The sequence below is a fragment of the Mugil cephalus genome, chromosome 3, assembly GCF_022458985.1.
Source record: "Mugil cephalus isolate CIBA_MC_2020 chromosome 3, CIBA_Mcephalus_1.1, whole genome shotgun sequence".
NCBI lineage: Eukaryota > Metazoa > Chordata > Actinopteri > Mugiliformes > Mugilidae > Mugil > Mugil cephalus.
In genome coordinates, this window is record NC_061772.1 from 27,714,083 (window position 1) to 27,953,227 (window position 239,145).

The 239,145-nt window shown below is 41.4% G+C and overlaps 5 protein-coding genes across 6 annotated transcripts; 2 read left to right on the forward strand and 3 right to left on the reverse strand.

Moving 5' to 3' along the window:
* Window positions 1-601: 601 nt before the first annotated feature.
* tmem276b (transmembrane protein 276b) lies at window positions 602-14,357 on the forward strand. The gene is made up of 4 exons (XM_047581271.1): window positions 602-1,287; window positions 7,740-7,853; window positions 10,120-10,257; window positions 10,485-14,357. Exons 1-4 carry the CDS (start codon window positions 891-893, stop codon window positions 10,730-10,732), a joined length of 897 nt encoding a protein of 298 aa, XP_047437227.1. The 5' UTR covers window positions 602-890; the 3' UTR covers window positions 10,733-14,357.
* A 1,918-nt stretch (window positions 14,358-16,275) lies between these two features.
* On the reverse strand, window positions 16,276-37,908 carry gas2b (growth arrest-specific 2b). Its single transcript, XM_047581084.1, has 8 exons — window positions 37,807-37,908; window positions 33,208-33,459; window positions 31,693-31,802; window positions 31,019-31,166; window positions 27,664-27,727; window positions 25,065-25,596; window positions 23,545-23,652; window positions 16,276-16,962 (listed from the first exon to the last, which is right to left on the reverse strand). The coding sequence occupies exons 2-8, from the start codon at window positions 33,428-33,430 to the stop codon at window positions 16,714-16,716; spliced, it is 1,434 nt and encodes a 477-aa protein (XP_047437040.1). The 5' UTR covers window positions 33,431-33,459; window positions 37,807-37,908; the 3' UTR covers window positions 16,276-16,713.
* An 18,178-nt stretch (window positions 37,909-56,086) lies between these two features.
* slc17a6b (solute carrier family 17 member 6b) lies at window positions 56,087-74,724 on the reverse strand. Its single transcript, XM_047581400.1, has 12 exons — window positions 73,975-74,724; window positions 72,232-72,487; window positions 71,124-71,242; window positions 68,812-68,926; window positions 67,515-67,602; window positions 67,337-67,423; window positions 65,637-65,779; window positions 65,388-65,537; window positions 62,929-63,061; window positions 62,446-62,556; window positions 61,425-61,552; window positions 56,087-59,116 (listed from the first exon to the last, which is right to left on the reverse strand). The coding sequence occupies exons 1-12, from the start codon at window positions 74,046-74,048 to the stop codon at window positions 58,775-58,777; spliced, it is 1,746 nt and encodes a 581-aa protein (XP_047437356.1). The 5' UTR covers window positions 74,049-74,724; the 3' UTR covers window positions 56,087-58,774.
* A 2,277-nt stretch (window positions 74,725-77,001) lies between these two features.
* On the reverse strand, window positions 77,002-112,605 carry ano5b (anoctamin 5b). 2 transcript variants are annotated; one of them, XM_047581029.1, is made up of 21 exons: window positions 112,270-112,605; window positions 105,673-105,717; window positions 94,689-94,753; window positions 92,255-92,362; window positions 90,191-90,259; window positions 89,750-90,034; window positions 88,304-88,423; window positions 87,380-87,495; window positions 87,150-87,284; window positions 85,959-86,064; window positions 85,344-85,404; window positions 84,603-84,754; window positions 84,443-84,517; window positions 84,089-84,314; window positions 83,832-84,010; window positions 83,656-83,753; window positions 81,931-82,061; window positions 81,641-81,846; window positions 81,213-81,394; window positions 79,901-80,006; window positions 77,002-79,810 (listed from the first exon to the last, which is right to left on the reverse strand). In XM_047581029.1, the coding sequence occupies exons 1-21, from the start codon at window positions 112,343-112,345 to the stop codon at window positions 79,586-79,588; spliced, it is 2,766 nt and encodes a 921-aa protein (XP_047436985.1). In that variant the 5' UTR covers window positions 112,346-112,605; the 3' UTR covers window positions 77,002-79,585. The 2 variants fall into 2 exon arrangements, with proteins under 2 accessions (XP_047436985.1, XP_047436986.1); XM_047581030.1 differs by lacking the exon at window positions 105,673-105,717 and having other exon boundaries at window positions 112,270-112,604.
* A 5,801-nt stretch (window positions 112,606-118,406) lies between these two features.
* On the forward strand, window positions 118,407-192,691 carry igdcc3 (immunoglobulin superfamily, DCC subclass, member 3). The gene is made up of 14 exons (XM_047581617.1): window positions 118,407-118,838; window positions 125,039-125,344; window positions 163,927-164,071; window positions 164,167-164,297; window positions 165,463-165,600; window positions 169,675-169,833; window positions 177,216-177,381; window positions 186,946-187,193; window positions 188,149-188,313; window positions 189,071-189,259; window positions 189,448-189,552; window positions 189,709-189,844; window positions 189,943-190,153; window positions 191,653-192,691. Exons 1-14 carry the CDS (start codon window positions 118,766-118,768, stop codon window positions 191,782-191,784), a joined length of 2,304 nt encoding a protein of 767 aa, XP_047437573.1. The 5' UTR covers window positions 118,407-118,765; the 3' UTR covers window positions 191,785-192,691.
* Window positions 192,692-239,145: the final 46,454 nt, after the last annotated feature.

Below are 239,145 nucleotides of genomic sequence, written 5' to 3' on the forward strand. Positions count from 1 at the left end.
GATTCCAATAGACACAACTTAGGGATTGGAAGCTGTAAAATATATCATTTTTAAACGTTTCATTTAATTATAAAGGTCTGTAGGAGTATAATACATGTCAATTCCCTATGTTAGTCAGACTTCAGGCCCACATTTAAATAAAAATGAAATAAATAAGGAAAAAAGCAGCATCAGGATCTCAAAGTGTCACTTGTAATATTCAAAGAAATTATAGATTATTATTCTAGTATACACATCTGAGGGTTTACATTGCCTTTGTCCTATCCTGTTATAAACATTTAGTAGTTGGAGAGCTGGAATCACATCTTTAAAATCTACCCAAATAAACACATCACTAACACCAGAGCCGATTCTGTTCTGCGGGACGTTTTTTTACAGATTGCGGAAAAGTTGCACATGATGTAACTGTGCATCCTTTGCACCTGTGCTTTACGTGTTTACCGAATTTAAAAAAGAGCCCATTCAAGCGTTACAAATGACTACTCCCCCGCAGAGGAGCGCATTCCTGTCTGCTCCCCATCCCGCAACAAACCTGGAGGAGAGAGCGCGCAACTACATCACTGCCTCATCCCCCTCCTCCTCCTCCTCCTCCTCCTCCCCATCCTCCTCCTCCTCCTCCTCGCAGCGTTGGTCGCCATCCATCCCCTCTCCTCCTCCTGTACCATAACAGATGGTGGGAACAACATTGCATCCACCGGGTACCACAACAACAATAGACCGCAGCATCCAGTCCGGACGACGCTGGCCTTGCACCATCATGGTCCCGGTGCAGGACTGCGTGAGGCTGTGAGTGCCGTCGTGATTTGTTTCACGCGGTACCACCACCACCACCGCCACGGCCACGGAGGAACCTTCTTGCGACTGTTTGGGCTCTCCATCGAGCGGGGAAGATGGCCGCGATGAAAATATTAACCAGCACGGGGCTCTTCCTGGCTCTCTGCGCGCTGGGGCTGCTCGCCATGGCGATCTGCACCGACTACTGGTACGAGACGGACGCGCGGAGGCACCGGGAGAGGTGCAAAAACTATGCCAACAAGCGAAACGACCCGGGCTACATCTACATTTCGAACCACAACCTCCCCCTCCAGATGCCTCCAAAGAGCCTGGAGAGGAAAGGTAGCGGCCCGGACGCTGCTCCTCTCCTCAGGGGGAAGCGGCACTTTCTGGCCGCCGCGTCTGCCATGGAGTCCCACTGCAGCCGGCAGTATAACTCCACCATCTCCGGGCTTTGGAGGAAGTGTCACCGTTCGGGCTTCGACCTGGAGACCGAGGACCTCATCTACAAAGGTAAACAGGAGCAACCTGGCTTTTCTTGCGCGCACCAGGCCGCGATGCTCAGCGATGAGCTCACACCTCAGACACAGGAGCATCCAGAGGCCTCTGGCATTTACGCGTCTTTGTGCCTAGATTTCTGAGCTTGATTGATAAAAAAAAAAAAAAAATGTCCCCCTTTTAAAAGCGCACCTCTTTCATTTATTGGTGATTAAATAGTCTCCTCTCCACGCTCCGAGGCGAGATAATGACCAGCTTCAGTTCTCGAGATGTTGAGATAATGACCAGCTTCAGTTGTTATTTGGAACAATAGAGTCATATGTGAGAGACTAAAAACGGGTGGTGATGTGTTCACGGTCAATTTATTGCAAAATAAAAAAGAACAAAAAGAAGCCAAATCGTGGATAAATCTGCTTTGGATGATGGGATACAGCAAATCAGACAGCAAAACACATAAGCCCACCTCAGTGAAGAACGATGAGAAGCCATATTTCAGGCCTCGGTCCACTGATGACAAACCTGATCCAGGCTGTGGTTCTAAAGCTGAGTTTGTACAAAGCAGGAGGTTGTAACGACAGCGTAGAAAACAAACACAGGTGTGTTGATGTGCGGGATTCAGATCAGTCCAAACTGGGCAGAGATCAGCTTTAACGACAGTCTCCTGTCTCTCAAACTGAGTCTGAATATTGTCAATCACATCGTGTCATTTTGAAACGACCCGACACCTAGAAATTATTCTTTACTTCCCATTTGTTCTAATTCAACCAGTGAAATTTGTAAATTCACATCTTGTGAAGCATCAAGAAACATTTTATAAGATAAATCATGAAAGATGTTGAGTTATTGTCAAGATTCAAGATGTTTACTGTCACCCAGTCTCCCTCAATAACTACACCAAATAAATAAAAGAACAGCTCCTTACACGTGACGTATACTCCAATCAGGCATAACATTATGACCACCTTCCTAATATTATGTAGGTCTCTCATTGTGCCTCCAGAACAGCTGTGACTCATCAGAGAATGGACATGGACCTTCTGAGCGTGTCCTGGATTGTCTAGAAACAGGGTGTTGTTAGTGGGGGGTGTTTGTGTGTGTGTCTGTGCCAGGCTTTGCATGGTTTGCTGTGGGGTGGGGGTTTCTAGCCTGGTCTGGTCTGGTCTAGGTGGGTGCTACACGTCTAAGTAACGTCAACATGAATGAATCCAGGGTCCAAACGTTTCCCAGCAGAACAGTGAGCTGCCTCAGTCAGTGGTTTTAATCTTATGGCTGATTAGTGCATAGTGAGGTCTGTACCTCTCTGTCCCGTAGAGGTTTACTTCATGACATAACAGCTCATTAGGTCATAAAGTTTGTCGACTTGTCCCAGGAAGGTGTCGGGTCAGTTTTCTGCTCATTTAAAGTTTGAAGGCGAAGCTTCAGCGTTAAACTTGAACTGTACACGTTCATTTAGTCTCTGTTTAAAAGTCTTATCAGACTCATATCAGAGTATGAATCATTTAGATTTCATTCCGAGTGTAATTTAATCAATACAGTGACAAAGAAAATACATCTGCACACAGCTGGACAGTGACTCAACCAATGGTTGTCCGACAAATGCCTTAATGGCCGTTAACTGTTCAACCTTTAAAGTTGTCTCTCTCACAACAGATTCAATAGTTGCAACTTAAGCTTCTCTGACGACGGCCATTTTTAAAGGCCACGTTCTTAAGGAGCGAAACTTAAAAACGTGTTTCAGCTCCTCTTTTAATAACTCAGCTCTGATAACTTATCAGTGTCTCATCATATAATAGTTTTTTTTTCCCCCAGTTTATTTTGCGTATAAAGAGCCAGTGTTACTGCGTGGGTTTTTTTTACAGGCACTCCGGTTTCCTTCCACCCTCCGAAGACATGCTCGTTAGGCTAATTGGTGATTCTAAATTGACTCTAGGTGTGAATGTGAGTGCAAACGGTTGTTTGTCTCTGTGTTAGCCCTGACCCCAGTGGGTATAAGCACTAGTAGAAGATGAGATGATAAAGAGCCGGTATTATATAGGAACGAACGCCAGCTTGTAGCCACTGTACTTTGCCTTATTCACTACACTGAAGAGTAATCGTCACAAGAAACATCACCTTTAATCTCCACATGGAGGAGGTGGATCAGGTATGTGGTCACCTGGGTTAATATTGTGATCCGTTTGTACCCAAAAGTCAGAATTTCAGAGTTTCGAGTGGAAATTTTCTACCCAGATAGTCGTAGAATCCGTAGAAGCTCCTATAATATTCCATTTATTGGCACTTCTGATTAGTCTTTGTTGCATTAAATTGGACACACAGACAGTAGTTTTCCACATACATACATACAGAAGTTGTTCATGTGTTATTTGGGCCCAATGTCGCGCTAAAAACATCTAAAAACGGCTAAAAACAATAGTCTGCTAAAGCCAAAACAGGGCCCAACACCATGGTGGTAAACTGTGATTAATAGTTCTTCTACATTTAAAAAACAATTAAAACTTATGAATATTTTTTATAAATTTCTAGTAAAAAACTCATGATTTGGTTCAAGCTATTTGTTCCATTTACAATTTGTGCAACTTAAATCGTCTAAATTCAGTTCATGAAGACAGAGGAAACTTTCACACAACACATCAGTGCAGTGGAGAGAAACATCAGGTTTACTTGAGGGGACATCAGCCGGGACAGTTTGTCCGTCTTGGTGCACGTGGAAGAAGACAGACGGAGAACCCGCTCACATTGCTCAGCATTTATTATCTGCTGCAACACAAGCTAAGAGGCACCAGAACCCTCCAGCACCGAGAAACCACGAGCCTGGATGGAAAGGAGAAGGAGGAAGCACACATCAAACAAACCCTCAAGACATGTGGATATCCCAACTCGGCCTTCATCAAAGGCTCGAGAAGACATCCCAGAAAGTACAAGGGGAAGGAGCACTCAGGAGAATTTTCCAGGAAAACACCGCACTCCAGTTTATTTCAAACCTGGTAATACATTTAGACAAAAACAGGTCCACCCCAAAGACAAAACACCCAGAGACAAACAGAGTAATGGAGTTTATGCTGTTCAGTGAAGTGAGGAAACCAAACAGCCCGTCCAAAAACTTGTGGGCCAGCTCATCAGGGAACGGCTCCGCGGTCCACCTCCACCCGAAGGACAAAGGACACTCCTCTGAAGATGGAAATGTCCAAATCTTAGCCGGAGGAGACGGATGGTCTGAGAGAGGAGTGAAGAAAGGCATCGTCTAATCAGATATTATCTGCTATTCATTTACAATAGTACTGCATGTACTATCAGTCTTTGATTGATTTGACATTTTTCATACATATATATGTATTTTCCCACATAAATTTTAATTTCTTTCAATGCACATTAACCTGAAACCAACATATTATGGTAAAGGGACAGTACACTTGCACATGTTTGAAATAATAGGATTTAAACATGTATATCATTTGAATAACTTAATACTGAACTCAAAGTGATAATAATAATGTATATTTATAAACAGCACTGGGCCGAGTTTAATATATATCACATATAGTAGGAAGGTGGGGGGGGGGTCCCCATTCACACCCGGAGACTGGAGCCTCTGACTGATAATAGCCTGTTAGAGCATCATTCATAGGGACAGAGGACAGGGACTTGTTTTGTCTCATGTTAATTTGCACATTGCACTAAATGTCTTTGTGTTAGAAGATATAAGTCCAAGGCCTAGTAATGATTTCATACTGTGTCATTAATGTTTCGTACTTAAAGGAGCCAGATATGTGTTTATTTTGCACAGACACACTATATATATACATATTTGACTGCACCAGTTGCTGGTTATTTACAGAAACAAGTCAAGAAAGAAACACACAGCGTTTCCTATTTGAACCTCAAACGTCCCACCAGTCCCTTAGAACTGAAGAAGCTGCTCGGATGATTTGCTTCTTTTTTTTTTGGATAAACCGTGATCTGAATGACCAAGAGCCTTCTCAGACATCGTCTAACCGAACATCTAAGCCGCTCCGACGCTGCCACGTTCTGATTAGCATAAATGTGATTATGCCTCGTTAACGGTTTAAAGTCATAGTGGGACGAGATGTCAGCAGTTTTTAACGTCGTCTTTATCAAACATGTGCTCACAGCCACGTTCAGCGGAGGATAAATGCTGCAGTTTGCATGTTTGTCTATGGATATTAAAATCAAAGACATAGTGGACTTATTTTATCCACCGATACGAGGTTAAATGAACACAGTTTGAGATCAGTTTTGCGTGAGGTGTAAATTATTAGCAGATATTACTGTTAAATATGGTGCGTGGGATTGGAGCTCTACTCAGGCTAAAGGAGGGCTTTGATGTGCACCAAAACTACGACAAAGGCCTACCTGGTCGTACCTGAAGAGGAGCCACAGCACTAACAGAGGAGTAAAATAATCAGTCACAGTCTGTAGGTTCCCACGGTGACTCACAAGAGCTTTGAGCATTCAAGATAATTCAATATGTGTCAATAATCTGTGTGGATCCACCAGCAGTTTGGGAGTATTTAAATCATCAAGTGGCTGCCAGTAGCCTATCGATTATCCCCAGAGTTGTCTATTAGGCCTTTGTTTATCGACTAATAAGCAGAAACTTTTGAAGAACGTCTTTCGTAACGATGCCATCAAACAGAAGTTAAGATTTATTCGGTGTAATTAGGAAACGTGTTGTTTACTATAAGACGGAGTATGATTTAACTTCAGTGGCTTTTACTGATTGGAATTAGAAATTCAGCTGAAGAGAGATGCCATTCGCTTTCACATAAACACCTACTGCACATTTAGATACTCATATATACCTGTATACACCGATCAGCCACAACATTAAAACTACCGACAGGAGAAATAAATAACATTTACAACAATTCTGCTGGGAAACAGATGGTTTTCATAATGTGGATGTTATTCAGACATGTAGCCCCCACCTAGACCAGACCAGACACCCCCACCCAATAGCAATAACACTCCATGATGGCAGCACACACACAAAAAAGCTTTAGAAAAAAAAAACGAGAACAGCATAAGGTGTTGACCTGGCCTCCAAATTCACTAGATCCCAAACTGATCAAGTATCTGTGGGATGATCCACAGAGGCCCCTCCCCTCAACCCACAGGACCCAAAGGCCCCCCCTCCACTAACAACATCCTGTTTCCAGGCGCCACAAGACACCGTCAGAAAGCCCACATCCATTATCTGATGAGTCACAAGAGTTTTGGAGGCAACAAGGGGAGACCTACACATTATTAGGAAGGTGGTCATAATGTTATACCTGATCGGTGTATAGTGTATATATGAATAATAATATAAAATAATAATATAAAATGTGCAATATTGTTCACCGTAAACCAGTTGTCCTCTGTTAAGATGCTTGTGGACAGTATCTGTAATGAAATGAATGAATGAAGGATGTTTTTTGTGAAATGTGAAATATCAGTAGCACATGTACATGTCACATCCCTTTCCTGCCTCAATCAATCAATCAATCAATCAATCAATCAATCAATCAATTAATCAATCAATCAGTAATGCAGTGAAGGGCACAGAGTTACATTTCTACAGTAAAACGTATTGGGTCCCACACTGCTGACGTACACGTTCAGGCTTTTTAATTTTTCATTTTCAGCCTCTCTGATCATAATAATGGATGGATGTGAACATTGCTGTTGTTCTGTGTATTTTACACCAGTCGATGAAACTGCCATTGACTGAGCTCTTGTGTGGAAAGCTGAGGTACCAGTAGAAAGACGGATATGATGTCCTGTCATTTATTGGCTTTGCGTTATCGCAGCTTGTTGGGGAGAACACGGACTGAAACACAACTGGACGTAAAAACAACTCGTTGGATCTCAAAGACTCAAAGTCTTGAACTCACCAACATGAGTTAAAGTTCCCACAAACGTGAAGTTGAATGAATCTTCTATATTTGTTTTCTTTCTTTATTTTTAAATTAAAAAAATCACATGATTGTGCTGTCAGCTACTGTAGACAGTAAAGCCATAGTCTGTTAGGAGACTGATATAAAAAAAAAAGATGGATTACACTCTTGGGCTCCAAAAACCAAATGCAAAAATATGAACAGATTCATTTTCTTTTTTTAAAATCAGAACAATTAAGTTCTGTATGTGGCCTTCGCCGGATTAATTCATATCGCATATTGTTTCCTAATCCGCCCTTAATAACAATGTAGGAGTGGTTGGGAAAACAAGGTTAATAGGGCCAGCTCAGGAAAATTAAAACTCAGCGAGGGTGGAAAATAAATAAGAAGCTTTTCTGCCGGTTGTGTGTGAGCGTACGGACGTTATCTTGTGATTCCAGGAGTGGGCAAAGGTCCAGAATGACATTATTACTTCATTTTCACCTCTCGTACTTTCTTGAATTAATGCCATTTGTGCTCCAGTTATAATTGTCTCTGTGTTTTTTTTTTGTTTTTTGTTTTTTTAACCAGGAATAATTCAAAGATGTACCCCAGTCAAGTATCACTACTCTTCGTCCATCCTGCCACGAAATTTACCCGTCAACATCACAAAGACCATACGCCAGGACGAGTGGCACGCACTCCGTAAGTCTCAGAGCCTTTTGTTCGTCTTTGTGGGGTTGTTGGTTTAATGACTTGTATTTGTATTTAAGGGTTTAATAGTCTGGTATTTTCTTGTATGTTCACTGTAAAAAACTAAATTAAATAATAGCAAATAATCGATTGTTTAATTACCACTAGTTACTATCTGTTTGAAACTGGTGTTCCTCAGGGCATGATTTCGGGTCCTGTCATATTTTCTTTTTATTAAACATCATGTGCTGTGTAGTGGGAAGGCAGCGCAGTGTTGCTTGAAATTTGCAACATGTACTTCATGTAGTTACTTAAAGGAAATTAAAAGCCTACTCTTATCCTCTTTCACCTCTGTGAGTTTGTTTTAACCTGATTTAACTTATTGTTATTTGATTTAAGACACATTTCCTGTCTGGCTCAGTGTCAATCAGCTATTTTCAGAGTAATAGCTCCGAAGCTGCACCATTTCCTGCCTGCTCAGCACCAAACAGCAATCTCCATGCAGTTAGCGCCCTCTGGGGCTGGTGGAGACTCAAACGGAGCAAAAAAGGAAGTGATTTTTAAGCTACATACAGCCCAATGTGATCTCAACAGGACCGGACCAGTGACATAATACCACAATAATATATAATTTCCAGTGTTTCAGTGCAAAGAAGGACATGCACATAATGCCCCAACTGCAAATGGACAAATTACGATTACGTGACAATTTTGTGGAAGAATTGCACTTAATGTTTTCTATGTAATTTTTACACTTATATGTTTGACAGCCCGACTCTAGATGAAGGAGACTATGAGAACCTTCTCCCCCTAGTTATTTCCTTCACTGTCAGTGCTTCAATTTTATTTATCCTCCTGATTTGTCCTTAAAAAAAATAAATAAATAAACTGCAGACAAACACAAAAAGCAGATCAAAAATGAAACAGCTTTGAGAGTTGAAGGATAGCAGTTAAAATAAACTGAAATCCCATCATGCTTTGAACATATCTGTTTAGTTATTTATTTATTTGGTTTTCCAGGTATGCTAGGCATTTATGCAGAAACTCATGCTGTATTTCTGTTTCTCGTATTTATAATCCTTTGTTATAAAGCTGCTTTTTGTGACCATTTTTGAAAGTCACAGACTTCAGCTCTTTTATTTACTACTTCAGATTTCTCTCTGATATTTTAAGAATGCAATTACATTTACTCTTTTTTTACTCTTTTAAAAAACATATAACCGTTGCACTAGCCGGATTATTAACTTAAACAAGCATCATAACCACATGCTAGACTCTATTATCTCTTCATCTGCTTATTTCTGATTTATTTGAAACGTTATATTTACCAGTTTTGAGATGGATGTAACTTTAGAAGCTTTTTTCTCTTCTTACCTCGTGACCAGAGGTTTCCAGGTCATCATCACTGTCTTTTACCACGTCTTATCTGAGGACATTAGGTCAGACACATCTGTGTCTTGTTTCAAATCTCCCTCTCCTTAAAACACTTGCACGGGCTTATGTTTCTTACTTGATATTTTTGTGCAGAGAGTTGACCTTGGATTGCATCAGAACGGATTTGCAGCAGGATGTACGAGCCCTTTAATCTCTCTGCCTCCGGGTTTGATGTTTTATATTCAGTACAGGTGTTACAGCGTGTTAACGGAGATGTCAAGCACACGCGTGTCTGTTGTTTGCTTTAAGACTGACAGGTTCCTTGTTGTATTCTGGTGTGATTTGTTCCGCCATGCAAAAAAACAAGAAAAATAATCACTGAAATGAGCAAAATGATCAGGAGAACACGAGAAACGAGTCATTGGAACCTGCAGATATCTCATAAACTGCTGCTTTCAGATTAAAAACAATCAGATTTTGCTTTATCTTAGTTAGATCTAAGTTTTTACAGTGCAGAACATTGTCTGAGCTCCTACGCTGTTATCATTATCATGCAGCACAATTTTATCCTTCATTGATGCTCGTTGGCCATCGTGTAATTTAATCATTTAAGAATAATTTCCTATATGATTCCCAAGAGAGGCACGTCATTTAATTAATTAGTTAACTTCCTCTTCTTGCAGTAAGTGTGCTGGATATGAAGAAATGTGAAAAGACAGCTATACATAAGTAATGAACGCAGGGGATTCATCGTTACTTATTTCTGCTATAATAATGCCAAATTATGTTCTTGTTATAAAAAAAAATGTAAATTCTTTGATAGACACCATAGATGAGAGATTTTTAACCCAGTTTGTACATTGATCTTTTTATTGTCGTGTGACGTTTTCGTTTCTGCCTACAGATCTAAGAAGAATGACGGCCGGCTTTGTGGGCATGGCCGTGTCCATCATTCTTTTTGGCTGGATCATTGGAGTGCTGGGATGCTGCCAGCAGCATGATCTCATGCAATATGTAGCTGGGCTACTCTTTCTCATGGGAGGTACTGTGAGAGCACATATGCCCACGTCCACACACAAGCATGCATCCGATTTTTTACTCCTACTTTCTGTGTTTATTTGGTGGCGGCTGAGAGCAGCTTTGTGTTAACATGAGATAGCGGATCGATGCCGCGCCGTAACATGATTCTGGTTCCTGCAGTAGGCAGCGCATGTAGGAATTTAGTGATCGATCGGGAGCCATTTTAACCCGTGTGTTCTGGTCACACAGGAACGTGCTGCATCATCTCCTTGTGCACATGCGTGGCGGGGATCAACTTTGAGCTGTCGCGCTACCCCCGCTCCATGTACGGCCTCCCTGAAGACATTAGCCATGGCTATGGCTGGTCCATGTTCTGTGCCTGGGGGGGCCTTGGCCTCACGTTGCTGGCCGGCTTCCTCTGCACCCTGGCCCCCTCCCTGAGCACGCCGGCTCGCACGACGACCCACAAGCCGAGGCAGGAGAACGGAACCGTGTGACGGAGGCGCCTAAAAGCGACTGACCCACCGGACCCACCCGCCCCCGGCCTCACCCCCTCCTCCCCCGTCCTCCCCCTCCGTCCTCCAACCTTGATGTTTAACTCTGAAACAGCTTTTGTCTGATCACCATCTCACCGACACCGCCCTCCTCCTCCTCCTCCTCCTCCTCCTCCTCCTCTTCCTCCTCCACCCAAAGTGTTCAGCGTGCCTGAGTTGGGAACGAAGGAGCAAAGCAACGACGAACGGGACGTCACGCCGACAGTAACACACGACCCGGGGGGGCGCGCCTCTCATAGCACAAATAAGACGTTTCGATTTCTGACGTGCTGACTTTACGACCTGAAGGTGACTGTTTTCTCTGAGCAGAATTTGTCTTAACATGGTGCTCTCTTAAAGACACACACATAAACACACACAAAAGCAGCAGCAGCAGCAGCTTCTCCACACACACACACACACACACACACACACACACACACACACACACACACACACTGAATTTACTCCGGACGAATCACGAGAGTAATCCTCCGAAACACACAAGCATCAGGCCAGAGCATCCCGTCGGCGTTCCTCTTTCAGTCGAGTGACGTGTGCTGTGTAAATGTTCGTAATGAAGAAAAAAACAAACGACAACAACAAAAAAAAAAATTAAAAAACAAAGACTGCCCAACGCTTACGTCTGGTGTAGCGCACTAACCGAAACGAAACACCCCCCTCATCACCACCATCACCATCACCATCACCACCACCACCACCACCGGGCGGCGTACAGAGGGAACAAAATCCAGAGCAAAGTATTTCAAGTGAAGAGATTGTATATGTACAAATGCATCTCTGTGTAGATTCAGATCATCATCTGTGTGGATTTTATTTATTTATTTATTTTTTTTTTTTGTGAGGAGCGAAAAAGAAGCCATGACAAGAATCAGTAACAGAGGAGCTGTTCACCCTTAACATGAGTCGGCCTTTTTTTATTCCCAGTGTAAAACTCTGAATACAAGTTTAGAGGCAAAAGAATAAAATGATCCAAATAAAAATACAAGCACAAGCTACAAATACCGCCCCCCCTCCAAAAAAACAAAAAAATATATATATCTATGTATAGCAACATATATATAACAAAAATACCCTAAAATCTGACTCTGGAATTAAAGAAATTAGGACAATTTAGTTTGTGATTGACACCGTTTTAATACATTTGAAATCATTATAGGTGTGTGAAGTGGCATCTTTAAAAAAAAATAAAAAAAAATAATAGAATAAAAAAGGTAAAAAACAGTATTGGTACATCCATAACATATGTTATTTTTTAAATTATATGTTTTAAATTTATGTGACTCAATCTGGTTTTTAAAAAAGAAATAAGATTAAAATCCATTTAGGCAGTGATGTATCTAAAAAGTTGCATCAGATGTTTTTTTTTTTTTTTTTATGAATTAATCACACGTGGAAAATCAAGCTGTAAATCTTTATATTTTTAAGTGTCTTCTTCATGGATGCTACCGCGCCTTAAATTCCCACCACACATCAGTGACATACCCCAGTGTTTGTGTACTAAGCTACGCAGTTGTGTATGTGGTAGTGTGTAGTATGGGACTAGATGTCATGAAAGGTTTTTGAAAATGGAAACTTGTTCAGATGATTCTCCTCGATAATAACTAGCAGCAGCCATTTTTTTTTTTAAATTATTATTATTATCGTTTATTTTTCTAGTCGTGCTCTTCTTTTGGTCCCCTACGGTCGTTACAACTCATTTATTTTTTAAAATCACGAGAATATTACAGCCATGTGTGATTTTATATACGTGTTGATTGCCTGAGATGAGATATTCTATCAGCTATGTCAATTAACTTTCTTAGAAACAAAAAAGAAAAAGAAGAAAAAAGAAGAGGTGTTGTGCGTGTGTCAAACAACACTGTGCGTGATGTTCAGTCCTTTTCACCGTCACATGACATTAGGGAGGAAAATTAACTGAGGCATGATTGAAAACTGTATCTTCAGTGTCTTGTTGTATCTTTGCACTTTGCCGCGTCTCATAGAGGTCGGTGAAGGGGAGGGGAGGGGAGGGGGCGCGTGGCGTGGCGTGGCGTGGGGGGGGTGGGCGGATGATCGGAGCATGTGATGAGCACCCCAGTCGTGTCTTTTTACAGAAAAGAGTTCGGGTTCATGCCATGTTGTGTGTTCAGGGTCAGTCGGTCTCTGGCTCTTATTGTGAAATTATCTATGCCAGGAAGTGGGACAGTATTTATATCTGTGGTCGTTACACTGGCAGTGGACAGAATGCGAATCTGTTTGGTGTGTGTGTTTTTTTTTATTATTATTATTTTATTTATTTTTTTTAAAATTCACGGCCAAACTGAAATGCAGTCATGTGCACCGATCAGCCAGAACATTAAGACCACTGACAGTTCAAAGTTCTGCTGGGAAACTTTTGGACCTGGTTTTCATTTGCGTGGATGTTACTTAGACATGTAGCACCCACCTAAACCAGACCAGGCCCCCCACCCCACCCTATAGCAATGACACAATAAACAGTGTTGACCAGTTTCAAGAATTTTTGTCAAGCAAAAACAGCTTGAAGCGTTGGCAGATTTGATTCGATTGAATATACGAATATTTTGCTTCTTTCTAGTAATGCTGTTTTTGCCGCTCTTTTGTGTCCACTCTCTGATGAGGACGGACACATGCATTAAATGGGAGCTTCTGCAGGTGTGCAGGTCTTTTCTACAGCTTTTCATTCTCTGACACAACTGTGCAACCTGCGCAACATCAGGAAGGTGGTCATAATGTTCTGCCCGGTCGGCGTTTTGCGTCGCTGTACAGCAGTGAGCTGTAACGTAGAAGTACTTGGTGCAAGTATAACGTGTTGTTAGGACTGAAGCACAATTGCACACACGACTCTTAAAAAAAAAAAGAAAAGTTTTTTGTGTATCAGTTAAAAGGTGGGATAATCTGACTTTTCTAGTACTGACGTGCCGCCGCTGCGCACACGATGCAGTGCAGTCAAAAAGCATTAAAAGAGAAACTCCCAAAGCACACGTTAAACCCCCGTCCCGCCTTCCTTCCCTTCATATCTCAACTAGTCGAGCTCGACGTCATGCCAGTGTCCGTGAACCGAAAGCTCAACACCGTAGACGGAGCAGTAGCACGCAGTAGCAACCTTTACAAAGACGCCACAAAACAACAAAACTTCTAGAGAGCGGACGAGGCCGTGCACGGTTTGTAAGGGGCGGCGTTTGAAATGGTTGTAAAATCCCTCGAGCGGCAACTTCCTGTGTTTCATGAGGAACTTTAGAAATGTACCCTGTGCAACGAGAGAGATGCCCTGTGAAAGAAAAAGAAAAGAAAAAAAACAAAAAAGAAACGCCACCGTTCAGATTGGTGGCAACTTTGTTTCAGTAGCACAGCTATTATTTTCTACGAGTCATTTATACTGGTTCCATCCACCTCAGATGTTATGTGGGGATTAAAAAAAAAACAAAAAAACAAACAAAGAAGAAGAATAAAAAAAGACATTACAGTCTTGCATGATCTCATTACAGTTAGTTTCTTTCAATATACTACAAACTTGTGTCCATTTTTAATTAATTTATTTTACTGAAATAAAATATGTAATTATTAATGCGGTGTTTGTGTCTGAATTCTGCAGATTTGTTTCGTTGCCACTTATGTTTCAGCTTCTTTTTTTGTGTTTTAACCCTCAGGCATCCTTTTAATTTATCAGCCTCTTGTAACGTTAGCGAACAAAAACGTCCACGTTCACAAACTGAAGTCACTAATTGTTGGGTTGTTTCTTCCCAGTGAAGTGCAGTAAGAGAAGGGGCCCGTGTTTTTATTTTATTGAAAAAGGAGTGCACACATGGCTTTGAATAGACACACACAAACCTCATAATAGCTGCTAAGCTCAATAACACAAAAACGAATGACATAACACAAGTTTTATTCATAGACCCTATGTCGAGGAAATGGCTGAATTTAGTGTTAAACACTAAAAATGACAAATTTTCTCCTAAATGAAACTCTAACATCCCAGAATGGATGATTTTATTGTGCTGTGGCTGAGAGATCAAAAAATGTAGTTATAGTGGAAGTCAATGGGACTTTTTTATCTGCTAAGGTCACAAGAGGGAAGTACATTTTAAATCTGATGCTACACAAAAACTAATCATGCAATCAAGTCAATGTTTTAGATAATTTTGAACGTAGCCAAGACTGATCTGAAAAGAAAACAAAAAAAGAAAATGCCCCAACATTAGTTTTATAGGAAATAGCAAATTTTTCATGTTTTTTCATAATAACAACAGTGACTTCAAGTGATAGAACTGGAATTTAAAAAGTTAAAATTCCTCAAAATGATGGAAGTTTTGGTCGTTTTATAAAGTGCTGAAGTGGTTTAAAAGATTTATGCAAAAAAAAAATCTGAAAAATGTTTTTAATCTGTCTAAGCTTATAACAGTTTTTGGTCATGGAGGTTTTAGTCTGTTAAAGTTACAAGAGAGTGTTTGTTGTTATTATGGTTGTTTTACTGTTTTGAACAGTGTTCTGTTGACTTATAAGAATTCATTTTTATTGGAATTTTACAATTTGCACTAACACAGTCAAAATGAAGAAGAAAATTTTGCCCAAATGGACAAAAAAAATGTCCCTAAGATTGTCTGAGAGTTAAAGGAGTTTGTTGCACAATTTAGTCAGGTCACTGAGTAGAGTTTAAGTTTTCTTTAACCCTTTTTTGGATATGTGAAATATGTGCAAACATGCTCTCAGTCCAACTAAAATGTGATCCCAGCAGCAGCAGCAGCAGCAGTGACGACAGCATCCGTCCTCCTCCACACAAGTACGAGGCCATGGTGCCACCTAGAGGGAGGACTTGATGCTTCCTGTCTTTGCTCCTTTTTTCCCCCCTGATGTGCTCAAATCCTTGCTACAAGCCTGTACAGTGCAACATAGTAGAAGACGAGACATTTAACAGTAACACAAAATGTCAGAAACTGTAATTTAGCATTTATTTTCTCTCATTTAATCTTGACAGTATCCAAATATATTCAAAAACAAAAAAAAAGCTCAGTTCAAGCTACAGTCCCTTGATAACACACAGAATATAAAACAGTACAGATCAGGAGACATCATGTGTTTGAAAGTAATGGACTGTTTCTTTATAATTTCTCACAGCTAAAAAGTGTTCGGCAGCACTCAGGAAACTCAAACATTGCGTAACAGAGAGAAGCAGTGATTCTAGTATTTGTCTACTAATTGTGTTTCAGTCAATCTTGAGACGTTCTGGATTGTTAATGATGCCTTATCCCGATCAGCCACAACATTATGACCACTGACAGGAGAAGTAAACAACATTTAAACCATCTTGTGACAATTCAGTGTTCTGCTGGGAAACGTTTGGACCTGGTGTTCATTCATATGGATGTTATTTAAACATGTAGCACCCACCTAGACCAGACCAGACCAGACACCCCCCATAGCAATGACACAAAAACGGTGTTGACCTGGCCTCCAAATTCACTAGGTCCCAAACTGTAGGCCCCCCTCAGACCCACCTACACAATATTAGGAAGGTGGTCATAATGTTATGCCTGATTGGTGTAGCTTTATAGTGACCCCTAGGGGGTCAGCGAAGGTACTGCACAAAATTTTTGGTTGATTAGCCTTTTTTCTATTCTAATTTTCCCATTGAATGCAACATATTACAGTGAAGGGATGAATGGAGGCAGAAGACGTTACCAGCACCCGATGCAAAATGAAAATAATAATGTACAGAACACATACAGTAGGTCGGGGGTCCCTACTTAATCTCTCCATCAGTGTGAAAAACATTGAAGACACCTGTTATTGTGGGTCGGACAACGAGTTATGCAAATAAAAGCAGGATTTCCTTATAAACTTCGGCTAAAATGACCAGATCTATGATTCTCTCCCTGATAGTTTGTTCCAGTAAGTGAGTGGTCACGCTGACGCAGTCTGAGGTTCTACTTCTTGCCTCTGTAATGGGCTCCGACCACCATGTAGCTGTCAGGCGAGATGTTCAAGCTGGGCGCCTTCGCTCTGTCCCGACAGACCCTGGCCTCGGACCTGCCCGCCGTCCTCCCACCTCCTCCTCCTCCTCCTCCTCCTCCTCCGCCTCCTCCTCCTCTGCAGGGGTCGTGCTTCTGCAGGTAGCCCATGAAGGTCTCCCACCCGCCGCCCACGCGCACCATCACGTGACGCTCATTCAGCATCTGCAAAGGGGGAGGCGAGAGGGAGGAGAGCGTCAGCAAAGGGGGAGGAGAGCGTGGAAGCACACACACACACACACACACGCTATAATATTAACAAGCATCTTGTGCGTGTGCAGCTCCTCCTCTGAAAGGCAAATGATTCCTCACACAGCAAAAATCTCATTAAACCAAATGAAACGGCACCAGCTGAGCAAACACACACACACACACACACACACAATGCTAATCCACATATGAGCACACACACTGACCTACAACACAAACCTGCTAATGACACTAATAAGCGGCATCTTAAATACGATGACTACTGAAAAAGCAAAACACACAAACAAACTACAACACACAAAAAAAACACTCTACTACTATTTGTTAACACTAGTCTCAGTAGTGAGGTTTGTTGCATCATTCACAGACAGTCGTCTTTCCAGATGAACTGCTGCCATGGCAACTGCTGCCACAATACGAAGCCTGGAAGAAGGAAAATAAATAAATAAATAAATAAATAAATAAATAAATTAAAAGGAGAAGGAGAAAATTGAGATGAGTTCAGCGGAGACCCTGAACTCCCAGCAGACACGCACATTCCCAGGAGGCCTTGCAGAGCTATCCGTTGTTCTGTCAGCGCCCCCTACCTCCACTAACCCCCCACCCCCCTTCCCTTCCTGCCTTATCGCCAATAAACCCTTCATTATGGAGCCATTAAGGGTGTGATAATACAAGCGGGCCTAATGTGGGGATGGGGCGCGTGTGTCACATGTGTGTGGGATAATAATAGAGAAAAAGAATAAATCAATGGTGCGGGCGCAGACCCAACACGCTCTAGGGGTGGACTGGGGGGGGGGACTGAGGGGCGGGGGGGGGCCTCCAGACGTGGTCCGCCTCAGCTGTCATCCTGCAGATTAAAATGTCGAGGTTGACAGGGGTCAAGTCTGACATCCTGAATCCCGAGTAAACCTCTTTCCCCCGTCAGATGAGGGAGGAAATGTCAATCTGACCGATCTTCATTCACAAAAAATCTAATCACTGTCTTAAAATAAAATAAATGTATATAATGACCCGCCCCCCCATTAAATAACAGCTAATTACATGATATGATTCTTATACATCAGACGTACGTTTCCAGCCGACGCTCCAACCTGATCATCTGAGAAAACACCCAAGTCAGCGTCTTTCTGCAGAACAATATTCCACATTAGGCCTCTTTGTCAGGCAGACGCCTTTATTTCTTTCTGCCCCCCTCCTCCTCCTCCTCCTCCTCCACCCTCCTTCCTCCTCCAGGTCTCTGTACAAAGTGTGCTACGTCTGCAACCCCATAAAACCACCGCCCGGATTCCCATGTGTCCTTCATGGCAGCTCCATTGATCCCCCCTCTCCCCCGCCCTCCCTCCTCTTTCCTCCTGATGAAAGATGCATGAGTGCACTCAGGGCTCAGGGAAGAGGAGTCGTGTGAGCACTGGCCAGTAGGAGGCAGGCTTTAGCCACATCGTGCTGTTTGAACGTGCTTTAATTTACAGTGTAGATGTCAGACACACTGACGGGTGGAGTGTAACGTGCTGGTTATCTTTGTTCAGTTTTCTCCTGCTGCACTCAGGTTCGCTTGCACGACAGATTTTTATTGTTTTTTTTTAATTCCTGATTAATGTCACATTATTAGACGCCCATGGGACCAGACATTGATTGGACTGCAATTTCTGAAAATCACTATATACATATTTTTATCATTTATCTATATTTTTTATAGCCTTTCTGTTCCCATTTAAGGGTCAGTTTTTAATCTAAGCTTGGCTCTAATTTTATGTGTTGATGACTTTGGTTTTTCCAGTTTTCATCAGATTTGCCACATTCATGTCGTTCACAGTTCCCTGATCATGGATTTTAATTATTCGTACTGCAGGAGAGGGTTGCAAAATCTTTGGTTGATTAGACATTACTTACACAAATTTAAATTTCCTTAAATACATATTAACACGAATCCAACATATTTTATAAATGGAGGCCGAAGACGTTATCGTTCAGTCAGCACATCTAAGCTTCCTGCACACAGTAGGCCCCGCCCCTGCCATCGCTGCTGAGCCAATCACAAGGCTGCATATTACACACTGCAATTGGCCGAGAGTTTATTCAGTCCCCGGGTGAAATCCGCTGCAAAATTAGCAGAAGAGACGCTAACAGTGCAGCTCGCTAACATCAACATCCATTCATCCGAGTTTAGAAGTTGTGTCATCAGGGTCAGACAACTTGCTAATTTAGGAACGCCATCAGAAGGCTTGTAATTAACTGTTCCTACAACATTTAGCTGTATTTAAAGTTAAAATTGAATCAATATATACTCACTCGGCTGAGTTTAACATAGAACACATATAGTAGGTAGATAGGGGGTTTCTGCTTAACCTCTCCATCAGTTTGGGAGTCACTGGTTAGCATGATGATGTTTGAGTGTCTGAGTGTCCACGTAGCCGTGCAGATTGTTAAGAAACCACCACCACTATTACTCCACTGTAAGGTCAGAGGTCAGGGTCAGCGTCAGAACAAAGAGCACAGAGTCTCTATTGAGTTAATGTCTCGCTCAAGGCCACTTGAGAGACGATGGAAGTGTTTTCTTTTAAAAAGCCAAACAATTATTTCATCGTCCTCATTTTGATCACATGTATCAAAAAATAAATAAATAAAAATAAACCTTTTATGTTTCATTTTAAATAACGCAGTAAACACGGAGCTGATGTGGCATGATATCGTGAGGTGTCTCAATGGCTTTTCCGTCCACTGACACAGTGAAACAGCGTCGCTGCTAAAAAGCCGAACGAGAGCCTAATTGGGCGCAGAGAAGAAAGGAAAGCCTTCCTCTTTTTTAACACCGAAGAATGGCAAAGCACTCCAGGGCCGCAGTGATTGAATAGTCTCCAGAGGGAATAGGGACTGGGAGGTGGTGGTGGTGGTGGTGTTTGGGGGGAGGTTGGAGAGTTTAAATTGAGGAGGGGCGGTCATGCTCAGCCGCTCATTAACAAGCTGTCTGATTAAACCCCTCGCTAATGACTTTGTCCCGGTAATCAATAGTATCTGCTCTTTAAAAAGGTCTGCACGCGTTGAATGGAGCTCTCTCCTAGGAGCGGCGCAGGGCTGCTCCTGGTATATGGTAATTGAGGTTTACGGCGTGTTTCCCTGCACACATGTAGGCAGCTAGGAGCTCTAAGGTAATGGATGGCGCTGGGGTCGATGGACTCAAACAGCTGAGGTGTGCTCGGTTGTCAGGGGAGAGGGGGGAAGGAAGTATTGCATGCTACAAACTACTAACTACAGCAGAAAGCTGGAAGCTGGATGCAGAGTTATGGTTATAGACGTTGTGTCTGCGTGGCAAAACCTTCACGTGCGTAAATTTAAAAACAGACAAGCGACGTGCTTCGGCGACGGCGTCTTTACTGCCCTCGGGTTTCCGTGATGTGGTTCAAACACGTGCCCCCGTGTTACTGACAGGTTCACCACAGAGGAACAGGTGTTCTCCCAACTCAAAGGGGGACATTATCTCCTAAATGGGCAGTAAAAGTATGATTTCTGTCGACCGGTCAGAATGCAGCAAATGTAGACGCTGACAGCTTTGATTAGGAGTTTAAAAGAGCGTTGGCAGAGAGTGTCTCATTCGTTTCAGTTCAGGGTACACATACAATTTATAACAGCATAATATGTTGGAAATAACTCCACATGTTTCCCTTTGTTTTGGTGCAAAGAATAACGAAGCATTTTGAAATTTACCAGTTTACTAATCTCTTTTCCATTAACACTAGTTAACTGTAGTTATTTGTATTAGTTATAATAGTGCTGGTTGAGCTACTTTAAACCTGATGTAACATGTAAATATTTTTATATATAGTTTCTTTTGTATTTTGCACTGTAGTTCCCTGCAGCTGTAACACCTTATTTTCTTACAAAGTCATAAAATGATGTCTTAAATTTCTTAAGAAAAATACGTGTAATTGCAGCACGTTGCTTTCTCCTGTTTAGATCTGGGTGTTGTGTTCTGTCCGTGCTCTGACTAAAACAGTGGATAAATTAGGAATAGCAGTTTTATTTTATTGAAGAAAAAGTACAGAATAGGATTTTTTTTGTAAATTGGTGCCATGGGACAGATTAGATCAGGGTTCTTTAGTACAAAAAAGTGCAGCTACATGTAGGCTAATGAACAACTGTAAATTTCTTGAGAGGTGCAAGTGCAATTTCTTATTTTATCGAAAATTTTCAGCTGATATCTTCAGTGTAATTTATGCAAATTCATCCAGCGGACCAGATTGGATCCTCTGGTGGGCCGGTTTTGGTCCGCGGGCCTTATGTTTGACAACCCTTGATTAGACCCTCTGGACGTCCTGGATTTTGACCCCTCATCTATTTATTTAGATATATTCATTCAGTATTAATAACAATTCAAATCGTCTGAAAAGACATTTGAGAATCCTGCAGCGAGCCTGTGTCCCTGTGTCTGAAACCCTGAAATCGTCCACTCACTCCTCTAACCTCTACTCCCTGTGTAGGACTTCGCCGTATAATGAGCTCAGTCCCAACACGTATCATCATCGTGTGACGCGCAGTTAACGACGTCACTGCTGACGCATCATTACGTGTCAGAACTGCCGCGGCTCCCCTGGTTGTCCCATTATAATTTACATGTGGAGGCAGCCTAAACAGTTTCCCTGTGGGGATCAATAGAGTGATCTTGAACCTTTCGAAAGGGGCACTGAAGGTTTGGTGGAGGCGACTCACGGCTCAAGAAATAAAGCACTCGCAGAGCTTCTGGACTCTTTTCTTCATCGATTATTTATTAAAGATAACGAAAATGGTTATATTCTGCTGTTAAGACGAACTCAAATACTAAGACCTGTGTTCATCAAACTGTTCGACCTCAGTCAACTTCACACACAAAGGCTCCACACACCTGGTTATATCTCACATGATTATCAAGGCAAAGAGTAGCAGAATTTGATCACTTAGACTTCAGACAACACTACAAAATGGTGTAAATCCTGTGTAGGGCCCGATAGAGAGGTTAGGGGGTTTTTGGTGCCAATTCATGCCACGGGTCAAACTAGAACTACTTTTATGTTTAACGCCCTGTGATCAGTGTAGGTGACGTAGTTCATCGTAATCTGTGAAGGTTCTCAGTCATTCAGGTGATGGTTTATCCTGAAAACATCTTTTACTGTTCACAGATATTGAAATTGTGCTTAGAAAATACCCTTTTTTTCCACATTTGAAGAACATTTAGTTCTCAGACATTGTTCTCCAAACACACACTGAAGGGAAGGATCTATAGAGACAGTAAAGTAAAAACCCTCCCCTCCCACTGTAGAGAGAGAGAGAGAGAGACTCCCGAGTGGGCTGCCATTTAGACAGCACACCAGGGTCATATCTGCACAGAATAATCCTGAAAGAGACGTGTTTTTTTTTTTTTTTTTTGTTTTTTTCTCCTCCAGGTTTCAACTCCTCGTCGAAGGTCTACATTCTGAATACAACCATTGTCAGCCTAGTCTTATCCCGACCACTGGTTGCTAGGCAACCCAGCCTCCCCTTCCTTGAGCCCCGGTACAGACGCACAACACGGGCGGAGCATGACTCAGGGAGGCTGAAAGGAAACCGACGTCTTCATCACGAGTGACTGCAGATGAGTCCCGCTGCACTTGTTGGTTCGACTCAAATGTTGATTAATAACCTCGCGTCTTAATATGTGTTGTAGCACCTATGACGCATTCACCGGATGATTTATAATTTACAAGTTGTGACAATGTGCGTCGTCATTAACCATTAAAACTGTAATGCTAAAAAGTTGAATGTATTTATGTTATAAAACAAATACTTTACTGGTTTGCTTGTAATGTTGTGGTGTGAAACACATCCAATTTAATTTAATTTAATTTAATTTAATTTAATCCTCCACAATTTTATTTATTTATTTATTTATTTTATCTATATAGCATCAACATCAGCAACAGCACAGGTTGTCTTATAGTTGAAATAAAGTTGACTAATATAAATGGACAAATATGAGAAGGAGGGAAAAATCTATTTAATTAAATCCTTCACAATTTTATTTATTTTTTTTTATTTTATTTTATTTTATTTTATTTTATTTTATTTTATTTTATAACATCAACAAATGGGAAAATCAATTTAATTTAATTTAATTTAATTTAATTTGATCCTTCACAAATGTATTTTATTTTATTTTATTTTATTTTATTTTATAAAATAAAATAAAATAAAATAAAATAAAATAAAATAAAATAAAATAAAATAAAATAAAATGAGACAAATAGAACAAGTAGGGAAAAATAATAGAAATGGAAGGCTTAAATTAAGTGGTTGAACTAAATGTAAGTAGGTGATGAGTCCAAATACAAAAAGTGTAAAAGAGCAGAATAGATGCTTGAAACATCTACTTGGATGAAGTGGGGATACAAACCCAACCAAACATCAATCAGTTATGTGAAACCTTTATGATGTGGAGTGAAGTTCAGGCGATACTGTGTGGTTTATTATTAGTAGCATCAAATAAAGATAATCATGTGTGTGCGAAAGAACGAGCCGGAGTAAACTCACCCGTATATACAGGACCTTATCTCCCACACGGTAGCAGCCTTTAGGTTGTTTCTCAACAAGGAACCTGGTGGGGCAGCTGCAGGGGGGGTTCTCAATGATGTTTTTCACCTGGAACAGATTCAAACAGAAAGGACTGAGTTCAGAATACGACAATTATTAGTGAGTATTTAAAAAAGTATGTAAAAAAATAACTGCAAACAAAGAATAAAACGTGAAGGAGTTCAGAGCTACTGTGCATGAGGTGAAATTTCAGGACTGGGCTGAGACATATCTATATCTGATTTTTCAAAGGTTTTATGGACTGATGAGATGAAAGTAACTCTTGATGGAGCAGGTGGACGGTCCCACAGCTCCACTTCAGCTCACATGGTAGCGAGGTAGAGGTGGGGCACTGGTATGGGCTGGTTTTATTACTTAAGAAGGTTGAAGATGGACTCAAAATCAACTCAACTTCAAGCAGTGGTACAGGAACAAGTCTGATTCTTTCAAGAAGTCCATGACTTTTATGCAGGACTTTTATGCTCCATCTCATGGATCCAAGTACTCCACTGCATGGCTAGTCAGTAAAAGTCTTAAAGATAAAAGAGTAACTACACAGGCTTTTGTTTGGAATGCATCTTCATTTCTTTAAGATTAGATTAACATCTTTAGGTATTTGGGATTTGTAAAATTTAAGAAATATAAAAAATAAGCATCATCTTTAAACTGGGAGTAGATTTAAAAAAAAATTGGGTGAACACAGGGATTATTTCACTATATATTACCAATGTGAACCAAACTAGTACTTGTGAATTTGTTAAAGTTTCATGTCATAACAAACTAGAAAAGTTAATAAGAATAGATAAACAAGTGTACTGACCCTTCGATACCAGTACATGGCAGACCAAAGTGTCTCTTTATGAGGACAACAGGTCTAAATAAAGCAGAATAAGAAGCTGCAACAAACCTAAAACCTAATGTCCCCGTATGAGGACGCCGGGTCTCAGGAGGTTAAACAGGAGACTTACACTGAAGGAAAACAGAGTCTATACTGGTCACTAATAAAAGTGGGTTTTTCATTTGGTGTCATAATAATTCTGCTCACTAACAGTTGCCAAATTCTTGTGCATGTGTAGATGTTCTTCTAACCAAGTCACTCAAATCCCATAGTACTTCATTTTTACACCTAAATTGTTACGTTGTTACCATTAAGGGACAAAAGTGCCCTCTTCAAAAACGTCCTAAAAATAGTGTGTTAATTACATAAATCTTTTAATCCACTTCAGCACTAATCAGAGATACCAAAAGTTTGATTATTTTCTGACTTTTAACCCTTTATATGGCAATGTTTGTGATGGCATTCAAAGTTTTTCAAAACAAACACTCAAAATTTGGAATATTTTCTATTAGAACCTTGGAGTTTGAAGTTTATTAACATCCTGGATCAGCTGAGAGCACTGTAGCTGTTCAATAATAAAACGAATCCTCAAAATCAAACGTAGAGATGCAATATGCAATTTCACTGGAAATAAAATACGTACAATGTCATCCAGAAGGTTGCTGGTGCCCGTGCTCCTGCGTTTTGTGGACTTGTTGGACGAGCGAGGAGTCGGGGCTGCAGGTGGGGAGGCGATGGGAGGTGCAGCTGCGGGAGTGTGGTTGTTTACCGGGGCGGGGGGCGCCAGGGTCGACGGCGGAGGCGAAGCAGATGCGTTGGCGCGGGATGGAGAGAACAAAGGTGTTTGTGTGGAAGCCGCGGCCGTGCAGGGGTTAGAGGCTGAGAGGGAGGACTGGGGAGGGGGAGGACATGTGGGCGACGGGTTTGTTGTGGCTGATGGAAGATCAGAGGCGAGGGAGGCGGCGAGGGGCTCAGACAGACGGGATGCGACGGGAGTGAGGGGAGCTGGCGGAGGAGACGGGGGAGAGGGGGAGGGCGGCAGGGAGGACTGTGATTGTGGATGCGAGGGTGTAGGAGGGAAAAAGCAGAGAGGGGACGATGGAGTCAGGCACCCCAACTCTTCCCTCTCTATCTCCCTCTCCAGCTTCACCAGCCCTGGTGGCTCCACTCCGTACCTAGAAAGTTTATCACAAATATATTATATATAGTGATTCCCACACGTAATATGAGTCATGTGAAAGTGACATGTTGCAGTTCAGAGTGAAAACACAAAAGTGCATGTGCACATCCTGCTTGGTAGAGAGGAAATTATTGGAAATGTGCAGGTGAGGTCAAAAACCTAAAAGGTTTATATATAAAATGACCTTAAATGAGGTAAATGATTAATGTCAATAACCTCCTGAGACCCTGCGTCCTCATATGGGGACATTAAATTTTAGATTTTATTGCAGCTTATTCTGCTTCATTTAAGCCCATTGTCCTCGTTAGTGGACGCTTCATTCTGCCACCTAGTGGTAGGGTCAATACACTAGTCAGTAAAAACATCATAGTGGGGATTTTCATCTCAATCATTCTACAGACGATCAAAGGACAAAAGTGGACGAGACATCAGATTCTATAGTTAAAACTTATTTATTTATGCTTATTAACGTATCTAGTTTAATACGAGTCACAAATTTAACAAATTTTATCAATAGCAACGAGCTACAACGTTGCTAATTAGCAAGTACCCATTTGAGGACGTTGCTCAGCCATGTTCAGGTATTAAAATAAACAGTTTTATATTTTGTCACACATTGAGTGACTTTACTATAATATAAATAGTGAAATAATCCCAGTGTCCACATATGAGGACATTTTTTTTGTTTGTTTTTTTTTTAAAAAAAAACTATTACTTCCTGTTGAAAGATGATGCTTAGTTTTTATATTTCTTAGGTCCTACTGATCCAAAATACTGTGGAGAAATTAAAAATGCACAACCAGTAGAAAAGCCCGGGTCTCAGGAGGTTAAATACAAACAGACAAAGAGAAAGACGTCCGGAGTTGGGTTTAAACAGGAACATCGGTGGTTTAGGGAAACTGGACTAGATACTTACCTGTAGCCAGAGGAGACTGTTTGACCCTGTCCTCCTTCTCCAAGGAATAAAACTCTCAAGACCTTTTATGAATCAGAGTCTCTAGTCTCAATGTGTAAATGGATGTGAAACTTCTTGGAGACCAATGTTCAGACTGTGTTTGTAGCTTGACTGGCAGATTATACCTCACTTCCACCTCCTCTGTTCGGAGACGGATTCTCCAAATGTGGCTCAGACGTCTTTTTTTTTTACTCCTCTTTCAAACCATCTGTCTCCTCTGGCTAAAACGTGGACGTCAAAGGAGCGTCCTCCGTCCTTCAGGTGTAGGTGGATTCAGATGAATCGCTTCCTGACTGAGCTGACTCTCCTCTGTTGAGTCATGCGTCGGTGGATGGGCTGTTTTGTTTTGTTTTGTACACATATGCACATTCCTCGCTGCGCTGAACATCATTAACTATATTATAGTCTTAAACTTCTGTCCCCGAGAAGTTTTAGTTTGGAGCCTCTGAGTGATAATGAGCAGTTAGAGAACCACTCACTGGAGAAAGAGGACAGGGTCAAACGGCGTCCTCCAACTACGGGTTAGTATCTAGTCGTTAACAGACTCGAGTCTCGCTAGTGTCTGACTGGGTAACACCCACAGATGTTCCCATTAAACCCCAACTCCTCCACCAGTCCTTCAGAACGTCTTCAAGAAACTCTGCATGTCTTTCTTTAGCGTTTTTGGATATAAATGATCGAAATAAAAAACAAAACGTTAACATATTTCTGGCCAAGGACCCCAAACTGATGGAGAGACGAAGTAGAGACCCCCTACCTACTGTATCTGTTCTATATTAAACTAGTGCTACTTATAAATATACATGATTATTATCATTTCGCATTCAATAGTAAGATATTCAAATAATACACACGTTCATATATATATATTCCAATCTAAGGCTCTTGTACACAATAGGCCACGCCCCCTATTGCCACTGTGCCAATCCTGATATATGTGTTTTTTGTGTTGCATAACATCCAGTGTAAAATAAAACCAACAAGTTCATATACCACCTGAGGGGTTAGATGAAAATTGTAACCCATAAAAAATATCTTTTTTAAAATTTTTTTTAGTTGTGATCTGTACCACAGATGGCTTTTATTTATTAATTCAGTCCTAGTTACCTGGCTGCAATCCGGCCCAGCTCCATCAAACACAGGCACACCTCCCGAGGCTGCTTGTGGAGGACTTCACGCGGCACATGCACAGACAAAGAGAAAGGAAGGGGGCAGCAATGAAAAAAAGTCATTCATCTGAAAAAGGAAGAGATGTTTCCGGAGATAAACTCCTGTCAAGATGAAAATGTGACGGAGCGCGCGGCCCGAGCAGAGACGCCGCGTATCGGGAGGAGCTCGCCTCTATTGTGCATCACTATCTTTGAAGATGAGTAGGAATTCCTGTGGGCTATGGATATGCAGCTGAGGGCATGAGGGCAGGAAAGCAACATCAACAGTCTTCTCTCTGTGCATTCTCAGAAAATTCTAGCGTTCTCAGGATCACAAGCACATTGTTGAGAATAAAAACCTGCAAAACTACAAAAGAAACAAAAATAATTAATTGTATTTAAGCAGAACTCCACCAGACAAGAGGATGAGGTAACATCATCTGAGGCTGTGAAGCTACAGTAAGTTGGGCTCTCCCCATCGCTCAATTAGTCAAGTGAAGTAGGTTAGTCCGTCTGCACATTATCATTCTCACGCATCTGCAGCCTTGCACAGACATGCCCAGGTGCATGGAGGAGATGACACAGAAATGTTTAAGCTCAGACGCATACATACAATCATACACAATATAAGGTATTAGTGAGAAAACCTACAGAGAATCTGAATGCAGAGAAACTGTTTGATCAATTCAGTTCAGTTCATCTCTGACTGAAAGAATAAAATGGTTGCTTTGATAAAGACTACTTTTAAATCTAAGTAAATTTATAGCCTATGTGTCTAGAGCAAGCACCTGAATACCGCAATCCCACCCCCTTGCTCGGGTGAACTTAAATGGGTTAAATTGGCGCATCTGTGAACCAGCTTTGGGACCGGTTGACTGGTTTAAATCCTCTATCAGTCCCTCCAAGTTAGTTGGAATATGCTTCAAACCCCCCGAAACCACAGGACCTGGGTTCTGAATTGTTATCGATGCTATATAAATAAAACTGAATTGACTGAACATGGATGGGTGTCAAACGTTTTGCAAAGTGTGATTACATTTAGGAGATTAACTGCATTTTTTTCAGTAAAATAACTGAGTTGTGGCCCTAACAGCTAAACAGCCATCACTCTTAGGACTTCTTGTTCTTCTTTACTTTGAAGATAGTTCCTAATGACCTAGGCTGGATGTTTGTCCAGCTGCAGAATAAATGTGGGGCCAATCATCCTCCTCCCTGATGGTACTGATGATGTATAAGTATCTGTCTGTAATTCTGACCAAATCTCCAGCTCCATTTGCAGAAATGCAGCCCCAAACTTTCCAGGAGCCTCCACCATGCTTCACTGTTGCCTGCAGACACTCATTATTATAGTTCTCTCCAGCTCTTCAGTGAACAAACTGACTTCTGCTACATTTTTCTGACACCCAGTTCCTAAGTTTTCATACATAGTTGAGTCTCTAGGTCTTGTTTCCATGTCAGAGGGATGGATTTTTGGCTGCAATTCTTCCATGAAGACCACTTGTGTCCAGACTTCTCCAGACAGTAGATGGTGAACCTGGGTGCCACTGGTTTCTGTCAGTTCTGAGCTGATGTCTCTGCTGGACATCTTCTGATTTCAAAGGGAAATAAGCTCGATGTGTTTTTCATCTGCTGCGCTACATTTCCTTGGCCCGATCACTGAGGCTACAATCCTACAATATCCCTGACTTCGTTCAAGTTTATCTATAATGACTGATGCTGTTTGAAGGCAAAAGGTAGCAACACCAAATATTGATGCATTCTTTAGTTACAGCAGTTTCTCCACACCTTAAAACTTTTGCCCGGTACTGTACATCAGTTTGTAACACCTTACCGAGCACAATACCAGAGACTAAGAGTAGAAAGCTTAAAATAATCTGGAGTAATTGTGGATCATAATTTTTTTTTTTTTTTGCACATTATTCAGTATGATACTGTACTACTGTATTACATAAGAGTGTCATTTAAAGTATGGATTACGATTTTATGGGATTTTATTTTAGTTGAATTGTATGTATTTTATTTTGTGTGGAGGGAGAACAGTTGTTGCCTAAAGAACGAACTAAACTAAACCATCCTTGTGTGTGTACATACAGATGAGAGGAGGCAGAAATAATGGTAACATTTTATTATTCAATAACATTTGTCCATTGGTTCGAGCTATAAATGATCATTTTTATAATCAGAGTCGCTGAATTTGTTTATTTCCTGTTTAAATACAACTTGCGCAACCTCTATATTCACAAACTGAGTCAGGATCGTGCAAATGACGCGTGAACACTTGCAGTCTGTTTATTTTATCTCTGACCAGATGCCAAAAATGGAGGATTGTTTATCTTATAAGCTTAGAAAATACATCAGAACAGGGAGTGGTGACTAATGGAGGAGCTTTAGTTGAATCAGAATAGAAAGCTTAAACAACTCAATAGTTAGTTTAAGATCAAGATTTGTTTTTAAATTCAAACATTTGTCTCATTCTTTTTTTTGTCAAAACTCAAATATGTGTTTTTGTTTCTTTTTTGCACACTCTTGTATTGAATGAGGATGAATGAATTATGGTCGTCTTTCTCTGAACCGCTACAGATTTTAAGTTCTATGAACCTCACCTACGTGTATGTGTGTAAAGACGATACGAGATATGAAACATAACCAGTGAGCATGGAAGCAGCAAACTGGACGGGTTCCAATGGGATCATATCTGTAAACGCTGCCTCACCAGTAGAGACAGAGACATTGACTTTGACCACAGTCATATATTTACAAGAAAAGCCAATAAAAATCAGTATTTTTTCAAGTTAAAACTGTCAAAAATACACTTCCAATAAAGTGAGTATTGGCAAAACCGGTTGTCATTACGTTGCTGAATGTAACTAATAAAGGTACTTTTAAAATCAAGTAATCAGTAATCCTTGCGCGGACACAGCTGAGCAGAAACAGGAAATGACTACACTCTTGTTTTGTCCTTTCTGGACTGGCAGCGAAACAACCAATCACATCGGTTTATATTCTAGCAGAAGCGTTGTCCCTAACGTTTCCATAATCTGAAATGTCGTTGTGTTTTGACCCTCGGGGGCCTCTGTAGTGTTCAGACATAGCCAAAGAGTTGGAGGTGAAAAATCACAAAGACTGAAAACTAAAAGAAAGATTAAAGAAGGAATAAATACAGCTGGAAAAAAAAAGTACCTGGAAACGAATGCGAGTTCAGTGAGTAGGATACTGCAGGTGCTAATTGACACTATTCATCTGAGGCCTTTTCTGACAAGGTCAAAGCTCTTCCAACTCGATAATGTGAGATGCAATCTCCAGCCTTAACTCACCCAAATCCTCCGACTCGAAAAGGTACGCCTCATCAATGCCAATCTTTCGACACCAGTAGAGAAAGTTTGCGGCGTTGTCCCGGGCGAAAAACGATCCAGAAGTTGCGTCAGCGCGCCAGTGGATCACTCTCCTCACAAAGGGCTGCGACTGTTTTCAACACACACACACACACATAGAGGCGGTGAGTCCGCAGTGGAAACATGTTCTCTTATTTCTGCACATTGGCACATTAACCAGATTAATGCTGGCCTGTGTGTCAGTGAGTGATTCAGGTTACGGATAATGATGACAGACTGATGACAGACAAAATAATGTTTGAAACATAAACACAATGACAGAGCAGCTTCTTTTATTATATCATTATGGTTCTGTTGCGATTACGGATGACAAATCGGGAATTAGATCTTGTCACAACACAACTGTAGCAAGTTCAGGCCTCAAAATGTAGACGTGAGCTGGACAGGAATGTTTTTATTTTCCCGGGGAAAGAAAAAAAAATCATCATCAGCAACTTTCATCGTTATTCTTGACTCACGAAGATTCACAAGAGGAGGCGAACGTGAGAAGGAACAGATGATCTAATTAAATTGCTTTTTATTTGGTTTTGTGTTTTTCTAACAGCTTTAGTCATCCGGCCCTTATGCACGGTTGTGTGTTTGTGTTGCTGCAGCACCTTGCCATTGTTGCTGTGAATCATCTTCTCCTGCAGCAGCTGAGCCAAGCGACACAGGAGGACGCCGTTATCCAGCCGCTCCACCAGAGAGTCGGCCGTGAGGTCCTCACCTGAGAACAACACACACACGCACACACAAACACACTAAGGTTACCCTTCACCGATCAGCCACAATATTATGACCACTGACAGGAGAAGTAAATAACATTATGACCAACTTGTGACAATTCATTGTTCTGCTGGGAAACTTCTGGACCTGGCATTCATTCATTCATGTGGATGTAACTTAGACATGTAGCACCCACCTAGACCAGGCCAGACACCCCCCACCCCATAGCAATGACACAGGCACTGACACAGGTGCACACACACAAAGGAACTCAAAAAAACTCAAAACAGACATCTTGAAGTGTTGTGGGCCTAACTTAAACCCCACTGATGTGCCGTTAGCTAGGCTAGTTAGCTGATGTCTTCTTGTTGGTTGCTAGCTGGTAGCTGAGCTCTAAAAAGTGTATTTGTGTAGTAGTTGAAGTAATGTAATGTTTTGCATCACTCACTCACTCACTTTTGTGCATTACATCGACTTGAAATTACACTTTATCTGATTAACTTATTATACTTATTCAAGTCAAAGTCATGACGTTTTTTTTCTGACTTGTTCAGAAAAACATTTGGCTCGTAAATTCAACTTCTTTTGGATACTGGACCTTTGTATGAGGCAGCACAGTGGTTAGCACTGATGTCTCCCAGCGAGAAGGTCTGGGTTCAATTTATTAACTGTATCTGATGCAAATCAATCAGCAGCAGACGTGTTAATCTAACTTGCAAACTTAAGTTGAAAAAATTGAATTAAATTGCGTGTTACCAAATGAAGTAATGTTTTTAAATTGGTGCAACAATTTTCTTTGTTCAATGTGACTCCTAGCTACACAATATTAAGTGAAATTAAAGTTAAATATAAACAATTCCTACAGAACACGCGTCAGAAATCTGTAACAAAGTTGCTCAGAAAACTTGACAGGAAGTCAACGCACTAAATACCTAAATCACTTTTTGATGTAGAGCTTTAAAAATACCCAGCAGCCACAGGAAGGATGTACTTCAGACGAGCTTTGCACAGGAACAAACGGTTTTCTTTAACACGTCGCAATCAGCTCTGATATCAATCACGCTCACTGGCCGACAGCTTGTTTTTCTTGCAGCATCAGTCAGAAATTCATCAAGTTTGAGTCACTTTGCAGACGTCCCCCGACAGGTTTTGGCATGTGCAGACCTTTTATGTTCTCCTTTACAATGCACCTAAGTGGTGGAGAAACATCCCTTTACCTGGAGTCCCATTCAAACCGCTTCATGGAAAAGCATCTCAGGGATTTGGGATAATAAGTAGGTTAATGTCTGCAACTTTTTTCTTTTTTTTCTTGAACTCGGTCTCAAACTTTTCTTGTTAATCAGTGGATTTACAAACTGAATTGAAAAACAGGTTTTTGGAGTTAAGAGAAAACTAAACTGTCTCACCTAACATGGTGTTGAGCCACAGGGCCAGGTCTTCCTTCATGGGCAGCAGGCTGGCGTCGTGCCGGTAAGGCAGCCACTGGCTGTACTCCTGAGGGCTGGCGAGGCCCGGCCCAGAGTGTCTGTACTTGGGGGAGAGAAGGCAGTTCATCCCCAGCCCGGTCAGCTGCGTCGGGCTCAGAGGACCGTCGAGGTCACCGTTCATGGCTCCCACATCACCGTCCATGATTCAGCTCCAGCTGGTCTTGACGGAGCCTGAAGGACCCAACAATAGATGTTGTAATTTCTCCTGTACAAGTTTTTTGGTGTCAGCTAACAATGACGACAAGTTAATTTGTGCAAAGAGAAATAAACCTTTTTTTTTTTTTGGTTTTGGCTTCTGCTCTGCTTCTGTTTTCTGTCTTGGTTTCTTTTCTTAAATTAAAGGTTAACTGTTATTTCTGGGAGCCCTCCTCTTCAAGTCCCCTGAGGGTTTTGGGGGGTTTCCCAGGCATGCATTCAAACTATTGTTGTGCTTCAACGTATCTTAAAAGGTGCCAAATAAGTGAAATGAGAAAAAAAGAAAAGAAAAATGTGTCAAAAGTAACACAATTGTCTAATACAGCGTCAAAAGTTTAATTTTATTCCGTTATGCCTTGAAAAGAGTTTAATTTTTCTGCATTTTTTTTCCCAACTAATCTCAAATTGGTAAATTAAAAATGCAGACCAAATAAAAGCTTAGGTCTATACACATTTACACGTTTACATTTAAGTTATATACATAGGAGGAGAGAGAAAACCTCAGGAACTTGCGTAGCTTTGTAATTATATTCACAATATTTATTAGCGTGAAAGAACACAATAAGAGCATATAGATTATTATAGGGATCATAATATTCAAGGGTGCAACTTGAATAGACTAAAAAAAAAAAAACATGAAATTATCCTTAAAGAAAACGACAAATGCCTGAAACATAATGGTTTTTCAAAGGTATCAACAGCAGGTTCTTTGGAGTGAATGTACAGAAACAACAGCGCATGTTGAAACCAACTCCAGCGGCTGCTGCAGACCTCATACGACCGAACAATACACATCATCATTAATCAAAGGGATTAAACAGGCCGACTGCAGGCAGCTTGTGTTTAATAAGATGTGCAGTCACAGCCCCGAGCTGGTCTCCTGGTGCCGCTGCATGGCTCATTTGTCCTGTTCCCAGAGCAGTCTCCATCATAAAGCTGAGCCCCATGCAGAGACTTGCTCAGACTGCCAGCAATGCTCGCTGCTAATCAGCCGGAATTAAGACGAACACGGAGCAGTGGGTCACTGGGTCTGCAGCGTGGTATACAGTAAGGTCACCGGAGAACTGGCTTTCAAAGTTTCAGCGTGAAGCAACAAGAGTGAGCAGATGTGGAAAGTTATCTGAGTGACTGTAATAATAACATTTTTCTCTTCAAGGTGAAAAGAAAAATTGACTTTATGTCAGGAAGCTGAGCCTGAACTTAGTGGCTGTAACAATAGAGGAACACAGCGTCTTCCTGCATGATGATACGCTGCAGTAAAAGTTGAGAATTTCTTCCCCTGCATCACGACTCCTTTAGGCCACTGCAGTGCACTTCACGTTGGGTTTAGCCAGATGTCACTTTCTCCACTACATATGATTTAAAATGCTGCTGCTCAGCTTTTAACTGGAACCAACAAAACAAGAGAACGTTACCCCAATTCAAACTGTGGAAGGGTCTGTTCACTGAAGTCCCCCTAAAATATCCTTAAGCCTCGCTAAATAATTTGGTGTTGTTTTATTTATTTTTGTAAAAAAAAGCTTATAAATTCAATATAAAATGGCCAGAATATGAATTTAAATAAGTAATTATATATGAAAACTTAAATATGATCATAAATCTGTCCATTTCCCTTCACTTCATGGTGTAAAGTTTTTTTAAGTTCTTTGTAAATTTGTAGATTCTTGGGGTAAAAGGTCAGATTATATAAGATTATTCTTCCTTCTGATCCCTTTTTATTCAGATTTGGGAACGTTTGTGTTTATATTGAATTGTTTTGTTTTAATCAATGAATGAATTAATCAATCAATGACTTGGAACTTGTGTTTCAAGTCATACTGAGCCACCCCTGTCCTTAAAACCTAGTGACGCCCCTGGGTCCGTCTTTGTACTCCACACAGGCCGACTCACTTCTTCTTTTTAAATTTTCTCCAAAAAAAGCTTTTTTTTTCTTTGGTTTTTAGCTCAGTTTAGATGTTTTTGTTTTTACCGTTTTAACTGTTTCATGATTTTAATCTGGTTTTATCTGTCTGTTGTGCTGTTTTTAAAGTGCTATATAAATAAAGATTGATTGACTGATTGACTTCTGCAGCATCTCCTAACAGACTTTATTCACGTCATATGATTGTCATATGATTTCATGCGGGGTTCACCTATGAGTTTATTTATATGTTAAGTTAATGTCAAGCATCTGCACTAACATGCTCAGCTTCAGCACGTATATTGTTCAGCACATTCCCTGCCTTATTTATCACTGGGGGAATAATTATTAACAGGATTCATAATTCAGGACCTGTCAGCTGCCGGCAGTCCGTCCAAAATATGGTGAAATATGTCGACCTCAGCCACCGCATTAGTCTGACTGACTGAGAAGCAGAACACTGAACTCCGTCCACCGCTGCCATCGCCTTTAAAATTCTTACGTCTAACAAAGATGTTACTTCTAATGGGACAGTCAAGGAGATGCACACCTGGATGACAGATGTGCGGGAGCCAGACTCGCAGCATCGCAGCTGGCGGTTTTGGAGCTCCTACGTAGCTGTAAACCACCTGCGTGTTAGCATTAAACTACCTGCAGCTCCGCGCCGAAGACAATCATTACAAGCTCAGGAGCAGTTTGTCATAAAGTCGCCTTATAAAGCTCCCTGGCAGCGTAATTACAGAGGAAACAAGGCAGAGACGTGGCCTACATACAGTATGTATGTCAGGGGATTCTGGCCTCCGGGCTGTGTGAGAGGAAGGTGAGGAAGTAGTAGAAATATGGTAGCGTCATGAAAAGGATCTTGTGTAAACACATCATGCAGACGTGGGACAGAGACAGAGGTGTATATGTATATATACATATATATATGTGGAGGGCACAGACTGCCAAGACTAAGACTGGTTTACAGGTTGACCAACAGGGCATGAGAGCCCCTGTCTTCAACATTACATCCAGGTGCAACATTCGCACCTCTGCTACAGGATGGCTCTGCTGGGAAGGGAAGGCAAAGGTCAACCTCTGGCCCAGCTCTCAGACACTGGCAGCCTTTATATTCCCGCAGAGCCGAGTGTCCGTGTCTGCAAACGCACACTCCGGCGCGCAAGCACACACTCGCGCACAGGTCCGTGCCTGCACCAGTATTTCTATTCCACCTCATTTACTTTGCACACCCTTTAATGCTTCCAAAGAAGGATGCGCTTCAGTGGCGTTTCACAGCCTTTAATTGTGTTTTCGCAAAAAAAAAAAAAAAAACGAGCGTCGTCATGGTCGAACCGGCTATTAGGACTATTAGGACTAAAATGACACACCGGCCCCCCTGGAGCATAGGTGGCGTAGACAACCTGAACATGTGCCGCGTGCATGTAAAGACAGGGTGATTGATGGCTTGGGCGCATGTGGCCTTCAGCGCAGCTCGAACAGAGAAGGAAACCAAAAGCTTGTGTCTGGTAAACAACCAACTTCACAACTGGTTAGCAAGAATCCGTCTCCTTACACGGCCGGCGTGTTTGCTTTGGGAAAAAGAGGACGGAGACACTTCCGTGCAGAGAGGTAGTGAATGTGTTTCTGCTTCTAGAAACTATTCTGGTATATTTTTGAGTTTGACATCGAATCCACGCGTCACCTTTTTGAGTGATAACTTTACAGTTACAGTGTTTTCGGATCCCAACTCATGAATGAATAGCAGGTATTGAATGGATACGACCGCACGGTTGAGGGATAGGTTTCAGCTATAGCTCTGCTCTCACCTCATGGGCTTCTCTTCAGCTGCTTCTAGACTAAATAAACTTCATATCAACACAGGATGGCACGGTCTATCGCCTGCTGATGTTTATTCACCCCGAGCTGTATAGAGACGCGCTGCAGTTCCAGTAAAAACCCAATAAAAACACTATTCTTGCACCAAGATTTAAAAGCCTCCCATTGATTTCTTTTCTTTTTACTTTTTTTTTCAGACAAATCAAATAAACAATGAACAACTCATAGCGGTCTGTTCGTTGAATGAGGTCTGACTCCATGACCACATGAGTCAGAAGAAATTCCTTTATTCACTGATAAAATCTTTCTGAGTATTTTCCTTTGACTACACGACAAAATGCTAATTTGTTTTGGTTTTAACACACTGTGAAAAAAGTGCAAAAAATGTAAAAAGAATGGAAGGAAAAGGCTGAAAAGTAAATGAAACGTGTTTTGCGCCTATAAATGACACCACATGCATTAGTGTTAAATTTCAATCTGTACCACAGGAGATTCAAACATCCTACATTCAAATACTTGTATCACAATAAAAAACACAGTTTTGTGGATGTTCATGAGCAAAATCAAAAACTACAATAACAAAAAACACATAAAAGTATACTCACAAAACACTATGAGTAAATGATGATTCTTCCAAAGATGTCCTTCCTCATCAAACTTTCTCCTCAGCGTCTTCTCTCCCTCCCTGCGTCCACGCTCATGCACACATCCTCAGGTTCACAGCATGTAAATACACAACCGCGAAACAGGGGCCGTCACTTTTACAACAAAACTCTCATGTACACGCCTGCGAGTTTCAGGTGTCAACTTACAACCTACTGACGGAAGACAAGTTAAAAAGAAGAAGAAGAAGAAGAAAAGTTTTCCTGTCATTTTTTCCCTCTTTTTTAAAGAAAGTGATTTTGGAGAACTTTTGTTTTTGCTTTACAAAAAAAAGTACATTTACAAAACTGTCAAATTAATAATTACCACTCAGTTTACATTAACTTTGTTTTATGCGTCCACTTTGAAAAACTGCTGTGAAGCACTTTTAATGTTAATTTGAAAAGTGAAAAATTATTATTTGTAGTAGTAGTAGTAACGTTATAGACCCCTTCACGGTTTGTAAACAACGTTTTTGAGGGGCGGGGCTTAACCGGATGCAACGCATCTCAAACACAATAGTAAAGGAATATTAGCATATTTCAGTGGACTGTTTTGAAGAATGGAAGAGGAAAACGTATATATGAATATATTAAGTCATTTTATTTTAAAAGGCTGACTCACTGATGAACAAAGATATTACAAGAAGTGTGCGGAACCACTGCGGAGGGTAACGTAGTAAATGCAAATTTTGCTTGGACACCTCTGAAACACACAACTAACGTTGCGCCACCTAGCGGTTAGCATTGGTACTAACATGTAACAAGAATCCCCCAAATAATGATTAACTTAACGTAATTTCTTCGTGTCTCCATGGCAACAATGAAGGGCAGTGAGGGGAGGATATTTTTATTTTTGTGAACAGGAGTTTTATTTAAATAATAAAACACAGACAGCGACCCCCCTCCAAGAAATAATCCAACAAAGGACAAATTAGTATTTATTTTTAATTCAATAAAAAAATAAAAAAATAAAAAATAGAAACGTGACCAGGTATTGACACTTTGACCTTCCTTTCTACTTCCTGTTGCGCAGAGAGGCGGTTTGCTAGCGTTAGCGAAACGGATTATTTGTTTTCCCTGGAAAATAACAACTTTTGGAAATATCTAACATGTTGGCTACAAACACAGAGGGAACACGGAGCTTGTTGTGAAGACTTCTAAGGGTAAGTGCATGTTTTTCTTTCTCTGCAGTCGCTTATAATGTTTGCTACTTGTGGCGTATAACAACAGCCAGAGTCCAGTCCAAACATGTGCTGGGGGAAGTGAGGAATTTCTGAAAACATGCCAAACGTTTGTCAACAGCATATACATAAGAGACTTTTTTCTTGTAATGCAACAGTTCAAAAGATTTTCTAAATATTTGTCTAAAAGGGTTACATTTTCAAAAAGGGTAAAGTTCTTTTGAAAACATGAAAATAAAATGGAAAATACACTTTGCCTCGGACAAAAACGTCAAACTCATTTTAGTTGAGGGGCCACATACAGTGCAATACACTTTACAACCTTTCCTCTGATGTAGCAAACATGGCGCCCATGGTTTGGGTTGGACAGACTCTCTCTAATATACGGCTCTGAATGAACTTGTCTATTTGTCTGCTGTCATTCAAACAATAGCATAAGTCATGATGCTTCCAGTGAGACAGTCGTAGTGATAGCCATGGATAAATGTGGTCAGAAGAAAGCAAAAGAGGTGAGCGCAAGACAATACAATGAAAGTTATGATTAGTTTGGATTTACTTTTACCGGGGAACCAACCGAGCTGACTCCATTCTTCTTGGTGTGTGGAGAAAAGCTGCCTAACAGAGCAAACTTCATAACAAAACTCGAAACATAACACCTGTAGATGTTGGTAGATGATCATTGTTTCATTGTATGTACTTTTTTTTATGCAACATTTTTATTTGGTGGAGTGCCGTGGGATTATTCTAATATAAAACATGTACCATAGCTCAAAAAAGGTTGGGAAACACTGGATGTTCAGCTCATTCCAGATGGAAAAACAAAGACATAAAACCAGATTAATCATTAGACCTCTGGAATTATTTCATCGTTTGAAGTGTGCAGTGGCTTGACTCTACCACTGGAAGGCACCAGAGTTAAAATCACATCCTGCCTTCACCGTGACTCTTGAGGTTAAGGGTCGCTACGCAAATTGTGATCTCCTCCCAAATGAGTTCATCTCTGCAGAACAGATTCTCAGTGCTACTAGCGCACGTGTATTAGTTACGTCAGCTCTTCATCTGTGCTGCCAACACACAAAGCCATTGTGCTATTTCTCGTGCTATTTTTTTTTTTAATTACTACTGAGAGGATGGTGTTAATTACACCTCCTCAGAAGTGAATGGTGCTTTAATGTTAATAGTAGCAGCTTCAGGGCCTCAATCAGTCAGGTAGGTTATGGAGGCTGTTTCTAGCTGAGCCCGATTTAGCTCACGTCCTGCGTAGTCTCAGGTGTGGCTGCTGGTTCATTTGCAGCCTCTCCCACGGGACGAGTCCTTCATGTCGCCACGTCCGTCAGACCCTCCCCTCTCCCTCAGTAAGTACACCCTCCCTCGCTGTCCTCCTGCTCATTTTTAACCGGTTAGCGTTCACGTGAACTCGTCTGCTTCGATATTAATGAGTGTACGTGCCGGTGCCGTCAGTCTCGTTTTTATGCCAAGATTACGACTCGTCACAACTGTTTCAAACTCATCCCCCTCCAGTAGCTGTACGAGGTAGCTGTTGTTTTTAGAGAAGCATCTGGCTGGACGTCCTGTCTGCGTTAGTAGAGACCGAATGAGCCTCGTAGCACGCATGGTATAGCCGACACACTGACGACGTTTTAAAAGCCTCTTAAACCGTTTTAACAATGACTCACAATCACCCACAGAGTTCATAAACAGTGTCTCGGCATCTGGAAGACAGACTAACAAAGAAAGCCAGACAACACAGTCAGGTATGGAGACGTATTTATTTATTTATTTCCCTTTTAACTTAACTCTCGACCAGAAAGTGAATATAGGTTTATGCCTAAAAGGTTAAAAGTTATACACCAATCAGTCATAACATTATGACCACCTTCCTAATATTGTGTAGGTCTCCCTTGTTGTAAAAACACAGTTGTGACTCATCAGAGAATGGACATGGACCTTATAAGGGTGTTGTTAGTGGGGGTCTTTGGGTCCTATGGGTTGAGGGGAGGGGCCTCTGTGAATCATCTTACAGACACTTGATCAGTTTGGGATCTAGTGAATTTAGAATCCAGGTCAACACCTTGTCCTCTTCTTTATGTTTTCTTAATTGTTCCTAAATAATTTTTGTTCTGCTGCCATCAAGAGTGTCATTTCTATGGGGTGGGGGTGTCTGGTCTGGTCTGGTCTAGGTGGGTGCTACATGTCTAAGTAACATCCACATGAATGAATGTCAGGTCCAAAAGTTTCCCGGTAGAACACTGAATTAACACAAATCGGTCATTGGTTATTTATCGGTGTATGTTACTCAACGTATAATATATTTTTGGCCACATCTGACATGTCTGTGAGAAAGCGATGTCACGCTGACATGTCTTTGAACAGGAGGTCTGTCTGGCATCGACAAAGTGATTGAATTAAAACAATGTCTCAGCTACATGATGTGGATCAGCACACACGAGACAGATGGCATCTTAGGTTGCCAAGACAACTGAACCCTAATCCGCCTGCCTCTTATTCCCAGTGCAATAGAGGGGGTGGAAAATGTGTGTGTGTGTGTGTGTGTGTGTGTGTGTGTGTGTTGGGGGGGTGGAGGGGGGGGTTGATAATTCATCGGGGCACCATGTGCTGTGTACCACTCAAATTGGTCCCATGGGGCCGAGAGGACCTGAGGCCCATCAGATGGGGACACACTTATTAGAGACTCACAAGTGTTTTATCATTCTGTCAGATTAAAGCAAGGCTCATTTTGAGGTGGAATGAGTTGGAGTCATGTGACTGAATCGGTCGGTCACCGCGTTATATTTAAATTTATTGTCTATAAATTGGTATGAGTGATGATCTCATTGGGATGTAGTGCTCTACCTGGGTCTTTACCTGGGTTTTATGTTACTTGGATTGGTACAACCACTTAAATCAGTGTTGCAAACCAAGCGCAGCCCAGCATTTAATTTTTTATGCAGTATGAGCCACAGTAGCTCATCTGTTGGGTCGGACTACACCAACCTGACCAAATCAGTCCAGTTCACTGTCTCTCTTTTATTTTTATCATTATCAACCTTTATTTAACCATAAACCTCTTTTCCAAGGGAAGTTTGGTCAAGACAGCAGCCTAGGAAAGTTGTGACATTTAAAGACTAAGACTCTGTATTTACATTAGAACAAGGACAAATACGATATGTAGCTGCCCTGAGGTCTTTCACATGGGTTTTCAAAGATCCAAGAGTGATGAGCTCCTTTAAGTTTCATTTTTTTGCAATGAGTTGCGAGCAGCAGGTGCAGAGCACTTTGTTTACTAAATTCAGAACCAGATTTGTCCACGTATAATAAGTACAAATTATTGGAACATAAACCATAATTGCTTTGGGTTTTTGGAAATGTAATTGCGTAAATAGTTGGGGAGTACAACTAAGACCGCTTTATAAATAAGAATATGCCACTTGAACCAGTGTTATGACCCAGTCGTGATACTATGACTGATCGTGTATTCCAGAGAAATGTCTTTCCTGTTTTTTTCATGTTTTGTTTTTTGTTTGCACTTTAAATTAATGGATTTATCAGAGAAGTAGATTTTAGAAATCAGGACCATTTTACACTTGTCATAATCATTTGAAACAGCACCGGCTTCCACATCACTTCCAAACTTCTCACACAAAATAGATTCATTCTGTTTTTAGCCTTTTTGATTTGCAGCACTGAAAGAAGCACATTCAGTTACACCATCATCTCTGTGAAGAAAATGCTCCACTTTGCCTTGTATTTATTCATATGTGTAGTTACAAAAGAATTTAAATCATTTAATCAATGCATCGTCTTAACAGGGATCATTCCAGACCTGTGTCAGTACCACAGCCTGGAGGTGTGTGTGTCTGTGTGTGTGTGTGTGACTGTGAGGTGTTCATATTAAAGGACTAATAAATATCATGTCAGCCAGTCCTGCACATGACGAATGAAGGCTGGTCACTTCTGTGCAGTCAGTAGCTGCAGGGCAAACCTTTACTTTAATTAAGCTACTCGTCACACTGAGCATCTAAACGTGGAGCCGGTCTGGAAACAGGACCTTAAAAATGACTTAGAGCTTTAGTTTTGAGTCAACAGCAGCAACTAAAGGAACCTAAAAAAAAACAAACATGTATTTGTGCTAATGTTCTGCACTTTTTGCAGAACAGATCCAGATCCAGCTCATCAACACGGTTTTTGTTGAGTGCTACTGAATGAACACCAGAGGGCAGCATAGCAACTTTATTACCCAGACTACAAATGAAAAGGGTGGTGGTGTGTGTGTGTGTGTGTGTGCAGGGTGGGGGGGCATGTTTACTTTTAATGGAGTGGGGTGCAGGCATTGTGTAGTGATTTTTTTTGTGAATGCATCTGAGTGAAAATGACAAATACATATGCAAAGCTCTTCCTGATAGTCGGATGCAGGATGTTTGATAGGAAGCAAAATGGAGTTACCTATGCCTACACCTTTTTATTTTTTTAGTACCAGTATGCCTATGCAGCTCCATGGTTACCTGACAAAAGCTTAATGCACTTCAAAACCTCCAGTCAGACATGCACAGAGAGAGAGACAGAGAGAGAGAGAGGGGCTTGGCACCAAATGCAGTCGACTCGTTGTCATTCGTCTCTGTCGCTGTGATTCCAATCACAGGGATTTTAACAAGATTACCAAGAGCGAGTGGAAGCAATGGAGTACCAGTGTAATGTAATTATCAGGTGATGGAGTGCCCCAAACGTCTGTATTATCACCGGCGAGTCGCTTAACCCCTGTCAACACGTGAGAGATCAAACTCAGTCTGTCTGCAGCACACGGACGCACGCGAAAAGGAACCGAGCTTTAATGTGTGTTTTTGTTTCTTTTTTATTATATTATCATCATTGACACAAACGTAAGAAACGGCTGCACTCCTTCAACTCACTCCTTCAACCTCAACCTCCTGATCTTTAGAGACAGCGTCTCCTGACAACCACATTTCTCCCTTTCGCCACTTCCTTTTTTTTTTTTTTTTTTAACACATGTATCCCGGTCTCCATAGCAACGCAACTCAGTTTCAGAAAAATGGACAAAAGACGCAGAAAGAAAAAAAAAAAAAGGAAAATAGGCAAGGACATAGAGAAATGATACACATAGACACACATTAATCAATGCAACGTGCACACACACACACACTCCATTAGTGCTACACAGATGAAGCAGACGCACACAAATATTAATGTCACGCTTCGCCATCAACAATACGTGGAGACACACAGAGGATGTTTTATATTTGCTGTTTTCTCTGTGATACTGACAAATGAAGATTCACAGCCTGTTGTCAGATTTATTTTAGTGTATATTCCTCTTTGCTGCCCCTGCTCTCCTCACCATTAACTCAACTCACTGGTTTATAGATGAGATTTGGGAGCCAAGTTTGATCAGATATTGGGCGGTACAACAAAATAAGATCATCTTCAGTCCATGCCTTCAATTATGTAGCAGCTATGTAGCACTAGACTTATTTAAGTCGTCTACAAATTTAACAAAACTCATGCCATAGAACTGGATATATTGACTTTTTTTGGAAAAACTGTCTCTTTTCATTGCCCACAATCCAACTCACTGTGCTGTTTGCGCTAGTTGATGCTAATGTAGCCTCATGCAGAGATGAGTAGAACCAGAAATCTTCCTTGTATTCTCTTGACTAAATTCAGTCCAGTATATATTTCTAGAGATATTGGCATGGACTTCACAGTTGGCAAGGACTTGATATATATTTCAATATTCGTCACAGTTTACTGAGGAATTTTAAAGGTAGCTTAAAATACAAGTTGTATACATGTACATCAGATGACAGTGACAATTCATTGGTCAAACTGAGTCAAAAAACAAATGATCCATTGAGTTATGCAGCAGCTATGTAGCATTAGGCCCATTTACGTCTATGAAACCGAAATACCAAATATTGACTTTGTCTTTGCTTTTTTTTTTTTTTTTGAGAAAAACTTTCAAAGGAAAGAAAGAGGAAGTAAATGATATGCGTGACGACTTAACGGGGTGAGGTAGAGGGAAGGTGAAATGTCTGCGCTCGTCGAAGCTGAAACATTTTTAGATGCCAGCAGGTAGATTGGACGGTCGGGTCTATTATTAGCCCCCGATCCATCGTGCTACGCTCAGATTAGCAGCTGGAGATGCGTAGGAAGAAATGCGACGCTTCTCGAGCGAACCAATCCCAGTCGACGCGGCGGCCTACGTCGCGGTGACGTGCAGCTACGTCTCAGGGGAGGTTCACGTCAGGCTGCAACGTGGTATATTCAGATTAGATTCGAAAGCACAGAAGTAGAACGTATCAAGAATTCACTTATCAGTGTTTTTTTCCACCACTTCAAGTCACTGGAGCAAAGACTTTGCATGTGCTCATGTTTGTTAGTGTGTGTTGCTTCAGATAATAAGTGGTTTAAATAAAAAGTGCAGCAGCTCTCGCTCCGTGTGAGCAGAGGGGTGAAGGGCTGGCAGATGGACAGAGAGACTGAGGGGATGAACAAAGAGTCTTGCCCCTCCGTGGAGCAGCGGATTGACAGATTCGCTGCTCACGCTCCTCGTGTTGCAGCGGTCAGGGCGCTGTGAAGGCAACACCATTAAAATAAGCTTGTTTGTTCAGAGCGCAGCCTGAAAACGAGCGTTTGTTACGTCAATCACTGTCTGTGAGGCCGATGGAGTTTGAGCGGATCTGCTGTGAGCGCGTTGAGGTTGGGAGGTTTTATCCCGCGGCTGCATGCGTGAGCTGTTGTTGTTGTTGTTGTTGTTGTTGTGTACTTTCTGTGTGTTGAGGAAACTTTTGCAGAGATGGACGGCGTCCGATCGGTGTTTGCGCGTCTGCGTGACTCATCCGATGTAGCGTCTCTGCAGAGTCTGAGTCACCATGCAGCAGTGACAGAGTCAGGGAGGAAAGGAGAGAGGATGACAAAGGAAAGCTGATACGATGAAAGAAAGATCATGACATTATCTTATCCTTTTCATCCGACGCTTTTCTGCAGCCGTCACTCGGCTCACTCCAGTCTGAAGGGTGTTATCTGGTCGCACCATCGATATTGTGCCAATCTGGAGCTGATAGGAGGCGTCGGTTTAGAGGATCCTTCCACGGGGTTGTCACGGTCTGCTTTACAAACGCTTCACAATGTCTAAAGGTGGGAGAGCACAGGAGGTTATTTTTTATTTAGCTTTGAAAGAACATTTACAGAAGGGGGAGAATACACGATCAGGCACAACATTATGACTACCTTCCTAATATTGTACAGGTGCAGGTTCTAATAATAAATGTATTTTTGGGAGCCTTTCAAAGCACTCACCTTAAATAAAAGAGCAAAAGAATAAAACATAGAATGTGATAAAAATGAAAGCTGATTTAATGTATAAAAAACAGGGGTCTTCAATGTTTTTCAGGCCTGGAAACCCCAAACTGATGAGGAGATTAAGTAGGGACTACTATATTTAAACTCGGCCTTGTGCTATCTATAAATATATATTATTATCATTCTGCATTCAGTATTAAGCTATCTATTATCCCTTTACTAAAATGCTGGATTCATGTTAATGTGTATTTAAAGAAAATTTGTGGGGGGAAATTTATATACATATATATGTGTAATCAACCATAGACTTTGCGACCTCCCTGCAGACTTGATGTAGAAATGAAATAAGAGTGAAGGCGGGTTGAAAGGAGGGACATGGGCCTTCTGAGGATGTCCTGTGAATTTGGAGGCTAGTTCGACACCTTGTGCTGTTCTTCGTGTTGATTGAGTTGATCTTTTTGTGTGTGTGCCTGTCAGTACGTTTACATGCACGTAAAAAAAAAAAAAAAGCAATTATTGCCTTAATCCGACTTTAACTGGACAACTTAAGTGCATGTAAACATGTTACTTTGACTAAAATCAGAGTTTTCCTTATCAGATTAAGACGCCCAGATGATGTGATTGGAAATCAGTTTAATTGGTCCACATGTGCTCCACAACCGCAGGAACAAACACATCCAAGAAAGCGGGTCGCAGAAGAAGAAGAAGAAGAAGAAGAAGAAGAAGGTAAACAGAGCCGGTAGAAGAACCACCTGAGGGATAACGTCATATTATCTGCACCAGATGTAGCGCACACATTACTCACAAGATTAAAAAGCAGAACTATTATCCATCTGGATGTTGCTTGAAATGTCGTCTGCTGCAAAAACAACTCCAGCTGTTTATCATACGACTTATTAGGTCGACCAGAAAGGAGGCCGTATTAACCCACTGAAAAGACACACATCGCCACCTAGTGTGGAGGAGGAGGATATGTTACTGTCAGACATTCGACTTTCTCCATTGCACATAAACTAGGACAAGGATTCAGAAAGTCTAATTTTGAGCATAGCTCGATTAAGCTGTACATGTAAACGCAGTGAATGTCAGGTCCAGATGTTTCGCAGCAGAACACTGAATTGTCACAAGATGGTTTAAATGTTATTTACTTCTCCTGTCAGCAGTTTTAACACAGAGGAAATTTGTGAAATTGATTTAATTTCATAGTTATTTCCCACTGCTTCCTCAATAAAAAATAGGCTACATATCGTGAAAAAAGAATAACATGTGACCAGTCTGGGGGGGGTTTGGGGAGGAGTGAGCGTCTCCGTTTTCATATAAAATATCAAGCTGCTCAGTTTTTCCATGTTCTTTCCAAGGCAAATATCAGAGGCGACGTCCCCTGTGCGTTTTATCCTATTTGTTTATTGTCTGGCGTTGTTCTCCCACACACTCGTCCCAAGGTGTCCTCTCCCCCCTCTCCCCCCTCTTCCTCTCTGTTTCCCTCACTCTCTCTCACCTCTTAAAGGCGCCGAGCATCAATATTTTATCACTGCAATGACACAAAGCAAAATCCATTAGATGAATGCAAATGGGTGCTGTTAAGTTCTCATTAAAACCTGCTGCAGGAAGTCAATAAAGTGAAATGAGCGACTGTTTAGATTCAGCATTTATTATTATTATTATTATTATTATTATATTTTTTTTCCGGTGGAGGAGCAATTGTGCGATCTCTGCTGCAGATGACAAGTAATTGCCCGGCAATTTTAAAGCAATTTCTAACCCTAATGGGTAAATTGCACGGTGCACAAAGGAGGAGGGCTCGGCGTTGCACTCATACGGGGCAATTATGGCAAATTGTTTAACGCGAGATAATAAAGGGCTTCTTTTTGTAGGTGGAGAGTGTTTAGATTGTGTTTTTTATCGGGGCTGGGGTTGTTTAACACAAGTGAGAGTCATAGAAAATGGATACGTCGTGGTCGGCTGAACAAAGGGCGCTGATAGTGTCGCGCCTTTATCGTCCCTCCGCTTCGAGACCTCTCTATCAGATGTGTCACAGCGGCGTAACTAATCAAATCAGATCAGACAAGAGTTGGTGACAGCATGAAATCAATAAAGGATCTTGTGTGTGTGTGTGTGTGTGTGTGTGTGTGTTTAGCTCTATAATCTGTTTAATATGAACTCATTCACACACAGAGTCCCTCACGATCGATGCATCTGTTTTAAAAGACGTAGCTTGCACCAAGTTGCATTGGTTGTTTTTTCCCGCAGACCCATTAGACATGAAAGCCTCCCTCCCCTCCTCCCCTCCTCACCCCTTCACCTCCCCCTCACCCCACCTCATGTCTCACTTTTTAATGAGATTTGGAGTGTGTTTGTCACCCCACTGTGAAAGCCATTGGTGACAGGCTAGAGGACAAAAGGAGCTCGGGTTTTTTGGGAAATACCACCCCCCCCCGCTCCTCCTAACCACACTAAAACACACACACACACACACACACACACACACACACACACACAAATACCACTTGCTTGCTCCCATCTGGCAATAGGGCACTAAGAGGCGAGCATGAATAAGGAACTACTGCATGCATGTCCATGTCCATGTTCATGCACACACACACACACACACACACTCAGATAGACTTTAATCCAGGGGCTTTAGCTGCATTAATTGAGGAAAAATGTCACCTCCCTTTCCACTCTGCGTCCCCAGTGTTCCTATATTCTGTTCAGCATAAAAAAGAGAAATAACATGGGCAGCTGAAGGAAAAAATAAAGCAACAAGTTTTGATTATTTGATTATTGTAGTCGCATACAAATAAATGACGGTCACAGATTTGTGTTTATTATGTTATGTTTTTTCTTGAGGCTTCTGTCGAAAGAGCTCCTCAAAAGTGAAGCCACAGCAAGTAGAGCTCCCCCTGGTGTCTGGCTGCAGCAGTATAGGTCATAAGCTCCGCCCCCTCCATGCTAGTGAATGGAACTTTGCCCAAATTTAAGCAGATCAAATAAATTCTTTTCGCTGGTGGTTTGGTAAAATAACACTGATATATGTTCAAGCGACAATTTTTATGATGATTTTAGTTATTTGACACTATAGAAACAGGATGTGACGTCATGATGACTATGGGTTGCTATGCCAACCGCTCCATGAAGTGGTAGGGAAAAACAAACAAATAATCGCAGTGTGTCATCCAACATGTAACTTGTAACTGGCGGAGGTGGAGATAGTAATAGTTTGGCCAATGAGAGGAAGTGGAGACGTGTCGTCCATATTTATGTACAGTCTGTGCTGCAAAGTTGTGACCTTGCATCCTTTCAGACATCATATCTACATAATAGAATAATTTATTTAGAGCATTTACAGGATAACTGATTGATTCATCCTGTTGAAAGTCTTACTATTAATAGGTTCACTTTTAGGTTCAGGATGACCGTGCATGTGATTCATCCTCCTGAAATAAAACTCTAAAGAATGGTCTTAAAATAGTTTCAGTTTTCACAATGGAAAAAAGGAGAAAGAACTAATAAGCTGCGTGCACATGATCTTGCGTCGCACTGTTGTGTCTTTTCCCCCGCATGCGTGTCTGCGATCTTGAAGATGATGGAGAGTTTCTGACTTCCTAATATTAGAGCGCCTCGCCCCAGAGGCTCCCCGTTGACGAGCTGATGACGCACTTCCTGACAAGGTGGTAGCGGAGGTGTGGGGAGAAAGGGGGTTGATTGGGGTGGAGGTGTGTGTGGGGGCGGCTAAATATATACCAGCTGTGGTGGTGGTGGAGCATGTGCAACCAATCGTGCTTCCTGACTCGTGCAGGAGGAGGATCCTGCTGCTGCTTTTCTAGACCAATCGCCGCCGGTCCCGTTCTGTTGTGGGGGCATCGTTGCCCGAAGTTCACGTAGAAGCGCGATTTATAGAATGGGAACATTTCTGGTTTCTGAATGCCGCTTTTACATCCTATCCATGTCTATGTTGTCCATATCTGGGCACAGCTAGCTGAGTGCTCCGGCTTACGCAGTGATCCTTCATTGAGCACCATGGACAGCTCACATGTGGATGTATGTGACCAAAGAAAAGCAGGATTTAGCTGCATTTAGCCATTTAATAACCCCAAACTAAAGATATTTCTGTGCAAGGTCACATTTATTGGAGCAAGTAATTAAAAATACTACCAGATTCCGTGTTTTGCAGCTTTATTTTCAGATATTTTGGGGCAGTCATAACCGTGCTGCGTCCTTCTCAGTGTTAAATCGATATCCTATCTAAAGAGTCACCGTCCTGCGAGCTGCTCCGATTTGCCGGAGGCGCATTGTGCAAATCAGGAGCTTATTTATGAGCCGCGCTGGATCTCGTGGGGCCTGAGCACGACATGAGCACAGCCGCCCCGAGTCATTAAAGAGTGATTTTGGCATCCACTTCCCCTCCTCTCTCAGCCCCTCCTCGGCTCCCTCGAGGCCCGAAGCAGCACCTGCCCCCCACCCTCATTTGAAACAGGCGTTTAAGATGCTGAACATATGCACACTCATTCTCTGTTTAAGCATCCATTCCACCGGACACATGCGCCCCCGCGCTTATATGCATATGCGATGCAAATGAAAATATTAAAACTCTGAGGAGTGTTTTAGAGCTGCAGGGTGACGTGTTTCTGCTCTAAACTAAGCGTCAGACTGAGAAGCTGCTGCTGTTGTTGTTTTTTCCTCGTATCATCGTTCCAGTTTGTCTGTAATTGGCGGATTGATGGTCGCTAAGGGTTACGGGTCACCTCCTTCGCTTGTACTGGGACGGGTGACGGTTCAGGCTGGTTGACTGTGAGAAAATACCATTTAGGGGTGACTGGTGACGCGTTTATTGGGCCTGTCAAATTAACCAAAGCAGTCAGCTGAGCCGGGACATGAGCCACAATAACACACAAACACACGGAGGGGGGAGGTTTTTTTTTGTTTTTTTAATGTCATCCAACGCAGACATAAAATCCCTAACAGCCCTCTCTGGAATATTTTTCACCAGGAAACTTTTCTTTGCTTTTAAACGTTCAGTGTTTGTTGCTGTTTGGGTTCAGCCTTTGCCTGAATAGACTCTATATTCTATTTATTTATTTATTTAGTGTCAAATCAACTTTGCATACCACTTTGCATAATTTATACATTCATGTCCAATTGACTTAATTTTTTGAGTTTTTCCACAGCAGACATGTTTAGTCACGTGACATTGGTTCCTCTTGTTGTTTATTCACAGCTTTGACGCTAGCTAACAAAGAGGAAGGGCACGTTTTGACACTACAGGGATGTGGTTTTGGTTTATGGCAAATCTGAAATGATTAAGTACTACGAGATTGGGATTGGTTGAAGCCTTATACAAGTCTGATACCGATCCTTTTTAAAATAAACAAAAAACAAATAGCATTTCTCAATAGTTTTCATTGAATAATCTTATTTAATGTATTTATGAGTCTCAGATCTATCACTCTTGTCAATCAAAACTAGGGGTAGATATTGGCAAGACTTCACGATACGATACGTATCACGATACTTGTGATACGACACACGATATTATGATATTGTGATATATTGCAATATTCTGCATAGTTCGTTGAGAAATTTTAAATGCAGCTTAAAATACATGTTGATGACAAGATGACAGTGAGAATTCTTTGGTCAAATTGAGTCAAAAAACTCTTAACTTTTAAAATTCCATATGAAGATATTTAAAATCGATATTGTATCGGATAAAAAAAATATGCTGCTGATCGTACCTCTTCATCTTTAGGCTCATATTTAAAGATGAATCATTGTTTCTTGAGGCCTTAACCCGATGGAGACGGCCACGTGAAAGAAACAGAGGTCATTCGTCAGTGCACTGTTTAGTTTTGTTTCATTTCCTACGATGAATAAACCGTGCGGGAGGCTGGAGGGCTGGAGATTTGTGGGCGGAGGTAGGAGGGCGGCTCTTAAATCGAAATAACACGTCCAAATAGCTCAATAAGTGCTCCTCCTCCCTCTCATCTCCATTAAGAGGTTAGAACAGTCGATACTGTAGGTCTGGCCGAACTCCGGGGACTGACCCTATTGATTTCAGTGACGGAGAAGAAGGGCGGCCATTAACTCTGCGCTTCCTTCCTGCCGCCTCAGTTCAACAGCTGAAACTAAAAATGCAATATTGTTTTTCCACATTTATATGAATGCCTACCTTGATTAGCACGAAGGAGTCGTCTTGTGCAGGAAAATAAAAACGGGATTTGTGAATTTATATCCAGCACACAGCTAATGTGAAGATGAATGTCAACACTGGACAAAATCATTCACTTTTACCTTTATTCAGATTTCTTTGTTAAAACTTAAAGCACAGGTGAAAATGCAGTAAACCTTCATATCCATGGTTGGACTGAGTTGTTTTCTGAAGTTTAGAGCCGTCCTCAGGTCAGAATTTAAACTGAGTCATCATCAGAACTGAACAGCACCAAATAAATTTTTAGATTTTTAAAGTTAAATACATGAATTAAATTTGCTACCATTAAATATACAGAAATGTGTAATTCCCATAAATATTGTATGAGCATTTGATGGTTGCAGATATACTTTGGTTTATAAATCTCGTATGTTGTTACCAATAAACACGTAATAATGTTCCAAGGATTTTATTTTCTCCGGCAGTGAATTAAGTTTTTAAATTTTTTTTAAACCTTTGATGAATATTCGTTTCTGTAACTCCACCTGGAATTGAACGTTTTGCAGCTAAAGAGGCTAAAATCTTGACCTTAGATGAATGATAATGTTTAAACCGTTTCATCTACACTCTACAATCTTTCACATGACGTCACCATCTCAGGGGGACGAAGCCTAAAAAACATAAGTGTAGTTTTATAAAATTACCAGACAGCTGTTGTGTCATCGAATGCACTAATGGACAAAGAGACAAGCCTTTGTTTCTACAGAATCGTGCTGTAATTCATATTTTTATGACATTTTGACATTTTATGTTGGTCCTGGTTAACTTTAGCTTAACTTTGCATATGTAATGTTAGGAAACAAGGTTTGTTTCACCTTTACCACACAACGTTATTAAATGTTTCTGAAACTAATAGTTGTAACGTTAGCTCACACGCCTTCTTTTTCTGCAACTGCCTCCTGTTAATATTTATTGTTATTTATTACTGCCTCTGCAGTGACATATACATATTTAATTCCTGGTCATATTTGCACTTTTTTCACTTTACTCATATTGTCTTTTTTAGTGGTGGGAAAAAATATCAATATGGCAGAATATCACGGTACTTTTTCTTCTGATACAGTATCAATTTTGAATGTCTTAATAATAAAAATATAAAAGTCATGAAACTTCTACACCTCCACCACCACTTTTTTTCTGTACAAGTGCAATAAACTGGAAGTGGAGTATTTGGATTAATATTGTTTTTTTAACTCAATTTGTCCAGTGAATAATCACTGTCACCTGATACACAATTTGTATTTTAAGGTGCATTTAAAATTTCTCTGAACTATGTAGAATATTGTAAAATGTCACAATAATGTATCGTATCGCGACTCAAGTATTGTGTGTTTTTTGTGTGTAAACTGTGTATTGTTCTATTTTTATTGTTAATGCTGCGTAGAGGGATTCCCAACGAGGTAGATGTAAACTTTGCCATTTTTAGAGATCAAACTACCGTAGATGGTTCTGTATGCGCTCAAAACTTGCAGTTTGTCTTCATGTTGTAGTTTGTATTAAGTTGAGATGTGATTTAAATATTCTTGGCTTAAAATCGCTGCCATTTTGGACTAATGTTTTGCCCTCCAGGTCACTGAAAACTATGAATGGCATTAAGTAATGTCTAGTGTACTCAGATTTATTTATTTTTAACCCTCGTATGGTCGTCCGGGTTAAATGTGACCGGTTTTGAATGTGACTTAGTTTGATATAATAGTGATTTACTGTCCATATATTCCCCAAATAAGTGTGCATTATGTAGCAATTAGTTGCCGTAACTTCAGGTTTCATAGACAGTCATAAAGACCGGGTCGTTTTTGTTGCACGGTCGACAGGAAGACAGCACGAGGATTTGGAGGCCTCATTTCTTCCCCCATAGTTTCCAGTACAAATACCCAGGACGCACGCATATTTCTTTACTTGTTTTTCTTTTGTCTTTGTTTTTTTTTTATCAAAAAGAAAGATATAGAGTATTTCATTTTGACATCAACAAACCTTTCAATTTACACAGCAACAGAAGCCATACAATCACACTGTAACTTCAGAGGCACAAAAACAGGAAACGTTTTACTACTTCAGGTTGCACATTTGTCATTTTTCAAAATCGCATGTTTAGGTTTTCATCCTAAATGTCGAGGAATATTGTGACAGTGATACCAGGGGTGTAAATGGGGGGAGGAGGAGGTACATTTGGTTAAGTAGGGAAGATGGGGTCCAGCCACTGAATAAAAGACATTAATCCAACAAAATGCAGAGAAAGAGACAAAGAAATAGAGAGGGAACAACAGCACACAGTAAGTGTGGACCACACCAAAACAAAAAAACATGAAGAAGAGCGTCCGCCTCTCAGACGGAGCTCCTTTATCATTCTCATCTGGTGAGCAGCCCCTTCACAAACTCTTTGCACTTTTCATATTGTCAAAGACGTTTGCGTTGGACTCTATTACTATATATATATTTTTTATACATGTATTTGTACTTTTTTTTCTTTACAAGTTTTTATTTTCTACATTTGTTATCACAAAAAAACACGACTCTTAAACAAAATGCGTAAAAAACAGTTACATAATGACTGTGGATGATCAGAACTGTTACCATGGATTTATTGCTTTGTGCACTGAGTAATGTTTTAAAGCCACCTGCACAGCGCCGCCCGGGTCTGCTGGAACCTCGCTGCTGATGGTCTCACACTGCCCTCAAAACTCACGGCTTCTAGCTGAAACCTCGCTTGACTCGCCGCCGCCGCCGCCGCCTTTGGTTGATCGTGCAAAGGAATCGAAGCAACAGTAACAGTTTCTGAGACAAACGTGGAAACGTCGGAAAGAAACGCAACAAAAAAAGGACGTACTACGAATTTCACTGTGTTCCATGCATAAATACACATCCACACACATCTACATCGTGACGTAAAATGAAAACCAGCCCCTTTCAGACCTTGACGGTGTCGAGTGCAGAATGAGGACGTGATTCTTATTGTGCTGCTTGTTCTTTCTGTTCAGGAACCTAAAATGCTTTGCAGACGTTCACAAACAAAGGCAGGTCCTTACTTTATATATAGAATATGTCAACTCACTTCTAGTCAGTAATGGAAAATTGCACGTGTAAGTGATTGCCCCTTCAGCTGTAAATAAAAAATATCTCTTCTTCTGGTGAACTTTTATAAATGTTCAAATACTTTTTTCTGTAATTTTATTTGCAGCTGTAGTTTTTAAACTAACACATGGTCTCTCTCAGTCAGAGCGTCTACATGCACATGAAAAAAAACAAATTGTTGCCTTAATCTGACTTTAACCGGACAACTTAAGTGCATGTAAACACGTTACTCCCACTAAAATCGCAGTTGTACTTATCCGACTAAAACACCCAGATAATGCGATTGGAATTTGGTTTTCTCCAGCCTGTATACGCCTTAATCAGACTTTAACTGGACAATGCATCTGCATGCTCCACAACCGCTGCGCTGGTGTATGACCCCGGAACAAAAACATCCAAGAAAGTTGGTCGCAGTAGAAGAAGAAGATAAACAGAGCCGGTAGAAGAACCGTCTGAGGGATCGCGCACATCTTATCTGCACCAAAAGTAGCACCAGATTAAAAAGCTGAACTGTTATCCATCTTATTCTTGTTTGAAATGCTGGTCTGCTGCATGAATGACTCTTTTTTTTTATATATATATATGACGTAAAGGTCAGCAGGAACGGGGGCCATATTAACACGGTATTAACCCGCTGAAAAGACACATATCGCCACCTAGCGTGGAGGAGGAGGACATGGTCCCGTCAGTTATTCGATTTTCTCCGCTGCATGTAAACTGGGACAAGGACCACATTCAGAAAGTCAAAGTTCGAGTATAGCTCCATTAAGCTGTGCATGTAAACGCACTGAGTGTTTCCATCTCTGTGAAATACGACGCGACTGATTTCTTTGCTTCCTTTGAGGTGAGCGAGGCTCGGCTGGAAAAGGAACCAATTGACAACACTCAAATCAGAGCGCGACGACATTCAGTCGACTCGACTAATTTACCGCTTTGCATAACATATTCATGCACATTAGATGTGTTGCATTAGACGCAGTTCATGGAAACGACACATTTGTAGAAAAAAAAATATCTAATTACAGAAAGTTTTTGCATGTCTTTAAATTAGGAGATGGAAACTCCTTTTGTCCAAATAGGTTCTGACGTAATCAAATATTTCTTCAGCAGCTCGCGAAGACGGAGAATCAGTCCTGCGTGAGCGGCACCTGTCGTTGCAAGCTTTGCATTTTTGGTCTTCAACTCTGAACTGCGATTCGATACTAACATCACAACTGACATGATGACATGAAACTCTCTCTTCAGTTTAGTTTTGCTGCTTCTTCTTCTTTTTCTTCCAGCCTTTGTCTCATTTTCAATTTATAACCTAAACCGCTGCCTTTTAACGACACTATGCAGAACCACGTTTGCTCGCATCGCCTTTGTTTTGGTCACGTCTTTAAGGTCAGCTTTAAATGTGCGGCATAATTACATTGACACGTTGCTACTGCTGCTGCTGCTCAAGCCGCACTGTCCTGATGAAGCAGATTGATTGAACGGTCTGTGCTTTAGAGGAATGCTTCATTCTCAGGGCAGTTAACCTTGACTTACATCCGTTAATATGCATTGAAATATCCTCACTTTGATCTTATAAATAATAATTTCGCTCTGTATTAAATCTTCTTCCTTTATCTCTCATTAAAAATTACATTTGATGCTTTGTAATAACTGATTTTTGGTTATTTCTTCAAAGTCTTTGCATTGCACAAAACCTTCAGAAGGTCATTTCAGACTAGGGATGTCCCGATCTGATACCGATCTTTTAATATCTTTTAATATTCAGTACCAACAGTTCCAATCTTCTGTACGTTCCTGAAGTCTTTCTTGTCCTTCTCCTAGATGCGACTGAATTCAGTCCAATAAATATTTCTGTTAATGTAGTGTGGAGAGGGGAGCTTGTACCTTGGCTCCAGAAAACCTGTGTTTTTTACTCCAGAAATGTTCTGGTCATCCAACGCTAGAAACTTCCTAACCTCCTCTGGAACTTTGCTTTTAAATGCACTCTATTACTCTAATACTATTGGACAACAGCCATGGACTACCCCGTCCCCGAACATCCACATCGCATAATTTACAAATTTCTGTCTGACTCACTTGATTTTCCAGAGTAAAGTTCTCCCACACAGCAGACACATAGTCACAGGACTTTGTTTCCACTTCTTTTATGATTTTTGGCAGCTTTGACGCTGAATTCTGATCCAATTATTTTAGAAATGCCTTGATCGACCCCTGATACCAAACGGGACATCCCTGTTTAAGACCATGAATCTGACAGACTAAATTTAATTTATAAAGCATATTTACTATATCATATGTCAGTCATATATGTTTAATTCAAGAATGCATTGGTACTAACTAGTGTCTTGGTCTTAATAAAGAGCACTTCTGCACTAAACTGCCGAGATGTGTTGGGCTTCAAGTGCAAAAAACAAAAAAACGAACAAACAAACAAGCGACTAATGCTCAGCAAGAGCTACACAGGGGACAACAGGAAGCATGTGTAACCAGACACTCATCATAAGCCATTACGCCGCTCATCAAACCTCTACATCAGGCCACTTACATGTTCAGGACACACAGAGAAGCCGGTGCGGTGAGGAAAAAAACAAAAGAAATAACCACATTGTGCATTAAAAGGACACACTAGTCTGAGTGCGCTCAGGAGGGATACAGTACGATCTACATCAACGGAGTGTCTAGTTTGTGTTTACAATGCTGTGCAGTGACACATTGATACACTGAGATGGCTGGCTTTGTAGGACGCTGTACTGTAACCGCTGATTTAATAGATAGTTCTGATGGACGGTTTCTGTGTCGCCCTACAGGCCTCGGTTTGGTCAGGAAGCCTCGGCTGATGGGATGAAAATGTTCACGTTTACACACGATTGCACTCCAAATAAATATATCTATTATCAATATGCATAATAATACATTTACAGACTGCCAATTTGATATGTGATACATCTCTATTAATCAGTTATGTGTTTTTTTTTTAATATATATGTATTTTAGTAGTTCTCACATTTAAGTTTTTTAGATTTTTCTTTTAGAATCTGTGCAAACAATACAACAATGGATTGTAGCTTTTCTTCTTTGCTGATATTTTCATGACTAAAACTGATGCACACTCGGGAAAATAAGTCTACTCATGGCAGGTGAATGTGCGTTTGGTCTAGGAGTATCCCTCATCCTGCCTGTATCCGTAGCCTCCTTCCTGTGCCTCCTCCTGGACGTACTCCTCTGTCTTCTCCCAGCCGGTGGCCCAGCCTCCGTTAACCTGCGTGGTCGCGCCGTACGTCTTGGCCGGGCCGGCGAAGGCGCCGTAGCTCTGGGTGATGTCGCCCGTCTCTTCCGCCAGCTCGTCCTCGTCGATGAAGCCGCACTTCTCCTCGCTGGTCAGCTCCGGGTCGGCCCACGGCTGTTTTTCTCCCGACGCGAAGATCCCGTAGAAGATGACGCCGCCGTAATGCACCATGGAGGCAATCAGGAACACATACTGCCACTCCTCTCGGGTCTGAAGAGGAAATAAATAAGTCACTTCCTACATTTTTAAAACTCAATGAACTAATCCTAGTGATACCTTTTATGTAGACTATTCCACACCATTGCATTTACCATTGTTGACCCGTCATGAGGATTTGTGGCCCTACTATTTCTGGCGTCTCCTGCACTGTTGTCAGACCCATAAACTGTAGAAGATATGGATGATACATCCTCACTTTGTCCCACTGGTCAAACTGACCCTTGAATTCCCGGGACACATCCTATTTCCTCTAGTGTCTTCTTCTTTGCTCCTCTCTACCTCCACCAGTTAGATTAGATTAGGTGAGATTTGATTCAACTTTATTGCCATTACACGTGAAGGTACAGAGCAACAAAATGCAGTTTAGCATCTAACCAGAAATGCAATAAGCTGTAAGTGCATGTAGCATAAATAGTGTGGTACATAAGTGGTATGGTACAGGTTGGTTTTATCAATCATGTTATTATGATTGATTGGAGTGCTATGAACAAATTATACAGATGGACTTGTGAGTTAAAAGTAAGTAGCCTATAAACAGGAACTATGACATAATTGATACTAGAGGAGGAAATGGCAGATGATAAATTAGGTGATACAAAATACAGATAAAGTGACCACTAAACGGTGCATAAATAATAAGCTGTAGCTACCTAATGTTACTATACTAGTGCACTAGTGCAACCGAGTATTTAGTGTGCGTGTGCAGAACCACCCAGTAGTGCAGTAGTGATGGTGTAACAGTCTTACAGTTGCAAAGAAATGTTGGATTATCCACTGCATTTATTTATTTTTATATTTTTCCTACTATTACGTGCCTACGGGATCGCTTCACAGAGTGGTTGTCAATTGCAACTGTCAGTCATCATGATCTCACATCCTGTTTCTATAGCAACTCTATCAAAACTTGTACATACATCAGCCTTATATTAACTACCTAGAATGACAGAAACCATCCTTGAAAAAAAAAAATAACATTTAATTTTTCAGTTCCCTTGCGCTAACGCAGAGAGGGTGGAGCTTATGACCTATACTGCAGCCAGCCACCAGGGGGAGCTCTACTTGCTTTAGCTTATAGTCTGCGATCGTACGAGAAGAGAAAGCGCAGTGATGAAAGTTAAAGTACACAGCTGTAGACCCTATGTGCCTTCTGGTCGTTGCCTGTAGCCTCAACAGTGACTTTGATGTTCTTTGGTTGGATAAATGTATATTTTGTAAGTTTATAAAATTCACATCTACCGTATTTCCTCTAATAGTGGCCGGTTCTCAATTAATAGCCAATTAAGGTCGGGCTCAAATACAGGCTGGGTCAACAATAACGGTATATTTGTCATTTGCCATTGTGTGCGCTAGTCAGACAATTATAGATGTAGTAACACTCGGCTCCCAAGGATGGAAGTAGCTACAGTGAAAGTGGCACATGAAACCAGCTTTTCAGCTAACACTGTCAAAACAACATCGGCTTTAGCAGCATGGTGCAAAGAAGAAAAGTTGACAGGAACTTTTGAAATATTCAGAGTAAAATACAGCGGAGGAAGCTGCTTTAATATTGACCGGTGAAGAATAAGACACACGGTTCACTATGGTCATTTAAGTTGCTGAAAATTTTGGATGTGTAGGAAACTTTTTTTCTTTTTTTTTAACCTCGTGAGACCCTGCATCCTCATATGGGGACATTAAGTTTTGGGTTTGTGGTACAAACTACAAAACCTCATCAAATTTTTTACAATTTTTTTTTATGCTTATTTAATTTTCTAGTAGAGTATGATGCTCAGATTTAACAAATTTTATCAACTGAAACGAGCTACAATAATTATCAAGTACTCGTTTGAGGACGCTAGAATTTCATTAGTGACTTTAAACTACTAAAAACTACTTCCTGTTCAAAGATGATGTCTAGTTTTTAAGCTTCTTGGATCCTACTAATCCCAAATACCTTAGAAAAATTAAAAATGCATAGTAAACCAAAGTGCCCAATACATGGACCCTGTTTATTTTTCAGAGTCCAAACTGATACAATGGTGTCTTTTATTTGTTCGTCTATTCTGACCACCGTTCATTAATCCTACCTACTACTGTTGCGTGTATGCTAAAGTAAATGGTAGGAAATAAAGGGAATTAGAAATAAAGGCCTCCCTCTACTAAAAGCCTTCCCCCAATAATGGGTGGGTATTCTGGGCAGCTGAGTAAACAAATGCGCTGGCCACTGTCAGAGAAAATATGGTATATATACAAAATATAGAGTAAAGTCATTGTTAATAAGCCCTCCTTTTTGTCCATGTGAAATAAGAGGAGCCCTCACCTTGTTCTTTGTCATAGCACCAACAATCAGTGGACACACCATCCCAGACAGGGTGCCCACGCCGTTAGAGATGCCCATCAGTATACTGGCATAACGTGGAGCAATGTCCAGATGATTGACGTTAAAGCCTGATGGAGCAAATAAAATGAAAATGTAGCCTGTGCAGTCAGATTTAAATGTTAAATTTTAAGGAGACTGTGCTTCATGTTTCGTTTTAGAGGTAAAGAAAATAGCAACAACAACAGAAGAAGGAGGAGACGGCTGCAGATAAAAGCAGCACACATGGTGACCATCTTGTTGCAGAAATAAGCATCAACTCTGCACACATCCTCCCCCACCCTGACTGACTGGCTGAATGAGTGAGTGTCCTTGTGAGCTGCTGCGCGCTGCCTTGCCCGGCAGAACCCCCCCGAGACATCTAGCTCTGAATTATTAAACACTCCTAGAGAAAGCTTGAGAAGAACAACAGGCAAGAAACTGATTTTGCACTCAGTCACAGAACTACAGCGTAAATATAATAAGGCAATGGCCGAAGAAGGGATCACAGTTGCAGGTGAAAGGCCGCTTATGTTACAAATAATATGAAATAAAAGTCTAAATTGAGTCTTAAGAGGCTAAAAACTGATTTAGTTACATGCACAAAGACAGAGAACAGAGGGAAGGAGCTAAACCTGACTCTGTTAATACGTCCACATGTCTTCTCAGGAGTCCAAGAAAATGGAACAAGCCATAAAGCAACAACAAGTTATTATTCTTTGAGTTTTAGTGTGGATTTAACAAACAATATATATTATATTAATTAGCTTAAAGGTGCTGGACCTTCAACCTTTAGATCTGATTCTAGTCTTCATGCTAAACTAACCACCTCCTGGCTGTAGCTTCATATTTAGGAAACAGAAATGAGATCCTAAATAACAATGCACCAATGCTGATCACATCACCATGAACCATTTTGTGTTATATTTTAACCTGCACCTACATTATATTTCACTGTAAAATTGTGTTGACTTCTTGTACCAACCTGATATAGCAAATCCACTGAAGCCCACAGCCAGCACCAGGAACGAGATCGCCACCCCTTTGCTGTGGGAATATCCGACCACCAGCAGCAACGTGGCCTCCATGCCAAACCCTTGCAGAGAAAGAGACAACAAGTCACACACACACACACACACAAACACAGAAAGCCCACGGCTGTTGGTCATGGCGGTGGCAATTGAATTACCCCTGATACATGGTCTGCACTCAATTACGTAAGTGACAGATATGAAATCAATGCACAGTCACAATCAGTGAGTCAGCTTGTGTGATGAAGTATTGCACAGATAGATTGGCACAAAAACACAAACACAAAACCACCTCCTGAACCCATCTGGCAGTGAAGATCAGCCAAAAAACACCAGTATGGATCTAACGCTGTGAAAGTAACACCCCGCAGCTCTGCAGAGAGAGGTGTGGATTCTTTTTTTTTTTTTCTATTTCGTTCCCAGCCAAGACTTCTCACCTCCACAGTTCATGATTTTCCTGACAGTGGTAGTTGTCAGGATGTTCTTGCTGCGCAGGTAGTCGGCCAGCTGGCCGCCAATGGGCACAATGATGGTCATCACCAGGTGGGGGAGGGCAGACAGTATGCCAACCTACAACCACAGGCAGAAAACAAACCAGTTTAGCTGCAACAATGCATGTACTGTCCCTTCCTGGGGATGGCTCAGAGTACATGTGGTTGCTTTTAGATGCAGTTTGATCCTTTTTATATGTGTGACATGAACATATTTTCTCTGGTTTTCAGTGAATTAGTTGAGGAAAGAGGATGTTGCACTTATTCATTAATTCATTCACCAGCTCCTGAAAGAGTCAACTCAAAAATTCTTAACGAGACGAGACTAGAATGTTATTTTATATTAATTGTTCAAAATGCCCAAAATGTGCACCTCTATTATTGGTTTGCCAATCTGATCTCAAGTAGTTGATGGTAGTCTACCAAAACTAGCTGGCTGCAAATTAGGTGGAAGAACAACATTTTTTCACCCTCCATCATCTGTCACTAGGCTAATTATGAAGCTAATTTGATCCCAATTAGTACTAGGACTAGTTTTACCAGGTAACCGCTGGTAATTTCGAATCACTCAGTCAATCAATCAGGCCGACTCTGATCTTAATCCTGTGTGAATCGTCCATGTCCATGATTTGTAAAGTAAAAATTACACTGCAAATTCCCTACCATAATTCTCGTAACACAGAGGTCTTCTGATAAAACTAATCCAGTGCGAATTGACATCTCTGTGATTTAAGGGTGACTTTTTGCTTTTTCGTGACTTTTCTTTGATTTGCGTTTTTTTTCTGCCTTTTGTCACTTCTTGTCAGAATCATGGAGGATGTTCTATAATCCAAAGCCTGGACAGATGTTAGAGCGCAAAGTTGAGATTTCGCTGAACTATGCACCCGTTTAGATGGATGAAAACATTAAATCAGCAATGGTGGAGATGATTTAAATACCACCAGGTCGTTGGTATTTCTTCCCAGGAATAAATAGTATCAAAAATCTGTTTTTATCATCCATTATAATTTGCAAATTAATTAAACCTATCTCTGACATGCAGTGGAGTGAGATGGAAAGTAGCAGAGCCATAACTATAGATCGTAAATTAGAGTTAAACACAGAGTTTGTTTATACCGTGTGAATGCGCCACATGAAACACAGACGTATGGGGTAATATTTTAATCACAGGACACCCTCAGGTAAAACTTATCCCGTGTGAATAGGGCTTTAGTCTCATCTAAGTACTTTACTAGTTGCTGTTTTGTGCTACATGAAGTTATTGCCTTCTGACTTTTTTCTGACACATATTTGTGCAGTAGAGTGTATAATAGACTAGCATTCAGCAAACTAAAATGGTCCATAAATATGATTCCTGGAATGAATCCTTCTTAAATACAAAATAATACAGTAAAACGTTCACCTAGTGAATTACTATTACAACAGTTATGAGTCCTGTTCTGTTAAATGCACAAAGTATCTCAGGAGTAAGTGTTAAACGTGTACTCATTGCACTTTAATTTCAGAAAATAAATGTTCTGTCTTGTCAAAAGATAAAATAGCTACAAAGAGTAATATTGTTAGTTGCATTTTGACTTAATGTAATAATTTAAAGTTGACCAAATTGCAATGAGTTCTCATCGAATAAGGCTTAAACTATGAAGGATAAAAACATATGACTCCAGCTACTAAGCATTCTTGTCTGAAGACTCAATCAAAAATGTCTTTGTTCCTCAGTAAGATTTGGGTGCACAAACTGAGCCGAGCATGATTAGAGAGGCTGGTGTCAAGCTTGGTGTCGAGGGTGCGTCAGGCCTTAACATTGAATCAACTTTAAACCTGATGAATGTTCGTTACGACGTCATGATGATTTATATTATACATAGTTAAAATCATCTTAAAAGACTCTTTAAAAGGCTCATGAGCTCTTTTTATTATATCACAGTGTTCCCATTGGATTTCTTTATCTAGACTTGCTGTAGCTGTTCGATTTCCAGTAATGTGACTTCATTCCATGTGATGCTCTTGTTGTGATTGTAGATTTGTGTGGTCTATAATATAGGAACAGTTCTTTGTTTGGTTAGTTAAAAAAATAATTCTTATCTTTTGTGGAGCCTTAAGAAGGGCAACCAGACTGGTAGTGTTTCATAAAGAAATATATTTGGATATTTCATGACCTGCAGGACTGAGACCATTCACGTGTTGTGAACTCATTTGACCCTCTTATGCAACATATCGGTTCATTAGAAGGAACCAATGATTAGAGCTGCACCCACAATGATTTTGATGATCAATTAAATTGTTGTGCCGCATGCTCCGCTTCAAATTCTCTGCCTCTGAACCGTCATAGCACGTGAATCTATCATTTATCGATTGTGCACTTCATGCTGAACAATTGAATGATCGTCGTGTGTTGTCAGCCAAACCTTGCTTATCTCGAAGCCAAACACTTCCTCAAAGTACGCAGGCTGGCTGATCAGCAGCAGGTAAAATGTCCAGCTCCTGCAGAAGTTGGCCACAATGATTGCATAGACGGGCATCGAGGTGAAGAACTTCCTCCAGGGGGTCTTGAATTTCTGGAATAGTTTATGACAAAGGGTGGATTTGTAATTAATAATTTCTCATTTCTATTCATTGTCCTTTTTAAAGTTATATGTAGGCTGTCCCTTCTGTACCTCTGCTGGACCCATTAGCTTGGCACTTTCTCCGATGCTCTCCTCGATGTAGCAGCGTTCCTCGTCGGTGATGGTGGGATGCACGGCGGGGCTCTCGTAGGACACTAAGACCCAGAACATGTACCAGAAGATGCCAAAGCATCCTGCACGTTGCAAACAGATTAAATGTCAGAAGTTAGAGGTAATTAGAGATGAGAGTCCTGCAGCTGATTTTGACCTCATCAGTAAGCAGCACATGGCAGCCTGATCTTTCCAAAAGAGCCTGAGAGAATAAAGGCCAGACAGGAAAGCTAACTGTATCCAGTTCACAGAGAACGATAGGGAAGGAGGGGAGGATTATTTATTGACACACCAAAACATCGAGGGGTGAAATCAATACACAGTCTGCCTAGATAAATCCATTTGACTTTGAATGGACGCTCTAACTGTCAAGCTCTTAAAATTTCAGTTTAAAAACACTTTATCCAAGTATCTTTATTTTTCCCTTTCACTAACCTCCTGAGACCTGGCGTCCTCATACAAGGACATTACGTTTTAGGTTTGTTGCAGCTTATTCTCTTTCAGTTAGACCTGTTGTCTTGTTAGCAAAGGGTCAATACACTTGTTTATTTATTCTTATTACCTTTCTAGTTTGATATGACATGAAAATTTAACAAATTCACAAGTACTCGTTTGAGGACGTTGGGTTTTCATTGTTTCCAGTTTTATATTTTGGTACACATTGGTGACTTCATGGCCTACATCACTGTGACGTCACAATGTTAGTTGGGGGCAAAACAGAGGGAAGCTTGAGGCGAACACTGACACTTTCAACCATGAAAATGTCGTCTTGTTGTATTTTTTTGGTGCTATAACTGAAAAATCAAAAACGCTAACTTGAAGTTTTATCACATACCAGCCACTGCCAGTCGTAGACAACTTTAATTTAGTAACGCACACACTTCATATCAGATAACATTAATATGTAATGCATCGCCAGTTTCAGCCTGGATAACATTATGGGTTAGAATAAATTGGGGGATTCTTGTTACATGTTAATGCTAATGCAACATTAGTTGCATGTTCAGGGGCATCCAAGCAGAAGTTGCATTTACTACATTCCCTTCTACAGTGGTTCCACTTGCTTCTTGTAATATCTTTGTTGGAGAGGCTTCACTTGATAAAGACAGACTAGACTTCGTCCCATCTGTGTCCTTTTGTCAAATCGTCCATCCAGTGAGTGAGAGTGTAGGGGTCAGTGAATATAGTCCCATTAGTCAGGGTCAACTTTTTCAAAATAACACTCACGGTCATGAAGAGTGAGTGTGTTAGTATATTGTCTAAAATATGTGTTTTCCTCATCCTTTCTTGTCCGTTGAAATATGCTAACTGGCGTTTACAAGCTATAGTGTTTGAGATATTTTGCCTCCAGCTAAGCCCCGCCCCTCAAAAATGTCACATTGTTTACAAACCGTGAAGGGTCTATATAATGAAATAATCGCTGTGTCCACATAATTTCTTTCAAAACCTACTTCCAGTTCAAAGATGATGCATATTTTTTGTACTTCTTAGGTCTTATTAATCCCAAATACCTAAAGATCTTTATTTTATTTTAAAGAAATCAAGATGCATTCCAAACACGTGCTTGAGTCTCAGGAGGTTATTGTACTATAACTCCCTTTTCTACTGGACAGTAATAATCTTCAGTCAGTCGTTCTTACCGTAGACATAGAACACCGAAGACCATCCCGAATACTGAACCAGGATCCCAGCCAGAGGCATCGCTATCACAGCGCCAGCGTACGAGCCTGGAAAGACGAGAGGGTCAGTGTTTCCGACGCTCAGACGTGATTTAATCATTATAGTAAACAGCTTCAATCGGGAAAAATCGGTATTTACCGCAGAATGACAGGGTGGCCAGGCGACTCCTTTCTAGCGGCGGGGCCCACTTACTCCAGATACCGTGACAGGCCGGGTAGGTCACTCCCTAAACACACACACCACACAGGAACAGGCTGTGTTAACTGATGGTGATGGAACAACAACAACAACAACAACAAGGAAGTGGAGCTCTGTGTTCTCGAAAACAGTTTGTTTGCACCATTTCTAGTTTCCCAGAACCAATTTAAGATAATTTGCATGATCTGTTAAAAACAAATGTATCTGCATTTGTACAATAAACTAATTACAGGGTGTTATGGTCACATTAGTCGACCCAGTGTGTAAAAATCATTCTGTTTCAGATGTTATAACAGTAATATAACGCTGGAGGTTGCATTTCAATGTCTAATTATCTGTCTGAACTATCAAATGTGAATCTAAAAAAAAAATAATAATAATTAGACACATTAACCAATAAAAATTAACTTTTTCACCCATGCAATTAACATAAACCAAGAGGAGCTGATGAGCTGTTCATGGACCAGGGCATGTGTGCAGACATTCAACATTCATCAGCCTCTAATGTGAATGCGCCACGAAAATGTGAAATTGAATTTGCACGGAATTTCGTAAAAAGGACTGGAATGATTATGTATCAGGCTTTGAAGAATACAATGTTAGATTGTAATATTATGTTTACTCTTCGTTTAGCTGTCCACAGAGATGAGCTGCAACATATTATATGAGGTTAGTCTTCATATCTGCTTTCTGTATTTATCCCGACTACAGACAAACCTTATTACACAGCGCGCATGTGTCTGGGTGTTGCCTTTCACTACAAAGCCAGAGGACTGATGCGCCTTAGCATATCTGTATTTTCTTTCCCATCCATCTGTACGGGGGGGCACTTTGCTGTTGTGTTTCTAGAGTACACATAAAAGCTGGACTATCCCACAAAGCCAACCGTAGTGGACTGAATCAATACAGACCGTCTCACATTTCCTGTGGCTGGATACCCAGCGCACATTACAGCCTTTTCCCTTTGTTTTCCCTTGGTGTAAAATCTGCAGAAATGCTCCTTTGTATTGCTTCAAGTCCTCGGCTTTTTATACCCGTAACAACAAATGCTCATATCAGACATATGAAGCCTTTATGTCCTATTAATGCTGAATATATGTTTATGTATGTATATGCATTCAGTGTAGATGATCCAAGAATGCATTAAATGCATTAGCTGCACAGTAAGATTTCTGTCAAAGGGAGAAATAGGAAAGAAAGATTCAAATCATTGTAACACACCATTAGATGCTCTTACCTCCACCAGCCCTTGTAATATCCTGACAAAAATGACACACCCGTAATGGACCCGGGCAGCCGACGGAATGAACATGTTGAAAATCGAAGTGAGGACAATGGCTGCACCAAATACCCTGAAAATAGTACAACAATAAGCATTTTCAACACATTTTTATAACTGGCATAGTGATATTAGCTGAACTGAATGTCTTATTTTATAAACTACATTTTATTTTAATACATGTTTCAACCTAAAACATCATCCAGGACACATCAGTTGTATATTATATAAAATCCCACATCTCTTTTTGTTTTATTTCCTTATTATCCTTAAAGTGTGTCACGTCTAAAGAAAATAAATAAATAAATAACCACTGCACCCCAAGAAAAGCACGTACAGGATAATAATAATTCAAATTAAATAAATAAAACGACGCATTTCCTCCTCGGATCTGATTGGCCCTGCACCACGGAGTCTCTTTATATGTCATAAATATGTGAAGGTTACGCGGAAGCAGCAGCGGTAGCCACGCCCCCTTTAACAGTCAGGTACGTGTCGCTTAGCAACCGTTACCATCCAGGATTATATTTAATTTTAATTTGACATTGAGCACTAGAAAATATGAAGGTTTAATGAGAATAAAATTGAGTAAAATAAAAAATGTCCATGTCTGGGACCGTTTTTTGACTAAAGTAATATTTGATTGATTTTTGTTATTATTTATGTATTTTTCCTTGAGGTAGCAGGTGAGCTCGTGAAGCCACATTAACATGGATCTGTCTTATTTCTCATTTCTGTCACGTGCTCCCGCCTCTCTTATGTGCACGTGGTGGGGGGTACGAGCCCTAATCCGGTGGGGACTAGCGTTGGGCTCAAGACCAATTGATTTAGATCCTCGTGTCAATCAACAGGATGTGCGTGCAAAGATGTGGCAGGAAAATATACATATATTCATTTTTTATTTAAGAGATTGACTTAAATGTAAAAAAAAAAAAAATATTTAAAACATACTGTGACTTATTTTTTCCCTATAATTATAAAGTAGCTGCCTTCCTTCTGATCATTGCCAGTTAATTAGGTACTAGTGAAAATGAACGCGTCCTGTACTAAATCTTACCTTTATGACCTGTAATAATGTTGCGTTTATATCGGAATAATGTCAGAAATGTGGCGATTCAACCGCATATGATCATTTTGGAGGATGTAATTCGTGGTGCTGTTAAAATGGGGTCAAAATAATAGGAACACGTCGTTACAACAAACCACAACCTCCAAAATAATAATGATAATAATAATAAAAACATAAAAACGCTCTGTATTGAATAAATGCTGAATACCACAACCTCCATGGAGCTGATTTTTAGTGCGATGTATTTGTTGTCCCTTGTGCACCTAATTAACTGTCAAGTGAGTGGATATATTTATTTATCTCGCTGGTATCTGCACGCACTCGTTTATTTTGTCCCAGTCATATCTCCACCATCTTTGTAGTTCTTTAAAACTGTATATATGTTTTTCCCCGTTAGATACACTGAAAGCAACGTGCAGCCAGCGTGTAGATTCTTTTAATGTGTGTGCACAGCTGAGTCATACTTCATGGTTTAGGCCTCTGGTTCTATCTCGCCATTTGTATATTCGACTATAGCAGTTAACCATGAACTGAAAAAGAAATATTATTTTGGATTTACACCAGTATTCAGCCCTTTAAATGCCTCATCCTATGGCGTCTGCAGATTCACGGTCTTGTAATGACTCACGCATTTGTCAGTGCTCGTGCGAATTAAAGCCTTTGGCGACAAGACACAGTCTGGTCTGGACGCCCCGAGAGAGCGACAGATTAGACCCGGTTCTCCCCCCCCTCCCCCCAAACTCCCCCGGCCCCCCTTAGGGAGCTCATTAACAGGTGGCAGAAAGCCCTGACACCGGGAGCTGCAGGCCTGGCAGCCCGGCCCCCTCCCCTGCTGCTGCTGCTGCTGCGCATCACCTCAGAGCCGCAGACTGTCTGCAGCCTTTACGCAGCGATGCATTTAGCTCAACACCCATTTCACTGCTGTATCCCCGCAGCCTCGGCTTTTTGTGTTATTTTCATTTCCTTTCATTTGCGTTTCACAATTGCTATTCCTACCCCCGGATGCACATTTTTCGTTTCCTGTCTATTTTATTTTATTTTTTTTAAATAACAAATAACGAAAAGGAAAATAATTAACGCCAACATTTTACAGTCATTTCGTTTTAATATGCCAACGTTCATCAGCATCTCTCTGCTTCGTGTGCCTCGTGGATGTCTCCGTGCTGTATTTATGGTAATTGGCTGTGTGAGTGCCGCCTACCTGTTTGCTGCCAGCCTGGAGGATATGTATCCTCCCGGGATTTGTGTCACGATGTAGCCCCAGAAAAAAGATCCGTGAATCATCCCCACCGTCTCTGGATCCCAGTTGAACTTGGCTTTCTGGTAGTAGATAGAACAGTGGAAGCCAAAAGCATTTTTAAAAATAAAATAAAAGGTTACCAAAAATACTGGAGCATTGACAAGTGTTTCACAGCTTTTGTTTTTTCAATCAGGAAATCATCGAAATGAATGAGTGAATGTGTGAGTGGATTTATCGTATTTGTGAGTCTGGCGTGTCTGTTCGAGGCCTGGCACCGTTTATTTCGATCAGATGACATTTATCTGACCACTGAAGCATCCGCATTTCCTACCTTATCAAGGAAAAATAATAAAGTAAGTAAAATATCGCAACAAAACTGAGCGAAATGGCTCAAATATCTGGGTTTAGTTTTATTCAGTTAACATTTGGCCTCAACTACGTAAAATCTGCATCAGTGTAACCTTCTTAATCTTCCAATCTTCATCTGCCGAGTGTGAATGCCGTTTTGAAACATCATTTTGAAGATGTGTGCAGGGATATGTACTTATTTATTATTATTATTTTTGGGGGGAGGGGTGTCAATGAACTGTGCGTTTTGTAATAACACTTTACGCACAGAAAACACTTTACGCACAGAAAACACTGCTGCATTTCACGTTAAACCTTTATAAAATAAATGGCCTGGTATGTTAATCTATCTAAGGAATACAACAAACATAAAGGTTTGCTGTCAGTGCAACCTCAAAGAGGATTATTTTTTAATTCACACACTGATTTAAGCTTGGTTCAGAATAATGCAGCCCGATTAAAAAAACGATTGCGCACAAATTCTCGGTTAGATTTGAACGAAGTTGGTGACTCATGATTATTGGTTGTGATTTAAGATTCGTGGAAGGGTTTCACGGCCTGTTGTGGCTGTGAGAGGCCTCATATATGTGTGTAAATTCATTCTTCTTTGAGGAACAGTCCTCAGGTGTGTTGAGCCATGCAGCCTGTCTCGTTTTTATTATTATTTTTATTATTAATTTGTGTGCGTGACGCTCTCGCCGTCTCTGCTTCTCTGCCACACCTCTTTGATGATGATCTTGCCGTTCTGGTGGATGGTGCTGTTGTTCACCATGCCCACTATGGCCACGCCCAGGTTACATCTGATACCGAAGGAGATGCAGAAGCCCAGGCCGCTCATGATGGCGATGATGTAGCGGCGGGGCAAGCCGAAGCAGTAGCAGTCGCACAGCGGGGGTTTCTTCTCCGCGGCCTCCCGTGGCCGCCCATCCTCCGTCAGCTCGATCACCTCCCCGGTTTTCTGCCTCCTCTCTACCACCCTGCAACAGCCAGGTGGACATAACACTGTCTACCGGTGCCCGCAATACAGCAACATCAGAGGAAACGAAAGATAACCAACCCTAAGAGAAAATACTTCCAAGGAGGCCATTTTTTTTTATTCCAGTTTCTGCAAATCATTCTTGTGGGTTTTATATCATTTGGAGATTGTGTGGTTGATTGTCTTGTGTATGTTTGAGTTTTCTTGTCACACTAGAGAAAATGCATGAATCAGTTCTTGCAGAATCAACAGAATCAAATAGATTTATTGGAGCTGAGGCCTTTTACTGTATTTTCTACAGGGAGAAATTTTCCTGTGACACCAAACAGAGTCACACCATGTTCCGACCTATGCAGACACTATCACCCATTTAAACCAGACACGTTCATCTGCATCTGCTCTTCACAAAAGAACAAACCAAAAAAACACAATAAAAAAAGTAGAGTGTGTGGAGCTGGAAACAGGCGAACACGTCCCTGACTGTACCGCATTGCAGCAGCACCGCTCACTTTCCCTCTCATTAGCATTCAAGGACCGAACAGCAGCTCCAGCTCTCAGACACAAACACGTCTGTGGGCTTTCCTCATCCTCTTTCTCTTTTTTCTCTCTCCCTCTCTCTCACCAGGAAAAAAAAAAAAAAACACATAATGCTGTTTATCCAAATTCAGGACGGAAAATGATCCAAATCACCAACCAGCACTGGAATACATGTTTCTGAAAACGAATTAAAAACTAAAAGGCTAATTAAAATAATACAAATAAAATAACATGCACGTTGGGCCTGCTCCTTTTTTTTTTTATCAGACTACGCCTCAGGAATACACGCGTAACGTCGCCTTATTCCCAGTGAATATCAGTTTGATTGGAGCTAATTTTCCTGTGGATTTTAAGGGATGAAGCTCATCCTCCACTCAGACAAGACTCACAGGGTGAATCCACAGCGGCACAGGCCTAAATCTAAATCTACCTGGAAGAACCTAAAAATGCGTGTAATCAACATGCACATTAGTTATCCACAAATATCTAAAAATGTTTAATAAAGAAAGGAATGAAATGTCCAAAGTGGTAAATTGATGTGGATCTGCAGGTTTGTCCCTGGTGTGTGTGCGCGCGCGCGCGTGTGTGTGTCACAGGCTTTCACAGATGATATGAGTTGCAAATTATGAATGAATGAATCTCAAACATCCCTCGCGTGGCCCGCACGTCCTGTGTAACCTATCTCCCAATGAGACTCATGTGCAGGCCCCTGCAACAGGATCCAGTGGCATCCAAACCTCTGCACACACGCACACACACACGCACACACACACGCACGTTTGATTGCATAATTTTCCTCTCACTTCTAGAGGCGTGACTAGAGATCCGTGCAAGTTGTAAACCAGTTTCGGGTGAACAAAATCCAGCGTGCAAATAAAAAAAAATCCCCACGAAACGAACACAAAATAAATAAATAATGATAATAAAAAAAAATCAGATGCGTGTCCTTACCTGTACATATGACCCAAGGTCTTCCCCGCAAATTCCTTCACCCCCGCCGCGGCTCTCGTCTTCACCGACTCCATATCCAATGTTCTGTCTGTGTGCGTGTGTTAGGCCCGTTTTCTCAAATGTTTTTTCTTTCTTTCTTTTTATTTTTGTTAATTTTTAATTTTTTTTTTACTGCTCACGCGTCATGGTACACAGCGCAGGATGGCCGACTGCAGCGGCTACGAGGGAAAACGACTTAACGACTTAAGTTGCGAGAGAGACGCTGAGCCCGGGGAGGCGACGGTCCGAGGACGCGAGCTGTCGAGTGAGCGCGGACGACCTCCTTCGCGCAAAGACGCGGAATCAAACGAGCTGCGCGCCTTCGTCCGCCACCAGCTCGTCCCCTGCCTCGCGTGCAGCAGCCGCGCCAAGAGCCATCACGAAGAAAAACTAGGATCTGCGTTCGCGATAGAGGAAGGGGGGGAGAAAAAAAAGAAGCGAGGGGGGGGAGGAGGAGAGAGATAATGAATGGAATACGACTACGAATAATAATAATAATAATAATAATAAAAAGGAAGAAGTCAAAGTTCAGAAAGCAGAGGTGGGTGTTTGGAGCGGCTTCAGTAAATCAAAGAGGGAGTGAGGCTGGATCGTGTCTCCTGTGGTGAGCGCAGGTTCATCTGACGTCGTGTTCAGCACCGAGGTCAGCGACAGCAGCTGCAACATCTGGAGAGCAGCTTGACACAACCGCAGTTTTCAAATAACACAATAAAACGTGCCAATAAAAACATATACACACTCTCACACACACACATGTACGTATGTATGGAAATATATATACATCTATTTGATGTCATTAGAGGGTGAGTTGTTGAATGGTTGTAAACGTCGCTTCATTTTTTTATCAGTTTAGTGGTGCAACGAAAATCCCTCCTAACCAGTTTTACACATTTTTACGTGTAATTCTTTCACGTTATTATTAATATATTAAAATGAAAGAGAACAGTAGCCAGAGATGTGAAAGCTGCAGCAGCTCCCCCCGGAGGGCGGTGCTATGGAAACCAAACGAGCACCCCACTCCACCCAACACGCTCCTCTCCCCAACGTAGGAATCCATCAATAATTTAAGCGTCTCCTCTTATTTTCATCCCCATGACAACCACATCTTCCACAGAGGCTTGGACGAAATGTTGGAAGAATTTTTGTATTTTAGTTTATTTATTTAAATCATCTTTTCTAATGAGGTTACATGGGACCAAATTTAGCCAAATACTAAAAACATACACAGACTAGTGCATATAGCATTTAATAATAATAATTATTATTATTATTTTAATTGGTAATGACACTAATAATTATTACAGGCAAAAATGAGGATTTAATAATGGTAATAATGCACCTCTACGATAAAAAAATCTTGTTAAAGGACAAAAGAAATGAAAGAAAAGAGACCAGTGGATTTGTTTTTATTCGTGGGTGCTGTGCGCCACCTGGTGGTGGTAAAGTCCGAAACGTCTGGTATTTATCTTTTTCTTTTTGTGTGATTATTGTCATGATTAATGCTGAATCCGTTTGTGTTTGTGTATAAACAGTTGTGTATAAATCTAATCAAACACATGAAATCAAAATCTTATAGTTGTGTACTCGTTTATTCGGGAAAATGAGTCAATATTACATATCTGTGAGTCTCAAAAGTAAGTTTACCCCCAGGATTATAAATTTATTCCAAGGCCTAACTAGAATCAGTTTGTTGAGAAGTGTTTCCATCAATGTGATGAGACTCAGTTCCTGGTTTAGTTTCTATAAATCAGAGATTTGTCTCAGTCTGATCTTCACAACACATGTTTGTGTTGAAGTGTATGATGACAACGGACAAAGTTTTGTGAGGAGCTCAGAAAAAGAGTTGTTCACAGAGTGTGTGGCCACTCACAATAACTCTTCATTAACTGTATATAGTCACTGTTCAAGTTCGTTTTCTAGATCTGCTTCTGCTCTTTATTTTTTATGTTGTACAGTTTTTCTATTTTTTAAACTTTTACGTTTATTTAAATGCTTTGTCTTCTACCATTGAGCAAAGTGACTCAAGTCAAATTCTTTGTATGTGCGACACACTTGGCCAGTAAACCTCATGTGGACAGGCCAGAAGACTATTGAGACAATGTTTAGTGGACAGATGAGACCAGAGTAGAATAGTTTGGTTTAAATGTTTGGAGATTAATTCCACACTGAATTCCAGCATCAGAACCTAATTGCTTCCAGAAAGTTTCCAGAAGATGCTTCAGGTCAGAGTGAGTCAGTATCAGCTGAGAGGGATTTTCAAATTCAAAAAAAACAAAGACGTGTAACAGTAAAAGGTGTAAATTTATGGAACAACTCAGAAACAGAAATTAATTGATGTCATACACTTTATAGATTTAAATATATATATTATTAGTCAATATAAAACAACATTATGAACAAAGGGGTTTTCATGTAGATAGATATGAACAGATGAGTCATTTACTTGAATAGTTAAATTCACAAAGTATAATATCTGAGTTTCATTTGTTTTATTGGGTTTTCTTTGTCCACTTTCAGGACTTGGGTGAAACTCTGCTGATGTTAGAGTCATTTTTTATGCAGAAATGTAGAGATATAAATTATATTTCACGTATATTTCTATTTTTCCACATTTGTTTTTTTACTTGTTCATCTGTTTGAGCAGTTTTCACGTTGACCTGTAGAAGTTTCAGTCATCACCTGTGAGAATCTCCTTTGAGAACAGACGTGTTGAGTCCAGCTTAATTTAAAATAAGTAACATAAGAAGAAACAATAATAAGATAAATAACTAAGTTAACATTTAAGTCAGGGAAAAGTAGGAGTGGATGCAGTTTGTAAGAAATCTTAAATCTTATTTACGATTCTCCAACACATATTAACACATATTCAGTTTATCTCAAAGGTCACATCCAAATATCTGCGTGTAGAGACAGTTTATTTTAAATGTGTGTGTTGTATTGTAGAGTATAGATGACAGTGTGTGTGCAAAACCAAAGAAAGAGCCTCCGTCAAACAGAACTTTCGCCAGTTTATTGTGGTTATTGACCGATTTATTCAGTTCCTGCTCAGATGAGTACAGAGAATTCAGAACAGGACTAAAATATTTACACGGCGACATTTCGTGCACAAAACGACGACAGGAACGGCAGCGGCAGCAGCAGCAGCGGCGACAAACGATGTTCAACAGATTCAGTTAGGAAACGTCTTTACAAAATCATACAAAAAGAAACGAGTAAACACACGTTTAAGGCATTCGTTTGTGGGAGGGCGACGTCGTGCACCTTCCGGCGTCACGTTTGAAAAAATGCTGTCAGGCGTCTGCAACAAGTCATCGACAAACAGGAGGTGGTTTTTATTAATCCTGAGATCGGAAGGAGCCAGGCTGGTAGATGGAGTAAGAACTGCATCTCTTATGGTGTGAATCCCAACGAGGTTTTGGTAGAAACACGGAGATTTAGATGAATATTAAGAACAGGAGATTAAAAAAAAACAAAAAAACTTATACATCTGTAGGGATATTGTCATGTACAGAACATTTTTTGAACTTGTCCAGCCCTATAATGTAAATCTGGTTGAAGAACTGAAAGAGCAGAAAAGAGGATTAAAGACGAACTCTAAACAGAAAAGCTTCAGACTACAGAGCAGAAACACAACAATATATTAATTGCACGTTTAAACCGACTCTCATATTCTTTGTATCAGTCTTTACTGACGTTCATCCCTACAGTCACCGGAGTCATCTCAAAGAGGAAAATACCAAATACGGTTCAAACGCGTTCTTCTCTTCTGTAAAAGGTCGTAGCATGAATTGGTCCCAGAGCAGGTCGGCAGTAGACAGAGACTCTTTTACGTACGTGTGAAAATAAAATCCTTAGAAGGAGAAACGTTCTCAAATAAACGAGTTAGAAACAAAACAAATCTGAGAATAATGAGTTAGTTTAACAAAGCGGTTGGTTAGTTTCAGCACGTTATCGATTACACTCTGTTATAAGACACTTTCTCATTAGTTTGAAGTTTGAAAAAGTTAAGGTACGTTATTATTTTATTATTCCAAAAGAAGTTTCTCATTCCACTGACTTTTAAATCATGTGAAATGTTTAAACTTTCTCATTGCTATGACTTCCTGATAATTATAAACAGAGCATCTACAAATAATGTAAAAACATTCAGGACTTTATTTTAAGTTTTAAGTTACAAACTTTTTGAGAAAGTGTCTAGTTTGTAGATGAAACTTCTGTCATTTTCATATTATAATGACTTACAAACTCTTTTTTTTTTTATAATATACTAAGTCTGTTATTCTCTTGTATCTGTTAAACATTAACTGGTTTCAAGAAAGTTACAGAAACTTTTGTTGTTGATATTAAAAAAGCAAACTTATTTGAGATGTTAAGTCATTTTTAAGATTTTTAAATATATGATAATTTTGTTAATTTCTAATAATCAAGTGTCTAACCATTATTATTATTATTATTATTATTATTATTATTATTTTTCCATGCCGTTACTGGAGTTTTATTAGTGTTTCATCATTTTGAAAGTTAGTAATTAGGTTAAAATACTAACTCATGATTTCAGGAAAGTTTCACATTACTTCTCATTATAATGACTTATAGTTAGTGTGAATAAATAATGTAAATCACTAACTATTAAATCAGTTTGAGAAAGTATCTCAGTCTTTAATTTTGAAATATTTAACTCATTATTTAAGGAAACTTTCTCCTTATAATAACTGACTTTGGAAAGTTTAATTCTTTTTGAGATAATAAGCGAAAGAGTCTAATTATTTTAAAACATGTCGTCATCATTTTAGGCTTCGAGCCTTTAGGAAGTTTCTCATTAGGTTAATAGACACTAACTCGTTATTTCAGGAAAGTTTCGCGTTATTTCTAGAAGTTTTCTCGTTGTAATGACTTATGCAGCTGCTGATTGTTACAGCGTCACTGCAGCAGGTTGGAGGTACTCGGGTTTTTAATGCACATTTCTTTATTTTTAAGAGTTTTCCCTAAACATGACACACGGTCACATGACCAGACTGACACTGTAGTCGCCCCGATGTAGAACTTCATTACTCCTGTTAAACATCTGCGTTCCATCTCATTTATTTAAACATCTGTTTTCTACCTTCATATTTTAATTATATAAATTTACAACCACCACTGGCGTCTTCTTTTCTAAATCTTGAATTCACGTTAGAACAACATGCACCGCATTCATCTCTTTACAGGACAGACCATCAAACTTTATGCTCAACATCACAGCTCTATCAGCACGTACAGAGGTTATTTCGTCCAGGACAAACAGACGGTCTGGAGACAGGACAGAGGGAAGCGTTGTTTTCCAGAAGAAAAACTCTTTTTATGGCACAGCAGTGTCTCACTAAAGAAGATGACTCTTAAACAAAATGTAACGTTGGACTGGATTTTCTCTGACGCCACTTTAAAGATCCTAATATAGGAGTTAACGTCTGTACAAAAAAAAAACAATAATAATAACAAAGAAACAGTGTGTTTATCCTCAGAGACAGGAGCCCTTTAAATACAGAACGGATGTTTCCTGTGAGGTTTGGTTACTGAAGGTACGAGGCGGCGGCTACAGGCACTCGGACAACACTTCATGCTTGTCCATGCTCAGGGACGTTTCCGACGGCGGCTCCGTGATGAAGCTGGCGCTCAGCTGCATTTTCAGCTTCTCCACCTCGTATTTATGCAGGTACTCTTGGATCAGGTAGCGTTCCCGTTTAATCCGCGCCTTCACGTCCGACGGGACGTCCGGGATCATCCACGCCACGAAGAACTTCACCACGAACACCACGTGCTGCGGAGCGAGAGACGTTTTATTGTTTTTACATAGATGAGATCCTTCAGTTTTGAGCATTTGTTTAATACATAAGCTGCGTTTTCTTACTTCCATGATAATAATGAAGGCCATTTTGGCTGCTAGGATGTGCCAGAACTGCATGGTGTGTGTGTACTTGTTGATGTGGTCGGGGGGGTGACGATAATCCCGGTATCTGTGCAGGACAACAAGCAGAGTTACAATCGTGCAGTCAGAGATGTGTCACTCGTGTAATCGTTGAATGTTGACGGAAAACTTAACAGATAAACATTTGGCTGCTACATTCTCATCTACACATCCAGCAGATCGACACTCAACTCCCAAAAACTTTAAAGAAAGGACATAACAGTTTTCAGATGGATAACACCCACAGATGTTTCTAATTAAACCCCAACTCAGGTCGACAGGCAGGGAGAACATGCAAACTCCACCCAGAAAGGCCCGAGCCATGCGTGGGTGGATGCTGTGTTTTTGGTTTTGTCAAGTCTGTGCCTGTGTAATGCGTGTGTAACCTGACTAGGGATGGAAACTGTTAAGGTTTTATCTGAAACCAGAACTTTTGAAACGGTGCCAGCGCTTAAAGAATGAAAACATACAAACTTTGTCCAAAAACTGTGCCTTTTTTTTTTTTTTTATCTCTAAGGATTTTGTGAGGTGCGAGTTGAACAGAACATTAATTTAAATAATATAAATGCAACTACGACTAAGAAATAAATGAACCGATATAAAATAAATAATAAAACCAGTGGCGTGGGGTCCATTTGGCTAAAGACGCTACATTTCTGGTCTTTTAATAAAATGCTACGTATGGTCAGATGTTGAATCTAATTCCCTTGTTGCAGGTTGACCAGTCTGCATCTTTAGAGGTGAAGTCCAGACAAACTTTAGACAAACGTTTGGCCTTGGACAGTTTGAAGGTTCACTTCCATCCATGCAAGTGAAAAACTGATGTCGCGTGTAACGTTGGCGCAGCAATAGAGCTAAACCGGCTAAGCTAATTAAAAATTCAGAATGAAGCACCTGGTTGCTCCTGTTTGCATCAACGCTGATGCCGTCATGGTGTCAGTACCCATCCCTAACCATGACCTGGATCACGACTGACAAACTTCACACACATTAACTCCTGATAAGTAAAATACCTGTGTATCTTTATCCATCTGTCAGTGGTTTAATGAATAAAATGTTCACTGAATATTCCTGAAGCTGGAGACTATGAGACTGGAGAGCATGAAGAGGGTTTGTAGCTACATGCAACTCATTGGAGGATGTTGTTTCCCTAATGTGCAAAATGCAGGGTCATGTTTACGACACTGCACGCGTCAGGCGTCTGCAACAAGTCATCAATCAGCAGAGAATCCAGAGATTAGACAGAGCCATGTACCTGCAGGTGGAGGTGCTGTTGTCAAACCAGTCGTCCTCCGGCATGTTCTTAGGACTTATCTCTGAGACGTTGTATATGGACAGGCTGTTGTTGACGTAGCCTCTCATGCTGTTCTCTTTACTGTACGCGTACAGATACACCATCCGGGGGATCATGTCCGAGGTGAACGCCATGATGAACGCCTGAGACGGAGGGTCAGAGGGGGGAAACTTTATTTGATCAAGCGAAACATTTATGCACAATAATCTGCTTTTTTGCACCAATTAGCTCAACGTCCACGTTCACTGATCCTAGTTATTATATTTATATTCCATTTCTGAAATCTCCTGCCCTCACTGTATGAGCTATATTTCGTACCTAATTCTGTGCTACTGGGGATAAATAAACGTCGTCTTATGTCTTAGTACAAAAAAAACTAAAACACTAACGTTGGTAACAACGGACAAAATGGCCACTGCGTTGAGAATCTCCTGCCACGCTCCGATGTTTCGGGCCTTGGACGCCACCGGGCGTCTGAACTGGGTGGTGAACTTCCAGGCGTCCACCCTGATTTCTAGGATGTTGTTGCAAAGGGCCAGGAGGGGGGCCAGGGGGAAGGAGGCCACGAACAGAGTGATGAAGCCAAACTGGATCACTGAAACCACAGAGAGTTGACATTCCCAGTAAATACACGTCGCTTTTTCATAAGATATTAAAAACGCGCCGTGAAGTAACTCACCCATCTCCAGGTACTCGTAGAACAAACCCAGCTGGCTGAAGTTCTGCAGGACGTGGTCCTGCTCCCAGCGGCTGTAGTGGTTCTCGGGGTTGTGGCGTCCTCTCCTGCTGCTCCACCAGTTGCGTATCAATCTGTCGAGGAACCCGTGAAGAAGAATAACTCGTTAAACTGCAACTCCCTGCAAATTATTCTAATGAAAGATTAACAACCACTCCCTGGTTTACGTGCACAGGCTGATTCCAACAGAGTGACACGCTCAGATTTATCTTTCATTTATGTTTCACAGCCTGTGACCTTTTCTCCAGATACTGGAACTGATCGTGGATTATTATTGTGTGTTTTTTTTATTTATTTGTAACGGTCGAGTGCGGAAAAGCATTGACATTTGCAGAACAAGTGTCCGATACACGCGTATAACGTGCAGTAAATCATTCAGTTTCAGGTATTCTGGAGGAAAAAATGGGCAAATCACTCACTCACAGGACATTTTCTGACTCTTTTATAGTCAAAATAACATGTAATATATAATAAAGATGAGGCCAAAGTGTTAAAGGGTAAATATGTAACATTATGACCACCTTCCTAATATTGTGTAGGTCTCCCTTGTGCCTCCAAACCAGTTCATCAGAAAATAGACATGGGTCTATATTAGGTCTACAGGACGATGTTAGTGGGTTTTTTTTTTTTTAGGGGAGGGGCCTCTGTGAATCATCCTACAGATACTTAATCAGGTTGGGATCTAGTGAATTTGGAGGCCAGGTCAACACCTTGTGATGTTATTCGTGTTTTTTTGAGTTGTTCTTAAAGCATTTATTGTTGTTGCATCCTTCTGCCATCAAGGATTGTCATTACTATGGGATGGGGGGGTGGGGGGTCCTGGTCTGGTCTGGTTTAGGTGGGTGTCTCATGGCGCGTTGCATTTACCTTGGAGGGTAGAAGTCATCACTGGGAATGACGTCACACCTGAGTAATCGGCGTTATGAAAACTAGACGACCGCGTCCATGAAAGCTCTCGGCTCGTCCGAATATAACTCAGTGTGTTCGATATTTACATTCTTTGAGTGCAGAGTGAAATTAAATAAAGTAATATAACTTACTATGATGTTAAACTTAAGCTATTTAAGTTCCACAAACTGTAAATGGAACAGATAACTTGAACTAACCATGATTTTTTTTTTTAACTAGAATTATTCACAGTGATGAAATCCACAAGACCACACGAGGCAGAAATTTATAAAAAAATATTCAAAAGTTTTAATTGTTTCATTTAAATGTAGAAAAATACACTAGTAATCACATTTTGCCACAGTGGTGTTTGTCTCTGTTTTGGTTTTAGCAGGTTATTGTTTTTAGCCGTTGTTAGCACGATATGGGTTTGTAGTTCTCATATAACACATAAAAAACTTAAATTACACCGTAACAGCATTTCAACATATGCATGTGGAAAAATACTGTCTGTACGACCGATTTAATGCAACAAAAACTAATCCGAAGTGCTAAAAGTAACTCAACTCGGGGGTCGTGAGGATTCTACGAGTTTCCGAGTAGGAAATCAGAATTCGAGGTGCGTTCCAGTTGAAAATTACAACTCCGAACTCTGAAATTCTGACTTCTGAGTACGAACGTCACACTGAATTGTCACAAGACGGTGGATGTTGTTTACTTCTCCTGGCAGTGGTCTTAATGTTGTGGCTGTTCGGTAAATGAACGATGTGTTTGACTCACGGCAGCAGAGCTTCCTGAATATTTCCCCACAGCTGTTTCCCGACCATGACGATGACCAGCTGAGTGGTCAGCTCTATCAGACATCCTCCGGGGTCACACTAGGACACAAACACCACCTTTTATTCACCGAAAGTTCACCGAAAGTTTTATATTTCGCTTATAAAAAAAAAACTCACCTCCTCGTTCCTCATCTCCGTCCATTTCCCAAACATGTACGAGTACTTCTCGGGAGAACCCACGAACTTGCCTTTGAAGAAGGCCACGTAAAAACAGGACGAGTAGCAGTTGACGAACTGGAACAGGAACATCTTCATGGTCAGCCTGTTCTCGTACTCCAGGTGCGTTTTGGGGATTTCTGCAGGAAATGTCATGTGTTGTTACGATCACAGCAAAACCTGTGTGTGCGTCCGATAAAAAAAAACCATCTCCTCACCCATGTCAGTGATCCACACGGCCACCTGCTCGTAGAAGTAGTTGAGGATCATGATGATGACGAAGTTGAGGCAGGAGGCGGTGACGGAGGTGGCCAGCTGTGGAGTGATGAACCTGCCCACCACCTGGATCTTCCTCATGGGGTCTTTAATGATGCTCGCGAAGGCTGCGTACACGGCCAGCCTGTACGCTATGACCCCGATGACACAGGCCAGGATCAGAGAAATCTGCAGACAAGCGCACACACACATATAACGAAGCCGTTAGCGGTGCGTGACGATGCACTCATTTACCTGCTTTGCGTCATTTAAATCTCGCATAAAACACCACACAAATGAGGTGAATAATCAATTACCCAGAATAAAACCGTGGCTCCGGACAGGCAGAAGCGAGCACACTTGCTGGTGACGGGGAGATACGGTTCCATTTCCTGAAAGGTTGATGAATGTAATAGTTTTCACACGCTGATTATAATTTAATTCAACGATAAACTGCAGAGCCGTCGGTCACTGCACCTGCGTGATCTTGTTCAGCCTCCGGTTCGTGCATCTGATCTCAAACTCCGGGCGGATCTGAAGCTGCTGCTGCTCCTCCTCGAAGTCCACCAGGTCCCACTCGTACTCCAGCCGGGCCTGACGCCTCTTCCAGAACTCCAAGAACAGAGTCACTGGAAAACAGATTCGGGTTCAATCTAAATCTGTTAAAAAATATTTAGTGTATTCTATGAAGAAAAACCGCACTGACGCTTTGAAATTATTGTATTTTGACCCAAATTATGCCTGAAAAAATAATAATAACATGATATAACATGATATGTTTTTGGTCCGGGTGGATACATGCAGCAGAGGAGAATTGTAAATGTGTGATTGTGTAGAGACAGGAATAATTAGCTGTAGTCTAAATCAGATAAACAACATTAAACTCTTCAGTTTATTTAATTCCTGTAGGAAAAGTGATCTTAAATGACTTCTCCTGTGATCTGGTGCATTAATATAATGGTAGAGGAAACACTGGATCCACTTTTTTTGCTTCTTTTATGGCCTTAATCATGCTTTGGCTTTTACCCAAACTTAAAACAGAGAGGGCTTGTGTTGAGTTTTTGAAGTGTAATGTGTTTCATCTGCTCCTTGGCTAAATGTTCTCCCTGACTGTAGTTCCTGGCCCACGGCGCGCGGGCAGATCAACCCCCTGCTTGTTTCCTGACAACATAAACGCACTAGCAACTTAGTCCGGGGCCGAAGCAGACTGACACTTACCCCAGATCCCCATAAATATGGCAAAGAATACCGTGCCCTCATTATCAAACAGATGGGATTGCTGGAAGAGACAAAATGGAAAAGGACGAGTACGTCAGAGAAGCTCAGGGGGCGACACGCTGGGAAGAAACAGTGTGACGCACTGGTCACTCAGCAAGATGCAGCTCGTTTCACATATGTGGTGATTAACCCAAAACACGCGCACTGATCAGGCATAACATTATGACCACCTTCCTCATATTGTGCAGGTGTCGCATGTTGTAAAAAAACAGTTGTGACTCATCAGAGAACAGGATGTTGCATCATTGCTATAGAGTGGGGGGGTCTGGTCTGGTCTAGGTGGGGGCTACATGTCTAAGTAACATGAATTAGCACCAGGTCCAAAAGTTTCCCAGCAGAAAACTGAATTGTCAGAAGATGGTTTAAATGTTATTCACTTCTCCCGTCGGTGGTCATAATGTTGTGGCTGATCGGTGTAAAGACATAAAGTAACAGTTTTAATTTATTTTTTTATTATTTAACTATAACTGGAGACACATGAACTTTACTTAGGTTAAAAATCTTAAATCCAAGTGTGTAATATGCACATAAATGTAAATGAAGTGAGATAATTACCCAGGACGAGAGACACGTGGAGTTGAGCTTCCAAAAAGGACACTTTTTATCACACAGAGGACACATCATGATGTTTCCTCCAATATCAGGGTCACAAATCTCTTTGCTAAAAAAAACAACAAAACAAACAAACAAAAACAAAAAATTAAAAGTTGAGTCTGACTATTTACTTAAAGAAACATTTTGAATTGTTGAGGCCTAATAGATTAGAGTTAGATAGATCACTTAAAGATGAAAGGAAGACAAAAACATGTAGATCTGTTGCTGTTTTTCATGGTTTCTCAGGAGGTTGTAGTTTAGATGTCTCATGTTGTTGCGTCCATGCAGTTAACTGACTGTTCCCTGTCTCAGTGTGATGGTGACACGTGCTTAAAGCAAAAGGTTTAAAGTAAAAGAGTTTGAGTATCCATTTAGTTCAGAGTTCAGTTTTCTGTCCCCGACTTCATCCGTGTTTTCGATGCGTAGCTTAAAACGTTGCAGAATGCAAACGATGCCAGAGACGTCGCTAGTTTGTCAAACTACTACTAATTATTATTATTATTATTACACTGGGTGAGGAAATCAGACACAGTGAAAATGTTAAACAATTTGTGAAGCTTTTTTAAAAAAAATATTATTGTTGTTGTTATTATTATTATTATTATTATTTAGTAGAGGAGGAAGAAAACATTGACCGATGACATATTAATACTGACCAGGGGTGAGGCCGGATAAGTGAGTTGCTATCTGTTATTTGTAATTTAATTAAGAGTCTCCTGTTTATTGTACGTTGTCTATTTAATCGGTGAAGAGCTTATTGTATATTGTACATCCTCTATTCTATTTCTTATTTATTTAAATATAATTTCCTGGAGGGAGACATCCCAAAGGTATCAATAAAGTCAAGTGTAAGTCTGCTTCCTTCGACTCCTTCTCCAACATCACCAGTAATTTAAGTTACTCATTGGAAGCATTTATATTTTTCTGTCTTTTGTTTCTTTTTCAATACATTTGATGCATTTCTTTTCTTTTGAATGTTCAAACTAAACTAACTGTTTTGCATTGCAACAACAAACACAGTCAACAAAGACACACAATAACTGATCAACACAGAGGCTGAGGCCACGACTTTAGCTCACAACACAGTGAATGTTTGCTACCACCGCTGCAGCCAATGGTTGTGAGCTCTCTGCTGCCCCTAGTGGCACCGACCTGGATATGTTGTCGTCATAGCTGAGGACTCCGTAGGTGAAACATATGAGCCCCATGACCGCGGCGAAGAACAGCATCTCCGTGTAGAAGCCCAGCCACGCGAAGTAGATCCCAATCTTCTCCCCGTAGTACTTCCTGTTACCGGAGAACACATTTCGTTTTTTATAATATCACACACATGGGTGGAAAATGACACACTGGATGTGATTAATTTATTTTTTTTATTTTACCTGATGAGGTTCAGAGGCTGCACTTTGTAAAAGCACAGAAATCTGGCCCAGTGTCTGTACAGGTTGAAGCGTTCGCTCTCACACTCAGCGTTTCTCGCTCGTTTCCAGTATCGACACTGAAACAAACACAAAAGCAAACAAACAAAAAAAAAACTGTGTAATACAATGAGGGACATGTTACATAAAATAAGTGAAATGATTGAAAAATGATGGAAAATTCGACCAGACAAGATGTTTTAAACCATATAAATCTATTCAGCCTCAAACGACTCATGGATTATCTCATAACTAGTGTTTTTAGACTCAAAAGAAACAGGTTTGTGTTGATGTGAGACTCTGGTGGATTTCATCTATGAGCTTATGTAGGACAATAAATCACAATAAATCAGTTAATTTTATTTGGTTATTTTTGGAGATTAAAAAGGAGAAGATGCTTTTTGTGTTGTTTGTGTTCATGTAAAACTTTTTTACTTTTTAGTACCAGTAGTATTTTAATTCAGCCACAGTACAATAAATACAGATATTCAGTATAAACATGTAACAGACTCAGGCTCAGAAGCAAAGAATATTTATAAATACTGAACTACTCTCTAAACTATTTAAGCTGCCTTTCAAAAAAATAAATCCTTCACGTTTGTAGCTCTCAGTAATAAAAATGAGTTGCACATATTGAATTTCCATCGTTCCAAAATTTAACTCCAGTTACAGGAATGAATCTCGTGTTAACGCCTTTTTTTGTAAAACCTATTTGCATATTAAATGAACTTTGTCTGGGTTCTGGGAATAATTCTGATTTTGCTCTAAACATTATTTGCCTTATTTTATAATAGAATAAATCTTTCATCTTCATAACATGAGGATTTAGGAACAATGACGTTGTGTGAGTGTAATAATTGGTTTTAGTGATGATGCGTATGTTCTTACATCGTGGAGGGGGAAGGCGGCCGTGTACGTCCCGTTACTGAGCAGACGCTTGATTCCCGTCTTGTCTCTGTCTTTCCGTCCCTCGTTGTAGTAGGGACACCGAGCCAGGATGTAGAACACCTGGAAACCGTGGCAACCAGGAGAGGATTTAGAGACAGATTAAAGGATTTGGATTAAACTTTTTATGCTTTTAACGCTTTCTACTTCGTTGTTGCACCAGGATTTATACTAGTACTTAAGTACGAGTACTTCATATCCAGCACTGATAAATACTACAGAGCACTGATAAATACTACAGAGTACTTCATATCCAGCACTGATAAATACTACAGAGTACTTTATATCCAGCACTGATAAATACTACAGAGTACTGATAAATACTACAGAGTACTTTATATCCAGCACTGATAAATACTACAGAGTACTAACAAATACTACAGAGTACTTTATAACCAGTACTGATAAATACTACAGAGTACTTTATATGCAGTTGTGATAATTACTATACAGTTTTTTATATCTAGCACTGATAAATACTACAGAGTACTAACAAATACTACAGAGTACTTTATATGCGGTAGTGATAATTGCTATGGTATTTCATATGCAGTACTGATAAATACTATAGAGTATTTTATATCCAGTACTGATAAATACTACAGAGTACTTGATATCTAGCACTGATAAGTACTACAGAGTACTTCATATGCAGTAGTGATAATTACTAGATGGTATTTTATATGCAGTACTGATAAATACTAGAGTACTTTTTAATCAGCGCTGATGAATACTACCAGAGTACTTTATATCCAGCACTGATAAATACTAAAGAGTACTTCATATGCAGTAGTGATAATTACGATATGGTATTTTATATGCAGTACTGATAAATACTAAAGAGTACTTTATATGCAGTACTGATAATTACTACAGTCTTTGATATACATTGTTGCTAATACTATAAGTACTTCACTGCTAATATTCGAGTGTTTGCACTATTACTAATACTATTGATTGTCTTATTTCATTACTGCTAAATACTACAAAGTATTTGATTTGCTCTACTATTAATGCTATAGAGTACTTTATTTGCACTACTACTTATACTACAGAGTACTTAATTTGCTCTATTATACTATACAGTACTTTATTTGCATTACTGCTAAATACTATGGATTACTCTTGCGCTGCTGAATTAGTTTGTTTTATGCAGTACTCTATATATTTTACTGTACTCTTATTTGTAATCACTTGTTATAAAGAGCCTCGTGTACTGCTGTGTACTTTAATACTGCCTTGGTTCTGTGTACACGTGTGAACGACAATAAAGTTTATTTATGAAGCTGTGAAGCTTTTAAAGAGTTTTAACTTCTAGAAACATAAACTAAAAACCTTCAGAAAGATCCAGACAACGTGACCAGGGAGTTCGTCGTCTCAGATACGTACTATTCTGTTTCTGGTGGACGGGGGGAAGAACGTGTCCTTGTCGCTGATGAGGAAGAAGTCTGTCTTGGCCTTGTCGAAGGGGTACGTGAAGTAGTCGGGCTGAGGGCGCGTGATGTTGTCCGGGAGGCGGAACGGGTGAGTGAGCCACTCCAGCGGGACGTCCTGACCGTGGGGGATGTCGCTCTCCTTGAAGGGAACTTTAATCTTCAGGACGTCGGCGTAGGCGGCGAGCACGTCCCACGGAGCGTGGAGCTTTAAGAAATACGTCTTCTGATCTTTGGAGTCCTGGAAAGAAGAATAGATGGAGGGAGGAGATGTTGAGATAACTTGTGATGTGTCTGAGCCTGAACCATCCCCTTTAAGACGTCCTTCTGTGGGCTTTCTGTGCCTCAGGTAGATGTCCACTAGATGGCGCCGGTGCTCCGTGCTGGACTTTCTTACCACTTTGTCCTCCGTCTCCAGCTCCAGTCCCGCTTTCTCAAGGTTGGCCTCAAACGCCCTCCTCCTTTCCTGTGGACGCACAAACCACAAGTATTGGAACCGCGCAGAAGTTTAACAAAATCCCAACTCTCACAATCTATGAATTATATTTCATTATTTGTTGAGATACATATTTTACAGAGGGGCAGGAAGACCGCGTCATAATGTACTTCTGATGAAATAATACAGCTAACACTTGGATAACAAATGGATTCAGTTAAAACCACATCACATACCTGAACCAATTAAACCATGTTGTCATTTGTTGTTGCCCCCAAAAAAGTGTGGGAAACAAATACAGTGACAACCATTAGAAACGTTTAAATATATGTTAACACCTAAATTCAATAGAACATATAACATTGAACTGTACGAAAACAGCATCAATTAATACATTAAACACTTAATATGAAAAATAAATGTTTTAAAAACCCATATAACACTTAACTCCGCCCCCAGTTGTTCCCAGTTCATGATGTGTGAATGGATTTGACTGTTGAGAGTTTTGAGAACCAACAAGATTTAGAAAAAACAATTTGTTGACTATTTACATTAAATCTCAGTGAAAAAGCATCAGATGAGGCAGCCAGTACTTCTGACGTAACAGCAGAGGGCGCTAGTGAGCCACAGGTTTAACCTTGTTCTGCTGTGGCTCTTCTTCCACACTGAGTCCATTTACTTTTATTTTCTCTTTCTGAATGGAAAAAACGGACAGTTTGTGCGTCTAAGATTAAAAAAATATATATTTAAAAGCACCAGGACGACGCCTGGATCAGAAAATGAAGCTTTAACAACTAAACGTGTTGACTGAGGTCACGCTCACTCATTTGTGTGTTTTTATTTTTGCACAATGGCTACTCTCGTTTGTGTTGAATGCAAATGCACCGTTTCTCTTATTCTGTCTCCGTCTGCACCGCTATAGATGTATGTAATGTATCAGTAAATACAGCAAAACCAGGGAAAATGTGGATTATCAGATCAAATTAAGGACAATTAGACTCAACAATGATCCATACGAACTAGTGTTGATTTAAAAAAGTGGATTAGTCTCAGTTAGGTTAAGTTAGTTTTAGGTCATTTCAGTTCTGGTAAATGAAGCTAAATAAGAGCTTAACTGAGAAGTAACGTTAGCCAAACAACACTATAGCATTAAAAGGATGATGAGGAGTGATAACAAATATTCAGTTTATTCTTTTATTCTTATTTATTGTTGGAATTAAAATAGTTACTGTCGGCTGCAACTACGCCAAAACAACCACATTCACAAACTTATCTGACAGAACCTCCGGGACCTGACTGAAGAAGTAACTTAAGGTTTGATTTCATCAAAAAATACAGCATAAATTAATATTAATACCTGACACTAAATGTGAACCACAACACCAGGTTTCTGTGTCTGGATTCCAGTTGTTTCTTCTTAATGCACTGATCCATTTTCTTTGGCAGATATCTGTATAAATATATCTCTGACTGCTTTTCAAATCAGTTGGTTCAGTCAATCACACAACAGCTCTTCACCATTTTTTTTTTTTAAATTTAACTTTACATTTTAGACGCTGTTAAATCCTATGATTCGAACTAATGCTGCTAATATTCATGATCAACTGTCACTTTTTGACACTCAGTGGCCGTAACCATGGAAACTTCTCTAGCTGTGAAGTTATGAAAGTTCATACCCTCTGTATGTGAGAAAAGAGTTCTCATGTAAGATATGAAATACAACCAGTTAGTGTGGAAGTTATTTCCACATGAAGTTATATTTCTCAGTCTCTGTCACTCACATATTAAACGTTACCATGGAAACAGCAGAATTATTTGAAATCAGTTCATTTCAGTGACCGTTTCAGGCCAAACCCATCATAACGTTTGCTCTGAGAGAATGTGCTGAGTCTAACTTCCTGTTCTGTTCCGCTTCTGAATCTTAATTGTGTAATCGTGTTATCACCGTTAGTCACTGAGCGGCACTGGAAAATTCTGAGCGGTCAAGTGACGCTTGACTTGCAGCTTCCCCCCGTTAACGCTCACCTGCTTCTTTTCTCCATCTTTGTCGTCCACGTAAGACAACACGAAGTCGATCCTGCGCACGCCGTCCCTGAAGAACACGGTGTCTTTGTTCGGTTGGAGTTTGTCCGTCTGGAGGAGAAACAGGAACAAAATAATGGTGCTTTTAGATTTTATTAAATGTTACACACATGCGTAGTGGGACAGAAGTTTTTCAAGAGAATGTGGTTTTAGTAGAAACGAATAAGTTTCTGGTGGTGGTGCAGTCGTTTTCTCACTAGATGAAAATACTGAATGAAAACTTATTTTATGCTTCAAGTTTTTGCATTTTAGTCTGAACATCTTTTCCCCCCGTTGTGTAAAATGACAGTTGTGCATCACATGCACAACTTGCACATGATCTGGTTAACTTATCTGATTTCCCTTGCACCTTGTTTTATTATTATTATTATTATTTTAGTAGGTGTTATAGTTCTTTTATTCATTTAGTCTTGTAGGAAAATTTTATTTTTATTGCACTACTTTTAAACAAACAATATTCAAACACTTTACAGAGCAAAGTGAAACTTTAAATTAGAATAAATGCTTAATAATGAAAAATACCGACCGTTAGCTTTGAGCTTTATGCATCCCTCATAGATACTTTGGAGTGTTATTTATTTATTTATTTTATTTTTAGATGACTGATCAGATTAGTTGTGTTACTCTGTGGGTCAGACACAACTCTGCTGCGTTCTTTGCATATAACTTGTTCTTGTTTCACGTCAACACGTCGCTCCTGCGTACACTCGCTTGTTATTTAGGCAGCTTGATGAAGCCTGAACCATGCGTTCGCCCCCTGGTGGTTGGCTGACTGCTGGCTGAGAAACTGCCTGATCAGATATGCAGCATTTTAAATGTAAATATCGCCGACAGTCAGGTTCATTTAATCGCATTTAATCAAAATCATGATCACGATTAAAATTCAATAAATTGTGCTGCTCTATTAGGAAGGAAACTTGCTAAATAAAAATGTGATTGTGTGCTCCAAGCTGCTGTTTTTAATCTGGCACAAATTATTTTATAGTTGTTGCTGTTTGTTATATTGAAATACATTTAATTTAACCAAAGCAGGTTGTGAAATGTCTGGTCTGAACTTTAGCTGGCGTCAGACAGATAAACGCTGTGAGTGCCCAGTCTGAACTCCACCCAGCAGCATTTTTTTATCAGACCTTTACACAGCAACGGTAACAGCAGCGTGGACACGGCTCATTACGGTGTTTATTCTTAGTGCGTTCAGACTGAATGAGAAACGTAAATATAACACCGTCTAATGGACTCGCAGCGTTATCAATTAGGAGCGGACAACACATCTGCCTGAAGGCTGAGAGGCAGAGTGAGCTCAGAGAGTTTATTTCCGTCCGGCTGTAAAAGAGATGAGATGAGATGAGATGAGAGGAGCTCTTTGAGTCGCGAGAGTCTTGTGACTCAGAGATCGGAGCGCTGAGTCAACAGGAGGTCACAGCCCACAACGTCTCACAAGCACAAAATAAACACTAACGTGAAAACAATCTCACGGCTGCAAGAAAAAATAAATGAATAAAGCTGTTGAAACAGTTTTAAAAGCAGATAGAGGCTTAAAAAAATACATATTTATTCAATTCACTTCCACCTCTTATTATCATGGCTTGGCACAAAGACTGGCAGCGGTCATGTTGTCACCATGAAGAAGGATATAGGAAACGGGAAGTTACAGCTGATCCCGGCCCAAAACACAAAACATAAAAAAACATTTATACAGACGGATGAATTGTCACATTGCACGCAAGTTGGAACAAAATTTAGTTTGGTAGCTATATCTAGTAACAGCTTTAGGTCAGGTTTAAAGGTAATAAAATACTAAAAAATATAATTAAATAAACTACATTACTGTAAATGTGGCAGAATTAGCTATTTCTTTTTTATCTGTAGTCCCTGGACTCGCTATGAGAGAGAGAAATGAACACATTTATTCATGACATTATAACAGACTGGTGCAGTTATAATCTTGCGGCTAAATTTTGAACATTTAAAACTCAGACTTCCCACAAACTGTTAACAGCTCTATGCATGGTCGTTGTGTAAAGTGGTGGAGGATGATTGTAGCCGAGGCAGACGGCTGAGTAACCTGAGACAGTGGCAGCAGCTTCTTACTGAAAGCACCAGCGCCATAAATAATGAATTATTTAATTCATAGACTTTAATCTGTGAGTTATTTAGTGACTCCTCTGCAGTTGTTGTCGTGATAATTGAGAAAAAAACATATTTGTAGCAGGCTGTAAACACGTTCATTTCAAAGCCGGGCTCTTTAAGGTGGAGGTCTGCAGAGGATCGACTCTCTGGAGGCTGATGCTTGGAGTGTTTTCTGCATCTGTATCCTGTATCATCTGTCTCTTTCCTCAGCAGGTGTTAAATATGCTGAAAATGCACCAGAACTCACCTCCGTGTGTCCAGGCAGTGGAGCTCTTTCAGATGAAGAGTTGATGCCATTTCCACTGGTTTCATCTGTGGAAAAGAAGTAAAAGAAAAAAAAACTGAATGAATAAGGGAAGAAAGTAGAATTCAGATGATACAAATGGTAACAACTGATGGTTACATAATATTATCACTAACAGTTTTATGCCGTTATGCTCTGATTTAAATTCCTTTTAAATTCTCATAATTAGATTCTACGTGTTTTCTTTAGTCTCTTTTTCTCTCTCTACTCTCCAGCCTCACGTGGGCGTTTCCCACCATATGAGCTTAAGCTTCTGTTCCAAGTTTATTCCCGTTAAAAGGGAGATTCTGTTCCTGCTGCCGTCGCCTTAGTGGCTCCTCTCGGGGTTTCAGGCTCTGGATAATGTAAAGCGCCTTGAGACCATTCGTATTGTTATTGGCGTTATCACTGTATGTAACGTTAACGCAAGTGACACACACGAGGGCGCTTATATGTTAATGAATTCATGTGCAGTCTTTTTAGTTATTTCTCTTTTCAAATCCAGACTTTGAGTCCTATAGATTGAGGGGAGGGGCTTCAGATACTTGATCAGTTTGGGATCTAGTGAACTTTGAGGCCAGGTCAACACCTTGTGCTGTTTTTATGTATTTCTGAGTTGTTCTTTAAGTGTTTTTGTGGTTGCATCCTGATGGGGAGGCCTGCTGCCATCAAGGAGTGTCATTGCTATGGGATGGGGGGTCTGGTCTGGTCTAGGTGGGTGCTACATGTCTAAGTAACATCCACACGAATGCCACATGTTTATTTATTTCTCCTGACAGTGGTCATAATGTTGTGGCTGATCGGTGCGTAGGCTTTGTATATTGTATATTCTTCTTATGTGGCTTTTTATTGGCTTTAATTTAACATTTGAGCCTCGTATCAGTTCAGATGTTAACAGCAGCGCCTGAATTCAGATACTTCCTCACAAAGTTGGACATTTCACGCACGACAAACATTGACTTTTCATCTCCATGTGTTCCACCTTCCTGTTCCCTCACACCCAGTGAGGAGGGAAGACAATAGGTCTTAAAATAATGTCACAATAACATGGGTGGGCTGGGAGAGAGAAGTTCGTTGGGACCGGCTCATTCCCCAAAAAACACTTTCTGTTCGTTCTCATTCGTACCTGAAATGACAGAGACGTGGAGGTAGCTGGTAAAATTTTTTTTGTTTTCACAAGTCCAAAGTCCAAAGAAGCAGCCCACTCAGATTAGCAGTGGTTTGCCAAATAGCCAGAGCAGCTGCTACTACTCCTCCCACTGACAAGTCCAACGAAGATAAGTCGTGTTTCTGTTTGATTTACTACTAGTAGGAGGTCGTATTATTGATTTATTATGAATTACAGTAAAATGTTACTTTTTGTAATGTTGGAAAATACTGTTGAGTTTGTGAAGTGATTTACGTCCTGGATTTGACAGTTTTTACACCGATCAGCCATAACATTAAAACCACCTACAGGAGGAGTAAATAACATTCACAATCTTGAGACAAATAAGAGTTCTGCTGGGAAACTTTTGGACCTGGCATTCATTCATGTGGATGTTACGTAGGCAGCCTGACACAAGCTGGGTTCACATGGAGCCAAATATTCTGATTACAATCGGTTTAGGAGCCCAAATCGAATGAAAATGCTCCATATAAACACCTCAATCGGAATAAACAGACAATAAATAGACGAAATTTCATCCAGTTTGACAGGGGTAGAATATTCCTTTTCCCAAACAGATCTAATGTCATGTAAATGGTGAATCAGACGTAAAATGCTCAGTGAAAAGTGACATTACCTCAACTGGTCTGTTTTTAATTACAACTCTGAAAGATCTAGACATTATCACACGCTGAGACAGCAGAGAAAAATGGAAATAATGACCTGTTTAAAAAGGTCCATCAAAAATTCTTTCCACAGGATAGATCAATGTGCGGAACAAATTTGGAACTGCTGGAAAACCCTGCAGAGCTGCTGCTGTACGGCAACAACACAATAGCAAAGGAGGATATGACCTCACAACCTTTCTGAATCAAGCTGTTGCAACAATAGCAACTACTGCTGATTAGACGAGAGAAACTAATCACACACAACTCAACAACAACAAACATGAAGAACAATACAAGGTGTTGACCTGGCCTCCAAATTCACTACATCCCAAACTGATCAAGTATCTGTGGGATGATCCACAGAGGCCCCCTCTCCAGGATGAAATCATTTTTTAAGTGTTGAGGGACGTCACCATGGACATTTCTATGTACCATACACAGATGGACCTGTGAAACTTTTAGACTCTTCACCCTTTAAAGTCTGAACGTATCGTTGGTGAGAGTTAAAACATGCAGTATTTGAATTACCGTAACTCACAGTGGTTTTTGCTATTGACAAAATTCAAAGTGTGGCTGAACACTGGGAAGTTGGGTTTACGTCTGGAAGACCTTTGTGGCATCTCAAGGGTATAACTAACTTTTTACCAACATATTCCTCCAGACAACTCTCTCTTCCTGACTCATCATTGCTGTAAAAGCAGCTTTTTTTTTTGCCCAGAAAGTGCAACTTCCCAGTGTTCAGCCAAACTCTGAATTTCATCCATCAGTGAGTTACGGTAATTCAAATACCGCATTTTAAGTCAGTTTTTAAGGTATGAAGTTAAGCCACTATACCATGAAGAGCAGGCGTAGCCAAAATAAGGCTCCTGCTAGGGTCACCACTGCTTTCCCGTCCAGAAATTTACTAATTCTGGCTACGAATACAGATGAGGTAACTAACTGACTCCTTTGCAACAAGCACAGTGTCACCAACGTTAAAACATTAAAACCAGAGGACTTTTTCAGTTTCACCTTTGTTACAAACAATATGGATTCTGTCTTTGCTAGTGACAGCTTGTTATCAGTCACCTGCTGATATTAAGAAGTAGTGTACATATACATATATATATATACATGGTGGCCAGCGTGCTCTTCTCTGCTGTGAAGTGCTGATGGGGCGGAGCCAAGACTATGGAAGCGAATCGTGACCAAAATGTATATTCAAACGCATTTGCAGAAATGCATTTTCATTTTAACAATGTGGCTGCATTATATGACTCATTAATAAAATTAATAACCAATCCTCCTATTTGCATTTTCATTCAAGACTGGTGAGGTCAACAGACTCAATACACTGGTGAGGAAAACCCACGTGGTGGTGGGATTGAACTAGGACTGCTTAGAAACAGTGGCTGAGAGGAGGGTGAAGGACAAAATCTGTGCAATATTGGGACAATCCCTCTCACCCCACCCAGAACTGAGCACTTCAGACGCTCTTTTGTGCCCACTGCCATCAGACTGTACAGCAGCACACAGCTCTGACCTCACTGAGCCCATATGTAGCATATTTACACTGTCACTTTATCCACAACTGCTGTTTTGTTGTTTCTTTAAATACACATTTCAGTTAAACCAGTTAGGTACGTTTATGTTTATGGCAGTTGCATGGCCGCCCATAAAAGATGCAAATTTGAACCTGTGTATTATCTGATTAGCGTATCGTGTGTATGTTTTGACTCACAAAATGAAAGAGCTACAGCATGTCTGTCGCATACCAACACGACGATGTATGTATGCAGTAAACGAGAGGACGGTGGACGGCCACACTTTTGTTTTATCGCTACCGTCTCAACGCATAAGACTTCCCCACGTCGCCCTTTAATTCGGTTTGTTTGTAGAAGTTGTGCAGACTGAAATAAGTCACTGCAGTTTATATTCATGCAGGATAATAACAGTGTTCAGCCTATCCCTTTAAGAAGGAGCCAGCCAACGACCCCACGTAGAAGCTCTTAGAAAACCGCAGTTTAACAAGGGCCCAGCAAAAATAAATAAAAAAAAAAAATCTTCTGTTACAATCAGTCAGTACAAACTCGAGCTGGGAGGGAGATCTAGCCGTGGCATGGACCCCCCCCTCCCTCATACAATGGCACAGCACATTCCAGCAGCACCACTCTCTCCCTGCGTGGTGGACTCTGGCAGAGGGAATGTGCTCATTCTGCACCGCTCTGCTCTGCTATTATTCCTGGATGGTGGGAAAGCAGCGCTTCCTGTGGGGGAGGCTGGCTGCATGAGGACGTTAGTCAGAGAGGGGGGAGGAGCTGGAGGCTGAAGATGGAAGGGGGGGGCATGCCGCTGCATCAGAAGTCCAACCTCCTCTTAAAAGAAACACACACAAAGATCTGCGGCCTTCTTCATATTCAGGCATCAGCCGTCAGCCCTGAGAGCATGTGACAGACATGCGAGCCAAAAACAGAGTCTCCGTGTTGTTTCCATGTGGCAGCCCGGTGAAAGGCCTGAACACTCACTGCAGAGGAATGAAAATATGTCCTATCAGTTAAGCCAAAGGAATCCCAGATGCAACGAGGGTAAATAGCGCTATGATTTTTCCACCGGGCCTCGTGGGAAGCATTTCTGACTGCGCCGCTGAATCAGTCCTACTACATATGTAGTTTTCTTTTCTCATTCCCTTTTTTGGGGTCAGTTATCAGAGTCTGGCTTGAGAAAACAGGAGCAAAGTGGCAGCAGCTGGTTCCACGGAGAGACACATAACTGGAAAAACGCAGAGTAGGTGTCCTTCTCCCTGAGGCTACGCATGTTCATTCACTCTGAATACCTTTCTGTGCACACCGATCAGCCACTACATTATGACCACTGAAAAAATTCTTTATTGATCGACACCTCTCTTTCAAATTCCATATATCAAGCCTAGTATCTACAAATGGGCTTTTATTTTAGGAGTAGGTCGTGTTTCTCCTGTGGAGCTGGGAAATATCTTCCCATTTAACGACTTTGTTGCAATTCTCAAAAGTAACTTGAAATCATTGGGGTTTGTCACTGCTTTTAAACCATTTACCAATTGAAATTATTTGTATGTATGATGATGTATGAATGATTGTAATTGTATTGCAATTTGCTGCCTCTTGGTCAGGTCGCTTTAGCAAAAGAGATTCTATATCTCAATGAGCTCACCTGGTTAAATAAAGGATTAATAATGAAAATAAATAAATAAATGAAAACATGAAGAACAGCACAGGATCCAAATTCACTAGATCCCAAACTGATCAAGTGTCTGTGGGATGATCCACAGAGAGGCCCCTCCCCTCAACCCGCAGAACCCAAAGGCCCCCACCAACAACATTCTTTTGCACCCTTTGACACCCTCACAGGGCCCATATCCATTCTCTGATGAGTCACAACTGTTTTAGAGACACAGGGAAGACCTGCAAAAATATCAGGAAGGTGGCCATAAGGTGGTGTATTTATTCATGCATAAATGACTTGGTACCTGAGTTTATAGACTAATTTAAAACTAAGCCTCAGGGACTTTGTTTTCTTACCCGCTTTCCACCCGGTCAACCCAGTTACACTTCCGCCGCTTTCTATTTACAGTAGCAGAAATGTCAACAGAATGACAGTTTCCTCAGAAACATATGGCAGTAGCCTCTAGTTGGCAGAGTCATGGTGTCATTTTTAACCACTGCCTGGGGGTGAATTAGTCCCAAATGTTCAGAGCTTTGCCCCTGAAATTCAAAGACCTGATTTTGTGGCCAAAGTGACTGAGATGTACCTCTTTCCTTTAGAGATGATCTTTTACTGTGGAACATTTTCTTCCAGAAATGATAAAATAATGATATAATTTACACAAATGCCATAACAGTGCTCTTAAAGAAGCCACACCAAGTGCGTTCCCCTTCCTGAAAAACATGAGATGATCTTTGCAAAATACTATTTTCCATTGGGCTGCTTAAAAATAACTCACTACTTGCATGAACTCTCAAGCTCTGATTCTAAAAACACTGGCTTTCTTCCTTCCCCTAATGCAAATAGTTTGTTTCCCATCTGCAAATTACGGTGGCTCTGAGAGCTCAATTCACTGCAGCTTGAGAAAACACATGCTAATTAGGGATCGATGCCAGGAGATCGGTATCAGGGCCGATGCATGCAGTTTTAGAACGGTCGGATTGGTTCCAGGCTTCAGGTCAAAGCTCAATCTTTTGTAGTTACTTATTTTAGGTCTGTGATAAGCCCTATTCACATCTGAGGACATCCTGTGATTGAAATATTACCCCCTACGCCTGTGTTTCATTCACGCAGGATAAACAAACTGCTTTTTTTTACTTAAATTCACGTTCCATTGTTGTGGCTCTGCTACTTTCCATCTCACTCCACTGTGTGTCAGAGACAGTTTTAATTACTTTGCAAAGTATAATAGAGAATAAAAATATATTCTGATACTATTTATTCCGGTGAAGAAATTACCAACAACCTGGCAGTATTTAAATCCACCTTTGCCAATGAACACATTAATGATTGATTTAATGGTTTCATCCGTCTAAACGGGTGAATAGTTCAGAAACATCTCGACTTTGCACTCTAACATCTGTCCAGACTTTGAATTATAAAACATCCTTCTTGATTCTTAGATGACAAGAGGCAGAAATAAGCTAAAAACTCACCCTTAAATCACAGAGATGTCGATTCCCAATGGATTAGTTTTATCAGAGGATGTCTGTAGGTGATTTGCGGTGTAATTTTTACTTTAAAAGTCACGGACATGGCCGATGACTTTCGGTGATTATTAGAAATTACCAGAGGGCCCCTGGTAAAACTAATTCCGTGAAAATAGGGCTATACTCACATCTTCTTCCTCTTCTGTTTTAGTGGCGCGTAGCTTAGCATCAAAGGTGCCAAAAATCAAATAAGAGGAAGAAGACTAAACATGTGAAAGTACTTTACTCTGAAAAATTAAGTTAGACAGAAATTTGTAAACTATGCAATGTGAATCTTTGGTGAGGTGCTAGTAAGAGATCATTATTCAATGCTACCAACATTATTCTCACGACAAAAAGAAAGAAAAAACACGAGGTCAAGTCCCTTCAGGTAAAGGTTGTACCGAAACAACAACAACAACAAACACTTAGAAGAACAGAAAAGATTCCTAGAGACAGCATCAAGGAGAAAAATATTCCAGAGAAGATTAAAAAAACATCGAAAATACGAACATATACAAATCCAGGGTTATAACAGGAAGGATTGTTGCTGCAATGCCTTGTAACTTATAAAGGGAATGTCTGATAAGCATTATTGATCCCGAGGGAGTTTCAATGGTGGTCAACTGCTCATACAGATAAAACCCAGACACACCAACACAACAGCAGTAGATGTGATAACTACTAAGAACAGATAGATATATAAATAAGTGAAGAGACTATCATTAAAAATAAGCCTAACCCTTGAGAAAAATACAGTAATTAAAATTATTAATAATAAATAAAATAAAGAATAACTAATAAATGTAATGTGATTGGTGGAGAGCAACAGAGCAATTTCTCTGCAGCAATCAATAAAGCTTTTTCTCCTTCTGATTAAGTAACTTCATGAATCAGCATGTTTAGCGACAAGCAAGTCTGTGTCCACCCCCTTTTGATTGCCTTCTGGAAACGCTTGTGTAGTAGTCAGTGTTATTTTCTGCATTTCTGTCTATGTGGGGAGGGATCAGATTTAGGGTTACACAATCCTTCCTCACTCTGACCAATTAAAGAAATTAGTGGAGGAAATATACACCCAGCAGAAAAAGAAAACCAGCGAATACGGATATGGATTCTCTCATTAAGTCCTATAACCTATTGCACTTTCCATTCCCCATGATAGTAGCTTGCCTCTGGACAGAAAATCTGCCTCTAATATCTGCACCTCTGGAACACGCACAGTCCCCAGATGAGATGCACATTGTACTCAGTAGTTTCATTTTGCAAGACACTCCGTGTTTGCATAACTGTCAGCGGGCCTATTTTAAACAATGAGTCACTGAAACAAACATTATGAAAGAGGACCCACGTTCCTCAAAGTGATTTGACATCTAGGATTTAGTATTTATCTGACAAGAGGGTGAAATAATCATTTTATCTGTGGGTGTTTTTCAAAGCACTAAAGGGTATTTGACAAAAAGCACCAATGCATAAAAACATAACAACAAACAATACAATAAAAAATGTTGAAAAATATGTTGAAATCCGATAAAAGGGAAAACGGGTTAGAAGGACTATGTTTAGGATGTCAGGTGGGAGAGTGTGTCACAGATCAGTATCTGAGCGACTGAATGCTCTGAAACTCGTGGTAGACAGTCTGGCTGAGAGTGCAGGAAGGTGTGCAAATTGGAGATGTTGAGATGGGGCTTGGTTGTAAAATGCCTCGAAGGTAAATAGCAGGATCGTATATTCAATATTGGATTTTATAGGAAACCAGTGTAGCTGCAGAAGAACTGGGGTGATGCAGTCTATGGGTTGCATTTAGTGGCTTCATTTGTAGAAAGTTGCAGGAGAACCAGGATTTAATTTCATTCAGACAGATGGAAAGAGCGGGGGTAGGAATACTGGAGGTCAACTTTGTAGACAAGTAGAGCTGGGTGTCATCTGCGTCGGAGCAAATATGTACCTTAGTTCTTTTATGGAAAATATTGTTAAGAAGAAGGAGGTAAATGATGAGTAATAGGGTATCCAGAATGGAGCCCTGGGGAACTCCTCTGGAGTTTTCAAGCCAGTGAGCCCTGGCATTGACTCCAAATGTAGCCTCCTGAAAGCTGTCTAACATGGGAGGCAAAAATCTCACATAGGAGTTCCATTGGGTGGAGACCTGCTTACACCATATGATTCACATTGTTTTAGTCCTAAAACCAACCAATGAGCCCTAATGCCCTGCAGCCAGATTGGTGATTGCCATCCAAGAAGAGACCATTAAGATGAAAGTTGCTCATTTAGAACAGCTCTGTATTGATTTAGCTGTTTAATGTGAACTGATCTTGCTCAATCAATCAGATCACATCCTGCATTGACGCTCTTAGTCACTTCCTTCGATATCAAACTAATGCATCATGGTTATCATGTGTGCACTTCCATTTCCATTTCTCTTTTAACTGATGTAAACATCTACACTGATCAGCCACAACATTAAAACCTCTGACAGGAGAAGTGAATAACATTTAAATCATCACCATGGGAAACTTTTAGACCTGGAGTTCGTGTGGATGTTACCCACTAACAAAATCCTGTTGCCAGACACCCTCAGAAAACTCATGTCCATTCTCTGATGAGTCAAAACTCCCTCATCCTGTTCCTTTGTGTCACACATATTTTGGTTTGTTTAGTCATTGAGGTTGCCATTTTTTTTGCCTTACATTCCTTGTTTGTTTGGACACTGTTTGGATTCATCTGCCTTGAGTCAGCAGAGTTTTTGTTTTTTTTTTCTGCCTCACAATTCATGTCTCAAGGCTCAAGTGTTTGTTCTATATTTGGGTCTTTTGCCGTCTTAGCAGTGTCTGTGACTGAAGCTCAAGCTCATGACCTTTCTTTCACAGTCACACAGATTTCTTCCTATTGTAAACTTCGTACTAAATCAGAAGTAGCTGTTCCTGCTTAGCATTTTATACATGATTGAGCATGACTATGCAGCATGTTGATTGTCAAACTGTGCGGTTGAATGCATCTGTGGGCAATAAGTTTATCAGTTTTCTACACATGAAAGGTTTGTGTACATACATTATGTGCATATGCATAATCAAGAAGATTGTGCAACAAAAGTGGCATGAAGCAGAAATTATATAAATCTATATTTTACTCCCAATTTATCGTTCTTTATGCCCCATGATGCATCACTCACATGCACACATTCATTCATGAGGCATCCATCAGACCAGGCCACCTTTTTCCTTCTCTCCATAGTCCAGTTTCTGGTTGCTAACATGTCTACTGTAGGAGCCTTCAGCAGTGGACAGGGTTCAACAGGGACACCCTGACTGGTCTGCAGCTACACAGCCTCAAACAAAACAAACTGTGCTGCACTGTGTGCTCCGGCACCTTTCTGTCAGAACCAGCTCTAACTTTTTCAGCATTAATTAGCAACGTGCATCATGATTTTGGTCACTCGTGGCCCTGGATCGTCGCTTTTCATGTCAAAAACAGTTGTGATTCATCAGAGAATGGACGTGGGCTTTCTGAGGGTGTCCTGTGGTGTCTTGAAACAGGAGGTTGTTTGTGGGCACCTTTGGGTCCTATGGGTTGAGGGGAGGGGCCTCTGTGGATCATCACACAGATACTTGATCAGTTTGGGATCTAGTGGATTTGGAGGCCAGGTCAACACCTTGTGCTGTTCTTCATGTTTTTTTTTTAGTTGTTCCTAAACCGTTTTAGTGGCTGCATCCTGCTGGGGATGGCTGCTGCCATCAAGGAGTGTCATTGCTATAGGATGGGGGGGTACCTGGTCTGGTCTAGGTGGGTGCTACATGTCTAAGTCCACACCACTGGATGTCAGGTCTAAAAGTTTCCCAGCAGAACACTGCATTGTCACAAGATGATCAATATTATTAACTTCTAAAGTCAGTGGTCATAATGTTGTGGCTGATCAGTGTACATACTACTATATCTGACAGGTGCAGTTAATATTTATACACTACAGGCTGATATACAACTTAAAGTAGTATATCAATCAGTTTTGAATCCATAAATCACATACATCACCTAATAAAAAATGAATATAGACGTGAAGCTTCTCATTCAATTCAAAGAGAAAGTACACACACACACACACACACTCAATAATATATATATATATATTATTGAGACATGATACATTATTGAGACACGATGTGCTCGTGCCTCACTGCAGCCTAAGAGCGCATGCATCAGCGCGGATTTGACACTCGAGCCATAAACAGACAGGGCGAAGCACACTCAGCTACCAGGAGCTTGGTAGCAGAGATGGAGGCTGCAGATGGATCTATAAGCGGACTAAACAGAAACGTATTAAAATAACTGAAACAGTGCCCCCCTCCCTCCACGATGACAGAGCTGGCTGTGGCAGAGAGAGACATAGCAGAGCCTGGTGGCGAGCGGACGGACAGACAGACAGGCGTCACATAAAGCCTCTGATCTGCCCGTACCTGAGTGTAGGTTTATCCTGAACGCGGTCAACGTGGCGGGACCATCTTTAAAGAACAGACAGACACAGACAGAGGTTAAGGAGGTGATATTAATATGTGGGTTAGGAGAAGGAAACATGCAGCTGTGTTGAGCACTCGGACGCTCTCGGCTGCAGAAACAACGTTAGAGAGTCTCACCTGCAAAAAAACGAAAAACAAAAAACAAAAAACAGACCCAAGTGGTAGAAACTAAAACTGAGCAAACAAACATCCTGAAAGATTTTTATCACTGGTGCAAATCAGACCGATCTAATCTTAAAAGACAAGGGCAATGTGCTGTTAACATCTGACTCAGTAACACACAAATCATTTTAACGATGACGACTAAAGCACGATGTGTGGGTGTCTCCTCGAGGCTGGTACATAACTAGACTACAAATACTTCTATCTTTTACTTCACTGACTAAATATAGTTCAACATCATTACATAAACCTTTACTCAAGGGAAGTGATGCAGACTTGCCACAGATCGCTGTACGATTCCTGTTCAGTCAGGAGTTTTATTAAGGCCAAACGGTGGAGAAACAAAAAGTCTGGCTCAACTGTTGATGGAGCTGCATATGACGCATTAATGTGATTAAACTAGACCCTGGTCTAAATGTAGCATGGACTGAAAGTCACCCACTGTACATAATCAGAGAAGCTTAGAGGCTGTCTGGATAGGTGCATTAGAGAAGTGGGGCACGGCGCAAAAAATGTTAAAGCACAGGAACTGAACTCAAACCGTCATACCAAGACTCTTCTGACGGCAATTAAGTTCTGAGAGTGTAGCAGGCAACGGCGCGCACCACGATAAAGAAACCACAACATCCTGGCATTGAACCCAGCCCCACGTCTTCCATTGCATGACACGCTCTATCTTTTGCCCCACACTTCCCCTCTTGCTGTGTGAATTTTCAAAACACGGGGTAAAACGTACGCTAAAAATCCAACTAAATGCATCTTCAGGCTCTTACAGATTAAATAATACTAAGTAACGTGATAGAAATGCAGACTCCATGGATCACAAAGGTCCACTGACGGTGCAGCAGTACAAAGTGTCCTGTTTTATTTCCTACATAGTTTTCATGTTTACCCCAAAAACAAATTTTCTTCTCTTATCATCAGGACATTGTTGACCCTGAGAAGGAGATTTCATGACAAAAGCCGGAAAGCTTGATCAGCACACAACTACCACAAATAGGAGATAGGAGGGTTTAACCTACTATCTTCATAAGACACACGTTAAATACAACGTCTGACTTTCTGTTACAGTCTGTGGAGGAGGAGGAATGGTAACACTGCCCAACACAAGTTAGATAGAAAGAGACAGAAAGTAGCTTCCATGCTTGCACAATATGTGAACTGTGGACTCATTTTATTTTATTTTATTTATTTATTTTTTGGCATACTTGTGCAATTCCAGAAGTTTGCCGAGGGGCACGGGGGAGGAAAAGAAAGTGTGGGAAGGTCAAGACTCCAGTAGCACTTAGTAGTGAATGGAACAACTTTTATTTGTGGAGCCGCACGTTTCAGCTCGCGACCTTTTTATCAGGGTCATTAAGAAACGCACACACATTTAAATCATGTATGGAGCTCGGTCATGTGACATCAGGTCGACCACCGGCTTCCACACACAATCAGGCATAACATTATGACCACCTTCCTAATATTGTGTAGGTCTCCCTTTGTGCCTCCAACAGTAACTGGGTTGGGTTGAGTTGAGAGGCCTCTGTGGATCATCTCATAGATACTTGATCAGTTCCTAACTGTATTTGTGTGTGTGTCTGTGTCAGGCTGCATCCTGCTGGAGATGTCATTACTTTGCTATGGGGCGTGTGAGGGTGTCTGGTCTGGTCTAAGTAACCTCAACACAATTTAATGCCAGGTCCAGAAGTGTGGACAGAACAATGTCAGTGGTCATAATGTTGTGGCTGATTTGTGTATGATGTAACAGATATCAGAACTTTTATTGTCTGGTTATTTAGTTTAGATTTTTTTATACCTATGGTCAACATATAATATAATATAATATAATATAATATAATATAATATAATATAATATAATATAATATAATATAATATCTCTGGCTTAAGGTTTGGACAAAAGATATATTCAAGGTATATAAAGATTAGAGATCTTTTTATAATTTTATACATTTTGGTTGAATTTAGCAATTTAATCTGTCTAATTTCCACATCCGGGCGTCACAGATTAAACCTCTCTCTCATTTCAAACGTTATTTACTTCTCGTGTCTGCGATCATAATGTTATGCCTGATCAGTATCATGCTTTATTGTCATGTTTTGTATAAAACTAGTTAGTTAGAATATCATCTCAGTCCTAATTAGTGCATGTTAGCATGCTAACAGGCTAAAATAACCTAAACATCGGTGTTTCAGGTGTTAGCTTTTAGCTCGAGGAGCTGCCTCTGGGCCTTGTACAGAGTTTACAGAACCTCTTACACGGTCATAATGTTGTGGCGGATCGGTGTACATATGTACACAAGCTGTTTCTATTTTACTTCATACATTATTTAATTTGTGCCTTTCTTGCTGATAAAGTTGTTCCATCTACTAGAAGTGCTGCTGGAGTCTTGACCTTTCATCCTTTTCACTCGTCGTTTGGTTCAAATGTTGTTGATGCACGACAGAAAAAACCCAAACAGTGTTTCTTCCTTTTTCTTTTTTTTTGTTTTTTCTCAACCTGTAATCCGATTGGGAATAATTTCCATTTAGATAAAAAAAAAAAGCAAATGTAGCTCCTGCAGGCTTGTCTGTGCTCCAAACAAACTCAATTTAATGTTTCATGAGAGCCTTTCCCCTCATCTGTTCGTTTCATCGTGAACACAAACAGGTCAGGAGTGATGTGATGTGAGACACATGGCAACTTTGATCCCAAACAAAATATAAATTTTAATTCAAATGACCGACTCTTGCTTTTGCAGCAGCCCACATGGTTTTTTCCTTAACTTGTTTTATCTCCACGTCTGATTTACTATCGTACCTCCATCAGAAAGGGTAATACAATTACGAGGGCCTGTTTCCATAGCAACCCCTTTGGCTCTGTTTCACCCCTGGACGACTGGAAGATGACTTCATACGCTACAAACGGCAAAGTGAGATCACCTTAAAAGGAGGCAAATAGCTGAAATAAGAAGCTATCGCCCTTAAGGACACCTGATAACACTCTGTCCATTAATGTGCCGTAAAATAGAGTCAAAGTAGCAACATCTGCTGAGCGAGGATGAGACGATGTAAAACACCGTGTGCTTTTAGGTTGAGAAAAACGTCCACCAAGTGTCTATAAATCAGTGTTTGGGCAGCTGTGAACGAGGTAACACACTCCAAACACGCATGTAGATGGAGGTGAAGACAGAAGCCGTCCTCTCCTTTCATGTGTCTCCTCTGTCCTTTATGTGGCTGAAGCTCTGTCCCGATAAGAGCCTGGACAAAGCCTCTGCAGAACAAGACCAGTCCATTAATCTGCACCAGATAAACAGGCACGTGTCGTCTTTTTTTAACTACTCGCTGATTAACACAATAAAGAGCGTCGGCCCTGGTGGAGAACGGGGAACCTGTTTCGATTACTGATGTTTTAGCGATGCAGTAATTAGAGCTGGACACCCACAACTTCAAGCGCCAGAAAAAAAATCTCCTCAGATCATTGGATCACAGACCTAAGATCTGTGGAGCTTCTGCACCAAACAGATGTTTGAAGATGTGTTTTTATATGTCATGTCGAGGTTCTTCGACTGCAGGAAATAAGGCAGATTTTATGAGCTACTGAGGAGATTGAGCTTGAGATAATAAGTTTATTGCTCAAAAACATTTCCGTTACATTTGAAATGTGCTCAGTGTGGTTCCTGAGCTCTGCAGTTGAACCTCTGGTCCCTGTGTAATGTTTGCTAATGTATCATGAATACCTGCTAATTTTACTGTCAGTAACTGGGTTCACATGGGACAAAATATTCAGATAACAATCGCTTCAGAAGCGCAAACCGAATGAAAATGCTCCATATAAACACCTCAATCACAGGAAACGGCTCAAACCGAAAGAAATTTATTCAGTTTCATGGGGGTAGAATATTCCTTTTATCAAACCGGTCTAAAGTAAAACGGTGAATCTGAACAAAGTCAGACTCCGTTCTTTCTCTGTCTTGGCGTAAATACGCAATAACACAACTAGACATTATCGAACGCTTAGATGACAGAAAAATAAAAATATTGAACAGTTAAAAAAAGATCCTTCAAAAATTCATTGAAGACCGAAGCGTGAAACAACCATAAAAGTAGATATGACTCCACAAACGTTCCCAATCAGTTCAATCAATTCCTTTAATGATTAAAGCGTAAAAATAATACGAGAGATTAGACGAGAGAAACTCCATCTTTGATCAGTCACATTTCATTGATCTGTTCATGTCACACGTCTTTAAAACAGCCGTTAGGATTAAAAGTAGAGGTTCATGTAAAAACCAGATCAGAACAGATCAGCTCACAAGTAAACAGCCGACCTGAAACCTTCAATGGCTAGTAACGCAACATCTAGAAAATAAAAAGATTAAAAACTGTTCCTTATGACCAGCTTACGTTTTAGTGATTTCAGAGAAGAATAAATGATGAGAACGTGACCTCACTCACAGCTGAAAACCTGAAATGATCTAAAATAAATTTGTGTCCACGGTCGTCCCGTAGTTATATTATAAGAGACAGGATGCTCTTAAATACCCCATTTAAATACTCATTCAGACACATTCTATCATTTATTACACAGGTAATTAATAAAACTTAAGGTTTTAGCTTCTTATTCCGTCCATTAACGTGCGCGCTGCTCTTATCACCACGGCACCAGGCTGGTTCAGACTCGGGTTGTTGGGTTCAGCTAAGCTGAGGTTAAGAGGTGTGGTCAGTCAATACAGGCTGTGCACTTACTGCATCCTACAATATCACCACACTCTGCTTCACGTTTCACATTATAGATTTAGGCTTTTTTCTGTTTTTATTTGACAATTATTGGACTTCTACACGTTCTCAGGTTTTAAAACAAAGCCTGAACAGTTCAGCTCTACGCGTCCAGAACGACTTGATTATGATGATCATGTAAACAGGATACAGCTGTTAATTAGATCGCTGCTTCAAATTGTATATTATCAACCACCGCCCTCGCTTCAATGCTAAATATCCATTTCATACCGTAGGAGAACCTGTTGTAAAACCTGCTAATAAAATCAATACATCTTGAACCACAGAGAGAGGCCTTTTCCGTTTGTCTACCCTCAATAACAACACAACCACTTCCCTGTTGTGGTATACGTGTGAATACGAAGCAGAAAATCTCTGCATTTGGCGGCTTTATTGTGTAACAGTGACACCAGAGGAACGTCGTCCCCACAAACTGTTGCTATGGGAAACATAATGCAGGACTCTAAGGGCCCCAGCTCGGCTTTATTATGACATGTGGTGTCAGCGTACGTAGAAACGACACATAATAAACCATATTCACCAACACCGATACCAGACGTCTGCAGCCGTAAATTGCCTAGAAAGGACTCTCAGGAACTCGCCGGAGCCACAGATCGAACCTGGAAGTGGTCGACTGTAGAGCAAAGAGTCGCTGAAGCCTGACTATCTCAGCGGAGGAAACCACAACATCATGACTAATACGCGCAGGTCTCCATCGTGCCTGCAAAGCATTTGCATCAGAGTTAAGAGTTGTTAGTGGAGTCGATCGTCCCACGGATACTCGGTCAGTTTGGGATCTGGTGAATTTAGAGGCCAGGTCAACACCTTTTTTTAGTTGTTCCTAAACCGTTTTGTGTGTGTGTGTCTGTGTGAGACTGCATCCTGCTGCCATCAGGGTGCAACATGTCTAAATAACATCGACACACACGAATGTCAGGTCCAAACGTTTTCCAGTAAAACACTGAACTATCACAAGGTGGTCCATGTTATTAACTTCTCCTGTCGGTGGTCATAATGTTGTGGCGGATCGGTGTGTTTGTGCACTCACGGGCTTCAGGAAAATCCCCGTGAAGAGGTTGTTCTGCTGAGATTTGAAACTAATCTTTGTGTGATGATGAAAAAATAAAAAATAATCCAGTCTGCTTCAGTTCGGGAAACACCAGCCTCCCTGATTTAAGGGAAATTCCTGAGAGAGACTAAACTCCACAAACACTCACTCTCGCATCTATTTTCATCAGCTCACCTCCTCCTCTCTTGTCATGGGATCAGTGTTAATACTTTTAACACAGCACATCCAGGCTGTAGGCAAAACACCCAAGGAACAAAGCTGACTGCAACAGAGACAGTTTGTCCTGTTTTGTTCCAAAGTAAGAGACATTTTATAAAGGATTCCCCAGCGTTTGGGTCTAATTCTGACATATTATATCCTCGAGGAGTTGCTTTTAATTGCATTACCAGCTCAGTGGGATTAGTCTACTAGTAAAAGAGAGCAGACACTGCACCACGGGCAGACGTACACAAAAATAAATAAATAAATAACAGGCTTTATGGAAAATCTTACAGTTAGTCAGACTGGAGACAGGGCCCTGCACAGGACCTAAATGAATTAATTACCTGCAGTCTGTGAGTCTGCGGCGCTCTGCAGCTCGATCAAAGTTTCATCCTTATTCTTCCCCGTTATTCGCCTCATAGCGGCTTCAGGGGCTGAGATGACACCTTCACCTCCTCGGGAAACGAGACGCAAAAGGCGGTGAGGATGCCGCTGTCTCCTGTCGCGTCGCGGGGAGAAGACACCATCCGGAGGATCGGAGCCCTGGAATCAGACGGTTTGACCCCGATGTACGGAAGCTACACGGATCATATTTACAGTAAGACCGAGTGAGCCCCACTGAAACCCTGCACCCTGCTGCCCTCCTCCCTTGGGTTACCACAGGAGGCAGCGATAATAAAGGGGAGTGGCTGGGTCCTTTTTTTTTTTTTTTTGCGTCGGCTAAATCGAGTCTGAGCGCAGAAAGAGAAAGAAAGAATAAGAGAAGGCATTTATTAGACAGGATTAAATCAAAATAAAGCTTATGTTGATGCGGTGAGTCAGTTGGATGAAATAGTTAATACTGAGGTGGATCAAGTTACCTGGATGATTTCACAGAAGAAAAACGCAAACACTGAGAAGCTTTATCTACACGATGATGACATCTTCTGGACATGTAGAAGATTTCACACACACACACTGCAGCTTATATATATTTATATACATTTAATTAGAGTTGTTTAAACTGTTTCAGTGATGCATTAGTGAATTATTGCATTAAGACTCACTCTTCAAGTGCAATTTCTTTTCAGACAAAATACTAAACAAATCCTAAAATTGATCGGTGCCACAATAAACACATAAAACATTCTGAGTAGTTGGTCATTTTGGCGCCAGTGATCCACTAATGAAGGCCGTGCTTTTCATTAAAAGATACATTTTTCTGTCACTGTGCTTCGTTTCTATATAAAGTCCAGTACATTTGAAAGTTCTTCAGAGACCAAAACGGTTAAAACAATGATGAGATGGATCCACTCTGCAGAAATACAGACGCTTGGAAGATAAACCAAGATCTGGATGTTCTAAGGGCTTCTTCAGCAAGAAATGACTTCACAAAAGCAAAGTCTGTGGTGGATCATCTAAAGGTCTGTTTCAACGTGCAAACCAAAGAATTTAGAAGAATTAAAAATCCAAGAAGAAAGGGACAAGATTAGATCTGAACAGTGAGAAAGGCTGGTGGGGAACATGGAGCCAGGATTAGAGCTCTAACTGCTGCTAATGGCAGGAGGACTGAATGTTACTATGATGATGTGATGGTTTATTTTTCACATTCTCTGTTATTTGTTGACTTTGATATCGACAGTGATGAGAAGTGACTTATTGAAACTGTTTTTCTTGTAAACAATAAAAAAAATAAGTATGATTTGTGTTTGTTTGAAGCAGCCAAACCATCGGAAACACAAAAAAATTATCATATTTCATGATAATATTTGAGATTGTGTCTGAAAACTATTTTCCACCACTGCAGATATATAGTCAACCCATAGGACCCACCACTAACAACATTGTCCATTCTCTGATGAGTCAGTGAGGTGGTCATAATGTTACGCCCGTATGATTCCATTATGAATGCAATCATTTTTTTATGAGTGCCCGTGGTGCAGTGTCTGCTCTCTTTTAGTGGTAGACTAATCCCACTGAGCTGATAATGCAATTAAAAGGAAAATCCTCATAGATGTATGTCAGCATTAGACTTAAACACGTTAAGGTCGATGTAAACTGGAGAATCCTTTATGAAAACATCACAGTCGTTTCAGATACAGAGCAGCTGTCTCAGTCTACAGCCTGGATTGTACTGCGTTAAAGTATTAACACTGATCCCATGACAAGAGAGAAGGAGGTGAACTGATGAAAATAGATGCAGAGTGTTTGTGTTTTATATATTATCACCCACCGCCCTCACTTCAATGCTAAACATCCATTTCATACCGTGGGAATTGTTGTAAAACCTGCTAATAAAATCAGTACATCTTCAACCACAGAGATTTGTCTACCCTCAATAACAACACAACCACTTCCTTGTTGTGGTATACGTGTTGATACGTCTGTGTGTCTGTTTGTGGGGGGGTCAGTGACTGAAGCAGATTACATTATTTCTAAAGAACGCACAGATGTTAGTAAAACCTCTACAGATAATGTGTCAGAGAAAACCTCATCTCAAGGGTTTTTCTAAGAAAATCACAGAATGATCACATGTGAAGCCTGTGACTAAACAAAGTGTTCAGGCTTCAGCGACTCTTTGCTCAATAGTCGACCACTTTGAGTTCGATCTGTGGCTCCAGCGTGTTCGTAAGAATCCTTTCTACACAATTTCCTTTTCCTTTCCTTCCGATTCCCAGCATCACTGTGACTGAATCAAATGGTTTACCATTATATGTTGTTTCTATTTACACTGATATCAGGAAAAAGAGATCAGAGCATAATGGTTTAATTCCCACTGAGCTCCATATGTTATATTACTGATGCCTTCTAGGTCCTGCATCACGTCTCCCACAGCAACAGTTTATGGAGACGACGTTTCTCTGGTCCCGCTGTTACACAATAAAACTGACAAATATTTTCTACTTAGAACATCCAACATGTATCCTACAACAAGGATTTAAATTTGTATCATTTATAAGGTTTATTCGTTGTTTCTCTGTACAGTGACGTCCAGGTAGAAAAATCCTCACAGTCACTGCATTATAGATAATTATAGATAATTATAAGTTAATGTTCTGGGTTGTGAGGCTGTGAAACATCGAACAGGAAAACACTTTTGATAACTGACAGATAATTGTTATTCTTTATTATTGATTCTATTAACATGTATGAATGCAGAATAAATAGGTTATTAGATTGTATTAATTACAAGTATCTGCTATTAGAAAGAGAGGAACCACTATCAATGCATCATAACTGTGAACGGTAAAATAAGTGTTGTGTTATAAGGAAGTGGTTTAATATCTGTTGTCTTAAATCTGCCCCATATTTACAATCATAACAATCTTCAAATAACCACAGAGTTGCTGAAACTGGCACAAACAGAACAATACAAAACAGGAATATGGTTAAGAAATTCATTTAAAGTCTCTTAGACCTCAAGTAAATGAAATAGGAAAAGTTCTCCTTCATGTTAAGTTTTAAGTAGACGTTTAAAATAGATCACAGAACAGAACGCTCTGTCACCTTTTGTTTTTGATAGTAGACGTCTGTCTGAGGATCTGAAGGTACGTACCAGCCTGTATGGAGCTAAAACGTCAGTGATAAAGCCGTGAGGCATCAGTACGATCTTAAACTCAAATCTAAACAGACACGTATAAAGAACTAGACCCAGACTTGAGTAAAACTAAATGCACTCTGTCAAATTCCTCTTGCAGACCTTCAGGCCTGGTTGAAGAAGATATTGTGGCTTTTTTTGTGCAAACACAAGTTTATTTAACTGTTGTGATTTATTTGATGATATTTTATTGCTTATTTTAGCTCATATTTATGACTTTATATTTTTTATTCATTTATTTTATTTGTTTTTTTTGAGGATGCCCATTAGCTGGTACCATCGTTACCAGCTAGTTTTCCTGGGGCCTTAAATATGTCTGCAAAAAAATTTTTAAAAATTCAAAGAAACATTTAATAATTTCCATAAATCTAAATAAACAAAACAGCCACGTCCACATTTATAATTTAAAATGAGAGTTCCATTTCTTTTTAAATACCTGTTTATTTTCAGTGAATAACAGAAAATGAGGCAGATTGTTCCAGTCAGTTATTGCTCTGTAGATAAAAGAACTTGATAAGACATTTCATTTCTGGTTTCTAATTATTAACAGGGGGTTTCTGATTTATGTGTATTTGTACTGATTTTACAGTATGTTGGTTTACTGAGGTTGTTTTTAACTCTCGACTTGACTTAACTTGCTAAAACTGCAGTGATATGAATGTTTTCCTGGTTCTGGTTCAAAGCGTGAACCAGATAAATGGATCCATGATGTTTATTTATTGAGCTGAAAACGTTGTTACAATCATAAAATCATGTAAAATATTGTCTGTGCTTTTAAAAGATGATAGAGTTTCCTCTTCTCTGTGTCTTTTCTGCCGTACACATCATTTACAGAGGACTGTGTTCCATACTGTACACTTTATTCTTATTATTGTCCAACCGCATCCCTTTTATTAAAAAAAAAAGTAAAAATAAAAAGTTGCCATCAACATAATCTCTCTGAGCACAGCTCGGGGATTGTACAGAGCAACTCACAAACCGCAGTCTACCAATTAAGTTGGAGCAGGTTAATGGGCTGGGTGGCCTTCCTGGTTGGAGATGAACCACTCAGCAGATTAAGTAAATACCAGTGATGCTATAATTGGTGTCCACTGTCTTCCACCTAAACTCACAGCTGCTGTTTTCAGCTGATACCGGAGCTCTCTTTATGACTTAATGGAGGTCACAAATCCCAAACTCCCCGAATAATAAGCCAGCAGCAAGGACTGCTGCAAAAGAAAACCCGTCAAAATCCTCCTATTAACTACTATCCAGCCTCGCCGCCCACTTTTAGATTCATCTTAGGGACTTTGCTCTAATCTTTTTCTTTTTTTAGTGGGGCTGAAATGTTTTGTCTCCCTTTGGGCCTCAAACGGTTATTAAATAATCTCAGAAGTCTGGTCTCTTTTATGGGACTGCTAACCTCTCAGCCACCTGATACACGACGAGGGAAACCAATTAAAACGCGCCATTTAAATACTGTCGGCTGCTCTTCATTCTAGTCAGAGTTTTAGTGTAAAATCTCTAATAATGATTTAAAATAACAAGTCAATACAGCCTTTGAGGTAAAGCAGGAAAGACTTTAAAAGTTTAATTTCTGTACTAGTGCTGTCAAACGATAAAAAAAATTTAATCCGATTAATCATGAGGTTGTTGTGGATTAATTACAATTAATCACGATTAAATATAATTAATTTTTAATTCATATTAATTGCATTTCATTTTGCACGAGAAAACAGACTCAAGAAAGAAGTGAATTTATATGCACAGGACGTGTTTATTAAAAACCTTCAACAGTTTCAACAAAGCAACAACTTTTTTTTGAACAAACATTTCTCCACATTAATGTGTCCCTCCTCCTCTTTCAGCCGCTACTGAGACAAACTAACTTGTGGACATTGTCCATCGAGGGGAGAGCTGACTACTTCTTATTTACATTGTTGCTGTAACTGAGAACAGTCTCTCTCACAGGGAACAGTGGTTGAAGGAGTGGACACATATTTGTAGCCAACATTTCCATTTGTCTTTGTCTTGGTTTGTCTTATCCTGGGTGACGTGTCAGAATCTGATATTCTGATATGATATAATAAACCTAGATGGTTTAAATGTTCTTTAAATCTTCTGTCAGTGGTTTTAATTTTATGCCTGACTGATATATATAGATAGATGTACAGTGTACTAGAATCTAAATAAGTGCATTTAAACATGAGGATATGGAGACGTGTGATATGTTGTGTCCGCTAGGGGGCGGTAGAGCACAGCTTAAATCCCCTCCTGTTTTGTTGTAATTGTGTGTCAGAGAGATGGTGCTGGTGGTGGTGAGGGTGGTGTGGGGGGTGTCCTCCTTGTTTATTTATCATATCGGGTTCACTTGCGTTGAACCGTCAACTTTAAATAAAACACAGCCAAATGATTCATTTTTATTCCATTTATGACTGAGAGCAAAGACAGTGTCCCGACGTGGACCGAACGGTTAAAGGTTGCTCCTTTTTAAACATATATGTTTCATCACGTATTTCTTATTTTTTAAAGTTGTTTTTAAACGTACTTATGAAAAGAAAAAGACAATAAAAGGACGGGGACGGAAAGAGAGCTGCGGAGAAGCAGGACACGTGTGTTTCTCCTCATTTCTGTCATGTGTGATCACATCGGGCTGTTATTGTTTGAAACATTATTACATCACAGTCAGGATATCACGTGTTGGGCTATTACGTTAATTACGGTAATTAATATTAATTGCAGCGGACGCGGCGGTGTTTTCTTTTTTTTTTTTTTTTTAGTGACACGCTGCAGAAAATCACGTCGTTTTCCTGCAGTTTTCTCATGTGCCGAGAGCGAATCAGTCGAGTCCTTTTGTTCCCAGTGCAGATTCAGTGTGTGTGTGTGTGTGTGTGTGTGTGTGTGTGTGTGAGGGAGAGAGAGAGAGAGAGGGAGGTAGAGGGGGTGTATGGAGGGCAGTCTTTAGGATACAGCAGAGTGAGTGAGTGAGTGAGGAGAGAGGGAGAGAGTGGGATGCTGACAGACTCCTGATAGATGGCTAAAATGGCGAGAGCTTGTTCGACCCCAGCGAGCCTCCAAACTGCAGCCCTGTAGGTCGGATCATGGAGTAGTTGCATCTGGAGCTGGATATCTGACGTTCCTCCGCTTTTTCTTTTTTCCTTTGATTTTTTTTTTTTTAAAATAAATTCTTCACCTCTTTGTGCTCATATCTACAAGTGCTGGAATATATATATATATACATATATATATATCTATATATCTGTATTTTCTTTTGCTGTGTTTAAATGGCATCCACAAGGCGCCGCCGCCTTGTTCCGGGCTTTTTGGGAGTACTCGTCCTGCTGAGCGCTGTTATCGGTAAGTGGCATTGCCGCGATGAAGAGGGGATGGTGGGTATGTTCGGAGATGAGGAGGAGGTTGAGGAGGAAGGAGGAGGAAGGAGGAGGAGGAGGAGGACGCGCCGCTGGCAGCACGCTGTTCGGGGCTGCATGCTGCAGGGCTGCAGGGCTGCAGGACTGACCAGTAACCCTGAACTTGGCCCCTCTCCCCGTGTCCGCCGGAGAGCGTGCTGCTGGAGCCCGCGTGCACTGCGGTATTTGTACTTTTCCGACTTGCACATGCCATCTCTTTGCTGTGCGTTAAATGGAAAAAAAAAAAAAAAAAGTTGTGCATTCTGTAGAAAGTCGGAAGTTATGTGCAGAGTTTGTTCGATGCCTGGCTCAGTCATTGGACGTTGTCCACGCAGCACCATAATAATCCACGGGAGCCACGTGCAACGCTTCAGCACCGTTTCAGGATTGTTGTTTGTACTTATTTCATAGGAAGAGAGAAAATTTGATGTTTTTCCTACCAGTGCATTTTGTTTTGTGTTGTTTTGGCGGCTGCAATTTTAGCAAACTGTGCAGAATGGAACCGATCAGCATCCGGATTTAAAAGCCCAACTCTTCCTCCTAAAGCTTGTAAAGTAGTTTCGTTTCATGCCAGGGGACTTTCAGAGTAAACGGGGCTCTCTCCTGGTCAGCCCTTAGAGCCCACCTCCCCGTGGCCTGGCCAAATGACAGTGGTTATTGCTCTGAGAACAGATTAAAAGACTGTGGTTATTGCCTGCTGGGGAGAATATTTGTACAGATTAAATGTCAAGACTGTCTCTCTCCTCCTTTTCACATTTTCTTTCACATCCCTTTGTTGAGTGTGACAGACAGTTTCTCTCTCTCTCTGTGCGGGGGCCCCTTAATTCAAAGGCAGGAGAGAGTATTGAGTATTTGCAAAGCATACCACACGGGGAACCACAAAGGCTCCGCTGGAATCATAAAGGCTAGTACACAGTGGTACATAACATGTTGAGTCAGAGGAGTGGGAACAAAAATGTCAGAAACACTGCTCCGTGATGGATGAAGCTCCAGCCCGGCCACGGCCACGTTAACCGAGCTCTTTCAAGCGTTCGTCCCCCCTCAGAGATTAGATTCAGCTCAGATAAAGGAGCTTCTTTCCTTTTCTTTTTTAATGACATTTTAAGCAGCGTCGATGGGAGTGAAAGAAGCTTCAAAATAATTATCTGCCTCTCTCAGGGTTCAAAGCCGGAGACACGAATGCGAAGTAGATCGTTCGGAAAGATGTCCGGATGGGAAACTTTATTTTTTTAAATCAAAGAGGGATTGTTTAGGTCTGACTGAGATGTGCTTAGAGCTTCAGAGAGGAAGGGACAGCGTCAGTGTTTAAAAAAAGAAAAGAAAAGTATAAAGGAATTTCATTTAACTTTGTCAGTGTTCAGGTTCCGGGCCACTCACACGTCTGTAAGAGGATTTATTTTAATCCAAAAGTGTGTCCGGTTTATCACTATTAGGTCAAGGATTAGGAGGGTTACAAGTCTGTTGCTGTGAGGGATGATTTTACAGAGCATTGGCACCGGATACTGTCAACAGATCCCACGCACCTGCTTTTGTTGCAGATTATTTCCAATCAAATCGAGCTTTATTGTCATCGTGGCGTACGTACACCTGTAATGCAGATAGAATCAAAAGGTGTTTCCCTGTGGGATCTGTGCAGACTGGAGGTAAATAAGCAAAAACGTGGCTGAAATAAGTAAATGCTCATCCTGGATGTGGGAGTTTGTGGCAGAAAACTCCCACATCCGGTAATGCTCTGGTACCATGTGACTGGTTATTAAATGGTTCAGTGTCGTGTTTCTGCACCGGTTCTTGCACAGGTCGGCCTCACTACCCGTCTGCAGGACCCTCCTCGTCTGCCACCGAGTTACCACGAGGATGTGCCGTACAGTAGCCTATGCTCTCGTGTTGCATCTTTGCATCTGTGAGTCACATCATTTCATCAAAGTCATCGCTGAGATTCTCTGATCCCAAAAACCGGGAAACTCCAACCTGCAGCCACGTTTAAATGAGCGCGAGCGTCAAGGCAGCAGGAAAACAAGAGTATTGATTGATGATTTATCAAGGCTGTTTGAGGGAATGCGTGCAGACTCTCCTCTCTGCAAACACAATAAATATGGCTTTCCAGAAATTAAAGGGCTTATAAAATAAGAAGAAAAGAAACCGAGTCAAGCCACTTTTAAAAGGAGGCTCCTGTGGAACATAAAAGATGCTGTGCAGCTTTTTTTTTCTGCTGCTTCAGCTTTGTGCATGTCGCAAATTAAGAGGATGAATCCGTGTGTTCTGTCAAGCGTGCGAACCGTCATCCCACGTTTAAAACAAACCCCGAGCTGCAAGAGCGCAGTGAATGACAATTCTTAGAAATGTGATTTCAGTTGCTTTCACAGTGAACCTGCCAAAAATATCAAGCAGCTAAACTAATTTAAGCTGCGTTTTATCTGTACTATTACCCTGACAGTATAATTATGAGGTACCTCTGGGTAGTATTTTTCCCGAAACGTTCTTATTATGGGGCCATCATGTGATATGATGCAGAGCTGTTGTGTCAGTGGGCCATTATGTCCTCACCCTGCTGCCCATGAGAAGCCTGTGGTGTGTCCTGAGCTCACTTAGCTCTGTCAGCGGTGGCTGTGCCTGCTAACTACGTCTGTCTGTCCGTCCGTCAGCATCATCTCCACGTCTCTGCTGGAGCAGTAAAAGTTTTTGTGGCAGGGAGCCACACTTATCCGTCAGTAGTTAGTAAGCCGGACCGTGAGCCGTTCTTAGCCGACACTTGTCTCTGGTCTTACCGGTTAATCCTACGTGCAAGTGTCTGTTTTCTCTGCATGAAAAGAGCATTAAGATGTGTGTGTGCGCCTCCTTATCCGACCATGAAAATCCACACTTGTGATTCATGTCTGTGAACATGTGTTTTTTCTTTTTTTTTTGTGTGTGTGTGTGTGTGTATGTGTGCGTGTGGACGGGGCATTTTCTTTTCGCCTTGCCTCTCGTTTCTGCAGCTGTGGCCTCCTCTCCCTCGGCATTCACGGATTACCTTGACCCGAACAAAGTGCAAGATTCGTCCGTCCTCCTCCTCCTCCTCCTCCCTCCCTCTCCCTCTCCCTCTCCCTCTTCCTCCCTCTTTCTCCGCGTCGTCCTCTCGTCGTGCGTGTCTTATTGGATGCATCGCTCTATTAATTTACTTTTTGTGCTCGCAATTATTTTTGCTGACATTTCTCACGCCGTTGTTTGTGACCTTCTGCACACCCAGAGCGCAGGGCTGCATTAATCAGTCACTCCGGCAACATGCATTATTCATCAGGGGGAATTAGGGCCAGAACCCGAGAACTTTGCACTTTGTGTTTACATGCACAAAATGTTGAGGTTTTTAACTTATTCTAAGAAAAAATAAAGAATAAAGAGTAAAACAATAATCCCACTGAGCTGATTACACGTGGAATGAATGTTCCTGTGTGAGTTTGTTAAAGTTTCTCCACCTTTGTCCTTCAACCACCTTCTAGTAAATGACACCTTTGGAATATTTGCACCAAATGCATTGCACACATATGTGCATAGACTTCCTATATTAATCTGAAAAATCGATTTTTCTTGTAATAAACTTGCAGCTTACACCAAACCTGTAATAACAGCCGAACGTCCGCGTGCATGCGAACACACCGAGCGCTCCAACTAATGAAATAAACTCTGATTACTTGCAGCACGAAAATCGTTAAAGTTGTTTAATCCTCCCCTAAACAGTGATGCACCGAGGCGTCGGGATGCTGGAGTGTCATTACCGTGTTGCGCTGCGAGGCTCGACAGCACTGACTAATTTAATTTAATAATCACAATTAAAAAAAAAAAGAAAAAAAAGAAAAGAAAAAAAGCCTCGGCTGCGTTTCAGTTCATCCTCTGAACATGAAAGGGAGGCTGAGTGAAAAGCAATGCATGTTTTCATCCCCGTTTCTTCTTTGTCCGGAAGCATTTTCCCAGTGTTTGTATAATTCCCTTTGACACTTATCCGTGCATGGGTGGCAACGCCACGTTTGACTGACTGAATGCATGGCTGCCTGATATTATTTTGTGTAAAACGTGATGTTTGCTGGATCAGGGGACACGGTGAGCGCTCCGTGTCCGGCCTGGTTCTGGAGCAGCAGCAGCAGCAGCAGCAGCAGCTCCGGCGGTGCGATCGCCATCTGCCAGCGAAGGGTTAAATATTTCTCCCAACACCACCACCCCCTTGTTTTTCACAAGTGGTAGCACTGATGTCTCTGTGGTCTCATGGCCATGTTACTTACCGTGCTCATTGAGTGTAAAAAGGGGAGGGGGGATGGTGGAGGGTGGAGGGGTGGGGGGCCACATAAGCAGAGGATACAGAGCGAGATGGAGGGGAAGAGGAAATGTTTCATTGTGCTATACTTCATATGTGATGTTCACGGAAGAGCGTGTCAGTGAATTCCTCCTCGGCTCCGGAGGGGAAGTATTTCTCCTCTGGAATTTGAGGGATGAAGCCGGAGGTTCTCTCTTTTGACCCTTGTGCTTTTGCCCCCCTCCGCTGCCCTCCCCTAGCCACCTCCCACCAGATTCCAGGGCCCGGGGCAGAGACTGGTAGTGCTTAGTCCATCAGCGGCTGAAACATGATACCAAGAGAGCTCGCTAAGCTCCTCTTTTATGCTCCTAAGTCAGGTCAGCCTGTTTACATCCTTTATTTATTGTGGCCCCGTCACCAGAAAACCACAAATCCAATCTGTTCCCAGCATCGCTGCAGTCAAATATGATCGTTCTTCAGCCTCAGTTTGTTTGTGTTTTTTTTTTTTCTTTGCTGCAGAGAAAGAGTGATGGCGGTGAGCTAAGCACCGGCTAAACTGGTAGGAGCCACACAAGGCCACGCACATGTGCGTTTATGGTACAAGAGTACACATGCTCGAGGTGCATTCAATCTATAGACAATGAATTCCCTGGTGATCGTAGCCTGGAGGTAGCTCGCTGAAGGCTTTTTATTTATGAGGTGCAAGGACTGGTGAGCAGCGTTCAGGACATAACAGAAGGAGCAATATTCCCTGTTTAGAAGCGCAGACATGAAAGAGGTAGATACAGGTTCAGTATCTCAGAACTTATGTGTAAAATAAGATGAACGGTAACAGACTGTTTCTGTTAGGAGATGGAAACTTACTTTTTTTAAATGATGCAGAACGCAAAACAAAAAGTTTCTTTGCATCTTTGCTCTGAGTTTCTTTATTTTCATCTTTACTCGTTGCTTTATTTGATGGATTGGAACTTCAACGTTTTTCAGGCTAATGGCTCCTTAACGTATCATCCGCAGACATCCAGAATAAATTGGGATTCATCCCCTGAATGTTTTCAGACAAGGACGTCATCAGTTAATTGTATGAAACAGCATCAGAATTACACAAAAAACATATTGGAGTATTTCTTAAAGTGTAATTCTCTGAAGTATTACATGCATGAACATAGATGAAGTCAGAGTATCACCTGGAGTACATGGTGGTCGGCACGACCCGGGTCAGAGGAACGGAGGAGAATCTGGTCCAGACGCTGTGGTAGCAGAAGAAGAAGCAAGAAGCAAGAAGAAAGAAATCAATATCACTTCGAACGTGTGCTATTTTTGGAATATCATCCCCACTTTGCTGTCAGACACATCACAAGTAGTAGAACACCACAGCTCTTGGTCTGTCTCTTTAAAGAATTCCTTTGTGCTCGTGTATTTCTGCATTTGGTTTCAAATCTCACAAAAAAAAAAAAACTCTGCTATCAGTTCTACAGTCTTTACACTAAAGGTGATTCCGAGCTCTGGAGCAAACTGTGGAAAGTACGTTATAGCGTAGTAGTATAGTGAAAGCAACAATGTTTGAAGTCTCATCTGCATGAAGTGCGTGAGAAACGCCGCGCTAACTGCCGTGAGACGTCTCAGGAGAGAGCTATAACCCACACTGTGATATGTTAATGCGGCTGGAAACACATTTACATACTTATTCTGCTGTTTTGGAGAATTTTATGGGCGTTGGAGACGGATGACAGGGAACAAATAAACGAGAGAAATGGGCAACAGACTGACATCTCCCTGGCCAGGATCAAACCTGGGATGCATCTTAGTATCTAAACCACTAAAGCAAACTAAAATATTTTACTGACAACGCGCTCATTTTTGTGCGTCCGTGTGTGTCTCTCCAGGTGGGACGTGCGAAGCCGAGCTCTCCTTCACCCTGGAGCCCAGCGACCTCATCGCCGTGCAGGAGCAGCCCCTCATGCTCCACTGCCAGGTGGACGGCATCCCCCCGATCACGACGCAGTGGAGGCACAACGGCCTCCTCTTGACTCAGGGCGCGCGTCACGCCACCTTCGCCAACGGCTCCCTGCTCATCGCCCGCTTCCAGAAAACCAAATCCGACGGCTCGTCCGATGAGGGCGACTACGAGTGCGTGGCCCAGAACTCGTTCGGGCTGGTGGTGAGCCGCAAGGCCCGCATCCAGGCAGCCAGTAAGTGTCTGGTTTGGTCTTTGTGTGTTTTGAGGCATGCATGTCGATCAGCCACAACATTATGACCACGGACAAGAGGAATAAATAAAAAAAGAAATAAAATTGACCATCTTGTGACCGTTCAGTGTTCTGCTGGGAAACTTTTAGACCTGGCCTCCAAATTCACTAGATCCCAAACTGATCAAGTATCTGTGGGATGATCCACAGAGACATCCTGTCTCCAGACACCACAGGACACCCTCAGAAGGTCATGTCCATTCTCTGATGACTGTTCTGGAGGCACAAGGGAGACTTAAACAATATTAGGAAGGTGGTCATAATGTTATGCCTGATTGGTGCATTTGGTTTTCAGTGCAAAAAATTATTTGTTTGCATAAAGCTACTTTACTTTCTGCATTTCTGTCACCTGGTAGTGTAATAATAATAATAACATAATCATTGTATTAATATGTTTAGTTTGATGGCAGCTTTTAATTTATCAAAGCGTAACGCTACGAATAATTAAAGAGCATCATCGGCATCAATTATGGATGTGAACTGTGACGAGGATGCTGATCTGCACACGTGCTCTGAGCTGTGGTTTGAAATGCATCCCGCTGGTGGATGTGTCGTAGCTGTAGTGAGTTTAAGCGTCACGGTGCAGAGGCTGGTGTGTTTACGTGCAGCTAACGTGGTGGACGTTTCTCTGGAAGTAGCTGCAAAATGTCTGGATTCTGTTGGAGTCTTGAGACTCGGTCATCGTAAATGTCTGTGGAGGTTCTCGTCATCCAGGTCATGGTTATATCTTGAAGGATGAAGGATGAGTGGAGGAGTTTGGGTTTATCTGTGGGCGATGCTACCTGTAGTAGATGGAGGGTGCTTGGTCCTGTCCTCTGTCTCCACTGAATCGTTCTCTAATGACCCATTATGCACATTTCCCTCCAAGCCAAACCTGAACCTTGTTTGACTCATGTAGAAATGTCTAATAATAGCATTACGCTGCTTAAAATACACACAAAACAACAACGCCGCAGCAGCTATTCTCACGTCGTCTCATAAATTGACTTAATTAAACAGAACCAGCTCACAACGAAACCGCAGGGCCACAGGAGAATAAGGCAAAAAATAAATTAAAAAAATAAGACAATTAAAGATTCGGTTTCTTTCAGCCTGAAATTAAAGTCAATTAGCAAGAGTTTATGGGCTCATTAGACTTTAACGGCCTCGTCAGGCGGCACATGAAAGATGTAGAAACATGAATTCAAATCACAATTAACTGTGTTCGACTCATCGGTGGCGCTGCCTGTTATTTGACCTGATGCTAACTTCTAGGTAAAAGGTTGTATCACAAACAGTGATACACCCCCCCCCAAAAAAAAAAATCACTAAAGAAAGAAAGGCAACCAGAAGACGTTTAATCCAAGAGTTGACTAGTGTCTTCTGTCTTCTCTGTCTAAAATATGGATGTTGTTGTCTTCATTCAGACTGTCCTTCATCCTCCAGGGGACTTATTCAATCAATCAATCAATCAATCAATCAATCAATCAATCAATCAATCAATCAATCAATCAATCAATCAATCAATCAACTTTTATTTATATAGCACCATTAAAATATTTGAATGTCATTCAAAGTGCTTTGACAAAATGAAATAGTGGAACCAACAACAACAACTAAAGGACACAAAGACTAATACACACTGTGAAAATGACAAGTTAAAATGATAAAAGATCAATGTGAATGAACAGGAATAAATAAATAAAAATATAAAACTGATAAAATAGATGTGACATCACAGCTAGCTGAAGTGAGCATGGAGATTAGCAGCATTAGTTTGAATAATAGACTTTAATAGCGTCTAAAATGTACAATTAATTAAAAAAAAAAAGGTGAAGAGCTGTTGTGTGATTGACTGAACCAACAAAGATATATTTATACAGATATCTGCCAAAGAAAAGAGAAGTAAATGTATCACTGCATTAGAAGAAACAACTGGAATCCAGGCACAGAAACCTGGTGTTGTGTTTCACATTTAGTGTCAGGTAATATTAATTTATGCTGCATTTTTTGATGAAGTCAAACCTTAGGTTACTTCTTCAGTTACGTTCTGGAGGTTCTGTCAGATAAGTTTGTGGATGTTGTTGTTTTGCCGTAGTTACAGTCGACAGTAACTATTTCTTATCGTTAGCATCTTAGAACTGAAATGACCTAAAACTAACTTAAACTAACTAAAAACTGAAGCTAATCCACTTTTCCAAATCCGTACTAGTTCATATGATCATTGTAAAACACCGAAACACTTAAAACTCAGATTACAATAAAAAAATAGAAGAAGAATGGGAGAATATAAACTGTAAAATGGAATTAAGTTACTATGAGACTATAACATAAAAGCAAAGAGAGAGATGTGTTTAAAAGTGTTGCAACGGTGCACGTCCATGTAGTGCTTTAAAAACTTGAGTCCACCTCCACCTGGAGGACGTGTTGAGGGGACGGGCCTGGATATGAGATGTGGGGGTGTCTGGTCTGGTCTGATCTGGTCTGATCACTTCCTTTCCTTTCTTTTTCGGTTAAAATCTTCCCGAATGACTCAGAAATATTGGCACTAATAGTCAGTTTAACTGTGTCATGACTGAGCGACGCAATTTACAACACAAACAGAACCAGCGTCACTTATATTTGATTAACTGGTGATCTGTGCTCCAAATGTAAACACTGTAATTGAAATATCGCCTTAAGTAATCTCATTTTAGCTCGGTCCCAGTTGTCGGGAGCGCTGCTGTGCATGTAAATGTACTTAATGGAGCCCCCGTCTGTTGAGTCATTTGAATATTTTAATATGAGTCTTTGACTGTGTAATGAACTTTCTGATGCTCGTCTGCAGAGCTGCTCGGAAGAAAAAAAAAAACAAAAAGAAGAAGAGGGGAGGTCTTTGACTTTAGCATTAACAAGCGCTCATGCTGAGTCTCAGAGCTGCTTTGTAAGACAACCCAGCAACACACTCACACACCGAGACACATCGAGATGACATTTCATCTGACTTGACTACCAGAGCCTTAAATTAAAGACAGACTGTCTGAACGAACACCCGTCTGGTGAAGTCGGTGACTCTGTGCCGCTCTGTCATGTATCCTCTCAGATGGACAGAGCTTCACTGAAGCCTTTTGGTTCCCGCGCTGTGTGTGTAGACACGATATCCGCTGAGCTTCTCCACACGAAGTTTGCACGGACGAAGGGAAGAGTCGCCTCAGCTCAGCGGCTGGCGCCGTCGAAACACTTGCAGCCTCCCTGAAGGGTCTTTCTTTCCCAGAGACAGGTTCAATCTTCTGCTGCGGAGCTGGTTTTAAATTCTGCTCCAGGCGAAAGTTTACAGCGTGAGCCTCTTTATAATTCAGGGATTTGCTTCCTTCGCAATGGCGAGAGGGCATGCAGATGAAAAGAACCCCTTAAGACAGATTTAGTCGTGTGAAGAGGTCACGGGGAAATCAATTACACCGATCAGGCTTAACATTATGACCACCTTCCTACCTTTATCCTCCTGAGACCAAAGCATCTGGCTGGAATGTGTCTTAACGTCTTTAAGATAAGATTAAGATCTTTAGGTATTTGGGATTAGTAGGACCTAAGAAGTATAAAAATATGGTACTGGAAGTCTCATCTCATCTTCTACTGCCACTTATCCTCACTAGGATAACAGGGGGTTGCTGGAGAATATCCCAGCTATGATTGGGCGAGAGGCAGTATACGCAGGGCTAATACAGAGACAAACAACCAGTCACACTCACACCTAGGGTTAATTTAGAGTCACCAATCAGCCTAACGAGCATGTCTTTCTTTTTCTATCTCAGATGTTTATCTTCTGGTTTAGTGTTTAACTTGTTGCACCGTTGGCCTTTGAGTAATGAAATTTTAATCCCGTGTTATGTGCTGCACTTATGGCAGAAGTGACCATGAAGCTGATTTTATGACTCTGTATTTTATGACTGATACTGCGTAGGTCTCCGTTGTGCCTCCAAAGCAGTTGTGACCTCGGTCATGGTCTTAGGTGGGGATCTACATACAGTACTCACTAATTGAATCAACATTTCCTGATGTTGCAACAACGTTTTCCCCACAGAAACATAGAATAATGCTGCAAGATGGATCACGATGGTTGTTATTTACGTCTCCTGTCGGTGGTTATAATGTTGTGGCTGATTGGTGTATGCTGTGAGGCACAGCAGTGTTTTTCTTTAATGTCAGATCAACGACGGCTTTGGGGCGCAACTGAAACTCTCCTCTAGACGTTGGACGTTGTTGAAGTTTTTAGCTGAACTACACGTAGCTCATTACTGGGTTTGTGTTTTCCTCTGGTTCTGTCAAGAAACTGCTGCATATTTCAGTGAAACTAGTTCTCAGCAGGAATTATGCATCACCCTCTGAATTTTAAAAAATCAATTTCTTGAATAATACATCGATCAAAGTGAGGATTCGTCGAGAGCTTTGATGCGTCAGAATTCATCTGATCTCACTCCAACTACACAACCACCAACATTCATCACTAATAGTAATAACAGGATAATTAATCTGTCAATCAGTAAATTATATGATTATCAAGTAAATGTTTAATGGAGTTGGAATGTAATGCCAACAAATGACTTCTTGAATGTGACATTTAGGATTTTTTTAGCATGATGAGATGAAGAGCAGTTCTCTCTCAGTTTTATTTGAATGAATGAATTCATGTTTATCTCACCAAGAACTTGCTGAGTCGAGTTCAAGACCGTTCGGTGGTTGAATTGATCCTGTTTAGTCTGGACCAGAGCTTCATTAGAGTCCCATCGTGACCCCTGACCCCTCTGACCTTTTGGGTTTTGTCTGTTGCACGAATCAATGCACGACTCTGTTATTGTAGTGCTCTCTCTCTCTTAACGGAGTCTGAAAGAGAAGCCGTCACTGACAATAATCTTCCCGTCATCCTTCAGAGGCGATCGATGCAAACTTCTGTGAATGTCCCAGTCGCCCTCATCGCCGTTGACTCGCTCCTTTGGTTTTGGAGGATTTGCCTTAAAACAGATGTGATATTTACACACGTTTGAGGTGTTATTTGATGTAGGGGAAAAAAAAAAAAAAAGATTCAGAGGTCTTTTAGAAGTCAGATTAATTAGGCTTTCATTAAACCCGTACTTGTGGTAATTAACTTCCAGCCTGACACGGGGATCTTAAATTTCCCCTCTTGTGTCATGAAGCAAAACCCAGTGTCTTTGAAAGGCTTTGTAGATGTTCTTTTTTTTTTTTTTTTTTTTCAGGGTGAATGCAGTAATCATCCTCAGGCTCCATGTTGCTGCAGGCACCTGTTCCCCTCTTTAATTAATTTCTCAGTCTGTTTAGAGCCGGGCGGTTTAACGGTTCATACCCAATACTGGTATTTTTTTCCATTCTGTGTCAGTTTGTTTTTTTTTTTTTAGGGTGACCAGATGTCCCTGATTTCTGGGGACAGTCCCTGCTTTGGATGACCTGTCCCCCGGCTGAGACTGTCCCCGAAAATCTCCCCAATTTTAGCTTTTTATGAATGAGAAAAAAAAAAATGGTGCGCACAGTTTACAGTTATTACGGTAGCTGGCCACACTGCTTTTGACGTAACAGACATAGAAGTTTAAATGTGAATAAATGTGTGAAAATAAATTAAAATGTAATTGTTCCTGTTCATCTTGATAACATTTAATTCTGTCTTTTTTTTATATCTGAGCTGTAAATGTCCTCAGGTTTCCACATTAGCAGGCAGTGCTAACATGCAAACGTGTTATATTTCTACAATATTTACTCATCATCACAGCATTAATTCCTCTCTAAACCAGTAGAAACACGTGATTATGCATGAAAAAAAAGAACCTGATGCCGTCAGACCATAAGTCTGTTAAATTTTCATAAAAACTCTTTCTCGTCCTCTCGCTGTTTTGGGGGCGAAGCTTTTTGTTTTGAAGAAGAGAAATGGTCCAAAAAGCTTGAAAACGCTCTCTTTTCAGAAGGTGGATGTTTGTTTCTCCCTCTGTTCTTAGTGTCGGTTAATGTCGACGCCGTCTTTGTGTATTTTTGGGGGTAATTTGCTGCGTTATAGTTCCTCTCACAACAGAGCCCTGACTTGTGCCACTGTGGTGCAATGGGTGGTGTGATTACTGAAGCCTCTTTACAGCCCTCCCAGTGCACACGGCCTCCATCTTACCCTCCACACTAACACCCTCCATAAATTTCACTTTTTATTTGCTTGACAACCGTTTGTGGAGCTCGCTGTCGGGGTCCGGTGTAGGACGGACTCCCTGTTGCCCCCGAATCTGCAGCCGGTCTAAGGAAACACTTTATTTTATTTATTTTTTTTCCTCCTCCTCCTCCTCCTCCAAATGTTATCTCTTTGATGATTTCGCTCTCTGTTTCCTCCTCGTTCCTCACTTTCTCCGGGGACCTCCTCATTAGCTTGGGGTCAGGAAGCTTTTCATCATTTGGCTGAATGACAAGCTGGGTACAGTGGACCCGTCCAGGGCCTCCTCCCCCCACGGCACGGCCGGCGTCACCAGGCAACACACCACCACCACCACACAAGCCCACCCCTGTTACTAAATAGCTTTTAGGATCAATTGAAAATGACTTGCTTTTGTCCGTTTGTCTGGAAGTAATTGGAAAGAGTTGAAGCTTTTTAGGATTTTTTTTTTTTTACTCCACCCGGTCCCGTTCTTATAAAGAGTGCAGTTGATCTTAGGAAACACTGGAAAAAGATTTCAGTTTAAAGTCAAACACGATGAGGGTGAAAACAAACAAAAAGTAAAAGAGCGATAAATGCGCGTTTATTGGCTTTCATTACAGGCGTTATTCATTTTACGCGGCGCTTCAGTGCGCGTACTGTATGAGCCTCCGCCTCGCCGTAACTCTGGAAATCGTCACGGTGAATTGTGCGCTGCTATAATGGCGCGGCCTCTGAATGAGACTTTAATGAAAGCGAAGAACCCAGGGGGCTGAGGAGGATGAAACGGGAGAAGACAGAGGGAGCCTGTAAAAGTGTCTCGGCTCATACCCGCGCTTGTCATTTGGGGCAAATTTAATTCCTCCAGGGGATGTAAACGTAAGTGATGGAAGCTGCGGTTGTGGCGGAAGATGCACGGTTGCGTCACCTTTTAAAGAAAAGCAGTGTGGAATGCCCCTCCACCTCCACCTCCACCTCCAGCTCCACCCGAGCAGCTACCAGGCCTCAGACAGTGGTTAGTAACGGTGATTTATGTGGAGCTCGTGCGAGTTGTGTGTTTGTGTGTGTGTGGACCTTCCCGCGCCCACCCCTCTCGTGGCCTCCTGCCGAGGTGAACGCCGGAGCTCCGTCCTCGCATCTCCTCGTAGCTCCTTTGTCTGAGAGCCAAACCCCACCCTCCCTCCCCCCCGTCCTCCCCCGTCCCCCCTCGCCCCCCCTCTCCAACCCCTCGGCCCCTCTCCGCTGGCTCGCCACGTAGCAAATCATCTCCCTTGTCGTATTGATTAGACAAATATGATTCTGACGGCTGAACAACGTGCTTCCTTCGCTTCCCTCTAAAATGCACAGATCAGCCACAACATTATGACCACTGAAAGGAGAAGTGGATAATATTGACCATCCTCTGACAATCCGCTGTTCTAATGGGAAACTTTTGGACCTGACGTTCATTTGTGTGGATGTTACTTAGACGTGTAGCCCCCACCTAGACCAGACCAGCACAAGGTGTTGACCCGGCCTCTAAATTCACTAGATCCTGGTCATCCTGTTGCCAGACACCACAGGACATCTTCAGAAGTTCAGTGTGTTTACATGCACAGCTTAGTGGAGCTACTGTATGTTATAAATTTGACTTTTCTGAATATGGTCCTTGTCCCAGTTTACATGCAACAGAGAAAATCGAATAACTGACAGGAACATGTTCTCCTCCTGCACACTAGGTGGTGATATGTGTCTTTTCAGTTGGTTAATACAGCCCCCTTTCTGTTTGACATATTCTGTCATATAATAAACAACCGGAGTCGTTCATGTGTCAGACCAACATTTCAAACAACAACACGATGGATAATAGTTCAGCTTTTTTAATCTCCTACATAATGTGTGCACTACTTCTGGTGAAGATAAGATGGCGCTATCCCTCAGGTGATTCTTCTACCGGCTCTGTTTACCTTCTTCTTCTTCTTCTTCTGAGACCGGTTTTCTTGGATGTTTTTGTTTCGGGGTCGTACGCCAGCGCAGCAGCTGTGGAGCATGAGCACATACACGTTGTCCAGTTAAAGTCCGATTAAGGCGTATACACGCCAGAGAAAATCAGTTTCGAATCTAATTATCTGGGCGTCTTAATTGGAGAAGGAGAACTCTGATTTTATTTAGAAAAACTCATTTACATGTTTTTTCACATGCATGTAAACGTATAGGATGTTAGTAACGTGGTCATAATGTTCAGCTCTTCATTGCTTCCCTTACATTTCTGCACATTTCTGTAGAAGGTGTCAAGCTCAGGGTTTCAAATCCAGGGCCCAACGACAGCACAATGAAACATGATAACAAAACAGTTAAATAACAAAATGTGAAAAACACTCTTCTGGAGGCGGGGCTTTGCTGACTCTCTGCATCGTTCCTCTTTTTGAGGAGGGGCCACAAATACAGAAACAGCTGCCATTGATATTCCCGTCTTTAGTATCAGTGCCTGTGCTGTGGACGTGGCCTGTAAACGTCCTCTTCCTTCCTTCAGGCAGGTATGTGAGTGGATGTTAACCCAGAGAGCTCCCTCCCGCTGTGTGGTCAGCACCCCCTCCATCTATCTGCCAGTTTGTCAGAACCATTGAAGGAAAGAAAGAGCTTTGCCTCTTTCTTTCCTTCCTTCCTTCCTTAGTTCTTTCTTCTTTCTCCTGTGCTGAGAAGGATGAGAGCTTTGACCTCTACTGTGTAATTGCGCTAGAAACCGGTTATTACTGTACACCTGCAGACTGAATTCTCAGATCTCATTTCCTGATTCTGGTAAGCTCAGCCGGAGACGATTTAAAATTGGCAACAATAAAGAGATTTTTTATTTTTTTTGCTTATTTATGTAAGAAGTCAAAGCAGGTGCATTTACTGGATGTATATCTACATTAAACACGCTGACCGTCCTCTCTGTAAAGATGCCGTTCGTCCTCTGTGGCTCGTATTGCGGTGAGGAACCTGAATAAATGACAACACACGAGACCTCCCCAATGACAATTCTGGATATTTACATTAACACAAACGCTTAAACTTGTTCAGTTCTGCCTGTGGGGAGGAGGAGCAGCGTGAATCTCTATTATTTCTGGAGAAGACACATCATTGACCTTGAAGCGGTGGAAAATCACAGAGGGATCGCCTCGTACACACCGCGCTGCGCCTTATTGTCTTAGTTTACTGTATGTCTTTGTGCGGCGGAGGAACAATGAGATGCAATTAATAAAAATCGGCCTTCAGTGAGATTTCCAGGCCGATCTCTCCCTTTAGTCGGTTAATTGCTAATCAAATATTAATTAGAAAGCAGTAATTGCTGTTTAGATTTTATGACAATGTTGATAATAACATGTGGTTGGGAAAAGAAACAAGCATGCACCCTAGCCTTTTTTTTTTTGCAGAACTTCATTATTTCCTATTTCAGGAATGCAACATATTTGTGAGCACAATGGCTGCTATTGTGCCTAATGGTGAGAGACGTGAGCCGTGCACAGAGCGCCAGACGTGCACGCGGAGATATAACCAGTCTCTGTGTGTGAGGGATGAGCCCGTAAGCTCTAAAAATATCCGCCCGTGTAAACAGCATCGCTTGGCAAACGGTGGAGGTGAAACAGCCGTGTGACAGGAATACGGTTTTAATCATAGCCGCGTCTTTTCCGAAGGAGATAAAATGACAAACGGGATTATGTTCGTACGGGCGTCCGTTGGAAAAGCAAACAAACTGATCTCTGACAAAGTCCCACAAAGAGCAACACATACATACAGACATGTTCATTGTACACATTCTACATATATATATATATGTATGTGTGTGTGTATATATATATATGTACATAAACGTTGCTCTTTCTGTGATGGTGTTTCTACTTAGGGATGGTTATATTGGCGCCAAACCAGTACTTTTGATATGATGCTGTTGCTTAAAGAATAAAAACACACAAACTTTTTTAGTTTTTAAGGCATTTTGTGTTGTGCAAGTTGAATAGAATATTAATTTAAATAATATAAATACAACTAAGACTAAGAAATAACCAATATAAAACAAAATTCACAACAAATTATCATAATAAAAACTGGCGTGGGGTCTATCAAAGATGCTACATTTATCGGCTTTTTAAAAAATGCCTTCAGGTGTTTAATCAAACCCGAGGTTGTTCCTCCCTTGCACAACATTGCCTTTGAGCTGCCCAGTTTTATCTCTTGAGGTGAAGCTAAGCCAAAACTTTTCACCGTTTTGCCTTGTCGGATTTCCACCAGACGCCAGTAGCGTCAGAGCAGCAATAGAGCTAAACGGGCTCAAGCTAATTAAAAGTTCAGTGGCACCGAAATGAAGCATCCAAATCTGCTTTGCTTTTCCGTCTGGTTACTACCGTTAGAGTCGCTCGTTACCGAGCATCGGCACTCGTCCGTATTTCTACCAGCTGCTCTCCTCAGCTGTGGATAATGTCGCTGATCAGTCAGATAATGTCATTGTCTCCTGTCATTGTCATTCAGAGCAGTGGGAAGTAAATCTTGGGAAAGTAAATGTGTTGCAGAAAAAAAAGGTGCATCCTTGGTTTCTGTGTTTTGAAATGCGTCCAACTGATTAATGTTTAGTAGCAGTAGTAAGTTTAATAGGTGGCTGGTGGGAAGTGCAAAAAACTGCAGTTCATCAAGTGGCCACTAGAGGCTCCAAAAGGGGAGTTAATCCCCATAGAGCCCCATGTTAAAAAGCCCAAATTTACAGCATCATTAAACATGTTTACAGCCTGGTACAAAGAACAATACGGATCTCAATAGTTTATTGCACTATTCATGACAACTGTTCATTCGTTTATTTTTTATTAAGGTTTAAAATTCTGTATAATTAACATGGCGACCACAGGCTCCGCCCACTTCAGGCTTCATTTTCAAGATTCAGAATCCAATGAGTGACGTCACAATGGGTTTGTCCATAGTATAGAATAAAACAAAACATAACCCGACCCCCAAAAGAAAAAAGAACACAGTGCCATCTAGTGTTTGGGTGGTGTTGTTACAGATTGAGCCAGACTGGCGAGGTGCAGCGTCTATATCCTGCAAATGAACCTTTAAGAGTCTCAGGCTGCACAATTTACAACTAACACGGTGGACTTCAATCCGGAAGTGGCGGTGTCTCGGTTTCTCAGCCGTCCAGGTCACGGTCCGTCCAGAAAGCCGCTGGAGAAAAGAAGAGTTTCTTGACATGTCATTAAAGTAGCTTCTTCAGTTCTAAAATAATGGCGGAGGAGTCGGGGGTTTAAACAGGAACATCTGTGGGTGGGTGTACCCATCAGAAACCTGAACAGGGGAGAGGGAGGCTGACACATAATCCGCCATCAATCTACAACCCGGTCTGAACATCTGTCCCCGAGAAGTTTGACACCTTGAGGAGTGGAGCATGTGAGTGACAGCGGGTTGTTAGAGAACCATTCATTGGAGAAAGAGGACGGGGTCAAACAGTTTCCTCCAACGACAGGTAAGTATGTGGCTGTTAACAGACACTAGTCATGCAACAGATGTTCCTGTTTAAACCTCCTCCTCCGCTGGTCCTTTAGAACCGAACACTTAGAAGTGCGCTACAAGTGTAGCTGTCTTTTCTTTCTTTAATGTTTTTAAACATCCACCTCAAGGTCTTTGTTTCAAATTCAAGTTCAGTGTCCATGAACGTGTCCGTGACTCTGCGCCAACGTCCGTCTTTGCTCTTTGTGCGTCGGCCCAAGCGGGACTCCGGATGTCTCCGGACCACCCTCGCTATTCTCAAACAAACAAATGAAAAGGGGGCCTAAAATTCCTTCCTGCCCGCTTTTAAGGCTCATGGGAGGAATTCCTGAGTAATAGATGTGAAAGGTGAAAAGGAGGGAGAGCAGAGGCCGGGGCCAAAGGTTGGACGAGGCGCCCCGCTCTCTCTCTCCAATGCGGCGTTTTTCCCTCGTCCCTGCTTCGTTAGGGTTCGATTTGAACCGTCGTGTGGAGCCGACACCAGACGGAGGACGACGGGGTTTGAGTTTTCCACCCTCAAAGATGCGTTTGATATGGGTTTGTTTTGATCGTGCGCCTGCACACGTTGGTGTTCCCCCGTTTCCCCCGGGCTCGGGGCCGGGTTCCTCGGCCGGCTCTCGCCGCTGCCCCGTCACCGCGCTTCACTACACTTAACAGAGGCTTTATGGCCAGATTGCGCAGTTAAAAGTCTTTACGGGGTCTGCACCCATCCACCAATAAAAAAACACCAAAAACTCCCTCTTCCTGTCTTCTCCCCGGCATCCTTTTTTTTTTTTTTTTTTTTTGCTTTGCATGTGTGAAACGTGTAATAAGGACGACGACGAGCAGCAGGCGGAGCCTGTGGTGGACGTTATTATCGCCTTCTTAGTCTTTCACACACACACAGAGACACATGCAGGGGCCTCACGGTCCAGTTTTGTTTAAGCAGGGATCTGGAAATCTTTCTGCCGCTAAGCAGAGAAGAGTCTGAGACAAAGGCCGGTCGGTGATGGGCATGCGGCAGCTTTTCCTTTCCTTTTGGGCCTCCGCCACCTCTCCCCTCTCCATCGCCTGCATGTTGTGTGTTTGTGTCTGCGAGGTTCTCCCCCTCTCGGATGTTCGGGGCGAGCGCTCATTGTCGGCGCGGTGGAGTGGCTGGGAACAGGCAGAGGCTGTGGAGATGTTCAGCCTCTGGTGGCTGCGCTTTGTGGCGGTGGCCCGGGCGTTTGTTCTCCTGACCGACTCAGCTAGACGCAGACCGAGGCCCCCTTTTGTCGCCGCTGACTCCGGGTGGGTGTGTTTCCCCTTGCACCCTCCCACCTCTTTCTTCTCCCTCTGTTCCATCATTGACTTAGAAATAGAGGGGGTGAGAGGTCATGAGGGGCTGGACGACGGAGGGACGGGAGGAGGAGGGAGGGAGGGACGGGGGGAGTTTATCTGGGAAGCGGTGACCTTTTTGTGTGCACTAGGGCAGAATACCCCTCCCTTTTTTTTTTTTTTTTATTCTCCTCCCATTAGGTTTCCCCTCCTCCAATGCTCAGCCTCCTGCTCGTTCCCCAGTGGGCACCCATCCCCCTGTCTCATGGCCCCGGGGCAGTGGCAGTGACCTTGGCTTTGGCAGTGAAATAAGGTAGACCCAAACCTGCCCCCCCCCCTCCCTCCTCCCTGCCCCCCCTCCCTGCCCTTTCCCAAACAAGCAACGCAGCACAGCAGCCTGGAAGGTACGAGAGCCAAATAAGCACATTTCTCTCACTCATAAAGGACATTTTATTTGTCTCCGTCACGTCACGTTTCTTTTTGCTCCGTGAACAGATTCCGTGCATGAAAGTCACTTCTATACAAACAACGCAGTCCTTTATCTCAGTGACGACTTCTTTCCAGTCACACTTTTTGGCCAGATGGATCCTGCTTGAGGTCCTTCACAGAGCTCTGATGATTGTGTTTTACATTAACCCTTATAATGTGTTAGAAAACTGCCCAAAATCCAAAACTATCAGCAATCATCCAGTTTCAGCTCATATCTATTTACTATTTATTCATTCATATCCATGTAAGCGCGATATAGAGGGTATGAACGTGACGTCGCAGTAAGTGACGTCTCCATGGTAACGGCAGAGTTACAGAAAGTGACCGTTGAACATGGAGGTTAGCAGCGTTAGTTTGAATCGTACGCTTCAATAACACCTAAATTGTAGAAGAGCTGTTGTGTGAATGACTGACTGATTTAACATCTTTTATTTAGCTACATTTATTAGAACTGAAATGAACTAAAACTAACGTAAACTAACTGAAACTGAGGCTAATCCACTTTTCTAAATCCACACTAGTTCGTATGGATCACTGTTGAGTCCAGTTGTCCTTAATTTGATCTGATAAGCAACATTTTTCCCAGTCTCACTGTATTTACTGATAAATTCATGTTTACATTAGTCAGGCAGACTTCATTTCCAACAAAGGGCGACTTTACATTGAAAAACTTAGGAAAATAGGAGTCGCATGTCCATCTACCGATGGAGAAATGTGACCAGAGGTCTCATACTGGACATTTACTCCGTTACCTCATTGGATCTCTGGGTAAGATATGACAGCCGTCATAATTTCATAGTTTCATGATGCTAAATGAATGAATCATGACATAAATAGAGCATGAAATGTAGCCAACATTATTAAAAGAAAATGCTTCACAGAAGGTAACTCTGTGCTCTGTCATCAGCTGCTGTTGTTTCAGTTCAGCATCAACATCCACGTCTTTGATTTGTCAGCATGAAATTTTAAATTTTCAACATTATTACTAACATCTCTGTCCACCTGTTTTATGGCCTGAAGCCAAACATTTCTTGGTTTTTAATCCTTCTCTCTAGAGGGGAGGAGAGAAAATCTCTGAGTTTTATCTTTTAAATTGTTTGAAGAACGATACACAGTGCAGCACCGTCTCCTTTGTTTTCACCTGTAAGGGGGCGTGGCCTCATCAGTGACATGGACTCACTCTTCCATTACATGTTGTTTTCTTTTATACATTACATTTTTATCCAAAAAAAGAACCAAATTTGATCCACAGGTTCAACTATCAGTATCCTAGCATGTTAATATTTGACCCGTAACACAACTCCGTCACTTTCTTCTTACTAAAATGGTGATAAATTCTTTTGTTTTGTTAAAATATCCGTTCTTGAGGATGTCATGAATCCTCGTTACCATAAAAACAAAGAAAGAAAATGTACTTTTTGCACATTTTAACGAGCAAACAAGTCAAATTTGACCTGAACACAATATAAAGGTAAAATCCCTTTATATCTCCTCACATACATTGTGATGCAAACCACGTCTTTGAGTCACGTTCATGAAGCCACACGTTATTGTAATAAAAAAAAAAAAAAACTATAGCAATTCTTCGCCGTTTCAATTACTCAAGTGTTTACCGAGGCTGTTTTGTTCGAGGAATAATGAAGTGAGATGAGTGAGAAGCTGTAAACGATCACGCATTTGAGCGCGTGAGCGAAAGTGCACATACGTGTGTTATTGTCTCTGCAGTCAAATTCTGAAATGAGTGATTTATTGTAGCAACCTGAACTCGCTGAGATCCACAATCCATAGTTGTCACATGGTGATGGAGACCCTGATGCGTTTGGGGTTAAAAGCTTGTCAGGAACCAGTGTGTCTGTGTGTGTGTGTGTGTGTGTGTGTGTGTGTGTGTGTGTGTGTGTGTGTGTGTGTGTGTGTGTGTGTGTGTATTAGTGTGCCTCTGTGTGTGTGTGGAAACGGTCGCCAGGGATAAAATGAATTCCACAGGAACCAATTAGAAGAGGTTACCGCCGGCATAAGACGAAAGATTTCTGGGACGGACAATTTTCCCCCGTGACAACCTGTTTGCAGTTTCTTTTTTTCTTTTTTTTTTTTGTTAGCGTCTGAACATTATTATCACACCGAGTGTAAATGTCTAAAGTTAAAGGTTTAAGGATGAAAACATGGCTGTAAATTGAGGCAGTTTGCAATAGAGGGAAAGGTAGAACTAGGTGGTATGTTTCTGGTTTTTATATGAATTTTTAACATACCGTGATACCGCATATAACACCGCTCCATAAGACACTGTTTCAGACCGGATCATTTTTAATGTAGCACTTCTAAGTAAACATGGTGCGACTATGTCACTGTGAAGTGAAGATGGAAAGAACGAGAAAAGAGGTGCTGGGTCTGTTGTTTAAGTCCCCGATTTCTGTCCCTAAAAATGTCCCCAAGCTTTTTATGAATGAGAAAAAAAATGTTGCGCGCAGACTACAGTTATTACGGTAGCTGGTCGGTAGCAGTTTAAATATGAATAAATGTAAATTTCCTTGGATTTGTAACCTGTTTTACTAATATTCTATAATGTTTCCTCATCATGGCAGTAAAATAGTCCATCCTTAGTCAATCTACTGCATAAATTTCTCTCTCAACCAGAAGAAAATGTCGTGAACAAGTGATTATATGTCAAAAAAAGGGAGAAATACTTTGGTACCATCAGAATTTTGAAAAATACCGTAATATACATTTTTGGTCATACCCTAAAAATCTAAAAAGATTTAGAGATTAGAATGAAAACACGCATGAAATGAATCCACCGTCTTCTGTGCACATTCTGGTGGATCCGATTATCTTTGGACCGTTAGTTGGACAAAACAAGACGTTTGAAGATGTCACCTTGGACTTGATATTGAAACCCAAACGCTCTCATTATTTTCCTGAAAGCTTTAAGATCAAACAGGTGGAAAAATCCTGCAAATCCTGGTAAAGTCTGGTTCAAAATAATAATAATAATACTAAAAAAGAAATCGTTGGAGCATGTGCCGGTGGTCACGAATGATCCCCAGCTCTGGCTCTGGAGGCCGGACCTTGAACCGAGCAGGAACATTCACATTGTGACGCCGCTTCGTGACCCCTCCCCTCGACCCCGGCGCGGCTTTGTTTCCGGGGACTGGTTTTTTCGACAGGCGGGCGGGATGCAGAGCAAGGGACGGCTCGTTTAGCTTGAGGAAGCACGCCTTTTTTTTTTTTTTTTTTTTTTTTGCCGTTTGCTGAAACACGCCAGAAAAAAAAAAAAAAAACACTGCACCCCTGACCCCCGGGGCTCGTAATTCAACTCTGGAACTTGCACGCTGCCCAAGCTTTCCGTCGAATAAATGCACTGACGGGAGCGCGTGTACGGGCTTGTATGGTCAGTGACTGTACATCTGCTGGTGATGCATTACATCAACATGTAGACGTGTCACTGACAGTTTTATTTCTCCCTGAAAGCAACCACTGAAACATTTAATTCAGGGAAACAACTTTAGGAATTCCTCTTTATATATATATATATATATATATATATATATATATACATATATATACAAATATATCCATCTTTCAGTAGCGTTGAGAAGATGAGATGTTTATTTTATGATCATATAAAGAACCTGTATTGAGCGTCCTACAGCGGTTTTAATCATTTTTATGATTTTAGTTTTTCCTTTTTTCTTTTTTCTTTCCAGGAGTAGTTCCGTGTCATGCATTAGTAAGTCGTAAGGCGGACCATTTCATCGCCCCAGCTTGAAAAGATGAAACATGATACCGGGAGTGTAATGGCCCTCTCCATTTTCCGGCATAGGCATTATTTGTGAGTGGGAAGACAGCTTTAGAGGGTTAGCTGGCTGATGGCGCGTTGTACGAGCCGGTGATATGTGCTTATGTCTGACAGCTTATGGTGGCGCCCCTCCCATCCACTACAGGGGGATGGATGAGACGAGGGCACGACAGTCGGGAGAGTTTCGCCGCTACAGGTTGGAGTCGGGAGCTGACGTTAGCGCCGCGGTTTTACAGTTTTACGTTTGAAAAGTGGCTTAACAAATTCAAACTGGCAACGGAGATGAATCAGTTCAGTAAAAATGTGCATTCCTTTGTTTCAGCGTGCATTCATTCCGACATTTTCTGACACCTCTGATCATCAATGAACCTAATTGACAGCATGTGTTTGGACGGTGGTCATGTGCAGATCAATACTGAAACATCGATACTTCTGATACCAGGTCTTCATGCTTTAAAATCGATTCTCAAATCAAAATATCGATACTTTTGATACTTCAGTCATTGGAGGTAACGTAGGAACAAAGTGGAAAGTAACTAACTGAAACACAGACTCAGGTTAAACCACAGCACAGAATATGAGGCATTTATGATGAGGAAGGAGAGAACAGGGTCACAATTAAGATGCACGTTTTCTTTTATAGTAGTTCTTAGTAGTTAAACAGTTACGGAAATTCTTTCTTTTATCCGAAATGACAGAGTCACTGGAGTCTCGTTTTACTTGCAGCAAAGAGTCGAGAAGTGAACTACAGCAAGTTCAGCATCGACCGACGACAGTGAGGTCGCATTCACTTTCATACAGTAGATCTTTTCCTAGAATGGAGACAACCTTGTCAGACAGACAGACTGTCAGCCTCACTGGAATCCAACAGTAGTCACAACAAAGGAGCTGTAGGTTGGATGCCTTCATGCCCCGTCTGTGGGACCTTCCTCCGACTGTTTGATGTAGAGGATAAAAGAAAATATCTTCAACCATAACTTGTTTCAATGGTCTTAGTATTTTTATAGTGTTTGAAACAGCATTTTTCACATATTTTGTATGATTGTGTCTCTGTTTTATTGTTCTGTAGTTGTATTAGCTCGACTCTATAGTAAATGAGGCCACTACCTCAATATACTTCAGAGTTTAAAATAAATATTCTTTATTCTTTATGAAGCTATGATTTGAAATACGCTACATTTTTTTTGTTTTTTAGGTCGGTATCACCGATACCAGAATGAATTTTACTCAGTATCGCATCAGAAATTTCGTTGATATCGAGCGTCACTAGCGGACAGAACCCACGGGTGGTCGTGCAAACTCGGATGGATTCAAACCCACAACCTTCTCGCTGTGAGGCATCGGTGCAAACCACCAGTGTGCAGCTGAATCAGAGATAAATGCTTCTTGCAGCCCTGAGGTGCAGCCCCCGCGCAGACTCTTTCACCAAAACCGCAGAAAGAAAAGTCCCAGCAATCACTGCTCCGAGTCGCTCGGAGGCACAATTAGCGATTTGTGCGTAATCTAGTATTAACAGCGTGATAATCCTGATTGACTGACAGCTATTTGATTTACAGTACAGGCCTGTGTTTCATTGTTCCAACCTTGGGATTTCTTCTTTTTCTCTCTCTCTCTCTCTCTCCAGAACACAAAAAAAAAAGATATTTCACTCAATTTATGTAAATCCAGAGCCGCTCTTTGTTTACCCAAACCCTGAAAACGGGTATTTCATTATCTGATGGAACAGATACTCCATTGAACCTAGCGTGTGCGTGGTCTTTGTTTGCTAAAGGTAGCGGCAGAGACAAAGGGCTTTCATTTCTCACCCGCCGTCGTGTAACGCTAAGTGGTTATGACAGGCCCTGCACTTCGCCGTCCCCTGCTCGTCTTCCTCTGTGCTTTTTCCTTTATTTTTAATTATTTTTTGGGGGAGCATTTGAGGTGGCAGACGTGTGTGTGTGTGTGTGTGTACAAAAGGAGCTGGGGATGCAGGGGAGGGGTGATGGTCACTGACTGCATATTACAATTAATTCATCTGGATTAGCCGGTTTTTGGAGGCGAGTGTTGAGTGTTGGAGTTGGAGGGGGGGGGCTGTGGGGGGAGGGAAGGGAGGAAGGAAGGGAGGAAGGAAAGGGGGCTGAGCAAAGGGCAGCAATATCCCTGGTGACCGCAGTCAGCTGGCATCCCGAATGAAAGAGACAGGGGAGGTCTGGTGAAAGAAAAGGGAAAGAAAAGGCTGCGATTTTCCAGCTGCCTCAACAAGACGATGCGCCGCCGCCGATATCTTGACTTTACATGAGGTGATGGCAGGTTCCCATACACTAACAGCTGCCACTTCCCTGGTCATTATCTTAAATGCTCCATGCTCTCAAAGGGGCGGCTGTCGCTTTAGCGGTTATATAATTATTCCATATTTACGCGCCGCGTGTTACGCAACATTTTTTCTTTTTTTCTTTTTTTTTTTTCTTCTGTCTTCTCAACACGTGTGTGTCCTCAAGTTTCTCGAGGCTTTGGTTGGCTGACGGTTTCTCCCACTTACCTCGTTAGTCATGACTGATGTCGCCGCATCTTTTCCTCGAATGTGCTGTAATTAAGCATCTGATCTTTCGCTGCCTCGTGTCTGTTCATCCTCCATTAAACCCAGCGCGAGCCGAGGCCTAAACCCTTCCTCGACATCATTACATTTTATTTTTCTCCTCATCATTCCTCTCCTCCTTTTTGCTGCCTTCCTTCCTTCCTCCCTTCCTTCCCTCCGTCCCTTCCTTCCTTCCTTCCCACCCTCCCCAATGCGTCTCTGTTTGCCACACACGTGATGGCACCGGTGTTGCCCGGGATTGTGATTAATGGCCGCAATTCAGCCTGAAAAATTCCCCTGAGTGGGTGCCAGTTGGCTTACGCAGAGAAGAAACTCATTACTGCTGTCAGTTGAGCTGACGGAGCAGGGACGGGCGTGAGTGATCGCATGTGTGTGTGTGCGTGAACAGGCGAAAGGAAAAGGGTGGGGGGGCGGGGGGGGGTGGAGAGGGAGAGAAACTTAATTTCTGTGCATGTCAGTGAGTGCGTGCATGCCTGTTCACCTTTTTCCGTGCATCAGCCATCATGCGTGAATAAGAGCGTCCACGTGTTTTTTTGTTAAAGCTGGAAGTAATGGTGACAAGGCTGGCATCCGAGTAAGACGGATTATTTCTCAGAAACAACTGACCTGCCCCCCCTCCCCTCCTGAATCCACGAACCCAAAACACCTCAACTTAGTGTCTTTAATGGATAACCTGTGCACACTATATTGATTTATCTCCTTTACAATATGTGCGTTCACGCTCGCGTATTTCTTCATATTCCCGTCCAGCGTTCACGTGTGCACTGAGGTAAATCTATCAGGTGGGTGGGAAATTACCCCCCATCGGGGCCTAATGCCGGTTCTCGCAAAATAATGGAAACGTTTTCATCGTCCCTTCTTATTTATGTCTTTTTTTTTTTTGTGTGGCGGTGAGAAGGGGGAAAAAAAAGGAAGTGTAGGCATCTGAAATGGGAAAGTCTGCACAAAACAGATAAGCAGAGACGTGTGCCATTTACAGAGGAGAGATCTCTATCTGCGCTCGCTGCGCCCACAAACGAAATGAAGATTTGAAGACGCGCGTACGTGTCACATGTCGTTAGCGTAACAGCATAATTGTCCAAATCATTTTTTTCCCCCCCTGACTGTAAACGTATCAATAAGGACGACAATGTGCAGACTTTTCTTGTTTTACAAAAAACGTTCAAATATGATTTAGGCATTTATGCTATAGAGGGTAAAACAAATGTGGATTATCAGATCAAATTAAGGACATTTAAGGACTCGACAATGATCCATACGAACTAGTGTGGATTTGGAAAAGAGGATTTGTCTCAGTTTCAGTTAGTTTTAGGTCATTTCAGTTCTGATGAATGTAGCTAAATTAAGATGCTAACGCTAAGAGCTTTACTGAGAAGTAACGTTAACTATATAATACTGTAGCGTTAAAAGGATGATGAGGAGTGATCACAAATATTCAGTTTATTATTTTATTGTTATTTATTTTTTGGAATTGAAATAGTTTCTGTCGTTTGTAGCTACGATAAAACAACAACATCCACAAACTTATCTGACAGCCTCCAGGATGTAACTTAAGAAGTAACTTAAGGTTTGACTTTATCAATAAATACAGCATAAATTAATATTAATACCTGACACTAAATGTGAACCACAACACCAGGTTTCTTCTTAATGCATTGATCCATTTACTTCTCTTTCCTTTGACTTAAACTAATGCCGCTAATCTCCATGATCACCTGTCACTTTCTACCACTCAGTGGCCGTAACCATGGAGACGTCAGCCCTCTGTGACGTCACATTCATACCCTCTATTAGGCTAATGATATTGATACATACAGGACGTACCTCGGGATTTTGCTCGGCTGCTTAAGTTGTTATAAAACCCGGCCTGCACCCCCCAGATCAAACATTAAGCCCCTTTCAACAGGAAGAAACACTGAAAGACAAATAAGTTGTAAGAGAGAAGAAGTTAGACAAAAAGAATAGAGGACATGTGCTCAGTCTATAACGTCTATAGCTGAAGACTCCACCTCCCTTTCCACTTTAGCAGTCGTCCTGAACTTTGAGATACATACAAACATACATAAAATATAAGACATGACCAGTCTGGATTTATACCAACACATATAAAAAGAATTATAGCACAAATAAATAACTTATCATGCATCTAACCTCATTCATATTTTATCCAGATATAATTAATTCATATATCATTTAATTTCTTTCCATCTATTTACAGACACCGAGTGCCTCCTCGTACCGTCCCCTCGTTAGCAGTGTATCAGTAAAATAAGAGAAATACTCTGTGTGCTTTAGATTTCACACTGAAACCAGAGAAAACAGGTTTAACAAAGTCTGAATTTGACCAGAAAGGTTTTTAGTTCTGATGAGACCAAAGTCTTGTTCACACGTAAAGCGTTTCGTCCTGTTGTTGTCGTCTCGTAGTGGACAGCTGGTCCCCAGTGGACGGTCTAGACCGTGTCTCTGTTTGAAAAGAAAGTCCCGTCAACGCGCTCGTGGGGGGAAACTGGTGGCGTTTGTGTCGTGTATCGATCCGTCTCCATCAGGTCCTTCCCACCGGTCGGTCGACGCTTCAGAGCTGAGATCGTTGGTTCCACTTTCCCTTTACGCTTTATGTGTGTGTGTGTGTTTTTATCTGCTTCATAGTTTGCTAGTTTCTCCTCCTGGTGGGTACACGTTCCTTAATTCAATCATCTCTAAATGTGTGGTCCACCAATCGCCATGGCAACAGGTAAATAAAGGGCCGCGCTCCATTATAGCACACTATAGGTAAAAACACATTTTATTCAATTAATTTGAACCGTAAAGTGCCGCAATCAGTCCCGAGGCTGGTTTGTGTCCACATGGGAAAGGGTCTGTCCTCTTGTTTAAGTATATTTGTAGGAAAGGAAATTAGTGGGTCACAGAATATACAAAGAAAACATTAGTGGCTGTGTTATAAACGTGAATCTACGTCTTTAATGTTTAGTGCAATCAGTGATTCAGAGCAGTGGAAAAGTGGGGTGCTGCACACGGGAACCCCCCCAGAATTCAAATGCTCCTGATCTGAGACGTGCGGTTTTCACTCTGATGATGGATTTGTTTGTGTAAATATTTGATGGGATTGCAAATGTGCAAGCTGTGATGTGAGGATTTGTAAAGGACGGCGGCGAGACAGATAAATGTCCAGTGGGAACCACCCGACCGAGACCATTTGGGGCGGACCCCCCCTCCCTTCCTCTACTCCTTCTAAGTGCTTCTCTGCTGTGGGTGGGGATGGAGTGATGGAGGGCTGAGATTTACACAGCCATTTGTGGGGGGGGGGGGGGGGAGCCCCCGTTTTTCAGGGTGCTGTGAGGTGCAGTGGAGCGCATGGGCCGGTCCCGCCCTGCGTCTTTCAGGCTTCCCGTGGGAGTGCCAGATGTGGGGTCATCCATCTAACCCCGGGTTCAGACCAACCTCCACCCAACACCCCCCACACCCCCCTCCCTCAAAGTCACTGTTAGCTTCACACTTAGCGCTGCACTCTCAGAGAACCTCACGAGGTGTATTAGTCTTGTAAAAGAATTATTTCTCATATTCTTTCCACGCGGCAACGTCCGATCGAGAAACAGTGAAGAAAGGACGAGAGATTCATCGCGGCGTCCTCAGAGTGGCCTCCCCGTCCAACAGTTGTCCTCTAATGAGGGGGAAGTAATGGGTGTTACACTGAGGAGAATTGTGATGCCAAATGTCCGTCCAGGTTGTTATTCAGAGCCTCCGCTGTCTGCGGGCCCTCGCTTATTTCTGGCCTCACAAAACAAGAGGCGTGCACCGTCCAGCGAAGAATCTAACGGCATTTCCATTTGAATATAAATGTTATTTAACCCCCAGATGTCTCTTAACGTTTAAAAATATATTTCAAACTCGGAAACAAACCAAAGACAAGACAAGGGACAAGGGATTAAGCGCTGCAGGACTTTTACTACTTTTGTGCAGAGAGCGTACAGTGAATTGAATGAATTGAATGAATGGCAGCGCATAATTCATGCGAGCTCTTATATCGCAGTAGGATGATGGAGGAGGCGTCTCATTTAAATTCTAAAGCAGGCTGTTGTACGCTGAGGTGTTGGAGATATTAATTAGATAATGTGGCCTCTGGGCAAGTAGGGAATGGCACTGAGAAGGCGTAGCCGCTTGTCAACAACTATCAGGTGTGAAAAAGAGTGTCAACAGATTTTTTTTTTTTTTTTCTCATGTGCATCACTATCAGCGGTATGGAAGCTTGGAGAATAATAGTTTTGAAAATGTGAAAAAGATGCGTATGTGAGAGTAAACTGGGTGAGAATATACCCGTAAATGAATCCGAGGGGCTTATTCCTCCCTGGAACGTTCAAAGAGAAAGGGATTTCATTAACTTGAATGATTTACTCATAGCAGTCTGGCAAGTTAAAGAAAAGGTAAAAAATGAGAGGGAGAGCCACAATGAGCCACTTTGCTTCTACGATAAGACTTAGATGGACTTTATTGATCCACGGGGGAAAGGGCTTGGCCACAGTAGCTGAGTTAAACATAAAAACCACTAGTAAAAAAAGAAAAATAGGAGTAAGATAGCTACAAGTAAAAATAAAAATAATAAAAAATAACAATGTAATAAATAAAATACTATAAACCCCTTCATGGCCTATGTCACTGTGATGTCATGATGTTAGCTGGAGGGAAAACTGAGGGAAGCTTGAGGCGAACACTGTCACTTTCAACCATGAAAACATTGTGTTGCTGTATCTTTGGTTGCAAAAAGCGAAAAATCACAAACACTTACTCGAAGTTTTATTACATAAAGATAAGATCAGATAAGATTAATATGTAATGCATCATCAGTTTCAGTCTGGATAACGTTATGGGTTAGAATAAATTGTGACTGAAATTACGTTAAGTTAATCATTATTCGGGCGATTCTTGTTACATGTTAATGCTAAAGCTAACTGGTAGCTAACACAACGTGTTTCATGGGTGTCCAAGCTGCAGTTGCATTTACTACGTTCCCCTCCACAGTGGTTCCACTTACTTCTTGTAATATCTTTGTTGAAGAGGCTTTACTTGATAAAGACAGATCAGACTTCGTCCCCTCTGTGTCCTTTGGTCAAATCTTCCAACCAGTGAGTGAGAGTGTAGGAGTCAGTGAATATAGCCCCATCAGTCAGTGTCAGCTTTTTAAAATAACACTCACGGTCTTGGAGAGTGAGTATATTAATATATTCTCTAAAATATGCGTTTTCCTTGTCCATTCTTGCTAAAACAGTCCATTAAAATATGCTAACCGGAGTTTAAAAGCTACAGTGTTTGAGATGTTTTGCCTCCAGTTAAGCCCCGCCCCTCAATAAACGTCACATTGTTTACAAACCATGAAGGGGTCTATAATATCAGCAAAAATATACAGGGTTTGCAAGTCTATGAGAAATATAGGTAAATATACACTATATATAGATGCAGGTAGAAGAAATGACAAGGGTGCAATAACATGAATGAAGATAGCTGTTACAGAACAGCTGGACTGAGAATGGTATGAATCACGTAAATAACGTTTGTCTAAAAACGCTGGATATGTTTTACACATTCTGAGCTGAAGGAAACGAAGAAGTTCAAATCTGAACAGAGCTCCAGTGACTTTATTTAGTCTTTTATAAATAACATAAGAAAAGTAGTTATTTAGTAGAAAAACAGCTCATTTGAGAAGAGGACTGGACTTAATCACATACAGTAAAATTAATAAGGTGTGCATGATGCAACTGAATCGCACCCAAAAGCAAAACCAAAGCTGTGGGTTTAAAAGACTAAAATATGTAGAAAAAAAAGTGTAAAAATACTGTACAACATGCACTCACAAACAGTTCCCTTTGTTCTAGTTGTTGTAAGCTCTGGTAAAAGGAACTGTCTGCGTCATTAAATCCTCTTTACTTCACACGATATTTTAAAACCACATACACCGATCAGGCATAACATTATGACCACCTTCCTAATATTGAATAGACATGGATCTTTTAAGGGGGGGCTATGGTGTCTGTTAACGGCTAAAAAACAGGTCCAAAAGTTTCCCACAAGATGGTAAATCTTATTTACTTCTCCTGTCAGTGGTCATAATGTTGTGGCTGGTACTGAAATGTCTCACCTCAGGTTTTTTAAAAGATACCAGAGGGACAAAAGAGAGCAACAGATGAGAGTTAAAGAGCTTAGACAACATGATGTGTCTGAAAACCTGTGTGACGTTATTGGCGTGAAGGAGCCGTCTCTCCTGACCCTCCGCCAAGTGCATGTCCTCCGTCCAATTATGACACGGTGGCGGCGTGACAGCCTTCGCTCTAACCTGAGCACGCCACCGTGAAGACGACCTGGACAGGGGACAAACTGAACAGACGCGTGAAGGAAGGACAGAGGGGGACAGGTCTCTGCTCTGCATTAACCCTCGGAGACATGGCGACGACCAACACAACCTTCTGCCCAACAATTAACATCTGGCCAAGTAACAGGCGCCGCCGCCGATGAGCCGAACGCGGTTAATTGTGATTCGAATTCATGTTTCTACATCTTTCACGGGCCGCCTGACGAGGCCGTTAAAGTCTAATGAGCCCGCGAAGTCTCGCTAATTGACTTTAATTTCAAGCTTTAATCGTCCTATTTTTGTTTTGATTCTCCTGTGGCCCTGCGGTTTCGTTGTGAGCTGGTTCTGTTTAATTAAGTCAATTTACGAGACAACGTGAGAATAGCTGCTGCGGCGTTGTTGTTTTGTGTGTATTTTAAGCAGCGTAATGCTGCTACTGGACACGTGAGCGTCAAATAAAAGCCGTGCGTGTTGAATGGATTAAATGAACGCTCTCTGAAGGTCAGTTTGTCCTTAAATGACACAAAAGGTCCAGAGTTTATGTTCTCTAGTTGCTTGTGGGTCTGTAATGTTTGTCAAGCACTTGTTAAAGTTAAAAAACAAAAGAAGATACAAACAGTAGTGATCAGTAGTGCGATCGATGCTGAAATCCTCATCGATACTTCTAATACCAGATACCAGGTCGATTCTCAAATAAAAACATCAATACTTTGGATACTTCAGTCATTGGAGGTGATGTAGGAACTAAACTACTGAGTTGTGGCAACACAACAAACCTTGTGAAACACAAACTCAGGTTAAACCACAACACAGAATACGAGTTTTCATTTTATAGTAAGACTTATAATTTGCTTATTTCTTTTTTTAAAGTTTAAAACAAATAAATAAATTACTCTGACGTCTTATGAAGCTACGATTTGAAACGCAACTTTTTTAGATTTATACATTAAGTATCGATATTGGATCGGTATCGCCGACACCAGCCTGAATTTTACACAGTATCGGACCAGAAAGGAAGTGGTCGGTATCGAACTATCACTACAAAAACAGTAAAAACAAAGCTGAAAGCAACAACCAGAAATCCAGGCAGTTAATTTCAAATCAGTTCTGCTCCTCATGTCGGTGGTTTGCCTTGTTATTTTACTGTCTCTTTTTGCGCCCCCTCCCTCCCCTCTTTCTCCTTTTTTCTCCGGCTTTTCTCTCTTTGCTAATCTTAGCCGAGCCGTGACTGGGAATCATTTGAATAATCCCTTAATTTTCAGCATCTGTTGTGCGTTAATGGGTCTCTCTTTAATTAGGGTCTGCATGCTGAAGTGAGTAGAGGAGGCTAAAGTGTGGAGATTTTAGGGGGGTGTCAGGTGGTGGTGGGGGTGGGTGTTGTGCTGTAGTGGGTGGAGTGGAGGCCGGAGGAACGAGGGGTGGGTGCGTGGTGGAGGAGGTTTAAGGTGGTAAGGGGTGTGGTGGAGGCGCAGGCACAGCGTAGGGCACCAGGGGAGGCCCCCGGCTTTGTCCTCCGGGGTTGAGAGGGTGGTTAGGTGGGGGGGGGGGGGGGGGGGGGGGGGGGGGGGTGGAAACAACTAGACAGTGAGCGATGTGCCTTTCCCATCATGCTGTCTTTGTGCCAAGAAAAGCTGTGGCCTATTCAACATCTCTGAGAAATCTGCATTTACACGGTTCTGGGAAATTATGCACGTTTGTTTATTATTATCGGCCACGTTGGCAGAGATGTTTATCAAGATGAATAAAGTGGTTTAACTAAATGTCTGGGAAGGTTCTCAGTCATTCAGGTCGTGGTTTTATCCAAAAAAGCATTTAAGAAAGGCGACTGGACTTGTGAGGTTAGCAGCTCGTTCCTTCTGTGCAATAATCCATATTTATGCTAATACTGTGCAATAAATCATGTTCACCTCATGTACTCGTGCAGATTCCCTTATATATTTATTGGACACACTATGTGCAATGATTTCCAGCCATGCATTACCCTCCATATTCAATGCCACTGTAGAGCAACAACTCAGAACGTATGTACACTTATACTTTTATATATATTTTATCTTTTTATTTTTCTAATTGCATACTTATTCTTACATATTTTTATTGCCTACATTGTTCTGTACAGTTGGAGAAGAGCAGAGACCCAAGCATTTGGTTGGAATGCATCTTAATTTCTTTAAATGAAGATTAACTTTATTATCTTTAGGCATTTGGGATTAGTAGTAGTATAAAGCATAAGCATCATCTTTGAACTGGAATTATTTTTGGAAATAAATGATGTGGACACAGGGATTATTTCACTGTATATCACCAATGTGTATTTTAATGCAAAGAATTGGAAACGATGAAATGATGACTTGTGAATTTGTTATATTTTCATGTCATATGAAACTAGAGAAGTTAATAAGAATAAATTAAAGTCTATTGACCCTTTGCTACCAGGACATGGCAGACAAAAGTGTCTCTTTATGAGGACAACAGGACTAAATGAAGCAGAATAAGTTGCAACAAACCTAAAATATGTTGTCCCCGTATGAGGACGCCAGGTCTCAGGAGGTTAAATGTGTGTATAACTAATCAGAAACTTGCTTGTTCGTTTCTGTTTGTTCTGGTTTAACTCTAACAATATTACGTAATGTTGTACAGATTAATTTATATGCTAAGGGCATTAATTATTTATGTTCGTTCCATACTTTAAAAAAAAGCCGTAATTGTCATGGTTTTGTGTCTTTGTCTTTTATTTGTGAACAAAAGAAGAAGCCACATGTTCATTCTCTGAGTCCAAGTGCTTGTTGACGTCATTGGATGTTGTCATCCATTTAAAACCTGGTGAAAGCAGTAATGTTTGGGCACGGTGCCCGTCACACCCGTCAGCTTTTTTTTTTTTTTGTATTACAGTCTGCACACACATGTGTGTTTGTTTTTGTTTTTGTCATCAAATTTAAACGGGGAAGAAATATTAAGCGTCGCCGCTCCCTCCATCTCCGACAGGGACCCTCGATGGGATCCATCCATCTTTATGTATTTAACTTAGTGCACACGAGCGCTATTGATTAACGCACCGGCCTGATGACAGTCACACAACTGGACGGGGCTGATGCAAACAAGCCTGAAACACAAGCAGAATCTGTGATTAGCTGGTCCACGTGTTGTAATGTGATATTAGTGGAAATTCATGCTGTTCGATTCTTCTCAGCGTCCTCTGTTTAAATTCAGAGCACGAGCCACATACAATGATCAGCCATAACATTATGACCACCTTCCTAATATTCATTCACTTCATGTTTTTTTTAGTTGTTCCTCAGCTGTTTGTTTGTGAGTGTGCACAAGATGGTTGATATTACTTACTTCTCCTGTCTCCGGTCATAATGTTGTGGCTGATCTGTGTAGCTTGAGTTTTCCATATCTACCGCGATGTCTCTTCTTCTTCTTCTTCTCGCACCATTACACGTATTTGTGAAACTACAAGGTGTGATGTCGTTTATTTCACCCCATAGAGCAATATTGAAGGAGCACATGCCTGTAGGGTCCCACCTCCTCCTGTAAATCTGATTACATCTATACCGGCCGCAGCTCTGTCTGTATAAATGTTTCCCGAGTCTTACTGCCTCCATGTTAATCTGCACATCTGCCACTTGAGCTCAGGTGGGGGTCCCGACACAGGGATGAGGGGGAATGCCTACCCCCTTTTTCCTCTCGTAGGGCATCATGCACCGCGAGCCAGCAGATTGATCAGTGGGTGCAGGGTTCGGGTAGGAGGAGGAGGAGGAGGAGGAGGAGATGCTGGTGGTGTTGGTGAGGAGAGGGTGGGGGCTAGTGGGGCAGGGAGCCAATAAAATATCACATCTGCATTAAAATGCCATCTCCAGGGTCCCGGCTATTTCAGGGATGCCTATTTAAAGGCTGTTGAAGTGCGGGCTCTCCACGCTGGAATAGCACCGTACACCGTGTCCATTATTTATGGGCCTCATCTCTATTTTACTGGTTTACCGAGGTGGGGGGCGGGGGGAGCTGGGGTGGCGGTGGGCGGTGGGCGCGGCAGTCATCACCGCTGCTTGAACAACATGTGCTTAATGATGTCACAGGCTTGAGAGGACTCGTGGGGGTGGGGTGCGATGAAGAGCCGAGCAAACGGTTGAAATGTACGATGGAGGGCTCGGAGGGAAGTGGCAGAAGAGAGGGTGGGGGGGTTGGTGGGTGGGGGGGGGGTGGCTGGAGGCAAAGGGAAGGGATGGGAAGTGGCGGTGGTGGTGGGGGGCGCTTTGACATTATAACACGAGGGTCCACTGAAGCTTTGCACCACTGCTGCAGGTTTGCTGTAGGAAGTCTGTGGCATCATTACTTCTGTCATAGCAATGAATCATCCCACAGCACAAGGAGGAGGAGGGGGCTGGAGGAGGTGTGTGTGTGAGGGGGGGTGAGGTGGGGGGAGTGGGCATCCACATGTGACCACCAGGTCTGTAAAAATAAAATAAATAATGCTGCCGTGTGATTGGCTGATCCGGCCACCGCAGTGGGAGTTGTCACAGAAATTGCAACAGTTTGGTCTTTTTAATCACCGCGTTAATTATTGTCTGTTGAGTATTTGTGCGAAAGTAATAAAGAAAATGGATCATTACTTTGGGCCATTAGACGAAAAAGCAATTCACCGATGGGTTATTCAGATAATCACCATTTAATCTACATTCCTTCATTAGATAAATGTGACTCGCTCGCACGGAGACGCCCGTAAATCCATTAAAAATGCGATGTACATGACTTGTAGCGGGGAACTGAGTGATGGAGATATTCATCAATATCGGCTGCCCTTCCAGCTTGTTATTGGCCCTCAAATCCAATAACTGGTAATAGTATATCTGCACTTGCATTCATATTTCATCCTTTGTGGTTTCTTTGTTTTTAGATACATATATATGTATATAATAAGATTATACGGTAAACAGTTCAAACTTTCAAACTGTTCATTTCTGCTTCCAGAAACTGAGAACGGGACGGCGCCAATCGCTTCGGACAAGATCTAATTTACAGCTTAGCATCTTGTTTAAATCACAGCGCTCCGTGTTTCCCCGTCTCTGACCTTCCCTCATATTACTCCCTCGATCATTCTTCTTTTGCGGTTGTCACCGAGGAACTGTCAGCCATATGTTCAACGGGCATTCTGCTCCCCGTGCGCTTGTGTATGGATTTTCTTTTTAGCGTGCACCCCGGCCATTCTCTACCCCTATTGCAGTAATTAGACCTGCTCCATTTAAGCCAGCGGTGTCACGCTGGCAGTGGACAGTCTTTAATCATGTGTGAGTGTCTGTCAACACTTAGCAAAGCATGAGCGAAAAACAATGGAAGCGCAGGTCTGTAGCGGCCGGGCGTTGTGGGTGGGGTGGGGTGGGGTGGGGTGGTGGGGGGATAAGCGAGAGCGCCTCATTGCCTCGTGCTTGTCCGTCTTTCTCTTACAGCACGGAGAGGGATCGATCCAGTTGTGGGTTTCTGTTGAAGCAGCTCTTTGCATTTGTTAATATGTGCTGTGTGCGCTGTAGCTGCTGCCAGATAACAAGTCTCTCTGCTGCATGCATTTAACCGCGTATGCAAATCTCTTTTTAAAAATTGTTTTTCTGATTTTTTTTTGCAGTTTCAGGGGTGTGGGCCTCTTAGAGAAGACATGTTTTATGCATGAGGGCCATGGGTGGGGCCCGTTAGGGGGTTGTGTGTCAGCGGACGCACACAACAGCCACATCAGCGGACACCATGACTACTTGGCAGAGATGCACAAGAAAGCCCTCATAGGCACTGAACCCCCTTTGTTCCTCATCGTTCAAGTGGCCCTGTGTTCTCCGTGCACATGGACAGTGCATGCAGCAGTGTGTGGGCGTTGGTGTATCTTCATTTTGGACTCTATTCTGAGACTTGTTGATCACTTAGTGACTCTGTCGTCCTTGTTTTTCTCAAACCTTTCACCAGCACTGGACCATTTAATTCAGGGCTGTACACTAATATGTGGTTTATACTTCTGCATCAATGTTGTGGTGGAGATGCTGGTCAGGCTACGGTGTTGGGGCCTTCGTAGGGTCAGACACTACACAGACCTTAACGGTGTAGTTGGACGTTCACCTCCCCAGAAAGGTAAAGCCGCAATTATGCTTCTGCGCATGGCCACACAAGGTGCACTCGTCAGTCTGTCCCGCTCTGTAAAAACTCCGCCCATACAAATGCCTGTATCTCCAAACCTCCTCAGTTAACCTGTCCAATTCTTTATTGATCCAAAACAATGGACATGGAACGTGACTACCAAACAGACCAATCACAGCTCCTACGATCTGCGGCGACGTAGCGTGTAGTTACATTTCTGGGGCGGTGCACGTCAGCTATGCAGCGAGATCTGCACACTCAGTGCGTTTACATGCACAGCTTAATGGAGCTATGCTCAAAATTCGACTTTCTGAATGAGGTCCTTGTCTCAGTTTACATGCAACGGAGAAAATCGAGTAACTGACGGGAACATGTGCTCCTCCTCCACACTAGGTGGCGATATGTGTCTTTTCAGTGGGTTAATGCAGCCCCCTTCCCAACCAGATGGATAATAGTTCAGCTTTTTGATCTCGTACGTAATGTGTGCGCTACTTATGGTGCAGATAAGATGGCGCTTTCCCTCACGTGGTTCTTCTTCTTCTTCTTCTCCTGCAATTGGCTTTCTTGGAGGTTTTTGTTCTGGGGTCATATAGGTCAGAACAGTGGTTGTGGAGCATGCATACATGCATTGTCTAGTTAAAGTCTGATTAAGGCGTATACATACTGGAGAAAATCGATTTCCAATCATATTATCTGGATGTTTTAATCGGATAAAGAGAGCTCTGATTTTAGTCGAAGTAACGCATCATGTACTGTGATTTAATGTTGGAGCCTCTGCAACACTTTCACAACGCTGAAGCCTAAATTGCGTTTATCTACACACCGTAGCAACGCAGAGCGCAAGAGCTGTGATTGGTCCACTTGGTCGTAGCATGTTCCCGTGTTACTGCTTCTCCATCTCAGCAATTTTCGAATTGATTGTTTTGGATCAATAAAGATGGAACACATCGAGGAAAGGTTAACTGAGGAGGTTCAAAGATACAAACATTTGCTTCAAAAGAGAAGCAGGAAATGGGAACGAAAAGCACCACGACTGGTTTGGGTGTCGTTCTTTAGAGAGCAGGCCAGATTTACGAGCGCACAAGTATAAATGGATCGCACCTGAGTAGGGTACATTTTATACCGTCTATGTCCCACTTTAAGACAGCCAGTCATAGCCCGTTCACTGCGTTACAGAAAACCAAGACAGAAAGCACTGCTGATTGCTTTTGTCAAAACTGTCTAGAGAAGAAATGAGAACCCATAAACGTGCTCTTATGATTCAATTCTGGACTGAAACATACAATAATAACTTCTGGCAAGTTTTACAGCCTCAGAAAATTGAAATGTTCAAGAGCTTTCACTTCAGCGCGGTAAAAGGAAGATGAGGAAAAGAGATGGACGTGTGCTGTAACGGTGGTTTTGTGATGAAATATCTCCTTGACATTAAAGCCATCGAGGGTTCGCGGTGAAGTTGGGCAAAAACATTTTATGGGCAGAAGGTTGTGAGTCTCGGGTGGATGGAAAAAAATAAAATAAAAATTGAAGTTGGGCCCTTGAGATAGGCACTTAGGCTGAATTACCCCAGTAAAATGTACAGCTGTTTAAGTGCAGCCTCGTAGCAGAGGGGCAAAATAAAAATAATATGAGCCAGAGAGAAAAGAAAAAAACTGCCAGGCTAAGAGCAGTCGGCTTTTTATCTGAGAGAAAATACCACATGCCACAACGCGCTGCCTCTTCTCACTGAGATGTCAGGACTCGTGAAGAGAGAAACTTACACTGTGTGCTAAATTAGCGTGGCTTCATTTTCATTAGGGCTCTAAGTTCGAACTCTGAAATGGAATAATGACAGTTTTATACTACATTACAGACACGGTACACATTACAGAGCCTCTCTACGTGAAGGATATACTGTATATCCAATTATCTTGTCCATTAACTTTAAAGTTGGGGCTTTCACATTCAACATGTATCAAAAAATAAAAAGCTCCTAATAGCTTCTGGCCAAAGGGGCTGCAACAGAAAAGGCCCGGCCAGCATACCACGGTCTGAGGATCTGAGGGTTATGGTGGTGGTGTAAGAAGTGACAAGCTCAGAGATATATAAAGAGGTGAGACCATGGAGGGATTTATAAATCAGAAAAAGTGTATCCTGAAATGAAAAGGCCATGCACAGCTTAATGGAGCTATGCTGGAAATTAGACTTTCTGAATGTGGTCCTTGTCCCAGTTTACATGCAACAGAGAAAATTAAATAACCGATGGGAACATGTGCTCCTCCTGCACACTAGGTGGCGATATACGTCTTGTCAGCAGGTTAATGTTGTACGTCATGTGTGCACTACTAATAGTGCAGATAAGATGGTGCTATCCCTCAGGTGGTTCTTCTACCAGCTCTACAAGCTTTCTTGGATGTTTTTGTTCCAGGGTCATACACCAGCGCAGCGGTTCTGGAGCATGTGCACACACATTGTCCAGTTAAAGTCCGATTAAGGAGTATACATGTCGGTGGAAATCGATTTGCAATCATTAGCATTATCTAGGTGTCTTAATCGGATAAGGAGAACTCTGAGTTTAGTCGGAGTTAACATGTTTACATGACTAAGGCAATAATTTGTTTTTTTCACGTGCATGTAAACTTACTCAGTGCGAGAATGGGAGTGATGTGGTCTCACTTCAAGATCCGATGTGGTCGAGTCGATCGCATAACAGACATATGGGAATGCCCCCCAGGTCGCATTCGTGAGATCTGATCACTTTTGGAGGTGTTCTTGTTCCCATGGGTACAAATGTGTCCAGATGTGTCCAGATGTGTCTGCGTTCCATTGCTAGAGTGAAACTGTCCTGAGTTGCTTTAGAGAGACCACCTGCAAAGGAAAACGCAGCATCTATGACATTTGTTCATATAAGTGATTAGAACCTTAAAATATTCTGTCCTCGTACCTATTAGCTAATAAAAAAAATAAATAAATCGAAGCAAGAATTTACAGATAATTGTGTTTGATATGAGGGCACAGGTGTGATTCTGTGTTAATCACTGATGTGGTCATGTTGTTGTTGTATTTAGTCTTAAACTTTGTTCATCCATAAAGGAAATTACTTGTTCACAGGAGCTCAGCTGCACATTTAAAACACTCTTGAAAACCACAAGCAAAAAGAAAAATAGGGGAATATAGTTAAATAAATAAATTAAAAATAATAAATTAAGCAAAAAAAATTGCATTTATTCTTTATTACAAGACATGGAGACAAATACATATATATTAGATACTTAGGAAGGATTAATAAGGTGCATTAACAATAATAGGATGGAGTTATCTGATACAGGAAGTTATGTACTTCCTCATTTACCGATGTCTTTGTTAACCTTTATAACCTGGAAGCCTCCAGGGTTGGAGTTATAATCTGTGTAGGTGTAAATAACATCAGGACAAAATAACTAAAGATCTTCATACGAGTTCTGACCCTTTGTAACTGTAAACCGAGTGTTAACAGGTAGAAAAATGCTCCATAAATACAAGACTATTTACCATTTAAATGCAAATATTATCAACTATGAAACATCTTTTAATCAACTCTGTATAATCGTAGGAAATGACAGCGTGTCAGATTTAATACAGGCACAGTCGGGGTGAACTCACGACTCACAGAGCAGCACAAACACACAGAGAGAGTAGCCAAGCATGTCTCAGGAAATAAATAATAAGCCTTCTAACTAGTGCTGCTTACTACTCGCTCATGCTCCAAGTAATGAACTACGAAGGGAAGGAGGTTAAGAAATAATAAGGGATTCATTTCCCCTGTTATGGCAACATTGTTCTGATAAGTTCTCCTTCGTCCCAGTTAATTATGGCTGACATTTAAATGAGTGCACTTCTGTTGAAGACGGTGGAATGAACGCTGAAGAAGTCTCTTTCTAATTGAGTTTGTCGCCGGCTCCGACTCGGACGCCGCCTTTGTTCCACGAGAGGAGATGCAAGGTGCAACAGAAGAAAGCTCTCAGTAAATACATGGATGCTGGGTTTTCTAATCAGCTCCCTCTATGTGTGTGTGTGTGTGTGTGTGTGTTGTCTGTATAAGCATGTGTTTTGAAAGTCCTGGCCGGCCTACATACTAAATGTTAACATATGGCAGGAAATCCATATGCCTGCTCCGTGCCTTACATGTGTATACGCAGATCTGCTTCTGCAACCGATGGCTGCGGTTTGTGTAGCGCTGCGTGTACACGTGTCGTGTCGAGTCTTTGAATGGGTTTTGTGGTAAATGTGGCATTAAAAACATTAATGTGTTTCTTTGTGGTGATGTTATTTCAGCGGCTAACTGTTTGGAAACTCGAGTAAATTTGTCACCACAATCTGATACTGATCTTTTAATCAGATCTGATCTTAACCTCCTGAGACCCTGCGTCCTCATATGGGGACATTGAGTTTTTCATTCTGCAGTCAATTACAGGTCAAAAGTAGACAATGAAATTTGTTTATTTTTTGCTTAGTAACTTTTCTAGTTTGATATGATGCACAAATTTACCAAATTCTGTCACTAGTGACAAGCTACAATGTCGCTAATTAGCAAGTACTTGTTTGAGGACGTTTGGATGTTGTTGATGTTGTTTGCAGTTCTGTTATTTTAGATTTTGTTACACATATGTGACTTTATTGCGTTGGAGAAATTAAAATGCAACGCAAACAAAACCAGGTTAAGCTCCTGAGACCTGAGCTTTTATTTGTGGTATAAAAACTAAGCATCATCTTTGAGCAGGACGTTTAATCCCAACGTCCTCAAACAGGTACTTGCTAATTAGCAACACTGTAGCTTGTCACTAGTGACAGAATTTGTTAAATTTCATATTAAACTGGAGACGTAAATAAGCATAAATAGATAAGTTTCAACCATAAAAATAAAATAAAGATTTCCCTGAATGGCCACTACTATGCTGTCAAGTTTTTACACAAACCAGTGTAATGACCTTTGCTACCACTAGATGGCAGATAAAGATGTCCACATATGAGGACAATGGGTCTAAATGAAGCAAAATAAAAAGCTGCCACAAACCTAACACCTAACGTCCCCGTATGAGGACGCAGGGTCTCAGTCCAGTAATTTTTTTATTTTTATTTTTTTTATCAAAGTTAATGTAGTGTGGTAGTTTCTCCGCTCCAGAAATGTTCCGGTTCCCTGTCTGAAATATTCTTCCCCTTCTTTTCTTTCTTTGACACTGTCTCCAGGAAAACTTTGTCTTCTTTTAAACGCAGCATTCAGCATTTGTTGTTGTTTTGATGCAGCCTTTGTCTGAGAGGAATGTGCGTTTTCAGTCTTTTTCTCTTGTGTTGGATCAAGTTGTTGTTGGAAGCGTCGTGGGTGTGTTAGAGTTTACTCTTAAAGAAGATGCAGAAGACACTGGAGCTCTTTCTCATAACTTTTAGTAACTTTACTTCCACTCCTGGTCTCCGGCCCTTTGTCTGTTCCTGCACTTAAGCGACACACATGTGAACACAGATGTCTGAGCATTAAGTAAAACAAACTATATTAACTAATGTTTAAGGGAATCTAAATGACACAAATTAATTGTTATTAAATGAATGTCTTACAGTAGCCATCACCAAACATCCACGTTGCATAATTCCTGACAGACTGACTGAGAAAAGTTCTTCCACACAGTTTTAGTCATGTGAGTTTGGGTTTTGAGGATGTGGTTTTAGTTTATTGCAGAGCTGAAATAAATAACCACAGAGGATCACGCTTCACAGCAGCCTGATACCGATCTGATGATCCGATGATATTAAAAATGCCTGGATGTGGACATCCCTGGTGGGATGAACGCGTGTACGCAGCTAGGATCAAGACTGGATTATTGCTCAGGCTCTAAGAGAATCAGTTCAATACGTGTGTGGAGCGGTTTTCTTTCTAAGTGATGTACTCTGCATCGCTCTGAGTTGGCCTACTTGCTTTTAAAATGTCACATATTTCATATACACCTCTTCAGGCGCACAGTTCAGTGCTGTTGTAAATCACTCCACCAAACACCTGTGGCTTTGCAAAAGTGCAAAAGTGCAAATGTAAAAGTGTAACTTCACCACAGTTTATGCAGGAAATGAATACATTTCTGATATCCACAGATTAAATCTCCTCCAAGCTTGCATTCGTGGATGTAGACCGCCTCCGGTGTTTTCCTCTGCCTGCTCTTGTAATCCCAGACTGGCTGTGATGTTTCGGTCTGTGGGGGCTACGCCATCTGCTGCAGCGCTCCTCGTCCTCGTGTCCATTTAGCGGCGATACGACCTAATCTTCCGCTCTCCCTCCTTCCCTCTGCAGCCATGGCAGACTTCCACGTCCAGCCGGAGTCTGTGCACGCCGAGGAGGCCGGCGTGGCTCGGTTCCAGTGCCAGATCCACGGTCTACCGGAGCCCGTCATCAGCTGGGAGAAAGACAGCCGTCCAGTGGACACCAAGGACGAGAGGTATATGTATACAACAGCGTGGCCTCATATTTCCTTTCTCTTTTGAAAACCAACTCTCATCCTTTTTTTTTTTTTTTGCTTTCCTTGGCTTGTAGGTACACGCTTCTTCCCACTGGTGTTCTGCAGATCACAGGAGTGCGTGAGGAGGACAGTGGACGGTTCTGCTGTGTGGCCCACAACAGTGCCGGAGTGAAACATAGTGCTGAGGCACTCCTGACTGTTTCAGGTTGGTATATTTAACTAATTTAACATCAACACACTACGAGCAGACATTTATTTTTGTCATAGAGAGGCTACAGGCTCAGGCTCTGCAGGATAGCGCTGGATAGCAGTTTTTAAAATTCTGCAGGTATTACTATTTTTTTCACGCATGATCACGTATTCACAACATTTTCTACTGAATGAGAGAGGAATTAATGCAGCAGATGGTCTAAGGATGGAATATTTTACTGTGATGATGAGTAAATATTGTAGAATAATCCCACACTAGTAGTAAAACAGGAAATCTACAACTCTGAGATTAAAAAAAAAGAATTAAATGTTATCAAGAAGAAATGAAGAAACAGGGACAATTACAGTTTAATTTATTTTGACATATTTATTCATATTTAAACTGCTAAACTGTGATGTCAATAGCAGCTTGACCGTTTACCGTAATAACTGTAGCAGCAGCAGGTCATCCAAAACGGGTACTGTAAAAAAACCGCAGACAACTGACATTTTTTTTGGCACAAGTCTTCTCGTTCTTCATTTTTCAGACCTTTCCATCTTCACCACATCTCACAGTGACACAGTTTCACCATGTGTGTTTAGAAGCGTCACATTGAAAATGGTCCGGTCTGAAACAGTGTCTTGCGGTGCAACGTTTCCAACGCGTTGTAATCAAATACACCGGTATGCTGGTATATTAAAAATTCATATCGTAACAAAAAGGTATGAACCATGCAGCCTTACTGCAGGACATAGACGTCACAATCTGGCTCACTCTGGTAAAACCCAAACGCAGATGCAGAAGCAGAACCAGCAGGAAATACTGAAGCAGAATGCTGCTACCAAGCGAACCAATCACAACTTTTGCAGTTGAAGCCACTGATGCAGAAGTCTAACCCGCCTACAAGCACACACATCCTTAACTGTGTTTTGACTGGTCTTTTTTTTTCCACCCTCCCACTGCTCATCCACCATCACCGCGTCCCGTATCTTTCTTTTTTATCTACTGCGGCATATTCCCAAGAAGACTTCCCAAACCTATTGTCCCCCTCTACCTGATCTAAGAGATACGGCATATTGAGCTAATGCACTCCAGAGAAATCCAATTAAAGGTTGCCATCCATCATGCTCCTTCTCATCTCCAACTTCCCTGCTCAGTTTTTTTTTTTTTTTTCTTCCAGGCTCTCAGTCATCTGTTTACAAAGAGCCTATGATCCTGGTCGGTCCAGAGAACCTAACCCTCACCGTTCACCAGACCGCCATCTTGGAGTGCGTTGCTACTGGATACCCTCGACCCATCGTGTCTTGGAGCAGACTAGGTGAGAAAAAGATCTTAAGAAGCTGTAAATTATATATATACAGTATGTAATTTATAGTTTTCATTTTGTCTAAATACAACCACAGTGTTAATCCTCAGGGTTTTTATATGCTCCACATTGTGTAATGCACGCGCATGTGCAGAATACATTTGCTACAGTACATATATCGTGTATACATGAGTCAATGGGATCCGACATTAGGCCTCAGGGCTAAACATTATGTTCCTCTCCATGTTGATAAATGCACGCTTCGTCTCCTCGTGAAGTTGAACCTCCTTGGAAGCTCTGGAGAGCCTCTGAGTAATTGCTACGAAGTGCTGAGACAGATACGATTAGTTTCCTCCTTCTTCCGTGTGAATTATTATTATTTTTTTCCCCGTGACTATCACTCAAAGTCTGTCGCGTCCAATTTCTCATTCTGTTTTCTTTACCTATTATCCAATCTGTTTTGCCGTTTTTGCTGTTTCAAATGTAAATTGCCGCCCCTCCCGAGCAGTTGGGCATAATCAGATTGGGGGGGGGGGGGGTATTACCTTACACAATGTTGCCAGAATGAAATGCTAACACGGTGGGATTTGTATGTATTAGATTACGGCGGGGAGGCCGGGATAAGCCGCATAATGAATCTGATAGTTTCACATCAGTCACTCCTTAATGCCAGAGTTCGTTTGCTGCTATTCATTGAGCGGCACCGCGGCTCTCTAGCTTGTGCTCTTTCTTCTCTGACACTAAGTTAATTAGTGCCTGACAGAGAGAAACTGATGGGAAAGGGGGAGGAGGGGGGTGGGGGGGCAACAAGAGGCACAATAAGAAAAATAGTGGAAAAAAGGGCAAGAAAAGAACCAAACCTGCTTCCGTTGAGACAAAGACGTGGCTGTCGCTCCTCCAGTCCAGTGAGTTGGTGATAATGGAAAAATGCGGTGATAAAACACATCATAATGGCGGCGGAAGAACAAAACCACTCGGCGGGGAAGTTGGAGTGATTTATCTGATCTCAATAACCTGTCGTGAATAATCACATGTACTGTCTTCAAAATTCATTACCATAAAGTGACATATTGTTTATTGCAGAGGCCGTAAAGAATCGAGATTTAATCTCACTTTGAATCTCCTGCGATGAATTTAATGGAGGGTTTTAATCGAGTTGTTAGTCCTTCGTGCTGTCTCAGAGACTGATTATCTTCTCATTTATCAAGTTACTTCAAAAACGTAATGCTGGAATTTTATAATATTACTATTTTGAATTGTAAGGCATTACATTAAGTTATTTCACCAAAAATAACTAGAAATATGGACTTTGCGTTCTCAATAGATCTTTCATACAGCTGTTGGCTAGGCTAGTTAGCTGGTGACCTGTTGTTGGTTGCTGGTTAGCAACTGTTAGCCTGCTGGGTTTTTTTTTTGTTTGTTTGTTGTTTTTTTTTTCCAAATGTGTTTTGCAGAGGGGAGAAGTGGTGTTTGACATGTAGTTGCATGTCCCATCACTTCTTACTGACTGCTGTTGGCTAGGCTAGGCTAGGCTGGGCTAGGGCTAGGCTAGTTAGCTGGTGTCTTCTTATTGGCTGGTAGCTGACTGTTAGCCTGCTGGTTGTTTTATTTATTTATTTATTTTCCAGTTGAACTAGGCTTCTCAATGCGTTTTGCTTCACATTTTGGCACGAGGGATTGTAACATCTCATCCTGTGTAATAATGACTGGTTTTACATTCAGTTTGGCTCATTTACACATCCAGTAGAAGGTGACGTCGAATGGCTTAACGACTAAGCTAGGCTAATGCTAACAGCAGTATAATATAATGGAGCAGTTATGGCTCATGGTTCAATACATATTATGATACAGATACTGTAAATTTAGGTGCATTCATGTTGAAGTCATTATTGCTAGAAGCTACTACTGTTTATTGTAAACGAACACCTAAAGAAAGCTGCACCACGCTACATGTTTCCTTAAATTACTTGTTCTTTTTCGTGAGGTACAGCGATCTTTTGGTTTCGCACACAAAGTGAACTCAACTATAATGTTCTTCGTCTCCTTTTCTCTGATGAACTGAAAATAATGAGCATATGTCCATCTGGTTAATGTAGAGTCCGACTCTGACGTCATCTTCTCCCCAATCAGCTGTTCTCTAGCACTAACAGGAAGTTAACATTTGTTCAGATTTTTTTTTTCTCCTCCTAATAATAATCCTAAAAATAATTGTAATGTAAGGCATTACTGTGTTACAGCAAAAAGTAATGCATTACAGTAATTGCATTACTTTTGTAATGTAAAACCCCACCAATGGTCACTTAATGTATTTCTGTGTGTGCATGCTATTATCCAAACAACTATTTGATTGCACACAGTTAAAATTTTCCTTGATGGTTGAAAAAATAATGATTAAATGAAAAATACACGCTGACTTTTGACCATATGCTCTGGAGCTCTTTGCTCTGTGTGTGTCCAGCGTTGGGGGCCTTTCCATCCTCCCTCCCCCTTTTTTTAACGTGTCAAATCTAAACCGTGCAGGTGCACGCGGCTGCAGATGGTGGTCAAAGATGGGATTAAAAAATGCCCCCTCGGTCCCATAGCTAATATCAGAGGCCGGCTGAACCTTTGTCTGGGTTGACTCTTGCAGATAGGAAACGCAGGGAAAGTGTGAGCTTATCATGTAAGAACAGCGAGAGCAGAGAGGAGGCAGCTATGGATTGTGTGAGGAGATTAGAAGTTGCAGTTGGAGTTTCTGGTGAAAGAGTCGAGGCTGAAACTGCCGAGAAAGGAGAAACGCTTCTGCTAAAAGTTTTAATGAAGCGAGCGTCTGTTGGACAGAAGCTGCACTTCAGCGTGAAACTAAAGAGATGTACAGATTTTCACCAACAAGGTTATGAACTGAGATCTGAGTCCTGGGATGCAAGTATTTGTTTGGAATGCATCTTAATTTCGATAAAATAAGATTAAGATCTTTAGGTATTTGGGATTAGTAGCACCATCTTTGAACTGGAAGCAGTTTTTGAAGTAAAAAAGAAAAAAATACGGACACAGGGTTTGTTTCAGTTTATATTCATTTCACTACACTACAGTTTCCAATAAAAATATCCATGATTTTACAATTTAAAACTTCTCAAAGGGAGTTTTCTGCAGCTCTGAGCCAGAAATCTCTGCTTCAGTAGCACTTACACAAACAAACTTTACAGATTTAGTCCTAACTACATTCTACAGGTATTTACAAAGGGGATTTTTCATATATCATTCAGAGCCTGATTTATATAACATTGTACCCCTAAAACCATGGCAAAATTTGTATTTTTGGACTGTATTTATGGAGTGATAAAAAAGAGTTATCCAAATTTCTCTCTGTAAATATGTGGAAATCTAATATGTTAACAAAATGAAACAATAATTTTGAACTTCACTTTATCCGTTATTCAGATTTCTGTTCTGGCAATACATGCAAATTAGTGCATATTTAAGCAGATAACTTCCCATTTGCATATTTAAATATATTATCTAATTAATCAGGTTCATGGTGATACCTATTAGTTAAAAATTTTACCCTATTCCCCTGCAGAGTCTCGCCTTAAGACAAAGGCAGAATTGGAAACGATAAAATCCCAACGTCCTCAAATGTGCACTTCTGAATTTGTTAAATTTCCATGTCATATCAAACTAGATAAAGGATATTTGACCCTTCGCTACCAGTATATGACAGAACAAAAGTGTCTCATTATGAAGACAACAGGTCTAAATGAAGCAGAATACGCTGTCTCAGGTCTCAGGAGGTTAACAAAAAGGTTTGCAGCATCACTACTGTAGCTGCAAACTCAACGACCCTCCTCTCTGCTGCCGCCTCGTCGCATTATAGTCCTGAAAATCACACACTGTTAAAGCTGCATCACTGGGGGGGCCAGAAATAGCTCAGACTCCGTCAGCGTGAGGCTGTAAACTTTCATGATGTTTAATTAGTGTATCTTTCCAACTCTAATCTTTACAGCCGTACACACACACACACACACACACACACACACACACACACATGCTGCCCTATATAAATTCCTTCCACATCCTTCTCAGCTCTTCTTCTCTTCTCCCGATTAGACGGCCGTCCCATTGGGGTGGAGGGAATCCAGGTCCTCGGCACAGGAAACCTGATGATCTCAGACGTCGGCGTGCAGCACTCAGGGGTGTACGTGTGCGCCGCCAACAAACCGGGGACACGTGTCCGTAGGACCGCACAGGGACGCCTGGTGGTCCAAGGTGAGTCCTGGATAAGAACAATGTGACTTATATATATATATATATATATTTTTATACATACACTACCGGTCAAAGGTTTTAGATCAGCATCAGTTTCCTCTGGTATAGTTGCTCAGAGCTTCATCCTACAGCAACATAATGACCCAAAACTTTAGTCCAAGCTCTACCAGAACTACCTCAGGATAAAAACCAGATGGAAAGCTTGAAAACATGGAGTGGACCATGGCCCAGTCTCTAGACTTTAACCCCATGGAGCTGGTTCATGATGAACTGGACAGAAGAGTGAAAGCAAAGCTCCCTACAAGTGATTTACGTAACAAAGTTTAGAATATATTTTGGGCATTTATTTGGCCTGTGCTTTCATAACAGAGTAAAATGAGACATTAAGCTGCGTACCTTTCAATAAAAAAAAGAAAGAAATGTTGGAATGTGCTAAAACTTATGACTGGTATCGTATATATATAAGAGGTGTTCAGAGAAGCTAACAGAACCTGAACCAGCTGTGGTAAGTTGATAAGGTAAAGCGCAGAACTCTGTGGGAGGACTGAACAGGGAACATGATCACCGTAGCATGACTGCAGCCACCTCCGCCTCTACCCCCCCCTCCACTCCTCTCTCTGTGCCACCAGTCTTCTTTTGAGTAGGTGGCTTTTTTTTGATTTAAATTCCTAACTCTAAACTAGTGGGTGGTGCAGATCTATCACACTTAAGGTTTTGAATGATTTGCAACCAAAGGAAAACTAAGGCATGTGTTTTAGTTTGATTCCTGAGTATTTACTGCTGGTTCTCTGGTTAACAGGTGTAACTCCATAAAGATGCACTTTTTATTACAGTTATTGTCTCTCCTAGTTGGGTCTATTGGCATCATTATCACTCCTCAGGCCATTAATATTAGCTGATACCTTTTGTGGACACTAAAAACCATAGGCCACAACACTTTTTTTGCCCACATGGTCAGTGTTATCATGCGATGTGTATTACATTAGTGGTGGAACATGTGATTGCATCTTTTACAGCAAATAGTTTTTTTTAAATTATTTATTTATTTATTTATTTATTTATTTTTTTATTTGGCAGCAGTCCCATCTCTAATCTATCCCTGTGCTCAAAGTTTCCATTAGGGCTGAGTGATACTGGGAATTTTGGTATCGATCCAATACCAAGTAAATACAGGACTAGTATTGTCAATACTGATACTGATACTTTTTTTTTTTACTTGGAAATGTCATGATCATTATAATCATATTAAAATAACAAATATTTTAGACAAATTTGTATTAACTAATGACAACATAAAACAATTTAACAGTGTAAAAATTAAATTAAATTCCCAACTTACTTTTTTTACTCCATCTTGCTCAGAGACGGAAATATTGACTCATTCATTTTCCAGTAAAGAAGTAGGTCTGCATCCTGTGTAATTGTCTTTCTAAGTACTGATGCATTTCAATAACAGCATCAGTTCCAGTTGTGTGATGCTGCTGTGATTCTAGGATCTGAGTATCAAACTCTGTTCATATCCACGAACTCCAGCATGAACTCTGTGAGGAGTCATTTCCTGGACGTATAGAAAAGAAACTGCAACAAAAGTATCAATCTCACCAAGCTAGTATCGATCCGGTACTGATTCTAGCCTTGGTATCGTTACTATCGATATTTAGATCGATACGTCCAGCCTTAGTTCTCACAGGGGATAGTTGTTGGTTAGAGACGGGACTCAGAAGGTTCAGGAGATGGTTTTGAGTCCAGGTCGGTTTGAATCATGAGATGGATAAAAGCAACTCTGGGGAATTATGTTTAACATTCAAAGATCAGTAAAACATAGAATCTCTGGCAGAACTTCTTCAAATTGATTTTCTTTGAATCGTTTTCTATATACTCAGTATTTCCACAGCTTTCTACGCCGATCAGGCAACGACCCCTCACCTCCTCTGTACTTTACTTTACTTTAACCTGATGGAGAAAATTGTCTCGGATAACTCACGGAGCACGAGAGGCTGTTCACATTCAGAATCAGGAAACTTTATTTATCCCCAGGGGGCAATTAAGGGCACACAGAGCAGGCAACAACGGCACAAGACCGAGTGGAAAAGTTAAAGATTTGCATTGTTCATGATAATAAAAATAGACGTTACCCCAACTTTTCAAAAAACCTGATGTTTGTGCTCTTGACTTTTTTTTTTTTGTAGATTTACAGTTTAAAGAGAATAAGTCAAAACCCGGTGAGCTAGCTTAGCTTTATAAGAGCTAGCCAGCAAAGCTAAAGTGAAATTCTAACGTTTGTTATGTTATCATGGTAATTTAAAGACGGACTGATACAGAACACATCTTCTTATTTTATGTGCAGACCTTTCATGTACTGTATAAATTATCTTTAATAGTTGGGATAGCGTACACTAATTAAAATTAATGCCAGATGCAAAAGTTTCCCAGCCGATCAGTGTATTTCCTGCAACTTTCCTGCAATTTTACAACACAGAAACACATCCTAAATCAGTCGTATACCGTGTATCACAGGCCAAACTATACAAACTATATCATATACATAATGCAACAAGCACTTGAGGCCTTGTGGACGATAATCTATCAAACTGTTCTAACACACTCTCACTACATAGATATGCACCATATGCTTTTAACGAAGTCTAGTGAATCTTTCATGTATGGACGTGCAACATGTTAATATCAAACCATAACTTAATGGCCAATTATCTGCCGTTAGGTAAAGCATGTAGAGCTGGATGTTGCTTTGAAGTTGCCCTCTTAAAGTGCTGCTGTTTGGTTCTCTCATCCATTCTTCACAGTCCTGCAGCCACGACCATGAAAGTGTTTGATGGCAACCGAAACCAGGTTCAGACACACCGAATTTGCGATGGCGTCGCGTAATACAGTATTGGAAAAAAAAAAAAAAAAAACAACTTCACAGGATCCCCCCCACTCCCCGTTTGTAATCCCACGCATGCACACGTTGCAAGATTTGAGAATAATGGTGCATCACACGCTGTAAGTGATTATTTAGATCGCTGGGGCAGAGAGATGTGTCGCCTCACCACATTTTCACAGCACGGATGAGTGAAAATGGAGACTGTGGAGAAACGTGCTTCAGTTATACTTTGGAATGAAAGAGAGGAAAATGTGTGAGGACAGACATGGGATATTTATATATATATATATGCATCCAGATCAAGCTATTTGCTAGGTAACGTTAGCTTCAAAGGCTAGAAGGTGCACTGCAAAAACAGCATCACTAGAAAGAAGCAAAATAGTCTTATATTCATTCAGATCATGTTGTTTTAAGAAAACAAATCTGCCAATGGGTTTAGCTGTATTTGCTTGACAAAACTTCTTAAAATTTAATAAAGTTATTGTCTCTGAAAAAAAATATAACATGTATTTCTTTGATACATGGATTTTTTGCTGTCTTGAAATCCCTTTTTTTGCAGTGTACTCCACAGCTCTCCTAATAGTTGTACCCTGACGAAACCCAGGATTGAACCAGAGATTCTGGTTCTTTGTAAATTTGATGATGGTAAAAACCAAAGACATAATTCAGTCCTTGACTCTAGTAGTAGCCTGAACCCTGGAGCTCTAAGGGTGCACTCACACCAGGTAACTGTGCCGTGCTTTCCCCCTACTGTTCATGGGTACGGTAAGAGGTGGAAACAATTGGTCATGCATGAATCCAAACGTAACCACATACTCACGATGTATAAAGCAAATGACCATCCCTCCATCACAACTATGGCAGAGGCAAAGGTTTCACTCTGATAGGAAGAGGGCTGAGTATTCTGAAGATAGTTTACAATGAACAAGAAAGTCATTGCAGCCATGTCGTCTCCATTGCACTGCTGTGACCATGGACTTATAGTATGACACTGTACCATGCATATCACCGTGGTCTCAGTCTAATTCATCAGGATTCCACAACAATCCAAAAAGAGCAAACTTTTCCTTGTGGCAAACGTTTGAGGAACTCTCCACTCTCTGATGAGATGTTTTGGAGGCACAGTTTACACAATATTAGGAAGGTGGTCACAATGTAATACCTGATCAGTGTTTAAATAATATTAAATTGAATCTGGGGCTGTGATCTCAGTGCCTGTAGCCCCGAGTCCGGCTCTAGAGGGACGGGTGGTTTTGACCAAAAGAAGAATGAGTGCGCTGCGGGTGGCCCTGAGCATTAATTGTCAACAAGCAGGAAACATTCAGCGTCCGCTTCGCTCACGTATTGATCAGGTGGACCACACTTTGCTTCAGTACATAGCGGCATTGATCAGGATCAATATTTCATTTCATCTGCCTGTCAGGTCTGAGACAGGCCCTTACCCTAGCAGGGACCAAGACAAAAAGCCACAGCTGTTAATTATGTGCCGGTGTCTTTGGTCTTTGTTATCGATCTGTGGAAAACAAAGGTGTGCTGCTGTCTCCGTATAGGCCCTCGTTTCATTACGAGAACAAAATGTTCTACTTGGAAAAAGGTCTATTAGTGTATGTAGTCACAACTCGACACCCGTGTGACTAAAAGGCTACCGTCTCGGCTTCGGTACAGTTCGGAAACTCGAAATGAATGCAGACGAGAGCAGAAGTGCACTTATACAGTAAATGGGGTTGATTTTAGCTCCCTGGGGGCATTAAAAGAGGGAGAGAAGAGTAACAAAGGTCGAAGGAGGAATCAAAGTGTAAGAGCCGAAAGGGAAAAACAAGAGCAAGATGGATGGGAGGCGCTGATGGTCTAACCCACACCCTTACAGGTGCAAATCAATATCTACCCGAGCTCCCGCCTGACCTTCACCTTTGAGTCGGCAACTCGAATAACACAGAGAGAATGAAGCTGGGGAGGAGAGAGATAAATGAAAAGACCATCTCACGCTGTCAGCTGCGTCCATTCAAGTGCCTAAGGGCCCCTTAGCTTTTCCAAAGGGACAATGGAACGGCTCACATTGAAAAAGTGTCAAACAACATTTTTTTTCTCCTATTAGGGTGGGAAACAACAAGGCGGGAAGAAACAAACAAACAACAGAAACCAGCAAAACACGAGCGCCGATGATAAAGAGCGGTGCCATTCCGTATTTTTTCACTTCTAAACAGATCAGACCCGATAAATTTAGTTGTTTTCTGTGCAGCCAGATGTGCATGTAACTATTCCTCACCACCGCAAAGCTCCATTGTTGTCTAGGTTTTATTGTCGCTGACATGTTTCTTTCATTCCAGTGAACATTTGAGTCAATCACGCTCACACTGCGGCTATAAATATCGACCAGCGCACTAAGTATGTATTAATCCTGGAGCTGAATGTTATCGCAAAGCGAATTCAATAAAATTTAGTCTTGTCTGAGAATGATTCACTTAAAACTAAGTGTACATCAAGTTACATATCGCTCGGAACTAAAACATTTTCTAGACGAATATCAGAATAAATCTTTCTGTTGAAGTTAATGCAGTGTGGAGAGGAAATGTTCTGGTCATCCAACACCTTAAACTTCCTAACACACTCTCTGGAAGATTTTTCTCCTTGACACTGTCTCCAAGAGAAGAAGTCATCTTCTTCTTCTGCTTCATTTTTTAGGCAGCTTTGACACCAACCACTGTTAAAACAGAAGTAGGAGAAGAAGAAGATGTTTTGGGGTGACACATTGGTGTGGAGGTTCGCAACCACAGGGACATGGTTTTGGTTTATAGCAGACCTGAAATAAACAATAAACTAAACAGGTCGCCAGTCTATCGCAATTTCAATTTAATTTAGAGTCACCAATTAGCCTAACGAGCATGAGGAAACCAGAGCACCCGGAGAAAAACGCCTTTTTCTATCTCATTTGTTTATTTTTTATATCAAGGTTTAGAATCCTGCATAATTAAAGGCGTTTGCGTTAGCCTGAGCTAACATGTAGCAGAGAGTTTGGTGGCAGGCTGCCTTAGCTCAGCCCAAAACACGACCCCCATGTCCATATTTGGAGTATCTGAGAGTGGGCGGAGCATCATTTTCAAGGTTCAGAATCCAATGGGTGACGTCACGATGGGTTTTGTCCACAGTATATATACAGTCAATGGATCGCTGATGATACCCTATTTGCAACACATAGGATTTAAGTGGGACTTTCGGTCATAAATAAATTTCACAGCGTTGCAGATTCATGGTGACTACGACAAAATTCTTTACCACAGGATCAGACTCTGAAGAAGTTTACGCCAAACTTCCTCCCACAACATCAACATGACCCAGTCAGAGTCGATGCTGATTTCACAGTTAAACCTTCTGCAAAATTAATATTGCCCTCATTTTTTTTTCACCCCTGGCTTCAAAGTCTCAGGGTTTTTGAGTTTCCTCAGCAGCGCCGTGGCTGAACCTTGTGCATTATTTCCCATGCCGTCCGCCAACATATCTCTGAAATGCTGCAGCATCTGACAAGCCGCACCGTTGAAATCCAGTCTGTAGATGCACATCATCCAGCTCCCAGATCTTTTTTGCACGCGTTGCCAAAGAGTCACATTAAAGGACCCCAACCCACATGTGGCTCTTTCATGCCATTCCTTCCTTCACAGGAAGAAATATAGAATAACACGAGACCTATATTCACGTATGAAACATGGGGAAAACTGGAGACGGCAAAAATAGACACGCATGTGCAAACGCGTGTGCTGTGCTTTAAATAACGGGGAGGTAAATAACGGTGACGCACAAAAGATTCGACAATTTTTACAGCAGGCATTTGGTTAGCTATCTTTATCCTCTAATAACTCCTCAGACATAATTAACATAATGCTTCTTTATAATATGACCTTAAATTATTCAGGCTATCAAATCACTGATAACTGCTGGGACAATAATGAGACGATGCAGAAGCAGAATTACCAACGCAGGAATGAAACTGTAAAGCAAATGTAACTTTAATCACGCTTTGATTTAAAGTACTATAATACCTGCTCCGCTAACGGAACCATCGCGTATGAATAATTGACCGACGCTGGAAGCTTGCTTCAGGGGGAAAGAGAGGCCGGATGTGATAAAGCGATGAACTGCGTCTCTTTATTTTCATGTTAAAGCGGCGCTGTCTTAAAGCACATTAGAGCCAAGTTATGCTGCTTTTTCTTTGGCTTCTTTTTTTTCCTGCTCTCTCTTTATATCTGCATTGATCGGGTGTCGCTCATAAACCTGCTAATTGACCCTGAATTATAGATTCACACCGGTATTTATACCATACACTTAAACCCAAGGCTCCACTATTTCTCATCCCTTCTCATTTTTTTTTTAATCTGCTCCTATACCCACCTTTCTGGCACCGATCCATCCAGCACTGTCTTCTGATTGTGGGAATAAAGGTTGGAATAAATCTGATTCCCTTGTTTGTTTGTTTGTTTGTTTGTTTCGCTCCTTCTCCTTCCAGCTCCGGCAGAGTTCGTTCAGCCTCCGCAGTCCATCGCGAGGCCCGTCGGCACCACCGCCATCTTCACCTGCCAAGCTCAGGGAGAGCCTGAGCCTCAGCTCACCTGGCTGAAGAACGGGCAGATTCTGGAGCCCGGGGGCCACGTCAAACTCAGGAACAACAACAGGTAAATAAACAAAGAAAACTGGATTCACGTGAAAACTTTTTTTTGCAGGTTTGTAACAGCCAAGAAAAATAAGACATCCCTGCAGCAGATATGAATTTTTTTATTTTTTTTTTTACAAAATATAGAGGCAGCAAAAAGACATTAAATATTACAGATACAACAACCGCTATACAAGAACAAGGTGAGAAAAGTTGTTGGTACGTAAAGTGGCGATAAAAATAAACTACATATCAGATAAATTTTATGTAGTAACTTAAAGTTGACAAAAATGCAATCGTCATGAAAGATAAACTATTGAGACCAAAATAGTTTTTTGAATCATGCTGTAAACATGTTTAATATCACTGTAAAGTGAAGAGCTCTTTAACATGGGGGTCTATGGGGATTTGTTCCCTTTTGGAGCCTCAAGTGGCCACTCAATGAACTGCAGTTTATTATACTTCTGCACGAGCTTAGTTGCTCAGACGTGGAAGTTGACGTTTGCCTAATATTCGCAGCGTGGCCACTAATCTCTCCTGGGTGTAGACTCTCATCATCCATCTCCCACAATGCTTAGCGTGCAGTGGGAGGGGCCTATGAGGTTGGCACTTCATTTTAAATGACCTGGCCAAAACAAACTTATTGTTCTCGCTCACCTGGAGGACAAAAACTATTTTTTTCTCGGCCCTCGCTGATTATATTACAAGCTTAAAACCGAACCAGTTATGCCTGTCGTAACAAACACTGACAAACACAGTGCAGACGTCTTTCACAGCCATCACGCTGTATATCTCCACGTTATTTGGACCCGGTTCACGGATTTGCATCGGGTGTCAGCGTTAATCACTTGTCGCCTTGATCCGGCCACTGGCATCATCAAATGTACAATTTGTCCACGTTTCTGCCGCTTCCAATGCTGCAGCTGCTGGAATTCATGCCTGCCAAGCCTCGGTTTATCTGCGCCTTTGTATGTGAGCAGCGTATTGACTGGATGTTGGATGTTTTCCCATGGCAGTCCCCAGGAATGTCATGAAGAGGAGGAGGAGGAGGAGGAACCAGTCAGCTCGGCTCTCAGCTCCTCACACTGTAAACCCACACAGTGTTATTGTGTTACCGTGCTGCATGTGGCCTTGCACAGAGATCTAATATATATTTAAACATAAAAGAATAACGGCTGATAACTCTTCGGAGCCAAGCGTCTTCTGCCCTTTTTGCACATTATTTTGAGGTATTACTTGTGGATAAACACATTTTTTTTCCATCTGTTGCTACTGCTGCCGGGTGAGTTATAAATAGACATGTTCTTATCCAGCAAATGTGTTTTTGAGTGAATTCTGTCGTGCATTATTGCATGCACAAAGTTCAATTTTGCATGCTGACCCTGGCACCCAGTCACCCGTGTCTGTTATTAGATTCCACACCAAAAAAAAAAAAGATATATGAAGTGAATATGTTAAGTACGCACCAAAAAAAAAAAATCGATACTTGCACTCTGTGGCAGTGAGTGAAGGGAGCAGACACCTCCATCGCTCACACACTCTTGTCCACTCCCACTCGCCTCCACCGGTCTATATTAGTCACACAGATGGAAAGAGGGACTAACAAAGCAGCAGAGAGGAGAGGGAGGATATAAATGAGAGGCCAGACATAGACGTACTATAAAAAAAAAAAAAAAAAAAGAGGAGAGAAATTGGACGGGTGGCCAAAAGAGAAATGATGAGTTGGCAGGAAGAATAAATGAGGAAAGAGATAGAACGGCCAGTCGGAACGTCGCTGCTTTTCCACTTGCCACCATTACCGCATGACCTGCTATAATATGAATCTCATGCATCACAAACCCCGCTCGGTGATTGGTTAAGGAGGCAGGCCCGAGCTTGAGATCTGCCATTAGCTAATTAGCTCATAAACCCAGCTGGTTGACCAGGAAATGCAGTCGGACGTCAGGAGAGCAGAGCCACTCGATGTGCATCTCAGGAATTGGCACCGTGTAGTCGACACGGAGAACATTACAAAGTAATTCATTAGCGCGGCCATTAGTCTAATATCACAAATTATCTGAAGGTCGAACCTGTGTCCTATCCATGCACCGATCAGCCACAACATTAAAACCACTGAGCATCTTGAGACATGTAGCACCCACCTAGACCAGACCAGACACCCCAACCCTACAGCAGGGACACTCTTTGATGGCAGCAAAAAGGATGCAAAAATGGTTTACAACTAAAGAAAACATGAAGAGAACAGCAGAAGGTGTTGACCTGGCCTCCAAATTCACTAGATCCCAAACTGATCAAGTATCTGTGGGATGATCCACAGAGGCCCCTCCCCTCAAAGCCCCCAACAACATCCTGGTTCCAGGCACCACAGGACATGTCCATTCTCTGATGAGTCACAACTGTTCTGGAGACACAAGGGAGACCTACATCAAATGAAATCAAATCGAACTTTTACCTTTGTGTTGCATAAAAAATGCAACACAAAGAGCTTTACATTAAAAACAAACACCCCTAAGCACAGCGTGATGTGGGATGAACAGATAAATAAATAAATTGAGACTTTTTGCAGTCAAAAGTTTTCACATTTGTCCATTAGCTGCAGCAGGTTGTTGCTTTACCTCCTGCCATGTACTTGTTTATTTATGTTTATTAACTTCTAGTTTGCTATGACATGCAAATTTGACATATTCACAAGAACTCATTTGAGAACGTTGGGATTTCATTGTTTCCAATTCTGCTTTTGCACGAAAATAAACTGTTTTTTGGTTTACACATTGTTAATATACAGTGAAATTATCCCCAGCTTCCAGTTCAAAGATGGTGCATATTTTTTTTTATACTTCTTAGGTCCCAAATAATCCCAAATACCTAAAGATCTTAATCTTATTTTAAAGAAATGAAGATGCAATCCAAACAAATGCTTGGGTCTCAGGAGGTTAAAACCTGCTGATCTTTCTCTCTCTGAAGTGTTCTGTCCTTTTCAGTGTGTAAAGTTCATGGTATGAAGAGTTTCACCTGAAGGTCAAAAATCTGTGCAGTGTTGAACAACATAGTAAAAAATGTGCCTCTTAAATCAAGGCAAAAACAAATGTAATGATATGCGAATGAATTCAGCAGCTCCAGGCTGCACAGTATATATATATATATATACTGTATATATATCTTTATCTATATATATGTGATCGGAGAAGCTCAGATAACATTTTAATTAATGTGTGTGTGTCTGTTTGTGTAAAGATGTGCACAACGACACCAGTTGAGGTTTCTCCCGTCTCTCATGACGATGACCTTCAAGAGCAAATGGACAAGGGAAGGAAAGGGAATCGATTGTACATTTCATTCACACACACGCATGCACACACATTAATAATAATAAAAAAAAATTAAAAAAAGGCAGGTGAGTCCACGTGTGCACAAATAGCCCCCGTGGTGCGTGCCATCATTCATTTTGCACATGCATTATCAAACATGAGAATTCACCGGCGCGCTGCCCTTTACTCCCGATCCACGCGTGCGCTTTACGCACCAGATGCACACGTACGTGGGAAATAAGGCCTCGTGAAATAAGGCCGGAGATGTCAGGGAAAAGATGATGGGCTGCCTCTGTAGCGCGTGTGCTCTCCACATGCTCGGACACAAAAACACAGCCTGCACACAAGTGTTGTTGCTGACCAGGCTCTTGAAAACAAGCTATTGTGGCTGTTGTAAGCTTTTGTATGGACTGTTACTAGTTATTACAGGTGTGCAAACTATCCAGTATTTTTATTTGTATTTGAATAAAATTCAAAATAGGTGTAAATATCAATTTTTTTTGAGTTACACTTCTAATTTAGGATGTGTAAGTGTAAATATATTTATTCTCTAATTATCCATTATAATAATTCTGGATGTACGTGCAATATTGGTGGATTTTTTTGTATTAAATTCAGCTAATGGAGGTGATTTATTCTGACTTGAAGGGACAGAACATGACTGTGCTCAAGTGTCCTTGAGCAAGACACCGAACCTCCAGTTGATCCCATTGCGTGGCACTGGTGTGTGAATGTGAGAAATAGGATGTTTGTCTCATTCACAAATACAAACAATAACTATTTGTTTGAAATAAGTATTTGTAAAAGAACACATTATTTGTGCCGTTCTGAATACCTAAAGCTGGCCTGTGTGAACATCCTTTACACAAGGGATGACCCAATCAAGGTTTTTTGTTTTGCCCCTCGATCGGATACTAATCTCTGAATATTAAGTATCAGCTTAAATGGATCTAATCTTAAATAAAGAAAATTTCCTGTAGAATCATCTTTCTCGTATTCTCCTAGATCACATGGGCCCCGAGTGGTTGTAGCAAGTCCAGTAAATCCAGGAAACTTTCCTCTTCTTTTAAATGCAGCGCTCAGTGTTTGTTGTGTATTGTTTGTTTTGGTGGCCAATCAAGGTGCTCGTGTAGACCAGTTCATGGCCTACGTCACTGTGACATCACAATGTTGCCAAAACTGAAAAAGCAAAAACGCTAACTTGAAGTTTTTGCTAAGTGTATTAATATATTCTCTAAAATATGTGTTTTCCTGGTCCATTCCAGCCACAACAATCTGTTAAAATATGCTAACCAGCACTTACAGACTATATAGATCTTTTGCCTCCAGCTAAGCCCCGCCCCTCAAAATATGTCACATTGTTTACAAACTGTGAAGAGGTTTATTAGAGGATCACCTGCTACCACCTCCCCAAACATCCCCATTTCCTAATTTACAAATTTCTATCTGACTGAAGAATATGTCGCTAGACTTTTGCAATGAAATTTTGTTCTTGTGCACTCCTGTGGTTTGTATTTTGAATGAAAATAATCATCTATCTACCTAAAATAAACAACTACAAAGGATGAGGCTTTGCCCTGGCCTGATAGATACCGATCCGATCATTAAAAAAAAAACAAAAAAAAAACGCCTGAATCATCCCCAATAACGATCTCCCGATAGACGTCTCTACTTCAAATACGAAGCTGTGATCTCGGCATCAGACGGTCTAAAAACTCAGAGGTTAGTCTTTAAAGCGAGGCACGGTTTCTGATTAACAATTAAAAAAACTCTCCCTGGTGGCGAAATGAAAAATCATTTAGATAAACGTAAGCTCCTTTTTCCATTTGCGTGAAAGTAATTTAAGCAGATGAAAGAGCGCGTTTCAAGTGCGCGAGCGATAACTAACAACCAACATCTGAAGGAGCAGGCGGCCGCGCGAAAAAACCTGGGCATTTTAGCAGAGCGATCCTTTCAAAGAGCTTTTTTTTTTCTTTCTTTTCTTCTCTTTTTTCTCCCCCATTTTCTTTCACCGAGACCTGCCTTTCTTGTCGGGCGGCCCCTCTGCGAGCCCCACTTCCCCCCTTCCTGCCCCCGTTACAGGGAGCTGGGGCCTGGGCATTGGCCTTGAACTCTGACCCTGCCTGTAATCAGTCATATCCCTGGGCCCTTCCCTCCTCTCAGGCCACAGACAGCTCATCGCTCCTCCTCCCCCCTGTCCTCCGCCTTTTCCCACCTCCTCTTCCTCCTGTTCTCTCTTTGTCCCCGTCATTTTTTTTTTTCTCTTTTCCTCCCCTCTTTCCCCTCTCGCTGAAGCCAGAATGGCCATGCTGGCTTTTGATGGGGCGCTGCTCGGAGACAACAGAGAGTAAACACGGCCTCAGCAGCTGAACAACAGACCCAAAGACCCGCTGTCAGCCGTTCCCGTGGCCCACGGCCTGATCCGACAATCTGTGAAATGACCTTGAACGGATGAGTAAATGATGGTGTCGGCCTGTCAGGACAGGACAGCTTGGTTCTGGAGCTTATGGGAGACAAGCAACTTCTTTCTTTCTTGTCTTTCCTCCCCCCCCTCCCTCCAACCCACTGTGTGGCTCCTTGTTCAGCTCGATCTATTCTAACGACATCCGGTTGAAAGAATCTTTTAAAAACATTAATAAAGACATCATTTGTATCTTCCTGACTCAGAATAGTCTGCTGGATGCAGACAAAGGACACCACAAACCTTTATTATTTGAGTAGAACTAGCACTACTTTGGCGAGGGCAGAAATATGTTCCCTTATCATCTTGGTTTCTCTTGATCTTTGAACGCAGCTGTGATTCCACCCGATAAAACCCAATTCTTCTTAAACATCCTGCATCCGTCGGGTCTTTCCTGAGCAACATCCTGGTGCAAGAAGGAATGCAGTTTGCATTTCCAGCGGCAGCCGCAGTGAAGAAGAGAGAATATAGTAGAATACAATAGAAAAATACTTTATTCGTCACCTGGAGGGAAAATTTGACACACACAAACATCAACCAAATTATTTATCAAAAAAATGTAATGTAATAAATAAATAAATATCTTAGAGAACATACTAAAGATGATCCTTAAATTACTGCTGTCATCATAATATTGTGATACATTAATTTATCGTAGTTTTCTCTCCTTTTTTTTGTATTTCATTTAATTTCTGCATAAAAATGACTCAAAACATCAGCAGATTGGTAAATGAGCCAATATTACATATCAGTGAGCATTACAGCTTCATTTCAAGGCCAAAATTAGAATCCATCTGTTCAGAAAGTGCTTTCAGCTCATGTAACGAGACTCAGGTGTCATTTGATTCCTCGTTTGGTTTTGAAGAAAATGTCCCATCTGCAGTTTGTCAAACCTCATGTGGACATGCCAGAAGACTATTGGGACGATGTTTAATGGACAGATGAGACCAAAGTAGAATAGTTTGGTTTAAGTGAGAGGCATCGTCAGGTTTGGAGAAGAACCAACAACCTCAGAACCTCATCTCTCCGTGAAACACGGGGGCGCTAATGTCCTGGTTTGATCCTGTTCTGCTGCATCTGCTCATCAATGATGGACTCAATGAATTCTACCAGTGAACTCTAGAAGAAAATGTCATGTGTCCATGAGCTGAATGTGAAGAGAAACTGGGTTATGGAGGAAGGAAGGAGAGAAGGAATGAAGCAACTAGGAAAGGAAGAAAGAAAGAACAAACAAACAAAGGAAGAAAGGAAGGAAACTGGGTCATGCATCAAGACAATGAGACCAAGTGGTTCTTAAAGAACCGTTAAAGAAGAACAAGATGAATGTTTGGGTCAAAGTTCTGACCTCAATCCAATAGAAATCCAAAGAAATGTTGTAGCATCAGTTGATGCTACAACATTGAACACCAACATCTCACACATAAAACTGGTTCTGTTCTGTACTTTGAGGACGTCTATGAACATCCTAGGTCCCCTGATGTTCTGAGTCGTTCGTTTTGCAGAAATTCTTGTGAAATTTCCCTCCAAACGCTCGCCCTCCTCTTTGTCGCTTCCGTTGCATCTGGTCAGACTGGCTGTCTGCAAACACTCCATCCATCGCTGATATGAAAGGCTGTCAGAAACGTGACGGCTGAGTAGCGAGCTGAGGGCTGGTGGCTGCTGCCACCTCGGGGGTCAGAGGTGAGATTGGCTCAGAGAGGTTTGAAATACAGTGGGCCTCTTTGACCTGATAATTATCCAGATTGAATCCACCTGGCGGGCCCCGGAAAGAATAATAACTCTTCCACCTCTCAGCCTGTATTCTGACCCAGATTACAGACGCACGCCGGCTGTATCCCCGCGCATCAATTTTGAAAAGGAAATAGAATGATTCAGTCCTTCCTCCTACCTGCCGACCCCGAAAGAGCCCTCCCCCCGCTGTCCTTACAAATCCGTCCTTACAAAACCTGCTGCGGCTGGTATGAGGTCAGTCCTGCAGAGGGTTGAAATGCCACTTTCCTCATGTCCCATTTCCCAGGTCCAGAAGGTGTCCAATAACAACCCCCTCGCACGGGCGCACGTGCTGCTCCTTCAGTAAATTGCTTGCTTTTTCCTGAATGGATCACTTCTTAATAAATTTTGATTTAATACACCGAGGATGCTTCCTGTCCGTCAAAGACGGGCGGCGTTTGTGCCTGACAGGCCCTTACAAACTGTAGGTGACAGATTAACAGGATGCTGCCGGATATATTGAACTCCTGCGACATTCAATTCTCCTGGTTAAATTCAAAGCGCAGCGAGACGACTGAAAGCCTTTCTTTCTTTCATTCTTTCATTCTTACCTCCATTCGAAAAATAATTCTGATGTCTTGAAAATGCCATGACCGAGGGGTAATAAACCATCCTGAAGTGGATAAACCCATTTCATATTCACATCACACTCGTTATAGGCGCGCAGTCACTCACGTCTCACCTTAAATACAGCAGAAATGGCCTTGGCATGAAAAAGGCATGAAGAAATGTTTTTACACCACAGGGCACAGCATTTGCATAGTATACGTTAAATGTTTTATTTTCCTTTTTGCCTGAGGTCAAGCAAAAATGTGAGTGGATTATTTATTCATGTCTAAAGACACCTACTCAACATACGCACACATATACACACACACACTCCAGACATTTATAGAAATAGAAATAGAAATAGATAAATACACACACAGTGCCCCCTTATAGTTTCTCCGTAGCAGCAGACCAGGTCCTGGTGGGAGGGAAGAGACAGAGACAGAGATAGAAAAAATACGAGGACAAAGAGCGGAGTGGCAGAGGTACAATGGAGAGGAGTGTGCGGGTCTGTAGGTATGTGAGTACGCATGCGAGCACGGACAGATGAAAGGTTTTACTGATGTAGGCAAATTACTTTTTTTTTTCTTTCATTTTTTTTGAAACACTGAAATAGATTTATCGACTCCCATGGGGAGTTTCCAGGAGGAGAAGGAGAATCAGTATGTGCTTTGCATGAGCGAGGATCTTCCATACATGCGGCCGCTGTCTGTCATGTGTGATGGGTGCCACAAATCTCGCCGTCCCGTCCGCCTTTTGTGCCGCGCGCAGCCCTTATCTGAGGCACGAAGTAACTGCATTAAGTTCAAGCGCGCCTGCGACTCGAAGCTTCAAACGTTCAGTGAAAAGCTTTTAATTTCAAGTTACTGTGCGATCCATGAAAGCAGATAATAAAAACCGATGCATCCGTTAAGAGGGAAGTGCAGTACGGGTCATTTCTGTTTTTGCACCTAACCTTCGTCTAATCTTCTCCAAAATAGATGCACAACCTATTTGGAACATGAAATTATGTCTGTTTGTAAGTGCATTCTCTCCCAGGAGTTTTGCACTCTGTGTATAAGCTTGCACACATGCACTCTTGAATTGTACTTAATGACAGTTGCATCCTGCTGGGGGTGAACCGTTGCTATGGGGTGGAGGTGTCTGGTCTGGTCTGGTCGAGGTGCTACACGTCAACACTAATGAATGCCAGGTCCAAACGTTTCCAGCAGAACACAAAAGCACAAAATGGTCAATGTTATTTACTTCTCCTGGTCATAATATTGTGGCTGATTTGTGTATATTTAAATGTCCATACTTTTGTACATGTGTCCCCGAACAGAAAGCTTGTTTTTTCTTTGGAGTTGAAGTTCTTAAAACCCTTGTTGTGTTACTGTTCCAGGTGGTTTGGTGTAACACACCGACACCAAATGCAAAGTTTTGCAGCGAATGCTATTTTTCTTTCAGATCTGTGCCAGAGAAACTAAACCCTCCGTCTCCTTTCTCCTTCCCCTCTCAGCACACTGACGATATACGGCATCAGCCAGGACGACGAGGCCATCTACCAGTGCATCGCCGAGAACAGCGCCGGCTCCACGCAGGCCAGCGCCCGCCTCACGGTCCTCTGGGCCGACGGGCTGCCCGGCGTGCCCGCCCACGTGCAGGCCGAGGCCCTCTCGCCCACCACCATCCAGGTGTCCTGGAGGGAGCCCGACCAGAACACTCAGGACATCATCGGATACGTGCTCCACATCCGCAAGACCTCAGGTGGGCCTGTGCAAAAAAATTTAAAAAAAAAAACAAAATATAGTCTGTTGTAAATTTGGTGAAACGGAGTTCGGGCAGAAACACACGGACGACGCTATCGATCATCCCGACTGCAGTGTAATAGGAGGTAAAAAACGGTTTTAATAAAAAAGAATTTATTGCACATGAAAGAACAGGTGCATTTGAATTCTTGTGCAAAAAGTTCCCTGAGGAGCTTTTGGGTGGTAGACTAAAATGCGAGACAGATAAAAATATAAAAAAGATACAGTAGGTTATTGCACATAAAATTCCAAACGTCCAAATTTTATAAGTTCATCCAAAGACTATATCTTTACTTCAAGTCCATCTATCTACATAAATACAATAAGAAACTATTTTTCTTGCACTTTTCTTGACGTGTGCGTCTCTACGTGTTTGTTTATACACTCGTGCACCACGCATGCAGTGAGTCGGCTGAGTGTTTGTGTTTCTGTGCGCTGAGAGCCTCATGGCACCAGCTGATGTTCTCCTCAGCGGTTCCATTGGCTGGATAATTAAGGGCCCCGGGGGGGCCGACCAATAGGATCCGCTGTAATTACCTCTCCGAGATGGCACGGCCCAATGGATTGAGTGCTGGGAGTAGATAGTGGTTATGGTTGGATGTCTCTGAATTAAAAGCAATAAAATGCTTTAACACATCCTGTATAACTGCCCCCGTTTACTCCCCTCCATCTCCTCGCTCCGCCCTTGTAATTCATCCGACCAGTGTTGCTCCAGCTCCCAGGGCCAAAGCAGATTAGCTATTAACTGAAAGAGCTGCTTTGATAAAACGGGTGAGACGGGCAATAACCACAAATTGTAGCAGTAACAGAGTCTATTTATTGTTTTCTATCCATATATTGCTTTCCGTTCCCTTTTCTCACCCGTGCTTTCTCCTCTCGTTTCCGTCTCTGCTCCATTACTCGTCGTCGCTCAGACCCAGCAGACAGGGAGTACGAGGAGGCCGTCAGTAAGGTGACGCTGCAGCAGATCATCCGGGACCTGGAGCCCTCCACCAGCTACACCTTCTACGTCAAGGCCTACACGTCCCACGGGGCCAGCAAACCGTCTGACAGCGTCACCGAGAGCACCCATGGGGAGGGTGAGTCGGAAGCAGGAACATTCACAATAAAAACCCCTCTGCCGTTTAACCCGAACCATTGCTGCTTTAATATTTTCAGATTCAATTTTCAATTTTAGTTGACGTTTTGTTCAGTTGGCTTGATTTATTTTTGAGCAAAATCATCATAAAATGGTCCTCTTTGTATTTAAATATCAGTGTAAACTGATACACATCTCTGTTTAGATATAGACTTTATGTGGAACAGTGGTTGCAAATGGTCACTACATATTTTATTTTGTTTTATTTTCTATTTTTATTTTTTGCATTTTTATTATTTTTATTGTATTTATTTCTTTTTTTATTTTATGCATTTCTATTTTATTTATTTCTATTTGAATTTATTAATTAATACTTTTATTTATTTCTATTTTATTTCATTTATTTCTATTTTATTTTTTATTTAATTTATTTCTATTTTAATTTTTATTTAATTTATTTCTATTTTAATTTATTAATTAATAATTTTATTTATTTATATTTTATTTTATTAATTTCTATTATATTTTATTCATATTTTACATGTACACATACTGTGAGCTAACTATTTCTCTTGTGGCAGTGGAAGCGTAATATGTGGCGTTAGCAGTGGTGCAAATAGTCTGTATATTGTAAAGCAGTGAAACAGTTGTGCAACCATTGTGCAGAATGCAGGATTACATTCATGTATAAAGTGTAATATCGTGTCTCTCCTGCTCTTGCACCGGTTTTGGTTGACGTTTTCATGTCTGTGTTGCAGTGCCGGCTCCTCCTACGCTCTACACGAAGGTGTTGAACAGCAGCGTCGTACAAGCGACGTGGGAGTCGTCCTCCAAGATGGGCCAGCATCAAGGCTTCAGACTTTACTACAGACGAGCGCACGCACCCCTGTTCACCGGGCCCGTCTCCTTCCCCCGCAACGTCACCCGGTACAACATCAGCCATCTGGGTGAGACGCTCTGTTACCGATACTCCACTGAGATCTGGGCCCGAGGATTCCTCCACGGGGGCCGTTCTGAATCTTAATTTACCAGAAAATAAAGCGTGTTTTGTCAGGATGTGGTTGTAGCTACGTATCTGTGTCACTGAAAATCAAATGTGTCTGATTTCCCGCTGTATCTCTTTCTCTCTATCCAGACTCCTCATTGGTCTACGAGATAAAACTGCTCGCCTACAACCAACACGGAGATGGGAACGCCACCGTGCGATTTGTTTCCCTTCGGGAGACCGTGGAGAAATCTGGTGATTGCCCGGCACGACTTATCCCACAACACCGCATGAAAGTTTAATGCCGAGGCCCCTGCAGAGTCTGGCGTGTCATCTTTTCTTTATGTCGCCTGTACACGGCACAATGAAGAACGACCTCTCTGACTGCGATGTGTGCTGTTGTGTCCCCAGTGCTGGACGACCCGTGCGACTGCGTGAAAGACGAACAGAGCAAGACGTCCACCACGGGCATCATCATCGGCATTCACATCGGAGTCACCTGCATCGTCTTCTGCGTGCTCTTCCTCGTCTTCAGCTACCGCGGCAGGTCGGGCGTAAACGTCCGCGGCGCCGAAAAATAATTGCTGGTTTGGCGTTAATGACTCGCGAGGTTTTATGTGCGTGTGTGTTCGGTGTAATCCTCAGGTTAATGACGTGTAAGGCGGCTCAAGCCACCCCCCAGGCGGGACACAGCGCCGTGCGGGAGTCCTCTTCCTCTTCCCAGGGGGCTTCGGGGCTGAATGAGGCCGGCAGGAGAGCGATGGAGGTCAACGGCGGCGCAGCGGGGAAGAAAGTGGTCGACAGCAACGAGCTCGAGAGACTTTTCACTCAGACTAATGCACGAGACGCATGCATGGTGAGTGCTGACAGCCAGAGCACTGGGTTATATTCACACAAACATCATGGTTGATGCTTGTTAAAGGGAGAATTTAATGAAATAAGCCTGGCTCACTGAAGATTTAGCCTTCTGTTTGCTAAAACTGAAGCATTGGATTCATCCTGGTCGTTTCTAGGATGTCAGCGGTCCAGGTTGATGCATAACTATCATACTACCCACACATCCCTGCATAGTTCCTAGACTGTAATAAGCAACGACTGTAAAAAAATAATAAATAAATACAGAAAACGAAATAATAATAATAATAATAATAACAGTAAATCAAGTGATGAAGTGATTACCAGTTCTTCTTTGACTGGTGCACATTTCCTCGCATTTGTGGAAGGCGTGGCTATGGCGCTTCTATTTCACCCGGCAACGACAAATACTATTTTTCTGATTGGTTGATTGGCCGCTGATATTTTCTGATTGGCTGATTGGTCGCTGATAGAAGTAGAGCAACCTGCCTTCGCCTCATCTATTCATAGATTAACGTTACTAATCTCTTTTAAAGTCTAGGTGCGGCCAGTTTTAAATTTTTTCGGCGTGAGAGATGTCACGTGTGGCGTTAGAGCGTGTAAACTTATTCAAATGCGTTTGTCTCCACTTCAGAGCCCTGTGTAAAAGTAAGCTTACTTCATATGCAAAAGTAAATTGAATTGAAAATTAATGTTTTACCAACAAATACTACTCTTGTTTAAGCAATGGGATAAAATTATGCAAAACGTTGCCTTACTTTTTCTTTATATCGGTGCATGGCCCGGTTTACAGCTAAAACCCCTTGCTAATGGAGTTAGCTAACGGCTAACTGTAATCTAACGGCTAACAGGTGTTAGCTACGTAAGCTAACGTTACGTAGAGGGAAAAACATATCTTCTTACTTTAAATTGCAGTCATTTGCAAACGTTTGCTTGAAATTAAAGTTCAATCAAGTATTTTAAAGCAACTTGCTATACTATATCCTGAAAAAAAGGCCCCAACAACATATTCAAAATACTAGTGGGAAAACGTGACTTGTCGCGTACATGACGTCATTCCTGCAAGAAGAAAGCAAACATGTCTTTTTTATTCAGGAAAAATAGTAACTCACAGCAACTTGGATAAGTAACTTTAATCTGATTAGTAATGCGTTGGACTCACTGAGTGCTATTATGACAAATTTAACCATTTTCTGCAGCTGTGAATAATAATAATTTACCTTTAAATCTGTTTGAGAAAACAATGCAATACAGTAGCATCTTTCTATCTATCTGTTGTTTTTAAAGAGTCTTTCCAGATACCTCTAGTTTTCTTTGCTCGGCATGAAAACCATGACTCCCTGTAGACTCAAATAGCCTTTCTCTCTATATATATAATATATAAAACATTATTAAGTTTTTATTTATTCCTCCTGTGCAGCCCTGTACCACTAGGCCCGGTAGTTTTTAACATGCTCTATCTAACTGGGCTTAATTGCTGTCGCTTGCGTGTGTCTTCAGTCCGACTCCTACGCGCTGAACGACACCCAGCTGTCCACGATACCGCTGGACGAGTTCGCCGTGGAGCGGGAGACTCGGTTCCAGGAGCATCCTGCGGCGGCGGCGGGGGCGGCTCAACAGGACCAAGGCTGAACACGTACAAAGGCCAATTCACACGACGCGACCCAGCGTCCACTTAGACTCTTCTCTCACTCAGGTTGACAAGTGTTTCTTTTCAAAGTAGTTTTTTTTTTTTTCATTTTTGTGCAAAGACTTTTTCTTTTTCTATAAGTTAATAAGTTCTGGAGGATCTAGGACTGTTATTCGGGGTGTTTCTGGCCCCCGGCTAATTTCCAGCTAGGCAGGCCGGCGAAATATCTCATGGTCTTTTTATTTTATTTTATTTTTTTATTTTATTTTTCATTTTCCAGGTGTTGGGCAGCACAGAGAACAAAGGCCCCAGAATGTCCTTGTTATACAATGACTTTATTTTTAAGTTTACAAAAAAAAAATATATATACATATATATATCTTTATCACCTATATGTGAAAGTGGTTATAAGTTATTGGTCTTATCTCTACTTTTCTGCGGACGTCAAAGACTCCTGCTGCCTGCTCTCACCTACCAATGATTCCACCTTCTTGCTCAAAAAGGAGACCTCAGCCTTCTTCCAGGGATTCGATATATTCTGTCTCAGGACTTTGTTTCAGTGATATCAGCATTTTTTTTTTTTTATTTTTATTTTTATCTTATGAGTTCTCGGCCTTCATTACAGGCATTAGACTTGGCTGTGCGAACCTTAACGATATATAACAAAAACCTACCTCAGCCGGAATGAATGTGTTTTTTGCGGGGAAGCTTTTAGGGACGCTGACCTTCTTCCCCCCAGTTTGTGCTCACGATTACTTTACACGCGGAGGAACTGCTTGGTTTGAAAACAAAAAAAAAATGACAAGATCAGGTGCCGCTCTACCTCAGATGTCAAGGATCTTCTCTCGTCTCCTGCTCGTCAAAGACAAGAAAAAAGAAAGAAAAACAAACAAAAAAAAAAGAAAGAAATGAGTATCCAACGCGAAGCACTTCCAAATGCTGAAATTAATGTTCTACCTCAAGATAACAATGTTAATGTTGTCGCTGTTGTTGTTATTGTTGTTTGTCTGTTTATTGCATAATGAGAAAAAAAAACCCTCTTTCCTCCTCTTTCGCCCCCTTTTTGTGAAAGTCCCTCTGTTAATTAATGAATATGGTGCGTGTAGTTACAGCGTCAGTACCTCATGCAAACTGACAGACTGATAACATGTTATGAATTATGCTCTCCTTATATTTTACCTAGACTTTATTTCCTTTTAAACGTTTTTTTGTTGTTTTTTCATTGCTTGAATTGAGTGAAAATACTGTTAGAGATACACTGCGTTAAGGGTAATTATATCTTCAGGATATTTACACTGAATTTGAAGTCCATAATAATATACATAATATACAGGCGCCATTGACTCTATCATTAAATTCTGTGTGTGTGTGTGTGTGTGTGTGTGTGGATATGTTTTATTGGTGGAATGAATGTTTTCACGATGGAGGAAAATTAAGCACAAATCTTAAGAAGAAACGGCCCCGAAACATAATTATATAATTTGTGCAAATAAAAAGTAAATTGGGGGGAAATGTGCTCTCGTTGGATGAGAAGGATGATGCCTCTCTTCAAAGTCATAACACAGTGTTGGAGTTAACTCTCGCGTTGACGGTTTTCAGGAAGGATGTTTATTTTCTGGTTAGCTTAGCTTAGCCTAGCTTAGCATAAAGTCTGGAAACACATACCACCACCTCTTAGCCACCGCTAAGTCTCATTTGTTTGATCAGTACAAAAAACCAAAGTGTGATATTGATTTTGATGATGTGTAATTAATCTACACCGTTCCGCCATAACATTATGACCACCTTCCTGATATCGTGTAGGTCTCCCTTGTGCCAATTCTCCAAGAGGCTCTTGTTATAAAAAGAACAAAGAGCAAAAGAAAATACAAAAAGCCTTAGCAAGGAAATTAAATATGATCAGGCATAACATTATGACCCCCTGTGGTGTCTGGAAAAAGGATGTTGTTAGTGGAGGGTCCTCTGTGGATCATCCCACAGATGCTTGATCAGTTTGGGATCTAGTGAATTTGGAGGCCACGTTTTTTTTTTAGTTTGTTTTTTGGGTTGTTCCTAAAGCATTTTTGACAGTAAGGAGTGTCATTTCTATGGGATTGGGGGTGTCACGTATCTTTGTGACATCCACATGAATGAACATCAGGTCCAAAAGTTTCCCAGCAGAACTCTGAATTGTCTCAACATTGTTATTCACTTCTTCTGTCAGTCAGTGGTTTTAATGTTGTGGCTGATCGGTTGTACAAGAGCGGTATCAACTCTCTCATCCAATGAGCATATTTCCCAGAAAGTTAAATAATAAACTTCAATGAAACACATGTAAGTAAGTGACTAAAAGAAAAAAGCAAAGAAGCTGTCCCCCAAAACTTTAATTTAACTCAGCAGTGTATCTCTAAACTTATCCCTGTGTTATTTGACGCTGCAGTACTCTCAGTGATTCAGTTTGTTTCACGTCACCTCCACCCTCCTCCTCATTTTTAAATGAAAGCAGTAGCCTTTTTTACACTTCCGGTGCCCACTGGACGTGACGTTAGCCGATCAGGTGCTCGTTTTCCCACCGACTTGACGGAAAAAGTCCTTCAGGAACCAGCGGTGCTCATGATATGGACGGGGTGGCGCTCACTCACGGGGCCCCCCCTCCTCTTTCTCCAGCTCTCACACTGTACAGGACTTCGGTGCATTACGGTTAACCTACCTCATCCCTGGTTTTTGGCCTCTCTCTCAGGTCTTAATGAAGGAAACAGAGCGAACACACATATATTTATAACAGAAGCTGATGCAGTGGTGGGAAAAAAAAAAAAAAAAAACGCGCTGGACGGACGGACAGAAAACAGAAACACACATGGAGGGAGAAATCTTTAGGACCTTTATGTTGTGCACTAACTATTTAAACGGTTCATGCTGAATGTGTAGTGAACATTTTCATATTTTAAACTTTTATTATTTCTTTCTCACTGTTTGTTTTTTTTTGTTTTTTTTCGAATGAAGAAAAATGATAAAAAAATATATATAAAAAAATACGTGGGTGGCACTTACAACTCAATTGGGTTATTGATTGATTTTTCCCGACTCGTTACCTGATCTGTGCTGCGTTTGTGATGTTGAAGTGTTTTTTTTTATGAGAAGCCAAGAAGAGGGAATAAAAAAAAAGAAAAATGTGATTCTAAGTCTCAAAGTCACTTTTTCTCAGTAGTTCCATTTAATCCACATTTTCTCCTTTGATTCGTCACATTTTAATTGCATTTGCAAAATTTTAAAGCCACCACACACACACACACCTATGCATGCTTTTAAAATGCGGATCTTGTTTCTGGTGCTGCATAAAAACCCAAACCAGAGTTGTACGTGTCACCTCAGCCATTAAAACTTTCCATTCATCCTGCAAACTATCATGTTTATGCCTTGTCACATTTATTTGTTTATTTCTCTGGTTATTTTTTTTTTATTTGCATCTGTTTCTTGTATTTAATTGTACACTTTGGTGTTAATATCATGTGGGGGAGGGGGAGGGGGGGGCGATAATAATTGTTATTGTCAAATTAGCAGAACAAATGGCCGCTCTTAATGTCTCCTCTGTGTATATTTATTATTAACTATCTATGTGATACGCTGCTGCAGCCTCCATCAGCATTTTAACCTCTGTTGAGGAGTAATTTCACTCGGGATACACAACGTTTGTTTTCCTTCCTTCCTTCCTTCCCTCCTTCCTTCCTTCCTCTGTCCCTCGGTGTAATTTAAGGTTAATCTCCTCCTGCAGGAAGTCGCCCACCCCCCTGTGGACGTGACGGGTTTTCGGTGCCGTGCTTATTGACCTGATTCGCCGGGAACATGACGCGGCGACGCTCATGTTTACACGGTTTAGACTTCGACAGGTCAGGTCGTCACGTCGCTGTGTTTTATTAGAAGTGTTAGTGTGTTTTAACGGAGCGCCCTCAACCTCTTTTTTTTCGCTGGTGCTGGAACTCCTCGGGCCTCCGTCTCGCTTATTTCACCACCAGAACGGTGCTGCTGTCGGTTAGAAAAGCCTCCCGACCTTAGGTGTGCGCTCAGGGACTCTCTGCTCCTTGTGTTGTGTTGTTGTGCGTCCCGTCGGGGCCACACAGCTGGTCCACCGGAGCTGGTTTGTGATTCTTAAATTGCCCTTAACGTGCCCAGTTCAGACAGCGATGCTGCAGAGAGACGCCCTCGTTTGTCGGTCGTTTAAGTAAAGGAGAGCGAGCGTTGCACATTAAAAAGTTGGGATGAATTCATTCTCTTTTTTATTCCTAATGATGCAGTTTTATGTTTGGAACGATAAACACATTTAACACAACTTTACGTGCAGCGGTGCTGTTCATCTGCTTCCTTAGTGAAGAGAACGAGGCGGTTAGAGGGTCCATCACATTCATCAGGTTTCAGTCTTCCCTCAAAAATACTTTGACCACATTCACGATTAAGATTTCTCCAAAAAAATGTGAGCAGCTGCTGCTTTTTATTCATCTATTGCTCAGTTAAAGTGAATATTTAGGCTCGGAAAAGCTTAAAGAAAATGCAAACGGTCACAAATTTGAAGATAATGGGAAGATTAATATCTGACGCAACACGACGTATAAGCTGTAGCTGTATTTCATCCACTCATCTTTCTCAGGTTTGAGCAAACAAGGCCTCCATCCCGGACGGACTGGGCACACACACATGCAGGGTGCAGGGTTTTCTTTCCCTATTCAGATGTTTTAGTGTGAACCTCAGTGTCTATTATCGCTCTTATTATGCATTAACTAAACCCAGGCGAAGAGATCGAGTCAGATGTTATTAGAAATATTCAGATTCTGGTTTCTCCTAAAATAAAAAAAAAATAAAAAGTATTGAATTGATTGCATTGATGCATTTATCTGGACGATGTCCCACGTCGAATAACTCTGAGGTTTTTTCTAAGAAGTCATTTATACTCTTGTCAGATGGTGATTTAACGTACTTGTACTTTTAATGTTTGAGATCAGTATTATTATATTTTACATTTACACAGAAGTATTTACTAGGCAGAGGGGGAAAACCTACAGTAGATCTGCATGAGAGGCAAACGGCTGACGTGTTATTTTAGCCCAGTTTGAAGTGTTAGTTAATCCTTATTGGTGGTGGTGGTGGTGGTGGTGGTGGTAACACTGTGATATTTAGCCAAGTAACGGCAAAAGCTAATGTTGTGATCTCGGTCTGGTGCTATTGATGGTTCTGTCTCACGTTGTCAGTCAGTCTGTTTCGATGGCGTGTATTGATGAAAGTCGGTTGAGTGACCTTTCCCCATTGACAAATCTACGTCCGTCTCGCCCCTCGCTGCTCATCATCACCTCATCCTCATCCTGTTCCCACCACTCATCCCCACATGAGCGACTCGGGGTGAGGTCCTGTCACGTCTGTTACCTGTGACGTGACAGGTCCTCTTCGTTTTTCCCTCCCTCTTGCTTTTTGTTATTTATCTATCTTTTTTTTATTTTATCAGTGTTGTCAGCGCGAGCTACATCCACTCAGTCATCAGTTTATTTGACCACTTCCCTAAAAGGAAGAAGAAAAGCAGAACGTGGAGGTGGTCTCTGCAGGTGTGACCTGCCCCCCTCCCCCTCACACCTGTCCAGTAAATTTAGCATCAAACATGATAAGTCAATATCAGCTTCTCAGCCTTCCACCAGAGACCAGAGAATCACGTGTGCAGTTCAGTTTTTTTTTTTTTTTTGCAGCACTGCAGGCGGAAGGAGCGCGAGGAACCTTACGCCGATATATTGTCGACATATCAAACCGCGTGGGCGTGAGGACATTTGACATGCTTTCGCTCAATGTTGCTGCTTCGCGTCAACTTGTGCATTAAATTGTTTTATCGATTGATGAGTTTAAACTTTTGTCTCCATCTCCAACGGGGAGACGTGATTCGAATTTATAAAAAACAAAACAAAACAACAGAACTTGAGATTTGAGTTTAGTCTCGATCGCTCAAAGTTAAAAGTATTTCTCTGGCACACAAGTTTGATAAATGAATTAAATAATTGAAAAATAAATGAATTTATTTGATTAGGACGATGCGCATTAATCAACATATTAGCTAAAAAGTATCAATATGAGTCAGCACACTAAATTTCATGTGCATACAAGTAGACAAAATATGTAAAAATCTTACACACAAAAATAAAAATGAGAGCAGATTTAATTTGCTTTCAGTCGTTGTTTAAGGGTCTTTTTAAAGGTAATTGTTACAGTTTCTGAGCTGTTGGTGTGTGTATGTGTGTGTTCCTCTGATGGACGCCACCATTTGGTCAAATTTACTCCCGCTAATCCATTAAAAACCTTAACCTCCTGAGGCCCGAGCTTTTATTTGCTATGCATTTTTAATTCCCCCAACGTATTTAGGATCAGTAGGACGTAAGAAAGATAAAAACTGAGCATCATCTCTCAACAGGAAGTAAGAAAAAAAACAATGTCCTCATATGTGGACACTGGGTTTATTTTAATTATTTATCTTATAATAAAGTCACCAATGTGTGACAGAATATAAAACTGTCTATTTTAATACCTGATGGTACTGAGCAAAACCAGAATTGGAAACAATGAAGTCCCCACGTCCTCAAACGAGTACTTGCTAATTAGCGAGGTTGTAGCTCGTTGCTAATGATAAAATTTGTTAAATTTTGTGGGTCATATCAAACTTAACCGAAGAACTTGATGGGGTTTTGTTCCTCGATGAATCCGATAAAGTTATGTTTTTACTTGTTTTTTGGTGTATTGACCCTTTGCTACCACTAGATGGCAGACTAAAGTGTCCACTAATGAGGACAACGGGTTTAAATAAAGAGGAATAAGCTGCAATAAAACTAGACGCGGGGTCTGAGGAAGTTAACGATGAGACAAACATCCAAAAACAACTGGTAGCTGTCAAAGTCCAAGATTTTGTACTTGTTAATAATTTTACATCTTTTGTAAAATGGATTAATAACCAAACAACAACATCATCAGATTTGGAACCATTATAGAAACTAGCTGTAAATGCTGCAGTGAAGACAAAAATCAAATTTGCATCAAATATACGTTTCGTATCTCGTTAGAAATAACTCGCTATTCGTCAAACTTTGTTTGCTTTAATAATGAATTAATCTGAGAAGTTTAAAGTGGAAAATCTGGCTGCAACAAAAAAAAAGGGGGCAAGAGAAGGTCACTATGTTTTAACTGCTTCCACGGCTCGTTAAAAATGTCCATTTAATCTATGCAGTTTGTTTTTTTTAATATATATATATATATATATAAATATATATATACACGTCCAGCAGGGTTTTAAACACGGTGCCAACCTGAAGCCAAAAAGCACGTTAACCGTTGTCACCTCCGTTATGATCAAGTCGCCAGCTCCGAGGAAGAAAAAGAAAAAGTTACACTCATGCTCATCCATCGTCGTGTCTTGTCTGTCCTTCAGTTTTTCTACCTTTCCTGTCTCGGTGTCCGTCTGTCTGCTGAGGTCACTGCCACCTCCTCCTCCTCCTCCTCCTCCTCCTCCTCCTCCTCCCCCCGCGTTTGAATTCAGGTCGGATGTTTTAATAAAAAAGTGCTCTCTGAGTCGGGGGAACACTTGGAAGGTTTCTACTCTTTCTCTCTCTCTAGGTCCGGGTGTCGCTACTATTCTAAATTATAAATCTGTATACATATCCACATATACTCTGTGTACTGTATGTGTGTATGTATATGTGTAAAAAGGCAAAATAGACCATTTCCTAGTGGTTTGTATTGTTTTAGGGGTTCATTGTGCAACACTGATTGAAGAAAAGAAACAATAACAGTGATAATAAACTAGATCTAGAAATAATAAACCCAGAGTCTGTCTTTATTTCTATTTCTATATATATGTGTGTGTGTGTGTGTGAAGCGTAATTCACAGCACCGATGAGTGTTTGCTTGCTCGCTTCCTGCAGTCCGCTGAGATGCAGCCGATCAATCAGGTTCAGGCTTTTGCTCTTCCTCCTCTTTTCTTTACTGGCCTGTTCTCCTGTTCAGCGCATTAACTCGTGGTCTCCTGGACAGACAAAGAGTATTGAGCACCGGGGGCCCAGAGCTGCTGGTCGATGAAGGTTGGTGCCGCACTTCTAATCACTGTAAATCCCAATGCATGACTGCACTTTGAGACAAAGAGGGAGTCCAATATGAATCAACCTCCACTTTCTCTGTCTGTCTTTTTGGTTTTCTGCCTCTTCCTCAAGGGTAACGCACCATAGCGTCGTTCAGGTTCGTTTTTTATTGCGCCTTTTTTTTGCTTTATTCCTGCTGCTACGCTGATAATGTTGTACTTTCAATACAGTGTCGTGAAGACGTCCAGTGGAGCAGAAAACATGCACTGTAAAAACGATAAGTCAGATCATCTTTGTCTTCACTTTACATTAACTAAACTAAAAATGTTTAGTATCAGCCTCAATTAATTATTTATTTATTTTAAATATTGTGTGAAGTAGATCTTTACTACATAATTATGCAAGAGTATTAAAGCCACCAATGAGGAAAAAAAAGAAATAGTGGAGGTAGATTTTTTTTTCATCATGCATTTTGAGACAAAAGTCGAAATTTCTAAAAAAAAGTAGGAAGTTTAAGAAAAAAGTTGAAATTTCGAGATCTGATGCAGAGAGTTGCCTTAAATTTTTGAGTTTTGGTTCATTTTAACAGTGTGAGAATAGAATAGGACCATATTAGGACAATGTTTCCTCACCAAATGTAGCGTTTTCTCAGTTTGTGCATTGACCCAGACATGAAATCTCCATTTCACAATTTCTTTTTTTAGATATTGCACATCTCGCATTGATCTCGGTTACATTCCTCTCCCAGGTATCCATCCATCCATCCATCCATCCATCCATCCGTGTGTGGTGCAGCTCACTTCCGACCTGTTGTATTTACAGCCGTGTGTCGTCCCTGTGCAGCTGAAGGCGGCGGCGGCGGCGGCATCTTCTCGGCAGGTTCAGGTGCGCTCTCCTCTCAGTTTTTACCACCCACAAGCCGCTTTACGTAACCCGGCCCTTATGTAAACCGTTACATAATGACCTGTTTACAACCTGTTTCAGCGCGAAGCCGCTGAGGACCTTTTTTTTTTTTTTTTGCAGATGGGACGACCAACAGAGACGAAGGTCAAAGGTCAGGAAACTGTTGAATCACTTTGGGCCTCCACTAATAATATTTTAACGTGTTATGGAAGTCACATACTAATATGTATAATATATATATATATATTAGAAATTAGCAGCATCTCCCTTTTTCCTCTCACATCCACTGATCAGGCATAATATTATGACCACCTTCATACAGGTCAACATCTTGTGCTGTTAGTTGCTTCTGCTGCCATCAAATAGTGTCATTGCTATGAGGTGGGGGGGGGTCTGGTCTGGTTTAGGTGGGGACTACATGTCTAAATTACATCCACATGAATGAATGTCAGGTCCTAAAGTTTCACAACAGAACATTGACGATAAATTATAAGATTGTTATATAATATTTGGAAAGTTGGATTTACGGGGGGGTTGTTTGTACAGGGAGTTTCCTCTTATTTTTAATTGACAGAAAACAACACGAGTACGTTTCCACAACACACACACACACACACAGACACACACAGAGACACAACAGTCCAGACTGGCCGTGTAAAGCAGTGAAACTCTATCCCCGGCTGGACCACCTCAACCGGGCCCCGGCTCCTCCTGACCCCACAGCGTTTAAAGCAAGCTGAGAAAGGGGACCTTGGTTTCCCAGAGAGAGCCCAGAGGAGGATGAGGGAGGGCAGAAGGTGGAAGGGGTGGGGGGGGTAGGGGTGGGGTCGGGATGGGGGGGGTACAGCTGTCTTCTGGCTCTGCACACCGCACGCCTTTTAGCAGCTCAAAGGGAGCACTCGAGAAAGATGGGGGCCAGAGGTCGACCCGGCCAACTTTCATACCCACCTACCTCTGATGTTCCCAGCTTCTTTTTTTTTTTTCTTTTCCTGTTTTCCCTCTTTCTTTTTTTTTTTTTTTTTTACTGCTTCCAGATTCCGCAGCCGTAACACGCGTCCCAGGTGACATCTCTCCACAAGTCGCAAATAATCAAAGCCATCTTGTCAGCTCCCGTATCTTTTTATGTCGTGTCAGTGTGTCAGACGGGTTTTAAGTGATTCCTAAATACTCCCACAATCAATTTTAAGCTGAATGTTATTAACATAATGTACTTTTTTTTATTTTATATTATTGTAACTGTATCATTGAGTGTTATCAGATATCTTCTTTCTGGATGTCAGGTTAAAATCAACATGGGAAGATGTTGACATCCTATCACGAGTACAGAACTATCTGTAAGACTTCTTCGACCTTCTTTCAGGGAGTCACACCAATAATCAGCTGTCGATACCAGTTTTTGTGTCCTGCACATAGACTGTATATAAATATGTCTCCAGTCTTCCTTGCATCGGCCAAACTGATGCGATTTTCCAGAGATACAGGCGGCGCCATCTTGCAAGGAATTAAAACAAAACATATACAAACAATTGATACTTGAACAATTGTGCTACTTAAAATAACAGAAAACAACCTTGAAACAAAATATTTGACGTGTATTTTACTTTTTTAGTTTGTCCCAAAGTCCCATCCATTAACATGGAGGGGGAGGAGCTTATGACCCTATACTGCAGCCAGCCACTAGGGGGAGCTCACTGCTGTATGTCTATAGTCTATAGTCCTGCATATACACTATACAAAAAACAATATAGACAATGCATCTCCACCTCAGTTTGGAGCTAGAGCTAAAACGAAACGTATACAAACAACAGACGCTTGAGTGTAACTTAACATGGAGGGGGCGGAGCTTATGACCTATACTGAGGCCGGCCACCAGGGGGAGCTCCACGTGCTTTTGCTTCCTTTTTAGAGGAGGTGTCATGGGGTCTATTTTTTATGCAGCCTACGTGTCCTGCACCAGCGCACGAGAAGAGAAATGGAGGTGTCAAAAGCGAGGAAATGACAAAGTCAGGAGGGCACACACTGAGGGATCCTCTCATTTTTCATCTTAACCCCATCTTTACATTTCCATAAGCAAATATTTTTACAACAGCGTGGGTCCCTGTACCCATTCAATTTACCATTTATGCTTTAATATATGAAAAATGAAAACAGAACCTGAACTAAAGGAGAAAACAGTCGATTTCAAGCAGTCGATGGTTTAAAATCTTCTCTGTTGGTTTAAACAGAGCACGGACATGAATTTAGAACAATATTCAGATGTCATTTTGGACTTAATAACACAAAGTATCTGCTCATCTGCGTGTATCTCTGCACCTTTGTGAATCTTGAGAATCACAACTTTTATTTAGTGTTGATCCAGAGGTAGTTTACATCCTTCTCTACTTGCTTGTTGCACTTTTATTTTTCAAATCATTAACTTTGTCTTTGCTTTTTTTGTTTTTAAATACTCATTATTGTGGAGTTATTTTGTCACATACATGCTGGTTGGATGTTAACTGTAGTCTTTGTGGTCGTCTGAAAAGAAGAAACTGAAGACAAGACATTTTATATACGATATTTTGTACATGTGCAGCCTCGTTATTTTCAATGACGAAGAAAAACTACCGCCACCTGCTGGTGCTCAGACTTATTGTTTTTATTATATTTAGCTACTAATCCAAAAGAAAAAGTGTTTGTTTGTTTTTTTGTCTTTTTTGTTTAAATTATCATGACCTGAATGACTGAGAACCTTCACAGATAAATGTAGCTACTAAATGCTCCTCTGCGTTCAACCAGCTCCTGGTCACGACAGCGTCACAATTTACGTCAAACTACTCGTTAGAGCAACTTTTCAAGTATTTATTACACATAAAGGCCCTTTTAACTTTTTTCTTTTACTTAAAGTGCTGTTAAATAACAGTTTGATGCTTAATAATTGCGAGGCAGGAACACGCTGACTCTCAGCTCATCCGACCTCCGGATGTGTTGAAGTGTCCTTGAAGAAGAAAGTCAGCTCTATTTGCTCCTTATCGTTCCACCAGTGCTTCCTGCGTGATGGCTTACCACCAACAGTGCAAATGAGAGGCAAATTCTTAAGTGCTCGGGATAAAAGCGTTGTTATTAACAGCTCCGTCCATATTTCAAAAGATGTATTTGCATGGAAGTGAATGGCCCCGTTGTGTGGCGCGAAACACACTGCGGCGGCGGCGTTCCTCGTGGAGCGCGAAGGCCTTTTTTTCTCGCGGTAGACAATATGATTTCTGCCACTTCTCCCTTTCCCCCCGCGCCGTTGCCTCTGGCTCCAGTTTAAGATGGAGTGTCATGTGGTGGAGGGTGACTGATGGAGAATGTGCGCATTAACATGCTGAGGCCACAGGAGACGTGACACTGAAAGCATTAATGGAGTGACTGTTTCTGAGAAAAGGAGGGCTGATGTGATTGCAATGTGTGCCGGGGGAATCGTTCTGCAGGAGCTGACCATGCAGACTGTATAGCTGACCTTATAATACATTTATATGTATTTGAGAGATAAATCGCGTGGCCTTTTCTTTTGGCAGCGGGAGCAGGGCTCACGTGCACAGATACGCAGTCATCATCTGTGACAAGTTTCTCTTCATTTATCACTCAAACGCACATGCACATGGTAGGTATTGGGGCGACCGCTCACCGGGTAACATGTATAATGTACTCGAGCGCCCTCGAGAAGGAAGCCGAGGGTGGGAGGGGGCGTGGAGGAGGAGGAGGAGGGTGAAACGTGGGGGGAGGGGAGTGGCAGAGATATTTCATCCCCCGTGTGCACGGCGGCGGTGATGTGTAGAGCAGGACAAAGAAGGGATGGGTAGGACAAAGAAGGGAGCGAGGTATGGAGGAGGCTCTGAGAGAGAGAGAGGAAGGAAGGAAGGATGGAAGGAGGGAGGGAGGGAAGAGGAGGAGGAATACCGTAAAACAAACAACAAAAAAAAAGAAAATAAAGAATATATTTTCTCATTTAAAGTCCAAACTGCAACATGTTTATATCCTCACGTTCAGTGACGTTTAGCCATTTCAGATGTTTAGCTCCTGTATCTCTGCAGACATTAATCTCTTTTAAGTCGCAGAGACAATAAAACACATCTCACGGCCTTAATTTTTAATATCACAACGCTGTGAATAGTGTTTCCCTTAAAGGAGGGAAGCGACTCTGACGCCGCCTGGAATCCAAACGCACACATAAATCATGAAGCTGTCAACGCAGCCCAACAAATTATTTTGTCCAATTTAAAGACCGCGCACCCAATCACGTATTACTATTATTACCTCTCAGAGCGGGTGATGTAGAGGGAGGAGGCGAGTGCTGTATTTATGTCGTCAAATAAATAAACCTGTACTTGCACCTGATGAAAACGAGCTCGTATTTTCCTCATTAATAATGTAAGTTATTGTTTCCCCCCGTTGTCTACAACCCGTCTGCTGTTAATCCATATGTTTTCATTGTTGTGTTATGACCTGTGGATTTAACCGTCGTCCCTAAAGACACTGATTATCCTGGTGTCATGGTGGCGTCTTTGGTTGACGGGCGATGTGCAGATCGATGCTGAAATATCGATACTTCAGACTGATGACTTGAAATAAACTACTTTTTTTTAGGTTCACCAGACACATTAGGTTGTGTTTACACAAAGTATCGTATCAGTATCGCTGATACCAGCCTGAATTTTACTCAATATCGGATCAGGTGGTATCGAACATCACCAGCCTCAGGTTCACTGACTTCGACTACGCTCACACATCGTCCTCTTTGCAGCATTTGGGAGTTAAGAGAAATCAGGCCCCGACAAGACAGAAACCATGTGGTCAACATCACAGAGGGTTTGCTCATCTTTAATTCAGTCTCGTGTGCTGAGAGCTGCCCGCCTCTGATTGGATTTCCCAAAAACGAAGGCCAGTGTCAGGTGTAAACATGGCCTAAGACGAGGGCGTCAGGTTTAATCTGGCTCGCGGGCATGAAACAGCAAATTCTAAAAAATTGCAAAAATACTTGTTTTTAGTCTGAAAACTTGATTTAAAAAGTCTTAGCAAGTGTAATTTTCCTGTTCTGTTAGTAGATAATTTTGCGTATTTTAAAACCTTTTCAGGTGAGTTCATTAATTTTTTTTTTTAGAGTTTTTGGATTCATTCACTACAGCTCAGTTTCCTGTATAATGTCTGGTTCCTCATTTGTATTCTGCCATTCATTCAGTCACTCTCACTCATTATCACTCTCACTCCCTTTTTTATTTTTTATTTTTTTTTAACACTTGATCTCACTGCCTGCCGCCCCAGCGTGTCTCTTTTTATTAGCGTCAGCCGTCACCTATGCGCTCAAAGGCCGCGGTGGGTTTGTTAACAGGCCTTTGTTCTCACACATACGGTGCATGTGGCCTTGAGGAAGAGCTGCTTCCCGGCAAATCAAATGAAGAAAATAAACCCTATAGCTTTCATTGTTTTTTATTTATTTTTTTTTTTTGATTGACTCAAACATTTTGCGTATTGATTTTTCGGATCTAATCACGCCCGCTTTACGCCAAGGTCGACTTCCTGTTTCATTGCCCTGAACAGAGCGGTGTTGTTGGCGGCTCGGTGAAACAGCAAATGCAGCAATACGCTGTTATCCGTCAATGAGGGAAGCATGGGAGGGGAGACCCCGCCTGCACCCCTTTCTATCCCAGCATCACCCCCCTCCCTCCCTCCCTCCCTCCCTCCCTTTTCTCTCCCCCTCCTGTCTCTATCCGTTTAATCACACGGAGCCATATGGATGCACAGTGTGTTGTATTAATTAGACCCCAGGGCGTGGCCACACACCAGGGACTGGAGTGGCGCTAGCAGTGGCTACGCTCAGAGCAGAAGTCTATGAGATGGAGGTATGGTGAGGTGAACTGCACCAAAATAAATAAATAAATAAATAAACAATATCTTCCAGCTTCGGTTTGTGCTTTTAAAAAGAGCAACACTCTGCAGCAGGTTGAAATAACTGTAAAATATGAGGGAATGTCAATAGACTTTGATTCGGTTGATCTGTGGTCTCCAAATAAACACTTTTTAATCAGGTATTTTGTTCACTTCTATTGATTACTGGAGTTTGCAAAAAGAAAATGAGCAGATTGTCTACGCGTCTCTTCCATCTGTGCCTGTTGACTCCCTCGTTGTTTTCGTGCCCGGTACAGGAAGCCGTCGAGCGAACCTCAGCCAAAATGAGCAAAACAAACCTCCCTGAAAACAAAAGACAGACACTTTGACACTGAGGGAGCAGATGATGCAGAAAACGTGATCATGGTTCGTGTTGTTTTAGTTTGAAATGCTCAGTATAATGCATTGTTCTTCTACAGTTTTGCTCAGTAAAAGAATAGTTTTACAGGAAAGAACATTAAGTTTCCTGTGAAGAGCAGTTTTTTTTTAAATAATTATAAGGAAAAGTGGAGTTCACTTGTTCCCTTCTGATTAATTCCAATTAACCGTCTGTGTCTGGTAGTAATTGTCGTTTTGTTCCCGCTCCCGTTTAATATTTAATTTCCTGAGCAAATTACACGGATCTTTCCAGGAAATGTGACTGACGAGATAAACCTTTTCGAGTTTGACTGCGCAGAAGTGAAATTTAATGTAGCAGAGAAGATTTCTTGAAGACGTTTCATCCGAGTTGTGAAGGAAAAGTGGAGAGTTGGGGTTTAAATCAATACATGATTGTGGGTCTTTTTGAGTTTATCATAGTTGATCATATTTTGTCATCAACATGGCCGCCTATAACCAATCACCACATGGTGTTTTTATTCCAAGATTCTTCTAAATATTATATATAAAGTTTAGTTAATTGTCATTTATAAATATATTATTTGTTAACATGTGATAAATCCACACTTGACTCACACACTACTTTATGTTAAATAACTAATAAAGAGGAGGAAGAACAGGTCATGTGATCTGGATTTAACTCACTTCCTGTAGAGGTCTGATGTCGTGTGTTTGTAATGAGTAAACTTAGCTGAAAGTGATTTCTGGGACACAGATACAATTTGTTATTTTCCATATAAACTTTGATATATTGCCAAAAAAGAAATAAAAGATGGTTATTTAGTGATATCCAGTCATTTTCTATCAATAAGCGATTGTTTCCATAATAATAATAAATGTGGATTTTGTAAAGACATGATCATAAGGAACATAAAAACATTATTTCTTTTACTTTTAATAAAAATGTATGCAAGGTATGGACTTCAAAAGTCCCTCAATTATATATTAACCTAGTTTTCCTGATCTTATCTAGGTTCCTTATAGTAAACATGTCTTGGCTTGTAGAGAAGTTTTAATTATAAGAAATAGAGTTCAGTTCATAGAAGTAATTCTTTGCAACAACTGAATCTATATTTTTCATCTGAACACATATTGTAGCATCTCACACAAAAGCAGCAACAGGGTTTTTTCTGAAAGTTTACTGAAGCTGGAACACGTACTAACGTCGGTCGAAGCCCACGGCAACTCCACAAACACTCTCACCTCCACCTTAACTCCCGTCTCTGGTCTGAAACGTCTGCAACCACAGCAACACTGTCAACTAATAGAACACAACTGAACATGAACACATGAGCTGCAGACGTGTATAGATCTGCACCGTCAATAATATTTAATCGTACTTCACAGGTTGTTGTAGGAGAGGATAGTGTAGCGTCGTCTTCTATTTGTACTGAAACTAAAGGTCCAATAACTTTATCAAATAGTTGATGTGCAGCCTCCTTCTCTCCGGTACCACGGGCCGTTTGGTGAAGATGTATTTTCAGATGCATTGCAGTAGGACTTTTGTTACACCCGTCTTTTAGGAGGCGTCCAAAGTCGACTAGTCGGTGCAACACCCTAGTGTGTATATGTATATGTGCAAGTTTATCCATCGCTCATCAGGACACCAACAGTTAGCAGCACAAACCTGAGGATAAAGAAAGGAAAAAGCTTACATAACTAGCTATGTCAAAGAAAGAAAGAAAGAAAGAGAGAAAGAGAAAGAGAAAGAGAAAGAAAGCTGGCCTGGTTAACAGCGCTGTCTCTAAAGGACAAGCTGACCCGGTTCCTTGTGTGGACTGACCTCCTGTATTTGCTCGAGCTCTTAAGTGTTTTGCATTCCTGAGGCTCACACATCGTTCCCGCTGAGGGACTCCGGACCTGGGTGGCCATTGGGGCCAGTGGCCAGGGGCCCAGTCGGGGAAGGGAGGGGGGGAGGGGCTTAACGTGGGGGAGCTGTTGGGGGAGGCTGAGGTCGGCTTAAAGGGGGTATGCATGCGGGGATAGGTGCAGATGCAGGTCAGTGTTTGCCCAGCTGTCTCCTGGGGCGCCTGAAAGGAAGCTACTGGTTAGAGAGCGTGTGCTCTGTGCAGATGGATGTAAAGTGTTACTGCTGCTAATATTAGGAGGGTGGTCATAATGTTTGGAAAGGAAACACAACATGACACAACATTTGATCTCACTGGCAAAGCTGTTGGCAAAGAGCTGCTTATTTACTCACCAGAGCATCGTTCATTTCGAGACGTTTCTGTCACCCTTCAACCTTTAGCTGTTAGCGCACAATCCATTTTCTCTCCCTAAAAGACACTTAGATAATGAATGAAACTAAAACTGAGCTAATAGATGCTAAAAAAAATTCTGAAATGCTCTAATTGTAGTGGAAGGCAGAGCTGGATGATGACTGTGGAGCAACAGGTTAAATTTATCAGTCATAAATTTTGCATGAACGATCTGCACATGAAGTTAAATGTCTTGTTTAAAGTTTAAACGTGTAGACAGACGTAATAAACTGATCTTGGGTCAGTTGTTAAAAGTTGAAACTTTGCACCATTTTTCAGCTGTTTAAAATGTTGCTAAACCGTGATTTATTTAAAACACATCCTGAATTTGCAGTAAGATAAGATCAACTGTCTGTTTGTGTGTCAGTGATGCACGGATGCTGTTTTGTGTAGTAGAACCATCCAAAGAAGCTGGCTTTTGCGTACTTGTACTTGCATGATAAATTTGATGCTGTTTGCATCCACTTCTCTGCTCTGATGCTCTTCTCCTGCTAAACATCTGCAGCCACTACGATCCCCTCGGACCTGACCTCCATTATGTACCTACCCTCCCTCCCTCTGAGCAAGAATTAATTTGCACCACTCCATCTGCTTGGCCAAATCCTGAGAAACAAGCATGCATCATCCTTAATTCTCTGCACCAGAAGTGCCCAAATGTGTTTTGCAGAGGGTGAAAAAAAAAAAGGGGGGTATATTTCAACTGGACTTATTAACACCTGAATACGGAGGAATATGTGCTCATTGTTGTAGTCAGAGGGAACAATGATGGTTTGGACTGAAGGAAAAATTAAACAATTACAACTTTTAAATGTATTTTATATATAAATTTAGGTCTTGTAGATTTCATCACTGTAAATCATCCTAGTAAATTTGTTGAAGTTATCTGTTCCATTTACAGTTTGTGGAACTTAAATAGCCTAAATTTTGTGTAATATTATAGCAAGTTATATTAGTTAATATTTTACTCTTCACTCAAAACATGGAAATATTGAGCAAGTTTCCAACAAGTTATATTTGGACATGGTCATATAGCTGAGCGCTGTCTGTGGAATCTCATGCAATCAACAAGTCTTCAGTTACTAACGTTGTTGCCTTATTTCCAGGGACATTAATCTTGTGGCTTTAATGAGGTGATCTTTTATGAAGTCACCATCCTGAGAGAGGTTTCCTGTGTCGGTCAATGAGTTGAGAGCCTCACAACTGGCTAAAGTGACATTTCCCTGTATTCTGTTTGGATTAAAATAAATAAATTAATAAAAACGGTAGAAGAGCTTCAGACTAGCTGCAATGTGCTGAACTTTCTGCTCATGTTCTGCACCGGTTTAGATCTGACGTTTAGTTTCATGGTCTCATTATTTATTCTATTATTATTTATTTATTCTAACGTTTTTGGTCGCATGTTTAATCTAATCTTGTTTAATCTTGTTTTGTGGAGAAGCTGCAGACGCTGAAGCCTCACCTACCGTTAAAGCTAAATACTACAACACAGTCAAGTTCATTATATGTTTAGGACTTGGCTTTGAGTTTTTACACCTCGCACACACACACTTTAGTATTAGATCTGTTAGGCTGCTGCAGGTTTTATGTTCGACCTGAACGCTGGTCTTTTGGTTAATGCCAGCAAACAGTGCACATACACTCACTTGCTACTTTATTAGGTACACCTGTTCAATTGCTTGTTAACACAGATATCTAATCAGCCAATCTCATGGCTGCAATTCAATGCATTTAGTCATATAGATGAGATCAAGACAACTGGCTGAAGCTGAGCATCAGAATGGAGGAGAAAGGAGATTTAAGTGACTCTGAACGTGGTGTGGTTGTTGATGCCAGATGGGCTGGTCTGACCTACTGGGATTTTCACACACAACCACCTCTAGGGTTTATAGGGAACAGTCCAAAAAAGAGGAAATATCCAGTGAGCGTCAGTTGTGTGGATGAAAAAATGTCTTGTTGATGTGAGAGGTCGGAGGAGAATGGGCAGACTGGTTGGAGATGATAGAAAGGCAACAGTAACTCAAATAACCACTGGTTACAACCAAGGAATGCAGAATACCATCTCTGAACGCACAACACGTCCAACCTTGAAGAAGATGGGCTACAGCAGCAGAAGACCACACCGGGGGCCACTCCTGTCAGCTAAGAACAGGAAACTGAGACTACAGTTCCCACAGGCTCAACAACACTGGACAATAGAAGATCAGGCTGGTGGTGTAATGGTGGCACAGTTTATACCACAGCCTACCTGAGTATTGTTGCTGACCATGTCCATCCCTTTATGACCACAGTGGACCATCTTCTGACGGCTACTTCCAGCAGGATAATGCACCATGTCACAAAGCTCATATCATCTCATTCTGGTTTCTGGAACATGACGATGAGTTCACTGTACTCCAACAGCCTCCACAGTCACCAGATCTCAATCCAATAGAGGAACCTTTGGGATGTGGTGGAACGGGAGATTATCATCATAGATGTGCAGCCAACAAATCTGCAGCAACTGTGTGATGCTGTCATGTCAATATGAACCAAAATCTCCTTGTTGAAAGTATGACACCAAGAATTAAGGCAGTTCTGAAGATAAAAGAGGGTCCAACCTTTTACTAGTGAGGTGTACCTAATAAAGTGGCCGGCGAGTGTACGTTGATATGTTTCATATCTGCTCCTGAAGCAGCAAGCTGCAACTCATCATTCTCTTTAATCCGCTTGAAAGAAACAGGAGGCAAATAATAGTATTTTATGTGAGGTGTTTGATCAAAGCTTTAGGACCAAATAAAACACAGAAATATGAAGCTGCTGAGCTTGTTTTACCGACATCGGAAACACATAAAGTGAGGAGCGGCGGCCTGAGGGTCCACTTTAATCCCGCGGTTTCGCCAAGATTGGATCATGTGGAATGATTGCATTGCCCTCATGTTGCATCATCACTCTCAGGATGAAGGGGGGAGTCGTCCTAATGGATGGACCGGCCGCTCCGCTGAAACACTGAGCCGATATTCCAAGCTTCATGTGATCAGGAGTCAGGTTAACGCGACGAGATGAGCCGACGAGGTTACGCCGGTGGAGGTCACCGTGGCTGCTGGTGGGTCTGGAAGGCAAGGTGAAGGTCAGGGTGGTGGTGGTAGTGGTGGTGGCTGAAGCTACCCCAACCCCCCACCCTTCAGTCCACCAACACCGCCACCACAATGTTCCTCTGGTCAATGTCCTTCTTTACCATTGACAGCTTACTCAATAACCATTACTCTCAACTGGACATGAAGTGGGTGGACCCAGCTGGACCGCTAATCGCACGATCAATAGGTGACCATAAAATACCAGTGAGCTCACCAGAGGGATCAATTAGTGCAAAGAGTGTAACACTAACTGCATCACAACACACAGTGATATGGAGAGAGAATAACACACAATATTATCGCCTCAGCGAGACGTACTTTGTGAGTTTTAAAATTCCATTTCTTTTTGTCCAGAAATCCATTTTCATTGGAAATAATTGCAGCTGACTGGCCTTTGTCCTTTTAATGCAGCCATTACCGAGGCCAGCCTCTCCTTTGTTGTCTCAGCCTATAGGCACAAGGCTATTGGTCTGCATGCCTGGTAATGTATGGATGATGAAACACGCAAACACACACACACACAGCCACACACACACACTCTCTAACACATAGGCCGACATAAACACCAAAATCCTCTGAATGCACAGGAAAGAAATGCATTGCCACCTGATGGTCAGAGGCAGTCACTGCACCTCAAATCTACTGGACACCTTTTGGCACAAAAGATAAAAAAACAGAATTACCTAAATACGATTTAATAAAAAGCAATTTATTCATCATTCTGCAGACCTAAAAAACTAATGCTATTGTTAAAAATTTGCAAATAACCAACATGAGTGGAGCAGAAACTATATCTGTTTTGGAATCTCAGCTACATAGACTCAATAGATTGGTAATTATCTGTAATTTGTGTCGATGGCCATTTTTTTGCAGGACCACATCCTAAATAAGCATCTGTAGATATCAGGGATGTTCTTGTTTCTGGAGTCTGATTGATCCTAAGCTAGTTATATCACTACTTGCACAAGGAGTTGCAGAAGTTCAGATACTTAAAGTTGACGCTGACTCAAGTCTCTGATGGCGTCACTAATAAAAAAAAGTAGAAAGTAATGCTTTGCAACAATCAAATATATATATTCTTGACCTGAATCCATATGCTCATGTGCTACATACTGTGAGCAGCAGCTGTTGGATTGGATAGTGTAGCCGGGTATTTCTCTGTGTAGCTAATAACTTTGTCCTGAATACACACTGTAGCGTCTCACACAAAAGGAAGCAACAGTTTATTGAAGCTTGAACAGAAACTATTGTGGGTCGTAGCCCACGGCAACACCATAGACATCATCAGTTTGACAATTCTCATCTCTACTATAACTTCCGTCTTTCGCACCACGGTGCATTAACTGACATCAAGGACAAAAACGCGCCTACAACCACAGCAACAATGTCAACTAATAGCACACAACAGAACTGAACATACAATGGTGTGCGCTGCAGGTATATGTAGATCTGCACAGTCAATAGGGTTTAATAGTAATCCACAGCATGTATTAAGGTAGGATAGAGTAGCTGAGGGGGAAAAAAGTGGCATATTTCCAAAGTGAGCTGCAGCTCCTCACCCGTCTTCTAGGAGGCGTCCATGTTGTTATTGTCACGTGATCAGTGACTAGTTGACGTGATGCTTAAAGCATCATGGTACAGCAGTAAAGATATAAGACAACGTTCATTTATCCAACGTATAGGAAATTACCTTGTCACAGTAGTACTGAATTACATAAGAAATATAAACAAAAAACAGTAAAAGACAACATCAAATCTGAAAGAATGTACAAAATATACAATAATATAACAGTCAGTATGTAGAGTGTGGCGTGGAATTAAAGAAATGCTATAAAATTGGAATATAATATAATTGCGAAGAGAGCAAACATGGACAGTGAGGTGGTTTTTCAAGATAGGCAGTGCAAAAAAAAAGCAGATAATTGTGTAAAAGGAATCTGTAAAAAGGACAAAACAGGTTGGTGTTGTACGTTCTGATGGCAGTTAGGATGAAGGACCTGTGGTAGCGTTGCTTCTTGCATTCTGCAGCACAGACCTTATACTTTGTACAAGCAAATTAATTTACTGTAGATTTCTATTTTAATAAAGCCACAAGAATTTACAAAGAATGATAATTTGCAAAATAATGATAATAATAAAATAAAATTGTCCATGTTTCATTTTAGTTCCCAAGATACAATTCCATTATACAAACAAAACAAAACAAAAAAAAATAAAATGTTTGTCGACCTTTCACGACTACACAATGGGTATAACAACCAAACTAACATGTTTCATGATATTTCCTGAACATATTGGCTTTAATTTTTCTTTTAAATGTAAATTTTGATTTGGATCATTAGTTTCTTTGTTCAGATTGTTCCATAAACTGATTCCTTCCGTCCTTTCATCACCCCTCATACACAGTATATAACAAGGTCACAGACTGGAAAGACGCTTTTTGTTTGTTTGTTTTCACATTGTCATTTGTCTCATTTAAAGATGAATATATGATTAAATTTCAGGTGTCAAGATTGTTACAATAATTTTAAAAGTAAAGAATAGTACTGTAGGGTAATAATACCTCGGCCATCTTGATGTGGCTGCTCGGTTGCAGTGGAATAATCTCTCCACCCCGACAGGACATGTAATCCTGTACGTGGGGTGGGAGCCTGGTGCATGCATGAGGCTCGTTGTGAGGATTGTGTGTTTGTGAGGATTGTGTGTTTGTGTGTGTGTGTGTGTGTGTGTGTGTATTGAACCCAGGAGGAACGGGAGCATCCAGGTCGTCGGGACGGTGATTGACTGCGTTGCTGAGTATTGCTGACTAGGGTGCAGTTTCTTTACCGTGTCAATACAAACAGTCCTGCATCTCTCTAACTAGACGGACACTGCACGCGCGCACACACACACACACACACACACACACACACACACACACACACACACACACACACACGGTCCAATTGCAGCAACCATAAACCCTCGCAGGGCAATCAGTCATCCTGTGCTGCATATTGCTGTGTACAGTAAACCAAGTAGCAATAAGGCTGTCAGAGAGACACACACTTTCTCTTCACAGTGCATATGTCTTTGTCACGACATTTAATACCCCTCCTGCTTCCTTCCCTGCGTTTGCTTCTCGCCGTATCTCGCCGAGGCTTTGAGGAGATCAGATTGGACGCATGTGTCCAGAAGCTCCTGCATCCAATCAATATCTGCGGATTTGTCCAACACCCCTGAGAAGGCTGCGTGGTATATCCCCCCCCTCCCCCCCCCACCCCCATTCTGCATCTGTTGACTTAACCCCCCCCCCTCCCTCTTCTACCTGTAACCTGCAGACACTTCTTCAAAGCCTCGCTACACCATCGACAGCGTGTTGTTATCGATCAGGTGTAAATTTAGATCGCAACAATGCCCTGGACCCTGGACCGACAACAGTGTTTGTTTGTTGTTTTTTTTCATGGTGCCCGTTCACGTTGTTAATATTTATTGTTTTGTGTGAACATTTGTTTAGAACATATTTATTTTTTGGTTGTTCACAGAAAAAGTTGCTTTATTTTCACACATTTTTGCAAAATTTATTGTGAATATTTAATATCTTCATACAATTTCCCTTCTAGATTCTCCTACAATATGAAATGAGATATAAATAAGTAGCTATGTATGATTTAAAGCATAATTAGTATTTATTGTATGTGGGATATTTTCATCTACCGACCTCCTCTCTATGATTCTGGCTGATTCTTTAATGCGTCGTTCATTCACAAAAATGTGGATTTTAAATAACAACTATTGAAGCAGCTGATACAGAGATATCTTGACATTTATGAGTAAAGCTACAAAAACAACTTTGAGGATGATTTAATAGTATTTACACGTTGTACTCTTCTGAGGCCTTTTAAACGTTCTAAAAATGGAAAGTCGTTCACATTAAAGTTAATATTTAATGTGAAATAAATCAGAAAATGTGTTCAAACCAAAGCCAAGTCACCCCTTAATTAAATATTAACCACAACATTCCCACTCGTTTTCTATGATTTTCATGCAGCTAAATGGACCAAAGTGTTGTTTTCTGCAATAGTCTCGTTCATGGAGACGTCTCATCGTTAGCTGGAGGCAAAACAGAGGGAAGCTTCAGGTGAACACTGTCACTTTCAACCATGAAAATGTCGTCTTGCTGTATTTTTCGCGCCGAAACTGAAAAAATCTAAAACACTAAATTGTATTTTTATCACATACCAGCCGCGGCCAGTTGTAGACAACTTTGGTTTGGCTTTGACAATTAAAACAAAGGATTGGATCAGTTTTAGTCTGGTTAACGTTATGGGTTAGAATAATTCATGACTGAAATGACATTAAATTAATCATTTTTTAGGGGATTCTTGTTACATGTTAATGCTAATGCTATCTATTAGACTAGCTAACTAAATGTTAGTTGTATGTTTCAGAGGTGTCCAAGCAGATTTACTACATTACCTTCCGCAGTGGTTCCACTTACTTATTGTAACATGTGTATTAGTAAATTCTGTAAAATATGTGTTTTCCTCGTCCATTCTTGCCAAAACAGTCCATTGAAATATGCTAACTGCTGTTTACAAGCTATAGTGTTTGAGATCTTTTGCCTCCAGTTAAGCCCCGCCCCTCAAACAATGTCACACTGTTTACAAACTGTGACGAGGTCTACATCAACAGGAGCGCAGAGCTCTTCCAAACCAGCATGAAAAGACTCACTGATTGCAATTTTATTCGAGGAAATTTGAGGGAATACGGAAAACTTCTCATACAAACAACTCAAAACTAGCACTTGATCGAAGTAAAAGATGAGACATTTTCAGGACATATTGTCAGGAGACTGGAAAAAGTAAATATAATAAATAAAATATGTACAACAGCGGCGGTGGTGCAGCACAGCAGCAGCTTGTTGAGATATTCATGGCAGTAATATTCCTGCAAAGGTCTGACCACACTGAGACTCTATGTTTTTATGCACGAGTGTCTCTTTAAAAGAAAAAAAAAAAAAAAAAAAAGAGTGAGACCGACTGTTTAAACAAAAGATGAAAGAGATAAATGAATAAAATGCACGAAGACGGACGCAGGTGACGCTTTGTTGTGCTGATGGCTGTCATCGACACCTGTCATTTTCCACCGTCTCTCCACCGGGAGGCCGCCTCCCCCCCCCCCTTCCTCTACACCCCCCTTGAATTGTCACTGTGGGGTGGTGTGGGGTGGTGTGGGGGGGCTAAGGCCCGTTTGAGTGTCACAGTAACAAGACACCTCTTTTTTCCACATAGCACACATCCACCTCACCCTTCTCTTTGCCGTCACAATTACACAAGATCCCCTCTCTCAGTGGCTCTGTCGGCCGAGTGATTAAACGATGGCGTCCACAAACATTTATGCACGCACGCAATTAGATGTACAGTCTATATGTGTGGTCTGAAGGCTTGATGTGATGTGTGCGTTTACAAAAAAAAAACTGGAGGGAATTTCAATAATGAACGCATGAATATGTTGAGTTGTGGTAGGAGGAGCAATTGTCCCTCCCCTCACATCAGTTACAATCACATCGAAGGTCCTCCACCTTTATTCAATTATCATAACTATCCCCTACCATTTACATACACGCACACACACACAGACACACACACACAAACGGAAAAACGACAGATCCTGAATAATTCATGGTGCATAACCCTGAAAGCACGCTTCGTATGGGAGATAGGAAGGAAGGAAGGACGGAAAATAGAAATTCAAAGCCGGCCGATTCTACTTGTTAATTCTCTGCGTGCATAATTGCTTCTGCAACAAAGAACCAAGAAGCGGGCAGGTCGTGCGTCCGCATTCAAATGCCCGAAGCAATTTCATTTTCCGCCTAAAAACCGAGGAATGATTCAAGTCACTTGCGCAAAAAAAAAAAAAAAAGTAACGTTTATACAGCTGTGCATCATCTCCCTTACATGTCTTAGTGTCTCTGCATAATCATGGCTCAGTTTGTCTCGTCCCTTCCTGTGCTGTTACCTTCTCCTCATCGAATGCAATTAAGGAGATGCACAGAGATTTTTGGGTGGAGGTGGTGGTTGGGGGAGTTGGGGGGGGGGGGGTTGACACTTAGACACTCAGCTGCACAGAGCAAATCACATGGAGGTGGGTTTGTCCTCCACTGATTCAGATCACATAATTTCTCCTCAGGGCTGAGCGCAGCCACAAATTTACGGTATCACACAGTCCTCCAGCCCCCCCCCCCCAAACACACACACACACACACACACACACACACACACATACACACCGACCCCCCCAGCTTTAATATGAGAAATATGCTGATGTTTGCCACCCCTGTAGTGTTTTTCAAATTTGCATTTCAATAGCCGTGGAGCCACATGTAGTTTCGGGAGAGATAATGCCTGTCAAGAACACGGCAATAACGCTGAACGAGGGAGACTTATTCTAGCTTTATTTATTTATTTTTTTTTTTTTTTCTCCCCCTCAGGTTGTGAATAGAGACACTTAACTGCCTTCAGTCTGAGACGCATCCTCTGCTGCTCAGTATGTATGAGTATTCATAATTACAGCATCTTCAATTAGCCGCTAATGCTTCACGGACGGGCTGAACGTCGCCTTGATTGTGCCTGAGGAATAGTGCGTACAGTAGGCTTTGCATGTGCAGACTCCTTTCAGCTGCTGTGATTGACTATTGTGGCTTCCTGAACACCTCCATCCGCTGGCTGTTGTGTGTGTGCAATAATTTCACTCCAGGAAATGTTAACATGATGCTAGTTTGCTAGAAGAGTGGATGTGGTCTGGCTCTGTAAAAAAAAAAAGAAACAGCAAGAGGTGGGTAGGTGTAATTTGTTGCAGGGTACTTTTCATGCTATGCTAAGCTAACTGATTGAAAGTTGGTGTATTTCCAAAAATGTTTTGTCTTTCTTAAAAGGGACATCCTTCAAAATTCTGATCTAATTTATAGGACACAGAGTTTTCAGTCCCTGAATAAAACCGGCCACATCCAGGTCACAGTAAACTCAGGCCACCTACTAAAACAATCCTTTTTTTTCTCCAGTTTTCCTTGGTGTTGTTTTGGGAATTTGTCTGTAAAAGTTGATCTGTTGCAAAACCACATCTAGTTGGAGAAAGGCTGTCGTACATATCCCAGGCCTATGTGTGGCGCTGTTTGTGCTACAGAACTCGGAGCATGTGCATCAACCCTGGAAGCCTTATACAAACATACAGTATAGATCACAGCCTGTAATCATTTTCATCTCATGGTAGTTGTGAATCAACAGTATATATTGGACCAAGCCGCCAGAACAAGGGTCAATATCTGACGCAGTCCTGTCACAAGCCTGTTTCACACCATTGATGTTGTTGTTGTTGTTGTTATGAGATGTTGGGGGTTAGAATGAAAAAGGAAACCGCACAGACACCGGCCACGTTTACACAAATACGATTTGTGATGGCGTTGATGTCACTGACTCGCCTCTCGTCCCTGTGGCCCGCGACATCTCATAACAACAACAACATCAATGCTTGGGTTGGTCCAATATATAATAATATATGCTTCACCACTACAATGAGTTAAAAAGAATTACACTGTTATGTTTGTATATGTCACGCTCCACCTCATCAAGTTCTGCAGCAGAAACAGCACCACACGTAGGCCTGGAATATGAACTACAGCCTTTCCACAACGAGATGTGGTTTTGCAACGGTTCCACCTTCACGGAGAAAGTCTGGAAACGATGGAAGAAAGATTGTTTTGCTACGTGTGAACGTGTGGCCTCCTTATTTGTCTTTTTCACCCTGGGACCTGGATTATGGTACTGATACAGTGAACAGCCACAACATTATGACCACTGGAGGAGAGATAAATAACATTTAAACCATCTTGTATATCATATTATTTGACCCGTCTCATTCCTTCCCTTCAAACACTTTTTCTTTACATCCACTTGTTTGGCTCCATAATAAATTACTAACCTGCTCTGTTTTATCCAAATAGTAACCAACGTCTAGGCCAGAATAAAAAGTTAGAGCGTTCAGTATATTCTGATGTAGAAATGTAATAATTTATGAACGTCATACATTATTAACGGCTCCATCTATAAATACATTCATCACCCTGAAAAGATTTAAAGAGCATTTAGGATTTCTTTTTTATCATTATCTCCACTTTTAAGAGGACAGTTCAGTTTTAGTGGTGTGTAGAAAAAAAAAAAGAAATTGAAATGACTGACTATCTTATCAAGAAACACACAACCCAAAAACTAAATCAGTTTCTGTTTGGTAAAGTTCATATTTCTTTCATCTTATGTTAATAATCGCCAAAAAGACATTTTCAGGTAAATCTTAGTACAGTATGGAGGACGTTCGTTACAATTACTTGACCCATTGTTCATATTGTTATGGCTGGACAGTGTAAACAGAGTCTATATTAGAAAGAGTCTGTCCAACTAGGGAATGGACCATCTGATCTGTCCCTCTATGCTGATTGGTTCTGAGCTGGTCACATGTTTCATGGGCGCCATATTGGATACATCCAACTAATATTCACCCTTAGAGAAGTGGCAGTAACAGAGAATAAAGTTGGATTAAAAGTTAAAATATACCACAGGATCAGGAAAACACGGAGGAATATTATGTGAGGTAAATGTCAATGTCTCTCTTTGACGTTTGTTAAGATTTTGTATAGGAAAATAAAGTGATACCATCATTAATGTGAACCTTGATCTCAAATTAATTAAGGTTGAAGTTAGCCTAGCCTTATGCTAACTAGTTATCTAGACTAAAAGCTTAGAAAAATAGCAGCTAGCGTCATATATACTGTGAAACCCATGTGTTCATGTTGTTTATGTCCATGTAGATAGAAAATTTACATAACTTTGCCTCATTTACTTCTAACTTATTATGGCTAGTGTGCTAATGCTATAATGATGATTCTAAATAACAGTAAGACTTTTTTTTTTTTGCATAGAACACGGAGACTGAGGAGAAGGTAAACACAGCTCCATGACTGATGAGGTGATTGGGCTACAAAGCATTTTACAGGCTCATTTAAGATATTTAAAGGAAGTAGACGCTGGGATATTTAAGTGAGGACCTTTTACATATTGACAGACGTTGGCGACAACATTTATAGGCCTGTTAATGGTAAAAATAAGACATTTATACCAACATAGCATATCCGCGCCATATGGTTACACTGTAGAATCTCCCCTCTGATGTAGCAAACATGGCGCCATGATATAAGTCGGCCAGACTCTCTCTAATATACAGCTCTGAATGTAAAGCAAGTAGAGCTCCCCCTGGTGTCTGGCTGCAGTATAGGTCATAAGCTCCATGCAACTGGCATGTTTGTCATGAATAAATAAATCTGTACAGTTTATAATCTGTTGTTTCCCTATAACTGATAGAGGTAGACGAGAGTGTAGTGTTAATTAAACAATGAAAGGAAGTGGGGATGCATTGTCCATATTTATATACAGTCTGGTAAATACATTAGGAACAGGTGAAGTCTGAAGACATCTCATATATCGCTGGATGGAGGGTGACATGAAGCAGGGGGAGAAACAGACAAAAAAACACTTTCATTTTTCAGTATTATTTGTGTATTTTTCAGTTGCCACTGAAATGAAATGCGCTCCCACTGCAACATTCATTTGCATAAATAAAGCACTGATTCTTATTTTTACCCACCTCAACCCGACCTTGTTCTGAGGAAGGTCCTTTTGACTGTCAAGCATCGCCGTCAATAGACATAAATTCTTCTTTATTAAATTGGTTGTCAGCTGTAAGCATAGCAGAGGTCGGTCTGTTGACTTTGTCTCTACATGGGACGATCGTCCACCGCAGCAAAAGGATATTTTGTTTCCGACACCTCAAATTATTTCATATTACTTAAGGTGTAATATTCAAACTACGCTTCAAATTACACCCTGAAGGTTGGCACAGCTGTCTGCTAAACAACCACTTTGATTTTATTCCTCCTCTCATCCTCTCATTTCCAATTATTATTATTATTATTATTTTGTCCCAGTTCTGCCCATCTCCCGATCCGTCAGAAGGACACCTCAGACGGATAAATCAGTGCGGTCAGGTGCCATGATTACTTAAAGAGCCTCCTCACTGACCTGCCGTTAGGGGCAGTCACGGAAAATGAGAGCATAATTAATCTTTGTATTTGTTCTGTTGGCTTTTAATTTTTCTAATTGATTTTCATCGGCTTTTTGCAACTCAGCAGATGAAGGGGCCGAAATTAGTTGGTCAATTTCTGTCCTCCTCTGGCTGGGCCAATTGATTTTACGACAAAGTTATAGTCCCTGGACTGTACTGATCAATTAATCATGATGGATTTCCAATTGTCAGAGGCCACAGTTTGTAAGATCCTCCTTTATTACCTTAGAGACTGATAGCGTAACCTTTACTGGCCTTGAAGAAACCACATGGAGTAAAGATTTTTTTATAGCATGGACTCTTATACGAGACACTACAGGCTTTAACATAGATCAGGAAAATTTTATTTTTAAGAAGAATGACACTGAACGCTGTTCTTATGGACGTCCTGTGAGAGTAAGTGATCTGAGTGAAAGTGATGGGTGAATGATGGGCGCTGACAGTGACAGTGTAATTGGTCCCAGCCGCACCATTAAGGCAGCGTACGCTGAGGAATATATCCCCGACACCTCATTAAAAAGCGGCTGCAGCATATTCCTTTCACATTCTTAGAAGTCAAATTAAATTCTCCGGTGTTTTTTTGATTTGATGAATGGCGCTCGGGCTTTTTTCTGAGCGCCTGGTGAAAGATCAGTCCTGGTGCAGAGGCTCCTCCTCTTCTTCGATCAGGGCGTCAGTGGTTCAGATGAAGGGCAGGAGGTGAATTGATCCGTGCGGTGTCCTGTTCATGGGCAGCAGCCCGGCCATTTGATTGAAGTCAGGAGGGGACAGCTAACCCGTCGGCGGGACACGCAGAAAGACATTACTCTGAGGAGGGGTTAAGGGGGGAGACGGGGGAGACGGGGGAGACGGGGGATCTGTTGCTCAGCCATGTGACGACCTTCAGCAGACCTTTCGGACGACAATAATAACCTGACTGCAACAACTCCCTCTACTCTTCCAACACACATTCATTCTCCGGTTCACACAAGCACTAAACATTTATGGTTGATCCCAATTATTCTCCTTTGGAAGGAAAATCAGAAATTTGAAATTTATTTTTGTGTGCACAATACAAGGAAATTGCAAGACACTCATCACAGATGAATAAAATACCAACAACAAATACTCTACTACTAATAATAATAACAATACTACTTGCATTCACAAACAATCCAACATTATGACATCACTATGAGTCACATCATCACATCTGCTCGTCTCCAGTGTTCATGTAATTGATTTCAGACCGATCTACACCGATCAGGTGTCTAGTTCTTTTAGAGTTGTTCTTAAAAACAAACTCTCCTGTTGAACGTCTCTGCACATTTACGTCAAGACTGAGCATGCTCAGACAGAACGGAGCCCGACTTCATTCTGATTCACCGTTTAATTAGAAACTCAGACTCTCGATCTGTTTGGGAAAAGGAATATTCTACCTCTGTGAATGAAATTCCATTCGGTTTGGGTCTGTTTATTCTGATTAAGGATGTTTACATGCAGCATTTTCATTCAGTTTTGGCTTCTAAACCGGTTCTAATCTGGATATTTGGCTCCATGTGAACCCACTGAGTGATTGTTGGTTGAGATCTGAGGCAAATGGATGAGGAGAGGGGTCGGAAATGCCTATAGTGGCAGAGACAGGGAATGGATGTATGTGAGGCTTGGTCTCGTTCATGTGGTTATATTAACTTGATTGTACTGTGTGCCACTAAAGAATAATTTAACAGGATAAATGAACTAACCAGTATCTCTTAATCTCTCCAAACTGTGACTGCAAAATATGAGCACTGAATAACATCGATGTCTGCCGTCGAGCTGACATAGTTACTCTAAATAATTTGTGATTAACGTCTGTTTAAAGAGAGTCTTTCACTTCCACTCGATGCCGTTTATACCAAAAGCCTTATCTCGGAAAGTAGGGCTCAGTTTCAAGGAACAGAAAGTTCAGAAGGAAAAATGAAAAAAATAAAAAAAAAATCCAGGAGAGTAAGAGGCCAAAGGACGGCGCTGGTGTGAAGGGGTGAACACGAGGAAGAAGGAGTTTCTGTGAAGGAGATAAAATGAGGAGAGAATCGGGGTCAAAGGGGTGAAGGTATGTGAGAATTAGAGGCTGCGGTTGTTCGAGGGCTGCATTCAGGTCAGACTTGTGGCTGCAGGGCTTCAGGACACTCAATCAGTCCTTATAGTGGCTGACCGATCCGTGGGCACAAGGACAAAATGAAAAGCTTTGGAAGTAATCTCCAAGATAATGGACTTCTGCTCCGTGCAGAGTTGAATGAGTGCTGCGACGGACCGGAGAGACCATAAGAGAGACATTTTCCCTTCTTCATTCCACCGGAGAGTGGAGCGCCGGCAACTTAACCTCATCAATTATCAAGACTAACACAGAGCAAACGGTGCAAGAGCTTCCGTCTCCGTCTCTGTGATATGACTGGCAGTTTATCCTCCCTCAAAGGTATATGGAAATACTATGAAAGAGGGTCATGCACACTCCTGTATGAGAGTTCATTATCTCTACACAGTGCAGGAGGAAGCGAGGCACAGAGGTGGTTAGTGGGAGGGATTTCTTCTGGCTGTAAAGAGTGGCAGAAGGGATGCAGGTTCAAAAAAAAAAACAAAAAAAAACAAACAAAAAGCAGGTCAAGAAGTGTCATACACAAAACACAACACGTTATTCACTGCCAGCAGACACCTCCACAATGCCAGAGGAGGAAAGAGAAGTGTACTTTATTGTACCCGCAACTGTTCCAATGTTATGGAAATGGACGCTGAGGAAAAAAGGTGAATGCTAAGTTTTGTGTCGCCCGGTTGTTCTCGCTGACATTCACTTAAACTAAGCGGATCTCGGCCCTGTATGCGAGTGTTACAGCGTGCATATCTGCTAGGAAGTGCCGGGTGAATGTGTACAAGGACGCTGTTTGTCCCCTATCGGTATGCCGCCGATTGTCAGACTGGAAGTAGCTCTTTCACATGGGCAACAAAAGGCTCTTTCCCAAATGTTCGCTCTCTCCGCAGATACACTGCTTCCCTCTTGAATGCGGTAAAGCCAGTAGTGCGGAGACAAAGCGTGGATAAACGGGGGAACACAAAAAAGGACTTATCAACTCATGTAAGCAGAACTATCTCAAGAGGTGTGAAGAAAGAGGGAGATCCAGAGAGAAGGAGGAGGAGGAGGAGGAGGAGGGGGAGGAGGAGGGCGCATGGGAAGAAAGAATGCCACTGTAAGTAGAGAGGGGAAACGTTCCCATAGCTGCCGTGGTTATTCTTCCCACCCGGACAGTTATTATGGTTTGGAGAGGAGTTCTGGCTGCGTCCCGTGTGGTCGCTGCTACAGTGTGACCCAGTCCAGATGGCCTCTTCTCTTTCCCCTCTGCGTCGGCAGCACACCGCTGGGACATTGACAGACGTGCGGCATAGCTAACGGCCCACGGGGAGGATAGAAAGACAGGCGAGAGGTGTTTCAAAGCAGCAAATGACGTGCAACAGTTTGCAGGAAGGACACAAATAAAAAATAAAAAATGTAGACATTTTCCTACATTGCACAATGAGACAGGTCCCCAGTGAGTCTCAGAGCATCTTGTATCCATAAAAATAGGCTAAAGAAAGAGTTTCTTGAAGGCATTTCATCCTAGTAGCTTCTTCAGCTCTAAATAATAGTGATGTGTGAGTTTTTATGAGTGGTGCACACCTGAAACATGTTTGTTTTCGCTTTGTTTTTGTTGGATACAGAGGACTTTAAAGTACTTAGTGTGTAGTGTTCAGTGGCATCTAGTGGTGGGATGGGAGATTGCAACCAATCAAGTACCCCTTCGATTTTCAGGTCTGCACGAGAACCATCTGGCGCCTCATCTGGTGGGAAGTTAATGGGTGTTGGCCTGTAGGTGGAGGAGGCTGTTTGACCCTGGCCTCTTTCTCCAAAGAATGGCAAACAGCAACTGACACATGCGCAGACGAGCGGCACTTTACAGGAAAGAACCAAAGAAAATGTAAGTGTCAAGGTGATGTGTCTGTCCATGTCATGTTGTTTCCTGTTTAATTTTGTCATGTTTCCTAGTTTCCTGTCTTGTGTCTTGTCTCTTGATTGTTTGTTAATTAGTGTCACCTGCGTTGATTGTCATCATGTGTCTCACCTGTGTCTTGCCATCCCTCAGTCTTTATGTGTATATATAGCCCTGCCTTTCCTTTTGTTCCTTGTTGCGTCGTTAATGTTACTCCAGGTCCTCATGCCACGTTCCATGTTTTTCCTCGTCCTTGGTCCACGTCATGTTCCATGTTACCTTGCCATGTCTGATGGTTCTTTTGTGTTTTTGGTTTTCCTGCCGTGGACAGCGCTTTTCGTTAGAGATGGGCAGATGAAGCCTTGTGAAGCTTTTGAGGCTTCTTCCTGATTGTACCGAAAAAAGATTCGAAGCTTCAAAGCATCAAAGACAGACCCTACCGTTGACATCTAGTGGTCAGCTGCAATTATAGCAGCAACACGGGCATTTCGCGTCTCCTCATAATGAGTGAAGCAGCGCCAAAGATTCGAATCAGCCACCTCACTTCCGGTGTTTCGTTGTGACGTATGAAGCTTCAAACGTCATCGGTCACGTGATTACGGAGATTTGATACAAGCCTCCACACAGCGTTTCGAATCAGTCTGCTTCAGCAGAGTGACACAGGCTTTGGAGTCTCCGTATCAAACGTCTCATCTCTACTTTTCGTTAATTATTAAATACCTTTTGTTCTGGAGATCCTGCCTCATTAGTAGTCCTGCATCTGGGTCCTCACCTACAACCTCCAATCCACCCTTCTTGACAGTAAGTGTTTTCCTATATTGCACAATGAGGCTGGTCCCCAGATTAAAATGATGCGATTTAAACTCTGTCAAACAGTACTCTACAATTAAGCAGGAGTCTCAGAGCATCATATATCCAAAAACAAAAGGCTAAAGAAAAGGCAAATACAAGGTGTTTCATCCAAGGAGCTTCTTCAGCTTTAAAGGACTGGTGATGTACGGATTTTATAAGGAACATCTGAGTGGTGCACACCTGAAAAATCTGCTTTGCCTTTGTCTTAGCTTTGTTTTTTTTTGGATACAGAGGACTAGAGACTTTAAAGTACCAGTGTGTATGATTTACATCTAGTGGTGAAATGGGAGATTGCAACCAATCAAGTACCCCTTCAATTTTCAAGTATGTATGAGAACCTTCTGTAAGGGAAATCCATCTGAATGCTTAGACTTCGTGTGTCTGCTCACAAATACATCCAACCTGCCAATGGGACTGCAGATGGAAACCAGCCTTCAGGCTACAAAAAGGCACATTTAAATGTACATTGTGCTGTTCATTAATGTACATTGTCCCTTTCTTTTCCAAATATTGATATATGGATTTTATAGGGAGCATTTGTGACTAAGAATAAGCAGCAGGGGATGCTTTTAATGTGTTGTCTTAGCTTTTTGGACACAGAGGGCTTTAAAGTGCCAGTGTGTAGGATTCAGTGACATCTTGTGGTGAGATACGAGATTGCAACCAATGAAGTACCCCTTCAAGTGTGTACAAGAACCAGATAGCAGCCATCCGGTGGGAAATTCAATACATTCAACACATCAGAAATCATGGGTACTAAGTACTACATATTTACCTGGAGAATGTTTGACCCTGTCCTCTTTCCCAAAGGAATAGCACTGTAACAACACATTATCAGTCAGAGCCTCCAGTCTCAAGGTCTTATGTTAAGACTGTGTTGTAGATTGATGGCAGATTATATCTCAGTCCACCTCCTCTGTCCAGAGAAGGATTTTCCAAATTTGACACAGATGTCTTCCTTTGCTCCTCTTTCAAACCATTTGTCATCGCTGGTTATAAAGTGGATCTTGTTGTCCTGGTAGGAGTGTCCTTTGTCCTTTAGGTGTAGGTGGATTCAGACGAACCGTTTCCTGACTGAGCTGCCTGTCCTGTGTTGAGCCATGCAACACGTCATGCATACTCTGACCTGGATGACAAAGGACCTTCACAGACATGAAGCAAAGACTCTCAAAAACATTTATGCTTCCAGAAGGTGCAGCATGTTGTATGTGAGTCTGGGTACCTGCAGTGTCCACCAACGAACGCCCCTTAAATGCTGTCGGAGCCAAACCAGAGTATTGAACATCTGCTTTGGTCTAATGAGCCATTTGTTCTGGCCTGGTGCATATGCATTGCTTAGTTGGAGAAAAGCTGGGAGCAGGATATTCTGTGGGGGGGAAAAAAACTGTAACGCTCGGGGCGACGTTCTGTTATAAAACCTTGCGTAGCTCTGACATATTACCATAAACATTGTCACAGACCATGAAGACATCTATTCATGGCAGTAGTATTCCCCGATGGCTGGCGCCTCTTTTAGCAGGATAACATGACACACTGAAGAAATTGTTCATTAAAAGGTGTTTACTGTTGTCCTCCAAATTCCCCAAATCCCAAACCGATCAAGTGTCTGGTAAAAACATGCGTGGAGTCCGTGGAGAACCTGCCTGGCAGCTAACAGGATCTGCTGCTTATGTCCCGGTGCCTATTAACATGAGACACATTCAGATTCTCAGTCTGGTGGAGAACCAGGTTAGAGACGTGATGGTGGCATGAGAGGACTTATACAATACTACCACGTGTATAGTCACATATTTTAGTAGGTCAGTCTTTCTTATAGGCCATAGCCATAACATTATGACCATTGACAGGAAAATTAAATAGCATTTACCATCTCTTTGAAACTTTTGGACCTGGCATTCATTCACATGGATGTTACTTAGACATGTAGCACCCACCTAGACCAGACCAGACACCCCCACACTATGGATGCAGCCTGACACAGACAAAACTCACACAAAAGGAAAAACTCAGAAATAAGAAAAGATGCACGTACAGAGAGGAAAATCATCATTCAGGACCTCCCTCTCTGATGCAGTCAGGAAGGAGAAACAGGAGCATTTGCACACGGACTTATTTCTATCTGCTTTTTTTGGCTGTTGAATACACATTAATTATCACCAGCTGTCTGCTCCCATCATGCGCTGCATACTTTTAGATTTATATTTTTAGATTTACTTTAAGTACTAGTATTTATGGCCATTTTATTATTTATTAAGGAAGGAAGGAAGGGAGGGAGGGAGGGAGGGAGGTAGGTAGGTAGGTAGGAAAGAGGAAAGAAGGGGTAGGTAGGTAGGTAGGTAGGTAGGTAGGTAGGTAGGTAGGTAGGTAGGTAGGTAGGTAGGAAGGAAGGAAAGAAGGACGGAAGGGGTAGGTAGGTAGGTAGGTAGGAAGGAAGGAAAGAAGGACGGAAGGGGTAGGTAGGTAGGTAGGTAGGAAGGAAGGAAAGAAGGACGGAAGGGGTAGGTAGGTAGGTAGGTAGGAAGGAAGGACGGACGGAAGAGGTAGGTGGGTAGGTGGGTAGGTATGCATAGATGGGTAGGTGGGTAGGTGGGTAGGTATGCATAGATGGGTGGGTAGGTGGGTAGGTAGGTAGGTATGCATAGATGGGTGGGTAGGTAGGTAGGTAGGTAGGTATGCATAGATGGGTAGGTAGGTAGGTAGGTAGGTATGTAGGAAGGAAGGAAGGAACGTGGAGTTAGGTAGGTTCTTTATTCATCCCAAACTGGGAAATTTCACAGTTGCGGCACCAAAGTACAGACACTCAACATCATACATACCATATGTTAGGAAAGTGGTCATAATGTTATGCCTGATCGGTGTATGATTGATGTAAGACGACTAATGTAAAACTGAGTCTAATGCTAAAGTCCATCAGGGGGATTTTCTTGTCAGCAAACTTTACTTTACCTGCACCAACACCCACAGATCCACCTCCTCCCTCCCCCGCTGCAGATTTATCCGCACAGTTGTTTGGACGGATGCCACCCACATCTCATCAGGCCTGAAATGATCAAACTGACACAGAGAGCTTCATCATTACAGTCCCCGACCGACTGACCGTGAACCTCTGTCAGCCACCTGCTCCTCTCCTCACGCTTCCTCACGCTTCCTCGCGGCTCCGTCGGTCCAGCCGTCCAGTCTATCTAACCCCCCGAGCACCTTGGCCCTCCTGCAGACCAGCTTCTGCCCCGCGAGTCCCTCGCTCATCTATTACCGCTGACAGACAGGCACCGCACTTCAATACGCCGCCTGTAACAAGCTCCCAACAACATATGGGATCGCCTCAGTCTCCTCAGACCCCCCCAGCGCTGTGTTGTCACCTTCACTATCCATGCTCCACCATGTGGATATACTTCCTATTTCACTCAACATATATATATATATTTTTTTTTTTTTCTCACATTTGCTCTCTCAGCCGTGCTTCACAGTTCTCCATTCAGCTTCCCCTTCTCCCGCTGGTTTTCTGCAGCTGAGCCGAGATAACTCTGGGATTTATTTTGGGTTTCAACATGGACGCCTCCTAGAAGACAGGTGAGGAAGTCCAGACAGTGGGTTGTTACAGGAAACTAGCAGCAGATCATCAAGTGTGTGGAAATACTTCATTGAAGGTGAAGCTCATACTACTGTGACATGTCATATCAGTCCTGAAATACACGTCCTCCACCGATCAGGCATAACATTATGACCACTTTCCTAATATATTCTATGTATGATGTTGAGTGTCTGTACTTTGGTGCTGCAACTGTGAAATTTACCAGTTTGGGATGAATAAAGCACCTACCTACCTACGTCTTCCTTCCTTCATTCCTACCTACCTACCTACCCACTCATCTATGCATACCTACCTACACCTACCTACACCTTCCTTCCATCCTACCTACCTACCTACACCTTCCTTCCATCCTACCTACCTACCTACACCTTCCTTCCTACCTACCTACCTACACCTTGTGTCTTTTCAGCAGGTTGATACAGCCCCGTTTCTGGTTGACCTATTGCATCATATAATAAACAATTGGAGTCGTTCATGTGTGAGATGGATAATAGTTCAGCTTTTTAATCTCGTACGTAATGTGTGCGTTACTTTTGGTGCAGATAAGATGGCGCTATCTCTGTTTACCTTCTTCTTCTTCTTCTGTGACCAGCTTTTTGTTCCAGGGCCGTACACCAGCTCAGCGGTTGTGGAGCATGTGCACAAGCATTGTCCAGTTAAAATCTGATTAAGGCGTATACATGCCGGAAAAAAACTGATTTCCAGTCGCATTATCTGGGCGTCTTAATCGGATAAAGAGAAAGAGTAACATGTTTACATGCACTTAAGTTGTCCAGTTAAAGTCGGATTAAGGCAATAATTAGTTTTTTTTTAACCTGCATGTAAACGTACTGAGTGTGAGTGCAGGCGGCTGCAGCGCGTTTCAGAATATATGTTCTATTTTTCCCGCCCGACGCTTGTAAACCGTGTTAATTTGAGTCGATCGAATCGTTCAGGCAGATCCACACTTTGTAAAAGCGCTGGCCTAATGTAATAGGTGATAACAAGATAAATAACTTGAGATCTTGAGAAAACAGAGGAAATGAACTCGTTATCACGGGAAAATGAAGGAAATAATATATATATGAATGCATGGACGCTTAGGGCTTCCATACATCTAACAACTCTCTGTGGTGCCCTGGTAAATGCTATTGATGGTGCTGCATGTTTTTATACAGACTATACACGAGCTTTGGCGTCTGTGTCGTATTATTCAATTTGTAATTATTTTTTTACTTCCACTCACTCCTTTTTGAGTTTTTAAATTAAGTCATAAATTGTTCTAATATTTATTTTGCTGATTATTTGCTACGATTATTCATGCTTAAATATTGATATATTTTCCTTATTTACATGTTCGAAATAAACTTTTAATTCGTTCATGATCAAACAGGACAATGTATTGTTTAAGATGTGAAAGGGTGTTTTGCTTCTTAATAGTTTCACCTCGTTATGTTTGTACTTGAATCACCACAGTAACAGTTATAGTTATGAGTGGGTTAAGTTATCTCAGGAGTATGTGTTCTGCTTTTAAACGTCTGACTTTATTGCACTTTAATCTGAAGCTATACGACCTCTTTTATCTGCAGCATACGATCCAGGCTTATAAATGATCAAGGACAGCGCAGTGTAGTACAGTGTCAATGCAAACCTATATATGCTTCATTAAACTGGTCTGAAGTGACAAATAAAATAGCGGCTCAAAATGAACATCTCCAGTGTCTCCGCCTGCGCCGTGACAGCGGCTAAAATCAATCACATGACAACAGATTTACGACGGCGACGACGTGCAAACAACGCGGAGGAGGACGCTGATGGGCCTGCAGAGATTATCAGCAGATCCTGCAGCCTCCCACCAGCTTTACAGAGCTTTACAGAGAGTTTCAGCTCAGCGTTTAACTGGTGAGTCCACAAATCTGCTTCAGTCCGGATGATCTCAGCGACATATTGTTCTCAGATCATCACATCTGCTCGTCTCTAGTGGTCATTTAGTTGAATTTGGGTTTGGATTAGTGTAGGTCTGTGTGTGTGTTTTGGTCATTGTGTTTTCTGTTTAGACAACAACGTTAGAAAAGAAAAAATTTGTAAAAATTCAAGGCTTTTTTCTTCATCAGGATTGAAAAACTTTATTTTCATTTTCTGCTTCTAAAAACAAACAAAAAAAAATAAAATCATTAAAAGACTGAAAGTCAAATAACCACTAATTTTAATACACTTTTCTGAATGGAAAATGCAATGATCGAAAAAATGCACGGACAGACGATCCACACTGATCAGCCATAACATTATGACCACCTTCCTAATATCGTGTAGGTTTCCCTTGTTGACTCCAAAACAGTTGGGGAGGGGGGGCTACACACAATGTTGTTAGTGGGGGGGTCTTTGGGTCCTATGGGTCTATGTGGATCATCCCACAGATACTTGATCAGTTTGGGATCTAGAGAATTTGGAGGGCAGCCTCTTATTGTCTTATCAGTATTTTTTGCAAAAAACAAAAAAACAAAAACAAACTCCTATTTAGGACATAACCAAACTAAACTGAAAGCTGTTGATGAACATTTAGGAACTCATTCATGGTCTATTTTTAAAACCAAGACTCTGAAGTAATCAAAGTTGGCACACAGTTAAAAAATATCAACAATTAAGTTGTTGGGTTCATCTGAGTATTTTTCTTTTTGGAAAAAATGTGATGGTCAAATCCTGTAACGACTTTTATCAATGAAATCAGAAGAAAATGACGTATTGTATTGTATACACTTAGCGTTGAAGTTCATGTTATATATCTGCTTCTTCCTCTAAATTCTTTTATTCTCAAAGTCTAATTAATGTTGTACAGTTTTTATATATAAGAGCTTTCTCTCACCATAGAGCAGAGTGAGCGGAGTCAAATTCCTTGTGTGTGCATAAATACTCTATAGATACTTCACGCAGGATGTACTCAAACACAACTCGCGTAGAAAACAGTGACTGGTTGAAAAAGAGGAACGCACATTTTAATATAAGCTCGTTACTGACGCCAAAGAGAGGAGAGAGCTTCACTGTTCGAATCAAACGCTGACGCGTGGTCCTGCCGCTCTCTTCTGACCTCCGTGCTGCTCAACAAACAGCTGAAACCGAAAGGCCGTCGCTCCACCGAGCTAAAGCACAAGACAATAAGGAAAAACAAATCTGCCACATACGCTTTAATTGGGTAATTAGGAAAAGCGAGATGAGGCATTGAGTGGCCCTGCTGGGAGGAGAATTACCCATTACCCGGTGATTTTCTCCAGCATGACTATTACTTATGGTATGTAAAGGCTCTATGCTACAGTGACCAGTTAATTACATCCATTACTCAGTCCTGTGTGGCAACTTCACACCTGGGAAGCCTCATATATATATATATATACACACACAGAGGAACACACAATGTGAACACACAAATACCGTGGAAATCAGTCTACATGTGTTGACACTTCTCTTATTTCTCCGAAGCTCATTGCAGCTATTTTAGAAACCAAACATTGATTGTCTGATCCGACGCTGAAACAGCCCCTTTTTTTTTTTTTTTTTTTTTGTGCGATTCTTAAAGAAGTCATCACTTCCTCTTAAAACGTTCCCACTCGTCGATTACGCCTGTTATGACCTTTAAAGTCGTCCGCGCTAACCTTTAAAAGCCATCATTCTCTAATGTGTCTCCGAACACAACAGCTGGCTGGACTCGCTCTCTTTACGGGCTTTTGTTTTCACCAGGGCTCCATATCTGAGTCCTGCTGGGAGTCAAATGATTTCTTTTTTTTTTGCTGCTGGACTGATGGATCTCACACAGACTCTCATTAGTCAGAGCGACTGTGAATATCCACTGACAAATAGTGACACCTGCTGGAAAAACACAAGCGCCTCACAGAATTATTTTGACCTCTAAATCATGACACGGTCAAAGAAAGAGACACCAGGCCTCCCTGTGTCCTGCTGCACTCCTACATCAATCAGCCATAACATTATGACCGCCGTCCTAACATTTTGTAATATTCTCCCTTGTGCCTCGAAAACAGCTGTGACGCATCACAGATACTTGATCAGTTTGGGATCTAGTGGATTTTGAGTTGTTCCTAAACTGTTTTTTGTGTGTGTGTCTTATTACTATGAGGAGGAGGAGTCTGGTCTGGTCTGGTCTGGTCTGGTCTGGTCTAGGTGGGTGCTACATGTCTAAGCAAATTATGTTTAAAGCTCATAAATAAAATGTTGCCAATCAACATTCAGAAAAGATTTGGAAAAAAAAAAAAGAAAGAACTGAAACCATGCGAAAGGATCAGTTTATGGAAGAATCTGAACAAAGAATCCAAATCAAAATTTACGTTTAAAAGAACAATTAAAGACAGTGTGTTAAAGAAATATAATGAAACATGTTAGTTTGTCTGCAAAGATCTAATTGTTTTGTTTTGTTTGTGTGATGATATTGCATCTTTGGAACTAAAATAGGAACCTGACACTCAGATTTGGCCGATATCTATTTTATTTTAATTTTATTCTATTATTATTATCACTTTTTTTTTTTTTTTTTTACTTCTTATTGTGTTGTTGTTTTCTAATTTAATTTCCTTGTAAATTGATTCTTGGGGTAAAGGGGGCAGATTATATCATCATTATTCTTCTTTCTGCTTCTTTTCATTCAGATTTGGGAACGTTTGTGTTTATATTGAATTACTTTGTTTTATTCAGTGAATGAAATAAAACTAAAACTAAACTAAGTAACATCCACACGAATGAATGCCAGGTCCAAACGTTTCTCAGCAAAACACTGAATTGTTACAACATGGTTTAAATGTTGTTCACTTCTCATGTCTGTGGTCATAATGTTGTGGCTGATCAGTTTATATAGAAGCTTCAACTTCATTCAAATCATCCACATCAGGGGAAAAAGTTAAGGAACAAATTTTATCCACATTTTTTAAAAAATGTTTGTTTTTTACTTTTTTATGGTTCTATTTATCGTAAAAGGCTCATTTGGTTTCATTCTAAATTTAAATTAGTACCTCACAGACAAAATGAACTAAAAAACTAAATGAACTTGGTGTATAAAAAAGATTCCTTCTTCCACTTTTCAAAGGCCATAAATCTAAATTGTCAGATTATTAATTTTCTCTGTAAAAAGAAGAACAAACAGTGAATGGTATATAAATGTCTTTATAACTTCATATAGACACTAATATGTGAGTTTTCCCTCATTTCTTTCTGGTACGTGTGAATTTAAAACTCGCCACTAGAGGGAAGCAGCGTCGCTTTTGACCTCGAAGGGAGGAAAAAAAACGTTGTTTAAAACCAGCACAGAAAAAAAAAAAAGAATTCAACAAAAAGATTTAATCATCCGAGATAAAGAAGTTGCCTTGAAAGATAAAAGTGTTACAGAGAATAATTGTCACTGTTGATTAACCGAGTGTCTGATGCTGCTGCTGTGAGTCCAGAGAAGTTATTAAGTTATAGAGGAGATCCAGATTAAATCTCCAAGTCATTGATGCTCCTCAGCAGTGATGGAAACATGAGTGAGTCTCTGTGTGTAGGATTGATATCTCAGCTTCGACACGGTTTCCTGCTCGCAGAGAACAAATGGCTCCACGACGACTTTTCAATAAATTCTCAGGTTCAAATTCTAAACAAAGAGACGCGTCCGATGATGAACTCGTTTCAAGTCCTTGTCACATTCTGGCCGATCGTCTTTCAGCTCTTTCCGCGACCCGTCTAAACATTTGTGAACCTGTTTTAATTACTGGTTAAAAATTGAAAACACTGAATAAATTGGAGACGTTTCAATCAAAATAAAATCATTCAAGTCTGGAATAAACATTGTAGCAGCAGGTTTAAGAATTATTACAGTAAAACAACAGCCAGTAAAAGTTATTTGTATCAGTAATAAATGGGAGAGTGGAACGAGTAATCCTGTGTCCCATAAATTTATAAATAAATGAGGATAGGATGCTGGAACTGAATGCACTTAAAGCAGATGACAGAGAATATACAGCCACAACATTATGACCACTGACAGGAGGAGTGAACAACATTTAAACCATGTTGTGATAATTTAATCCTCTGCTGTGAAACGTTTGAACCTGGCGTTCATTAATGTGGATGTTACTTAGACATGTAGCTCCCACGTAGACCAGACCAGACACCCCCACCCCATAGCAGTGACACACCTTTATGTCAGCATAACAAGAATAACTCAATAAACGTGAAGAACCAAACCTTTAGAAGGCCCATGTCCTTTTTCTGATGAGTCACAACTATTTTTTTGGAGGAACATGGGGAGACCTACACAATATTAGGAAGGTGGTCATAATGTTATGGCCTGGTCGGTGTTTGACTCTTCAATGTCCTGTACATTTTTCACAACGAAATTCCTGCAGAGAGAATTAAACTACACTAGAAACCAGGGGGTCAAACTCATTTTAGTCCATAACGAGATAAAAATAGAATAGAATAGAATAGAATAGAATAGAATAGAATAGAATAGAATAGAATAGAAAAATCTTTATTTGTCCCTTAAAAATTGCAGTTTGCAACAACATAAATAGGAGCAGAAAAATAAGACGAATAAAGAGTGAACTGTGTAAAAGATAAATAATGAGATAAAAATAATAGAATAGAATAAACAACATTCACGTATTGACACATATACAAAAATCACTGAATCGTAACAAATGAAACTGGATTGTAACAAAAAGTATTGAACTGCAAACAGAACGTGACACAGTGCAGAGTAAGTAGTGGATGGTGAGAGCGTTGAACCTTGAGGAGTAATAATATTACTAGTTTAAAGTTTAAACTTAATGAAAGATGATGCTCGTGTTTGAATGAATTCTTCCCAAATATTGTACGATGTCGCGTGTCCATTTAAAAGTGGGCGGCAAACTGTGTTTCCTGAATATGCAAAACCATCAAATATCTCACAATTAAACTTTAAAACCGAACCGTGAAAGCTCACAAGAAGCAAAATATGTTCTGATATTTACACAAAGAGACAAAAAATTGGCCAACACATACACATGTTTAGTCGTTTTTTTGTATTTTTTCCTAAAGATGATGCTGGTAGAATAAATACAAACACATGGAAACACCCCTAATCTAAAAGTTCCCTTTGTTTTAGTGATAATTAATACGAACATTCGTTCCTGCCTCGAGCCATTCGCCCGTTCAACTCCTCATCTGCATGTGACAGAAAACACTCTGTGCATTATGTCTTTTTCCTTCTGGTTTTCACTTATTTTTATAAATGTGTAAATAACGTGTCCTGTTTTATAGTTTGTATGGTGTTGAGTGCTTGTACGTCGCTGCTGCAACCATCCATCCATCCATCCAGACCTACACAATATTAAGACAGTGGTCATAATGTTATGCCTGATCAAACTTGAACGGATACAGGTTTTACATGCATGGAAAAAAAAAAAAAACATCTGGTAGACTTCTTCCACTTCTCCTCTTCCAAGAAATCAAAAACAGTGCAAAACAATGAGAAAGCATTGACATCAGCTCGGGTTAGAACATATAAAATAAAAAAATAAGACACACACTGTCTCCATCGAGGAGCCAAAAAAAAAAAAAAAAACGTCTGATCGCAAACAGATGTTCAGTGGGAGAAGACATCAGACATCAACGACGGGCTTTATCTCTGCAGCTGCTTGTTTCAGACGGATGATTAGCACTTACACCACCACCACCACCACCACCAGCGGTTAGACAATCCTTCATGCATGTTCACGCATATCAGCCAGCCAATATTATAGCCCCCGTTTTCCAAAGCACTTTAATTCAAAGCAGGTCCCACGCGGTAATTAGGCCCAGAGAATAACATGACATAACCGTTTTTATCAGAGTTAAATATATCCCGGCTTCCACAGATGAAAGCCCCCAGACTTAAACGATACCAGGTCCAAACATCTCAAGCTGCTCCTGGAAACTCGATGCTGACTCCTTGTTTATGTTGTTAAAGTGAATAATAATCACCATCCACGGAGGAATATCGGTTTTTCCACTGTGGCCGTGGCCGGTTTGATAAGTGGTGAGTCTGATGAAGGGAAGGAAGTGAAGGAGCTCCCAGACACTGATGTCATGCCTTTTCAGAAAAACATCAGCGGGGCAGGAGATTGCGCAATATCTTTCCCCCCACTGAGGTCGACGGGAGGTGTTTTATTTTTGTGTGTGTG

Excerpts from the sequence above, each read along its gene's own strand:
- tmem276b (XM_047581271.1), top strand. The coding sequence starts at position 891 with ATGGCCGCGATGAAAATATTAACCAGCACGGGGCTCTTCCTGGCTCTC. Across the intron at positions 7,854-10,119 it reads GGACGAGTGGCACGCACTCC|ATCTAAGAAGAATGACGGCC; the intron begins GTAAGTCTCAGA and ends TTCTGCCTACAG. Across the intron at positions 10,258-10,484 it reads GCTACTCTTTCTCATGGGAG|GAACGTGCTGCATCATCTCC; the intron begins GTACTGTGAGAG and ends CTGGTCACACAG.
- gas2b (XM_047581084.1), bottom strand. The coding sequence starts at position 33,430 with ATGGACGGTGATGTGGGAGCCATGAACGGTGACCTCGACGGTCCTCTG. Across the intron at positions 27,728-31,018 it reads TTTCGAGTCGGAGGATTTGG|TCCTCCACAAGCAGCCTCGG; the intron begins GTGAGTTAAGGC and ends TGCCGCGTGAAG. Across the intron at positions 25,597-27,663 it reads CTGGGCCGGATTGCAGCCAG|GTACGGAGTGGAGCCACCAG; the intron begins GTAACTAGGACT and ends TAAACTTTCTAG.
- slc17a6b (XM_047581400.1), bottom strand. The coding sequence starts at position 74,048 with ATGGAGTCGGTGAAGACGAGAGCCGCGGCGGGGGTGAAGGAATTTGCG. Across the intron at positions 72,488-73,974 it reads ACCTTGGGTCATATGTACAG|GGTGGTAGAGAGGAGGCAGA; the intron begins GTAAGGACACGC and ends TGGCTGTTGCAG. Across the intron at positions 62,557-62,928 it reads GAAAATCATGAACTGTGGAG|GGTTTGGCATGGAGGCCACG; the intron begins GTGAGAAGTCTT and ends TTTCTCTGCAAG.
- ano5b (XM_047581029.1), bottom strand. The coding sequence starts at position 112,345 with ATGAGGCGAATAACGGGGAAGAATAAGGATGAAACTTTGATCGAGCTG. Across the intron at positions 86,065-87,149 it reads TATGACGACAACATATCCAG|CAAAGAGATTTGTGACCCTG; the intron begins GTCGGTGCCACT and ends TGTTTTTTTTAG. Across the intron at positions 84,315-84,442 it reads GAGCCACGGTTTTATTCTGG|ATTTCTCTGATCCTGGCCTG; the intron begins GTAATTGATTAT and ends GCTTGTCTGCAG.
- igdcc3 (XM_047581617.1), top strand. The coding sequence starts at position 118,766 with ATGGCATCCACAAGGCGCCGCCGCCTTGTTCCGGGCTTTTTGGGAGTA. Across the intron at positions 125,345-163,926 it reads GGCCCGCATCCAGGCAGCCA|CCATGGCAGACTTCCACGTC; the intron begins GTAAGTGTCTGG and ends TTCCCTCTGCAG. Across the intron at positions 165,601-169,674 it reads CGTGTCTTGGAGCAGACTAG|ACGGCCGTCCCATTGGGGTG; the intron begins GTGAGAAAAAGA and ends TCTCCCGATTAG.